General features: G+C 49.5%; 1 protein-coding gene across 4 annotated transcripts; it reads right to left on the reverse strand.

The window, feature by feature from the left end:
* Window positions 1-3025: 3025 nt before the first annotated feature.
* Window positions 3026-169901, reverse strand: LOC140411520 (S-adenosylmethionine decarboxylase proenzyme-like). Of its 4 annotated transcripts, none has more exons than XM_072500610.1 (9): window positions 169644-169901; window positions 166454-166540; window positions 134462-134588; window positions 134045-134147; window positions 133923-133965; window positions 89139-89283; window positions 59011-59103; window positions 40641-40796; window positions 3026-6461 (listed from the first exon to the last, which is right to left on the reverse strand). In XM_072500610.1, exons 1-9 carry the CDS (start codon window positions 169748-169750, stop codon window positions 6291-6293), a joined length of 1032 nt encoding a protein of 343 aa, XP_072356711.1. In that variant the 5' UTR covers window positions 169751-169901; the 3' UTR covers window positions 3026-6290. The 4 variants fall into 4 exon arrangements, 3 of the variants coding, with proteins under 3 accessions (XP_072356711.1, XP_072356716.1, XP_072356726.1); XR_011940853.1 differs by having other exon boundaries at window positions 6318-6461; window positions 40641-40828; XM_072500615.1 differs by lacking the exon at window positions 40641-40796.
* Window positions 169902-288358: the final 118457 nt, after the last annotated feature.

The raw sequence follows: 288358 nt of genomic DNA on the forward strand, positions 1-288358 counted from the left end.
ATGTGGCGCATCACTCGCTGCAGAAGGGGGTCGGCCACAGTCTCTCGGCGGATACGGGCCAGGCTGGAGTCGTCAGCCGGCAGATTTTCCGATGTGAAAGCCACCTGTGCCTCGACCCGACATACGAACCCCTCCGCATCTGGCGGTGTGCTCACTGCTCTCGATAGGGCATCCGCCACGATGAGGTCCTTCCCTGGAGTGTAGACCAGTTGGAAGTCGTACCTCCTGAGTTTAAGTAGGATGTGCTGGAGGCGAGGGGTCAACGTGTTCAGGTCCTTGTTTATTATGCTGACCAGGGGGCGGTGGTCAGTTTCGACAGTGAACCGTGGAAGACCATATACATAGTCATGGAACTTGTCTAAACCGGTTAGCAAGCCCAGGCACTCTTTTTCGATCTGCGCGTAGCGCTGCTCTGTGGGGGTCATGGCCCGTGATGCATAGGCAACTGGGGCTCATGATGCCGTGTCATCCCGCTGCAGGAGCACTGCTCCAATGCCGGATTGGCTGGCATCAGTTGAGATTTTGGTGGCACGAGATGTGTCAAAAAACGCCAACACCGGTGCAGTGGTGAGTTTGCGTTTGAGCTCCTCCCATTCCAGCTGGTGTGTGTGTTGCCACTGGAACTCTGTGGATTTTCTGACGAGGTGGCGCGGAGCCGTCGGGTGGGAGGCAAGGTTGGGAATGAACTTCCCCAGGAAGTTGACCATGCCAAGGAAGCGTAGGACAGCTTTCTTGTCGGCCGGCTGCGGCATGGCTGTGATGGCGCTCACCTTGTCTGCATCCGGACGGACCCCTGACCGGGAGATATGGTCCCCCAGGAACTTCAACTCAGTCTGGCCAAAGGAGCACTTGGCTCGGTTGAGGCGCAATCCGTTTTCCCGTATGCGGGCAAAAACGCGTTGGAGACGATATATGTGCTCCTGCGGTGTGGTGGACCAGATGATGACATCGTCCACATATACGCGCACCCCTTCGATGCCTTCCATCATCTGCTCCATGATTCTATGGAAGACCTCGGATGCCGAGATGATGCCAAATGGCATCCGGTTGTAGCAGAACCTGCCGAAAGGGGTGTTGAAGGTGCATAGCTTTCGGCTGGACGGGTCCAGTTGGATCTGCCAAAACCCCTTAGAAGCATCCAGATTCGTGAATATCTTCGCTGAGCCATTTCACTGGTGATCTCCTCCCGTTTGGGTATGGGATAATGTTCCCTCATAATATTATTATTGAGGTCTTTGGGGTCAATACAGATACGGAGCTCGCCGGAGGGCTTCTTGACACACACCATAGAGCTGACCCATGGCGTGGGCTCCGTGACCCTGGATAGGACCCCTTGGTCCTGGAGATCCTGCAGCTGCTGCTTGAGGCGGTCTTTAAGTGGTGCAGGAACGCTGCGAGGTGCGTGAACGACCGGGATGGCGTCCGGTTTGAGGCCAATTCAGTAGGTGTATGGCAGTGTTCCATGCCCTCGAATGCCTCCTGGTTGTGGGCGAGGAGCAATTGGAGCTGTGCGTTGAACTCTGCATCCGGGAAGTCAGACGTGCCATCTGGAGAGAGAGAGTGGACTCATTGCACGAGGTGGAGAGCCTTGCATGCCTGTGTCCCCAGCAGGGAGTCCTTCGATGAGCCGACTATCTCGAACGAGAGTGTGGCCGTGTGTGTGTTGTGTGTCACCTGGAGCTGGCAGGATCCCATGGCCGGGATAACGTTCCCGTTGTAGCCGACCATCTTGCACCGGAATGGCCGGATTGGTGGTCTGACCTTCATGGCGTAGAAGGCTGACCAAGCTATGGGGTTGACGGAGGCGCCAGTGTCCAGGCAGAAAGTGATCGGCGATCGGTTGACCGTCAGGGTGGCACACCATTCATCGCCCGGATTGATGGTGTTGACCCGGTTCCCATCAATGACCGCAACCCGGAAGGTGTCTTGGTCATCTGTGTCGTCGGTTTGGATGTCATGATGTGGAGGCTGAATGGTCCGCACGTTCCTGCGAGGTCGTCGGAGATGTGGAAGATCAACAGGTTGAGCCGCTCGACAGTTGGAGCGTAGTGGCCCATCTTGCCACAGCGTAGGCATTGTTGGGTTTTTGCAGGACATTGCCCTTTTAAGTGTGCAGCTCCACAGTTGCCGCACGTCGTGACGTCATGGCGTTCGTTACGCCACTGCGCATGTGCAGTTTAGACTTGCGTCGGGCACGCCTGCGCAGCACGTCCCTGTGTTGCCGTGGGTTTTGGCACGCACAAACACGGGAGGCCTTGAAAAGCGCCAAAACGGCTGCCCGCGTCCCGGTCGCGGGCCGGAGAAAATTGATTGCCTGGACGCGTTCGGTGTCGTGGGTGGCCTGGCTTGCCGATTTGGTCGCGTGGGACCCCCTCCGTGCCGATTCAGTCGCCTGAAATTGGGCATAGCGGCTAGTCGCATTCTCATGCAGGACACAGGCTTCAACTGCAGATGCTAAGGTCAGGCCTTTAATTTTTAGAAGCTGCAGGCATAGGCTGCCCGAGGCAACCCCAAAAACGATCTGGTCCCGGATCATGGACTCTGAGGTGGTGTCATAACCGCAGGACTGCGCAAGTATGCGGAGGTTCGTCAGGAAGGACTGAAAGAGCTCATCCTTACCTTGCAGGCGCTGCTGAAAGACATACCTCTCAAAGCTCGCGTTGACCTCAACGTTGACGTGCTTGTCGAGTTTGAGGAGGACCGTGTCATACTTAGCTTTGTTCTCGCCTTCCGCGAACACCAAGGAGTGGTATACACGGATGGCGTGCTGACCTGCGGTAGTGAGGAGCATGGCAATCTTCGTGTCATCCGAGGCGCCCTGTTTTTCATTGGCCTGCATGAAGAGTTCGAAGCGCTGCTTGAAGAGCGTCCAATTTGTGCCCAGGTTCCCAGCGACTTGCAGCGGCTGCGGTTTGTTGAGGGTATCCATGGCTCAGGATGGCAGATTTGCTGGTAGGTATCAATTCACTCCTGGTACCATGAAGTGTTGGGTGCTCTGAGGTACAGACGAACCAACACGGTTGCGATTGGTACAACGCTGTTTTATTCCATTCAACTATTTATACATCAGACTTGGTATTCAGCACGTTGTGACTGTGTGAGTGTCTTGCTTTGAGGTCCTGGCCCTGTGCCGTCTCCAGATGGACTGACTCAGGAAGTGTCGTGTTTCTTGTTTTATACTGTGTCTGCTCTTGTCTGTGATTGGCTGTCGTATTATGTGTGCTAATTGGTCCATTGCTCTATCTATCATTATGTATGTGTTATGATGTATGTTTGAATATCATGACACCAATTAAGCATAATTTATTAGGGGATGGGTATGAAAGTAACAGGTGATGGATCTGCAGGCCCTATTGATCTATCTCAAGAAGCCCAACCAACTTCATTGTTTTGGTTTGTTGCATTTGAATTTTTGGGGCATGGAAGTTTTGAACAGGGCAGTTCCCCATGTTGTTGCTTCATTAGTGGAATAAATCCTAAATCAGAACCAAAAAGGTCTATTGTTACTGATAGTTTTTGATGTGTGCAGATTAAAGGGATAATTGAAATTAACTTTAAATTTGTGCAGTTACCTTCTATAATTCACATCTCAGCAGCCCATGATGAAAAGGTTTGGGAACTCTTGAAACAGAAAAATAAATTGAATGCATGGCGTGTTAAAATGTAATTTCATCCACGCTCATCACATTTTGAATTTCAGAATTAAGTCTTCTTGACCTGAATGTTTCAGATCATCTGGAGAGTCGGCAGGGAGTTCATCCCAGCCCAGGACCATGCCATTTCAGGTTCAAATGAGTGTTGATTGGCAGCAGGTGGGACTTCCACCTGCCCTTAGAAGGAAGTCCTGGCTTGCAGAGCTGTCCACCAATTTCCACCTATCCTGGCACAGCGCTGCAGTGGCCAAAAGAGACATTGCAGTTCCATGCCTGGGTTGAACTGCAGGGAGCTAGTGTGAGATACGTGGCAGGGATCCTGCGGAGAGGAGCTGTGGGGGATTGCCTCGGGGGGGGGGGGGGGGGTGATGAGTGGGTAATCAGGGGAATAAGCCAGGATGACAAGGAATGTTGGATGTCCAGAGGAGCCTGGTGCCTGGCCCATGAAGGGAGGGCACCCCCAGCAAGAAGGGAGCTTCCAACGGAGGTGTCTGTCCTCCCTCCCATCTTCCTGCCTGAGATCGAGGCCAGTGATTCTTTTCTAATTCCGACTTTCAGCTATCTGGTACCCACCAGCTTGAAAATTGAGGCTGGTTGGGAAAAGGCCCTTAAGCTGCCATTAAATGGGGTAAGGGTATGCTTCCTGTCTAAGGTCCTATCTGCCCCACCATAAAATCGCACCTTGGTCAGGGTAGGCAGGATCCCAGAGGGAATCCCTTCCATGCAATTTCACATTCTCCCCCCCACCTCCATGCCTTAAAACCTGCAGAGGGCAAGCATAAAATTCAAGCCTTGGATCAGATATATCATGGATTGGATGCAGTGCAACCACCTAATCCCTGCCACATACTTTCTTGATAATAGTATCTAAACCTAACCTGAGATGAAAAGAGTATTCTCCATTCAACTTAAGTGACTTTTCTCTTTTCAATAACTGCTTTGAGGGAATTATTGCAAATCATTTCAGATGGATTGAATGTAAGGGCCATTTAGTTATGTCGTCTTCTGCCCACGGGAACTACATATAGCCCAAGTGCCTTTCATTAAAACCTAGGTGTCCAAGAAGGAGAGTTTCATACCATCTGTTTTGGCTAGATTCAAACCCATATCCCAGATGTGACGAGCAGCGTTTAATCCAAAGTGTCACTCAGCTTCCTGGGCAAAGTACAGTATTTAGGAAATTGTATATAATTACGAGATACAAATTTTAGCAAATTAGCGTTTCTGTTAGTCCACTTTCAAATTTAGTTTTCTTTTAAATGTGCAAAATTAAATCTTTCTAATTTAGTATTTAGAATAACTACAATTTACATTTATGTAGCACGTTTAACATAATAAAATGTCCCAAGGCACTTGATCGGAACATTATCAAACAAAGTTTGACACAGCCACGTAAGCAGATATTAGAACAGGTGGACAAAAGCTTGGTCAAAGTGTTCGGTTGTAAGGAATGTCTTAAAGGAGGAAAGAGAGTTTGATTAGTTTACGGAGGGAATTCCAGAGCTTAGAGCCCAGGCAGTTGAAAGCACCTCTGCCAATGTTCGAGCAAATAGGTTATTTCTACAATTTATGTTTTTGCTGTTAACTGATATTTTCCCAAATATTAACACTTTGAGTACCTCACTGTTCTACAGACAGACCTGTATGAAGGGTGTAGGCGCAGATATTATCTAAATATCAATTAATCATTTGATGAGACACCTATTCATTAATAAGCATGTACATCTGATCAAATGAAATAAGTAACAAGAGGGGGAAATGTATTTGACTTGAAAAATGTCAAAGATTTCAATATGTTAGAAGGCAAAGTTATTTTTAACTATCGGTCAGTGTTATTGTCTCTTACTTCAAAGAGTTATGAAAGATCAGACTATTTTGGGGGATGATTATCTCTAAGCAAATCACAAAAAAATTCAGCATCATATTTCTAGACTGTGCTGTGAGAAGACACTGCCTGTTATCCCTTCCATGTACAGAGTTCCAGGCTGCTGTTGGATATATGTATAATACAAACATCTGGATTCATATTTTTTGAATACCTGGCAGAGTATTGTGTTGGTGATCAGGCTGTTGAAAGTGACTTCATATTAAAATGGGTTAATATTCCCCAATAAAATCATTGGTTCAGACGATTAGTATCATTTCAAATTGCATAAAATGATGGTTACATTTTTAGAAAATCAGTTCAAGATTATCAAGGATGCTTGAATATTGAGGTACCAAGGTCTATTATACTGTACAGTATCTATTCATGATTACATGTACTAATCAACGCTTTTAAAGTAATCTGAAATCCCGTAGCAAAATAGTTTTTTCCCTCTCTGCATGTCATAAATGAGGTAGAGGAAATGAATTCCAGATTTGTCTTTTATACAGCAGTTTGTTAAGTTAAGAGTTAGGAGAGGTTTAACTGATTTTTTTTGCATAAACCTACCACTTAAAATGCATCAATGGAAATGATGCACACCAATGCAGAGCATATTTAACAAAGATGTTATCTCAACAATATTGCACGAAATAACTGTATTCAAAGCTTGGCTGACATGGCACAAATTGGACTACACTTCTCTGCCTATTTTAACTATGACATGCAAGCTGTTACAATAGATTAACGTAATTGATGCAGTAATTCATGTTTCATGCTTCGTTCTGTACAGCTGGGATGTTTTCTTCTCTGCTGTGAAGATAATGCTTGACATAACTAGCAAATACAAAGCTGTAGTTGTTGAATTGAGCATACTGCAAATCTTTGCGCTTGAATCCATCCACGGCTGGAGGTGCCGAACAGGAGATGTGACATTTCGAACTCTGCAGGGAATCACCAGAATTAATTGCAATGTCTGGACTTAGCAGTACGGCTGTGCTATACATTTACAAGTGCATTATTTTCTATTCGTCGTATAATGCTGATTAAATCGAGAGATCTAATGCTCAGGAATATAATATTCTTTTTCCACCTAATAATGTGGCAGCATCCATCAATCTCAGTCAAGGGTTCTCTATTCATCTTGTTGCACCAGCAGCAACCCCAAAGTCGTCAACAACACTTTTTCTCTCATGATGTTTTTTACAGACTGTATTTTTCTGGCTGACATAGTTAACATTACACAGGAAGACATTATTTTCTCAATAAAGTGAGCAATGACAGAGTACCTGGGAAAATAATTGCATTCTGTTGTGTTGGGCGCATTGGATCCGTGGAACACATACTGGTCACCAACACTTGAAATAGTGCAACACTATTTTATTGAGTCATTAACAGGTTAACATACTCTCACTGTGGGTCAACACGATACTAGCTTTAACTAAAGACCTTTGCCTTGTCCTAACCAGTCGATGCACTCAGCACATGGTGAATGTCTGTGCTACAGGCTGTGAGCTCTGTCCTACTAGGAAGCTGCAGCTCGAATGAGCAGGAACTCTGATGCCCCCTGTCTTTATAGTGCATGTGCTCTAACTGGTGATTGGCTGCGGTGTTGTGTGTATTAATTGGTCCCACTGTGTGTCCATCAGTGTGTATGTCTGCACCATGATATACTGGTGTATATTATGACATCCCCCCTTTTATAAAAGAACGTACATGTGTGACAATAAATAGTGTATGGTGAGAATGTCCCTAACTACGTGTGTGCGAAAGACATATTTACAGGACTATGTACATGAGAACTAAGCTATTTACATGGGAAGGTGCCTGGTGCAGAAAAACAGTATGCAACAAGAATAACGAGATGAACACTATATACAAACCATGTAAACGATCAAACGGAAGAACAGAACAATTCAGAAAGTCTATAAGTCCACAAAGTTCACAAATTAAGTCTCTGAGGTGGGCGACAAATTCTGGTTGACCACCTCAAGGGTGGGTCGGGAGCCGTCGGCTGAGGAGCGGGCTGGACTGCGTCAGAGTGAGGAGGACGCAGAGTGACAGGGATCTCTGCATAGTCCATGGCAGGGTCAGCAGGAGGGCAAGGCGACAGTGGAGGATCACGTAGCGAGCGTGGAACGAGACAAAGGGCGCGTCGATTGCGGCGCAGAATGGAGCCATCCGGTAGATGAACCAGGAACGAGTGGGGGGCCACCTGCCGAAGAACAACAGCGGTTGCAGACCAGCCACCATCCGGAAGATGGATGCGGACGATGTCATCTGGAGCCAGAGCAGGGAGATCAGCTGCACGGGAGTCATGAGCCGCCTTGTGCTGTGCACGAGACAGCTGCATCCGTCGAAGGACCGGAACGTGGTCGAGGTCTGGGACATGAATGGACGGCACCGTCGTCCTCAGGGTATGACCCATGAGCAATTGGGCTGTCGACAGGCTAGTGGACAGTGGGGCGGAGCGATAGGCCAGCAAGGTGAGGTAGAAATCGGACCCAGCATCGGCAGCCTTGCAGAGGAACCGTTTGACTATATGGACTCCCTTCTCCGCTTTGCCATTGGATTCGCGGTACAGGGGACTGGATGTCACATGTGCAAAATTGTATCCCCTGGCAAAGTTGGACCATTCCTGGCTTGCGAAGCAGGGGCCATTGTCCGACATAACCGTGTGTGGGATGCCATGTTGAGCAAAGGTGTCCTTACAGGCATGGATGACTGCAGACGATGTGATATCGTGCAACCTTATCACCTCTGGGTAATTTGAAAAGTAGTCCACGATCAGGACATAGTCGCTAGCCAGCGCGTGGAACAGGTCGATGCCCACCTTGGTCCAAGGTGACGTGACCAACTCATGGGGCTGCAGGGTCTCACGTGGTTGGGCCGGCTGGAAGCGCTGACAAGTGGGGCAGTTGAGCACTGTGTTCGCTATGTCTTCATTAATGCCGGGCCAGTACACTGCCTCTCGGGCCCGTCGGTGGCACTTTTCCACGTCAAGATGGCCCTCGTGTAGCTGTTCCAGGACGAGCTGGTGCTTGCTATGCGGGATGACAATGCGGTCCAGTTTCAGAAGAACCCCGTCTACTACCGCCAGATCATCTCTGACATTATAGAACTGAGGGCATTGGCCCTTGAGCCACCCGTCTGTTAGGTGGTGCATGACATGCTGTAGAAAAGGGTCAGCCGCCATCTCACGGCGAATTTGGATGAGGCGTTCATCCGTGGCAGGTAGATTGGAGGCCACGAAGGCCACATGGGCGTCAACCTGGCAGACGAATCCCGCTGGGTCACGTGGAGTGTTGACTACCCTGGAGAGAGCGTCAGCAATGATGACATTGCCTGGGGTGTTTACCAGCTGGAAGTCATATCGCCGGTGCTTGAGAAGAATACGCTGGAGGCGAGGCGTCATGTCGTTCATGTCTTTCTGTATTATATTGACCAGTGGGCGATGGTCGGTCTCGACGGTGAATTGAGGAAGTCCGTACACATAATCGTGAAACTTAACCACACCGGTCAGAAGGCCCAGGCACTCCTTTTCTATCTGCACATAGCACGCTCTGTGGGGGTCATGGCACGTGACGCATATGCAACGGGGGCCCATGATGAGGCCTCATCGCGTTGCAGGAGCACTGCCCCAATGCCGGATTGACTGGCATCGGTCGAAATCTTGGTCTCTTTTGCTGGATCAAAGAAAGCAAAGACCGGGGTCATGGTGAGTTTGGTTTTGAGTTCTCTCCATTCGCGCTCGTGGGCAGGGAGCCATTGAAAGTCTGTCATCTTCCTGACCTGGTTCCTGAGAGCCGTGATATGAGAGGCGAGGTTAGGGATGAACTTCCCTAAAAAGTTGACCATGCACAGAAATCGGAGGACCGCCTTCTTGTCCTCTGGCGTTTTCATGGCTGTGATAGCCACCTTGTCCGCATCCGGCCGCACACCCAACTGGGAGATGTGGTCCCCGAGGAACTTGAGTTCCGTCTGACCAAAAGAGCATTTGGCCCTGTTGAGGCGGAGGCCCTGCTCACGTATACGTTTGAATACGCGCTGGAGGCGACTGAAATGCTCCTGCAATGGACCAAATGATTATGTCATCGACATAGACGCAAACACCTTCAATGCCTTCCATCATTTGTTCCATATTCCTATGGAACACTTCTGAAGCAGATATGATCCCAAACGGCATTCCTGTTGTAACAATATCTGCCAAAGTGGGTATTGAATGTACAGTTTCCTGCTGGATTTGTCGAGCTGGATTTGCCAGAATCCTTTTGAGGCGTCGAGTTTGGTGAAGAGCTTGGCGCGAGCCATCTCACATGTGAGCTCTTTGCGCTTGGGAATTGGATAATGTTCCCTCATGATATTGCGATTTAGATCCTTGGGATCGATGCAAATTCTCAATTCGCCGGAAGGCTTTATTACACACACCATGGAACTGACTCAGTCGGTTGGTTCCGTGACTCTGGAAATCACTCCTTGGTCCTGGAGGTCCTGCAGCTGCTGCTTGAGGCGGTCCTTGAGGGCTGCTGGGACCCTGCGAGGTGCGTGCACCACAGGCGTGGCATTCTGTTTCAATAAGATCTTGTAGGTGTATGGGAGCATGCCCATGCCTTCGAAGACGTCGTGGTACTGGTTGATGATGGCGTCGAGTTGCGCCCTGAAGTCGGTGTCCTGAAAGGCAGACATGTCATCAGGAGAGAGAGAGTGAACTCTCTGAACTAGGTTCAACAGCTTGCATTCCTGCGCGCCAAGCAGGGAGGCTTTCGAGGAGCCCACGATTTCAAAGGGAAGGATGGATTTGCGTGACCTGTGCGTCACTTCAAGTTGGCATGAGCCGCTGGCATCAATGGCATTGCCATTGTAATCCAATAGCTGGCAGGCTGATGGAAGGATGGCTGGTTTGACACAAAGGTGTTGGAAGTCAGACCGCGCAATGAGATTGGCGGAGGCACCAGTGTCCAGGCGGAATCGTATTTGGGACCGGTTGACCGTCAGGGTGGCACACCACTCATCGTCTGGATCGATGCTGTATACCGACAGCGGCTGGTGTCTTTGCTTCGGGAACACCCTGTTTTTTGTCACGATACCGACTCGAAAAGGCGCCTTTGGGCCCTCGGTGTCACTGCTGTGTGGGAGGTCCGTATCGGACTCGGTGACCGTGGGTTGAATTGCCCGGACATTCCTGCGAGGATGGCTGAAGCGATATGAATTGGCAGGCTGAGCTGCTCGGCATAAAGCAGCATAGTGGCCAAGTCTTCCACATCGTAGGCATTGTCGAGATTTTGGGGGGCATTGCCATTTTAAATGGGTGGAGCCACAGTTGCCGCACGTTGTAGCGTCAGCACGTTCGCTGCACCACCGCGCATGCACGGTGTGGTCGTGCGTGGTGCGCGCCTGCGCATTATGTTCTTCGACATCGCCGTCCCCTCGTTTGGTGCGCACAAGCGCAGGAGTCCGCGAAAAGCGCGCGAAATGGCCGCCCTCATCCAGGCGGAGGCCCTGGAGTTGCTCAATTGCTTGGACCCGTTCCGCATCATGGGGACCTTGCCGCGCTGTTTCAGCTGCTTGGATGTGGGAATACCGACTTGTGGCGTTTTCGTGTAGGACACAGGTCTCAATGGCGGTCGCTAGGGTGAGCTGCTTTACTTTGAGGAGCTGTTGTCGTAGGGGGTCCGACTGAACACCAAAAATGATCTGGTTGCGTATCATGGAGTCAGAGGTGGGCCCGTAGCTGCAAGACTGTGCAAGGATGCGGAGGTGAGTGAGAAAGGATTGGAAAGGTTCATCCTTACCCTGCAAACGCTGTTGGAACACATAGCGCTCGAAACTTTCATTCACCTCTAAGCTGCAGTGAGTGTCAAACTTGAGGAGGACCGTCTTGAACTTTGTTTTATCTTCATCATCCCCAAAGGTGAGAGAATTGAAAATGTGGATGGCATGGTCCCCGGCCGTGGCTAGGAAGAGAGCAACCTTCCTGGTATCCGAGGCGTCCTCCCTGTCTGTGACCTCAAGGAAGAGCTGGAAGCGCTGTTTGAATATCTTCCAGTTGGCCCCTAGGTTGCCGACGATGGGGAGCGGCAGCGGCGGCGGGCAGATGTTGTCCATGTTGCAGGATGACGGAATGCTGGCGGAAGGCAGATCACTTGCAGGTAGGTCTAAGAAGTGCTAATGTCCCTCAACTCCTGGTATCATGTTGTGTTGGGCGTTCTGGATCCGTGGAACACATACAGGTCACCAACACTTGAAATAGTGCAACACTATTTTATTGAGTCATTAACAGTTTAACATACTCTTACTGTGGGTTAACACGATACTAGCTTTAACTAAAGACCTTTGCCTTGTCCTAACCAATCGATGCACTCAGCACATGGTGAATGTCTGTGCTGCAGGCTGTGAGCTCTGTCCTACTAGGAAGCTGCAACTCTGATGCCCCCTGTCTTTATAGTGCGTGTGCTCTTACTGGTGATTGGCTGCGGTGTTGTGTGTGTTGATTGGTCCCACTGTGTGTCCATCAGTGTGTGTGTCTGCACCATGATATACTGGTGTATATTATGACACATTCAATGACATATATGTGGTTTGCTAATCAGAACTAAGCTGCCACAGAGTTTGAAAGTCATTGCAAATCCACTGGATTGTTTTCTCAGCAAATGTTGCTTTCATTTCCACAAGTTCAAAAAATTGCACTGGAAGCTGACTCCGCCCACACCCTCTTGATGAATGAGTCATTATTAGGTGTTTCCATTAATTATGCTCATTTGCAGATAATCAGTGGGTGCTTAGAGAGAAAGGGCACTAAAAGATGTGCTTTCAAAGCTTTTATTTAAAAAAATATATATTTTTATTCTCCTTTTTCACATTTTCTCCCAAATTTATATCCACCAACAATAAACAATAATCAGTAACAAATATGTCAATCCCCATGTCAATAACAATGATCCCATCCTCCCACCAAACCCCAAACATTAGCCCGCCTGTTCACACAAACAAATGACAAAAAGGAATTAGGGATCACCCATAGTTGCGATTAACACACACAGCCCCCAACCCTCCCACCCACACGCCCCAACTATTGTTTGATGTTATCCAGTTCTTGAAAGTGCATAATGAATAATGCCCATGAATTGAAGAAACCCTCCATCCTTCCCGTCAGTTCTAACTTAACCTTCTCAAGAGTCAAAAATTCCAACAGGACCCCCGCCACACCAGGGCACAGGGTGGAGAGGTTGCTCTCCATCCTATCAGGATCCGCCTTCGGGCGATCAACGAGGCAAAGGCTACAACCTCTGCCTTTGCATCCGTTTCCAACACTGGCTGGTCCGACACCCTGAATATGACCTCCCGGGGGCCCGGGTCCAGTTTCACGTGCATCACTTTAGAAATTACCCTAAAAACCTCCTTCCAGTATTCCTCTAGCTTTGGACAGGACCAAAACATATGAACGTGATTAGCGCCCCCCCACCCCGCCCCCCTCCCCGCAACATTCACACACATCTTCTACTCCTTCAAAGAATCGGCTCATCCTCGCCCTCGTGAGGTGGTGCTCTGTATACCACCTTCAACTGTATCAGCCCCAACCTCGCACATGAGGTGGAGGCATTCACTCTCCGGAGCACCTCACACCAGAACCCCTCCTCCATATCCTCTCCCAACTCTTCCTCCCACTTTGCTTCGATCCCTTCCAGTGGTGCCTTCTCCTCTTCCAAAATAACTCCATAAACCGCTGACACTACCCACTTCTCCAGTCTCCCTGTCATCAGCACCTCCTCCAGTAATGTGGAGGCTGGCTCCACTGGGAAGCTCTGGGAATCTCCTTTCTGGCAAAATCGCGAACCTCCGTGTATCTAAACATTTCCCCCTGCTCCAGCCGATACTTCGCTTCCATCTCCTTCAATCATGCAAACCGCCCCTAAGAAACAAATCTTTTAGTGTCTTAATCCCCTTCTCCTCCCATTTCTGAAAATTTCCATCCCACCTCCCTGGCTCAAATCTGTGGTTCTCCCAATCGGCATTTCCCTTGACCCTGCCCCCAACCCGAAGTGTTGGTTAAACTGCCTCCAAATTCTCAATGAAGCTATTATTACCGGACTCCCTGAGTATTTCCCCGGGGCTATCGGGAGTGGCGCTGTTGCTAGTGCTTTCAATCCCGACCCCCTGCACAAACTCTCCTCCATTCTGACTCATTGGGAATCAATCCCTCTGACCCAGCTCCGCACATTCTCCACATTCGCCACCCAGTAATAGTACATCAGGTTCGGGAGACCCAAACCCCCTGCCTGCCTTCCCCTCTGTAGCAGCACCTTTCTAACACTGGCCACCTTCCCTCCCCATATGAATGAGGTAATCCTTCCCTCAATCTCTCTGAAAAAAGCCTTTGCCAGGAAAATCGGCAGGCATTGAAAAATAAACAGAAATCGCGGCAACATGTTCATTTTAACCGCCTGTACCCGACCTGCCAGTGACAGAGGGAGACCATCCCACCTTGCCAGATCAGCTTTCACTCTCCCCACCAAACTAGAGATGTTGTACCTGCGGAGCCCCCCCCCCCTCCACTCCCGGGCAACCCGCACCCCCAGGTACCTAAAGTGAGTCCCTGCCCTACGGAATGGCAGCCCCCCCACCCCTGCCCCCACCCCCGGCCGAGACACCACAAAATACTCACTCTTGTCCAGATTTAGTTTGTACCCCGAGAAAGACCCAAACACTCTAAGCAGCTCCAATATTCCCCCTATTGACACACTCGATTCCGACACATATAGCAACAAATCATCGGCATATAAGGACACCCTATGCTCTATCCCACCCCCGCACTATTCCTTTCCATACCCCCGAACTTCTTAATGGAATGGCCAATGGCTCAATCGCGAGTGCAAACAGCAGGCGGGACATAGGACATCCCTGCCTAGTCCCACGGTGGAGAAAAAAGTATCCTGAGCTGATGTTGTTTGTGCGGACACTCACCCTCGGCTCCTTATATAGCAGCTTTACCCAGTTCACAAATCTTGGTCCTATCCCAAACCGCTCCAGAACTGCCATCAAGTACCCCCATTCTACCCGGTCAAACACCTTCTCAGCGTCTGATGCCACAACCACCTCTCTTTCCTTCCCCTCTGCCGGTGCCATAACGACGTTCAATACCTTTCTAACATTTGGAAAGAGCTGCCTCCCTCTCACGAACCCCGTCTGATCTTCACCTATCACCTTCGGGAGGCACTCCTCCAGTCTACCCGCCAGTACCTTCGCCAATACTTTTGCTTCCACACTCAGAAGTGATATGGGCCTATACGACCCACACTCCGTCAGATCCTTATCTTTTTTTAGCAACAGGAAAATCAATGCTGATGTGTTGGGTGCTCTGCTACACAGACAAACCAACACGGTTGCGAATGGTACAACTCAGTTTTATTACTAACATATATTTACAGTGGTAAATTGGTTACTGAGGTTCGATCATAACCCTTGAATCTGTGGACCTATTCCTAACACTATCCTGGAGTGGCATTCAGCACATGGTGGATGTCTGAGTGGCTTGCTGTGAGCTCTGTGCCCTGAGCTGTCTCCTGCTGGAATGCTTGGGAAGTGTTGTGTTCCCTGTTTTATAGTGTGTATGCTCTTGTCTGTGATTGGCTGCGGTGTTGTGTGTGTATTGATTGGTCCGTTGATCTGTCCATCAGTATATATGTATGCTTGCACCATGATGTTTACCTGAATATCATGACAGATGCCTGCCCCAAAGTTTGTGGCAACACCCCCTCCCTATCGCCTCTTCAAACATCCCCACCATCAGGGGTGCCAGCTTATCCTTGAATTTTTTATAATATTCCACCGGAAACCCATCCGGCCCTGCCACCTTCCCCGACTGCATCCTCCCAATCGCATCCTTTATCTCCTACTCCACTATCGCTCCTTCTAATGTAGCCCTGTCCCCCTCCCCTATCCTCGGGTACTCCAACCCATCTAGAAATTCCTGCATCTCACGGTCTCCCCCAGGTGGCTCTGACGTGTACAACTTCTCATAAAATTCCTCAAAAACCTTGTTAATCAGCTCCGGAGCCACCACCAACTTCCCTGCCGTATCCCTCACCTGAACAATTTCCCTTACCGCTGCCTCCCTCCGGAGCTGACCTGCTAACATACTGCCTTATCTCCATGTTCGCAAACTGCACCCCTTGCTCGTCTCAGTTGGCGCACCGCCTTCCTGGTAGATAGTCGGTCGAAGCTCGCCTGTAGATCCTTCCTCTCTTCCAGCTTCGCTGGGTCCCCATCTTCTGCATAACTCCTATCTACCTCCAACATCTCATCTATTACCCTCTGCCGCTCCAACCTCTCCTCTTTGTCCACCCTGGCCTTAAACAAAATCACCTCACCCCTCACCACCGCCTTTTGAGCCTCCCAAACAACTGCCTTCGACACCTCAACCGTACAGTTGAAACCTACATATTCCTCAATTACCTTTTCAATTTTGTCACAGAACCCTTGGTCCCCCAAAAGTCTCACATCTAATTTCCACCCCAGCCTCTGCGCTACCCCCTTCTCCAGTACCATATCTATCCAATGCAGAGCATGATCTGACACTGCAATTGCCGAGTATTCCGACCCCTTAACCCCAGCCAGCAAGGCCTTCCCCACCACGAAAAAGTTGATCCGCGAGTATCCTTATGGACTGCTGAGAAAAACGAGTACTCCCGTTCCCTCGGGTGCAGAAACCTCCAAGGGTCCACCCCTCCCATTTCCACCATTAGCCCAGCCAACGCCTTCGCCCCCCCTGATGGGACCAGCGAGCGTGTTGTGACCTGCCCAACCTTGGCTCCTGCATCAAATTCCAGCCCCCCCCCCCCGCCCCCGCCACTATCAGTTCGTGTGTGTCCAAGTCGGGGCCCAAAAAGACCCCAAACACCTTTTTTGCGAATCCCACATTGTCCCAATTGGGACCGTATACACTTAACAGCGCCACTAACCTCCCCTCCAGCCCCCCTGTCACAATCACATATCTACCCCACTGATCTGCCACCACCTTCTCCATCTGGAAGCATACTCTTTTGCTGACCATTACCGCTACCCCACGAGCCCTTCCGTCAAATCCAGAGTGAAACACCTGACTAAACCAGCCCTTTTTAAGTCTCACCTGGTCCTTCACCCTCAAGTGAGTCTCCTGCAGCATTGCTACATCGGCTTTCAAACTTTAAAGATGCGCAAGCACCCTTGACCTCTTGACCGGACCTCCTAACCCCCTCACGTTCCACGTGACTATCCTAACTGGGGGTCTCTCACCCCCCCACCCCCCCCCCCCCACCCTTCTTATCCACCATCATCATACCACCGGATCCTGCTCCATAAGCCTGATCCGCCCCTATCCATTATTAACAGCGAACCCCTTCCCCCCTCTCCGAAAACCCCCCTACATTTCCTCTCGAAAAAACACCTCCCAGCTTCAATCCCTTCCATCGCCCCCCCCCCCCCCCCTCCCCCCCCTCACTCTCCTTGTAGGCCCATCAAAACCTGCTAACCAGGCTCCAATGTCCACAGCCCTCCTCTCACCTCACCTCCGTTCACTCGCCGACTTTAGTTAGCTAGTGCGGGTGGCTCCCCCCGCCAAGGTATACCGTCCCCTCCCACCCAGCCCCAGAGAAAGAAAAAACAAAAACAACAATCCAACCCATACAATTCACTAAAATAAGATATAACCGTCGCAACACAGAATGCCAATCAACCCAACCAATAACTTGAACTCTGTAACCATGTGAAGAGAAGTAAATTACAATACACGTCAGTAAAAAAGAAAGTTATAGCATTTATACATTTTCCAGCTCCCCAAACACAGTCCACAGTCTCTCTTCCAGCTCCGCTCCTCACATCTGCCCCAAGCCTTCTGCCCTCACGAACGCCTCAGCCGCCTCTGCTGTCTCGAAATAAAAGTCTTTGGCATCATACGTCACCCTCAGCTTCGCCGGGAAACCATACCAAATCGCACCCCCTTTTTGTACAGTGCCGCCTTCACTCGCCCGAACACCACTCGTCTTTTTGCCAACTCCACCGTCAAGTCCTGGTAGATCTGAATTCCAGCACCATCCCATTGCACCTCACGCTTCTGCTTCGCCCAGCTTAACACCTTCTCCTTCATGCAGTACTTATGGAAGCAGATAATTACTGCTCTTGGCGGCTTATTCACTTTGGGCTTCGGCCTTAATGACCGATGAGCTTGGTCCAGCTCATACCCGGAGGGGTTCTCACCCTCCCCCATCAACTCTGCCAACTTCTTAGCGAAGTACTCTGTTGGCCTTGGGCCCTCTGTCCCTTCGGGCAAGCCCACAATTCTCAGATTGTGCCGCCTCGAGCAGTTCTCCAAGTCCTCGAGCTTTGCTCAGAGTCCTCTGTTGACCTCCACCACTCTGCGCAGCTCATCCCCCATCGAGGTGAACTGGTCTCTGTGCTGCGACACGGCCTCCTCCACTTCTTTCATCTTCTCGCCCTGCTCTCTCACCTCGGCCGATGACTTTGCCACAGCTACCCTCACCGGGGCGATTGCCTCCTCCACCAATGACTTCAGTGCGACCGCCATCTCCTTCCTCAAAGCCTCTGTGTGCCTCGCAAACTGCTTTTCCAGCTCCACCGCCATCACCTCGGTCATCTTCTCCACCGTAAATAGTGCGGCCCCACCATGCGGTCCGGCATCCGCTATCTTGTCAGCACTTTTGCTGGTCCTCACATTCAACGGCGAGGCCGCGTTTCCTCCCTTCCTCAACGCTGCTTTTCGCATCCTTTAACGACTTATTATTTTTCCTTTTTTTTTCACCCTTCTTTCCTTCTTCAATCTCTTTTTGTTTATTATGGAAAAACAAAAAATTCTTCCTTAAGAAAAAAAAACTTTCACCAAGTTTTTTAAAAACTTCTTTCTCCTCTTTTTTGTATTCCTCCAGAATTCCCCTGGGACCGGACTTCATTCTTCTTACAACATTCTAGGCGGGAGCCACCCGATGTGGGACATCTCACCTGCATCATGTTCTGGCTTCGGGCCTGTCGTCTCAACCTCCGTTTGGCTCCGCCCCCGCTGCTCTGACCTCCGCGCGCGCTGGGCCCGACGCCTCAGCACCAGCCGCCCGACACCCGTGCGGGGTTCCTCACCGGTTTTCAAACCGGCCCTGCTTGATGCCCAGGACGGCCCCAAAGGCTGACAATAATCGGGGGCGGCGGGGAGGGAAGCATCGGGGAAACCCCCGAAAGCGCTGCAAATAGTGGCCACCAGCGGGAGCTCCACTCGATGCGGCCGACCCGCTCGCAAACGCCACCGGAAGTCCGCTTTCAATGCTTTTAAATCTGATTTTTGTTTTATTTTACCAATAAACTGCTGCACCCCAATATAACTGGAAAATAGTTTTAAGTTTTAAAATTTGAATCTTAGTAATTAAAACCTGGTTACTCAGAGGTGTTCAATTAATTAAAGTGTAAGGAGGTGGTGGCGTAGTGGTATTGTTGCTGGACTAGGAATCCAATGACCCATGAATGCTCTGGGGACCCAGGCTCGAATCCCACCACAGAAAGCCTGGAAGTCAAAGTCTGATGATGACCATGAAATGACCGTTGTTTTTAAAACTGTTGCTTCACAGCGCCAGGGTCCCAGGTTCGATTCCCGGCTTGGGTCACTGTCGGTGTTGACTCTGCATGCTCTCCCCATGTCTGCGTGGGTTTCTTCCGGATGCTCCGGTTCCCTCCCACAAGTCCCGAAAGACGTGCTTGTTAGGTGAATTGGACATTCTGAATTCTCCCTCAGTTTACCCGAACAGGTGGGGATGTAGTGACTAGGGGCCTTTCACAGTGACTTCATTGCAGTGTTAATGTAAGCCTACTTGGGACAATAAAGATTATTATATTATTATAATGTTCTTTAGCGAAGAGAACCTGCCATCCTTAGCTGGTCTGGCCTATATATGACAAAGCAATGTGGTTGACCTTTAACTGCCCTCTGAAATGACCGTTTAAGGGCAAGAAATAACAAAAATCAGGAATTAAAACGCTTACTATTTAATCTTCATCAAGTTGTTAATCTTCAAAAATGACTTTTTTAAAGCCAGTCTTATTTATTTAAAAAAAATACAGTTTAATATGCTGCCTGATGTGCTGGTTCATGGTAGATTTTGCATTTGATGATAAGCAAATTAATTTAAGTGGATGCTTGGAGGAAACAGTTTCAAAATGGGTGTAGTTTGTGTCAGGATCAGCTATTGCCCCCAAAGGGGAATTTACCCAGAATATTGAAATTCTAACCTTTTGAAGACTCAGTGGAGACGAGGTCTGCATTCATTTAATAAACTGAATTCAATGAATCTTCAGAGTCTGTCCCTGTTTCTCACAAGAGAAAATCGATTGGTGCTGACTCAAGGATCATTTTTCACAAGCCATGAGTGGACCAGTTTATGTTTCATATACTCCCAAGAAAACTTTAAACTTAAATAAAGTGCAGCTTTATCCATTTTTAAGGACGAACTTTATAAAGGAAATTAAGATTATTCTTGCAGTTATTTTGAAGAAAGATGTTAATGTTTTGAATAATATAAATGTTTTTATTGTTCAATAGAGTGAAGACAGGTGAATTTCATTAACAATTACTCTGGATTTCTTTTGAAATTGGGTAGTTGTTTCTGTTAGCAGGTATACACGGCAAAGCTCTGAATGTGAGGGGAATGAATTACTATCTGACCAACTCTTTCACTCTTTCTTTTACATTCAGGTTAATTTCACCTCAGGCTATACTCCTCACCCCGCTTTAGTCCAGTCACTCAACCATTTTTAACATTACTTGCTGATTGTCAGAAATGTTTCTGTTGAGGAGCCTCTCAGATCAGTGCATGAAAAATGACATCACCAGTTGTACAGACAGGCTAACTGCTCAGCCTATCAGAGACCAGAACAGATGGCATTGTGCCCATTTTGCATCAATATTTATATTTGCGGGGACGGCATGGTGGCACAGTGGTTAGCACTGCTGACTCAAGGCGTCGAAGTCCCAGGTTCGATCCCGGCCCTGGATCATTGTCCGTGTGGAGTTTGTACATTCTCCCCGTGTCTGCGTGTGTTTCACCCCCACAACCCAAAGATGTGCAAGTTAGGTGGATTGGCCACGCTAAATTGCCCCTTAATTGGAAAAAAATAATTGGGTACTCTAAATTTATTTTTTAATAAATCTATATTTGCTGCTGCCCCCAGATATAAAAATGTTCTCCTTGACAATGGGCATGTGCGTATTAGTCCCATAAATAGCAGCCCGGTACACAATAAATCCACCCAAGCTCATGGGACAACCTATTCATTCTGCATTCCACTGGCACAGCTTTGGTTTCTGGAGAGGGTTTCATGTAGCAGCGAATACTCCCAATTCCAAACTTATAGCTTCAAAAAATACTCTGTCTTGCTGCTCTATGTCATCACACACTTAACGCTGTTAACGCTGTAAATGTAGGTAGGAAAAGTGCAACAATGTACAAACTGTGGGCTGTGTTTTCTTCATTGTTTCTTATTGGTGTGCATTGGAAATGGTGCTTGGACACTATAGATCACAAGTCACCCTCCCAGGATCGAACACCAGATATGAAATGCCTGAAACTATTTTGTTAGATGGACTTCAGAATCTCTCAACAGCAGCTTTATTGACTGATGTTGAAATTAGAGCTGCACTATACAATAAAGAGGACAGGAGAGAGCAGTCAAATAAACTAATTAAGCCTCCAGCAGCCAAACACTAAAGAAGTATGTTACAGCCTTTTGGATTAACCAGCACCTCCAACCACAGGCCACCCTTTTGACCATAATAATAAGTCATTTTGTTGCCATTCATGATCACCTTTCAAAAGTCCAACTGAGTCCAGGAAATGAAGATGTAGAAACTGTAATAGCATAAGCTCGTGCACTCTGGCAGCTGGTTAAAATAAACAACACTGAGCTCTATCGCAGACCATCCCTATTAGACTTCGCAGTTTAAAATGGATCACAAAGTTTTGCTCAGTTTTACCTGTTCAACTCAGCCATGTCAGCGTCATAATGCATGAATGAACAAAACTAACTACACTGTTTCAGAGGCTCAGAAATGTGCAATTAAGTCAGCTCTCATAGCTCCTAAAATATATTTGGATAACAGAGCTAATTAATTTTTAAACAACATAAATAAGATTATATATAGATTCTGCTGCATGGGGTTTGTAACATGCAAATAAAATTACTCTTAATGATAAATACAGGAGCTATAAAATCACCAATATTTTATTCCCTCAGTATTTCACTGTTTGGAAACAATCACCCATTCAAAAGACACTAAGCAAAAGGTAACTATTCTGTAATGTCATGAAGTAATGGAGTCAATCTCAAAGTTAAGAGAATCCTTGGAAAATGTAATAAATGTAACGAGACAGGAAGAAACAAGAATAAAGAAAATGTACAGCCCAGTAAGCTCACTCTGTCTTTACAGTTCTATCCAGGACCTAGATACATTTTTTTTCGGGGAATGAAGATTGAATAAACAGATTAAATAAACATTCCAATTTACATGAGGGTAATTCAAGCTATCTGTTCTCATATGTGACAATCACTAATGATGAGTTCAAGGGAGTTGTTGCAGTCATCCATGGCAAGGCTGCATTGAGTTTGACAGCGAGGGAGGTGAAGTTCTCTGTAGCTCTGTACTATTTCCTGATGCCCTCACATCTGCTCAGTTTGAATATTTGCAACTTGCAAATAGCCTATTCAACCTATTTGAAAGTTGATTCAACTGCATTGTTCAAATTCAGATATCAAATAAATCTTCGATTTAAAGAATTGCAAATCGTACCAGGCAATCAAAATATTTGGCAGAAGATAGTTCCCAGAATCATACAAGATAACTGATTACATTTTTGGATTTACAGTTGCTTGCATTGGTATTATTAAACATCATTTTCAAATGGGTTTAAAATAGTGACAATTACAAAATTGTGCTGTACCGAGTCCATATCTTATGCGCTAATGTAAATTTTACTTTTTGTTGAATCAATGGTGAAGGGAGTTTGGACAAAAAGGCAACGCTGTCAATTAAATTAGAGAGAAATCTGATTTTTGCCTATGGTGGGATTGCTTTAATGTTGCAGCTGATTTTCTATTGAAACCAAAGTCAAGCTTTTCATAAAGATAAGGAAGAACCGTCGAACAATCTTGATGTTGTAAATGTCCTCCACCTCTCCAACTTTGTGCTTACAGTTTCTATATTGAGTCTCATTTATATGCAATTTGCCACAGGCAAAAGCATTGCCATATGTTACAGGAAAACATTGCTTCACTGTAAGCTGCGTATTGACTCACATGCAGCAGATTTTAAATACCACGTCACAAATATACTATGTTAACTTAAAACCAAATTGATCAGCCCGCTTTAGGTAGCAAGAGGTTAGCAAAATAAATGTCACTTAATGCTTTTGTGTGCTTGGAAAGACTGCATTTGAAGTTAATGATTTTTGAAAGAAGAGGGACCTCCTGGTGAGATTGTGTTAATTGTAGATGAACCTCTTCCTACTTAAATGTGTTGTTTATTTGACTTGTTTTTATCTGCGAATAATGTTTATTGGCCGATTATACGATGTAAACAAACCTCCTTTTTTTTAAACTAATTTGTTTACTTTTCTGTGTTGTAACCCTATTATAATTTTAGTTTAAAATGTTGTTGTATTCTGGACTTCCGGTGGCGGCGATGAGGGAGTGAGCCGCACATTCGGTGGCTCTCACTCCGGCCGGATTTGTGGACCTGGTTTCCCGACTTTTTGGAACTTTTGTGCCCTAGAAAAGACGGCCACAAAGTTGCTGATCTAAACGTGCGAAGCTCCATGGAAACAAAGAAGAGCAGAAAGCAGTGAAAGCAGGAAAAGAAAGGGCAGAGACAAAGTGGTGTGGGAGCTGACCCGCAATCAAAGATGGCTGACGTACGGACCGCAGACCAGGCGATCCAAGCAGTGCTGGACAATATGCTGCAGCTCATAAAAGGAAGTTTTGAAGCAATGAAGCCAGATAACTTAGAACCGCTCCAGAAAGCGGTGGAGCAAGTGAACCAAAGACTAGAGGCCCAGGACAAAAAGGTCAAGGAGCTGGAGCGGTGGAGGAACAGGTGGCCACACAAACAACCGCAGCAATAGAAATAGATGGGTTAAAGGAGCGACAGAGAAGGCTGCTTGACAGACTCGAAGACCTGGAAAACAGAGCCTGTAGACAAAATCTGAGAGTTGTTGGCCTCCCAGAGGGGGCCGAAGGAGCGGACGCCACAATGTTTGTGGCTGACCTGTTGCAGCAGCTGATGGGGGCTAATTCCTTCCCACGACCGCTGGAGCTGGATGGGGCACACAGAGTGCAGGTGAGGCAGCCGTGACCGGGGGGGTCTCCCCCCCCCCCTTACCAGTGGTGGTCAGGTTCCACAGGTTCACGGATAAGGAGTGTGTCCTTCAGTGGGCAAAGAGCACAAGGAGCTGTACATGGAACAACAATGTCCTGCGCATCTACCAGGACCTGAGTCAAGAGGTGGCCAGGCGACGAGCAGCCTTTAAACGAATTAAGGAGATTTTGTTCAAAAAGCACGTGAAGTTCGGTCTGCTCTTCCGGCGCATCTTTGGGTCACGCACCAGAGCCAGCATTACTACTTTGTGGACCCCGATGAGGCGATGGAGTTCGCAAAGGATCAGGGACTGGTGCCGAACTGAGGACCCACGGACTCAAGCCAGAGTCTGAGTATTATTGTTTACGTGACATCTATTTTTCTTGGACTGACTTTCTATTTTATGTTGCTTCACAGGTACTTTGTACTTTTTTCGCTGCGTTTGGTTACAATGGGTGAGGGGGGGACGGATGCCCCCTCCCTCTTCTTTTTTCGGTTTGCTTTTTCTTTGTGTTCTTTCTTTTTGGAGCTTCCATCATAACAGAAGTTTGGCCGGGAAGCAATGGGGGTTAAAGTTATTTGATGCAGGGGGGTTACACGGGTACTGTGTTGCTGTGTTTTTCTTTTATTAATGCGCAGAAAGGGGCGATTGGTATCACTCAGCGGTGTACACAACTGGAATAGCATTACAGCTGGAGCGGTCTTGGTTGTTTGTTTGATTGCCCTTTTTTGTTTGATCTTCCTAATCTCAGAGGGACTGCTCGAGCAGGATAGACCCGGGGAATTGTTGTGGATGGGTGGGGGGATGAGTTCGGGGGAACAATGGGAGCGAGACAAGTGGGCGGCTAGTAGACGGACTGAGGGCCCCGATTAGAGAGCTAAGGAAGTACTGGGGGGCTTGAAGGCCATGCAGTCGGGTAAATCCCCGGGGCCGGATGGATACCCAGTGGAGTTCTACAAAAAGTTCTCGGAGATAGTGGGGCCGGTGCTGACTAGGGTATTTAACGAGGCGAGGGACAGAGGGATTCTACCCCCGACGATGTCACAGGCTACCATTTCGCTGATATTAAAATGGGATAAAGACCCGGAAGCGTGTGGGTCATACAGACCAATCTCCCTGATCAATGTCGACGCCAAGCTCCTGGCTAAGGTCTTGGTGCTTAGAATTGAGGACTGTGTCCCGGAGGTGATCGGGGAAGACCAAACAGGGTTTGTTAAAGGCAGACAGCTGGTAGCCAACTTAAGAAACTACTCAACGTGATCATGATGCCCCTGGAGGGCAGAGAGGTAGAGGCAGTGGTGGCAATGGATGCCGAGAAGGCCTTTGACCGGGTGGAGTGGGACTATTTGTGGGAGGTACTCGGACGGTTCGGGTTCGGAGAGGGCTTTGTCGACTGGGTCAGACTATTGTACCAGGCCCCAAAAGCTAGCGTAAGGACGAATAGGACAACAGCGGACTATTTTAGACTACACCGGGTGACCAGACAGGGATGTCCACTCTCCCCGTTGCTGTTCGCACTGGCTGTAGAACCTCTGGCGATTGCCCCGAGAGCTGCGAGGGGGTGGAAGGGAATGATTAGGGGAGGGGTGGAACACAGGGTCTCACTTTACGCGGACGACCTGCTCCTGTACGTATCGGACCCACTGGCCGGGATGGACAGTATACTGGGAATATTGAGAGAATTTGGCCAGTTCTCAGGATACAAACTGAACATGACTAAGAGTGAGATGTTTGTAGTGCAGGCGAGGGGCCAGGAGAATAGGTTGAAGGGGCTGCCATTTAGGATGGTTGGAGAAAGTTTCCGATACTTGGGGATACAGGTGGCGCGAGACTGGGGCAGGCTGCACAAGCTAAATTTGACTAGAGTGGTGGAACAAATGAAGAGCGAGTTTAGGAGATGGGATGCACTCCCACTATCACTTGCAGGGAGAGTGCAGATGGTAAAGATGACAATTCTCCCATGATTCCTGTTTATTTTTCAGTGCCTCCCGATTTTCATCCCGTGGTCCTTCTTCAAAAGGGTCAACAAGATAATTATGGGCTTTGTCTGGGCGGGGAAGTCCCCGCGGGTGAAGAAAGCGATGTTTGAGATGAACCGTAGCGAGGGTGGGCTGGCGCTGCCGAACCTTAGCAACTACTACTGGGCGGCCAACATAGTCATGCTAAGGAGTTGGATGGTGGGTACGGGGTATATTTGGGGGCGAGTGGAGGTGGCTTCGTGCAGGGACACAGTTTGGCAGCCCTGGTCACGGCTTCCCTACCGCTCCCGCCGGCCAGGTACTCCACCAGCTCGGTAGCGGTGGCAGCCCTGTGGATCTGGGGCCAGTGGAGGAAACATGTAGGGGAGGTGGGAGCATCGGTCTGGTCTCCATTATGCGACAACCACCGATTCGCCCCCGGAAGGATGGACGGTGGATTCCGAGCATGGCGGCAGGCAGGGGTGGGGAGGATGGGCGATATGTTCCTGGGGGGGAGCTTCGCAAGCATGAGGGCCTTGGAGGAGAAATTCGGACTAGTAAGGGGGAATGACTTTAGGTACTTGCAAGTGCATGACTTCATGCGCAGACAGGTCCCATCCTTCCCACGTCTCCCACCAAATGGGATCCAGGATAGAGTAGTTTCCAGGGGAGAGGTAGGACAGGAGAAAGTCTCGGATATTTCCCAAGAACTCAAGAAAGGGGAGGAGTCCCAGACAGAGGAACTGAAGCTCAAGTGGGAGGAAGAACTAGGCGAGGAGATGGAGGACGGGGTATGGGCGGAAGCCCTGAGTAGGGTAAATTCAACTGCAACATGTGCTAGGCTCAGCCTGATTCAGTTCAAGGTCGTCCACCGGGCCCACATGACGGTGGCCAGGATGAGCAAATTTTTGGGGGTGGAAGACAAGTGTTCTAGATGCACGGGGGGATCAGCGAATCACGTCCACATGTTTTGGGCATGTCCAAAACTTAGGAGATACTGGGAGGGATTTGCGGACTTCATGTCCCAGGTACTGAAAACTAGGGTGGTGATGAGTCCAGTAGTGGCTATTTTTGGGGTCTCGGAAGACCCGGGGGTCCAGGAGGAGAGCGAGGCCGACGTCTTGGCCTTTTCTTCCCTGGTAGCCCGCCGACGCATACTGCTGGCTTGGAGGGACTCAAAGCCCCCGAAGACCGAAGTATGGCTCTCGGACATGCCGAGCTTTCTTGGTCTGGAAAAAATTAAGTTCGCCTTCAGAGGATCTTTATTAGGTGAGGACCAAAGGTGGAAACCATTCATCGACTTCTTCGCGGGGAATTAAATGTCAGCGGGGGGGGGAGGGGTGGGGGGTAGATTAGAGTAGAATAGGGGGGATAAATAGGCGGGTACTGTTTATGAGAGAGGATTGGTTATTTGCACTATGTTTTTGTTGATATTTGCACATTACTGTACACTGTAACTGTTTACAATGCCAAAAATACCTCAATAAAATTGTTTATTAAAAAAAAAAATGTTGTTGTATTCTACACTGAAACCACGGGCGCAATTTAACCACTGCATTGTGCCTGGTGCGGATCTGGGCGCACCGGTTAAATGGTGGGAAAGGCCAAAATCAAGATTCGTGCCGGGTGTAATTCAGTTTGCCATCTAAGGTCCATTCCTGATGGCAAGTTCAGGATCTCACCCAAATAAGGCGAGCATATCATTAAACCCAATTTGCAATAATTTCACTATCATTAGCGAGATTGACGTCAAATGCAATAGCTTCCAGGGAATTAACCGGCTCCCCAACAAGATATCATGTGGGTGTCGTTTAGTACTCCTTTTTTAAAATGTGAAGCTGGCGCAATGGCTACTGAAGGGAACTGAGGAGGTGAGTAACCATTGCCATTTTCTGGCATGCAGCTCAAGGGCACTGGAGCTGCTGCACTAGTGCTCGGGAGGAGGGAGGAGGGTTTGGTTGGGGGCTGAAGCGTTCCGGGTCGAGGGTCACCCCTCGTCCTGGGAGGGGGAGTGAGGAGTTTTTCATCTGTGAGGCCTTCAAGCAAATTTTAAATATTGTGGATACCCATTACAGAGGCAACTACAGCTGCTGCCTGACACCTCCAGGACGGTACTCTTGGTTATCTGCTAAAGGTCACTTTTATTGCCTTTGGCTGTGAGCAGCCTCTAGCTTCACAGCTGAAGGCTATTGCTAATAAGGAATTGGCCTTGTTAGTTGTGAGAGCACTTCACAGCTGCAGGTTGTGTTTGCTGCTGCTGCCTGTGGCTGCAAATGCCTGGAGGCTGCTGTTGCTGATTCCTTCTTTTTCTGTAGCCGGAAAGAAGGACAATTTTTTCTAAGGTATCTGGACCTGGGACACCGGTCTCCGGGGGAGGTATGAGCTCAGAAGGCAAACAGGTTTGAAGTAAGAAGATGCAGCCCCCTGCAAATCGGAGAATCACTCTGGATTTTCTCCAGGTAAGTCCAGAGTGATGCGTGCGCGTTTTTTCGTGGGCGTGGGGACATAGCCTCATTATTGGAGAATCCCACCCCATATGTTTTTTTTTCTTGAAGATGAGCTGATATAGCTTTGTATTGGCACCAATATGGAACGGTGACATTAACAAAGATTTGAAAATCAACCCCCTAACATTCCAAATGATATGTGAAAATCTTTGTTAATGTGACCATTTTTGCCAATAAAATATTCTCATGTGGATTCTTGTGGGTACACGTGCCACATCTCAGATGATGATTATTATTGCATCGCATTTCAATCAAAGGTTGAAGCCTGAACAGTTTGCCGGAACTCCAGAAGTGTCAGCACCATTGAGGCAGCAGCCAACAATCAAACACTCGAGCTGGGCTTCAGCATTGGGGATATTCTCGCGTCCACAGGGGGTGTGGATCAGGGGAGGGTACCTGAGGGTGGTCTCCCTAATGTCCCCGGCAGGGGACAGTGGCCGGGGATGAGTGTGCAGAGTGAGGTTTTCCAGCTAGCTGGGGGGATGGCACTCTGAGAGAAGGCGGGACACGTAAAGGTGGGGGAAGACTTGGGGATTTGAGGGTACCAGAGTGGAAGCCCTAACTAATTTTCGGTCTCCCTCCCTCTCTCTCTCTCCAATCCCTCACAGAGACCAAAATGGATTGTGGTGTTGGTCCCACAGCGGCTGCCCTTGCGGTGCTGGTGGCAGCCCAGGCAGCTGGACGGCAGAGAAGGCAGCAGTGTAGACGCTGGCTGGAGGCGATACCCCATATGCAGGGGGCAGTTGCACACCCCAAAGACCCAGCTGCCCAGAGGGGGACGCCGCCGACTGCCCAAGGTGTACAGGTGTCGCTGGTCTTTTGAGGAGATGACGGCCACAGGGGTCTCCGTCTCAACAAAGAGACATTTGGACACCTGAGCCACGTCCGCGCGGTCCTAGCACCCCATGGAGGAGGAGGGCACCCGCTCCCGGTGGCCATGAAGGTGACTGCAGCTCTGAACCTGCCACCGGTTCATTCCAGGTTCATACCAAGATGCCCGGGCAACAAGATTTTCCACCATCACCGGAATGCCCAGGTCCAGTGGGTAATTGATTGCACACATGTTGCCTTGCACGCTAGACTACCCAGTCCCACCCTGCCAGAGAGTCTGTGTACCATTATCCAGGGCAATGGGCTTGTGTCGGCACTGTCAGTGGGTCAACATAAAAGGCAGGAGAGTGATCACTCACTGTGAGGTTAGCTCTGATGCTCCTCAGTTTATACTTCTGCCTTCCTGCTGGCAGCGTGCTCACACCGATCATCTGAATGGGGTCAGCATTGAGTTCATTTGGTCTTGGACCACTGTGCCTGGGGGGAGGTGGAGGGGCAGGACTTGGGGGCAGCAGTGGAGAATAGGGGGTAGGGGCTGCAGGCAGATCAGCTGTGAAGATTAACATGACAGAGGCTTCACATGTATCAGGTGTGACATGTTTTAACTGTGAACATATGACATTTCTATTGCCCCTAGCAACAGATAGTGACCCCCCTCCCAACCCTCGGTGCCCAAAACGTGATCTTCAATCTTGGTCGTCCGTGGTCTACTGCTACGTCTAGGTGTGTCATCACGATGCACATCAGAGATGGAGGCGGCCTGCTGCCTTCTGTGCCCTATGGTCTTTGATGCCCATGGCGGACGTCCTTTGGAGGCCCTGGATATGGAGGGCACCACCACTCAAAACGCTGACCTCGTACCAGGCTTTCCACTGCGGTCGTCTCCCTAGCAGTGTTGGCCTTGGTGCCACGCTGTGTCGGCATCATCTTCTGCCCCTGTAGCCTTTGGGACTCCTCCACTCAGCTATGCACCCGCTGGAATGTCGCTGACATCCTCTCCTGAATCTCACGGCCATGTCCTAGCATCTGTATCAGCTGTGGGAGAACCTTGTCCAGAGGCTCAGCATCTTTTTAAAAATAAATTTAGAGTACCCAATTCATTTTTTCCAATTAAGGGGCAATTTAGCGTGTTCAATCCACCTAACCTATACATCTTTGGGTTGTGGGGGCGAAACCCACGCAAACACGGGGAGAATGTGCGAACTCCACATGGACAGTGACCCAGAGCCGGGATCGAACCTGGGACCTCGGCGCCGTGAGGCAGCATGCTCGAGGCTCAGCATCTTAACGGGATTCCTGAGATTCAGCAGACATTCCAACTCATTGGATGTTCCTGATCCACCTGATGTGCAGCAGCAACTGTGTGGTTAACACCAGATTGTGCCCTAGAAGCCTGTCCACTGATGTTTCCGTGCTGGTGGATGGTAGGGATGATAGCTGCCTCGATGGTGGTCTCCTTGGAGCTCTCCGAAGTGTTCTCTTGGGTGGCAAGGAAAGTGGGACGACTCCGGATGGTCCTAGATGGAGATCCTGCTTACAATGGACATGTGGTCAGTGAGAGGGAAGGATCATTTTGTTGGACATGAACAATTCACTTGAGACAGGTCATCTGGGTGAAGGGGCAGTGGATCCTCACCTCTGCAGCACAGGCCAACCTCGCTGTCAGTGACTGCTCTCTCCTTGGTCAAGCCCGCGATTTCCAGGGCCCAACCCTCAAAGAGGGTGAGGACTCAGATCTTTCGTACTCTGCCCCCATCTTGACCCTTTCCCGCTTATTATGAGCTATCTTCTGCAGGGACAAAGAGAGGGCTTTGTGAGCCACACGCTTGTTGGATTGGGGGTCTATAGCAGGTGGCATGTGTGGGTAATAGCAGGTGGCATGTGTGGGTACCACAAATGAACATGAAGAGATGCGTGCCAGGGGGTGCTGAGGAACAAGCATGAAGATTGGGGAGAGTGTGAGGTGTCAGCCAGTGATTTGTGGAATGTGGGTGGGGTTGGGAATTTGAGGGGTAGCAGGCAGAACTGACGGCAGGAGAGAGAGGTGGTAACTTACCCTTGCAGCTCGGTGGAGGTTGGCCTTCCTCCGATATTGGACTGCAGTACTCCTTGACCTGATGCTCGCACTGACAGCCGCTGCCACTGCATCCCAGGCGGAATTACTGACCCTGCTGCTGGCTCACCAACCCTGTCGGGGGAACAGGGTGTCCCATCTCTCATCCATGTCATTGAGAAACTAGCTAGGTCGGCACCCCCAAAGCGAGGTGCAGGTCTGCATAGTGCCATGCTTGTGTTTTGACAGGGAATGAGTGGTGAGGAAGAGTTTAAAAGCAGCTCCTCCTTGTTAGCGGCGAGACACTGAAGCACGAGCGCAGCGAGACAGCCAGCGAGACAGCCAGCAATGGCGAGGGAGCTCCTGAGGACTCATTTCCAGCACTAAATGCCTTGAAACACGGGCTGCGATCTCATCACAGCAGCTGTCGAGAAACACCCTGACAATCACACCCAAAATGACACTTAGAAAAGCTGTCCCACACCCCCTTTTGGCCTGTCCGGGACCCCCACCCTGCACCCTCCAACATTCCAGAGATCACCCATGCCTGCTCTCCAAAACACCTTCCATACTCTCCCTCATCCCTCCTCTCATGAGCATTACTCCCCTGAGGCCTGGGCCTTTAGTGCAACCCTGGCAATGGAACCCTGTCAGTGCTCCTGCCAGCCTGGCAGTGCCACCCTGGCACCGTGGCAATGCCAGGCTGGTAGTGCCAATGTGCCAGCCAGGCAGTGCCTGGGTGCTGGGGAGGGGGTGCAGGGTACTATCCTGCCCTGTCCCTGACCATCCAGGGGCCTCCAATGTCTCGGAAACCCCCATGTGCTGTTCCGCCTGATCTTCGTTAATGTGGACCATTACTAATCGTTGCTCATGGGGCATCTCGCTGGTGAGCCCATTAGATCCCAGGAGGCCATTAGATTGGTGGCCATCTCATTAATGAGATGCCGATTGATCTTAATTGGTGATTATTGTTTACTCGCCGAGGCGAGTTCCGGAATCCGCCAATGGGAACGAGCAAGTTTGGTCACAAACCGCTTGGCGCCTGGTGAGGTTCCGGATTTAGGAGCTCCCGCAACAGAACTGGCTTGTACGGATCCTCACTAGGCATGACGAGGCAGTTAAATTGCGGCCTAAACTGTCGTTAGATAGTGATGGCGAACTTGCCGGCGGAGCCAGTGAGAAACTACCAGCAAAACCCAACACAAATTACACTTAGAAACTTTTCCCTGAAATCATGCCCTCAGTAATTCTTTGGGCCTTGGGGAGTTAATTCCCAGCCTTGCCCACACTTAGAAATGTTTTCATCAGTGGGGAGCTGAACTCGCTGGTGAGACTGGCTCCTCAGAGATCCAGGTGCCATTTTGAAAGGGTGCCCTGATCTCTAAGTAAACTTGAGGATCCACCCACAAACCCCCACCTCCTGCAGACTTGGGCATTGACCATGAGTGGGGATTTGCCCCCAAAGTGAACACACCCTGCTGAGTTGCTGAGGGCCTGTCCCCTTTTGAGATCCCCCACCCACTCTTTCAGGCCCCTCCCCTTCGCGCCGCCAACCTTTATGAAGCCCCTTCAGACCCCCCCCTTAATGGGTATTGCCCCCCTCAGGCCCTGACCCATGTCATTGCTAACCTGGCACATTGTCACTGCCAGCCTGCCACCTGGGCAGTGGTCCTGGCAGCTGGACAGTGGCCCTGGTACCCTGGCAATGTCAGGTTAGCACTGTCAATGTGCCAGGGGGAGTGCCAGGGAATTACCCTGCCCTGTCGCTGACTATCTGGGGGGCTCTAATAGCCTCCAAGACCCCCGGCGAGGCCATAAAACCTGCTCTCCACTTGTGGAGGCCAGTGCTAATCAACGCCCAATTGAGGCCTCGCCAGTGCAACCTGTGGCTCCCGGGCGCTGGACGAATGCGGCCTCCAATGGGTTGCAAATGACTCATTTAAATAAAATTACCTGGATCATGGCCAGCCAGGGCATGATCCAGATCGGGTCGGGAACGGCAGGTCGGTTTTGCGTCTGCGCGAAGCCTGATTTGGGCCTACCCTGCGATGCTCCCACTGCACCAAGATCGGCACCGGGCGTAATGCAGTGGGAAAAAGTACCCCCTAATGTGTTCTTTAAACAGTCATTGGTGTAAATATCTGGTTATACCTAGTTGGCGAACAATCCCACAGAGATGACATCAACTATGGCCTTAAAGGGTCAGGCACAGTAAACTCACAACTTCAGTCCAGCCATTTCATTAAGCATCCACCAGTCTTTAAATAAAACAAAAGTACTGTTGTGTATCATGTTGATCATATTTTAAAGTGGAAAATTTACCTTGCACTTTAAATTAATTCGATCAAATGTCATTTATAAAATAACGTGACAATTGTCATGTGAGGATACCTTTAAGACATGGATGTTTAAGCAATGTACCTTTAAGAAAACAGTGATGTCAGCGAGTGGGTGGGGCTCAGCTCAGGTCAGCCATTTTGCAGCTTGATTTTGCAGTTGGGTTTTGCAGTTAATTTAAAAAGAGTGCCTGGCTGGTTTTGCTGAGAGCAGTTTAAAAGTAGAAAGCCAGTTTGAGACAGCAGGTTGTGTGTGTCTGTGTGTTTCCAGAGAGTTTGCAGGAAGAAAGCAAGGTGCTGGAGCTGAAGTCACCCAAGCTAATATATCTCTGCCATTCTACAGAAAATATATATATCCTTTTACCTGATGTGATACTGTTTAAAGGGGTTAAGTCTCTTGGAAGCACGGTAGCACAAGTGATTAGCACTGTGGCTTCACAGCGCCAGGGTCCCAGGTTCAATTCCCCGCTGGGTCACTGTCTGTGCGGAGTTTGCACGTTCTCCCCGTGTCCGCGTGGGTTTCCTCCGGGTGCTCCGGTTTCCTCCCACAGTCCAAAGACGTGCAGGTTAGGTGGATTGGCCATGCTAAATTACCCGTAGTGTCCATAAGGGTTGGGAGGGGTTATTGGGTTGCGGGGATAAGGTGGAAGTGAGGGATTAATGTGGGTCGGTGCAGACTCGATGGGCCGAATGGCCTCCTTCTGCACTGTATGTTCTATGTTCTATGTTCTATAAGTCTGAAGGAACATTTTAAGGAGTTATTTACTGTTGCAATATTTTCTGAGTTATCTTTGAAGTAAGGGGTGTTAAGAGATCCAATGTTTATTTAAGATGTTAAGTCAAGTTCATGGAATAAACAGTGTTTTGTGTTTAAAAATCCACGTGTCCATAATTGTAATTCCACACCTAGGGAAAAAGCCATGTGCAAGGAAAAGCAACAAATACATTAAAGGGAGAGATTGGTTGAACTCCATGATACATTTTGCGGTTCTGAAAACGCCTCACCCATAACAATTGGGGGCTCGAGGGGGATAAAAGTCTCTCTATTGGATTGGCTTTTGTGACCTGAAAGACAGTGAAGGATTGTTGCTTTTCCGGTGTGGTATTTTAGTTTAAGTGGGGAGAGTGTTGTGAACAATGGCTCTTTCAGAGGCTCAGATGTTTTTGGGGGTGGAGAATGTTACACATAGTACCTTAAGGACAGAAACGAAACGCAGACTGTTAGATTTGGCAAGAACATTGCAGTTAACATTACCTGACAAAATGCGAAAAGATGAGGTAATTATGGCGGTGGTTAAGCATTTAAAGTTGCCTGAGATAGAGTTTGACTCATTGGAAATGACAAAAATGCAGTTTCAAATTAAACAAATGGAACATGAGAAAGAATTAAAGCGGCTGGCATACGAGAGTGAGAGAGAGGAAAGAGAAGAGAGGTAAAGGAAAGAGAAAGAGAGAAAGAGGAAAAAGAAAAGGAGAGAGAAGAAAGAACAAAAAGAAAAAGAAAGGGAGATACAGATCAGGGAAAAAGATAAAGAGAGGGAGTTTGAACTTCAGAAAATGGCCATGAAACATGGCAATCAGTTAAAATTGGCAGACGTAAAGAGAAAGGTACAGTTGGATGATAGTGATGAGGATAGTGAGAAAGAGCGTCATAGTCGAAGGCTTGGTGGGAATCTATTTAAATATGTCCAAGCATTGCCAAGGTTTGACGAGAAGGAAGTGGAAGCCTTTTTCATTTCATTTGAGACGGTAGCTAAACAAATGAAATGGCCACAGGACATGTGGGTGTTACTGATTCAAACAAAGCTGGTAGGTAGAGCTAGTGAAGTGTTTGCATCACTACCGGAGGAGGTATCTGGAACTTTTGAGGGGGTGAAGAAATCCATCTTAGGTGCATATGAGCTAGTGCCTGAAGCTTACAGACAAAGGTTTAGAAATTTAAGGAAAGAATTTGGTCAAACATACATGGAGTTTGAAAGGCTCAAACAGAATAATTTTGATAGGTGGATAAGGGCTTTGAAAATAGACCAAACGTATGAAGCTCTCAGAGAAATTATACTTTTGGAGGAGTTTAAAAATTCAATTCCTGATGTAGTGAGAACTTATGTGGAAGAGCAGAGGGTTAAAACTGTGAGATTAGCAGCGGAAATGGCAGATGATTATGAATTAGTACATAAATCAAAGATTGGTTTCCGACATCAGTTTCAGCCGTTGAGGGATAGAAACTGGGGACATGAGAAATACTCAAGTGGTAAAAGTAAAAGTGATCTGATGGGAGACAATAAAGAGAGTGTACCTCAGATTAAAAAAGAAATCCAGGAGGGTGGAAAAGAAATGAAAAGTTTCAAATGTTTTCACTGTAATAAACTAGGCCATGTAAAGTCACAGTGTTGGTGGTTGAAGAAAAGCACTGGGAAGGCTGAGGTGGTAAAACAGGATAAGACAGTGGGGTTTCTTAGAGTGGTAAAGGAAGACCCAAGGGAAGCGAAGGAGGTGCAAATGATTGTACAGCCTGTTCAAGAAGTAATTGTTAAGAAGGTGCCAGATGTCTTCAAAGAATTTACTTGTGTGGGTAAAGTTTACTCATGTGTATCAAGAGGAGCAGGTAAAGAAGTCACAATTTTAAGAGATACAGGGGCTAGTCAATCTTTAATGATAAGAGATGAGGAATTATGTAGTTTGGGAAGAATGTTGCCAGAAAAGGTGGTGGTATGTGGAATTCAGGATGAGAGGAGTAGCGTTCCATTATATAAGGTAAGGTTGGAAAGTCCTGAGAAGAGTGGTGAAGTGGTAGTAGGAGTAATAGATAAACTATCTTGTCCAGAAATACAGTTTATCTTGGGTAATGATTTGGCTGGATCGCAGGTGGGAGTGATGCCTACTGTGGTTGATAAGCCAGTGGAAAATCAGACAACTGAAGTGTTGAAGGACGAATATCTTGGGATTTTTCCGGATTGTGTAGTAACAAGGTCGCAAAGTCACAGGTTAAGACAAGAGGAGAAATCAAAGAGTGAAGATGAAGTTGAAGTGCAATTATCAGAAACGATTTTTGATCAGATGGTTGAAAAAGAACAAGAACAGGTGGAAGATGAGGTGGATATTTTTAGTTCAGGAAAATTGGCTGAGTTACAACAGAAAGATGTAGAAATAAAATGGATATATCAGAAAGCATATACGGAAGAGGAATTTGAGAGTATACCAGAGTGTTATTACCGTAAAAATGATGTCTTGATGAGAAAATGGAGACTTGTACATATGCAGGCGGATGAAAAGTGGACAGAAGTTCATCAAGTAGTATTGCTGGTAGGGTATAGAAAGGAGGTGTTGCGAGTTGCACAAGAGGTACCATTGGGAGGTCATTTGGGAATAAGGAAAACTCAAGCTAAAATCCAGAAACATTTTTATTGGCTTGGACTGCATAAAGATGTAGTTAAATTTTGTCAATCATGTCACACATGTCAAGTGATAGGGAAACCTCAAGCAGTGATAAAACCAGTGCCCTTAATCCCCATTCCAGCATTTGAGGAACCTTTTACAAGGGTTTTGATAGATTGTGTCGGACCGCTTCCTAAAACAAAAAGTGGGAATCAATGTCTTTTGACTGTAATGGATGTGTCTACTACGTTTCCAGAGGCCATCTATGATAATTCCAGTACGCAATATTACAGCTAAAAGGATTGTGGAGGAGTTACTTAAATTCTTTACTAGATATGGACTACCCACAGAAATTCAATCGGACAAGGAACAAATTTTACTTCAAAGTTATTCAAAGAAGTTATGGATAGCTTAGGAATTAAACAATTTAAATTAACTGCGTACCATCCAGAATCGCAGGGAGTGTTAGAAATGTGGCATCAGACATTAAAGACAATGTTGAGGGCGTATTGTCAAGATTATCCAGAGGATTGGGATAACGGAATCCCATTCGTATTGTCTGCAATTAGGGATGCACCTAATGAGTCGACCAAATTTAGTCCTTTTGAACTAATTTTTGGTCATGAAGTAAGAGGACCACTTAAATTGATTGAGGAAAAATTGGTGGGTGAGAAATCGGAAATTACACTATTGGATTACGTGTCAAATTTTAGGGAACGATTAAATAGAGCAGGTGAATTGGCTGGACAACATTTGAAAGAGGCACAAAATGTGATGAAATGGGTAGTGGACAAGAAACCCAAAGTTCGTAGTTTTGCCAGTGGGGATAAAGTTTTCGTGTTGTTACCAGTGGTAGGGGAGCCTTTAAAAGCTAGGTTTTGTGGACTGTATCAGATTGAAAGGAAATTAAGTGAGGTGAATTATGTGGTAAAAACACCAGATAGAAGGGAGACTCACCGAGTGTGTCATGTGAATATGCTTAAAAGGTACTTTGAAAGGGAAGGAGAGAAAAAGGAGGTATTAATGATTCTAACTCAAAGTGACGAACCAAATCCAGATGACTGTGAATTTGACATACCTCAAATTAAATTGGAAAATGAGGATGTTCTTAAAAATTGGGATGAATTGTTGAGTTACCTTCCAGAGGAAAAACGAACTGACCTGAAAGTTATTGATATCACATGAGCAAGTTTGTAGAGATAAATTGGGAAGTACTAAAATGGCTATACCTGATGTAGATGTGGGAAATGCTGTTCCTATCAAACAACATCCACATAGACTTAATCCTTTAAAATTGGCACAGGTTAAAGAAAGATTGAGAGTATGCTGAAGAATGGCATAATTGAAGTGGGTTGCAGCCAATGGAGCTCACCCATAGTGATGGTACCTAAACCAGATGGTACCCAATGGTTGTGTGTGGACTATCGAAAGGTGAATGCAGTCACAAGAACGGACTCTTATCCTATTCCATGTTTGAGGGATTGCATTGAGAAATTGGGACAATCTGCTTTTATTTTCAACTTCCAGACATGGAAAGAACATTTAAAGCATCGTATGGAGTTCTTCGTTCGACTTCAGGAGGCAGGTTTGGTGATAAACCTAGCCAAAAGTGAATTTGGAGAAGCCCGAATCACTTTCCTTGACGAGTTTCCGATACCCTCAAGACGAAGGGAAATAATGCGATTTCTTAACCTGAATGAATTTGATCGAACCTTTGTGCAAAAGCTTTGGGGCGTGATTACTCCACTGATGGACTTGCTAAAGAAACCTAAAAAATTTCAATGGACAGCGGACTTTCAACAGGTATTTGACTGCCTGAAAGCTGTGATCACCAATGTTCCTGTATTGGAGAATTGCAAGGGACTCTGTGGTCAGATTGAACTAAATTATCTGATTCTGAAGAGAAATGCCGAGGAGTAGAGGATTGGATGGATCGTGCAGAGACTTTGTTCAAAGAGACTGTCAATCGAGAAGGATTTTGGTTGGAGGAAGAAGAACAAAGAAAAATGGACTATATTATTATACCTGTTTGCGTGTGTTTTTTTTTTTGTGAAACGTAAAAGTATTTTTACTGTGTGCATTTCTTAGTGGATGGTGCAAAAGTGAAAAATGAAACCATCTTGAAGTTCATGGTTTATTTTTTTTTCTAGGGGGAAGGTGTCATGTGAGGGTACCATTAAGACATGGATGTTTAAGCAATGTACCTTTAAGAAAATAGCGATGTCAGAGAGTGGGCGGGGCTCAGCTCAGGTCAGCCATTTTGCAGTTTGATTTTGCAGTTGGGTTTTGCAATTAGTTTAAAAAGAGTGCCTGGCTGGTTTTGCTGAGAGCAGCTAAAAAGTGCCTGGCTGATTTTGCTGAGAGCAGTTTAAAAGTAAAAAGTAGTTTGAGACAGCAGGTTGTGTGTGTCTGTGTGTTTCCAGAGAGTTTGCAGGAAGAAAGAAAGGTGCTGGAGCTGAAGTCACCCAAGCTAATATATCTCTGCCGTTCTACAGAAAATATATATATCCTTTAACCTGATGTGATACTGTTTAAAGGTGGTTAAGTCTCCGGACATTTGAAGGAACATTTTAAGGAGTTATTTACTGTTGCAATATTTTCTGAGTTATCTTTGAAGTAAGGGGTGTTAAGAGATCCAATGTTTATTTAAGATGTTAAGTTGAGTTCATGGAATAAACAGTGTTTAGTGTTTAAAAACCCACGTGTCCATAATTGTAATTCCACACCTAGGGAAAAAGCTGTGTGCTAGGTAAAGTATCAAATACATTAAAGGGAGAGGTTGGTTGAACTCCATGATACATTTTGGGGTTCTGAAAACGCCTCCCCCATAACACAATTGAACAACTTTGATAAAGTATCAAAGAAAATTGGTCTTCTGCTGACTTTGATCACCTGACCCCTCTTTAATGGGAAATGGTAGAGACTTACAAGCAGCTGACTTTCTGGTGTATTAAAGCTCATTCTTTCTTCATTGGAAGTGTGCAGTGGGTAAGCACTAAAATTAGTTTCTAATTATCTGCAGAACCTTTTATTATCGGGAAAGTGGAGCTAAATAATTTCACCTCCAGTTACATATGGCCCAGGTTAAATAGAGTTCATCAATGGACAACCTTCTTACTGTGGACCATTCACATCGACCACGAAATTGCTACCAAGGTGAAAATACTCTCATCAATAGTGTGCAATAATATATTATAAAATGGCACCTTTCTATCTGTGCAATGCAATGGGACATATGCTGATCATCTGCTATAAATTCTAACAGGACAAGCCAATCACATTGTACATTCAATCCCATTTACCCACATTTGCAGTTAGAGAAACACTTGATAAATAGTATTCATGTTCCTCCCAATAATATATATTTTTTAAAATTTCCAATTAAGGGGCAATTTAGCGTGGTTAGTCCCCCTACCCTGCAGACATGGGGAGAATGTGCAAACTCCACACGGACAATGACCCGGGTCCAGGATCGAACTCGGGTTGTCGGTGCCATCAGACAGCAGTGCTAACCACTGCGCCACGATGCTGCCCTTCCTAGAGATAACATTGAGTTGTTCAACATATAACCTCATGCAGACATGAACTACTCACACCAGTAATCTAGATCCACAAAAGTGAATTTGTGCAGTATTCCAAATCTACCTAACAAAACAAACAAAAATTTGCTGGTGGTAACTCACCTGATTAGCAAACAGAGTTGTAACAAACGTTCTTGGTTTGAAGATATCCACTACCTTCTTAATCAGTTTGGTGTAGGAATTCAAGGCTAGATTAGTTTCGAAGCTTACATAGGAAAAGTCAGGTTCTGGAGTGATGTGAATTGTCCAATATGTTCCCTATTGTTATGAAGAGACAAAGAAAGAGGTAGCTGTGGAAAAACAGTGTAATAAAATGTATGCATTAATTAACAGGCCATAGAAACAGCAGCCCATTCAGGGGAAAAAAGCAAAAACACAATGCAAGCACAGATTTTACAATGATTGTGGGCATGATTTTGATGTGTTATATATGTTGGATTAACACGGACTGAAACTCGATGCAGTATCACTTGAAAACAGGCTTCCAACGCTGTAGATGGTTCAACACTGCTTCATTGAACTTGCCGAGTAATGTACACAGTTCACTGTGGGTTGACATTCTATTAATCTAAGGTTGCTAACCTTGGTCTGGCTTGCCCAGACTTGCTCTGTGCCATGTGTAGTAGGTGCTGACTGTACATTGCACCCTGACTGTTGCTGCAGCTATCACCAGTACGAAGAGGCCGAGCCTTCCTGCCTCGTGTGTTTTATACTGGTAATGTACCCTGCAGTGTCCTGCCTGGTGATTGGTTGATCTGTATTCTGTGTGGTGATTGGTTCTTGTGTGTGTCCATCACTGCCTGTCTGTATCTCATTATGAACATGAGTCATATTATGACAGATGTAACAGAGTGTTTTCCAGCGCTTGCAGTGCCAAAAATGATCTCGCTATTAAACAGGACTCTGTTCTTCTTTTGGGCCTTGGTGAAGAAGGCCCCTCCAAGGCCACACTTACCTTCATTTCCTGCACTGAGGAACTGGGATCTTCTGGGAGACTACCCCAAGTGCCGTTCCGCCTGCTCCACATTTGTGGAGACCAGTGCTAGACGGCGCCCGGCCAGGGTCTATGAGGCGTGGGGATACGATCCCAGGCGCTGGGTAGATTCACATGGACAAAGTCAAGTGAGGCTAACTACTCACTTGAATATGCAAATCTGGGTCCCACCCATTGTGGGCAGGATCCAGATCACGATGCCTGGCGAGATCCCTTTAGATCTCGCAAGGTGTAGCGAGCTGGGTAACTTTCGCAAGAGGCCTCTCGTGAAATTTCCTGGCCGCATCGCGAGTTGGACACGGCACAGCCGTTTGATCACGCCCTGCATCTCCATCACTTGGAAGAGTTTGATCTTTGCAGAGCAAAGCTTCCATATTTTAAACAAAAGCTTTGTTGCAGAAATTGTGGAAGATACATATTTCTTATGCTGTCTTCAGTATTCTAAACTGTTTGCTGAATATTTATAGATATTCCTTTTGTTTAAATGTATTTTATTCCAAACGTATATAAAATGTTACAACATGTAAACAACTTGGGAAACACACTTCCCAACACACAACTACAGAGTTTGTACAAATTTACTCCCTTTTTTGGTCCCCCCTCACCCACCCCCCCGGCGATGAATAACTCCTCAAACACAGTCACAAATATTCCCCAACTTGCCTCGAAACACTCCGTTGAACCCCTTCATTTGCATTTGATCTTTTCCAGCTGAAGAAAGTCATATAGGTCCCCCAGTCAGGCCTCTACCCCCGGTGGTGTTGCTGACAGCCACTCCAATAAGATTCGTCGCCGGGCAATCAGAGAGGCGAATGCCACAACATTGGCCTTCCTCATATCCATCAGCTCCGGATTCTCCGAAATCGCAAATATCGCCACCAAAGAAACCTCCTCCCCCACTATCCTTGCTCGGGCCGTGAACACTCCCACCCAGAGTTTCGCCAACTTTTCGTAGCCCCAGAACATATGCACGTGATTCGCCGGTCCCTGCCCACACTTCTCACACTCGTCTGCCACCCACTGGAAGAACCCACTCATTCCTGCCCGAGTCATGTGTATCCTGTGTACGACCGTGAACTGTATCAGGCTCATCCTTGATCACGAGGAGGTCGCATTTACCCTTTGTTGCGCTTCACTCCACACTCCCCAGTTTATCTCCCCTCCTAGCTCCCCTTCCCACTTCTCCTTAATCTTCACCACCCGCTCACTTCCCTGTTCTCTCAGCATCAATATATGTCTCACATCCTGCCCTACCCTTCTACATCCGGAAGCAACAGTTGCTCCAGCAGGGTGTACCTCGGCAACCTGGGGTACTCCTTCCAAATCTTCCGCGCGAAGTCCCTTACCTGCAGGTACCTAAACCCACACCCTCTCGGGAGCGCTACCCTCTCCTTCAATTCATCTATACTGGCAAACCCTTCTTCCAGATACAAATCCCTCACCTTAACCAGCCCCACTTTTCTCCACTTCCTATATATGCCATCAATTCCCCCCCACCCCCCAAACCCGGCTCAAAACTGTGGTTTTCACACAAAAGTGTTAACACTAACATCCCCTATATCCTAAAGTGCCTCCTCAGCTCTTTCCAGATCTTCACCGTGGACTGCACCACAGGGCTCTCCGAGTATCTGCTTGGTGCCATTGACAACACTGCCGTCACCATGGCCCTTAAGCTGGACCCCTTACAGGATTCCTTCTCCATCCCAACCCATTCTACCCCCTCTTCATCCCACCATTGCCTCACCTTCTCCATGTTCGCCGCCCAATAATAATGTAGCAGGTTTGGCAACACCAATCCTCCGTGCTGCTTCTGTAACAGGGTCCTCTTAACCCTTGGTACCTTCCCTGCCCATACAAAGTCCAAAATAATTGTGTCCAGTTTTCGAAAGAAGGCCTTCGGTATGAAGATCGGGAGTGTCTGGAATATCAACAGGAACCTTGGCAGAATGTTCATCTTCACACTTGGACCCTCCCTGCCAAGGTCAAGTGCAGTTTATCCCACCTCTTCAGATCCTCCCTATGTTGCTAACTTTTGGTTGGTTCTTAATTTGGCTCCATTTAATCACGTTTGCTCAAGAGTCGCCAGGTATCTTTCGACACTGCCACAAGGTTCAGAACCGAATACTGATCAATGACTCGATACACCAGTTAGTAAGTTCAAAAGAAATGCTCATTTATTTACACACAGTCAAATCTACACATGCATAAACTACAAACTAAACTACCACTATTACTAAGGCCTATACTTAGCTTCGGGCGCCCACTCAGTCAAAGGAACAATGGCCGTTGCCCGGTTCTGCGGCTGCTGGGTTGAGTTGTTTACAGGGTAGCAACTAGGAGCGTCTATCTCGTAGCGTGCGTTGACTTGGAACTTACTTGGTCTGCTGTAGCTGCTAGGCAGGTCTCTCTCTTCTCTGAGAGCCAAAGCCAACGGAGAAAGATTCTCCCTTGGGTGATACCTCTTATACTGCAAAGGGCTTCGCGCTCTTTTGGGCGGGCCTTGAACTTGGCCTCAACTAATTGGGTCTTTCCCAATCATCGGTATCGATTTTCCTCCAATAGAGGGATGGTTCCCTGATCGCTGGGTGTGTCCTGGTGACTGTCAGTCTGCTTTGTCTTAGCTAATTCTGGCGCCGGGGAGTCTGTCCTAGCATTGTGTATCTAAATGTTTCCCTTTTGTCCCTGGAGATCGCTCATTAGTATGTAAATCGTTTGGCAGTTTCTGTCCTGTCTGAGCGTTTAAGGTTCTAATCAACAGACAGAGCTTGCACCTGCTTGTTTCTTAGCATTGTCCAATTTTCCCTGCATTCTTTGCGGGTGTCCATTTTGTAATCGGGACGGGGCCATCCCAGATGGCTACACCTAGCCTCCACTAGTTTTGTTAAATTCCATTTGTGAGCATCACCCATTCCCTCGCTACCTGAATTCCCAGGTATCTAAACTTGCCTCTAGCCACCTTAAATGACATTCCCCCCCTAAGCTGGCTCGCTGACCCCACTCATTCACTGGGAATACTTTGCTTTTCCCTACATTTAACTTGTATCGCAAGAACGCCCCAAACTTTCCCAACAGGCCCATGATCCTCTCCATGCTATCCAGCAGGACTGAAACACACAATATAGGTCATCAGCATAGAGCGACACCAATGCTCCCTTCATCCCCTCATAATCCCTCGCCACTCTGCCGACCCCCGAAGAGCCATTACCAGAGGTCTATAGCCTGCGCAAACAGCAGCGGCAACAATGGACACCCCTGCCTTGTTCCCCTGTGTAGTTCAAAGTTCCGTGGACCCATGTCATTGGTCCGCACACTCGCCCTCGGTGCCACATATAACAGGCGCACCCATGCCACAAACTTTGGCCCAAACCCAAACCTTCCCAGGACCTCAAACAGGTACCGCCACTCCACCCCGTCAAATGCCTTCTCCGCATCCATGGACACCATGGTAACTGAGATCTCGGCGGGGTTATGATCACATTTAACAGCCTCCTTAGATTGCTAGAAAGCTGCCTGCCCTTTACAAAGCCTTTTTGGTCCTCCGCAACCACCCCCGGAACACAACCTTTCCCCCACCAACTTAGCCAGCACTTTCACATCTGTATTTAACAATGAATCGGCCTAAATGACCCACATTCCAACGGGTCCTTCCTCTTTTTTGGTATTACTGTGATCGTTGGTTGTGTCAGCGGGATTCTCCGCAATCGGCGCGATGGCCCGACGCCGACATCGAAAACGGCGCGAACCACTCCGGCGTCGAGCCGACCAGAAGTAGTGGAATTCTCTGCACTTCCAGGGGCTAGGTGGACGGTGGAGAGGTTGGCGCCATGCCAGCCGGCGCCGAATGGACTGCGCAAGTCCGCGCATGAGCCAAAGGGCCGGCGTGATCCCGCACATGCGCGGAACCGCCAGTGTATTCTGGCGCATGTGCAGGGGGGTGTCTTCTCTGCGTTGGCAATGGCGGTGCCCTACAGGGGCCGGCGCAGAAGAAAGGAGTGCCCCCTCGGCACAGGCCCGCCCGCAGATCGGTGGGCCCCGATCGTGAGCCAGGCCACCATGGGGGTCGCCCCTGGGTTCGGATCCCTCCCGCGTGCCCCCAAGGCCCACCCCAGCCGACTTACCTGCCAGGTCCTGCCGTGTGGGACCATGTCTAATCCACGCTGGCGGGACTGGCCAGAAACCGACGGTCAGGGAATTGCCGGGGGGGGGGCTGCTGCCAACGGCCCCCGACCGGCGTGGCACGAACCCCGTGAACCCCGCCCTTGCCCGAAAACCGCCGCCGGAGAATACGGCAGCCGGCGGCGGGGCGGGATTTGCGCCGCCCCCCCCGGGGATTCTCCAATCCGGTGGGGCACGGAGAATCCTGGCCATTGTCTCCGGCAGCTCCTCCTTCTCCAACACCTTATTAAACGCCCCCAAGAGATGTGGTATCAGGTTCATCACAAACTCCTTATAAAATTCTGTTAGTTAGCCAGCGGGCCACAGAGCCTTCCCCGACTTCATACCCCTTAAACTAATATCTCCCTCAGCCCCAGGGGCTCCTCTAGCGCCTGCCCCTGCTCTTCCTCTAACTATGGAAACTCCAGTTGATCTAAGAACCTTCCCATGTCCTCCTCGGGTCTGCCCTGTACAGCTCCTTATAATAATCTTGAAGCGCCTTGTTTATCTTCCCCGGCTCCGACACCACACCCCCTGCCCCAGTCCACATCTTCGATATTTCCTTGGACGCAGCTCGCCTCTGTAGCTGATGCGCTAACATTCGACTTGCCTTCAACCCGTATTCGTACTGCACCCCTCTTGCCCTACACAGCTGCCCTACTGCTCTTCCCATTGTCAGCCTATCAAATTGCTCCTGGAATTTTTTCCTCCTCACCAATCACTCCGTGGTGGACACCCCCGAGTACTCCATATCTACCTCCACTATCTTGTTCATGAGCAGTTCATATTGCTCCCTCCTTTCCCTATCCATATGTGCTTTGAACGAGATAATCTCCCTTCGGATCACCGCTTTTAGCGCATCCCAAAAAGTTGCCACCATACCTCCCTGTTTTGGTTCAATTCTACATAATCTTTAATCACAGCCCACACTTTGTCACAAAACCCTCTATCTGCCAACAACCCTGAATCGAGCCTCCACCCCGGCCTCTGCTCCCATCCCGATCTAAGCCGAATCTCCATCCAATGGGGCATAGGGTCCAAGATTACTATCCCCGTGTACTCTGTCCCCTCCACTCCGACCAAAATCTCCCAGCTCAACACAAAAAGTCAATTCTGGACTACACCCTGTACACATGTGAGAAAAAGGAATACTCCCTTCCCCCTGGGTTCTTGAAGCGCCAGGGGTCCACCATACCCATCTTCTCCATAAACCCACCCAGCTCCTTTGCCATTCGTATTTGCCCATTGACCTGGGGCTCGACCGATCTACCCTCGGCTCTAGGACTCAATTAAAATCTCCTCCCATAATCAACTGGCATGGCCAAGTCCAGGATCGCTGCCAGCAACCCCCTCATAAAACTTACATCGTCCCTATTCGGTGCATACACATTCACCAATACCACCGGCGTCCCCTCCAGTACCCCACTTACCATCACATATCTCCCACCCAGGTCCCTCACTTTCTTCGCGCTCACAAACCCCGTTTTCTTACTCATCAAAATTGCCACCCCCCGCGACTTTGAATCAAACCCCAAGTGGAAAAGCTGCCCGCCCCACCCTTTCCTTAGCCTAACCTGGTCCTTCATGCGGAGGTGTGCCTCCTGCAGAAAGACCACCTCTACTTTTAAACTCCTGAGGTGCGCAAAGACCCGAGATCTTTTCACCGGTCCATTGAGCCCTCGCATGTTCCACTATCAGCCTTACCGGGGGATTACACCACCATTCCCCTTTACCGTCCGCCATCCTCCCCTTTCGGCTCTACCCCCGTTAATTTCACCCTGTAGCTGGCCCATCCAAGATGGCCCCTTTCTCCACCCTTGACCAAGTTTCTTCTCCAACCTCGCCTCAATGCATTACCCTCCCTTACCCCACCCACCCTCACCCTCACTCGCTTCCCCGTCTCCTCCCCCCCCCCACGGCCACCTCAGTCAGCCTTCTCCTCCACCTCACTTCCGTTCACCAGCATCACCTGCCAGCGTGGCAACTCCTGCCCAAAGGCTCCTCCTACTGATGCCCCACCCCTCCCCCTTACCCCTCTGTTCTGTGAAGAAGGTTCCCCGCTGAACCTCCCCCTCCCCCACCCAAACAAAGACTCATCTCGAACCACAGGTCACGTTCCCCAAGAATAAACAAAAAGAAAAAACATAGTCCCAGGCAGCAGGAGGAGAATGGGGACAGCCGCCCCCTTACAGACTTTTCACCCCTGCTATCCTTTGTCAACCCAATAATAGAAAGAAGAAGAAAAAAGGAAAGGAAAAGAGGAAAAGAACACCCCCCACCCCCCGTTCTCCAACCCCACTACTCTACCCGTATTCCCAATTATTTCAAAGTGCCAACACCTCAGTCTCCCAGATTTGTTCAGTTCAGTTCTCCCCAGTTGATGTTCTTTGATAAAGTCATTGGCCCTTTCTGGGTTCTCAAAGTAGTATTCCCAGCCTTCATACATCACCTAAAGCTTCGCCGGGTAGAGCACCCCAAACCTGATCTGCCGCCGATATAACATCGCCATGGCGCTAATGAATGCCGCACGCCATTTTGCCAGCTCAGCTCCAATGTCCTGATATGTTTGAACCTTGTTCCCCTCCCATTAGCTGTTGCACTTCTCCCTGGCCCACTGCAGAATCTTTTCCTTCTCCACAAACTTGTGGAGTCTCACGATTACTGCCAGTGGCGGCTCCCCCGCTCTAGGCTTCTGCCTGAGAGACCTATGCGCTCTGTCTACCTCAGAGGCCTTGTCCAGCATCCTCTCCGCCACCAGCCTCACCAGCATCCTCAAAACATATCTCGTGGCACTCGCACCTTCCACTCACTTCAGGCAGGCCCACTAACCGCAGATTCTGCCTTCTTTTTTAATTTTTGTTTTATAAATTTAGTGTACCCAATTCATTTTTTCCAATTGAAGGGCAATTTAGCATGGCCAATCCACCTACCCTGCACATCTTTGGGTTGTGGGGGCAAAACCCACGCAAACACGGGAAGAATGTGCAAACTCCACACGGACAGTGACCCAGAGCCGAGATCGAACCTGGGACCTCGGTGCCATGAGGCAGCAGTGCTAACCACTGCACCACCATGCTGCCCATGCCTTCTTGATCTATTATCTGCTCCTCTACCTTTGCTCTCAACGTCTTGCAAAGAGCTCCCAAGAGCTGCCTTGCGGGCGACCACTCACACCATGGCCGCCACCGGAAGTCCATTGATAGATATTCCGAGCAGAAATTCCAGAAATTCCTATTCGCAAGGCTTCTTTAACATAAACCATCTGAACTGTAAGAAAGGATTTAGTTCAAATTTATGTGCACCATGTTTTATTTACTGACTGTGCCTATCCCGGTTAAGCAATGCCCCCCTCACTCCACCTCATAAGGATAAGGCAGCCCCGGGCTCGATCTTTGGCATGAACATTGGCACTGCCAGGGTTTCCCGGAGGCGTGGGTGGCTTCAATGGGAAATCCCATTGACAAATGGTGGGAGTAGAGAATCCTGTCTGTTGCCAGCGAATGGCAAGCTGCCGAGAAACAAGGGGATGGAGGATTGGAGAACCACCCCCCCCCCTCAATTTTAAAATTCTCAGCTATGTTTTCAAATCCCTCCATGGTTTCACCACTCCCTATCTCTGTAACCTCCTGCAGCCACACAACACTCCAAGATTTCTGTGCTCATCCAATTCTGTCTCTTGAGCATCCCTTAATTTAATCGCTTCCTCATTGGCGATTGTGCCTCCAGCTGCCTGGGTCCTGAGCTCTGGAATGCCCTCCAAAAACCTCCCCAGCTCTCTCCTTAAAACCTACCTCTGTGAAAATTTGCTCATACGCTCTTGTCAAGTGCTTTGGGGCATTTTCTTACATCACAGGTGCTATACAAATGCAATTTGTTCGTATTATTGGTTGACAGCCTGACTTGACAGGGGTAGAGATTGTGATGATGTAGACATTTCTATTGTGACAAAAAAATCTCTGTTTTACAAGTATAATACTTCCCAATCTTATGGAAAAATAACAAGTATGTACATCTGTTAGAAAGTGCAACTCAATGATATACTATACTGTATAAATCCAATATTGTCAGATGAAATATCCTAAAGCATTTCATGGACAGCAATTGTTTAGAAGTTCATTAACTGTAGTTCTATAGGTAAACACTATTTTGCATAGAATAACTTATAGCGCGGAATTAGTGTAATAAAACATCCCAATAAATGTCACAGGAGCATTATCAAATGAAAATGACACCAGAGCATATCAGGAGATATAAGGAAGATGACCAAAAGCTTGATCAAAGAGGCAGTTTTACGGAATGTGTTGAAGGAGTAAAGCAAAGCAGAGAGGGGAGAGGTTTAGGGAAGGAATTCTGGAGCTTAGGGCCCAAGCAGCCACCAATGATGGAGCGATTAAAATCAGGAATGCTCAAGACTCACAGTAAGTTTCCGCAAACAGCAATGAAATGAATCACCAATTAATCCAATTTTGATGGTATTGTTTGACGGAGAAATGCATGGAAGGGAGATGGTGGTATGATGGCAATGTCACTGGAGAAGTAATCCATGGTCATAAAAGCACATTACTGCGGATGCTGGAATCTGAAACAAAAACAGAGAATACTGGACAATCTCAGCAGGTCTGACAGCAGATTTATATTGTAGTCGATGTTGGGGGGGGGGGGGGGGGGGGGGGGGGGGGGTGACATGGGTAGGGGGCCAGCAATAGGTGGAGATTAACAAAGCTGTCGTGGACAGAAAGATAAAAGGAATGGAAATTGGGGTAATTAACCTTACAACACCAGGTTAAAGTCCAACAGGTTTGTTTCAAATCACTAGCTTTCAGAGCACTGCTCCTTCCTCAGGTGAAGGAGCCTGAGGAAGGAGCAGTGCTCCAAAAGCTAGTGATTTAAAACAAACCCGTTGGACTTTAACCTGGTGTTGTAAGACTTCGTACTGTGCTCACCCCAGTCCAACGCCGGCATCTCCACATCATGGGGTAATTAAGGCTGAGAAGGGTGCTGCTAGTGGCACATAAAGAGATTAGAATGTGTGAATAGCAGAACAACGGTGAGCGGTGTGTTAAAGGGCAACTAGGAACAGAAGGTCCAACAGGGATGGAGGGAAAGGTGACAACGGTGAGGGAAAAACAGATCAATGGAAGAAATAAAAATGAATTGATAGAAATAAAAATGGTGTGAAGGTGGGGGAGAGAATTCACAGTCTGAAGTTGCTGAACTCAACGTTATGTCCAGAAGGCTGTAACGTGCCTAGTCGGAAGATGAGGTGCTGTTCGTCCAGTTTATGCTGGGCTTGACTGGAACATTGCAGCAGGCCAAGGATGGAAATGTGGGCGTGAGAACAGGACGGTGAGTTGAAATGGGAAGTGACAGGAAGGCCTGGGTCCTGATTGTCGATGGACTGAAGGTGTTCTGTAAAGCGATCACCCAGTCTGCGTTTAGTCTCTCCTAATATGGCACGGTAGCACAGTGGTTAGCACTGTTGCTTCACAGCGCCAGGGTCCCAGGTTCGATTCCCGGCTTGGGTCACTGTGCGGAGTCTTCACGTTCTCCTCGTGTCTGCGTGAGCTTCCTCTACAAGGACTGTGTGGTGGTCACTCCTACCGATACTGTCATGGACAGATACATTTGCAGGCAGGTTGATGAGAATGACGGAAAGTAGGTTTTCCCCTTTTGTTGGTTCCTCACTACCGGCTGCAGACCCAATCTAGCAGCTATGTTCTTTACGACCCACCAGCTCGGTCTATGGTGGTACAACCGAGCCACTCTTGGTGATGGACCCCCACCCAGAGGGCCCTTGCCACCCTCAGTGCATCATCCAATAGGTGTTAGACATGAGGGAGCATTGATTCTGTTGTAAATCAACATTACAAAAAGACAGATTTCCAGCTGATTATTAGATTGCTGTTTGTGGGAGCTTGTTCTGTACAAATTGTCTGCTGAATTTATTGCATAATAACAATGGCAATACTTCAAAAAATTGGCTGTAAAATACTTTGGGATGTTTTTCGGTCTTGAAAGGCACTATATAAATGAAAGTCTTTCTTTTTCATTCTTCCAAGTGAAAATTTGGATACTTAAGAAAAAAATGTGTAATAAGTAGAAGGAGAAGTTTTTAAGTTTTAGTTTATTTTTATTTTGCCGCATTCCAACATATATGCAGAGTGTAAGATCTGCTGGAGAGAAAGTAAATGCTTGGTCCTTTAAGAGCTCTCGGTAGAGACCATGGGCAGGATTCTCCGGTCACCAATGCCAAAATCACGTTCGGCAATCGACCGGAGGATCCCCATTCACAACCAAATCGGGGTCGGCTCCACTTTTGCGATGCTCTGCCCCGTCCAAAGCACGGTGCGCGCAGTACCGATGGCCTCAGGACACTGCCTGAGTCCCGCCCCCCGATGCTTCACTCCCAACCAGCCGAGTTCCCGATGGCGTGGGTCTCTCATGGTCTCACCTGTTGGGAACTCGGCCTGGCGGCGGCGGACTCAGTCCAGCGCCGCCAGTCGGGGGAGGGCCGATCCGCGGGGAGGGGGGACTTTGGCAGGGGCTGGTGGCACTGTTGGGGGTTAGTCCGGGGCGTGCTAAAGGGGGGGGCACTATTTCACAGGCCGAGTCCGTGAGCGGCCGGCGCCATGCAGGCCGCCGCCGTGCTCATGCGGGCCATGGTTCCAGCAATTCTCTGGGCCATATCAGCAGCTAGAGCCGGGTGTGCTACGCTGCCGGCGTGCTAGACCCCAGCTACACGGAGGATCGGTAGCTGTTTTGCGCTGAATGTTCGGGCGTAAAACACCACCATTCCCATGCCGCCGTGAGGACATAGTGTAGCCATCTGAGATGGCCACCTGCAGAGGACCATGGGAATTATGGCCAACCCAGGACTCAGACAGATACAGAGCTTCTGTGTATTTGCAACCCAGATAGCTGAACCTGATCGAAACCCCCGCTCGTTTGCATTCTAATGGTTTCCCCAGAACAATAGGACTGCACTCAAGAAACCGATACAGCCACGGACTGATCGGCGCCACTCCCTTTACTCAGAGAGCCCAACTTCCAAGATCAATGACCGCTAAGGACCCGCCCAGCCACCAAGGCACTTGCCCCTTTGTTGGCCGAAATCGAAGGCAGTGATCGAAGCCCTGTTGAACTATTGGGTCCAAGATTAAGGACTGCCCCAAAGAGCGCGAAACTCAGAAGGATAAAAGGGGACACAGCCATGTGTTCAGTCTCTTTTGGACCCGGCCAGTGCCAGCCTCCTTTGAATCCGGCCTGTGCCAGCCCAACTGCAGAATACCGACCAGACAGCCAAGTTCAAGACCAATGATCGCTACCTGATGGATGAGCCCAGCAGAGACAGAGCCACTTCTTCAAACCAGCCACGTGATCAAGATAAAGGCCTTATCCACTTGCAAAGTGCTGGTAGCCTGAAGTTAAGTATAGGTTATTGTAGTTGATAGGTGTAGTTTAACTTGTAGTGTATTGTGCTTGCATGTTGAAGTGTGCAAATAAACCATCTTTGAATTTGAACTGACTAACTGGTTGGGTGGTCATTTGACCGATATACGGGAAAGCCTTGTGGTTCAGTAAGAGAAATAGAAACACCCACAGTATTGGCGACGCTGTTGGGACAGAACATCATTTCATAAAAAGAGCCTCAGTGGCATATTGGCGACTTTAAAGAGCAACACTATTATAGTATTCCATTACATTGGCAACAATAGCCTCAAAATCGGAGAATCCAACCCTGTATACTCATTCCTTACTGAAACTCGAGGTCACTGTTCACATCTCATTCTCTTCCACTATTTAAGCCTATTTTACATGACAGGATTCACAACAACATTGGAATAAACACGGCAGCAAGCCTGCAGTATTTCATTGCTCAGTAAAAATGTGGACTATTTTGGAGCTATTTCTCTGTCGTTTATTGCACCTTCTGCTGTCAAGCTCTGCAAAACATTCCTAACAACCAATATGCAGGCAGTGTGCCTCTGGTGTCTCCTTCGAGCTCTGTATTTCATGGTCGGTTAGATTTAGCAAGGATTTTTTTTGGATGAGACAAAGAAGAGCAAGCCCCACACGCTAGCTATAACTGGCTCAAAATAATTAACTTAATAATTACAAAATAATGGACTTAAGACAAAAACTCACAAAAAAAATCAGAAAGCTTCCACTTCTTCCTCAACACGTTTACACAGGTCAATAACAAGCCCTCTCATTGTGATAGAGCCAAGGCTGGTTGCTGACACAGGATTTATCACATCTCTTAAATGGACCCTGATTGAGGAACCACAATCCCAAACTGGCATTCTAGATCATGGCATGAGGGAGAGCTAGACAAAATGAAGACAAGTCCCCTTACGACCATACAAAATAGCAAACAGGGGAAAGAGCAGCTGCTGGATCCACCTGTCCCATTTGTAGTTGTACTGTCTGATTCTGTGACCATTAGCCAATGCACCCCCTTCCCCCCACCCCCCCCCCCCCCACCCCCAACCCCCACTCACTCACCTACCGACCCTTGCAGAGAACCTCCTGGGAAAATGAAAATAACAGACAATAACCCATGCCAATTTGGGAGCAAAATCTGGAAAATTCTTCGTAACTAGCCGAAGAAACAACATTAACCCTGATTAATTGAACAGAGTAACAACCTCTTGTATAAAGTGATTTCTGCCCCAGACCGGGACAGCTCAAGTTCCCTCTTGAAGGTGGACAACAAATCAGAATTCACTGCACGAACAGGCAGCCTGTTCTGCTTATTCTCTGACAAAAGAAAATCCTCAAATATTCAACTTAGTTCTTCCCTGACATAACTTGTAAATATAATCCCCGTTTCTCCCTAAGTGAATCTGTTCCAATTGAAATAATTGAGCCAGGTAAATATGGGGCAGAATTTTCAAATCAATTCTCGGTCCTGATCCTACGATTGAACTCCAATGCTCTCTCAGTGCCATTTTAAAATATAAATGGGTTGATTGGGCAAGAGGCAAACTCAGCACCCAATTAATTAGAGGCACCAAGCACCTCCATGAAGCAAGAGTTGTCAGCCTTGCACCAGTGGCAAAGGCAAGCAGCGGCCATGTTGGGGACTTTCACTGTCTTGTCATGGAGCCAGGGCAGCTCATGAAAAGACCAGTAAAGTGATCACAGATGCCAAGTTTAAGGATAGTGCTTGATTTAGTACTGACTGACCCCCTCAAATTTCATAAAATAACACAGATGGAAAGAAAATTCCTTTTGCTCATCGAAGACTCTGACAGCTGTGTACTAACATGTACCAAACTGTTCACCCTCGTCCAGTAAAAGGATTGAAAATTCCAATTTGTTCTGGGTATGTCCTGCAACAAGATCTTAAAGGATTTGTTAAATGGCAGCAAACAAATTTCCTGCTCCTGCACCCTGATAATTGTAAACTGTCCTGAAGGTGATGGAATCCAGTGCTGCCCTCCAGGAACATGGAACTCTACACCTGACCAAGGCCTTTGACACAGTCAGCCATGAAGGCCTTTGGAAGATAATAGAGAAATTTGGCTGCCCTGAGAAACTCATCACAGTGGTTCACATTTCTATGACAGCATGCTTGCAGGTGTCCTGGATGATGTTGAGTCTTTTGACACATTCCCACTAATGGAGTTAAGCAGGGCTCCATGCCGGCGCCAACCCTCTTCATGGTTTTCTCAGCCATAGTCTCCGCTGTTTTCTATGATGCCGATCTTGATATTGAAAGCAGATAACACATTGACAGGAAGCTTCTCAATCTGAGATGACTCCAGGCAAAGAGCAAGGTTCCCAGAGACACTCTGTTTGCCAATAAGTGTGCACAAGCTGCCGGTTGAGAACAATGTTTCATGGACTTGTTCTCCAACATGAAGAAAACGAAATACTGTGTCAGCGTGGTCCTGGAAAGCCCTATCTCAAACCCAATGTTTCAGTCCATGACCAGAGCCTGTCATGAACGGATAGGTTCAATTACCTTGGCAGCTCAATCTATTAATTGTCGGGATTGTTCGCCTTTGTCTGCTGTTGAGTAAAGAGACAAGAACTCTGCTCCTTTTCCTGAATATCTTTGCGACTTGGCCAACGTTGCCTATCTCATACACTGCAGGAAAGGATGTCCCGAAGCGGGGTACATTGGCGAGACCATGCAGACGCTGTGACAACGGATGAATGAACATCGCGCGACAATCGCCAGGCAGGAATGTTCCCTTCCAGTTGGGAACACTTCAGCAGTCAAGGGCATTCAGCCTCTGATCTTCAAGTAAGCATTCTCCAAGACTGCCTTCAGGATACACGACAACGCAGAATCACTGAGCAGAAACTGAAAGACAAGTTCCGCACACGAGTACAGCCTCAACCGGGACCTTGGATTCATGTCGCATTACATTCACCCTCCACCATCTGGCCTGGGCTTGCAAAATCCTACCAACTGGCCTAGCTTGAGACAATTCACACCTCTTTAACCTGGGGTTATCCTTTTTTCCAGTTGCTCCATCTGGACCTGTAAAGACTTAATTACCTGCAAAGACTCGCATTCAAAGTATCGTCTTGCATCTTTGACTTTGTCTGTATATATGTTTCTGGAACCCACCTCTTCATTCACCTGAGGAAGGAGCTGTGCTCCGAAAGCTAGTGATTCAAAACAAACCTGTTGGACTTTAACTTGGTGTTGTAAGACTTCTTACTGTGCTCACCCCAGTCCAACGCCGGCATCTCCACATCATGAAGATCTATAGGGCAATGATCATCCCCGCTCTGTTCTGAGTTTACAGCACTTGGATTGTGTATCAGTGTTTTGCCAAGAAGCTCAAACACATTCATCTGAACTGCCTTCGGATACGAATAAAGATCAGGTGGCAGTAGAAAATGCCAGAGACTGAGGTGCTCACCCAAGTTGGCATTGCCAAGCAGCCATGCCATATTGTGACAGTCACAACTGAGTTGGGCTGCTCATGTAGCCAGAATTCCTGACCCTTGCTGACTAAAGTGAATCTTTTATGAAGAGCTTGACTGCCCCTTTCAAAACCACTTCATTTACCTTGCAGTTGGGCCTCCAGCAATGCACTGTATGAGACTGGCTGCTGTCCCCATTAATGGTGCTCCTATGACAGGGGATGTGCCAGCCATTTGATTAGAAACAGCATTTTGTTTTAGATGGAGATGGAAGTCTCGTCCTGAGCCAATGAACAGGCTTATAGCTAGGAACTGTGGTCGCGGGTTACCCATCTTTGAGGAGGAGGGTTCACCCACGACTTTTCAGCCTGGGGCTGGGGTTACAATCTCATACACTTCCAGGCACAAACAGGAATGCAAATGCAATAAAATAAAATCACTTAAATTTTTTTCACAACAAACAAATTAAAGATTGGGACAGACATGTGAAGAAGGTAGAAGCTCAAATAATTTTGAAAATACATTCTCAAACAACTATTAAAACAAAATAGTTTTACAAAACCTATTAATGAATACCAGGTTATTCTTCAGGCTGAGTTCCATTATTCATTGAAATTTATTAATCACATAACTGTTAACATAGAAACATAGAAAACAGGAGCAGGAGGAGGCCATTCGGCCCTTCGAGCTTCCTCCACCATTCATTATGATCATGGCTGATCATCCAACTCAGTAATCTGTTCCTGCCTTCCACCCATATCCTTTGATCCTCTTCGTCCCAAGTGCTTCTTGAAAACATTTTTGGCCTTTACTACTTTCTATGGTAATGTGTTCCCAACAGGCTCACCACTCTCGGGATGAAGAAATTTCTCCTTATCTCTGTCCTAAATGATATACCCAGTATCTCAGACTGTAACCCCTGGTTCTGGACACACCCTCCATCGGGAACATCCTTCCTGCATCTACCCTGTCAAGTCCTGTTAGAATGTTACAGGTTTCTAAGAATGAAATGAAATGAAATGAAAATCGCTTATTATCACAAGTAGGCTTCAATGAAGTTACTGTGAAAAGCCCCAAATCGCCACATTCCGGCGCCTGTTCCCCCTCATACTTCTAAACTGCAGCAAATATAGGGGCTGGTTTAGCACAGTGGGCTAAATAGCTGGCTTTTAAAGCAGACCAAGGTAGGCCAGCAGCGCGGGTTCAATTCCCGTACCAGCCTCCCCAAACAGCGCCGGAATGTGGCGGGCAGGGGCTTTTCACAGTAACTTCATTTGAAGCCTACTTGTGACAATAAGTGATTTTCATTTTCATTTCATTTCATATAATCCAGTTATATCTGAATGAAGATGCAGGGTGCGATTATCTGGGTTCCTCGTGGCGTGTTTCACGGCTGTGGGAGGTGGTCCTACATTGGCTGGCGACAGGATCTTCTGATCCCGCTGTTGTCAATGGGATCTACCCCAAGACGCCGGGAATCCCGGTGCAGGTGTGTGCAGTTGGCTGGACTGGAAGATCCTGCCAACATGAAGAACCAGACGATCACGGCCTACGGTAATGTTTTATGAGGTGGCAAGCGATGGTGTAGGAGCAGGAAAGCCGATATTCCTGCTGATGTTCTCAGTGGTTGCAGTTTTGGCGCAAACGTGTGTAATTTAGAAGGAGGAACACAGGGAGAGAGACTGCAACTTCATGATTTCAGCTCTAATCTGCACATGCCCAGCATGCTGACGTTAGTTTCAGAGCAGTAATGATGGCACACACTGCCGTTCACCATCAAAATCTCCCACAAATCCAAGTCACGTTTTAATGCAAATTTAAACAAAAATCAAACTACTTTTTAAGACACTGCCGGATTACGCTGGATTATGATGTGCAGATGTGTTTGTGAAGACAGATAGAGGAGATAAAATACTTTTGGGGTGATTTGTGCCAAAGATGTTGACTGGTCCAAAGCAGAAAACTCTACCCCACAACATCACCCTCCACTGCATTCCTACTTTCATTAAAACAGAAAAAAGGGTCCAAAATCTTTTTATTTATTCTCCATCTGCAATGATACTATCTGTTGGTATGAGCTTCCAATTGCTTGTCACAAAGATAACGGGCAGGATTTCCCGGTCCGCTAGCCACGATTTCCGGTGCAGCGCGCCCCCGGCGGCAGTGGGATTCTCCATTCAAAAATAGGTTTCCCATTGTGGCCACCCCAGGCTGTCGGGAAACCCGTGGGTGTGGGAGCGCTACTGGCGGAGCGGAGGATCCCATCGACGGAGAATCCCGCTGCTTGTGTCATTTAATAGAACTACTAACCAGACTTTTTTTTTTCTCAGTTCTATTTACACACTAAGATGTATTTAACAGGCTGCCGACCTCAGATTGTTTTCATAACCTGTGCGCTAAAATATTTGTTTTTTAGTTCTGTCATTGAATACTTACATCTGCTTTCAGTCCGTTCATCGAGTAGCCACAGGGATTGAACATTGTGGCATCTATAACCGAGCCCGGTATCAGGTCACGTATCCCACTCATCTGAAAAGCAGATTATTTCAGGCAAGCGTAAGGAACATTAAACTCCAGTAATGTGTTCAAAATCATTCATATTCAGCCTTTGTTAAATGTTCCTTTAAGACCGAAATGCTGAACATTCTCAAAATGCTTAAAGACCCAAACAGCAAATCAGCAGAATGGTTTCAGGTTTTAATTTGTTCCATATCTGCTTTCAATTCTATAAAATAAGCTAGAGTTCATCCAATTTGAAGCATGAAATTGATCACTAAGAAAGTGCACATTTTTCTGAGTGTGCTGTGCTTAAATGCTATATAATTATACCCTTAAATTCCATTTTATGGTATTTCTCTTACAACTGTATTCTCCAAAAAAGACAGAGTAATTATTTTACAATGTTCCATTGTCTTGGATTCCCTGCACCATAAGTACAGAGAGTTCTATTCTGCCCGTTGGCAAGAATTGTTGAGTTTTCAGCAAGTCAAGGGAGATGAATAGTCCATCTTAATTCAATACTTGCTGAGCTTGACAATGGAGCCAGTATCATTGTTCACCAAGTGTTAGAACACTGTTTTCTTTGCTGTCAGGAGAATTATAATTTTATTTGGGTCCCAGTACCACTGTTGGGACCAATTGTCAACAATAGACAAATTGTCAATCTTCTATATTGAAAGAATAATGAAGATAAAATCCTTTATCTTTGAATTTTGGCTTTCTATGAAGTAACAGCTGCTGTTTTCTACACATCTGTCTGAGGCAGAAGGTGCAAGGGACAGGTAAGTGAGAAAGTAGTGATTTTTCACTGTTTCTGCCTGGACTGCTCTTTGGCTTCGAGGCAGGGGTGACTGATGGGGGTGGTCTCTGATATGGGTGGGGTCTCTGATGGGGGCTGCTGGGGGGGCTGTCTGATGGAGGCCTCTGATGGGGGGGGGGGTCTGATGGGGGTCTCTGATGATGATCTCTGGTGAGGGGATTCTGTTGGGGGGGGGCAGGCAGAATTTGGATTGTGAGGGGTCCTCCGATAGACTTTGGGAGCTCCTACGGTTAAATACTTATCCCTTTGGCGGAGAGGGCCAGAGCCCCATGGAGGTGTGAAGAATCCGGTGTCCAGCCCGTTAATAACAAGTTGTGGAATGTGAACCTCAATGCCACCGCCAGCGGAGGCCCAGATCATTGGTGCTGATTCCGTTTCTTTGCCAAACGTGAGATTCTCCGCCACATTTGGAACTTCACACCAGGCAGTCGGTGGCAAAGAATCCCAGCAAGTACGTTTCTTGAAACAGAAATTAAAATAATATACAAAAGCCCAGGTTTAACATGAGGAACCCTAAATATGACTGGAATAACAAATTATCTCTGGGGAATGCAAATTTCTGTATAAAAATTCCAAAATTTGATATATGCCACAAAAAATTCCGTTAACATTTTTTTTCATGTAACTTGCTGACAAAAATACTATCAGATTTTCATCATCAACAGTATTTTGATTTTGCCATATTAATTTCATATGTTCCATTTGTATACACATTTTTGAGTGAATGACTACATACATTTTCTGCTTGGTCACAACTCTCTCTCAGACCATTGTATCACATTTTTGATGAGCGATAAAGAAACACAGCACAACCACAATCTGTAATTATTCACACTTGGAAGAATCTACCAACAAGTACAGAATTTTTCCAATCATTTCCCCTCAATATTCTCTTAACCCAAGCTTCATGATACCATGCAGTGCAAATGCTAGTGAGCCTTACTCTGTCTTTAGTAACCACACTCATCCCCACTACAAATTTGTTTTACCAGCCACCTGCCAACATGTTTCTCTGCTGTCCAGTCATCAAGCAACCTCTCATTCTCAAGTTTTCACCTTCCAGTCCATCAGGCTAATGCCTCAGACACCATCCCTGATATATTGTACAGTGTTCTCCCTCCCTGTCCTCAATCAGACTGCCTCCTATTTTTATTCTCTTTGGTAATCCCATCAAACACGCTGGCTCTTGCAGAATCTGAGGAAGAAAGATCATACATGGCCAGTTTCCACATTTAGAATCCTAGGTTGGTTACAGCACAGAAGGTGCCATTCAGCCCATCCGGTCTGTGCCGACTCTCTGCAAAAGCAACTCACCTTGTCACGCTCTCCTCCCTTTTCCTTGTAGCCTGTGCAATTTTTCTCTTGAGATAATTATCCAATTCTCCTTTGAATGCATCAATTAAATCTGCTTCCACCACACTCTCAGGCAACGCATTCCGGATCCTAACCACCCACTGTATAAAAAGATTTTTCCACATGTCTTTACTGTTTCTTTTGCCAATTACCATAAATCAGTGACCTCTGGTTCTTGATCCTTCTGCCTGTCAGAACAATTTCTCCTACTCTGCCCAGTCCCCTCATAACTTTAAGCAGCTCTATAAAATCTTCTCTTAATCTTCCTTTCTCCAAGAAGTTCCTCACACTTCCTGGTTTCCTGACCATGGGTTTCATATTTTGGTTGTGTGGTCTATCTTACCTTGAGTAACTGTGGTCTGACTCCAAATTGCTTTATTTACATTATGTACACTATATACATAATGAGTTTCAAGGTAGATGTATCTCCGTTGAGTAGAGACTATTCCATTTGCCTTACATAGTCGCTGGCACATGACTACTGAAGTGATATACATCACTCATTATCGTAACTGCTCTATTCATCCATTACACTATACCACCCCTCATAAAACTAACTTCTTTAATAATGATGGTAAACTATTTCTTAGACTGTTTATATTGAATTTGCGCGACCACCTTTTATCCCCAAAGTCCATAGGCACTGATCTTGTGGCTGTGACCAATGAGTAGTCTTGAATTAGGTCATTGGATGATATTCTCTTTGGTGTCAATGAAATCAGGGATTTTGTCTGAAAGTGCCTGATGGTGTTTGGACAAGAAACATGGATGCTTCGTTCTTTGAAGAACAATACCTTCAGATTTAGATCCAGATCTTCTGGCCTGGTGTTAAGAGGGCTAGAGTCTTGATTATGTCTGGAGTTATACCAGTCCTACTGCTTCTCGATCTCCATGTTCCTCACCCTTTTGTGCTCAGCTACCCTACCATTGGGTTTCAGGTTCTGTGGCATCAGAGGGTCTTGTCTCTTCGGCTGTTGGCCCAAGGGCAGCTCTGCTGGTGTAAGCCATCAGTTAAAGGTCAAATAAAAACAGAAAAATTATGGAAAAACTCAGAAGGCCTGGCAGCATCTGTGGCGAGAGAAATAGATTTAATGTTCCAAGTCTGTTTGACTCTTCTTCAGAGCTTACATTTTAGTTAAATGTATAGCTCTGTGGTGTAGCAGGGCTGAATTCCAGTCAGAATTCTTGATGGCTTTTATGGCTCTTTCAGTCTTTCCATTGGCCTGTGGGTGGAAACGAGAGCTGGTTACGTGGGTAATGCCACAGTCAGCTGTGAATTGTTTGACGTTTTCATTGACAAATTGTGGCCAGTTATCTGCGAGAATCTGGTCTGGAAGCTCTTATGTGCAGAATATGTTCTGTAATGCTTGGATCATTATCTCCGTCATTGTACTGTGGAGTCTGGAAGCTTCTTACTTCCTGGGTAAAGATCAATAGTAATGAGGAATGCTGTTTCTCGAAAGTTGAAGAGATTGAGTCCTAGTTTCTGTCAAAGTCTAACTGGGAAGTATAAAGGGTAGTAGAGGCTCTGTAGGTGGCTGGAGAAGACAAAATCTTGGATAGCCTGTGAAATGTCCAGTCACTACACAGATTGCTGTGCTCATACTCTCACTTTGCTAGCCCCAGATGGCAACCGTGGAGTCTACGGGGAATCTCTTCCCTTATCATCTTGGGAATGACCAGACAATGGTTGAAGACCAGATCATCATGGGCTATTGTTTTTTTTTAAAATATATATTTTATTCAAGATTTTTTGGCCAAATATAACAGTACATAGTTTTTCTTTTAAACAACAATAAAGCAATATAAATAACAGTGGCCAGTTTTAAACAAGTAAATAAATAATATATAAACAGAAACAAAAACAAAACTAAATGGCAACTGCCTTGTCAAAAATAGTTACTCTCCAAAGATACAATCCAACAGTCCAATATACATTACCTATAACAAATGTCTATACATATACAATGACATCCCTAAGAGCCTGCCCGGATCCTCCCCCCCCTCCCCCCCGCCCCCCCTCCCCCCTGGGTTGCTGCTGTTGTCTTTCTTTCTTTTCATTCCCTCTATCATTCTAGAACATAGAACATAGAACGATACAGCGCAGTACAGGCCCTTCGGCCCACGATGTTGCACCGAAACAAAAGCCATCTAACCTACACTATGCCATTATCATCCATATGTTTATCCAATAAACTTTTAAATGCCCTCAATGTTGGCGAGTTCACTACTGTAGCAGGTAGGGCATTCCACGGCCTCACTACTCTTTGCGTAAAGAACCTACCTCTGACCTCTGTCCTATATCTATTACCCCTCAGTTTAAAGTTATGTCCCCTCGTGCCAGCCATATCCAGCCGCGGGAGAAGACCTTCTGTGAGGTAGTTGACGAACGGTTGCCACCGCCTGGTGAACCCTTGAGCCGAACCCCTTAATACGAACTTGATCCGTTCTAACTTCATAAACCCTGCCATGTCGTTTATCCAGGTCTCCACGCCCGGGGGTTCCTTCCACATAAGCAATATCCTGCGCCGGGCTACTAGGGACGCAAAGGCCAAAACATCAGTCTCTCTCGCCTCCTGCACTCCCGGCTCTTCTGCAACCCCGAATATAGCCAACCCCCAGCTTGGCTCGACCCGGACCCCCACCACCTTCGAAAGCACCTTCGCCACCCCCACCCAGAACCCCTGTAATGCCGGACATGACCAGAACATGTGGGTGTGATTCGCTGGGCTTCTCGAGCATCTCCCACACCTATCCTCTACCCCGAAAAATTTACTGAGCCGTGCTCCAGTCATATGCGCCCTGTGTAGAACCTTGAATTGTATCAGGTTTAGCCTGGCACACGAGGACGACGAGTTTACCCTACGTAGGGCATCAGCCCACAGCCCCTCCTCAATCTCCTCCCCCAGCTCTTCTTCCCATTTCCCTTTCAGCTCATCTACCATGATCTCCCCCTCGTCCCTCATTTCCCTGTATATGTCCGACACCCTACCATCCCCCACCCATGTCTCTGAGATCACTCTATCCTGCACCTCCTGCGTCGGGAGCTGCGGGAATTCCCTCACCTGTTGCCTCGCAAAAGCCCTCAGTTGCATATACCGAAATGCATTCCCTTGGGGCAACCCATATTTTTCCGTCAGCGCTCCCAGACTCGCAAGCGTCCCATCTACAAACAGATCTCTCAATTGTACTACCCCAGCTCTTTGCCATGCTCCAAATCCCCCATCCATTCTCCCCGGAACAAACCTATGGTTATTTCTTATCGGGGACCGCACCGAGGCTCCCGTCCTTCCCCCATGCCGTCTCCACTGCCCCCAAACGTTTAATGTTGCCACCACCACCGGGCTTGTAGTGTATTTCTTTGGTGAGAACAGCAACGGTGCCGTCACCATTGCTTGTAAGCTGGTCCCCTTGCAGGACGCCCTCTCCAATCTCTTCCACGCCGCTCCCTCCCCTTCTCCCATCCACTTACACACCATTGAAATATTGGCGGCCCAGTAATAATCATTTAGGCTCGGTAGTGCCAACCCCCCCCCCTGTCCCTACTACGCTGCAAGAATCCCCGCCTCACTCTCGGGATCTTCCCGGCCCACTCAAAACTCATAATGCTTTTCTCAATTCTCTTAAAAAAAGCCTTCGTGACCATCACCGGGAGGCACTGAAACACAAAGAGGAATCTCGGGAGAACCACCATTTTAACCGCCTGCACCCTACCCGCCAGTGACAGGGACACCATGTCCCATCTCTTGAAGTCCTCCTCCATTTGTTCCACCAATCGTGTTAAATTAAGCCGGTGCAAGGTTCCCCAATTCTTGGCGATCTGAATCCCCAAGTATCGGAAGTCTCATGTTACCTTCCTCAGCGGTAAATCCTCTATTTCCCTGCTCTGCTCCCCCGGATGCACCACAAACAACTCACTTTTCCCCATGTTCAATTTATACCCCGAAAAATCCCCAAACTCCCCAAGTATCCGCATTATCTCTGGCATCCCCTCCACCGGGTCCGCCACATACAACAACAAATCATCCGCATACAGAGATACCCGGTGTTCTTCTCCTCCCCTAAACACTCCCCTCCACTTCCTGGAACCCCTCAGTGCCATGGCCAGGGGCTCAATCGCCAGTGCAAACAATAACGGAGACAGGGGACATCCCTGCCTCGTCCCTCTGTAAAGCCGGAAATAATCAGACCCCCGTCCATTCGTAACCACACTCGCCATCGGTGCCCTATATAGCAGCTGTACCCATCCGATATATCCATCTCCGAAGCCAAATCTCCTCAGCACCTCCCACAGATAATTCCACTCCACTCTATCAAATGCTTTCTCGGCATCCATCGCCACCACTATCTCCGCTTCCCCCTCTGGCGGGGGCATCATCATTACCCCTAGCAACCTCCGTATGTTCGTGTTCAGCTGTCTCCCCTTCACAAACCCAGTCTGGTCCTCATGTACCACCCCCGGGACACAGTCCTCTATCCTCGTCGCCATTACCTTGGCCAGAATCTTAGCATCCACATTTAAAAGAGAAATGGGCCTATAGGACCCGCATTGCAGCGGGTCTTTTTCCTTCTTTAGGAAGAGCGATATCTTTGCCTCTGACATAGTCGGGGGCAACTGCCCCCTTTCCCTAGCCTCATTAAAGGTTCTCGTCAGAAGCGGGGCCAGCAAGTCCATATACTTCCTATAAAATTCCACCGGGAATCCGTCTGGTCCCGGGGCCTTCCCCGCCTGCATGCTCCCAATCCCTTTCACTACCTCCTCCATCTCAATCTGTGCTCCCAGTCCCGCCCTCTCCTGCTTCTCCACCTTAGGGAATTCCAGCTGATCCAGAAAGCACATCATTCTCTCCTTCCCTTCCGGGGGCTGAGCTTTATATAATCTTTCGTAGAATACCTTGAACACCCCATTCACTCTCTCCGCTCCCCGCTCCATCTCTCCCTCCTCGTCTCTTACCCCCCCTATCTCCCTCGCTGCTCCCCTCTTCCTCAGTGGTGGGCCAGCAACCGGCTCGCCTTCTCCCCATATTCATACTGTACACCTTGTGCCTTCCTCCATTGTGCCTCTGCATTACCTGTAGTCAACAAGTCAAATTCTACATGTAGCCTTTGCCTTTCCCTGTACAGTGCCTCCTCCGGTGCCTCCGCATATTGTCTGTTCTCCCTCAAAAGTTCTTTCAGCAACCGCTCCCTTTCCCTACCCTCCTGCTTTCCTTTATGTGCCCTAATAGATATCAGCTCCCGTCTAACCACTGCCTTCAACGCCGCCCAGACCACTCCCACCTGAACCTCCCCATTGTCATTAAGCTCCAAGTACCTTTCAATACACCCCCTCACCCTTAAACATACCCCCTCATCTGCCAATAGTCCCAGGTCCATTCTCCAGGGCAGGTGCTGTTCTTTTTCCTCCCCTATCTCCAGGTCGACCCAATGTGGAGCGTGGTCCGAGATAGCTATAGCCGTGTACTCCGTCCCTGTCACCTTCGGGATCAGCGCCCTTCCCAATACAAAAAAGTCTATCCGTGAATATACTTTATGGACATAGGAGAAAAATGAGAACTCCTTACTCCTAGGCCTGCTAAATCTCCAGGGGTCTACTCCTCCCATCTGCTCCATGAAGTCCTTGAGCACCCTGGCCGCTGCCGGCCTCCTCCCGGTCCTGGACCTCAATCCAAAGAACCGTATTGAAATCTCCCCCCATTACCAACTTTCCTGCCTCTAGGTCCGGGATATGTCCCAACATTCGCCTCATAAAATTGGCATCATCCCAGTTCGGGGCATATACGTTCACTAGAACCACCGCCTCCCCTTGCAATCTGCCACTCACCATCACGTATCTACCCCCGCTATCCGCCACTATGGTCTTTGCCTCAAACAGTACCCGTTTCCCCACTAATATAGCCACCCCCCTGTTCTTTGCGTCTAACCCCGAATGAAACACCGGCCCCACCCATCCTTTACGGAGTCTGACCTGGTCTATCAGTTTCAAATGCGTCTCCTGCAACAGAACCACATCTGCCTTTAATTTCTTTAGGTGTGCGAGTACCCGTGCCCTTTTAATCGGCCCGTTCAGCCCTCTCACGTTCCACGTGATCAGCCGGGTCGGGGGGCTCTTTACCCCCTCCCTTGTCGACTAGCCATCCCCTTTTTTAATCCAGCTCCTCACCCGGTTCCCACGTAGCCGTATCTCCCCCCGACGGAGCCCTCCCGCCTCGACCACCCCACCCCGTACCAGCTCCCCCTTCTCCCCAGCAGCAGCAACCCAGTTAATCCCTCCCCTCCTCCCCCCCCCCCCCCGCTAGATCCTCTTCTAGCGTAATTGCACCCCCCATGTTGCTCCCAGAAGTCAGCAAACTCTGGCTGACCTCGGCTTCCCCCCGTGACCTCGGCCCCCACTGTGCGAGGCCCCCTCCTTCCTGCTTCCCTGTTCCCGCCATGATTACCATAGCGCGGGAACAAAGCCCGCGTTTCCCACTTGGCCCCACCCCTAATGGCCGGCGCCCACAATTCCTCATCCTTCCCCCCCCCTACCTCACGACATCGGGAAGAGAGAAAAGTTACAGGGTCGCAAGATTAACAACTTGAGAGATCACCCCTTCCCCCTTTTCCCCCCCCTTCATCCCACGTAATCACACCACCACTTTGACCCAAACGTTCTTTTTGTGGCCCGCCTATTCCAGCTGCTCCTCCACAATAAATGTCCACGCCTCTTCTGCCGTCTCAAAGTAGTGGTGCTTCCCTTGGTGTGTGACCCACAGTCTTGCCGGTTGCAGCATTCCAAATTTGACCTTCCTTTTGTGAAGCACCGCCTTGGCCCGATTGAAACTCGCCCTCCTTCTCGCCACCTCCGCACTCCAATCTTGATATACACGGATCACCGCGTTCTCCCACCTACTGTTCCGAGTTTTCTTCGCCCATCTGAGGACCATCTCTCTGTCATTATATCGGAGAAATCTCACCACTGTGGCTCGAGGTATTTCTCCAGCCCTCGGTCTTCGCATCATAACTCGATAAGCTCCCTCCACCTCCAATGGGCCCGTTGGGGTCTCCGATCCCATTAACGAGTGAAGCATCGTGCTCACATATGCCCCGACCTCCGCCCCCTCCGCACCTTCGGGAAGACCAAGAATCCTTAAATTCTTCCTCCTCGCATTATTCTCCAACACCTCCAGCCTTTCCACACACCTTTTGTGTTGTGCCTCGTGCATCTCTGTCTTCACCACCAGGCCCTGTATTTCGTCTTCATTATCAGCGGCCTTTGCCTTCACGACCCGAAGCTCCTGCTCCTGGGTCTTTTGTTCCTCCTTTAGCCCTTCAATCGCCTGTAATATTGGGGCCAGCAGCTCCTTCTTCATCTCCTTTTTAAGTTCTTCTACACAGCGCCGCAGGAACCTTTGTTGGTCAGGGCCCCATACTAGACGGCCACCTTCCGACGCCATCTTGCTTTGTGCTTGCTTTCCTTGCCACTGCTCTAGAGGATCCTCCACAATCCGGCCACTTTCCTCTCCTTTTTCCATCTGTGTCCAGGGGGAATTCCCTTCTGGTTTACCGCACAGTGTTTTTAGCCGTTAAAATTGCCGTTGGGGCTCCTATTAAGAGCCCAAAAGTCCGTTCCACCGGGAGCTACCGAAAGGTGCGACTTAGCTGGTCATCGCCGCACCCGGAAGTCCCATCATGGGCTATTGTTAAATGCCTGTTTTGTTCATGATATTTGCATAGGAGCTGGTCAGTGGGATTGTATTTGGACCAACCTTCGAAATTCTCAGAATTAGGCATACTTCACGTCCTCCTTTTATGCTTTTCCGACCTCTTGAAGATTTCAGACAGAGACTGGCAAGGAATTAATTATGTTGAACAGGTTTGTTTCGATGTCACTAGCTTTCGGAGCGCTGCTCCTTCCTCAGGTGAATGAAGAGGTCTGTTCCAGAAACACATATATAGACAAATTCAAAGATGCCAAACAATGCTAGCAATGCGAGCATTAGCAGGTGATTAAATCTTTACAGATCCAGAGATGGGGTAACCCCAGGTTAAAGAGGTGTGAATTGTCTCAAGCCAGGATAGTTGGTAGGATTTCGCAGGCCAGATGGTGGGGGATGAATGTAATGTGACATGAATCCCAGGTCCCGGTTCATCATGGCTACCATCGACACATCGAAACAAACCTGTTGGACTTTAACCTGGTGTTGTAAGACTTCGTACTGTGCTCACCCCAGTCCAACGCCGGCATCTCCACATCATTAATAATGTTGGATAAGAATTCTTCCACCTTGAAAACAAATATGAAGTCTTGGGTCATTGTTTAATCCAGTGTAGATCAGGATAGAGCATCGGCCATGATCTGTGACTTTCTTGGCGCATACAAAGTATCCCATGTACTGCCAACACGTCAACCAAAGTCTGAGCCTTTGAATATGTAGGGTCATTTTGACCATCTCAGTTGAATTCAAGAGGGCGATAAATGGTTTATGTTTGGTCTCAACTTGGAAAGGCGAACCCAGCAAGTAGTCAGAGTATCTCTCTACTTCCCATGCCACTGCCAATGGTTGCATAGCATTGTTCCATTTTTGTCAAAACCCTGGAGGCAAATATACAAACTTTCTGCTGCCATTCTTCTGGACTATAATTGCATTGGAGGCGGAAAAACAAAGATTCACTAAATTAGTCCCTGGAATGATCGGCTGAGTAAATTGGATCTATGTTCTCTGGAGTTTAGAAGAATGCAAAGTGATCTCAATTAAACCTACAAGGTCCTGAGGATATTTGATAGGATGGATGCTGAGAGATTGTTTCCCGCTGGTTGAGGAATCTAAAACACATGGGGCACAGTCACAGGATAAGGGGTCGATCATTTAGAACTGAGATGAGAAATGTCTTTATCCAGAGGGTTCTGAATCTTTTGGAATTCTCTACCCCAGAGGATTATGGATGCTCCACCATTGAATACATCTGAGGCTGTGATAGACAGATGCTGTCTCTCAGGGAATTAAGGGATGTAGGGATTGGGAGAGTGTGGAGATGAGGCCCAAAATCAATCATGATCGCATTGCATATGGCGCAGGCTCGATGGGCCACATGTTAGCTGACTACAAACTGAATAATGAATTTAATTCAGTTTTCAATTGAAGGAGTTGAAAGGGTGGCAGTGGTATTGTCACTGGACTAGTAATCCAGAGTCCCAGGGCAAGACCATGGCAGATGGTAAAATTTTAATTCACTAAAAATCTGGAATTAAAAGTAACCCATCTAATGCCAATTAGAGAAACAAATCTGCTGCCTGTTATAACTCGTACAGGTCTTATGGGTAGGGAGGATTAACTACCCCGTGGAGCTTGCAGAATATGAGCCCATCTGATGAGGGGGAGGGGCAGCCTTAACAATACTTGGCTTTGCATAAAAAGAATCGGCCAGTAAGGCCCTGAAGCTGTAGAAATTGTAATTGTAAAATAAAGCAAGTTTTGTTTCGATCTACTCGGTATGAACGCTTTGTTACCCTTAGAAAACTGTCCTTATCTGGTCTGGCCTATAAGTGACTCCAGCAATGCGGTTGACTGTCAAATGCCCTCCTAAATAGTGGGCAGTTGGGGATTGGCCTTAAATGCTGGCACAGCCAGTGGGGCTCACGTCCCTTAAAATTAATTAAAAAATATATAATTCAGAAAATAAAACCAGCTGATAGAAACAAATAAATTTAGATATTGCCCCAATGTACCAATGTTTACAATTTGAAGACACATTCCTGTTTTAAAAGATTTATGTATCCTGTTAATATGGGAGATAAATTGTGCAAATTCCCATGGCTGCTTCAGCTAATTAAAATTCTTTTGTAAATTAACCTGACGACTGTTTTTATTTCCTTAGCCAAGAACTGATAATAAAACAATTCAGGACTTCTATTTTGGGCAAGTTATGTTTTCTCAAAGTTTTTATGACTGATCTGTACAGACAATGCTCTTAAAACTGTACTTACTCCTCTCTCCAACTTCCAAGGTGACAAAAATTGCTGACTGAATATTAATATTTGAAACTAAAATATTTAACCCGGCCATGTGTTCCAGAAAGGCATTGGCTGAGGCACTGAGTGGAATCTATTAATGTATGTGACTGTCATATTAATTTGTCAACTTGTAATTATTCTTCAGGAATTCATCATAAAACAGCTAATGTGACATGCCAGCCCCAGAATGTCCCACCCAAGTGTTGTTATGTCTTCCAGCAGCACAAGCCTCTGAGATCTCTGCACTCCTACAACTCTGACCTCTTGACCGTTCTTGACTTCAATCATTGAAGGGAGGCAGTGGCATAGTGGTATTGTTGCTGGACTAGTAAGCAGAGACACAAGGTGCACTGGGGACCTTGGTGGAATTTAAACTCAATAAAACAAAAAATCTGGAATGACGATGACCATGAATGGATTGTCAGAAAAACCCAACTGGTTCATTACCCTCAATTCAGGAAGCCTTACCTGGTCTGGCCTACAAGTGACTCTAGACCCACATAAATGTGGTTGACTCTTAAATGCCTTCTGCAATTGCCTATCTACGCAGTTGTATTCAATCGCTACAAAGAAAACACAAAGGAATGAAACCTGATGGACCATTGGCATTGATACTTGAAATGGTAACAGTAGACCCAGCCCTGTTGACCCTGCAAAGTCCTCCTTGCTCACATCTGGGGGCTTGTGCCAAAATTGGGAAAGCTGCTTCATAGATTAGCCAAGCAACAGCCTGTGGTAACCATATCTCTCAGATAATGTCCCGGATTCCACCATCCTGACCCACCGGCAGGACAGACCCAGCAGAGGTCGCAGCACAGTGGTATACATTCAGAAGGCAGTTGCCCTGGGAGTCTGCAACATTTTCTCTGGACCTGAGAAACATGGGAAAGGAAACGTGTTGCTGATTATGATGTACCATCTCCCCCAATCAGCTGATGAATCAGTACTCCTCCATGTTGAACACTACTAAGATGGGAAAGGCTCAGAATGTATTCTGGGTGGGGGAATTTCAATGTGGCTCGGTACAGACCACAAACCAAGAAGGCAGCTCATTACCACTTTCTGCAGGGCAACAAGGAATGGGCAATAAATGTTGGCCTAGCCATTGCTATAGATGCCTACATCCCATAAATGACTAAAAGAAAAACCATTGACGGTCATGCTTTCAGTTGCCTTAGCCCTGAACTCTGGAATTCCATCCCTAAATTTCTCCTGTCTCTCTCTACCTCTTTCCTCCTTAAAACCTATGACATTGGCCAAGCCTTTGGTCACCTGTCCTAATATTCTTTAAAAAAAATTTTTTTAGAGTATCTAATTCTTTTTTCAAATTAAGGGGCAATTTAATGTAGCCAATTCACCTACACTACACACCTTTTTGAGTTGTGGGGGTGAGGCCTACGCAGACATGCAGTGAATATGCAAACTCCACACAGACAGTGACTCAGGCTGGGATCGAACCCGAATCCTCGGCGCCTTGAGGCAGCCGTGCTAGCCATTGTGCCACCGTGCCGCCTGCACCTGTCTTTATATATCCTAAGATGGTTTGCTGACATATTTTGTTTGATAATGTTCCTGGTTCGGGATTTTTTTTATGTGAAAGGCTCTATATAAATACAAGTTGTTGCTACGGACTTGTTCCCAACCATATCCCCAAGGAGAGTACCAGTGAGTCAAACTCCTATTCCAACCCTCATCCAGTAGCTGTGCCAATCCCAGAGTTCCCTCCCGCACAATATAGTTCTTCACCCTCACTCTTGTACTGTCCAACTTAAACACATCCATTCCAGTTAATAGAATCATCGAACCCCTACAGCGTGGAAGGAGGTCATTCAGCCCATCAAGTCTGCACTGACGCTCTGAAAGAGCACTCCTACCAAGCCCACTTCCCTGCCCTATACCAATAACCCCTTAATCTAACCCACACATCGTTGGGCACTAAGGGGCAATTTAACATGGCCAATCCATTTTACCTGCAAATATTTGTATTGTGGGAGGAAACCGGAGTGCCCGGAGGAAACCCATGCAGACACGGAGAGAACATGCAAGCTCCACACAGTCACCCAAGGCCGGAATTGAATACAGGCAGCGCGAACCTCTGTTCCACCATGCTGCCCAAACCTCAGGACCATCCCCTGATACTGCTAAACGCGCCCTAACCACACACACCTACATCCAAACAGGTGCATTCTGCACATCACATTGCTGTGCATTCCCACTTTTAAACGGTATCATTAAATATATGGGTAAAGAAATATATATAGCTAGAATTCTACTGATGTAACACAGGCAGACATTCCCAGCTGCCTACTGTAATAATTTGTCATACAATCAGCATAAAGTTTGTTTGATTCTGGAGTTGGAATGAACGTAGCAGCGAAAGGAGCAGATCTTTGCTGAGTGTAAGCCTGGCTGCTTTCGCAACTAGTTTTAGACCATATGAGTACAGAGGTAGGGCATTCGGCACGTTGAATCTGCTCCTCCATTCGACGAGATCATGACTGATCTGATACGATAATCCACAACTCCACTTTCCCGCCTTATCCCCATAACCCTTCATTCCCTCACTGATTTCTCAGCCTTGAACATATTTAGTCACCCAGTTTTAAAACTTCCTTGCTGTTAGAGGCATTAGATAGAAAGTCATCACTTTAAAACACACTTCTGATTAAAACTGGTGGGGAATAACCTGCACTTGAAAGGAAGATATCCCATACACCAAGTCAGAATTACTTTCATTTTGATTGTATTGTACAGATCCATTGGCTTGAGATGTAAATGAATAAATAAAATTAAAGCAATCTAGCTGATAGTTGGAATTTAGAATTCTGTCATCTAATTTTGGCCATTAGCAATATCATTTCCTAGTTCATCATTTTACAAACTGGCATCGTCATTTAACACACGATAATGTGCATTGCTGACCTCTATTTCATTAATGGAATCAATGATGGATACTTAATATGCATTTATAATATTTTCATTGTATTTCTTTCAGCTTGAAGGAAAACAATGCGCTGACATTTCAGCATAGAGAGAACTAATGGTCTAAAAATAATAAGCTGATATTTTCAACAGTTGCTCAACATACAAATATTTTTTTGTCATAATATTTATATAACATACATTATTGTGCATTAGAGGCTGGCTTTAATTATACCCTTTCATCACATATGGCCAATTCTGAATTGAGCCCAAGTGCTTGAAATTGAAATTTTCTGACATAAGGCTAAAGTTATTTTGTATTTCAATCTCCCCCCCCCCCCCCCCCCCCCGCCACCCCGCAACAAGAATAGTTATTTTGTAATCTCTCAGCTGTCTGCTGTCCCCATGACAGTATTTCTGATCTATAAGGTAGGAAGATAACCTGCTTTCACCCTATGTTGGTGCTGCTGTGCAACCTATGACAAAGTATGATACTTTTCAATATTTTCCCAATATCTCTGTGGTATATTGTGATAGGGATTTATGTGTATGAGTGTGAATTACTTAATTAAACTGAAGTCAGTAGACTGCAGAGTTCAGAACATCAAAAGGGGGGTAGGTGTAAGGCAAAGAGTTTCAAGTGGAGCAGAACTAAGATGGAGTACCAGTGCTCAGTGTGAATGGAAATTTACATTAGGAAGATAAGGAAAGTGACTTGAAGTTAATTACTGTATTTCAAAAGGAACATATATAACTGTAAATGATGGAACAGTTGTAAGTTTACTTTTACCTAAAAAGTAGTGGTCATAACATAACATAACATAACAACTCTGGCCCAAGAGTTAAAATTCTTAATTGGGGCAAGGCCAATTTTGATGGTATCAGACAGGAACTTGCAGAGGTAGATTGGGGGAGACTGTTGGCAGGCAAAGGGACGGCTGGTAAATGGGAGGCTTTTAAAAATGTGTTAACCAGGGTTCAGGGTAAGCACATTCCCTTTAGAGTGAAGGGCAAGGCTGGTAGAAGTAGGGAACCCTGGATGACTCGAGATATTGAGACTCTGATCAAAAAGAAGAAGGAGGCATATGACGTACATAAGCAACTGGGATCAAGTGGATCCCTTGAAGAGTAGAGAGATTGTCGAAATAGAGTTAATAGGGAAATCAGGAGGGCAAAAAGGGGACACGAAATTGCTTTGGCAAATAATGCAAGGGAGAATCCAAAGAGATTCTACAGATACATAAAGGGGAAAAGAGTAACCAGGGACAGAGTAGGGCCTCTTAAGGATCAACAAGGACATCTATGTGCAGAGCCACAAGAGTTGGGTGAGATCCTGAATGAATATTTCTCATCGGTATTCACAGTGGAGAAAGGCATGGATGTTAGGAAACTAAGGGAAATAAATAGTGATGTCTTGAGAAGTGTGCATATTACAGAGGAGGAGGTGCTGGAAGTCTTAAAGCGCATCAAGGTAGATAAATCCCCGGGACCTGATGAAATGTATCCCAGGATGTTGTGGGAGGCTAAGGAGGAAACTGCGGGTCCCCTAACAGAGATATTTGAATCATCGGCAGCCACAGGTGAGGTGCCTGAAGATTGGAGAGTGGCGAATGTTGTGCCCTTGTTTAAGAAGGGCAGCAGGGAAAAGCCTGGGAACTACAGACCGGTGAGCCTAACGTCTGTAGTAGGTAAGTTGCTAGAAGGTATTCTGAGAGACAGGATCTACAAGCATTTAGAGAGGCAAGGACTGATTCGGGGCAGTCAGCATGGCTTTGTGCGTGGAAAATCATGTCTCACAAATTTGATTGAGTTTTTTGAGGGGGTGACCAAGAAGGTAGATGAGGGCAGTGCAGTAGACGTTGTCTACATGGACTTTAGCAAAGCCTTTGACAAGGTACCGCATGGTAGGTTGTTGCAGAAGGTTAAAGCTCACGGGATCCAGGGTGAGGTTGCCAATTGGATTCAAAATTGGCTGGACGACAGAAGGCAGAGAGGGTGGTTGTAGAGGGTTGTTTTTCAAACTGGAGGCCTGTGACCAGTGGTGTGCCTCAGGGATCGGTGCTGGGTCCACTGTTATTTGTGATTTATATTAATGATTTGGATGAGAATTTAGGAGGCATGGTTAGTAAGTTTGCAGATGGCACCAAGATTGGTGGCACAGTGGATAGTGAAGAAGGTTATCTAGGATTGCAACGGGATCTTGATCAATTAGGTCAGTGGGCCGACGAATGGCAGATGGAGTTTAATTTAGATAAATGTGAGGTGATGCATTTTGGCAGATCGAATCAGGCCAGGACCTACTCAGTTAATGGTATGGCGTTGGGGAGAGTTATAGAACAAAGAGATCTAGGAGTACAGGTTCATAGCTCCTTGAAGGTGGAGTCGCAGGTGGACAGGGTGGTGAAGAAGGCATTCGGCATGCTTGGTTTCATTGGTCAGAACATTGAATACAGGAGTTGGGACGTCTTGTTGAAGTTGTACAAGACATTGGTACGGCCACACTTGGAATACTGTGTGCAGTTCTGGTCACCCTATTATAGAAAGGATATTATTAAACTAGAAAGAGGGCAGAAAAGATTTACTAGGATGTTGCCGGGACTTGATGGTTTGAGTTATAAGGAGAGGCTGGATAGACTGGGACTTTTTTCCCTGGAGCGTAGGAGGCTTAGGGGTGATCTTATAGAGGTCTATAAAATAATGAGGGGCATAGATAAGGTAGATAGTCAACATCTTTTCCCAAAGGTAGGGGAGTCTAAAACTAGAGGGCATAGGTTTAAGGTGAGAGGGGAGAGATTCAGAAGGGCCCAGAGGGGCAATTTCTTCACTCAGAGGGTAGTGAGTGTCTGGAATGGGCTGCCAGAGGTAGTAGTAGAGGCGGGTACAATTGTGTCTTTTAAAAAACATTGAGATAGTTGCATGGGTAAGATGGGTATAGAGGGTTATGGGCCAAGTGCGGGCAACTGGGACTAGCTTAATGGTAAAAACTGGGCGGCATGGACTGGTTGGGCCGAAGGGCCTGTTTCCATGCTGTAAACTTCTATGATTCTATGATTCTATGAAAGACCTGTAAATTCTGAGGAAGGGAACTTCCAATTGAATGCAGAACAATGAGGTTAAAGATGAAATAGAAAAAACATATTAAAAGAGACATTGAAGACTGTAGGAGGGTCTGGTTATGAGGTCCTGAAGCAATGTGAGCCAGAAACAGACCTGTGGAAAAGCAATTGCCAAATCTTCAGAGAAATGTGTTTGTGTCTACAAGGTTTTAATCCATGTTTTGGCTCTCAGTACCAGATGAGAGAGAGAGAGAAAAGCTTGTGTAAGATTTCCTATACAGCAGCAACAAATTTGTGGCAATATTACTGAATTCTTATAGATTGAAATCTATGAAGGATATTTCCTAAAATGGATGCCTAGCTCTAAGTTCATTAAGCGGAAATGTTTTGGAAAATGTTTGTAGATTTGCTGTTAACTGTGTAAATGTAATCTTGTGTCCGGAAATTTATTTATTTTTATAAATAAATGTTTAAATTTAGGGCGTGATTCACGCCGGGTGAATCGCGGGAGTGGCTAAAATTGAGATTCGTGCCAGGTAAACCATTTTACCATTCACCCGGCCCCCTCCTGATGGCGAGTTCTGGATCTTGCCCAATATTGGTGAGAAGGTCATTAATCCTAATTTGCATTCAATTCAATCTCATCAGCAGAATTGAAGTTGAATGCAGCAGTCTCCCGGGGATCAACCAACCCCCCAGCAAGGAGTCACGCGGGTGGCATGTAGTACTCCTTTATAAATACAGGAAGCTGACACAATGGCTCCCAAGCGGAAGGAGTTGAGTAGCCCTATCATTTACTAGCGTGCTTTGGCAGGGTGGAGAACCAAAAGGAGTATTAGTAATGATCAGAAAACCAGGTATAAAGGAATGATTCAGAAATTGACTTTCTTTGAATTAAATTGGACAATGAGCAAGTGCTTAAGGATCTAAATGTAATACTGAGTTACCTTCCAGACAAGTATCTAAGTGATTTGAAAGGGTGATTGCAGTCACACAAAGCTATTTACAGTAATAAGCTGGGAAAAACTAATTTGGCTATACATGATATAGATGTGGGGGATTTTGTTCCAATAAGGCAACATCCTTATAGATTGAATCCAGTAAAATTAGCACAAGTGCAAAAATAAATTGAGTTCATACTTCACAATAACACCATAGAGTCAAGTTGCAGCAACTGGAGTTCACCTGCTGTGATGGTATGGAAACCAAATGGATCACAAAGACTGTGATCGAAAACTGAATATAGTGACAAAAGCAGATTCCTATCCGATTCCATGTTTGGAAAAGTGCATTGAGAAAGAGGGACAATCAAAGTTTAATACAAACATTGACTTGCTGAGAGAGATATCAGCTTTTTTAATGACTGATGGGCTTTATCAGTTCAAGATTTTGTCGTTGGTATGAAGAATGCACTAGCAACATTTCAAAGACTGACAAAGTTATCACAGAACTGAGTAATTGTATTATATATTATTGACGACCAGGTGATTTTCAATCAAATGTAGGAGGAGCATTTACAACAACTGAAAGAACGATTCGATTGACTGCAAGCACACCCCGTAGATTAAGTACCTTAAATTTGGTCAGTGGTCAGAGACAGCAGGGTGTGACTGCGAGTGAGGCAGGTAGAGGGATCCTGAATTCAAGAATGGAGGAGCCTCAGCTATTGACCTTGTCCAACAGGTAAGAGGTACTTGCTCCCTGCGTGGATGAGGAAAAGGGCTATGGGGAGGATGAGCTAACCGACCACTGCACTGTGGTACAGGAGGCCATTCAAGCGGGGGAGCAAAAAGACAAGTGGTAGTTGTAGGGGATTCTGGAATTAGGGGGATAGATAGCATCCTTTGTAAGCAGGATCGAGTGTCCCGCATGGTATGTTGCCTGTCCGATGCCAGGGTGAGGGGCATCTCTGACCGGCTTGAAAGGACATTGGAGTGGGAGGGGAGGATCCCATTGTTGTGGTCCACGTTGGGAAAAACAACATAGATAAGACTAGGAAAGAGGACCGATTCAGGAATTATCAGGTACTAGGAACTAAATTTAAAAACAGGTCCTCAAGGGTCATAATCCCTGGATTACTACCCGAGCCATAGGGATGAGAAAATTAGGGAAGTAAATACGTGGCTAAAGGAGTAGTGCGGGAAGGAGGGGTTTCATTTCATGGGGCATTGACATCAGTATTGGAACAGGAGGGATCTATACTGTTGGGACGGTCTTCACCTGAACCAATCTGGGACCAGTGTTCCAGTGGAAAGAATAAATAGGGTGGTCTTAAGGATTTTAAACTAGCACGTGGGATGGGGAAAGGAAGGGTAAAACTACGGGTAGTAAAATGGTTAATGGGAAGCAAGGCAGCAGGTTAGCATGTGGGAAGGTGGGTTCAAATACATGGAAAGTTATGAAAAGAGATAAAGGGAAGCACGGTAGCATAGTGGTTAGCATAATTGCTTCACAGCTCCAGGGTCCCAGGTTCGATTCCTGGCTTGGGTCACTGTCTGTGCGGAGTCTGCACATCCTCCCCGTGTCTGCGTGGGTTTCCTCCGGGTGCTCCGGTTTCCTCCCACAGTCCAAAGATGTGCAGGTTAGGCGGATTGGCCGTGTTAAATCGCCCTTAGTGTCCAAAATTGCCCTTAGTGTTGGGTGAGGTTACTGGGTTATGGGGATAGGGTGGAGGTGTGGGTTTGGGTAGGTGCTCTTTCCAAGAGACGGTGTCGACTCGATGGGCCGAATGGCCTCCTTCTGCACTGTAAATTCTATGATTCTATGATTCTAACTCAGGAGATGTTATTAATGGAGGTGTTAGGATTCAAAAAGAAGGTATAAAAACTAGCGTAAAGGAACTTTATCTGAATGCTCGTAGCATTTGTAACAAGATGAATGAGTTGACGGCACAAATCATCACAAATGAGTTTGATTCAGTGGCCTTTACATAGACATGGTTGCAGGATGGTCATGACCGGGAGTTAAATATCCAGGGATACCAGACTATTCGGAAGGACAGACAGGAGGGTATGGGAGGTGGTGTAGCTCTGATATTTAAGGATGACATTAGGGCGGTAGTGAGAGATGATATAGGTCCTATGCAGAAAAAGGTTGAATCCATTTGGGTGGAAATTAGAAATAGTAAGGAGAAAAGGTCACTGGCACTGGAGGGTGGGCAGAGGAGATTCATTAGGATGATTCCGGAGTTGAGAGGATTAGTTTATGAGGAGAGACTAAGTAGACTGGGACTATGCTCATTGGAATTTAAAAAAATGAGGGGTGGATCTCATAGAAACATATAAAATTATGAAGGGAATAGATAGGATAGAAGCAGGGAAGTTGTTTCTTCTGGTGGGTGAAACTAGAACTAGGGGGCATAGCCTCAAAATAAGGAGGAGCCCAGTGAAGCAGTTGTGGCTACCTCGTTAAATGGTTTTAAGACAAAGGTAGATAGATTTTTGAACAATAAAGGAATAAAAGGTTATGGTGAGCAGGCGGATAAGTGGTGCTGAGTCCACAAAAAGATCAGCCATGATTTTACTGAATGGTGGAGCAGGCACAAGTGGCCAGACGCCCTACTCCTGGTCCTAGTTCTTGTGTTCTAAGAAGCTAATTTGGAGGTAAATTTGGCTAAGAGTGAATTTTCAAAAGAATAAGTTAAATATATAGGCCATACCATTGGACATGGTCAGGTGGCCCATGAGACATAAAAGTAAAAGTCATTGCAAAATTCCCAGTACTTACAACAAAACAGGACGTTTGGGCATAAGTGGGTTTTATTGTAAATTTGTACCAGAGTTTAGATGTATGTTTGTTCCATTGACTGAATTAGGGATTCCGTGGAGAGTAGCTCACTTCCTGAATCCCGAAAGCCTGTCCAAAATCTACAAGTCAGGAGTGTAATGGAATACTCTCCCCTTGCTTGGAAGAGCGCAGCTACAACACTCAAGAAGCTCAACACCATGCAGGATAAAGCAGCCCGATTCATTGGCTACAAACAAAGAACAAAGAAATGTACAGCACAGGAACAGGCCCTTCGGCCCTCCAAGCCCGTGCCGACCATACTGCCCGACTAAACTACAATCTTCTACACTTCCTGGGTCCGTATCCTTCTATTCCCATCCTATTCATATATTTGTCAAGATGCCCCTTAAATGTCCCTATCGTCCCTGCCTCCACTACCTCCTCCGGTAGTGAGTTCCAGGCACCCACTACCCTCTGCGTAAAAAACTTGCCTCGTACATCTACTCTAAACTTTGCCCCTCTCACCTTAAACCTATGCCCCCTAGTAATTGACCCCTCTACCCTGGGGAAAAGCCTCTGACTATCCACTCTGTCTATGCCCCTCATAATTTTGTATACCTCTATCAGGTCGCCCCTCAACCTCCTTCGTTCCAGTGAGAACAAACCGAGTTTATTCAATCGCTCCTCATAGCTTATGCCCTCCATACCAGGCAACATTCTGGTAAATCTCTTCTGCACCCTCTCTAAAGCCTCCACATCCTTCTGGTAGTGTGGCGACCAGAATTGAACACTATACTCCAAGTGTGGCCTAACTAAGGTTCTATACAGCTGCAACATGACTTGCCAATTCTTATACTCAATGCCCCGGCCAATGAAGGCAAGCATGCCGTATGCCTTCTTGACTACCTTCTCCACCTGTGTAGCCCCTTTCAGTGATCTGTGGACCTGTACTCCTAGATCTCTTTGACTTTCAATACTCTTGAGGGTTCTACCATTCACTGTATATTCCCTACCTGCATTAGCCCTTCCAAAATGCATTACCTCACATTTGTCCAGGTTAAACTCCATCTGCCATCTCTCCGCCCAAGTCTCCAGACAATCTAAATCCTGCTGTATCCTCAGACAGTCCTCATCGCTATCCGCAATTCCACCAACCTTTGTGTCGTCTGCAAACTTACTAATCAGACCAGTTACATTTTCCTCCAAATCATTTATATATACTACAAAGAGCAAAGGTCCCAGCACTGATCCCTGTGGAACACCACTGGTCACAGCCCTCCAATTAGAAAAGCATCCCTCCATTGCTACCCTCTGCCTTCTATGGCCTAGCCAGTTCTGTATCCACCTTGCCAGTTCACCCCTGATCCCGTGTGACTTCACCTTTTCATACCTATCCATAAACATAGAACATAGAACATTACAGCGCAGTACAGGCCCTTTGGCCCTTGATGTTGCGCAGACCTGTGAAACCACTCTAAAGCCCATCTACATTATTCCCTTATCGTCCATATGTCTATCCAATGACCATTTGAATGCCCTTAGTGTTGGTGAGTCCACTACTATTGCAAGCAGGGCATTCCACGCCCTTACTACTCTCTGAGTAAAGAACCTACCTCTGACATCTGTCTTATATCTATCTCCCCTCAATTTAAAACTATGTCCCCTCGTGCTAGACATCACCATCCGAGGAAGAAGGCTCTCACTGTCCACCCTATCCAATCCTCTGATCATCTTGTATGCCTCAATTAAGTCACCTCTTAATCTTCTTCTCTCTAACGAAAACAGCCTCAAGTCCCTCAGCCTTTCCTCATAACATCTTCCCTCCATACCAGGCAACATTCTGGTAAATCGCCTCTGCACCCTTTCCAATGCTTCCACATCCTTCCTATAATGCGGCGACCAGAATTGCACGCAATACTCCAATGCGGCCGCACCAGAGTTTTGTACAGCTGCAACATGACCTCATGGCTCCGAAACTCAATCCCTCTACCAATAAAAGCAAACACACCGTATGCCTTCTTAACAACCCTCTCAACCTGGGTGGCAACTTTCAGCGATCTATGTACATGGACACCGAGATCTCTCTGCTCATCCACACTGCCAAAAATCTTACCATTAGCCCAGTACTCACCCATCCTTCTACACCCTCCTCCAGGTCATTTATAAAAATGACAAACAGCAGTGGCCCCAAAACAGATCCTTGTGGTACACCACTAGTAACTGGACTCCAGTCTGAACATTTCCCATCAACCACCACCCTTTGTCTTCTTCCAGCTAGCCAATTTCGGATCCAAACTGCTAAATCACCCTGAATCCCATGCCTCCGTATTTTCTGCAGTACCCTTCACAAAACTGTGTTGATTATCTCTAATCAAATTATTCCTTTCCAGATGATTATACACCCTATCTCTTACAAACCTTTCCAAGATTTTGCCCACAACAGAAGTAAGGCTCGCTGGTCTATAGTTACCCGGGTTGTCTCTACTCCCCTTCTTGAACAAGGGGACAACATTTGCTATCCTCCAGTCTTCTGGCACTATTCTTATAGACAAAGATGACTTAAATATCAAAGCCAAAGGCTCAACAATCTCCTCCCTAGCTTCCCAGAGAATCCTAGGATAAATCCCATCCGGCCCAGGGGACTTATCTATTTTCACACTTTCCAGAATTGCTAACACCGCCTCCTTATGAACCTCAAGCCCTTCTAGTCTCGTAGTCTGAATCTCAGTAGTCTCCTCCACAACATTGTCTTTTTCCTGTGTGAATACTGATGAAAAATATTCATTTAGCACCTCTCCTATCTCCTCGGACTCCACGCACAACTTCCCACTACTGTCCTTGACTGACCCTCCGTTTACCCTAGTCATTCTTTTATTCCTGACATAGCGAGAGAAAGCTTTAGGGTTATCCTTGATCCTACCTGCCAAAGACTTCTCATGTCCCCTCCTGGCTCTTCTTAGCTCTCTCTTTAGGTCCTTCCTTGCTAACTTGTAACTCTCGAGCACCCTAACTGAAACTTCATGTCTCATCTTTACATAAGCCTCCTTCTTCCTCTTGACAAGTGTTTCGACTGCTTTAGTAAACCACGGTTCCCTTGCTCGACCACTTCCTCCCTCCCTGACAGGTACATACTTATCAAGGACACGCATAGCTGTTCCTTGAACAAGCTCCACATTTCCATTGTGCCCATCCCCTGCGGTTTTCCTCTCCATCCGATGCATCCTAAGTCTTGCCTCATTGCATCATAATTGCCTTTCCCCCAGATATAACTCTTGCCCTGCGGTATATACTTATCCCTTTCCATCACTAACGTAATCGAATTGTGGTCACTATCACCAAAGTGCTCACCTACCTCCAAATCTAACACCTGTCCTGGTTCATTACCCAATACCAAATCCAATATGTCCTCGCCTCTCGTTGGCCTATCTACATACTGTGTCAGGAAACCCTCCTGCACACATTGGACAAAAACGGACCCATCTAAAGTACTCAAACTATAGCGTTTCCAGTCAGTATTTGGAAAGTTAAAGTCCCCCATTACAACTACCCTGTTGCTTTCGCTCCTATCCAGAATCAACTTTGCAATCCTTTCCTCTACATCTCTGGAACTTTTCAGAGGCCTATAGAAAACCTCTAACAGGGTGACCTCTCCTTTCCTGTTTCTAACCTCAGCCCATACTACCACAGTAGATGAGTCCTCATCAAACGTCCTTTCTGCCACCGTAATTCTGTCCTTGACTAACAATGCCACCCCTCCCCCTCTTTTACCACCTTCCCTCAGCTTACTGAAATATCTAAACCCCGGCACCTGCAACAATCATTCCTGTCCCTGCTCTATCCATGTCTCCGAAATAGCCACAACATTGAAGTCCCAGGTACCAACCCATGCCGCAAGTTCACCCACCTTATTCCGGATGCTCCTGGCATTGAAGAAAACACACTTTAAACCACCTTCCTGCCTGCCGGTACACTCCTGCAACTTTGAAACCTTACTCATGACCTCACTACTCTCAACCTCCTGTATACTGGAACTACAATTCAGGTCCCCAAGCCCCTGCTGAACTAGTTTAAACCCTCCCAAAAAGCATTAGCAAATTTCCCCCCCAGGATATTGGTACCCCTCTGGTCCAGGTGTAGACGATCCCGTTTGTAGAGGTCCCACCGACCCCAGAATGAGCCCCAATTATCCAGAAATCTGAAACCCTCCCTCCTGCACCATCCCTGTAGCCACGTGTTCAACTCCTCTCTCTCCCTATTCCTCGTCTCGCTAGCACGTGGCACGGGTAACAACCCAGAGATAATAACTCTGTATGTCCTAGATCTAAGCTTCCACCCTAGCTCCCTGAGTTCCTGCCTTACATCCCTATCCCTTTTCCTACCTATGTCATTGGTACCTATGTGGACCACGACTTGAGGCTGCTCTCCCTCCCCTTAAGGATCCCGAAAACACAATCCGAGACATCACGCACCCTGGCACCTGGGAAGCAACACACAAACTATGGAGTCTCCAATGACTAATGCTCTACTTCCCTCCCCCATTCCCTTCTGAGCAACAGGGACCAGAGACCTGTACCCCATGACTTACCCCTGGTAAGTCGTCCCCCTAACAGTATTCAAAGCGGTATACTTGTTACTAAGGGGAACAACCACAGGGGATCCCTGTACTGGCTGCTTCCTCACAGCCCATCTCACCGTCACCCATCTATCTTGATTCTTCGGAGTAACTACATCCCTGAAGCTTCTATCTAAGACCACCTCTGCCTCCTGAATGATCCGAAGTTCATACAGCTCCAGCTCCAGTTCCCTAATGCGGTTTCTGAGGATCTGGAGATGGGTGCACTTCCCACAGATGAAATCAGCAGGGACACTGACGGCGTCCCTCACCTCAAACATTCTGCAGGAGGAACATTGCACTACCTTCCCTGCCATCCCCTCTAGATAAAAAAAGAAAAAGAAAGAAAGAGCTTACCTGTTATTCACTCCCCTTCTCAGCAAGCACTCACTCAGCAACCTCTGTACCCCGCACGATAACACCTGGGGGAAAATAAAAGAAAAAACTACTTACCAGTCACCAGCCACTCCCTTACCTGCAGGCTGTGATGTCACGGTTCAACTTCTTTCTACTTCTACCTGCCTCGAGCCTTCCTCTTGATCTTTACATCGGTTATTTTTTTTTGGTTTAGGAGGGGGTAGGGAGGGAAACACTGAAGAAGTGTTTCGGGTTTAAGTGTCACTTGACAACAGCTCCTCCACAAACCACCTTCAAGTTAGGGTGACCACAACGGATGTATGCAAATTTCCCCTGCAACAGCCAATCAGCAGCTCCGCTCTACTGCCCTCTGCCCTCCACCACCAACACAGTAGCAGCCGTCTACACGATGTACTTCAGGAACTCACCAAGGCTCCTTGGCAGCACCTTCCAAAATCCACGATTACCACCATCTAGAAGGACAAAGGCAGCAGATATATGGGAACACCACCACCTGATTGTTCCTCTCCAAGCCATTCACTATCCTGATGGTGAAATATATTGCCATTTCTTCACTGTTGGCAGGTCAAAATCCTGGAACTCCCTCCCTAACAGCACTGTGGATGTGCCTACACCACTTGGACTGAAACGGTTCAAGAAGGCAGCTCACCGCCGTCTCAAAGGCAAATAAGGATGGTCAACAGGGGCTGGCCACATCCCATGAATGAAGGGAAAAAAAAACTTTATATCTTTCCCTTACTGTGGAGATGTATTTCTCCTCCACTTTTTCTATTCCACCAATGGTCCAGGTCACAAGCATTGCTCAACACATGAAGGAACATGGAAGCCAAGTTGCTCATGAAAGCCTGCATTTTCACAAAGCCGGAAGGGATCCATGCCTTAACCAAAATGGCGCTGGAGCCTGAATTCTGCCATTGAAACTGGCAACCCATTTTTGCCATTGAAATGGGAGCAAAATGTTTTTTCATGCATTCACATTTAGAAGTGCAACTAGCTTCAAATAGAAGCAATTTTAATCATCCCGGTTTTTGAAACACAATTCGTGGGCATTGGACATTTGAGGAAAAAGTCTAAACCTGTGGGAATTATTTACAGAGGTTAGGTGGACACAAATGTGCATTCAAATTGATTAAAGTCTGTGGAACTGCCAATGTGTCAAGTCATTTAAATCTCAGGCAGCACAGTGGTGCAGTGGGTTAGCATTGCGGCCTCACGGCACCGAGGTCCCATGTTCGACCCCGGCTCTGGGTCACTGGCCGTGTGGAGTTTGTACATTCTCCCCATGTTTGCGTGGATTTCGCCCCCACAGCCCAAAAATGTGCAAGCTAGGTGGATTGGCCACGCTAAATTGTCCCTTAATTGGGAAAAAAAAAGAATTGGGCACTCTAAATTTACTAAAAGAAAGTCATTTAAATCTCTTACTGTTCAGATTTTGAAAATAAATTCCAGCCTGTTGAAAAGAAATCAGTGCTTGCAATTTCAATCGCTATTTGTTAACATAAACAGGGGTGCTATAATTACAGTATTATTTCTGCTTGACTGTTTCCGTAACCTATTCTGATCACAGTGGGGTGCCTGTAAGGTCATAATTTTATTGATAGTTCCAAGTTGTCATCAGGCGATTAGCTTCTTTCGCGTGGGGCTAAGAATACAAATGCTTTATAAGGGATTAAATACTTGAGGGAAATATTTTTTTTATAGGGGATTAATACTTGAAGGAGAGTTTTGTTTCTATAATGGATTAAGTATTTGAAGGGTATGCTTGTTTTTTTATGGGATTAAACACTTGAAGAAAATGTTTATTTTTATACTGGATTGAGTACTTGAAGGGATTTCAATTCATTAAATGGGTTTTTATCAATGAGGGTTCTTGTTTTTAATGTAGTGATACTTAGAACTTTATTTATCTGAACTCATATGGCTCCTGAGATCTGCCCACAGTGGATATTGAATCAATTGCCATTGAATGTGTAAAGGCGAAGTGTGCGAGGCATGGGCTGGCAGTAAATTGACATATAAACTATAAATGGCCATGGAGAGTGGATTCAGGGGCATAGATTAGCATGGAGTGGATGAGGAGTAATGGGGAGTGTGTAAAGGGAAATATATTTGCATGAAGGATGTGAGGAGCCAAGGCAAGTGGGGCATTGAGTGGCGTGAGTTGGCATAGATGTGCATGGAAAGTGTGTGTGGGTGATGTGGAAGAGGGGTGAGGACTAGGGGGCTGTTGATTTTGTTTTATTACAATTGGGATGAAGTTCTGAAGCGCCGAGACCAGCCTGTCAGACAGCTTACCTTGGCACCCAGTGGTTGCCTGCACAGAGTTTCTGGGGGTGCAAGCCAAACCTCAGTTAGCAATTGGTCCTGATTGGTTACTTAAGTAGTTCAATTAGTTAAGTAGTTCAATTAGGCAATATAACATGGCATTGAAAAAGACATTGAACCTTCCTGCTAACACCACCCCCAACACTTTTCTGGCCCTCCCACCTCCCAACCTTTCACCAAGGGGCTAGGAAAATTTATTCCATTTACTTTGTTTCTCTCTCCAGATAATCTGCCAGACCGGCCAAGTATTCCCATCATTTTCATCTTCATTGTACAACCTTTGGGCTAAATTCCCTGGAATTTAGAAGTTTGAGAGATGACTTAATCAAAGTTTTAAAGATCTTCAGGGAAACAGGGGGTATAGGATTGGGGCAGACTCTAACATTTTAAGCAAGACCTTGCAGGCGTGAAGTTAGGAAACACCTCCACATGGCAAGAACAGTAGTCGGAACTCTCTTATGCAAATGGTAATTGATGCTAGATCAGTGATAACATTTAATTCTGAGATTGATAGAATTTGGTCTCAATGGGTGTGGACCAAAGGCAGGTATTTGGAGGTAGGTTAAAGATCAATCATCATCTCATTGAATAGAAGAATAGGTTTGAGGGTCTAAGTGGCCTTCTCCTGTTCCTATATTCCGAATGGTGTGAAACATTCAGAAGAATGTATCTGAGGTGGTTAAAAATAAACTTTTCATTCAGTTTTAAAATTTCTGTAGGACTTTTGAGGATAAGTAATTACAGAGGTTTTTCAACTGTTCTCAAGATCACAAATTAAACACTTCTTATTAGCAACAACATTCTATGTTAGATGTAGTCTTATGAAGCTTCAGGTTCTTCAACAAATATATTTCCTTGTGCATCTTAGAGAATGGGTACCTGAGTGACATCATCGGCAATAACACCATCTTTCAGGAAGAATTGCTTCATTACTTCAGCGTCTAGTTGTCTCATCAAAATTTCCAGAGTTTGATCAGGCTGGAGGATCCCACAACCTTCATTGATATCCAGTGTGTAGAGGTACCTGACAGATCAGTGAACACAATACATTGAGATGGTGTAATTCAGTGCTCCGAGTGTATTGCTGGCAGTTTCATGTTTTGAAAATTGCTATTCACTTCTATAAATCTGTACTTGCAAAATTTTTCTGGGGATAGTATTCCATGCCTCTGATTATTGAACGTTTAAGACCTACTCCAGGATTTAAGCACTTATTCTAAGCTCGTACTTTCATGCAGCACAAAGAGAATGTTGCATTGTCACATTCCGGTGTGGGAATTGAACCTGCGTTGCTGGCCTTGTTCTGCATTATATCTTCGATGGGGTGGAAACCAACCTGCCACTGACCTCTTACCTGCCCAATCTCACGATAGGCAACTTGTGCCTCAGCTGTGCCCCCGGGTCCTAGTCTCCCCTGCTAATGGAAACAACTTCCCTACATCCACCCTATCTAAGCCATTCATTAACTTGTAAGTTTCTATTAGATCTCCCCTCAACCTCCTAAACTCCAATGAATATAATCCCAGGATCCTCAAACGTTCATCGTATGTTAGGCCTACCATTCCTGGGATCATCCGTGTGAATCTCCGCTGGACCCGCTCCAGTGCCAGTATGTCCTTCCTGAGGTGAGGGGCCCAAAATTGCTCACAGTATTCTAAATGGGGCCTAACTAATGCTTTGTAAAGCTTCAGAAGTACATCCCTGCTTTTATATTCCAAGCCTCTTGAGATGAATGACAACATTGCATTTGCTTTCTTAATTACGGACTCAACCTGCAAGTTTACCTTTAGAGAATCCTGGACTAGGACTCCCAAGTCCCTTTGCACTTCAGCATTATGAATTTTGTCACCGTTTAGAAAATAGTCCATGCCTCTATTCTTTTTTCCAAAGTGCAAGACCTCGCACTTGCCCACGTTGAATTTCATCAGCCATTTCTTGGACCACTCTCCCAAACTGTCTAAATCTTTCTGCAGCCTCCCCACCTCCTCCATACTACCTGCCCCTCCACCTATCGTTGTATCATCGGCAAACTTAGCCAGAATGCCCCCAGTCCCGTCATCTAGATCGTTAATATATAAAGAGAACAGCTGTGGCCCCAACACTGAACCCTGCGGGACACCACTCGTCACCGGTTGCCATTCCGATAAAGAACCTTTTATCCCAACTCTCTGCCTTCTGCCTGACAGCCAATCGTCAATCCATGTTAATACCTTGCCTCGAATACCATGGGCCCTTATTTTACTCAGCAGTCTCCCTTGAGGCACCTTATCAAAGGCCTTTTGGAAGTCAAGATAGATAACATCCTTTGGCTCTCCTTGGTCTAACCTATTTGTTATCTCTTCAAAGAACTCTAACAGGTTTGTCAGGCACGACCTCCCCTTACTAAATCCATGCTGACTTGTCCTAATCTGACCCTGCACTTCCAAGAATTTAGAAATCTCATCCTTAACAATGGATTCTAGAATCTTGCCAACAACCGAGGTTAGGCTAATTGGCCTACAATTTTCCATCTTTTTCCTTGTTTCCTTCTTGAACAGGGGGGTTACAACAGCAATTTTCCAATCCGCTGGGACTTTCCCTGACTCCAGTGACTTTTGAAAGATCATAACTAACGCCTCCACTATTTCTTCAGCTATCTCTTTTAGAAGTCTAGGATGTAGCACATCTGGGCCCGGAGATTTATCAATTTTTAGACCTCTTAGTTTCTCTAGCACTTTCTCCTTTGTGATGGCTACCATATTCAACTCTGCCCCCTGACTCTCCGGAATTGTTGGGATATTACTCATGTCTTCTACTGTGAAGACTGACGCAAAGTACTTATTCAGTTCCTCAGCTATTTCCTTGTCTCCCAACACAAAATTACCAGCGTCATTTTGGAGCGGCCCAATGTCAACTTTTGCCTCCCGTTTGTTTTTAATGTATTTAAAGAAACTTTTACTATCATTCCTAATGTTACTGGCTAGCCTACCTTCAAATTTGATCCTCTCGTTCCTTATTTCTCTCTTTGTTATCCTCTGTTTGATTTTGTAGTCTTCCCAATCTTCTGACTTCCCACTACTCTTTGCCACATTATAGGCTTTCTCTTTTGCTTCGATGCATTCCCTAACTTCCTTTGTCAGCCATGGCTGCCTAATCCCCCCTCTGATAACCTTTCTTTTCTTTGGGATGAACCTCTCTCTGTACTGTGTCCTCAATTACTCCCAGAAACTCCTGCCATTGCTGTTCTACTGTCTTTCCCACTAGGCTCTGCTCCCAGTCGATTTTTGTCAGTTCCTCCCTCATGCACCTGTAGTTACCTTTATTTAACTGTAACACCTTTACATCTGATTCTACTTTCTTTCTTTCAAATTGGAGATTGAATTCGACCATATTATGATCACTGCCTCCTAAGTGCTCCCTTACTTTAAGATCTTTAATCAAGTCTGGCTCATTACATAACACTAAGTCCAGAATGGCCTGTTCCCTCGTGGGTCCATCACAAGCTGTTCCAAAAAGCCCTCCTGTAAACATTCAATGAATTCCCTTTCCTTGGGTCCACTGGCAGTATTATTTACCCAGTCCACCTGCATATTGAAGTCACCCATGATCACTGTGACCTTGCCTTTCTGACATGCACTTTCTATTTTGTGGTGCATTTTGTGCCCCCAGTCCTGACCACTGTTAGGAGGCCTGTACATAACTCCCATTATGGTTCTTTTGCCTTTGTGGTTCCTCAACTCTACCCACACAGACTCCACATCATCTGACCCTATGTCGTTTAGTGCTATTGATTTAACTTCATTCCTAATTAACAAGGCAACCCCGCCCCCTCTGCCCACCTCTCTGTCTTTTCGATAGGTTGTGAATCCCTGGATGTTTAAATGCCAGTCCTGAACCCCCTGCAACCATGTCTCTGTGATGCCTACCACATCATACCTGGCAGTCACAATCTGGGCCACAAGCTCATCTACCTTGTTCCGTACACTGCGCGCATTTAAATATAGCACCTTTAATTCTCTATTGACCGTCCCTTTTTGTTTTCTTAGTGTGGTGGACCTTGGTTTACTGAGCCTTTCCAGACACTGTGTCATATTTTGTGGGATGGGGACAATCGTAACCACTCTTGAGTTTTGTCTGTTCGTGTTTTTTTGTATTCCTAAGCAGCTACGCTCCCCGCTGATTACTTCAACTCTTGGTTCCCTGACTTTCCCTTCCCCCCCAATCTTTAGTTTAAAGTCATAGATTATCATAGAATTTACAGTGCAGAAGGAGGCCATTCGGCCCATCGAGTCTGCACCGGCTCTTGGAAAGAGCACCCTACCCAAGGTCCACACCTCCACCCTATCCCCATAACCCAATAACCCCACCCTACACTAAGGGCAATTTTGGACACTATGGGCAATTTAGCATGGCCAATCCACCTAACCCGCACATCTTTGGACTGTGGGAGGAAACCGGAGCACCCGGAGGAAACCCATGCACACACGGGGAGGATGTGCAGACTCCGCACAGACAGTGACCCAAGCCGGAATCGAATCCTGGGACCCTGGAGCTGTGAAGCATTTGTGCTATCCACAATGCTACCGTGCTGCCCCTATACCGTTATATGACACAGTGTATGGAAAGTCCTATTGACCACCCTATTTACTCTTTTCGCCAGAACACTGGTCCCAGCTCGGTTCAGGTGGAGACCATCCCAACGGTATAGGTCCCCCCTGTCCCAAAACTGATGCCAGTGTCCCATGAAAAGGAACCCCTCATTCCCACACCACTCTTTCAGCCACGTGTTAACTTCCCTTATTCTTGCCTCCCTATGCCAATTTGCACGTGGCTCGGGCAGTAATCCGGAGGTTATGACCCTTGAGGACCTGTTTTTTAATTTGAATCCTAGCTCTTTATAATCTCTAAACAGGTCCTCTTTCCTAGACTTGCCTATGTTGTTGGTACCGACATGGACCACAACAACTGGATCCTCCCCCTCCCTCTCCAGTATCCTTTCAAGCCGGTCAGAGATGTCCCGCACCCTAGCACCGGGCAGGCAACATACCATGCGGGACTCTTTATCCTGCTCACAAAGGATACTATCTATCCCCCTGATAATAGAATCCCCTACAACTACAACTTGCCTATTTACTCCCTCTCCTTGAATGGCCTGCTAAACCATGGTGCCTTGGTCAGCTGACTCATCCTTCCTGCAACCCTGTTCGCCATCCACACAGGGAGCAAGTGCCTCATACCTGTTGGACAGAGTCAAGGGCTGAGGCTCCTGAGTTCCTGACTGCTGGTTACCTTTACCTGCCTGACTAGCTCAAATTCCATCTACAACTTTTTCCTACTCGCCAGCAATTCTGGCGTAGGGGCAAACGAATACAGGTTTTCCACTTCATGGATGGAATCCACCAGCCTCTGCCACTCCACCCTTCCAATCCTTTCCTTATGTGACTTGTAGGAAACAATCTCTCCCCTAATGACCACCTTAAAGGTCTTCCACAACACAGGTGACATAAACTCACTCTTGTTAAATGTAATGTACTTCCCAATGGTGGAGGATATGCACTCGCAACATCCTCTGTCTGTCAACAACACTGTGTGCAATTTCCACAGCGGGCATTGAAAGGGATCTGGCTCTAAAACCAAATCCACAAAATGTGGGGCATGATCTGAGATAACAATTGTCGCGTCCCCGCACTCTTCACCCCAGGAAAGAGAGACTTACCCACCACAAAAAAGTCAATCCAAGAATAAACCTGATGGACATGGGTAAAAAGAAAATCCTTGTCACTTGGATACAAAAACCATCACCGATCTGCAGCACCGCCCCCCCCCCCCCCCCCCCCCCACCCCACTCCCTGCATCTGTTCCACAAAAGCCAGTAATGCCATTGCCACCCATGATGGAATGAGAGACTTAAGTCTCAATCAGTCCAACTGAGAGTCTAAAACACAATTTAAGTCTTTAAGTCCCCCCACCCCCCCCGGCCAATGTTAGCCGATACGAATCCAAGTCAGGAATAGAATCCAGTAGCTTGTTAATACATGCCATATCATCCCAATTTGGAGCATACACGTTAACTGGGACCATCGAGGAACCTGCCAAAAACATGTCACCCGTTTGGATCTGCCAGTGTCTTAGTAGCTGAAAATTAAACCCTTTTATGAATCAATACTGCATCCCTACAACCGAAACACAAATGGAATGCCTATCCCAGCCATCCCTTCCGTAATCTTGTCTGGTGCCTGACTCGCAAATGGGTCTCCTACACAAACATCACATAAGCTTTCAAACTTTTTCGATGAGCAAATATTCTTGACCTTTTTACTGGGCTGTTCAACCCCCTTAGTGACCAGCTAAAATGGGGGCCACCTCTAAAACCAAAGTCAGCCATTTCCACCGAGAGAGGTAATCCAGCAATTACTTAAAGAGCACAGGCTTCGGGCCCACTCAAGATGCCCAGCTAGCCCCTCCTCATGACAAAACAAGGAACAAGCTGTAGCCACCATCAGAATACTATCCCAACCCCCCCACCACCCTCCTCCTACCTTACCGCCTCCCAACAATACCACACCCAAGTAAACAATCAATCCACCAAAAGGTGAGTACAAACCCCTCTCCCCTGCCCCAACTACCTCAAACTAATCAAAAACCATCAGCTTACATCTAAAACTACACTAAAATAATGAGCTACAGTTACCCCCAGCACTCCGCTCCCGTTAATTGACCCTCCAGCCAGCAGGGCAGCCCCTGCACAGAGTAAAGACAAATAAATAGCCATACCAACCCCCCGCCCACATCCAACATTAATAATCAAAGGAACAACACCCATTCCACAAAAGAACAAGAAAACCCAACAAATCCCCATAACCACAAATCCCCCAAATTACAAAGACTCATGAAGAGTACAGTTAACTCACCCCAGCCCATGCTTTCTGACAAAAGCATCTGCCTCTTGAGGCACATCGAAATAATAGTCCTTCCAATCATAAGTTACTCGGAAATATACAGGGCATACCATCCCAAATTGAACTTTGCTCTTACATAACGCGGCCTTGGCCTTGTTAAACACCACATAACGCGGCCTTTTAGCCCGTTCCGCACCCACATCTTGATAGAGCCTGATAGCATGGCCCTCCCATTCTTAATCCCAATGATCATCCGCCCACCTCAGAACTCGTTCCTTTGCCTGAAAGCTGTGGTACCTGACGATGATTGTCTGTGGTGGTTTGCCAGAACAGGGCGTATGTCTAAGTGATCAGTGGGCTCGATCCAGCTGGGAGGGGGCATCAAGCTCTGCTCCCCAACCATTTTCCCAAATGTCCTCAATATATAGTCCATTAGAGTTTGGCCTTCCATTCCCTCTGGCAATCGAACGATTCTAAGGTTGTCTCCTGAAGCGATTCTCCAGAGCATCCACCTTGGCCCTTGGTGCTTTATTATCACCGGCCAGCTGTGCCTTCTCAGCTTCCAAGGAGAGAATCTGATCGTTCTGCCTCGAAACAGATGCTTCCATACCCTGTAATGCCATGCCATGCGCCTTTGCCTTCTGATCAATCTTCGCCAACGTCGACTGAATGGGAGCCAGGGCCTCTTCTACTGACTTGTGAATGTCCTCAGAGACAGCCCACCGCTGTTTCTGAGATTCCATGGCCAAAACACCTGTAAGCATTTTGGCCATCAATGGTGGCCAGAGACGTGATAGCGGCCTCCGCCATTTTCTCAGCAGATGAGCTCCGAGAAGCCTCTGAGTCTGTCGACGATTCTTTATTTGACCTGGACCTTTTGGGCATTTCTCTTGTGTTGGAAGCTTACCCCATCAACTTAGCAAAGTTTCAACCACAATGTCCCTCCCAAAAACTAGGCAAAAGGGCTAAAAATAAAGTACCTAGTGGGAGCCGCCTCATGTGCGACTACTCCCTACATGCTGCCACCGGAAGTGAGCATGCCAGTTCTCATCAATTGTTATACAAACCCATCTGGTTGATGAATCTCCTTTTAGGGCAGGAAATCTGTCATCTTTACCTGGTCTGGCCTACATGCAACAGTGTAGTTAACTCTGAAATGGACAATTAGTGATGGGTAACAAATGCTGGCCTTGCCAAAGACACTGTCATCCCATGAAAGAATACATTTTTATGGGGTGACATCGAGCATTGGGTAAAAATATCAAATCATTGTAACAGTGTTTCAAGGTATCATCAATATAATAAATAAAATAGGGCAGCACGGTGGTGCAGTGGTAGCACTGCAGTCTCACGGTGCTGAGGTCCCAGGTTCGATCTCGGCTCTGGGTCACTGTCCGTGTGGAGTTTGCACATTCTCCCCGTGTTTGCGTGGGTTTCGCCCCCACAACACAAAGATGTGCAGGATAGGTGGCCTGAAAACGCTAAATTACCCCTTCATTGAAAAAATGAATTGGGTACTCTAAAATTAAAAAAAAATATATATATATATATAATAAATAAAAAAAACAATTAAAATATCATGCTTAATAAAGAACAGAAAAGAACAAATGATTAAACAATCAAATTGTAATATTACAGTGCACAGGAAACATTTGATACTCCATGATTCACACAGATTAGGGAAAGCCTCAGATGTATTAGCTGATATCATGTGCACACACTTCAAGATTATCCAGGCATGGACAATGTTGCAGAAGGGAGACTGGGCAGCCAGAGTAATCTGCACCCCATTTCAACATGGGCTCCACCCGTCATGAACACATAAATTAGTTAATGGAATAAAAGTTCCATTCATTGGTCCTTGTCATTTGATTCGGTGTCAGAAATTGCTCGTTTGAAGTTCATAGTTGTACAAAGTTAGACTACATTGAGATTTCATTGAGGTTTCATTGTGGTTATGTGCTAAAACTGGTCGACCCGTAGGGGAGTGGGAGTGAGTGCTCCGTTGGGAGGGTGTGGGAAGACTGAGGCGTGTGGGGTCACATCTAGTCAATTGCATATTCTCTTTTTGGAATATGTTAATGTTCACTCTATTTTGTTGTGTTAGGATTATTACTATTTATTATGAAAAACTTTGCAAAACATTAATTAAAAAAAATATTTTTTAAAAAACTATAGTGTAAGTGGTCTCAACTGTCCTAACATGCTGCTTCATTGTACTTCTGTGTGGTAATATCTTTAAAACACATCTGTTTCCCCCCACACCCCGCAAAGAAACTTGCAGATAAAAACGGGTCTATCTGCAGATTCTTTGTTTCTTGTGAATTTTGAAGGATATTTAAACTAAAGAAGATGCCTCCTGAGAATTTCTAGTTAAAACAATATTCTGTTGGCAAGAGGAGAGACAATTGCAACTTGTTATCAACCACTGTACAGGAACTCAGGCCTTTACCTAATTTCCAGGAAATGTTTCAGCTGCAGGTGGAGGCCTGTTGAGAACTCTGGTGAACATTGTGAGAAAATCACCATTTCTCCATTTCTTGTACCCGAGTATCAGTCTAATTCAATGAATTATGCAACTTTGAATCTGATTTCAGAATAATCTTTTTAGTTTCAGGTTGTCACTTATTCAAATAGCTGTGGATGTGCTATCCCAGTCCCTGTAAGCTATTTACGGCATTTGCAATTATTGTTAAATCTTTGGCTTTACAAACTCCAGTTTGACAAATTGAATAGGTGCAGATTTAAACCTGCAAATGGACATTGTTCAATTTCTGAAATTGCAACTTAGCTGGGAATTGAGGAAATGGTGCAAGCGAACTGAAGGCCAAATCAGAACTCCATTTAGCAGAAAGCATCATAGTTAGCCTGAAATTGATTGTCCACAAAAGTTAAACATGGAACAGCTGTCATTGTGCAGAGTGGAAGTTGTTCAGTTCAACCTCTGGTCTCGGCCAAGTTAGTTGATCTCAGGCTGGATGACAATTGAGCTCAGCACCCTGGTCTAAACGGGAATGGAGATGGTGGAGGGAAATAGTTGTTATTTGCCAACATAATAATGACAATTCTATTCCAAAAATGAATTGGATGAAGTAGTCCAAGATGTTGAAATGTAATAAGATATAATGAAGGTGAAATTGAAATTTGAATGTCCAAAACCCTTTACAACCAATTAATATCTTTCAAGTGTAGTCACCGCTGTATTGCGGGAAATATGGTTGCCAATTTGTAAACAAGCTCCCACAAACATCAATGGAATAAAAATCACCAAAGTGGGACTTGAACCAACAACCTTCTGATTCAGAGGCAAGGGTGCAATTCATTGAGCCTCGGCTGACATCCAACAGTCAAATGCCCAAACAGGACGCAATGCCTAAATTCATGCCCTTCTCAAGGGCATTTAGGGATTGCAACAAATTATGGCATTGACAACGATGCCCACATCCCATCAAAGGATAAAAATAATAGTTGGATGGCTGGTGATATTCTATGAAACGCATCAGAATTTTACTCAATACTTTTGGGAGAATGCTGAAGATAGAACAATTTCTCCAAATAGCATTCCAAATTGTGGAGCAATCATGATGCTGTAACGATGGGCATAAGGTGAGAAATAGAGATCAGGGCCGGGATTCTCCCCTACGCGGCGGGGCGTGGGGTCCCGGCGGGATGGAGTGGCGGGAACCAGTCCGCCGTCGGGCCGCCCCAAAGGTGCGGATTTCTCCGCACCTTTAAGGGCCAAGCCCTCACCTTGACGGGCTAGGCCCGCACCGGAGTGGTTGGCGCACCGCTGGCCGGCGGGAAAGGCCTTTGGCGCCACGCCAGCCGGGGACGAAAGGACTTGCCAGCCGATGGACGCCTGCGCATGCGCGGGAGCGTCAGCAGATGCTGATGTCATCCCCGCGCATGCGCGAGGGGGGGTGTCTCTTACGCGTCGCCCATGGTGAAGGCTGTGGCCGAGGCGAAGGGAAAAGAGTGCCTCCACGGCACAAGCCCGCCTGCGGATCGGTGGGCCCCGATCGCGGGCCAGGCCACCGTGGGGCACCCCACGGGGCCAGATCGCCCCGCGACCCCCCCGGAGCCCGCCCGCCCTGCCTCGTCCCGCCGGTAAGAGAGGTGGTTTGATTCTCGCTGGCGAGACAAGTATTCCAGCAGCGGGACTTTGGCCCATCGTGGGCCGGAGAATCGCCATGGGGGGGGGGGTGGGGGGGGGGGGTGGGTGCGTGCGATTCTCCGACCCAGCAGGGGGTCGGAATATCCCGCCCCAGTTTCCAGGTGCCCACGGGGAAAAGAATCACTTATTGTGATTTTCATGTGGAGGCCCATTATTTGACATGAAGGCTGGGTGCGGGATTCTCCGATTTGAGGCAGAGTGTACGCGCCGGCACGAAACGGCCGCGGGCACGATCGATTCAGGCCCCGACAAGGGGCAGCAGCAGGGTCGCGAGAAACGCGGTGGGCATGGCACCAGAGCAGCAGCGTCATCGCGCGACGCCACGCCGTGTCATTTAAAGTGCCGATCCACGCACAGGACCTGAATGATCGAGATGGCTGAGCCCCGCCGTGCCGCTCCCAGGGTCCGGGACAGTGATCTCGAGACGCTGCTGGACACTGTAGAAGAGCGCAGGGCCATCTTGTGCCCAACTCGTGGGCACCGGCAACCATCCAGCACTGTGAAGCGTGGCTGGCGTGAGGTGGGCACCGCGGTTAGCGCTGTGGGGCACATCCCCCGCTCTGGAGACCAGTGCCGAAAGAAGCTCCATGACCTCACGAGAGCTGCCAGGGTAAGTACCTCGAGGGTTTCCCTGGGCCACACCCCACCCCTCCCTACCTCCCCCAACCACATCTCGCAGGACCCCCCCCCTCCCCCCTGCCTACGCAGGAGGGGGGGGTTGGGGACACCACATTGTACCCCACCCACATGGGCAACACACCCATCTTGAGAGCTGCCATGACGTGGTGCCCAGTGTCCCCCACCCAATCATAATGTTGCCAACATCTGCGCGTCTTGATGCTGACCGCCTAACTCTGATGCTACCCGCCCCCCCCCCCCCCCCCCCCCCAAACCCCCCGCAGGAAAAGACTGCTCACAACCAACGTGAGCATACAAGAACTGGAGGGGGATCACCTGTGCTGCACCCCTTCACCGTCCATGAGTAGAGGTCTCTGGACCTCGCTGGGGGAGCGCCACCCGGGAGGTAGCGCCATGCCAGATCGGAGGCGCAGGACCAAGTGAGACTCCCCTGCCTGTCTACACTCCCTCAGCCCCTCACCTCCCCGCCCCCTCACACTGCAACCCCATACCACTGCCCCCAAGCCCCCACTTTCAACCCACCCCGTGGCACATACCCCTCCACCCCTAACCCCCCTTGGCACTCCACCCCCTCACAATGCCCCCAAGCCCCCCCCTTTGAACCCACCCCCTCAAACTGCCCCCTCCACCCCCTCACACCCGACTCCGCGTGTCAAACGATACATGCCTCATTGTCTTCCCCAGGGTCATGAGCCGATCATCCAGGGACGTCTCAGACAAGCCCCCGCCATCCAGCTGCAAGCTCATCCGACCCCACGGACGCACGGCAGAGGGGGGAAGGAAGACGGACAGGAGGGCACTGGAGGGTGACGCACAGAGGATGGACAGACATGACACGGATGGCCGTGAGTCGGGACGAGGAGAGGGCTGCGAGCCAGGACAGTGACAAGGATGTTGCCTGGAATGGAGAGTAGGTCTTACGAGGAAAGGTTGAGGGTGCTAGGCCTTTTCTCATTAGAACGGAGAAGGGTGAGGGGCGACTTGATAGAGGTTTATAAGATGATCAGGGGAATAGATAGAGTAGACAGTCAGAGACTTTTTCCCCAGGTGGAACACACCATTACAAGGGGACATAAATTTAAGGTGAAAGGTGGAAGATATAGGAGGGATATCAGAGGTAGGTTCTTTACCCAGAGAGTAGTGGGGGCATGGAATGCACTGCCTGTGGAAGTAGTTGAGTCGGAAACGGCTGCAAAGAGACATAGATAGGATGCAGAGCTGGGCTGAGAAGTGGCAGATGGAGTTTAACCCTGAAAAGTGTGAGGTTGTCCATTTTGGAAGGACAAATATGAATGCGGAATACAGGGTTAACGGTAGAGTTCTTGGCATTGTGGAGGAGCAGAGAGACCTTGGGGTCTATGTTCATACATCTTTGAAAGTTGCCACTCAAGTGGATAGAGCTGTGAAGAAGGCCTATGGTGTGCTCGCGTTCATTAACAGAGGGATTGGATTTAAGAGCCGTGAGGTGATGATGCAGCTGTACAAAACTTTGGTAAGGCCACATTTGGAGTACTGTGTACAGTTCTGGTCGCCTCATTTTAGGAAGGATGTGGAAGCTCTGGAAAAGGTGCAAAGAAGATTTACCAGGATGTTGCCTGGAATGGAGAGTAGGTCTTACGAGGAAAGGTTGAGGGTGCTAGGCCTTTTCTCATTAGAGCGGAGAAGGATGAGGGGCGACTTGATAGAGGTTTATAAGATGATCAGGGGAATAGATAGAGTAGACAGTCAGAGACTTTTTCCCCGGTTGGAACAAACCATTACAAGGGGACATAAATTTAAGGTGAAAGGTGGAAGATATAGGAGGGATATTAGAGGTAGGTTCTTTACCCAGAGAGTAGTGGGGGCATGGAATGCACTGCCTGTGGAAGTAGTTGAGTCGGAAACATTAGGGACCTTCAAGCAGCTATTGGATAGGTACATGGATTACGGTTAAATGATATAAGTGTAGATTTATTTGTTCTCAAGGGCAGCACGGTAGCATTGTGGATAGCACAATTGCTTCACAGCTCCAGGGTCCCAGGTTCGATTCCGGCTTGGGTCACTGACTGTGCGGAGTCTGCACGTCCTCCCCGTGTCTGCGTGGGTTTCCTCCGGGTGCTCCGGTTTCCTCCCACAATCCAAAGATGTGCAGGTTAGGTGAATTGGCCAATGATAAATTGCCCTTAATGTCCAAATTGCCCTTGGTGTTGGGTGAAGGTGTTGAGTTTGGGTAGGGTGCTCTTTCCAAGAGCCGGTGCAGACTCAAAGGGCCGAATGGCCTCCTTCTGCACTGTAAATTCAATGATAATCTATGATTAATCTAGGACAAAGGTTCGGCACAACATCGTGGGCCGAAGGGCCTGTTCTGTGCTGTATTTTCTATGTTCTATGTTCTATGTTCTAGGACGGGGACTCTGGACTGTGACGCACGAAGAACGGCCAGACAGTCGACGGACACACCGGACACGTGACCTAACGTGGGCCGTGGACTAGTTGCATCGGTCCAAGGATCGACACAGGAGACCCCAGACCTGGGGTCAGATGAGGACCTCGGGTTTGCGGCACTGCTGTCACCCACACCCTCCACCATTGCAGATAAACTCACCTCGGTTGGGCACATTAGTGATGAGGCTTCGGGGCCATTGACCGTGCGCACCACACAGCCGAACCGGTACAGCAGGTGGAGGTAGGAGCAACCGTGGGACTGGACGGTCGGAGGGCAGGCCAGGCCCAGCACCCAGCTGCCGCCCAGACAGTTCCCGGGTTCCTGGAATTATTAGACCCACCCACAGACCCGATGCATTTGGAAACCCAGAGAGTGGACAACGGGATGACGGCCGCATTCCAGCATCTGCAGACGCAGTTGGAGGAGTCCATCCACGTCCTGCTGAACCGTCTGGGGAAACACCAAGACGTAGTGGTAGGGCCCGTAAGGCCAAGAAGTTAGACACGTAGTAAGTTGGCACGGTTGCAGGTCACAGCTTAGTTGTAGGGGCTAGGGCACGTGTAAGTGAATGTCACGATTAAAGTCACTGTTACACCAAACCTAGATGCCTCTGTGCTATGTCCGAGTGCCTGAGGGGTCGTGAGGGGGACGGAGTGATGCTGGGGGTCGATGTTCTGTACAACGGTGAGGCCGGGTGTGTGTTTCTCTCCCCCCACCCCCCGCAACACCCCGTCGCCCTCAGCACACCAACGCCAGCTGCCCCACATGGCCATGTGGTGCGTTGTCCGTGACACATACAGGGACCACCCAGGTGGAGGGTATAGCTATGGCCATGAGTCCGACATTGTCTAGCGATCCGGAGCTCACAGCTCATCGCAGAGCGGGTTGTCATCATTCAACATGGCACTGATCACACCCGCTGACACAAGCAACTGTGTTAAAACATTCACAATGTGCTGCAGGTGTAAGGTGCTGTGAAAGTGGTGGTGTGGGCGGTAGGGTTGTGCGATGGTGCGGGAAGTGGGGGGTGCTGGGTGGTGCCATAACCTGCCCCCAGGTCGTGTCTGTCCTCCTCCTCCTACTCATGTGCAGAGGCGTCGCCCTCATCGGGCTCCACCTGTGCATCCTCCTCCAGGACCTCGCCCCTCTATTGGGCAATGTTGTGCAAGACGCAGCAGACCACAACTATGCGCCCGACCCTGTCGGGGTGGTACTGCAGGGCCCCTCCAGAGCGGCCCAGGCACCGGAACCTCATCTTCAGGAGGCCAAAGCACCTTTCCACAACACCCCTGGTCGCTGTATGGGTCTCATTATAGCGGCTCTCCGCGTCGGTCTGTGGCCTCCGGATAGGCGTCATCAGCCACGACCGCAACGGGTAACCCCTGTCGCCCAGCAACCAGCCCCTCAGCCGGGGGGGGGGGTTGTCCCTCGAAAATAGCGGGGATGAACGAATGAACCAGTATGAAAGCATCATGCACGCTGCCAGGGTACTGGGCGCATTATCTTCATGCAATGGTCGCAGACCACCTGAATGTTCATCAAGTAGTTGCCCTTCCTGTTCAGGAAAACGTCCCTGTTATCCGAGGATGGACGCATGCCAACGTGCATCCCATCAATCACCCTCTGGGCCATCGGCATCCCGGCCACGGAGGTGAATCGGCGATGGCATACAGGGCATCGGTGACGGCCCGGATGCACTGGTGCACCGATGCCTGCGAGATTCCAGAGAGGTCCCTACTCGGCGCCTGGAAGGACCCCGTGGCGAAGAAATTGAGGGCAACCGTGACCTTGATGGTCAACGGGATAGCATGTCCTCCGCCCGTTCCACGTGGTGCCAGGTGCACCATGAGGTGGCATATATGTGCCACGGTCTCGTGACTCAATCGGAGTCTCCTCCTGGATGCTGTATCCGGAAGCTCCTGGAATGACATGCGGTCCCGGTACATTTGAGGCCGCATGGGACGCCACCTGCTCTTGCTCCTCCCCCTGCACCCCATCAGGATCCGAATCATCGTCCTCCGCATGCCCGACGATGTGATGGTCACTGTCACCCTCCGCCTCCTCATGCACCTGTCGGGCGGGAAGGCCTGCAGCATTAGTGGCTGGCACGGGGCCCTCTGCAGCCAGTCCCTCTGCTGCAGCCACCGCTCCAGCAGCTGCTCTGAGCCGCCTGCGTTGGCGCCGCCGAATGGCTACCTGCAGGGCAGCGGCTCCCACCACGGCAGCAAACATAGCTGGCTGGTGGGCAAACATGACGAACTACACAAAGGGGGGGGTGGGTTTGGAAGGAGAGACAACAACATGTTTAACGATGGCGCTTTGACACCTCGACAGCCAGGGCCCATGGGACACATGGGTGCCCCGGCTGCCTTGTACCGCTGCAGACACACATGCAACCTTCGCCCTGCCCACAGTATCTGGCCGTCCGTCCTCATAGCGGCGCCACTGGCCTCAGCCCATCACCATGACCTGCACTTGGAAGCATGTCTTCGCCACCGTCCTGCCATGCAGGCCGGCTGGCATGTCGTTCCCGCAGGTAACCATGCCCGCCCACCCCAACCCACCACCCCCACAGCATAGCAGCATCATTTCCCCCACCCCCTCCTCATTCCTCCACCCCCTCCTCCTTTCCCCACCCCCTCCTCATTCCTCCACCCCTCCTCCTTTCCCCACCCCCTCCTCATTCCTCCACCCCCTCCTCCTTTCCCCACTCCTTCCTCCATCCCCTCCTCCATTCCCCACCCTCTCCTCCTTTCCCCACTCCTTTCCCCACCCCCTCCTCCTTTCCCCAACCCCTCCTCATTCCTCCATGCCGTCGGGACTCTGGTCCATCCGGGCCGCTGATTAGCGGGGGTCCCGGAGAATCGCCGTACGTAGTACCTCGGGCGATTCTCCGGCAGGCGCGGCCCCGACCTCGATGACGCCGTTCTCTCCGGTTGAGAGAATGGCGGAACGGCGTCGGACCGGCGCCGTGGGAAAAAATGGTGCGAACGGCAATTCTCCCAGCCGGCGCAGCATGGGTGAATCCTGCCCAGGATCTCTGTCCAATTAAGGACAGCAAGTGGGCTCTCGAAGCTCAAGGGTCAATCAGAGGCCTTCAAGTTTGAAAGAAGCAGCAGGTAGCGATGGAAGGTGAGTAAGAGAGAGGGTGTTTCAAGATGAGGGCCCCCACGCCTGATGCTGCGAGATTCTTTCCGGGCATCTAAACTATCTGCTAACACTTACAAGAACCTGGGCACCAACGGAAAATGTCCCATTGACGTCTTTTAATTGGCCTCAAGTGGCTCTTAATGAGCCGAACTGGTGACCTGCCTCATATGGGCAAGTAGCCCAGGTGCCCCCGCACCCCCATTCCACCTCTGTAAAAATGGCATGGGGTGGGATGGAGCTGAGGCACCAGCATGCCAGACAGTGGGGCTAACTTTAACTCTGACCAACCTCCAATCCCATATCCCGTGGAGGATGAAAATGCAGTCGGAACTCTCTGCTTCACATCCTGCTAAGTTGATTCTTATTACCCTGGAACTTTTCTATTCCTGTATCATCAAAGACAGATCTTTGATATGACTATCTGAGATGTTATTCAATCCAATTGTTACTTAATAGTATGTGACAACTGCCAACAGCTACAGATGTTCCCAAATGTCTGTCTATCTACTCTACCCCATTCATTATGCAGATTTTTCCACAGGTAGGACTGAAGTTCATGACAGCACAGATTCAATTCTGTACATCTTTTGAGCAGGTTACAGGTTACATAAAACTATTTATAATTAGTCTGATCTTACAATCAATGAATGCTGTCAGGGATACAATATTCTGTGCTGTTCATTCAGATATATTAATGTGGTGTTCCATAATCACTAACTCTAAAATCTTTACAAAGGTATTTATTAATGGTCTGCAAGCTGAACTTGATTCTATTTGAGCTGGAACTAATTAACACATTTCATTAAACTGGACTGCATCTGAATTAGCTGTACTTGTTTGATGGATGATTCCACACAAAACCCATTTCAGCAAATAATTTATGCAGCTATGTGAAGCAATCAATAATATCAGAGGTGTTTGCGAAGCAGTCTGAGTTGCCTGAATGCAGACTACCACCTGGAAAGTAGTTTCTAAAGTTTGCTGTGGCCCTGCCGGAACCTCGGCCATGGCTACTATTACTGAAGCAAATTACATGAGGTAAAAAAAAACATACATGCCCCACAGCTGAAAGTGCTGGGAACATTCCAGAATTTGACTCACTCTGCCACTGTAACTTTGGCCAAAATACCCACTAATGCCCATAAACAGGGATTCCATTAAACTGAGGGTGGCAGAGCCAGAGGATGACCCAGGAAATTTCAGCAATAGGTCTCGGAGTGATAATACTTACAGCACGATTTACAAACCATCAACAAAACCCGAGCTTGAAATGTGAGTAAAGTTGCTGGCTCTGTCTGCCATTTTTAATTTGTTGTCTCATAAAAGAGTTGTCTCGTTTCTACTTTCCCACAGCCGATTTGCAATATTTATTTAATTGCTCAGTTATTTATTTATTTACTCAGGTATTCTTCACATCTTTAACGCCAGCCTTCCTCCTTTTTCCTGTGTAATGGCCCTTCCTGTTAATTCCCTTATTTCCCATTTCTTTCACTTTGACATTGTCATTTTTGATCTACGGATGTTTAAAGGACATATACCTTTAAGTCGAGCACAGGAAGTGAGGAATTCAAAAGTTGCAAAATAGTACACTATGCTATGAAGATTTGGCCTCTGATCTGAAGCGCTCTCTGGCATCCGAGTATTTAGGAAGAACAAACAAAAAGCAAAAGGCGGTGGAGTGGCAATGCAATAGAGAGGAAGGATATTAGCTCTGACAATGTGGAATCTGTACGAGTAGAGCTGAGAAACATCAAGGGGCAAAAAACATTAATGGGCGTCATACATAGACCCCCAAACTGCAGTGGTGATGTTGGGGATACCATTAAGCAAGGAATTAGAGATGCACGCGATAAAGGAACATCTGTAATTATGGGTGATTTTAATCTGCATATTGATTGGGCAAATCAAATTAGCCCCAATGCCGTAGAGGAGGAATTCCTGGAGTGTATATGGGATGGTTTTCTGGCCCAATACATTGAGGAACCAACTAGACTGGGTATTGGGTAATGATAATGGAATCATTGGCAATCTAGTTTTGCAAGACCCCTTGGGAATGATTCACCATAATATGATAGAATTTTTCAGCAAGATGGAGAGTAAAGTAGTTGATTCTGAGACTAAGGGCCCTGAATGGTTATAAAGGAAGCTACGATGGTATGTGGCGCAAGCATAGATTAGGAAACGTTACTTAAAGGGAACACAGTGGATAGGCAATGGCAAATATTCAAGGAGAGCATGAGGGAACTGCAACAATTGTTTATTCCTGTTGGGTGCAAATGTAAAACAGTAAATGTGGCCAAACCATGGCTTACATGGAAAGTTTTAGAGATAGTATTCGATCCAGGGGAGAAGCATACAAATTGGCCAAGAAAAACAACAGGTCTGAGGATTGGGAGCAGTTTAGAATTCAGCTAGGAAGGACCAAAGGATTGATTAAGAATGGGAAAACAGTGTTCAATAGTAAGCTTGCGGAAACATAAAAACTGACCGTAAAAGTTTCTAAAGTACTTAAGCGAAAAAGATTGGTGAAGGCAAATGTAGGTCTTACAGTCAGAAAAAAGTGAATGTATAATTGGGGACAAAGAAATGGCTGAGCAACTAAACACATCTGTCTTCACAAATCAGGACATAAATAACACACCAAAGATTTTGGGGAACGCAGGGTTTAGTGAGAGGGAGGAACTGAAGGAGATCAATTAGTACAGAAATGATTTGGGGAAATTGATGGGATTGAAGGCTGATAAATCCCTAGGGTTTGATAATCTACATCCCAGAGTACTTAAGGAAGTGACTCTAGAAATAGAGGATGCATCATTGGTGGTCATCTTTCAGGATTCTATAAATTCTGGAACAGTTCCTGCAGATTGTAGGGTAGCTAATCTAACTCCACTATTTAAAAATGGAGATAGGGAGAAAACAGGGAATTATAGACCAGTAAGCCTGACGGCGGTAGTGGCAAAATTCTAGAATCCATTATCAAAGATTTTATAGCTAAGCACTTAGAAAACAGTGGCAGGATTGAACAGAGTCAGCATGGATTTATGAAGGGGAAATCATGCTTGACAAATCTACTGGAATTCTTTGAGGATGTAACTAGTAGAGTTGATGAAGGAGAGCCAGTGGATGTGATTTATTTGGACTTTCAGAAGGCTTTTGACAAAGTCCCAAATAAGAGATTAGTGTGTAAAACTAAAGCCCATGGGGTTAGGGGTAGTGTATTGATATGGATAGAAAACTGATTGGGAGACTGGAAACAAAGAGTAGGAATTAACAAGTCTTTTTCAAATTGGCAGGCAGTGACTAGTGGGGTACCACAGAGATCAGTGCTGGGACCCCAGTTTTCACAATATATATTAATGATATAGCTGAGGGAACAAAATGTAATATCACCAAAATTGCAGTTAACACCAAGTTGGGTGGCAGGGTGAGCTGTGAGGAGGATGTAGAGAGACTTCAGTTTGATTTGGACAAGTTGAGTGAGTGGGCAAATGAATGGCAGTTGAAGTATAATTTGGAGAAATGTGAGATTATCCACTTTGGTAGCAAAAACGAGAAGGCAGACTATTAACTGAATGACCAGAAATTAGGAGAGGGGAACGTGCAATGAGACCTGGGTGTCCTCGTACACCAGTCACTGAAGGTAAACATGCAGGTGCAGCAGGCGGTAAAGAAGGCAAATGGTATGTTGGCCTTCATAGCAAGAGGATTCGAGTACAGGAGCAGGGATGTCTTGCTGCAATTTTATAACGGGCCTCGGTGAGGCCCCACCTGGAACATTGCGTGAAGTTTTGGTCAGCTTATCTGAGGATGGATGTTCTTGGTCTAGAGGGAGTGCACTGGTGATTACCACACTGATTCCTGGCTTGGCGGGACCGATGTATGAGGAGAGGCTGAATTGGTAAGGATTGTATTCGCTGGAGTTTAGACGAACGAGGGGGGGAATGTCATAGAAACCTGTAAAATTCTAACAGGACTCGAGAGGGTAGATGCAGGAAGTAGTCACACAGGAAAAAGACAATGTTGTCGAGGAGAATACTGAGATTCAGGCTACTAGACTAGAAGGGCTTGAGGTTCATAAGGAGGAGGTGTTAGCAATTCTGGAAAGTGTGAAAATAGATAAGTCCCCTGGGCCAATAGGATTTATCCTAGGATTCTCTGGGAAGCTAGGGAGGAGATTGCTGAGCCTTTGGCTTTGATCTTTAAGTCATCTTTGTCTACAGGAATAGTGCCAGAAGACTGGAGGATAGCAAATGTTGTCCCCTTGTTCAAGAAGGGGAGTAGAGACAACCCCGGTAACTATAGACCAGTGAGCCTTACTTCTGTTGTGGGCAAAATCTTGGAAATGTTTATGAGAGATTGGATGTATAATCATCTGGAAAGGAATAATTTGATTAGAGATAATCAACACAGTTTTGTGAAGGGTACTGCAGAAAATACGGAGGCATGGGATTCAGGGTGATTTAGCAGTTTGGATTCGAAATTGGCTAGCTGGAAGAAGACAAAGGGTGGTGGTTGATGGGAAATGTTCAGATTGGAGTCCAGTTACTAGTGGTGTACCACAAGGATCTGTTTTGGGACCACTGCTGTTTGTCATTTTTATAAATGACCTGGAGGAGAGCATAGAAGGATGGGTGAGTAAATTTGCAGATGATACTAAAGTCAGTGGAGTTGTGGACAGTGCAGAAGGATGTTACAAGTTACAGAGGGACATAGATAAGCTGCAGTGCTGGGCTGAGAGGTGGCAAATGGAGTTTAATGTAAAAAAGTGTGAGGTGATTCATTTTGGAAGGAATAACAGGAAGACAGAGTACTGGGCTAATGGTAAGATTCTTGGCAGTATGGATGAGCAGAGAGATCTCGGTGTCCATGTACATAGATCCCTGAAAGTTGCCACCCAGGCTGAGAGGGTTGTTAAGAAGGTGTACGGTGTGTTAGCTTTTATTGGTAGAGGGATTGAATTTCGGAGCCATGTGGTCATTTTGCAGCTGTATAAAACTCTGGTGCGGCCGCATTTGGAGTATTGCGTGCAATTCTGGTCGCCGCATTATAGGAAGGATGTGGCAGCATTGGAAATGGTGCAGAGGAGATTTACCAGAATATTGCCTGGTATGGAGGGAAGATCTTATGAGGAAAGGCTGAGGGACTTGAGGCTGTTTTCATTAGAGAGAAGAAGGTTAAGAGGTGACTTAATTGAGGCATACAAGATGATCAGAGGATTGGATAGGGTGGACAGCCTTCTTCCTCGGATAGTGATGTCTAGCACGAGGGGACATAGCTTTAAATTGAGGGGAGATAGATAGAAGACAGATGTCAGAGGTAGGTTCTTTACTCAGAGAGTAGTAAGGGCGTGGAATGCCCTGCCTGCAACAGTAGTGGACTCGCCAACACTAAGGGCATTCAAATGGTCATTGGACAGACATATGGACGATAAGGGAATAGTGTAGATGGGCTTTAGAATGGTTTCACAGGTCGGCGCAACATCGAGGGCCGAAGGGTCTGTACTGCGCTGTAATGATCTATGTTCTATGTTCTATGTATGTTCCTGATTCTGGGTGTGTGCAGAAACAGGGATCAGTCTGAGGATATGGGTTAGACCATTTAGGACAGAGATAAGGAGAAATGTCTTGATCCAGGGAGCGATCGGCCTGTGGAATTTGTTACCTCTGGAAGTAGTTGAGGCCAAAACATTGCATGTTTTCAAGAAGCAGTTAGATAGTAGTGCACTTAGGGCAAAGGGGATCAAAAGATATGGGGGGAAAGCAGGATTAGGCTACTGAGTTGGATGATCAGCCATGATCATAATGAATGGCGGAGCAGGCTTGAAGGGCTGAATGGCCTCCATCTGCTCCTATTTTTTATGTTTCCAAGAGCGATTTGAGGGATTTGGTTCAATTGGCTCACCGGTGGCCAAAGACCCTGGGCTGGGTTCTCCGCCTGCCGCCCCACATTTCTATTTCACCCCGCCGGCAGGATACTCCGTTACGCCGGCTGCTCAACGGGGTTTCCCATTGTGGGGCAGCCCCACGCTGTTGGGAAACCCCCGGGCTGCCGGCAAAATGGAGCATCCCGCCGGCGGAGAATCCAGACCTGTATTCTGCCCGGTGAGAGACCGTGATTGGGTCCTGCCAGGTTGGATTTTTTCAGGGGACCCAGGAAGCAAAAACAGTCCTGGATGCTGAGAGAAGAAGCTGTGAGTCGCTCTCTCACTCTCTCTCTCTCCAAAAAATGCTTCCTGCCTGCTGGTTTCTGAATGTGCTGGCAAATCTTAATTGAGATCTTGATGAATCCTCAGTGAAAACCACTAGAGAGTAAAAGCAAGAACATCCAACTGGAGGCCTGTACTGAAGAAACGTCTCACAGGACGACGGCCATCTGAAACAGAGACTTTTAAACTTCTTGCCTTTCGTACTATTGTTTATACACCCTTCTTTGCCTTTTGTGTTTGCCTGTCTTGTGTGTGTGTGTGGAAGGTGGGGAGAGTTAAAGAAGGGAAGTTAGGAATTAAATAATAGTTAACTGGCTGTATTTGCTGCCTAGTTAATTATAGTTATTGCTATTAACAAAAATTAATTGTGTTTAAATTTACAAACCTGGTGACTATAGTTATTGGCCAGCCAAAGACATTGGGTATTTTCTGATAATTAGTAGTTAATTTCAATTGTGTTGCGACCCAGGGTCAAGTGGGGTTGGAATTCTTTTTTCTAAATTTAGAGTACCCAATTATTTTTTTCCAATTAAGAGGCAATTTAGCGTGGCCAATCCACCTACCCAGCACATCTTTGGGTTGTAGGGGCGAAACCCACGCAAACACGGGGAGAATGTGCAAACTCCACGCGGACAGTGACCCAGAGCCGGGATCGAACCTGGGACCTCGGCGCCGTGAGGTGGGGCTATTTGAAGCTATCATTAACATAGAGCTATTATTAGAAACACAACCACCGCATTTCAGACAACACAGTATTTCTCAGAATATTTATTTCAATGCTTTAATGTATAAAATGTGGGAAATAATAAATAACTCTAACTTTGGTGGTTCTTTGTCACTGCCTGGCCTTGCAGTTATGATTACATTTTCTGTATCAATCTGACGTTGTCAAATTCAGCTCGCTGTATTAAAGTTCGAAATGAGCAAAGTAAAAATGAGAAAACTAATTCAGGGAATCTATACTACAAATGCGGGAACTACATCCACTTGAAGCATACATTGGAAATTTGAGAAAACTGTGCCCACAATTTTCCAACCTTCATTTCACATTAGCAACATTCGTAATTCCCAGCTACCTTGGCTCAATCCCACAGACCGGACAGAAATAGGGCAAAACAAAAATAAGAATGCTGACCATACATTGCATAAAATAACAACTACCAAAGAGTGAAAGGCTGTAATCCATCCTGGAGACTGATGATGTTAGAGCTTTGCCATATGGATTAGGGCATGATTGGAATTCTATACTGACATGGAGCTTTATGTCTCATGGCCAGACATTTGTTACGCTATATTTATCCACTAAATGCATATCATTCACAGCACAAAGTCTATTTGTGTGTGATAGGTCTGTGGTCCAGGGATCAGTGGTTTAATCAGTTAAATACATTCTGCCACTCTATCATGCAACTTTTAAAACAGGCATTGAATCAAATAACCTGGATGAAGTAGAGATGGCTTGTAATTGGTTAGAGGATTGACTCCAAACCACCTGGAGTATAGTATCATAAAGACATACAGCACAGAAGCAAGTATTCAGACCATCATGTTCTCAGTGGCCAGCAAGTCGCCATCCAGCTTAATTCCACCTTCCAGCTCTTGGTCCATCGTCTTGTAGTTTGCAGCACTTCAAGTGCGTATCTATACTATACTTCCTACCTGTCATAATATCCACTCATGTATATAATGAGATGCAGACAGGCAGTGATTGACACACAGGATGACCAGTGAGCACACAGCACAGTGCAGCCAATCACCAGACAGGACACTACCACTATAAAGCCAGAGGGCACTAGGTTTCCCACTCTCTCAGGACCCAGCCACTGAGACAATCAGAGTCCACGAGCTAGCAAGTGCAAACACCATGCAGTAGCTAGTAAGTCTGGTCAGGCTACGAAAAGGACTCCAGTCAGTTCAGTATAATGTCGACCCACAGCTGAATATGTATATCAGTTCTATCATTGAATAAAACAGTGTTGGATCTTCTCCAGTGTTAGACGTCTGTTTCTAGCTTCCCTGCATCGAGTGCAGTCCACATCGAACCAACCTGCCTAACACATCACTACCCTTTTAGGTAGTGAGTTCCAGTTCCCCACTATCCTCTGGGTGAAAACCATTCCTTTGAATACCCTCTGAACCTCCTATCTCTTACCCTAAGCCTCTGGTTGTGGACCCCTCAACAAAGGGGAATACGGTATACCTATCCATGCAGGGGCTTATAGGCTCCAGCAACTACACTCTTTAGAACTGCAAGAAAATTGTGTATTTTATCATGTTTAGATTGTGTGATTTGTTTCTGAATGTCAAGTGGCGGGAGTTTCTGAAAAATCATGAAATGTTGTGACATCAATGAGGAAAATATAAATTAATTTTTTTTGCAGAGTCAGATTGAAAGTAGAAAAAGCCGACTGAGCCAGAAAATGGTTCTCTCATCCTTTCTCAAAGTGATTACTCTAGCTGGTGTATAATCTCCATGTCAGGATCACATAGGTACCCATCATTCTTCATGTAGACTTTTCAAATGTGCAACAAAATAGCTTCATCCAACATTTACAAGAGCGTGATCTAGCAATGATCGCGAAATAGGAATCCAGAATGATGACAGTGGCTGATTTTTATCCCCACTCTCTTGCCCAGCTGGGTAGAGGCGACACTCACTTCCTGACGTGAGGTGCAGATCCAGGTACTTTTGAAAAGATTTTAGGGTCATTGCCTCCACCACCAACTCAGGTAGCGAATTCCAGACTCCCACTACCCTCTGCATAGCAAAGTTCTTCCTCATGTCCCCTTTACACCTTTTGCCACTTATCTTGAATCTATGTCCCTGGTTCTAGAATTCACTGCCAAGGGAAACAATTCTATCCTGTCCACTTGATATTTTATCCTCAGAATTTTGTGTTTCTTAATTAAGTCACCCCTCATGGTCCATTGAAAATAACCCCAACCTATCTAATCTCTCCTCAGGGCTACACTTTTCTAGCCCTGGCAACATTCTTGTAAACCTCCTCTGCAATCTCTTCAGAGCAATAACGTCCTTCCTGTAATGTGGTGACCAGAACTGCCCACAATATTCCAGTTGTGGCCTCACCAATGTTTTATACAATTTTAACATTATATCCTTACTTTTATATTCTATACCTCTGCCAATGAAGGAGAGCATTCCATATGCCTTCTTTACAATCTTGTCTATTTTAACTGCTGCTTTTAGGGACCTGTGTACTTGTACACCAAGATCTCTCACTTCATCTACCCTCCTAATACATTCCCATTTATTGTGTACTGCCTATAACTGTTTGGCCTCCCTAAATGAATGACCTCACACTTCTCTGAGTTAATATCCATCTGCCACTTTACCGTCCATTCCACCAACACATCTATATCATTTTGGAGTTCATAGCTATTCTCTACACTATCCACTACTCAGCCAACCTTTGTGTCGTCTGCAAATTTCCTCATATTCAAGTCCAAATCATTAATATATAACACAAGCAGTAAGGGGCCCAACACCGAGCCCTGTGGAACACCACTTGAAATAACCTTCCATTTGCAAGGGCAGCCATCGACCATTACCCTTTGTTTCCTGTTACTAAGCCAACTTTTTATCCAGTTTGCCATATTGCCCTATATCCCATGGCTTTCATCACATTTTTGACAAATCTGCCATGTGGGACTTTGTCAATTGCCATGCTAAAATCCACGTACACCAGATCCACTGAACTACCTTCATCAACCTTTCTTGTCATTTCCTCAAAGAATTCAATCAAATTTGTGAGTCAAGATCTTCCTTTAATGATTCCATGCTGACTAGCCCTGAATAGTCCATGCCTTTCTATGTGACAGTTAATCCTATCTCGCAAGATTGATCCTACTAATTTGCCCACCACCAATGTGAGGCAAACTGGCCTATAATTGTTTGGCATTTCCTTCAATCCCTTTTTAAACAATGGAACTATGTTTGCATTTCTCCAGTACCTTCCCTGTATCTAGTAAGGATTGGAAATTTATCCTCAGAGCATCTGCTATTTTCTCCCTGACCACCTTCAGTAGTCTCATAAGGAATCTATCTGGCCCTGGCGACTTATCAACTTTCAAGAATTCCAACCCTTCGAGTATTTTCTCTCTCTTCATAATTATCCCATCCAATATCTCACAGTGTTTCTCCCTGACGAATTTATCTGCATCATTCCTTCCCTTCGTAAACATGGAGACAAAATATTCATTTAAAACCTTTCCCAAGGCCTCTGCATCCACACACACGTTCCCTTTTTAATCTCTCATAGGCCCCACTTTTTCCTTTACTAATCTTTTATCATTAATAGATTGGTAAAACATCTTTGGGTCTTCTTTAACTTTGCTTGCTAATTTTTATTCATGCCCTCTCTTTGGTTTCCTTTTTTGTTTCATCCCTGTAATTTCTATACTCGCCGAGGATATCTGCAATGCTTGTTCTTTGTGCCTTGCGTACTTTTTCTGTTTGATCTTCCCCTGTACATGTTGCTACAGTTCTCTTTGCCGAAAATGTCTGCGTCCAGCAATTCCTCTAGTAGTGACTGTCGTGGCAGTCGTGATATGTCCTTGTCTCTTTTTGTAGGAGGTTTTGAGCTGCAGGTACCTGAATTCATTGCCACTGTTGGAATATTTCCCTCAGTTCATCCAGTGTTGTTACCCATCGTCTGTGTACAGATCCCTATCAGCGTCCCATCCCCCGTCCCCCCCTGTCCTGCTTTCACAGTAACTTCATTGTAGTGCTAATGTAAGCCTACTTGTGACAACAAAGATTATTGTTATTATTATTACCTTTTGAAGGTAAGGTACCTTTTGAAGGTACCTTTTGAACGTCTGCAAGCACAGGTGAAAACCTGTGGATGTTGCAGATGGGGGCTTTGTCGGACATTTCGGTTAGGCCGAAATGTTGTCGCAGTTGGTTCCACGACTGGAGTGCCGCCACCATGACTGGGCTGGTTGAGTACTTCTTGGGTGGGGATGGAAGTGCCGACATGGGTAGGGCCCAGAGGGAGGTCCCCTTGCAGGAATCCTTCTCTGTGCGCACCCACTCGGCTTCCAGCTCCTTTATCCACCCCTTTATGCTTTCTGCTATCGGTGCCCAGTGGTAATACTGCAGGTTTGGGAGGGCTAGTCCCTCCTGGATTTCGTTCTCTGTAGAACTTTCTTTGGCATTCTTGCATTCTTCCTCCCCCCCCACCACACGAACACCACAATTAGTTTGTACAGTGAGTTGAAAAAGGCCTTGGGGATATAGATCGGGATGGATCTAAGTAAGAAGGGTTACCTGGGCAGCACGTTCATTTTGATCGTCTGCACTCTCCCCACCAAGGAGAGTGGGAGTGTGTTCCATCTCTGCAGGTCCTTTTTTACTTCCTCTGTCAGACTGGCCAGATTCCACTTGTGGACCCCCGTCCAGTCATGGGCAATTTGAATCCCCAGGTAATGGAATTTTTGCCGTGCCTGTTTAAACGATAGTCCCACCAGCGCTGCCCCTCCCCCTTGCGGGTTCACCGGGAAGATTTTGCTTTTGCCCATGTTGAGTTTGTAGCCCGAGTAGGCTCAAAACTCTTTCAAGAGTGCAATAATTCCTTCCATGCTGCTTTGTGAGTCCAAGATGTAGAGGAGCAGGTCATCCGCATAGAGCTCTCTGTCTCGTCTTCGGATCCTGTTCCATTTCTTTGCTGTTCTGAACGCATTCACTAATGGCTCTATTGCTAAGGCGAAGAACAGCGGGGAGAACGGGCACCCTGCCTTGTACCTCAGTGCAGCTGGAAGTACTTAGAGCTGGTAATGTTTGTCCGTACGCTCGCCATGGGGGCGTTATACAGGAGTTTCACCCAGGCGGTGAATCCTGTTCCGAGCCCGAACTGCTCCAGTACCTCTACGAGGTACTTCCACTCTACTCTGTCGAAGGCCTTTTCTGCGTCCAGGGATATGATCACCTCAGGTGTTCTCTCCACGGATGTGGTCATTAGGGGCAGCACGGTAGCCTTGTGGATAGCACAATTGCTTCACAGCTCCAGGGTCCCAGGTTCGATTCCAGCTTGGGTAACTGTCTGTGCGGAGTCTGCACATCCTCCCCGTGTGTGCGTGGGTTTCCTCCGGGTGCTCCGGTTTCCTCCCACAGTCCAAAGATGTGCAGGTTAGGTGGATTGGCCATGATAAATTGCCGTTAGTATCCAAAATTGCCCTTAGTGTTGGGTGGGGTTACTGGGTTATGGGGATAGGGTGGCGGTGTTGACCTTGGGTAGGGTGCTCTTTCCAAGAGCCGGTGCAGACTCGATGGGCCGAATGGCCTCCTTCTGCACTGTAAATTCTATGATTCTATGATTATCACATTCAGCAGGTGCCTGATGTTCGATGTCAGCTGTCAAGGGCCGTTTGGTCCTCGATGACCACCTCTGAAACGCAGTCCTCCTGCCTTTTGGCTAGGATCTGGGCCAATATTTTTGCGTCCACGTTTAATAGCGAGGTGGGTCTGTTGGATCCGCATTCTGTTGGGTCTTTTTTAGGTATTAGCGAAATTGAGGCTTGTGCCAGCGTTGGTCCAGTGTGCCCCTCGCCAGCGAGTCTGTGAACATCTCCCGCAGGTGCAGGGCCAGTGCTATCCTGATTGTTTTGTAAAAGTCCGCTGGGAAACGGGCTGGTCCCAGCACCTTCCCCGCCTGCATGGAGCTAATGCTGTCTATGACCTCTCCCAGTTCTAGTGGTGCTTCCAGTCCCAGTTTCCTATCGTCCCCAGAACTGGCATGTCCAGTCCATCAAGGAACTGCTTCATTCCCAAGTCCCCTGCTGGGGGCTCCGAAGTGTACAGCCCCTAGTGGAAGGCCTCGAAGGCTACGTTGACCTTTTCTGGGTCCATTTCAGGTGTACCTCGGCCATCCCTTATTTGTGCGATCTCTCTTGTGGCTGCCTGCTTTCTCAGCTGGTGTGGTCTGTCTTTTTTAGGTATTAGCGAAATTGAGGCTTGTGCCAGCGTGGGTGGCAGTGTGCATCCCGCCAGCCAGTCTGTGAATATCTCCTGCTTTCTCAGCTGGTGTGCCAACAGGGGGCTGGCCTTGTCACCGTGCTCATATAGGGTCCACCTTAACTGGTGGGGTTGGCGCATCGCTCTCCTCGTGGAGATCAGGTCAAAATCCTGTAGCATTTTCCTCTCCGCCAGGAGCTCTACAATCGGGGCCTTAGAGTATAGCTGGTCCACAACCAGTATGGGGTCAACCAGCTGTTGCCTAGCTGCCCTCTCCTCCCTGTCTCTTCATGCTTTAAAAGCAATAATTTCTCCCCTGATCAGCCTTTAGCGCCTCCCAGTATGTGGAGGGTGAGATCCCCCCATTCTGGTTGTTATTTATGTATTCGTCTGTGGCCTGTATATTTTCTCGCTGAAGGCCTTATTGGCTAGTAAGGCCATGTCCAACCTCCATGTGGGGTGTTGGGCACTGCCTGTCTCCAACCTCACATCCATGTAATGTGAAGTGTGTTCAGAGATTACAATTGCGGAGTCTTCCACCCTAACCATCCCTGGAAGCACCGATTTCCCCACTACAAAGAAGTCGCTCCTTGAGTATACATTGTGCACTGGGGAGAAGAAGGAGAACTCCTTCTCCCCTGGGTGGGTGAATCGCCATGGGTCCATCGCCCCCATCTGCTCCATAAAAAGGCCAAGTTCCTTTGCCATGCTAGAGGTCCTTTCCCTTTTGAGGTTTGACCAATCTGTCCATGGGTCCTGTACGCATGTCCCCCTCCCATGATCAGTCGGTGCGTATCTATGTCAGGGATTTCTGCCATGGTCTTCTTTATAAACTCCGTGTAGTCCCAGTTGGGAGCTTATGTGTTATTGAGGACTACCGGTGCCCCGTCTAGGGCACCACTGACCATGACGTACTGTCCCCCTGGGTCCGTAACCGTCCTTGTCACCGTGAACATCATCTTCTTATTAATTAGAATAGTTACCCCCCTGGCCCTCATCCCGTAGTAGGAATGGAAGGTCAGTCGGTCCTTCTCCCTCAGGTGCGTCTCTTGGAGGAAGGCTATGTCGGCTTTCATATTCCTCAAGTGGGTGAAGACCCTGGATCATTTTACTGGGCAATTAAGTCCGCTGACATTCCAGTTGACTATCCTAGTGGGGGTTTTTGTCCCCCGCTCCAGTTCGATTAACCATATTCGCTTGGTGGATGTGCCCCTGCGCTCTGGGGTTTCTCTTTGTTAGAGGGCCATCCAAAATGGCCACAGTCACTGTTCTCACCATGTGGTCGGGCCCCTGCACTCTGGATTTCCCTTTGTCCAGGGGGCATCCAACATTGCCTGCCAACTGTGCGTCCGCCACATGGTTTTGCCCCTGCACTCCCGGGTCTCCTTGTGCCCAGGGATCATTCTCGGTGTTGCTTACAGTGGCAATTTGTTCTAAGCCACCAGCTATGGCCTGCTGGAGCCAGTCTCCTTGTGCCCCCTGTCCCATCCCCCCCTCCCGTAGCCTGCTCCCACTATCGCCTGCTTCTCTCCCCACTTACCCCCCTGTCCCCATTATTTTACCCCCCCCCCACCTGCCAGGTGCTGTCCCCATTGCTGGCCTCCATCTTTTGCATGGGTCCCGGCACTAGCTATCCTGCTAGTGTGGTGGCTCCCCTCCCAGGAGTTACTGTCTTTCCTTTCCTCGCCCGCTCTCTGAAATTCTTCCCGCTCTATCCACTGTCTTACCCTGTACTTGTCTGGATGCCACTCATCCTTTCCTCTTTTGCTACCCTCGTTTTTCAGAACGAGGCCACTTTCTCCCGCGTAAAGCGGCCTCTTTAGTGGTGGTGTTTTTAAAAAAATGTATTTTATTACAAACATGTATCAAAACAGGTTACAGCAAATAAACACCCCTGGAAGCATACATCCCAACAATCAACTATACAGTCTGTACAGATCTTTCCCCTTTTTCACCCTCCCCCACCCCTCCCCCCTCCCCCCCCCTCCCCCCCTCCCCTCACCCCCCTGCGACGAACAACTCCTCAAACACAGCCTCAAACATCCTCCACCTTTTCTCAAACCCCCTCTGCTGAGCCCCTTAACTCATACTTTATCTACTCTAACTGCAGGAAGCCGTACCGGTCACCCAACCAAGCCACTACCCCGGTGGCGATGCCGACCGCCACACCAGCAAAATTCGCCGCCGTGCAATCAGAGAGGTGAAGGCCACGGCATTGGGCTTCCTCCTCTCCATGAGCTCCGGCCTCTCTGAAACCCCAAATATCACTCTTGTTGGTGGTTTGATGTTGGTTGTACAGGTTGTAGGGGGCGGGGGAGAGGTTATTTTCTTCTCCCCCACGCCCCCAAGTTAGCCCATTGCAGCATTACAGTTTCTTTCCGTGGGCTCCGCATCGTTTCCCCTGTTGCCGTTTTTCCAGCCTGCACTCTGCGATGAACTTATCCGCCTCCGCAGGGACTGTAAAGAAGTGTGCCTTGCCCTGATATGTGACCCAGAGCTTGGCTGGGTACAACATATCAAATCGTGCTCGGCTCTTGTAGAGCCCGACCGTTGCCTTGTTGAATTCGGCCCAGTGCTTGGCCAGGTGTGCCCCAATGTCCTGGTATATCCGGACCTTATGTCCTTCCCAGTGCAGTTCTTGGTCTGTCTGGCCCAGCGCAGGATTCTCTCCCAGTCTTGGTACCGGTGCAATTTCGCTATAATTGACCTTGGCTGGTCCCTAGCTTTGGGCTTTGGGCGGAGCGACCGGTGTGCCCTGTCTACTTCTTGTGGGTTGGGGAAGGTCTCCCTTCCCACCAGGTTGCCCGGCATTTGGGCCGCATCGTCTGTGGGGTCCCTACCTTCGATCCCCTCCGGCAGGCCCACAATTCGTAACTTTTGCCGTCTCGACTGGTTATCTTGGTCCTCGACCTTTCCTTTTAGGCTGTCCTGTGTCGTAACCAGCCTCGCCACCTCATTTTCTAGGGCGACAGTCCGTTGGTCCGTTGCAGCCCTTTCCAGGTCTGTGATCGTCACCTCCTGGGCCTCCAATCTCTTTTCGGCTTTGTCCAGGGCGAGCTGCATGTGTGCCAGAACTTTGGCTACTGCGCCCTTCACTGCTGCCTGAATGTCCAACTGTGTCTCGTCTCTGTGCTCCCTCAGCGCTCTTGAAAGGAACGGCACCCATCCACCCCCAGTGAGGGAGGGCTTCATGCGCACGCGGCTGGTCGGGCCCTCTTGCTCCGGCGAAGTTCGGGTTTCGCAGCTTCCTGCATGGGTCGGCTCATCCGTTTGTTGCTGCTCCAGGCTCTTTCCACTCCTGGTTTCTGTTCGGCTCCTGGACTGGCTTTTGCCAGGCATTTTTTTCTTTTTTCTTTTTCCCCCCTGTTCTGCTAAGGTCAGGGGGATGAATTGTTGAATTTTTAGGCGTTTTTCCAGTGAAAAGTGGCTATTTTGCAGGTTTGCGGGAGGAGAGCCACCTGATGTGCGACTGCTCAGCACATCCCCGTCACCGGAAGTCCGCATGTCAGGATTTAACATCAATTGGCACACCTGTTGCACAGAGGCTGCATGGACCTTGCAAACCTCCAGTTCTCTGGTCATGACGTTCAAGGCACCATGCTTACACTCAGGATAAAAGTACGAGGACAGGGTATCCAGAGTTATTGTCCAGGCCACCGGAGGACAACTAACACACAGCTGACTGATGGACCTCGGACTTGGTATTTCCGACCCCAACAAAGACCCTCATTGTGAATCTGCATTTACACCTGAGGGGAAAGCTCAGCATCTGTTATCCTGCAGGATGATATTATCCTGCATGGGATGGCCTTGGTTTGTGATGTGCAGACTGAGGGTAAGTCAAAGGCTGGAGAATGCATAATTGTCTTATTGCTGGAGGGAGAGGCTTCAATGAGAACTACCATTGATAACTCAATTGTATCTATTCACAGAAACAAGGAGAAGTGCAGGTAACACTGCCTTGTTCACAGCTTTGATTAGACTGAAGAGAAGGGGCCATCGCCGATTGGTACAGCTCAAGGAAGACCGTTACGTTGAAGTCAAAAGCCACGGGACCCCAGGAAGAAATAGGTGGTAAAGAGGAGGGACCAAATCCACAAAGATGTTTAGCATGACAAGGGGTCTAGGTTTGAGGTGGGGAATATAGTAGCAGATTCGGGGGGTGGGGGGAAGGTTCATGATGGTGGTGGGAAATTGGAGATGATGCCAATGGTCGTGGTGAATGGTGAATTTGTATGCCCCAAATTGGATGATGTTGAGTTCATGAGGCGGATGTTGGGGACGATTCCGGACCTGGGCCAGCATCGATCGATTATGGGGGTGGGAGGGGGATTTTAATATGGTTATCGAGCCGAGATTGGACCGGTGTAGTCCGCAGTTGGAGAGGGTGTTGGCGGTGGCAAAGGAGGTGAAGGGGTTTACAGAGCACATGTGGGGGTGGCCCTGTGGAGGTTTATAACCGAGGGCGACGGTATTGACGTACTTCTCCCATGTACACATGGTGTACTCACAGACAGATTACTTTGTGATGGATAAGACTGTGCTGGCAGGGGTGGTTGGCGCTCGGAGTGTTCGGCGATCATGGTTTCGGACCATGCGGCACATTGGGTGGACTTGCAAGTGGACTGGGGGGGGGGCAGCGCCCACAGTGGAGGTTAGATGTGGGGTTGTTAGTGGATGAGGTGGTGTGTGAGCAGATGAGGGCTGCCATTCGGGGGTCGGGGGTATGTTGAGCTGAATGATACGGGTGAGATTTCAGCTGCCAGCCTATGGGAGGCGCTTAAGGCAGTGTTGATACAGGCACATAGGGACAGGACAGAGCAGGCAGAGATGGCTAGGCTGGTGGATGAGAACCTGCAGGTTGATAGGAGGTATTCAGAGGCCCTGGAGGCTGGCTATTGAAAGAGCGGCAGAAACTCCAGATGGAGTTTGGGCTGGTGTCTATGGGTAAGGCAGTTATGGAAGGCCAGGGGAACAGTCTATGAGTATGGGGAGAAGGCGAGTAGGATGCTGGCTCATCAACTGAGGAAGCAGAAGGTGGTGAGGGACATCATGGGCGTCATTCTCTGACCCCCCGCCGGGTCGGAGAATGGCCGTTGGCCGCCGTGAATCCCGCCCCCACCCCCGCCGAAGTCTCCGGTACCGGAGATTGGGCGGGGGCGGGAATCGGGCCGCGCCGGTTGGCGGGACCCCCCGCTCAATTCTCCGGCCCGGATGGGCCGAAGACCCGCCCAGAAATTGCCTGTCCCGCCGGCGTAAATAAAAGCTGGTATTTACCGGCGGGACCAGGCGACGTGGGCGGGCTCCGGGGTCCTGGGGGGGGCGCGGGGCGATCTGACCCCTGGGGGTGCCCCCAAGGTGGCCTGGCCCGCGATCGGGGCCCACCGATCCGCGGGCGGGCCTGTGCCGTGGGGGCACTCTTTCCCTTCCGCCTCCGCCACGGCCTCCACCATGGCAGAGGCGGAAGAGACTCTCCCCACTGCGCATGCGCGGGAAACTGTCGGCGGCCGCTGACGCTCCCGCGCATGCGCCACATTTCCGCGCCAGCTGGCGGGGCACCAAACGCCATTTCCGCCAGCTGGCGGGGCAACAAATGCCATTTCCGACAGCTGGCGGGGCGGAAATCCCTCCGGCGCCGGCCTAGCCCCTTAATGTTGGGGCTCGGCCCCCAAAGATGCGGAGCATTCCGCACCTTTGGGCTGGCGCGATGCCCGTCTGATTGGCGCCGTTTTTGGCGCCAGTCGGCGGACATCGCGCCGTTGGGGGAGAAGTTCACCCCAGAAAGGTGAATGATGAGAGGGGAAGAGTGGTCTTCGACCCGGTGGTGTGAATGGGGTTTTCATGGATATTTATAAGAGGTTATATGAATCGGAGCCCCCTGCCGGGATGGGAGTGAATGAGGTGCTTTCTGGACGGATTGGAGTTCCCCAAGGTGGAGGAGGGCCTGGTAGAGGTGTTGGGAAAACCCATTGGGCTGGTGGAGGTGATGGAGGGTATGGGAGCAATACAAGCAGGGAATGCCCTGGGCCCAGATGGCTTCCCGGTAGAATTTTATAAAATGTTTTTGGGAGATCTGGAGTGCCTGCTGGTAAGGACATTTAATGCGGCGAGGGAGAAGGGGGAGCTGCCCCCCACATTATCGCAGGCCTCAAAATCTTTAATTTTGAACAGGATCTCGCAATATGCTGACGATCTGTTGCTTTACATATCAGACCATTGGAAGGTTCTCTGGATATAAGTTAAACATGGGGAAGAGTGAGGGCTTTCCAATCTAGGTAAGGGGGCAGGAGTGGAGGTTGGGCGAGCTGCCCTGTAAAGTGGTACAGGTGAGTTTCAGGTATCTGGTGGTGCGGGGGTGGGAGCAAATACACAAATTGAATTTTGCCAGGTTGGTGGAGCAAATGAAGGGGGATTTTAAGAGGTGGGATGTGCTCCCGTTGCCATTGGCAGGGTAGGTGCAGTCCGTGAAGAATACGGTAGTCCCGAGGTTTTTATTCGTGTTTCAGAACTTTCTGATTTTTGTTCCAAAGGCCTTTTTTAGGAGGATTAATGCTTTGATTTTGAGATTTGTACGGGTGGGTAAGGCTCCACGGGTGAAGGAGATGCTGTTGGAAAGGGGACGTGGGGGGGGAGGGGGTCTGCTGGCCTTGCCAAATTTGATGAACTACTACTGGACAGCACACACAGTCATGGTCAGGAGGTGGGTAGTGGGAGAGTGGGAGAGGGGTCGGTGTGGGAGTGGATGGAGGCAGCCTCCTGTAAGGGCACTAGCTTAAGGGCACTGTTGACGGCGTCTCTGCCGTCCTCGTCGGCCAGGTACTCCACAAGCCCGGTGCTGGTGGCGGCTCTGAGGGTGAGGGGGCAGTGTTGGCAGCACCTGAGGCTGTTGGGTGCCTCCGTTTGGGCACCGATTTGCAGGAATCACAGGCTTGCTCCAGGAGGGCTGGACGCGGGGTTCCTGGGGTTGTGGTGGGCGGGGATTGAGTGATTTGGAAACCTGTTCGTGGGGGCAGCTTTTCAAGCTTAGGAGGGTTGGTCGAGGAGTATGAGCTGCCCAGCGGGAATGGGTTCCAGTACTTACAGGTTTGGGATCATATGAGGAAGCAGGTGCCGTCCTTTCCCGACCTGCCGCCCCTGGGGTTGAAGGAAAAGGTGGTGTCGAAAACAGGGGTTGGCAATGGTAGGGTTTTGGAGATCTACAAGGAGTTAATGGACTGGGAGGGCACCCTGATAGGAGAGGTTAAGAGGAAGTAGGAGGAAGAGCTGGGGAGGGAGATGGAGGGAGGTATGGGAGGAGGCTTTGAGGAGGGTGAATGCATACTCATTCACCCTAATTAAATTATCAAATTTAAGGTACTCACATGACGGTAGTCAGAATGAGCAGGGTTTTAAGGAGGTGGAGGATAGGTGTGGGTGGTGCGAGGGGGGGGGATCTGTGAACCATGTCCACATGTTCTGGGACTGGGCCCTTCCGAAACTGGAGGGATTCTGGCGGGGTTTCGCTGACGTGATGTCTGAGGTGCTGTATCCATCTAAGATGGCCACCTGCAAAGGACCATGGGAATTATGGTCAACCCAGGACTCTGACAGATACAGAGCCTATGTGTATCTAAAACATAGGTAACCAGACCTGATCGAAACCCCCCGCTCGTTTACATTTTAATGGCCCATTTTCCCAGGACAATAGAACTCCAATGAAGCAGCCGGTAGCCACAGACTGATCGGCGCCACTCCCTTGCCCAGAAAGCCCAACTGCCAAGGTCAATGACCGCTAAGGACCCGCCCAGCTACGACAGCACCCGCCCCTTTATTGGCCGAAATCGAAGAGAGTGATCAGAGCCCTGTCGAACTATTGGGTCCAAGTTTAAGGACCACCCCAAAGAGCACAAAATCCCAGAGGGATGAAAGAGAGTGCAGCCATGTGTTCTGTCTCTCTCTTGGATCTGGCCTGTGCCACCCAATTGCAGCAGGAACAGCCAGTTAAGTTCAAGACCAACAATCGCTACCTGACGGATGAGCCCAGCAGAAACAGAACCACTTTCTTCGAAACAGCCAAGTGAAATCCAGATAAAGGCCTTTATCCATTTGCACAGTGCCGGTCGCCCTGAAGTTAAGTATAGGTTATTGTAGCTGATAGGTGTAGTTTAACTCGTAGTAGATATTGTGTTTGGATGTTGAGATATGGAACATAGAACATAGAACATTACAGCGCAGTACAGGCCCTTCAGCCCTCGATGTTGCGCCGACCTGTGAAACCACTCTAAAGCCCATCTACACTATTCCCTTATCGTCCATATGTCTATCCAATGACCATTTGAATGCCCTTAGCGTTGGCGGGTCCACTACTGTTGCAGGCAGGGCATTCCACGCCCTTACTACTCTCTGAGTAAAGAACCTACCTCTGACATCTGTCCTATATCTATCTCCCCTCAATTTAAAGCTATGTCCCCTCGTGCTAGACATCACCATCCGAGGAAAAAGGCTCACACTGTCCACCCTATCCAATCCTCTGATCATCTTGTATGCCTCAATTAATTCACCTCTTAACCTTCTTCTCTCTAATGAAAACAGCCTCAAGTCCCTCAGCCTTTCCTCATAAGATTATCCCTCCATACCAGGCAACATTCTGGTAAATCTCCTCTGTTCCCTTTCCAATGCTTCCACATCCTTCCTATAATGCGGCGACCAGAATTGCACGCAATACTCCAAATGTGGCCCCACCAGAGTGTTGTACAGCTGCAACATGACCTCATGGCTCCGAAACTCAATCCCTCTACCAATAAAAGCAAACACACCGTACGCCTTCTTAACAACTCTCTCAACCTGGGTGGCAACTTTCAGGGATCTATGTACATGGACACCGAGATCTCTCTGCTCATCCACACTGCCAAGAATCTTACCATTAACCCAGTACTCAGTCTTCCTGTTATTCCATCCAAATTGAATCACCTCACACTTTTCTCCATTAAACTCCATTTGCCACCTTTCAGCCCAGCGCTGCAGCTTATCTATGTCCCTCTGTGACTTGTAACATCCTTCCGCACTGTCCACAACTCCACCGACTTTAGTGTCATCTGCAAATGTACTCACCCATCCTTCTACGCCCTCCTCCAGGTCATTTATAAAAATGACAAACAGCAGTGGCCCCAAAACAGATCCTTGTGGTACACCACGAGTAACTGGACTCCAGTCTGAACATTTCCCATCAACCACCACCCTTTGTCTTCTTCCAGCTAGCCAATTTCTGATCCAAACTGCTAAATCACCCTGAATCCCATGCCTCCGTATTTTCTGCAGTAGCCTACCGTGGGGAACCTTATCAAACGCTTTACTGAAATCCATATACACCACATCAACTGCTTTACCCCCATCCACCTGTTTGGTCACCTTCCCAAAAAACTCAATAAGATTTGTGAGGCAAGACCTACCCTTCACAAAACCTTGTTGACTATCTCTAATCAAATTATTCCTTTCCAGATGATTATACATCCTATCTCTTATAATCCTTTCCAAGATTTTGCCCACAACAGAAGTAAGGCTCACTGGTCTATAGTTACCGGGGTTGTCTCTACTCCCCTTCTTGAACAAGGGGACAACATTTGCTATCCTCCAGTCTTCTGGAGCTATTCCTGTAGACAAAGATGACTTAAAGATCAAAGCCAAAGGCTCAGCAATCTCCTCCCTAGCTTCCCAGAGAATTCTAGGATAAATCCCATCCGGCCCAATGGACTTATCTATTTTCACACTTTCCAGAATTGCTAACACCTCCTCCTTATGAACCTCAAGCCCGTCTAGTCTAGTAGCCTGAATCTCAGTATTCTCCTCGACAACATTGTCTTTTTCCTGTGTGAATACTGACGAAAAATATTCATTTAGCACCTTTCCTATCTCCTCGGACTCCAAGCACAACTTCCCACTACTGTCCTTGACTGGCCCTAATCTTACTCTAGTCATTCGTTTATTCCTGACATATCTACAGAAAGCTTTAGGGGTCTCCCACGGTGGCATTGTGGATAGCACAATTGCTTCACAGCTCCAGGGTCCTAGGTTCGATTCCAGCTTGGGTCACTGTTTGTGCGGAGTCTGCACATCTTCCCCGTGTGTGCGTGGGTTTCCTCCGGGTGCTCCGGTTTCCTCCCACAGTCCAAAGATGTGCAGGTTAGGTGGATTGGCCATGATAAATTGCCCTTAGTGTCCAAAATTGCCCTTAGTGTTGGGTGGGGTTACTGGGTTATGGGGATAGGTTGGCGGTGTTGACCTTGGTTAGGGTGCTCTTTCCAAGAACTAGTGCAGACTTGATGGGCCGAATGGCCTCCTTCTGCATTGTAAACATTCTATGATATTCTAATTCTACCTGCCAAAGACATCTCATGTCCCCTCCTGGCTCTTCTTAGCTCTCTCTTTAGGTCCTTCCTTGCTAACTTGTAACTCTCGAGTGCCCTAACTGAACCTTCATGTCTCATCTTTACATAAGCCTCCTTCTTCCTCTTGACAAGTGTTTCTTGTGTATGTAAATAAATCATCTCTTGAACTAACTAACTGGTTGTGTGGTCATTTGGTTGATATAAGGGAAAGGCTTGTGGTTCACCGAGATAAGGGTGAAGGTTGTCCCGAGACCAGAAGTGGCAATTTTCAGGGTGTCGGATGAAAGGGAGTCCAGGAGGTGAGAGAGTCCGATGTTTTGGCCTTTGCTTCCCTGGTAGCCCGGAGACAGATCTTGCTGGAATGGAGGCCATTGGGGTCGCTGAAACCAAGGGCGTGGGTGAACGGTCTCGCGGGATTCAATGTGGAAGACATTCCTGTGATGGCATCATAGCTACAAGATTCCAGGAGGAAGAAGGTGAAGACAATTTGGTATGAACTAAGTTTTCTTCAACCTTCGATGCCGGGGAGACAATTAGACTTCGTAATCATCAGCATTTGACTAAAGGTCTTCAATCTGAAAATAATAACAGAGGAAGCATAAGTCATCTAATGATGGAGTCCTCTTTGGAAGGCACAGTAGCCTAGGGAGCAGTGACCGCTGTGGAATGAGATCAGCACTCCATTAGAGTGCAGTCTACGCATAGTCCAACCATGATGTGAAAGATCAGTTGCCATGGCAGCCTTCCAGAAGCTGAAACACTAGTGGACACACCAATGTACTCATACCAGTGTGACAGCAGCTTTGCAAGGTGACCCAAAGAGGAAAAATACTCATCAATGGTTAGCACTTGACCATCGGAAGACAGAGCTACATTTAGACAGCACCATCTCTCCAAACACAATCCCTCCATCATGATTAATACAGAGGTCGCACTTTGAAACTGAGCCCAAGATGCCATTGGACATCAGGGCGCAGTGATCTGTCACATGACAGCAAGGACGCAAAGCTGTGAGTTATGTTTGCATCAAACTCACAGAGAGTGGTTCAGCAGGACCATCATTAGATTTTTGTCAATCTCTCATTAACATCGGTTATCAGAAGCTGCCACATTTACATCCTGCATTGTCTTGGCATCTGGTAGAGACGTGGCCCAGTTAGTTTTCACACAGCAGTCGATGATAATTTAGGCCCTTCGTAGACACTGATGGGTACTCAGAGGGTCTGCCGAAGCATCGCTTTCATCCCATTATATTCTCGACATTGTCCATCTCCAAAAGGCCAATCCTTTCTTTGAACCTTTTGCAGTCATGTAATGAAATCTCATATCGATTGGTGTTCAATTACCCCACAGAGTGATTCTGTAAATCAACGCTAGCCAGCTATTCATGAGCAAAGCACATGTAAGTAGGCAGCTTCATGAGGATGAGCACACAACCCAGGCATCACACAGTCATTCCCCTCCAATAGATGTTTCAAATGTCACCAAGTGGAACCAACATCTACCGTTCAGTATTGAGCATGAGGAGAATGGGAACTAATAAAGGAATAACATTCAGCCTTAAACATGGAGGCAAAATAACACTGCAGGTAGGCATGGAAGGCTATGGTGCTGAACTATGAACAATACTTTTACCGAAACCTCACAGTCATGAAATAAAGGCCATTGCAAAGTGCACTTGGGTGAAAACACTCCAAGGTTGGTCACAATAAATACTTATAACATCAACAAAGAGCAGACTTCAGTGCGACAGCATCAGGATGATCACTAACCTTGATGAACAATTCTCATGAGGTCACATTATGTCTGTTTGAAATTGAAGGTTTAAATGTGTATTGTCCAGCCGTTGTTTTCACAATGTGCCTTTGTTCATGTCACTGATGTGGAACAAAAGTGATTCATTGACTGAGACTTAATGGAACTGAGGGACAAGATGGGAGATAATTGATGAGGTGGGAGGGGGCGAATTTGGTACCCTTGAGTGAACATTGGACATTGCATCACATCCACGAGCCATTCAATACCTGAGACTTGGAGAGGAATAAAAGTGGAATATATTTACAAAAGTGAAAGGTATGTGCGGTGATCGAACACCTGTACCAGCATTATGCATTCACAACTTTTAAATTTTCCTTACGCTATTGCTTTGCCCAGGTGTAGCCCTGACATAGCAGCAGAGGTGGAGGAAGCCTGCTGACTGCTATGCCCTAGTTGTTGTCTGAGATAACTTTGGTGAGCATCCTTTGGAGACTTGAGGCCTGATGGGACTCAGCCTGCTCAGGGTCTCCTGCTCTGGGCAGATGAACCCTCCTTGGTGTGACCTGCTGGGTCTGATGGTGTCACAGGCAGAGGGGATTTGGAGTGGCAGGACACCCTATGTGGATGCCACCGGGGTATCTGGCTGGTGTTCCTCTTCCCTTTGTGTGCCCAAGGGCCCCTCACTGACTCCTTAAGGAGAAGAGACACCTGGAGGGATGTCAAGGGGTGGGCCCCCTTCTTGCCTAGCCACTGCTGGAACGCCATTGCGAGAGTGATGGAGCGCGGGTCCGAGTGTAAATCAAATAGGAACTATGCGTTCTGCTGGTCTTGGATCTCCCAGGCAGCCACCACCTTTCCCATGGAGACTTCGACCAACTCGCATGCCGGAGCCACAACATCAGACAGAATGTGGATGGACTCCTCCATCCTTAATTGCGGCCTGTTGACAGCCTCTGACAACCCTACATGATGCTCCCCTGCCTGTCTCTTTATCACCAGTTTGTGATCCTGAGCCTAATCTAGAACTAGGACCCACTGAGGTGTGTGCATTTGTGCAGGTGGGAGGATGTAGGTGAACTCAGTGATGGGTCTCCATCAGATGGATGTTCATCATAGAAATCATAGAATCCTTCGGCCCATCTAGTCTGCACCAACCCTCCGAAAGAAAACTCCACCCGTAACACACCTTGATCTCATTTTTGGACACCAAGGGACAATTTATCATGGCCAATTCACCTAACCTGCACATCTTTGGACTGTGGGAGGAAACTGGAGCACTCGGAGGAAACCCATGCAGACACGGGGAGAACGTGCAAACTCCACACAGACAGTCACCCAAGGTCGGAATTGAACCTGGGTCCCAGGCACTGTGAGGCAACAGTGCTAACCACTGCGCCACCATGTCACACCACCATCATCTGAGATGCTCTGGAGGTTGGGCTGAGGTTCTTGCTGGAACTCTTCCTCCCCCATTTCTTGCTAGTGGTTGGAATAGAAATTAGTGATTGACTTAGTCAGGCTCCTACATTATAGATCACTCACAGCCATTTTCCACATGTGGCTGATATATACTGGGTGAACACTCACTGGCCTGGTGGGCTGATCGCTCCTTCCACACAGGAATGATCTCTGTCTTCACCAGCCAGCTCAGCAGCCTGCTCTTCAGGAGATTGAGTGTCCTCAGCTCTGATCTGCTCCCTCCAGAGTTGTCCCTCCCCCTCACACTGATAATGGGCGAGTTTGTCCTGCATAAAGACAGATGGATTGACTGGGAGTACAGTGGATGAAAGAGCATTTCAGAAGTATAGATGCCTGCTCAGTGTGCTGATCCCACCCTCGGAAGGGATGAAGATGTTGTTTGTGCAGGACCATACATGAGATGGGGATCTGAAAGTGCCTGGCAGGAATTCAGTGCTGATATCCAATCTGTTGGTGGTGTGAGACATCCCTGTGTACTCTAACCCTTGGACCGGCGAATGCCCTGTGCGTTTAGAGTGAGGAAAAGGTACAATTACCCCTGGCAGAGAGCATTCAGATCATTCGTGAATGCACTGCAGAGGGGACTTTACTTTGGTGGCCAGAGATGCTGACCTACCTGATGACCCCATCCCAGGCCAACGTGGTCAGGTGGGTGACCGACCTGCTACCATCCTTTGGAAAGAGGGCCATCCACCTTTTCTGGACCACTTGGAGGAGGATTCCCAGAGAGACCTTACTGAACCATGAAGCGGGGCGTTTGGATCGTTTCGGTACCATGGAGTACCTGAACGGCACAACTCACCGGACATGTGGTGACTGAATATTTGTCTGGATGCCATTTAAATAAGGTGCCAAGGCTTTCAATCTCATGAGCTAACAGCAGGGCAGACGAATCCCTGCCCAGCCCACCACAAAATGTATTGGGTTCCGCGCTGATGCATAATTAATGAGCTGAAAACGGAAGATCTGGCCTGAAAATCCATCCAGTTGCAATCACAATGACGTTTCCATCTGTCACCCCGCTAAATCTCCAGAACGGAAAACTCGGCCCCATATTATTGATTTTCATCATATTCCCTCATCCAAAATCATCTTGGATCTCAGCTACCTCCAGCTCAAACAGCAGGCAGGCTAATTGCTCCCAGATCTATGCCAATCTTCTCTGTAAATACTGTGTCCGAGTTATCAAGAGAACAGCCTAGAATATCTTCAAGAAACCACTTGGTCTCCACATGACTTTTCCACAATGGCACTTTGCAATTAGGAACTCATCTGGATAAATGGAATTGCCACCCTCAATGTTCATTCCAAGTCAATAGAAACATTTGTTATTTTGCTGACTTAAACCTCTGGTTCTCCCACCATAAAGGGATTTTCGTCAAAGATTGTTAGTTGCTAAACATTTAAGTTTGTTTGGTACTGATTTTGGTTGGAAAAAGATTTCAATTTAGCAATACCAAATAAATGCATTTCTCCTAAATACTAACCACACTAACTAATATAATCAGGTGTTTCAGGCTGCTATAAGTTCAGTGTTTGTTATATTCTAATAGGTGCTCACAGTTTTAAATGATTTTATCTAGACACTCGACAAAACGATGTTCTCAGTGAAACCTACCAGCAGTCTGAATGAATGCGTCCCATGCAGTAGGCCACACCATCTGGAATAGGAGCAGAATATAACTAAGGATTTCAATCAGTTTTAAAATAGAGCAGCAAAATAAAACATTTTCAACTTACTTGGAAACAATTTGTCTAAGAACTCTACTTCTTCCTCAAAACTCCTGTGAGGGTAATCTTGACTTGTTGGTTTTATAAAGTTTTTGCGGGAGTAAAAAATATCCTGGAATGAATAAGGTGCAAACATGAAGTATTTCTGTTGTGTACTGCTTGAGAGTTGTTTTTCTTCTTCTCTCTAATTGTCTAATCTTTTCACTGTCATTATATTCTCATTTACACTGTTTTGCCATTTCTCACTTCATGCTTTCCTGTGTTCACGAAAGATTGGCGGAGCTTGTTGAATAGTCAAAGCAGACTGAATAATAATCCAGCCTCCTATCACTAGAGTTGCACAATAATTGTCCCTTTCTTTTTACACTGTGTCCTTCCTTGGTGTGGCGAGGAAAACAAACTGAAATATCCCTGGTTATGCCTTACCTCAATGATGTCGAAACCACAGTATTTCTGCGCCAGTTCCAATAGGGGTCCCATTGCCTGTAGTAAGAGGGTGGTACCACACGTCTTCAAAATGTACCGTCGCTTCGATACGAACATACTGCTCTCACTGTCAAGAAACCAGGTGGAATTAGAACAACTTTATTTTACACAGCAATAACTTCACTTTATTTGGTGCCTTTGACATAATGAAATGTTCCAAAGTGCTTCATAAGAATGTCATGAAGCACGTAAGACAATAATACGTGCAGGTGGCCAAAAGCTCAGTCAAAGAGGTAGAATGCCTGTCCCGCCGGCGTAGATTAAACCACCTACCTTACCGGTGGGAGAAGGCGGCGCGGGCAGGCTCTGGGGTCCTGGGGGGGGGGGGGCGCGGGGCGATCTGGCCCTGGGGGGTGTCCCCACGGTGGCCTGGCCCGCGATCGGGGCCCACCGATCCGCGGGCGGGCCTGTGCCGTGGGGGCACTCTTTTCCTTCCGCCTTCGCCACAGTCTCCACCATGGAGGAGGCGGAAGAGACTCCCTCCACAGCGCATGCGCAGGGATGCCGTGAGCAGCCGCTAATGCTCCCGCGCATGCGCCGCCCGGAGATGTCATTTCCGCGCCAGCTGGCGGGGCACCAAAGGCCTTTTCCGCCAGCTGGCGGGGCGGAAATTAGTCCGGTGCGGGCCTAGCCCCTTAAGGTTGGGGCTCGGCACCCCAAGATGCGGAGGATTCCGCACCTTTGGGGCGGCGCGATGCCCGACTGATTTGCGCCGTTTTGGGCACCGGTCGGCGGACATCGCGCCAATACCGGAGAATTTCGCCCCAGGTTCCTTTCGTCCGGATAATTTTTTCTGGTGCTGGGCTGTGGGGAGATGATTGGGAGTGACCCTGTAATTATTTTCCTGGCACACTACCCTCCTTTCCGGCAAGGATGTGTCAGCTTCCAGTCGGGGTCTCTTCAGAACGACAGGTGAAGAGATTACAATCTCACCATTTGGGAAATTGCAAACATAGCCAGTGTCCCACCATATTTATTTCCATGTGTTCGTATTCAAATGTGCTTTGCTGTTATTAACACTTCCAGTAATTACTGAGATTCTTATTTTTGATGGAAATTGGCCAATCAACACGGACTGACTAATCGGAAAAGGATTAAATACTTTGGAAATATGCAGTGGGATAACAATGTATAACTGCCTAACATTTCAACCTAAAATTCCTCTCTGCACCCTTAAACAACAGAAAGAAAAGGGGCAGGATTCTCTGGTCACCGCTTTTGCGATGCTCTGCCCCTTCAAAAGCGGCATACTCGAGGAGTACACCACACGCCATCGGAACGGCCTCAGGACTTCACCTGAGGCCCTCTCCCGATGTTCTGCCCCCGATGGGCCGAGTTCCCGACGGCGTGGATCGCTCATGGTCTTTTTTTCGTCCAGCGCACCAGTCGGGGGGGGGGTCGTTCCACGGGCCTTGGCGGGGCTGGGGCCACTGGTGGGGTGTGGTCTGGGGTGGTGAGGCTGGCTACAGTGGGACATTATTTGGCTGGCTGGGTCTGCGCCCGGCCGGCGCAATGTTGCATGGCACGGCCGCCACAGCCGGAACATGGGAGCCAGGAGCTTGACCGGAGCGACTGCAAGTCCCCCAATGGTCCCAGAATCAGTGCAGCTATTGCGTCGTTTTTCTTTTTTTAAATAAATTTAGAGTACCCAATTCATTTGTTCCAACCAAGGGGCAATTTAGCATGGCTAATCCACCTACCCTGCACATCTTTGGGTTCTGGGGGTGAAACCTAAGCAAACACGGGGAGAATGTGCAAACTCCACACGGACAGTGACCCAGAGCCGGGATCTCACCTGGGACCTCGCCACCGTGCTACACTTGCGCCATTTTTTCTGGCGCAAAACACCACTGTCCCCACGCCAATGTCAGCACTTAATGTGCAAACTGGAGAATCCAGCCCAAGAGCTTTAGACAAATGGGCCATTTCTCCACATTGTTCCTGTGCCTTGTTTTCTCTCCGTTAAACTTGCAGTCATCCTTCCAGTTACTGGAAAAGTTCCCTTCATGGGGAATTCACCTTGTTAGATCCAGCACTGGTCAGCAACAACCCTGCTTTTGCATCCTGCTGCAGCAGATGGCCTTGTGATTTTGTACACACAGCTTGGGGTCTGTCTATGATTAAAAATATAAAATTAACATGCCAAGTGTGAAGTTGTTTTCTGCCTTGGACAGTTGCCCATTAGAGAGTTAAGTTGAGTTGGTCAAAATGCAATGCAATTTTCCAAGGTTATATTTCAATCTATTTTTAATAAAGACTGCAGTTAATGACTGTGCCAACTACCGCAACAAATCTGCTATCCCCGTTTTGATTGTAGTCAAACTGAAACTTATTGGAACTTTTCATATTAATGCTGAAAACCAGGCAGAATCACAGTGTAACGTAAAGTAGGATAATTCTATTTTTCAGAACATACAGCTTTATAGGTGTGCTAAAGAGAAATTGTGCCGTGAATTTTCTGTGTTAGATTTTTAAGTTAATGAGAATAAAAAGCTCGAGTTCCTCAATGATATGTATTCAAATGTCACGGACTGCTAATTTTTCTCTTGGAATGATTTTATCTTCTTCACTCCTTCCCCTTTTGTGGTTTCTTGCACACCATTACCTTGTCCAAGGCCAGCCAGTTGCTCCACTCTCTATCGCAGCCACTAGACACAGAGGTCCCTGTGGTTTGGGGTAAATCACCTTCTTGTTTTAATTTCCTTTCTGTAGGGAATCAGCTGGTGCCTGCCGGCATCCGCGTGGACTGCACAACGGAGATCAAGAGCTCACTGTGTGGGCACATGAGGGTGTGAATCTGTACCCCACTGCTCCTCTGGCACAGCAGAATATCATGGCATTGCCTGTGATTCCTGATATTTTTTGATGGCAGCTGTATCAAAAGTAGACAGCAGTTGATTTAAACCAAGATGTGAATTAACCTTTGAGAAAGGAAAGACAATTGCAGAGAGGGAGGACTGCTTACAGAAGGAAATGTTGAAGAAACTTAAGACTGGTGAATTAATCAGTAATTTCTGTAAAGACATTAATTAATGTGATCAAATTGTGATGCATGGTTTTATAATATAGAAGAGCACAATCCAAGGCCAAAGAATAATTTCATTCAGTCTGACACGTCATTCATTGCCTTTATTAAAAAATATCCTTTCATTGTATTTTACTCTTTGTTTCACTTTAATAAACATGGTCGGTTTGCATGCATACATGTATACATCTATTTAAATATATAATACATGCATATAAACATGGACAGTTCACGTGTATATATGTTACTGAAACACTATGTACAAAGAGCTTCAGTTACAGATTTACTCAACTACCTCATTCCCTACCCTCTGTTTGCTGGTTCTTACATATTTTTATTCAAAGCAGAAAGGACATAATTAAATATTTTTCTCAAGTTGCCAACTCATTGATTTTGGGCCATTGCGAATGTTTTCTGCATTCAGGTGTGTGGTCCTTGATATATTATTTCTATTATTATTATCAGCTATCCCTCGCTAGTGAGCATGGTTGCCATCCATGAGTCTGAAGATGGCTGATGTGGCCAAATTGTGATCTGCAGACTTTATAGCATGTAGAGCATTTGTCGTCATGTGGGACGTCTGGTTAAGTATTATCAGTTCGGGCCATGGTGTATTCTTTTCACCACTTACACTTTTCCTCTTAATTTTGTCGTCATTGAGCATCAAAATTCTGGGATCCTTCCCATAGACTCGACCACTGTCTGGTTCGGTCCAAGGTGATGGTTTCCCAGGAGTTGGTGTCAATATTGCATTTCTTCATCCATGAAGTGCTTAATCTGCGCCTGTCCTGACTGAGCGGGGAGAAGACCACCTGCTTTGGAAGCACTTCCACACATATAATAAATGCAATGCTAATTGTTTACTATTGTTCCCTAGGTCCTCTAGCAGCACCTTTGAATTTTAATTTGTAGTTATATGTTACCATGATCTTGACTTTTGTATTCTGCCCTAGAATTTTCAGGGTCTTACAGATTACAGAATTCTCAATTGAGAAATATTTGCATTGATGTAAAAGTATAACTCTATTGATTAGTCCAGATCTGATCACAGAATGCAGCCTCCCGTACCAGCCTCCCCGAACAGGCGCCGGAATGTGGCGACTAGGGGCTTTTCACAGTAACTTCAGTTGAAGCCTACTTGTGACAATAAGCGATTTTCATTTCATTTTCATTTTCAGTGGTGTGAAATCTAATCCAAAGACTGTCCTACATCATTGGGCTTGACAACACATGAAATATATCTTTAGTGCAGAGAGAGGCTGGATTTTAAAGAAGTACTTGAGTGTTCAGCAGTTGTCTGGGATAATTTATTGAATTAATTAGGGTTTGTTTTTAACGTTTTGAGCAAATTAACTCTCTCACTTGTGAGCCCAAAACATTAAAAATGTATTGGATAGGAGTAGAGCTCTGTGTCAGGCCAGCAGGTCATTATAACTACAGTATAAACATGTGGGATGGAATTGCCTGGCTCTGAGATGGTTGGCATGGAGACAGCGTGGAGGTGGGGGTGGAGGTTGGTCACTGGAAAAATAGTCGGCAGCTATGTCAAACTTTCATGTTGAAGTGTATTGATCTGAAACGTTAACTCTTTCTCGCTCCACAGATGCTGCCAGACCTGTTGAATATTTCCTGCATTTTCTGTTTTAATTAAATTCTCATTGTTCAGAGTTTGACCCTCAGTTAAAATTTAATGGAAACTAGAATTTATGAAAAGTGTATGAACCACCTTATTTTTTATCTTATTAGTGAGAGTAAAATATTTACCCACACTTTGGAAACAAAGCACAAGGAAAATTCATTCAGATTCCAGGCTTACATTTCCATCGTAGGACTTCCAGGTTATTTAAGTAGTCAAGTTGAATTCCCTAAAAGTGCTCAGTAAACCTCTTTTTGTTGGTGTATGATTCAACTTGACGACTTAAATGACTTGGAAGTCCTACGATGCAATGAGTCAGATTTCAAGTCCCACCCCATGACCTGATGGCTAAGGAAGGTGCGTTCATAACATAGAGACATTGAAAATAGGAGCAAGAGGAGGTCATTGGACCATTCGAGCCTGCTGCGCCATTCATTATGATCATGGCTGATCATCCAACTCAATAGCTTAATCCCGCTTTCCCCCCATATCTGTTGATCCCCTGTGTCCTAAGTACTATATCTAACTGCTTCTTGAAAACATACAATGCTTTGGTCTCAACTACTTCATGTGATAACAAATTCTACAGGCCAACCTCTCTCTGGGTGAAGACATTTCTCCTCATCTCTGTCCTAAATGGTCTATCCCGTATCCTCAGACTGTGACCCTTGGCCTGGACACACCCTCCATCGGGAACGTCCTGTCCAGTCCTATTAGAATTTTATATGTTTCTATGAGATTCCCCCCTCGTTATTCCAAACTCCAGCGAATACAATCCTGGTAGCACAGTGGTTAGCACTGTTGCTTCATAGTGCCTGGGTCCCAGGTTCGATTCCGGGCTTTGGTCACTGTCTGTGCAGAGTCTGCACATTATTCCCATGTCTGTATTCTCCCCGAGCGCTCCGGTTTCCTCCCACAAGTCCAGGAAGATGTGCTGTTAGGTAATTTGGATGTTTAGAATTCTCCCTCTGTTTACCTAAACAGGCACCGGAGTGTGGCGACTAGGGGATTTTCACAGTAACTTCATTGCAGTGTTTATGTAAGCCTACGTGTGACAAATATAAAGATTATTATTATTATAATCGATTCACTCTCTCCTCGTATGTCAGTCATGCCATCCCAGGAATCAGTGTGGTAAACATTTGCTGCACTCCCTCTAGAGCATGAACATCCTTCCTCAGATAAGGAGACCAAAACCGCACCCAATATTCCATGAGTGGGCTCACCAAGGCCTGTACAATTGCAGAAAGACATCCCTGTTCCTCTACTCGAATCCTCTCGCTATGAAGGCCAACATACCACATGCCTTTTTTACCGCCTACTGAACCTGCATGCTTACCTTCAGTGACTGATGTATGAGGAGACCCAGGTCTCATTGTACATTCCCCTCTCCTAATTTATGGTCATTCAGATAATAGTCTACCTTCTCGTTTTTGCTACCAAAGTGGATAACCTTGCATTTCTCCAAATTATACTGCATCGGCCATTCATTTGCCCACTCACTCAACTTTTGTCAAAATTACACTGAAGGATCTCTGCTTCCTCCTCACAGCTCACCCTCCTATTTAACTTGGTGTCATCTACAAATTTGATGATATTACATTTTGTTCCCGTATCTAAATCATTAATATATATTGTGAGTAGCTGGGCCCTAGCACCGATCCCCGCGGTACCCCACTAGTCACTGTCTGCCAATTTGAAAAAGACCCGTTAATCCCTACTCTTCGTCTGCCAACCAGTTTTCTATCCATCTTGATACACTACCCCTAATCCCAGGCGCATTAATTTTACACATTAACCTCTCATGTGGGACTTTGTCAAAAGCCTTCTGACAGTCCAAATAAATCACATCCACTGGCTCTCCTTCGTCAACTCTACTAGTTACATCCTCAAAGAATTCCAGTTGATTTGTCAAGCATGATTTTCCCTTCATAAATCCATGCTGACTCTGTCCGATCCTGCCACTATTTTCTAAGTGCTCTGCTATAAAACCTTTGATAATGGATTCTAGAATTTTCCCCACTACCACCGTTAGACTGACTGGTCTACAATTCCCTGTTTTCTCTCTACCTCGCTTTTTAAATAGTGGTGTTACATTAGCCACCCTCCAATCTGCAGGAACTGTTCCAGAGTCTATATAATCCTGGAAGATGACCACCAATGCATTCACTATTTCTCGATCACTTCTTTAAGTACTCTGGGATGTAGATTATCAGCCCTGAGGATTTATCAGCCTTCTTTACCATAGATTACCCCAACACCATCTCTCTACTCATATTGATCTCCTTCAGTTCTTCCCTCTCACTAAATCCTGCATTCCCCAACATTTCTGGTATCTGATTTGTGTCCTCATTAATGAAGACAGAACCAAAGTATGTGTTTAGTTACTCAGCCATTTCTTTGTCCCGTATTATACATTCCCCTGTTTCTGACTGTAAGGGGCGCGGTCAACAGTTTTAGTTCCAAACCACAAATCCTTCCAAATCATGCCAAAAGGAGAGATTCCTGGTCATCTACATGATGGAAGTAACATTGGAGCCTCTACCACCACTATCCATAGCTCCAGACTACAACATGCAGGTAAAACATGCAGGTTGCCACAGCAACTCAGACTCCCTGATTGAACCGTAACCCACCAGGGTCAGGAAGAAAAATCCTGGGCCCTGGTGCTTCTCCTGTTTCCAGACTCCTTAGTCCCCATCACCCCTCCACCTTTAATCTCCCCTTCAATCGTGCATGATATTTTTTCCCCTTTCAAGATTCACCTATTACTTCACCAAACAATCACAGAAATGTCCTAGCAAAATGATAATGCCCATTGTTGACACCTATTTATATTGTCCGATATATATGCAGCATGTGGTTGTTAATATTAAAAGCGACAATGATATAATGCAGTGTTAGTTTGTGTTCAACCTATAGGTGAATACAAGCCAAAGAGTACAAGTTTTACTTTAACAACATTGTGCAATATTGTTAATTTGACAGCGAAATATCCCATTAGTTATTTACTATGCAGATGATAACATTGATTTTGATGACTGCCTCAGCCCTCATTAACATGTTCTGCACATTGCACCATATGGGTAGGGTCACGGTAAATTCATATTTGGGGGAAAGATGCAATAATTGCAACTCAGATAGACTGTACAAAATCTTTTCCATTCCGTAGAAGAAGTAAGACTTTCTCCTGTCTGCTGCATATTATTTAATATATTTATTTCACACAAGGTGTATAATTGGATTCTATTTAAACAGTAATCTCACAGGGTAGAAAGATCGAATGACTAAGGTGCAACAAACTGGAATGATTGAACAACATAAAAAATGGGAGCAGGAGGAGGCCATTTGGCACTTCGAGCCTGCTCCTGTACTTGAATCCTCTCGCTATGAAGGCCAACATACCATTTGCCTTCTTTACCAGCTGCTGCACTTGCATGCTTACCTATAGTGCCAGATGTACAAGGACACCCAGCTCTTGTTGCTCATTTCCTTCTCAGTTTTATGGTCATTCACTGCCTTCCTGTTTTTGCTACTAAATAGATAAATAGAAAATCTCACATTTATAGGTCTTCGTTGTCAGTGAGAAGCATGGGAGTCCTTAGGTGTCGCTGTGCAGCACAGCTTTTAAGAGGCCAGAGGGCAAGACTGAATTATGCACAAATGTATCTGTGATTTCTTGATGAGCAAGTCTGAAGACTCTGCTAATTGCTACTTCTCACTACAATATATTTTCAATATATACTATGCAATACAACTTTATCACAATATTTCAACACCTAAACAATACTCAGAAAAGCACCAAGATAGTGTGGGATAATTGTCAGGAAGCAAAGGTAGTTTTCAGTGCTCTATGTTTGTTATGTTGGATTTGGAAATAAGGTATAAATTTAAATGAGTTTACTTTAGTGTTTCTGTGTAAGAGAGTGTAAAACTCTTAGTTAGATTCATGTTAACAATGGTTTAAGGAGAAACATGCATGGGAGCTTTTGATTTCGCTTCACACTGTGCTTCCATTGTGCTGAGAGAGTTTATGATGTATAAAGTGACCAAGAGTATGGAGAAATAATGAGCTGTTGCTTAGCAACCAGGGACACCTTTAGCATAAGAAGGCTTTTTAACTTTTAGTTTGGCTGAACTCATAGCAGAAGGAACTTATAATTGAGAGAGGGAACAGCTCTCAAGCCCTGCTGGAAGAAAATAAATACAATGGAGTAATGGGCAAATAATCAAGTCCCAGAGAAACTAAAGGACAGTTAGTTCTAGAAACTAGAGGCGGAAGAGACGTTTTCAAGACGATTGAAGTAAAAAAAGGAAAATAGGAACTGGAATTTGAGCAGTTTACTGTTCGCTGAAGTTAAAGGCAGACCTGGAGAGGGCAGATTCGATGAAATTGGCTAGAGCAAAGCCAGACATCTGAAGCAATCATAAGCTTGTTGTGTTTATTCCAGTCTTTGGAGCATTACTATTCAGTTGGGAACTGAGTACCTGAGAGATTATGTGAAAAAAAAAATATTTATGGCTATTTAAGACAAAGGAATACTGAAAGGAGTTGAAAATCCTGGAGGTGGATCCTTGCTGAAAACAGCTGAGGGAAAGAATTGATGAAGATAGCTATAATCTTCAAAATGATAAAGCTGGATTGGTGGAGTGGGAAATAAAGCGGCAGATGGAATTTAACACAGAGAAGTGTGAGGTCATGCATTTAGAGAGGTAAAACAGTTTTAGGGGGTACACATGAATGGGAATATGCTAAGAGGGGTAGATCTTGGTATACAGGTACACAGGTCCCTAATGGCAGCAATTCAAGACAAGATTGTTAAAAAAGCATATGGAATGCTCGCCTTCATTGGCAGAGGTATAGAATATAAAAGTAAGGATATAATGTTAGAATTGCATAAAACACTGGTGAGACCACAACTGGAATATTGTGTGCAGTTCTGGTTGCCACATTACAGGAAGGATGTTATTGCTCCAGAGAGACTGCAGAGGAGGTTTACAAGAATGTTGCCAGGGCTAGAAAAGTGTGGCTGTGAGGAGAGATTGGATTGGTTGGGGTTATTTTCCTTGGACCAAAGAAGACTGATGGGTGACGGGTGACTTAATTGAGGTGTACAGAATTATGAGAGGAAGAGATAGGGTGGACAGGATAAAACTGTTTCCTCTGGTGGAGAATTCTAGAACCAAGGACATGGATTCAAGATAAGTGGCAGAAAGTGTGAAGGGGTCATGAGGAAAAACCTTTTTTTATGCAGAAGTAGTGGGAGTCTGGAATTCGCTGCCCAAGTTGGTGGTGGAGGCAGAGACCCTAAACTGTTTTTAAAAAAGTACCTGGATCTGCACCTTAAGTGCTCTAAGCTACAGGGTGCAGTAGGTGGGATTAGAAAGGTCACCTAGGTGTCCTTAGGCTGGCATGGACAAGATGGGCCAAATGGCCTCCTTCTGTGCTGTAACATTTCTATCATTTTATGATTGCATATTAAAGCATGTCTTTTGAAAGGGGAGTTTGGAAACCCTGTTGTGACAATTATCTGGGGGAATTTGAAGAGAAATCCACAGAACCTTGATTGGATGACATCCACCACTGAGTTTCAGAGTGAAGTGTAGTCAGACTACAGTTAGCCTGTTGGGTTACAAGAACTGTGATTACTAAGAACATTATAATATAAGATATATTTTGTAACCTGTGTTATCCCTAAATTCTGTGCACATATATGAAGATAAGTGAGAGTGATGGAATACTGTACTATAGTCAATCTTTTCATGTTTAATAAACATTTCTTGTTGTTAAAAGCTAATTGGCAAATCTGTGACTCTTTTCCTCCACATTTTTGAAATGTGGCAATGGAGGAATTGCTGATTCTCTAAGGATAATTAATCACAGGGCAATCAACTGATGTTAGGAAGATGCTTCCAAAAACTGATGTCTACAAAGAAATCACTAAATTTACAAAGAAAATTCAACTCTGTAGCTAATGCAACCTTACCATTCTGAGTTATTTTGTGCCAACCCACACTCTACCATAAATGGCATCTGCCCCTTTTACACTAATGAGACTATCTCCAGAATTTGTCAATCAGACACCGACCAGCAGCTTAGGGAAAACGTAGGTTGAATTTGTTGTTCTGGTGCAAAGATTCAGTACAGGCTTAACTCAAGAACTAGGTTGTTTCCCTTTCCCCCAGAAGCTGCCTTACAAGTTGTGTTGTACACTTTGAATTTACAGCCTATCTGAGGTGAACCTATTTCAACAGAAATTTGAAAAACGGACTTCCGGTGGCGGCGATGAGCGAGTAGGTCGCACATTTGGTGGCTCCCACTTCGGTCGGACTTTTGGACCTTTTCCCCTGACTTTCTTGTGCTTTTGAGCGCGGAACTGGAAAGCAATAGCACTCAGGCACAGGACCCATACAGAATTGTATGGACCTAAGAAGCAGGAGGGACCATAAACAGCAGAAGAAGTGGTCGAGTAAGGGCACAGTGGAGACTGTGAGAGAGACCAGCATGGCTGGTGTTCAGAGCAAGGTGCCGACAGCCCAGCCCACAATGCAGCAGCTGCTGCAGACTATACAGGATGGCTTTTTGGCTCTGAAGCGTGACAACTTGGAGCCGTTACAGAAGTCGATTGACCGGATGGGAAAAAGGTAGGATGATCAGGCTGAGAAGCACCAGCAGTTGGAGAAGTTGGAGGAGCAAGCTGACTTTCAAACGGTGGCGGATGTGGAGATTCGGAGGCTGAGGGACCAGCAAAAAGTGCTTCTGGAAAGGCTGGAGGACCTGGACAACAGATTTTGCTGGCAGAATGTGAGAATCGTGGGCCTCCCGGAGGGGGCAGAGGGGCTAGACGCTGCTGCATATGTGGCGGGTGTGTTCTAGAAGTTGCTGGGGAATGAGGTGTTCCCGCACCCGCTGGTGGTGGACAGGGCACACAGAAAGCAAGTGAGGCAACCGCGACAAGGGGGTCCCCCACGAGCGATGGTGGTACGCTTTCACAGGTACCTGGACAAGGAATGGTTGCTGCAATGGGCAAAGAGCACACAAAGCTGTATTTGGGACAATACCACCCTCCGTGTGTACCAGGATTTGAGCGCTGAGGTGGCCAGGTTGAGGGGAGGCTACAGGCAGGTGAAGGAGATACTGTATAAAAACAAGGTGAAATTCGGGCTGCTTTTTCCGGCACGACTGTGGGTCACGTATAAGGGCAAGGGCTGGCCCTGAGCTGAGGACGTTTGGACTCATGTTAGAGCTTTTAATTATATGTGGTGTCGCTCCCGTTTTGAAAAGTGCTGCATGTTTGGGTCAGTTTTTGTTGTTTCTTTTTTCGACCTTATTGGGGGGTTGAAGGGTCGGAGGGATGTATCTTCTTTTTTTTGGTGTGCTTTTTGCGTGGTTTACCTGAATGTTTCCTGTTTGGGCTCTTTGATTAGTTGGAGTTTGGCTGGGGGGACATTAATAAAGAAAACAGTTAAAAGGGTTGGTTTAAAATGGATACTTCCATTTTAAGGGGCTGGTTTAGCTCACTGGGCTAAATCGCTGGCTTTTAAGGCAGGCCAGCAGCACGGTTCAATTCCCGTACCAGCCTCCCCAAACAGGCGCCGGAATGTGGCGACTAGGGACTTTTCACAGTAACTTCATTGAAGCCTACTCGTGACAATAAGTGATTTTCATTTCATTTCAGGGGAACTTTGTGCAATTTTTTCCTGTGTCTGTATGGGAAGGACTGAAGAGGGCCTGTTATTTCTTATCTCTTTTTTTTTCTTGTTTAACTTGAATGGTGCTATTGTGGGGGTTGTTTATGAGTGTTTGCTTAGGTAGGGCTGATCTGGGGAAGTGGTCTGGAGGGGTCGGGGGAGGGGTGACTGGGAACAATGGGTGGGAGACGTGATGGTGCCGAGGCTGGGAGCCAAAGGCTAGCTGAGTGCAGCTAGTCAACAGGAGCCGAGGTGGGGGGTGTCCATATAGTTAGATTAGAGCAGGGGTTAGGTGATAGGATGGTGTTGCTAGGGGGGGAGGAGGGGGAGTTGTTCGGCTGACGGGGATGGAAACTGCGCATGGTAACAGTGAGGCGGTCATGGGTGGAGCCGGTCAGGAGGCAGGCCAGATGAAGCGCGACACATGGCTGGGGGGATGACCAAGGAAAAGGATGGCTGATCGGCAAAAGGGGGGGGGGCGAAGTGCCCCCCAACCAGGCTGATCACCTGGAATGTTAGAGGGGTAAACGGGCCAGTGAAGAGGGCGCGTGTGTTTGCGCATCTGCGGGTTCTGAAGGCGGACGTAGTCTTGCTGCAGGAGACGCACCTGAAAGTGGCAGACTAGGTTAGGTTAAGGAAGGGCTGAGTCAGTCAGGTCTTTCATTCGGGGCTTGATTCTAAGACGAGGGGGTTGCGATCCTGATTAATAAAAGGGTACAATTTGAGGCGGAGGGCACAGTCGTGGATGGCGGTGGCAGGTTCGTTATGGTGAGGGGTAAGCTCGAAGGGGTGAGAGTAGTCCTGGTCAGTGTGTATGTCCCTAATTGGGACGATGTGGGTTTTATTAGGAGGATGCTGGGGAAGATCCCGACTTGGACTCGCGTAAGTTGATCATGGGCGGGGACTTTAATACGGTCCTGGACCCGAGCCTGGACCGGTCATGCTCAAGAACGGGCAGGTTGCCAGCGATGGCAAAGGAACTGAGAGGGTTCATGGAGCAAATGGGGGGAGCAGATCCGTGGGGATTTAGCCAGCTGACAGCGAGGGAGTTCTCGTACTACTCCCACCTACACAAGGTGTACTCCCGAATTGACTACTTTGTTGTGAGTAAGGGCCTGCTGGCCGGAATGGTGGGGGCAGAATATTCGGCAATTGCCATATCGGACCATGCTCCGCACTGGGCAGACCTGCAGTTTTGTAAGGACAGCTTTCAGCGCCCACCATGGAGACTGGAAGTTGGATTACTCGCGGACGAGGCGGTGTGTGAGAGTCTGAGGAAATGCATGCAGAATTACCTGCAGGTGAACGATACTGGAGACGTCTCGGCAGCGGTGCTCTGGGGGGAGCTGATTTCAATCCGGGCGTACAGGGACAGGACAGATAGGGCAGAAACAGACCGACTGGTTAAGGAAATCCTATGGACGGACAGGAGTTATGCGGAATCCCCGAGGCCAGAGTTACTCAGGAAACGACAGAGGCTGCAGACCAAATTTGGGGTGCTGACTACAAGCAAGGTTGTAGAGCAGCTTAGTAAGGTAAAAGGCGCGATTTATGAGCATGGGGAGAAGGCCAGTAGAATGCTTGCGCAGCAACTAAGGAAGAGGGAAGCGGCTAGGGAAATAGGGAGGGTCGTGGATGGGGAAGGCAATCTAGTGGGTGATCCAGCAGGGCTGAACAAGGTCTTTAGGGACTTTTATAGGAAGCTGTACACTTCGGAACCACCCGGGGGACCGGGGAGATGAGGCGATTCCTGGACGGACTGACCTTCCCAAGAGTGGGGAGGGGATTGGTGGATGGACTGGGGGCCCTGGTCAGGATCGAAGAGGTATTGGGGGGCCTGAAGGTCATGCAGTCGGGTTAAGCCCCGGGGCCAGACGGGTACCCTGTGGAGTTTCACAAAATATTTGCCGGGGTAGTGGGGCCGGTGCTGGTCAGGGTCTTTAACGAGGCAAGAGACAGATGGAGTTTACCCCCGACGATGTCGGCAGGCCACCATCTCGCTCATTCTGAAACGGGATAAGGACCCGGACGCCTGTGGGTCATACAGGCCGATCTCTTTGATCAACGGAGACGGCAAGTTACTGGCCAAGATTTTGGCGACCGGAATTGAGGACTGTGTACCGGATGTAATTGTGGAGGACCAAACCGGGTTTGTAAAGGGGCCAACATAAGAAGGCTGCTGAACGTGATCATGATGCCCCTGGAGAGTAGGGAGGTACAGATAGTGGCAGCCATGTGTAGCCACCTGGGTTGGCCAACACCCAATGTAAAATAGAGAACAGCAAAGGCTGCAGGGAAATTCAGCCAACACAGGCAGAAACCAGCAGGTGCAAGTTTACTGTGTATTAAACTCTGCAAAAGCCCAGACAGCATCGATACAATCAGCCACCTGCATAATAATGTAGCAACCATACTGATGAGCGATTCCCGGGAACAATCGCAACATTTGGGACAAACAAAGCTAAGCCAGACTCCCCGGCGCCAGCAGGAGCCAACACAAAAGAGGTTAACGGACACCTCAAGACCGCCCATCGATCAGGGAACCGCTCCAGTATTGGAGAAATCGAACCAAGCGATTGGAACAAAGTCCAATCACCTGGAACCAGGTACAGTGTCCGCCCCGAAAGGCGGGAAGCCCCTGGGGACTATAAAGTTAAGCCCCCAATTTCAAATCGTTCTTCTTGACAGGGTCACTCAGCAACGCAAACCAACCCTTGAGAGTGAACTGTCCAAGCTGCCGCATCACTGAAGTAAGTCTCAAGTCGACGCTCGCTACGAGGTAGGCGCTCCTAGCTACCAGTCCATACCGGCTTTGAATCCCACAGTTTCAGAATCCGAACGAAAGGCCATTTGTTCCCCTGACCTGGTGGGCCAGTCCGAAGCTAAGTACAGGCCTGTTAGTTGTAGAAGTAGCTTAGAAGTAGAATTTATGCATGAGTAGCGATTTACTGTGTATAATAAATGTGCTTTGATTTGAATCTTACTAACTGGTGTGTTGAGTTATTGATCATTACTTGAACTTGAACCTCGTGGCGGTATCATAAAGATACCTGGCGACTCGAGAGCAAAGGTTATAAAACAGAGCCAATTGAACCAACTAAACGTTAGCAACATATTACTGGCGACATTCTGACAGGACCCGAACTAGAAGTGGCTTAACCACTCCGGGAGAACCCAAAAATTTGAATTGGTGATCCAATTGGGAACAGAAAACCACAAGTGTTCAAGCAGTTCTGATCAATCCTCATAATTCAGAAGTGCATTAAATGCATGCGTAACTAACAGGGCTATGAGGTAAACTGATAGATATTTTTTGTTCCACCAAAACTGTCGGGAGATTGTATTTCGGAAATTAGTGAACGCTGTACCCGTATTTACAGCACCGCCTTAGTCCCCCTGTTCCAAATTTAAAAGAAACACTCAGATAAGAAAGATGGCAATGCAGGCAATGCAGCGCCTCATGAACCCAGAGGAATTTGTGGTCGCAGCGACCAGCAGCAGTAGAGTAGGACAATGTTCCGTATGGGAAGAAGAAATCAGGAAGTACCTCAAAAGGAAAGGATGGCCCCTTTGGAGCGAATTCTGTAGCAATGAGGAAACAGGTCCCGGGAGTATAGGACATACTTGGTGGGAGAACCTGAGCGAGATTCACAAGAAGAGCTTAGGGAAAGCTCGCAAGTCGATGGCAATCATGTCCTGCTTGGCACAATTGCGAGGCACAGAGGAGGTCGTTAGGATGCTCCGGAAAGAGATAGAAGGCATACATTGAATGTGTAAGGTCGATGTAAATGAGGTAGAAAGAGAGAACTTAGAGTTAAGGAGGAAGTTGGCAGTAAAAGACGGAGAGGTGGATGATGCCAAGTGGGCACACCAGTCTTGTATGGCGTATTTAAGCAGCTTCCAGTCCCAGTATGAAAAGGCCTATCAGGACACGCAACGTGCAGTCCTGGTACGAGAAGAAACCGAGACGCAGGTAGAAGCATTGCAGAGGCAGTGTAGTGACCTGAAGGCAGCGTTAAGAGAACTCCATGCTGCCACCACAGAGCAAAGACAAAGCTCATTAGACCACGCAAAGTGCCGGAAGCAGATTGCAGAGCTGTAATCGCTGCTTTCAGTCCAAAAAGGATTCCAGGAAACCTTCGGAGCAAAATTAGATGAGGAAGACGGCCCTGATTGGGAAGAGTTGAATGAGACAGCGCAGAGATATGTTCAGGGAACATGTGAGCAGGGAAAGCCCCAGAAGAGGAAAGCGCCCCAACCCCCCACAGAGCATATAGTTCAGGCTCCAACGAACCCTGTAACCACCCACCGCAGAGCCACATCGGACGATACGGAATTTCTGTACACCACCCCTGAACAGTGACCCAATTACGGGACGCGTGCGAGAAAATCACACCATTCCTCACCACCTCAGACCCCCACCACTTCGTTGCCAGAGTAAAGCAGCAGGCGACCATGTACGGCCTGGATGAGCGAGAGCATGTAAAGCTCACAGTTTTGAGTTTAGACCCTTCGGTCGTAGCAGCCCTTCCCGACCCACAGAATGTAGGAGGAGGCACCCTTGCAGAAATGCATACCGCGGTCCTAGACGTGATCGGGTATGACCGGGGTGACCCCATAGATGGCCTCAATAAATGCAGGCAAAAGAAAACCGAGCACCCCACAGCGTTTGCTGGATGCCTGTGGATCCATTTTGCAGCAGTTTTTGGAGACCTAGACCGCGCCCATTTGTCCCCAGACAACATGGCCAAATGGACTCGCACCCTTATCTCCCATGCCACAGAAACAGGACAAGAAGCTTGCGCGAATTATGATCCCTCAGAGGGGGCTCATAATGAGAAATGGGTCGTAAAAAGATTGTCCTGCACCTGGGAGCAGTCTGTACAAAACAAACCCGCAGTTAAAAATCCCGAAGAAAAGCAGGCAGAAGCAGACATACAAGCAGTTAAAACACACCAAAACCCCACATGGGTAAATGAAGGAAAGAACAGCCCCCCACAAAAGTCACAGGAATGTTACAACTGTGGACAGTTGGGACACTTTGCAAGGGAATGCAATGCCCCACGAAAGCCACAGAGAGCCCAGCAGACGGGCACTCTAAGTAAGAATAAGACAGAGCCCATACATAATGTGAGCACCCGTTCAGATCAGACGGACCTGAACGGAATGGACTGACGGTGTACGGGCTCCCCCAGTTGGGTCTGCGACACCCTTTGGGATAGGTCCGGACGACCGGTAGTTGCAGCGAAGATACGGGGACAGCCCATCGAGTTTCTCTGGGACACAGGAGGGTCCCGTACCACAATAAATTCCTCCACCATGTTCCAAAAGGACACGTGGCCCACTACAACCACTATCACCCTCCGCGGCTTTGCAGGCCACTCACAGCATGGACACATCACAGCCCCAGTACCCATTCAAATCGGCACCATCACCACCAAGCACCCTGTAGTTTTAGTTGACCTGCCCCACACAGCCGAACACATTCTGGGAATATACTTTATGAACTCCCACCACCTTTCATTTGATCCAGTCAACCAGTGTGTCTGGAAGATGGCAAAATCTGCAAGAGCCCCCGCAACGCTCACAATAAGTGAATACGGCAACAAAATTAGCGTAGTAGGCGAATTTTGGTTTAACCCGATGACATTTAGCACGGACAAGCAGGTTAGGGCAGTTTTACAAAGGAACAGGACAGCATTCGCGACCCACAAGCACGACTATGGCCGGATGACTGGTTCACTACAAATCACAGGACCTGACCCGAGACCCCAAAAACAGTATGGATTTCCCCAAGAGGCAGAGGGAGAAATCGCAAAAGTAATCGAAAGCTTATTAGAGCAGGGCGTACTCAGATCAGTAGCCTCCACTAATAATGCCCCGATTTGGCCAATGAGAAAGCCCGATGGATCATGGCGACTGACCATTGATTACCGGGAACTCAACAAAACCACCCCCGCAGCGGCCCCCACAGGAGCAACAAGTCCCGAGACCATGCTCAAGCAGGGACTCAATTCCCGAACTTTACGGTTTTGGACGTCAGTAATGGATTCTGGTCCATTCCATTGGCAAAGGCGTGCCAGTACAAATATGCCTTCACCTTTAAAAATCAACAGTGCACGTGGACATGCCTTCCACAAGGATTCCACAACTCCCCCTCCATTTTCCACCGACAGCTGGCAAATGGTTTAGCCAAATTTTCTCGCCTCGAATGTCTGGTCCAGAAGAGCACATCGAGCTTCTGTCCGAACTCCTGGAACTCTTACATTCAATTTGTTGTAAAGTTAACCCCAAAAAGGCCCAGATTTTGGAAGACAAGGTGATATATTTGGGTACAATTATCACACATGGTAAATTCGAGATCGAGCACAAAAGGATTGACTCGATTACTAAATTGCCCCTTCCCCAGAACGTTTCAGCCCTCCGGTCGTTTTTAGGACTGGTTGGTTACTGCCGAAACCACATTGACGGTTTCGCCAGCAAGGCAGCACCCCTCTCAGACCTCCTAAAGAAAGGAGCCCCCTGGGAATGGCTTCCGCAGCATACGGATGCTGTGGACTCGTTGAAACAAGCACTCATAGCGCCCCCCCGCACTACAAGTTCCAGACCCGCTTTCACCCTATGCGATAGAGGTAGCAACCACAGACCGCACCCTTTCGGCCGTGCTCCTTCAGGAACGGCACGAACAGTTAAGGCCCGTAGCTTATGCCTCCAGAGTTTTAGATGCTGTGGAGCAGGGATTTTCAGCCTGTGAAAGGCACCTGCTCGCAGTATTCTGGGCAGTGCAGTATTTTTCGTACATTACCGGACTAAACCCCATCACAACTCTCACGGAACACACCCCCACCCAACTTTTACTTGACGGACGACTCAAGGACGGTACAGTCAGTCAGATTAGAGCAGCTAGATGGACCCTTCTTTTGCAGGGACGGGACATCACCGTTAAAAGGACAAAGACCCACACCTTTTTAGCCGACAACCTACAGTACCCCGGAACCCCCCATGAATGTGAAATTATCTCTCCACACCACAACACAGGCCCCTTTATTGCTAAAATACCCCCCAGAAAGATAGGTAGTTCAACCCTGAGCCCCAAGCACACAGACACGTGCGAACCCATAAAGATATATATGGGTAGATCTTCCACAATATTAGAAGGGAAGCGCATAACAGGATGCGGTATTTACGTCGAGGATGCGCAGGGTCGCGCCCTAGAAAAAATAGCAATAAAACTTCCAGGACACTTAGGCGCGCAGGCGGCAGAACTTGTGGCCATTGCATACATAGTGGAACACCCAGATTCCTTCCCCAGCCCAGCAGACATATACTTGGACAGCCTCTATGTCTGCAACAGCCTTATGGAATTCCCACCCCTGTGGAAAGCAAGAGGATTTGTTTCCGCAGAGGGAAAACCCCTCCCTTCAGCCCTATTGCTCCGTCACATCTTAGAGAGAGCACAGAACAGGACTTTTGGGATAGTCAAAGTTCGTAGTCACCATCGTTCCTCCCCCCCCTGGAAATGTAAAGGCCGAGGCACTGGCTAAAGCAGGTTCCAAGCATGGATATTTTTGGACCCCCCCCCCCCGAAAGCGCACCAATGAATGCAGTTCAGGTCTCGCAGACTAATATCGAGGATTTAGTGCAGGCCCAGAAGCAGGACAACAATCTCAGGGAGATTTTGAAAGGAAACTATTCAGCACCCTACGAGAGGTTTAAAAATGCTCTGACCACACATGACGGTGTGGTGTTAAAGAACACCCTTTATGTGGTTCCTGAACAGGACAGGAATCAACTGATTTGTTTATTCCATGACGGTCATGGACATCAGGGAATCGATCCCACTACAGCCCACCTCAGGCAGCTCTGCTGGTGGCTGAGTTTAAAGGATGATGTAAATCACTACATTGAGAATTGTCTTATCTGTGCCCAGAACAACCCGGACAGATACGCCAAAAAGGCCCAGCTCAGTCACACCCGACCCGTTATTGGCCCCTGGACTAACCTCCAGATTGATTATATAGGACCATTGCCCCCTTGCAGGAATGGTTATAAATATGTACTCGTGGTGATAGACACGTTTACAAAATGGGTGGAAGCATTCCCATCCAGAACAAACACGGCAAAGACCTCAGCCAAGATCCTCACTCACCACATCTTTATGAGATGGGGACTCCCCCGCAGCATTGAATCCGACCAAGGTTCCCATTTTACGGGACGTGTCATGAAGAACGTCCTCACGATATTTGGCATTACCCAAAAATTCCACATTGCATACCACCCCCAGTCGAGTGGTATCGTGGAGCGCATGAATCGGACCCTAAAATCAACCCTCAGAAAAATGGTCCAGCAAAACAACACCACTTGGGACTCAGTCCTCCTTTTTGCGCTGGTGTTTTTGCGAAACACAGTTTCCACATACACAGGTTACACCCCACACACCCTCATAACCGGACGCCCCATGAAAGGCACAGAATTTTTATGGATTAGATTTGACCAGCCCCGAAGTGACGGCCCTCATACACGAGAAGGCAGTCAAACAGCTAATGGAGAATGTTAAAACGGCTCAGCTAGCAGCCGCAGTGAAATTGGGCACAAGAAAGAAACAGAGCAAGGCCTGTTTCGAGAAGACAGTGCATGCGACTGAGTTCAGTGTAGGACAGCAAGTCATGCTCTCCGTATACAACCCCAGCACATTCCTGTCACCAAAGTACTCGGGTCCGTACTCCATTGCGGACAAAGTAAGCCCTTCCATCTACAAGATAAAGTACCCCAATGGAAAGACTGCGTGGTTCCATATCAACCAGATGAAGGCATATGGAACACAGTCTAACCACGCACACCACGTCATGCTCGACGCAGCAGACCACACCCCGCCCACAGCCAACGTAACCCTACCCTCCCCCAACACGTCCAGCCCAGCCACGGACTCAACCTCGACTCCACCCCCGAAATATACACTCCGCCCCGGAACGCCCACAGACAGCAGTAGCAGCGACAGCGACTGTGACTCGGACAATAGCCACAGCACACCTCCCTACTATCCCCATGCAACAAGACCCACACCCAGCGAATCTGACCACGATTCGAGTGATCCCTTCACGATCACTTTCCCAAACAAACCTCACCACCGACCGACAATGACGACCCCGGTTCCGTCCCCACAGAACTAGACACCACCTTTTGGCACAGAGATAATTCGTACAGACTTGGCCGGAACGACGAGAGCGATCCAAAATCACACCTTGCAGCCCTATCAGCCCTGATACACTCGAGAGTTTGGCATCCGGGAGAAGATGACGACTTGGAGTCTGACTCCCAAAACGAGAACCCCTTTGCGACCCTGTTCGCAACCGATAACTGAGGTGTCCAGATGATGTTTTCATAGGAACCGCTTGGGAGAAACGGTGTCCTTTCTGATGGAACCTGCAGCATGTTTTATGTTGTTTGTAGTGTTTTGTTAAATGTTGTATGTCAGACCGGAAATTTTTTTTCCACGGCCCCACGACACCACCCTTCTGACGCCCACTGGCAGTCAGAGAAACTAGTTTGGCCAGACGCTAGTTCAGCAGAACTAGTTTGTCCGCAGAGACTTGTTAATGTCCCAGACATCAGTTCAGAGGAACTCGTCTGTCGACGGAAACACAGACCCCCGTTCGTAACTGCTCTTCTGGTTCGAGGAAGGAACCAATACGGCAACCCCCCACGATGACTACATTTCTTGCCTGTTCTTGTCGGTTGCTCAGGCAGTGGAGAAACGGCATTGTGACCCGCCGTGCCTGAGAACCCCCCTCTGGTCAGCTACGCTCAGGTAGGGCACACACGGCATTGGTCGCCGTCCTAACTGGGGACTCCATCCAAATCTTACCCGTCGCGGCCCATACGCACCTCATTTCGGAAAGTTTGGTTCAAAAAGTTTTCTTTTGTTTTCAGGTGACCTTTAGGTTGCCAACCTTATGCTATTTACATCCTCAAACATTTGGATGGTAAATCGCACAGCCTGCGAGACGGCTTGCACTGGTTCATCATTTGTAAGTGTATCTTGTCCTGAAATTCGGTTTTTGAAAATAAAATGAGGGAGTCACACATAGTGACCAATTATAAAGGGAGTAATTGGCACTAAAGGACAGACAGGCTATCGTACGAGATATTAAACCAAGATAGTAACAGACGCTATGCTTGAACACACAGAACTCCAGAAGTTCCAGGAGAAGAGAAGAGAAAAGAAAGAGAGAAGAACCATGAGGATATCCTCCGCATTGCTCATAACCCTAATGGACATTTGGTTGCGCGCGAACGCGAACCCCCTGACCTCAACTCCCCCAGCCATTAATGAATCACTTACCCACAGTACCCAGAGCCCAGTCACAAGCGACACCACACCATCTTGGTGTGACAGGTTTATAACTTGGTACTCCCTGAACTACGTAATAGAATCCCTATTGGTATTGGCGATACTCTGCAGCATCGTGCAGACTATTCGTCTGAGAAAATGGAGAAGGAGAGCCTACCACGCTCGCGCCCCGGTATATAGGATCAGATCCCCTATTTTCGGATACGACCAGACCCCCGACCCCCGCGGTCTATAATAAAGAGCATTCGTTTGCGATTGTTTGTAAATAAAGAAATATTCATGAGCAATTGTACAATCCTGCGCTTGACTGCCAAGCCAGAAAATGTGTATAAAACATGCCATGATTTTGTTTGTATGATTTAGGAAGTTAGTGTGATGAAATGTTTGAGTGAGTGTAGTATATTAAGGATAGTTAGAGGTTCCCATTTTTTTTTTTGTAATGCATGTCCCTGTTTGACATAGCGCCCCTCAGAATTGTCAGTTAAATGTTTTTTGCATAGTTATGGTCAGTGTAGAGGCCATAGAAGAGTGCTCGCCAGGTCAGGGAATGAAAACCAACACAGTTATGTGATCCTTCACGCTTCGCGTTAGGATCACAAGGAGGACATGTAGCCACCTGGGTTGGCCAACTCCCGATGTAAAATGGAGAACAGCAAAGGCTGCAGGGAAATTCAGCCAACACAGGCAGAAACCAGCAGGTGCAAGTTTACTGTGTATTAAACTCTGCAAAAGCCCAGACAGCATCGATACAAGCAGCCATCTGCATAATAATGTAGCAGCCATCTACATACTGATGAGCGATTCTCGGGAACAATCGCAACATTTGGGACAAACAAAGCTAAGCCAGACTCCCCGGCGCCAGCAGGAGCCAACACAAAAGAGGTTAACAGACACCTCAAGACCGCCCATCGATCAGGGAACCGCTCCAGTATTGGAGAAATCGAACCAAGCGATTGGAACAAAGTCCAATCACCTGGAACCAGGTACAGGGTCCGCCCCGAAAGGCGGGAAGCCCCTAGGGACTATAAAGTTAAGCCCCCAAGTTCAAATCGTTCTTCTTGACAGGGTCACTCAGCAACGCGAACCAACCCTTGAGAGTGAACTGTCCAAGCTGCCGCATCACTGAAGTAAGTCTCAAGTCGACGCTCGTTATGAGATAGGCGCTCCTAGCTACCAGTCAATACCGGCTTTGAATCCCGCAGTTTCAGAATCCGAACAAAAGGCCATTTGTTCCCCTGACCTGGTGGGCCAGTCCGAAGCTAGGTATAGGCCTGTTAGTTGTAGAAGTAGCTTAGAAGTAGAATTTATGCACGAGTAGCGATTTACTGTGTATAATAAATGTGCTTTGATTTGAATCTTACTAACTGGTGTGTTGAGTTATTGATCATTACTTGAACTTGAACCTCGTGGCGGTATCATAAAGATACCTGGCGACTCGAGAGCAAAGGTTATAAAGCAGAGCCAATTGAACCAATCAAAAGTTAGCAACACATCGATGCTGAAAAGGCTTTTGACCGGGTCGAGTGGGATTATCTGTGGGAGGTACTAGGATGGTTCGGTTTCAGGGCGGAGTTCATCGACTGGGTTAGGCTATTGTATCAGGCCCCGGAGGCGAGTGTAAGGATGCACAGGACGATATCGGACTACTTTAGACTGCACCGTAGGACAAGACAGGGCTGCCCTCTCTCCCCACTGCTGTTTGCGCTGGCCATAGAGCTTCTGGCAATTGCACTGAGAGCTTCTAGGGGCTGGAAAGGGCTGGTCCGGGGGGGGGGGGGGGGGGGGGAGTGGAACATAGAGTCTCGTTATATACAGATGATCTGCTGTTATACGTATCGGACCCAATGGTGGGGATGGTCGGCAACCCTGAGGGAATTTGACCGGTTCTCCGGATACAAACTGAACATGGCTAAGAGCGAGTTGTTTGTAATTCAGGCGAGGGGGCAGGAGAGTAGGCTGAAGGATTTGCCGTTCTGGCTAGTGGGGGAGAGTTTCCGATATTTGGGGATTCAGGTGGCACGGGACTGGGGCAGGTTGCATAAGCTCAACCTGTCCCGACTGGTGGAACGAGTGAGGGAGGAGGTCCGGAGGTGGGATGCGCTCCCGCTGTCATTGGCGGGGAGGGTGCAGACTGTTAAGATGACGATTCTCCCCTGGTTCTTGTTTGTTTTTCAATGTCTCCCCATCTTTATCCCGCGGTCCTTCTTTAAGAGGCTGAATAAAATTATTCTGGGATTTGTATGGGCAGTGAAGTCCCCGCGGGTGAAGAGGGTGATGCTTCAAAGGAGCAGAGAAGGGGGGCTGGCGTTGCTGAATGTCAGCAACTATTACTGGGCGGCCAACATAGCGATGATAAGGAAATGGATGGTGGGTGCGGGGTCGGTTTGGGAGCGGATGGAGGCTGCTTTGTGCAGGGGCACTAGCTTAGCAGCCCTGGTCACGGCGCCTCTGCCGCTTTCGCCGGCATGGTACTCCACCAGCCCGATAGTGGTGGCGGCTCTTCGGATCTGGGGCCAGTGGAGGAGGCATGTAGGGGAGGTAAGAGGACCGGTGTGGACCCCAATCTGCGGCAACCACCGATTTTCCCCGGGAAACATGGACGGGGGGTATCGACTGTGGAGGAGGGTGGGGATTGTGAGGATGGGGGATCTGTTCCTGGAAGGGAGCTTTCCGAGCATGAGGGCGCTGGAGGAGAAGTTTGGGCTGGCGAGAGGGAACGACTTTAGATACTTACAGGTGCGGGATTTTGTACGCAGACTGGTGCCGTCCTTCCCACATCTCCCGCCGAAGGGGAGGCAGGACAGGGTAGTTTCTAGGAGAGAGGTGGGAGAGGGTAGAGTTTCAGACGTCTACAAGGAACTAATGGGAGCTGAGGATACGCAGACCGAGGACCTGAAGCTTAAGTGGGAGGAGGAGCTCGGGGGGAGATGGAGGACGGTATCTGGGCGGAAGCCCTGAGCAGAGTAAACACGACCGCAACATGCGCCAGGCTCAGCCTGATCCAGTTTACCGGGCCCACATGACGGTGGCCCGGATGAGAAAATTCCTCGGGCTGGAGGACAAGTGTGCTAGATGCGCCGGAGGGCCGGCTAACCATGTACACATGTTCTGGTCATGCCCTAAACTCAGGGGGTATTGGCAGGGATTCGCAGATGTCATGTCCCCGGTATTGAAAACTGGGGTGGTAAGGAGTCCTGAGGTGGCAATCTTTGGGGTTTCGGAGGACCCGGGAATCCAGGAAGAGAGGGAGGCCAATGTTCTGGCCTTTGCTTGCTTCCCTGGTAGCCCGGCGACGAATACTGTTAGCATGGAGGGCCTCAAAGCCCCCGAGGGCTGAGGTATGGCTATCGGACATGGCGAGCTTTCTTGGCCTAGAGAGAGTCAAGTTCGCCTTGAGAGGTTCGCTACTAGGGTTCGCCCGAAGGTGACAGCCATTCATTGACTTCTTCGCAGAGGAGTAAGCGTCAGCAGGGGGGGCGGCTAGGGTAGTGTAGAGTGTAGTCGGGGATATTGAGGCAGGTCCGTGCGCGAACAGAGCCGTGGTTTGCACTATGTTTAATTTGTGTCTTGACTTCTTTTTTGTACTGAACAATGTCACTTTTTCTATATGCCTAAAATACCTCAATAAAATTGTTTGTTAAAAAAAAAAAATTTGAAAAACGCTTCTTTAATAAGCATTATCTTTCTTTAAGCATTCTCCTATTGGCTTATAGGGATTAATTCCTAGACTTTGCAAGATTGATAAAATGGATGATAGTGAGACAACACCCTGAATTTTTATTATCACTCCCAGTTTTCTGTTTCTTACATTTATTTTGATGTGACCGAAGATTCTCGAACCTCTGGTACATCAACTCAGGATGTGTTCAGAATTATGCCTATCCATATTAGAGCATAGTAAAAACCTGGTTTAAATGCAAAATAACATTTTGGGAAGAGTATAGTGAACCTTAAAAGTGATCCCTCCTAATCCCCATCGTCACACCCTCCACCAGCCTCTCACCTCCCTCACCCCCACCAAATCCCACCCCCTCACCCTTCCATCAAACCCTACATGCCCAGACACCTCACAATACCCCACCATCCCAACCCCCTCTCTACCCCACCATTTCCTCGCCCCCCCCCCCTCCCTCCTCCCCCATCTCCCATCCTCTCACACCAAATTTTCAAACCCCCAGATTCTGCCTCCCCACCACACCCTCAGCCCTCCGGTACTTCCTCACCCCGTGCCCTCATCCCCCACATCCTCACTCCCTCACCCCCAACCAACCCCATCCCCACCATCTGACGCACTCATCTCCCTCTCAATCACCAATACCCAGTTGGCTTTGGAATGATTACAGAGTTTTCATTCATCATTTTTCAGGCAGATTTTTAACCAAGAACATTCTGCCCGTCAGCTGTGAATCGAACCTGCTTCCAATCATCGTGCAGCTTTGCGGTTATCTGCCGGGCTTTTTTTTAAAAATCGTAACCATGATGTTGCCGAAAGGTCGGAAGCAACAGCACAGCAATTCAATGAAACTGGCCTGACAGACTGGCTTTACAAAAACTGGAATTCACAGGCTGGCGGTTCAGAATTTTTTGAAAGTCGGTCTTTCAGGCCTGCGTTTCTGGCTGCACAGTCTGGATGACAAGAAACTCAGTTTAAAACACTGAGCCCCCAAACTCCCTCGCCTCCAGGCCTCAATATGTGGCACCATCTACACCCCCCTCTCCAGGGCCCTGCTAAACTGCAGACACTTACTGAGGATATGATTGTCCTGGCTTGCAGGGCATTCCACAGATTCCCACATGCTGCAGTCACGGCACACCACCCGCCCTGTCTTTTCTGTCCAACCTTATTTGTTTATTTAGTCAATTCGTTAATCATTCACACAGCTGAAGTAATAGAAAGGTGCATTCTTCACCTTGGAACCAAAGGAAGAAAACTCACCAACTACTGGAGACTGAAAAAAAAGTAGAAATAGGAACACCTCTTTCCCCCTCTGCACCAAATTCTAACTATACTCTACGTCTCAGTCTCTTCTCCATGCGTTGTCATGCTCCTTTATTCAACATTGAGCAGTGATAGCTAAAGGAGAGGAAAAGCATTTAGGAAACACATTCAGAACTTTTATAAATGATGTGGAATGCAGAATATTCCCCAAGGTTTCTAAGCTGATGGATAACACCAAATTAATGCTAATCAGTTTGATGCCCCAAAGGGATTTGGATGGGAATAAGGTAATGAACAGAGAAGTGGCAAATGGAGTGTGACACAGATAATTATACAGTACTGGAGTTAGGTAGAAAAAGTGAGAATATGGATTACATGCTAAGTGGCAAAGCATTTTAGGTAACAGCAGCAAAGAGCTCTGATAGGAATGATACCTGTGTATTTGATGTTGATTGATGAAGAAAGCAAATTAATTGCTTGAATGTGAAAGTTAAAGATTTTGACTCAGCATGATGCACTCTCGCCTCTGAGTCAGAAGGCTGTGGGTTCAACCTTGCTCCAAGACCTGAGTACAAAAATCGAAACATCTCAGTGCAGTACTGAGAGAGTGCTACAATGTCAGAGGTGCCCATTTTTGACTGCGAGATTATACCAAGTTCCTATCTGCCCTCTCAGGGGATCCCATGACACCAATTCACAGAAGAGCAGGGGCGTTATCCACAAACGCTCGGGCCGATTTGTATCCCTCAATCAACATAATTAAAACAGATTATGAGATCAATGTCACATTGCTGTTTGTGAGAGTTTCATATGTGCAGACCTAGCTGCTACATTACAAACACAAACAGTGATTACCATCAAACAGAATGCATTGGCTCTAAAGCACATTGGGATGTCCTGAGGCGGCGAAGATGCACTAGAAATGTAAATCTTTATAAGTTTTAGACTTTTTGAAATGCACCCTCCATTCCTTTCTTCATTCTGCATTTCGGTCAGAGATTTCCATTCCCTCTGTTTGATGATAACTCAGTGTTAAACAGCTAACTTTGAATCTTTAGCTTTATTTAGTAAGAATTCGATTGGCTCAAGTCCTATGTGGTTCTCTAATTTCATTTGCATTTCAAACCATGGCTTCTGGAAAAATAGCTGTACAGTGTAACTAGCTATATTTTTACTTATTCATTTATTTTAACAGCGTGTGATAAAATCCTTGTCAGTGATTTTGACGGAGGAAAAAAATAACAAAAATGATTTTCTATCAATTTTGTGCAGCAGAATATTTTGCCTATTTCTGTTCCTTCTACCCCTTGGAAAAACTCATCTGCCTGTAGATCTGAGTGCCTTTCTGAGCAATTAGCTTAAGTTATCTAAAAGGTCAGTGCTAAAAACATACAATCTACCATTCAAACTTCAATGACTTTGCAATAATCTTTTCCCAGTGTTTGGAGCTAACTTTCCACTGCATATGATTGTAATTTCAATGAATGTTTCATGCATAGACATCACATCACGGTCTAATTACTGCAACTATGTTTATTGAGTTGAAGAAAATGTTTGCTTCAAATGTATTAAGCCCACATATTGCAAAAAAAACTAATTAGTATCCGTACTCCCTCCAGGTACACTGGAACTGAAGCACAAGATGCACCATTAAATCCATCTTTTCCTCACTTACCTAATTCATTTTAATTGTTAATTAAGTGATCTCCCATGGCATTACTCACAGACAGTCTGGGGTCTGAAATGTAACGGTGATGATTAGTGTGAACCCCTTCTAACTTGGGCGTGGGTGCACAGTGGGAAGGGAGTGGGGGTGGGGCAGGGAGGTGATGAGTAAAGCTCTGTGGAAGAGAGGAGCTAGGAGTACAGCATTGTGAAGTGAGGTGGAGGAGAGGGGAGAATGGGCAATAGATTGTTAAAATTAAGATCACCAGACCTTTACATTGTTGTTCGATATTGCCATTCTGTGATTAAATGAGATGGCAGCTGCTCTGAGAGAAATGATTTTCCTGGGGCTGAATTCTATTTGGAAAGCTATGTGTGGGGGATTTCTTTTGGAATGTGTCTTTAAAGCACGGAATTTTTACAAAGTATACATAGTATTGTTAGAACCGCAATTTTCTATTTGTTTTCCCTGCTGTACCTGTGGAACACTATATTAGACTGAGGAGAAAGAGGTGGCATTTATTAAAACAATTCTGGGCATGGTCACCTATTAGAGTGATAGCCAAATTGACACTGGTGCAATCTAGGAATCTGTACTGGGTTGTGCGTTTTAATTTAGGGAAAGCATAAATATACAATGCAACCTGGAGAATTAAGCAGAAATCAAGCCTTATGTTACAAAGAGATATGGAGGGAAATCTTTGCAGAAATACTTTTGACATAGAGTGGCTGTTGTGTGAATATGCTAATTTCTTATTTTGAGTGCCAATTTTTGTCATTCAGCTAAATCAGGAAACAAGATAGCACCCAGTTTGAAAACAAAATCAAGTGATGTGATTAGTTTATTATACAGTAGTAACAGTGACCACAATAAATCTTTAGAACAGATTGAAGGCTCGAGATTAAACTGATTGATTTTGACTGGTATCCCTTTTCTGGACTGGTAGCTTTCTTGGTCTGCATTTCAATGAATCCCATGGCTAAGATGCGCAGAAAGACTCAGCTGATTAAGTTTACTTTAGCGGGAGAAAAAACTGAGAGGAAATATGATAGAAAAAAGAAATAATTGCATTTATATGGCACCTTTCTTGATCACCAAATCTCACAAGTGCTTTATAGCCAATGAAGTATTTTTGAAGTGTAGTCACTGTTGTATTGTAGGAAATGCAGCAGGAAATTTGTGCACAGCAGGCTCCCACAAACAAGCAATGTGACAATGGCCAAATAATCTGTTTACTGGGATGTTGATTAAGAGATAAACATTGGCCAGGGCACTGTAGATAACGCCCTTGTTCTTCGAAATAGTGCCATTCACATTCAACCAAGACAGTAGATAAGGCCTCATCTAAATGACATTGACTCAAACAGTGCAACACTCTCTCAGTGCTGCACTGGATTGTCACTCCAGATTTTTGCTCTCAAGTCCCACAATCTTAGGTGACATTGCAATCAACTGAGACACAGCTGAAATAACAAGAGGGGAAAATTAGCACAATGCTAGAGAGTACAAGTACAACATTCCCAAGCCTTAAGCAAGGATAAGCCCTTTTTCTTTCCATGAAATTGTGAGAATGTGAATGCTATTAGACAGGATTGATTTGGCATAAATGTTTGCTTTCAAAAGAGAGCTTGTTGAGATATCTACAGCAGTAGAGCAAACTTAGATCTAAAATTCCCTGATATCTTTTCAGAGAGGCAGGAGATGGAAATTAGCTTTCCTAAAGCAGGGAATCCATAAGAAATAATCATACATAGCCTCTGCATATTGTGCCAGTTTGGTTTTTATTATGTCCCCAATTTACTACATGGTTATTTGAGTCAATCTGAAGAACATTTGTCTTGTTTTGGAGGTTATAAACATTTAATATGTCACCCTATAAATGTGTTATGCACAATCACAATATATTTAATTCATTAGATATGTAAACTAAATGCAGATTGAGTTCCTATTTTTACACATTTGCAAATGCAACCTACATTTCTAAAACAAATAATGATTTAAGTTTTCTGGTTATAAATGGTTTAAATGTGCTTTTCCTGTAAGAGAATAGCCTTGGGTACACAAACAATGCCTGAACCTAATGCAACATCCGACATTCCTCTTATGAAACTTACAATCTTTTACCATTAATCACTCAGTTCTCCTCAAAACAGGAAGTTACAATGGTCTCTGGAGGCCAGGCCTAAGGCCAAGCAATTCAGTTGATTGCACAAACCCGTTATATCTATAATTTTGACTACCATTGAAAATCATTCTGACTTTTTATCTTCCCGTAATAATTTAATAGAGCAAGTAACTTTCAAAACTGCCCCACATTACCAAATATTTGGAGCCTGCATATGAAGGCTTTTAAAATGTTTGGCCTTGAATAAGATGCATTCATTATAGTGCCCATATAACAAGTTATTAAATGAAAATAACTTTGTCAAAATTAAAATATATATCCCACAATTTTTAAAAATGCTAAAGTAGTCTTTTCTTATTCACAAAGGAGATTGTAAAAGAAGACACAGCTAGTTTTTTTTAAAATCACACAGAAAGAATGTGTCAAACAGTGAATTTAAGGGTCCTGAAAACAGTTCAACAATCAATATGTGTATTATGTCCCACAGTTGTCACTTACCTGAGCACATAAGCATCTTGCCAGTCTGTTCTTGTCACACTGACAATCAAACAATGCACATTTTTCAGCAGCTTGTTCCATTCAAATCTATTTCATACAAAAGATGGTTGCAGTTACTGACAAAAAGCTTTAGCATCATTTTCATTGTGACTACCTGTCCAGTCGCAGTAACTGTTTTTAAAGGACAGGGAAAATGTACTGCGACATGAACATTGTCAAACTCTGTACTGTAGCAGTGTGTTGTTACAAGTGTAATGTATAATCTGCAACAATGACATGTGAAAATTTGGTGGATCAAAAATAAAATGTGACAGTAGAGATAATTACGATTTATCGTCCATTCCAATGTTATCTATTGCCATCAATTTACATCAGCTTTCGCCTGAATATTAATGAGAGTAAACATGTTATGTAATCTGCTTAGCAACACTGACCAAGTTATATTGAATGTGCTGACATCAAATGACATATAACATTATCAAGCAGCAATGATGAATGATAAATATTCCCATTTCCCCAAATATTTGAGGCTGTAGGGTCCCTCAGGCGAAGGTCTGAATTTGCAGGAAATCAAAAGTGCGGGGGCTTGCGGGAAACAAGGGGCAGGGGGGGGGGGGGGGCGGTAAAGTTGGACCAACATCTATGGATGGTATAGGTTGCAGGGATAGCCTTGAAGCACTTCTGACTAACACTGGTACACGTGGCCCATGTGAATGGTCTGTTGTCAAGGCAACAGTGGGTTACTAGGGCGAACGTTTCTTAAAACAGCAAATACAAATAATCAAAATAGGAAGGCAGATTTTTAAAGATGGATTCCAAATACAACAAAATTATCATCTACCAACTTTCCCAGTGCGTTTAAGAATTTGTGGTTAATTAAAAGGTAGGTATTAGATATGTGATTTACAGCATATTCTACTCTCACATTGTACCCAAGGTTTTTCATTCTGCCCTCTCCTCATTGCCTCTCCTGGACATCCTTCCAGTGGCTATTCTTCAACTGCAAACTCACCAAATGAGCATTGGCATATTTTAAACTAGGGATGAGAGAAAAGGCATCACGAGCAAGTCTCTTTCTGTTCTTATCCAATATCTACACGCTCGCTGTGTAGATCAGGAATGGAAACTTTGATAAATGTTACCATCTTCCTAATTGGGTATCAATGAGACCATGCACTGCCTAATGTGGAGACTTTTTTTTAAACAAAGGGTGTTCAAAAGAAGAATCTTAATACAAAATATTTGATTTTGAAAAAAATGCATCTTTTCATAATACCGTATACTCAATAATCACTGTGATCTGTATAGTTGTGAAACTTCAACATTATTTTTGTTAATTCGTTGAAAACAAAACATACTGATCAGTTTCTGGAACAAGTGGGCAGTTGCTGACGGTTTAATGTTTGACATGCTTTCCCAGAATAGCTCTATCAGCTTGGGGTGATAGCCGATACTGCAGAGTCAGACACCAGCTGAATGTCACAACCACAATCTTACCTCTGAAATATCTGAGGCCGGACTAACGATTTCTGTAATGATCACTGGGAGAATGCACTTTGTTCTTAATTATGACCGTGCTCAGTGATCTTGTTTCAAATACACTGATAGGAAATGGTCGACTAACAATGTGTGTTGTATTTTTAATGAGTTTGCTAAGGGACTGGATATTAATATTAATAGTCAATGTGCTTGTAACAAGAGAGCCTTCTTATACTGATGTTTCAGACTCCCTGACATTGCCCTTAATACCCTTAACAATGCTACCCTGATTTTCGTTTGCTGTGGGCCAAGATGTCATCACACCAAATAATCTGTTTTTATTAAATTTAGATATAGATTTGATTAAATAGTTAGTCCTACTTTCACACCACTTAAACCTTCTATTGCACTTAACAATGTGTTCAAACCATTGATGTGCAGAAGCTGACACGTTGGTTACATTTCAAATTTTTTTAAACTAAATCAGCAATTACATTTTCCTTCAGCTTCCCTAAAAATATATAGCACCAATCAAATGTATTCATATGCATCCATATAAGCACACTGCTGTCTCCGGCAGACAGGGTTGTTGTACAATAATCCATCCATTCCCCATCCATTGACTGGGCCAGAATTGAAAGTTTCAGTAGTTGAAACTGTGCAGAGGGCTGTGCAGTTATTTGAAGACAAAGATAAACACGTGAATGCCAGCCCAGGCAGTCTGAAGAATAAGAGGGTTTCCTGAAAGTGACATTTTAAACAATGTTGCTGAAGGTGATGAACTGCTTGGGACAAAAATCTGAAGAAACCAGCCTGTGGGTCTGGTACAGCCCGGGCGGGACAGGTCAGGACAATCAGTAAAAAATGTTCCTGTGTCAGAAAAGAGGTCTCGAAATGACCAGAAACAGATTTTTGTCCTGATGGGGGTTGGGCACTGATAATAATTCAATTCCAGTCCCGGCTGAGGTTATTCATGAAGGCCCTGCCTTCATTTCTTTCCCCTCGCCTGAGGTGTGTTGATCCTCAGGTTAAACCACCACCAGTCAACTCTCCCTCTCAAAGGGGAAAGCAGCCTATGGTCATCTGGGACTATGGTGACTTTACCTTTATTAATGATAATAAATGATAAACAAGAAAACAAAGTTTCGATATCAGCCACATTTGTAAGTCTGTTGGTTTTGCAATGCCTCTTTGCCCTAGCATCCACCCCATTTTTCAATTATTTTTATAAATGTTGATTTTGAGAACAGGGTGAGTGTCATTCACACTCTTTTAAAGTAGGAATGATGTGAGCCACAGCTCCGTGGGTCTGAGTTTAAAGCTTTGTCTGAAACTGTACAAATGCCTGATGCCAATTAGCAGGAATTCAAGTGGACAGTTTATTGTGGTTTGGTTTGCTTCAATGCTAAAATTGTGCTGCTTGCTAAAGGATAGTTTATTTGTAGGCGACCATTGGATCCATTAATCTGCAGGTCTAAACCATCATTTCGATCTGATTTAACCTGCTCCTCCTCCCCTCGCTCTCTCCCTCCCCACTAGTCTGACGTACAGCGACAAGCAGGCACGATGGTGAACCAAGTTCCTTTTTCTAATATTTCAAAGCGACTGTGCTTTGCATTTCATCCAGACGCTTGTGAGTGCATTTATATATAAATAGAAATTCCCAAATGGGTTCCTGCTGCCCTCTCCGCCGCTGCTTCACTACTTGTACCTGGGGATGTTGCGGAGATCTCCCGATCCTTTACGTTCATCCTTCCGAGAAAACCACACCTCAAGCAGCTTTTCGGTGCCTTCAAAGAAATGAGCACTGCTTTCCATGGCGAATTGAATTTCTTCTTTCAGGTGAATTGCTCGATTTGTGTGTGTGTGTGTTTATGTTGTTCCTCATGTAAACGGTGCGAGGATCGGCTAGCTGATGTCTCCTGCCATCTGTGAGTTCGGCAGCAGTTAGGTGTCAGGGTGATCTTTAGCCGTGTTTATTTAAACTGGATGTTGGGCATGTCTTTGAAATGTATCCTGGGAGTTGTAGTCCACCATCCTTTTCCATGGAGTTGTCAAACTCTGTAACTTGCGTTTGGCCCTAACGAGGGCGATGGCTACGCCGGGTAATGGGCCTGACTGTCCTTTTTTGTATGTTTACCCAAGAATCACTTAAAGTTTTTTTAAAAAAGTGACATCTTTTCTCTGCCTCACTGCTCTGCACCTTCAGTCACCAGGATGTTTGACATGAACATCACCCTGTTGTAACAGTCTCCAACCCAGTACTGAAATATCCCCCATGGTTTGTTCCTCTGATATACAGATTGTAAACTTTCCCCCTGTGAGGGCACTCTGCGCTGAGCAAAGTCCAGAGGCGAGGTCTCAGTAACCTATTGATCCAGGTAGAAACACACCATTCACGGAGATATTATGACAAAGTTGGAAGTGTCTCGGGTGGGTTTACTGACGAGTCAGTGTGGCTGGTCAGTTAGCAATGACCTGAAATATCACAACAGTATCAGGGCAGATTATTTGGCACTGAAACCCGTCCGCAACTTTCATCCCAAAGAAACCCTTATCACGTTGCCCACACTAAAGGGGAAATAGTCCTGTGAAGGGTTTTGACACACGTTTGCGAGTTAAAGGGGCTATGTATGCACAGGTTGTTGTTGTAAACAACCTACAAAACTGGGTATTAGCCCTTGCTAGGGAATTTCTCACAAGGGGCATGGAGCACCGCACAATTCACCAGAATATGTACAAGTGCATTGTCTTTATTTTCCTGACCACGGTATGGTACACTCATAAAGAAAGGCAAAATACTGTGGATGCAGGAAATGGCACATCATACTGACTAAACACGAACTGCACCAGTTTGAGCTGCAGAGTAAGCAAGCAACTTCTTTCATCGCTGCACTTCATTCAACGAAGACAGTCATCCCTAGATAAGTGACATATGTTTGCCTTAACTGAACTTTAGTAATGATGTTTGGCAGTGTTGTCTCAACAGTAAGTCTCCTCTAAACAAGAGGAATACATTTAGCCTGGTGATGTTTGTTTTTGTTCTTTAAACTTTTCCTTCACCTTGGAGAATGGTGGGTTATATTGCAAGGGCACAAAGGCTGATTAACAATCCAACACACTTAACATTCCTTCCTTGGCTCTCATCAAGTCCTGGAGTGGAACTTGAAACCAGAACCTTTTTGATCAGAGGCAAGTGTGCTACCAATTGAACCACAAGCCTTTTCAACAACATGGTGACAGGACTCACACAGAACAGCTTACAACTTGAGGTCAGTTTGATTTTCTGGATAGCACGGCCTGCATTTTCATCCTCAAGGTGGGAATTGCAAGTTAGCCTGTTTCTGTCTCCTACAAGTGTCTGCCCACAGTAGTCTCAGGATGGGATGGCAGGAACGGTCTGGAATCCGGGCTTCTACCTCCCAAGACTCCACTTTGTTCACGGGGACATCATCCCAGTTCTGTAAATATGTGTAGACATCCTAGCCCTCACCCTATCATAGAGGGATTTTGACACATTAAAATATTGATCCCAATATGAAGGAATACAGAAAAGCACTTTATCCACTGGATAAAGTACTTCAATGCACCTGAAACCTTCACACTGCTCGTTAGTTCAAAGACCACCTACCTTTTCTAAACAAAGCCCACTATTAATCACTAAATTCAAAACATATGTAGCTTATTATACAGCATTCCATTATGGCATGTGAAGTTATCAAAACCTTTTGAATTTACCTGTCAAAAGGTTTCCGACTTCCGGTGGCGGCCACGTAGTGGGTGGTCACATATTTTGTGGCTCCTGCTCGAGGTGGAACTGTTTGGTCCATTTCACCTGATATTGGTGGGGGGGGGGGGGGGGGGGGGGAGGGGGTTAGATGGTGCAAACTGCATGGACACTGAGAGATAGAAATTCTCCTCTGGTAGGGCCTGTTTATGGCTGATCAAATGAGGAGTGCAACAATCAAGGGGCAGCAGTCTGGCCAGGAAGGCTTTCGAAGTGCGACAGAGGGAAAGATGATGGAGAGCTCTGGAGTGTCAATGTCTGCCCAGTGGCCTCCTGATCAATTGGTGGAGTTTCTGAATGCCAAATTCCAACAGCAGAGGCAAGGGGCCTTGGAGGATGAGGCTAAGGCAGTGGAGCCAATCACGGCAGCTATTGAGAGTAAAGGTTATAGGCGCAGAATTCGATATTCCAAAAGATAGAGGAGTCGGTGATGGATCATGAGGACTGGTTGGCCTTGTTGGAGGCAGAGATTGTGCTCCTGGCAGAGGGCCAGAAGTGGCTGAGGGAGTAGGTGGAGAACTTGGAGAATCACTCCAGGAGGCAGAATCTCTGGATTGTAGGACTGCCTGAAGGGATTGAGGGAATGCAGGCCACAAGGTGTCTGGTGAATATGTTTGAGAAGTTGATGGGAGTGGGGCTTTTGACCAACCTCCCGAGGTGGATCAAGCGCACAGGGCATTGTGGAGGAGGCCGAAGGCGGGGAGAAGCCAAGGGCAATAGTGGTGTGGTTGCATCTTTTCCTGGACAAAGAGAAGATTCCGCGGTGGGTGAAGGAGAGAGAGTGTAGCTGGGAAGGAACTGTGGTGCACATCTACCAGTATTTGGGTGTGGAGTTAGCCAAGCGGCGAGCTGGATTCAATAGGATCAAAGCGGCCCTCTACAAGAAAGGAGTGAAGTTCGGGGTATTATATCCTGCTCCTTTCTTGGGGAAATGGGGGTGAGGGATGGTCGGGGTGAAGTGGGGATAGGCGATTGCCTCAAGCAGGGACCACCATGTGAGCAGGTAGGCTAGTTAACAGGATTGAAGTGGGGGCCAATCAATGGAGAGAATTGGGGAGGGGGGTGAGCGTGTGGGATGAGTGAGTTGCTTTATTTTTCTTTGTTTATGAGGGTTTAGGGGAGATGGTGACATAGTTGGTGTGGCGCAGTTGGTTAGGGGGTGACGATGGCAGACATTTTGGGGAGGCCAAAAGGTGTGGACATGGAGGATCTGGTTAAAGAGGAGCTATGGCTGATCGGGGTAGGGTGGGGATGGGGGGGGGGGGGGGGGTGGCGGTTGGGGTGGGGGTGGGGGGTGGCCTGACTCGATTGATTACGTGGAACGTTCGGGGTTAAATGGACCGATTAAGAGGTTGCAAATTTTTGCACCTCTAAGGACTTTGAAGGTGGACGTGGTGTTTCTTCAGAAGATGCATTTGAAGTGAGAGACCAGGCGAAGTTGAGGAACAGCCGGGTGGGGCAGGTATTTCATTCGGGGTTGGATACAAAGACGAGAGGGATGGTTGTGTTGGTCAATAGTGGGGAGTACAGTGACAGACCCTGGGGATAAATTTGTGATGGTGAGTGGGAGGTTGGAGTAGTGTTGGTGAATGTACATGCCCCAAATTGGGATGATGTGGAGATTTTGAGGCGGGTTTGTCAAAGATCCCGGATCTGGACATGCACTGGCTGATTATGGGGGCGACGGATTTTAATCTGGTGCTGGACCCTAGGTTGGACCAGTTGTGACCCAGGTTCCTGAAGGTGTCGGTCTTGGCAAAGGAGCTGTCGAGGTTTATGGAATGCATGGAGAGGGTGGACCCATGACGGTTTGAGAAGCCGAAGGCAATGGAATTTCCGCACTTCTCGCATGTCCACCGGGTGTGCTCATGGATCGATTTCTTTGTCCTGGATGAGGAGCTGTTGGTGGGGTGGTTAGATTGGAGTATTTGGTGATCATGGTATCTGACCACGTGCCGCATTGGGTTGAATTGTGGGTGGCAAAGGGGAGTCCCCAATACCCGCAGTGGAGGTTAGATGTGGGACTGTTGGCAGATAAGGAGGTTTGCAAAAAGATAGGGGTGGATATCCAGAACTATTTGGAGCAGAATAGGATGGGTGAGGTTTTCTCCTCCACATTGTGGGAGGTGCTGAAGGCGAAGGTAAGGGGGTAGTTTATCTCAATCCGGGTGCACAAGGAGAGGGTGGAGCAGGCTGAGAGGTTGAGGTTGGTGGAGGCCATTCTGAGGGTTGACCAGAGGTACTCAGCAGTGCCTGAGGAGGCCCTGTTAAAGGAGAGTCAGGAGCTCCATTTTGGAGGTTGGACTTGTGTCCACGGGAAAGGAGGTGGGGCAACTGTGCAGGTCCAGGGGGGCAGTATATGAATATGGGGCGAAAGCCAGCAGGATGCTTGCGCATCAGTTGAGGAGACAGGCGGCGGTGAGGGAAATTGAGAGGATGACAAATGACAGGGGGTACGGTGGTAACAGAGCCAGAGGAGGTGAAGGGGGTATTTGAAGCTTTTTAACCAAAAATAGTATAGCTCGAAGCCTCCGGTGGGGGGGGGGGGGGGGGGGGGGGGGTGAGGGCATGAAGCGGTTTTTGGATGGGATGGAGTTCCCAAGGGTGGTGGAGGCGAAGGTGCAGGGACTGGGGACTCCAATCGGGATGTGGGAGGTAATGGATTGCGTGGGGTTGATGCAGACGGGGAAGGCCCCGGGTCTGGATGGGTTCCCAGCTGAGTTCTGTAAGAAGTTTGGGTTGGAACTGGGGCCTCTGTTGGTCGAGATGTATAACACGTCAGTGGAGAGTGAGACTCTCCTCCACAATGCCTCAAGCCTCGATATTGCTCATTTTAAAGAAAAACAAGGACCTGGAGCAGTGTGGGTTGTACCACCCAAGTTCACTGTTTAATGTGGATGCAAAGCTGTTGGTGAAGGTACTGGTGACTGGTGGATTGATGATTATGTGCCGGGGGTAATAGGTGAGGACTAGACTGGATTTGTTAAGGGGTGGCAGGTGTCACTGAATGTCCAGAGGCTGCTGAATGTAATTATGATCTCTTCAGAGGACCGAGAAGTGGCACAAAAGAATGAGGTATTCATTCATTTCAACCACTTACTTGGTTGGAGAAAAAGGGCTAATGGAAAATTGTTAATGTTTTGGATTATTCCCTGGAGTGAAGATAATTTATGGGGGGTAGTTTTTATACTTAGCTAGGCAGTGGGATAATCATAGAATTTACAGTGCAGAAGGAGGCCAATCAGCCCATCAGGTCTACACCAGCCCTTGGAAAGAGCACTCTACTTAAACCCTCCACCCTATTCCCTTAACCCAGTAACCCCACCCAACCATTTTGGACACTAAGGGCAATTTATCATAGTCAATCCACCTAACCTGCACATCTTTGGACTGTGGGAGGAAACCAGAGCACCCGGAGGAAACCCACGCAGACACGGGGAGAACATGCAGATTCCGCACAGACAGTGACCCAAGCCGGAATCGAATCTGGGACCCTGGAGCTGTGAAGCGACTGTGCTAACCACTGTGCTGCCCATGATATAGATATAGATTATGTAAATAATGGGAGGGGCCAGGTCTGTCTGTAGTTTTGCAGTCTGTTATAAGATTTTAAGTTAAACAGCAGTTTTGCCAAATGCCGTTGGATTTAAGTCTGACAAGATAGAAGTGTATTGGATCTGCTCTTGAAAGGGTCTCTCTCTAAAAGTATCTGCACAGATAAGCAAGTAACCTGTTTTGTTAACTTTATTTATATGTGGCATTTGAATTCTATTGGGTTGTTTAATTGCAATTAGTAGCAGGTGTAGATAGTAAGTTCAAAGTTTTCCTTTTATTTAAGAACTGTTTAGCTGATAATTGTAAAGCTCTTTCTTAATGTCAAGTTATGTGTTTAAATTAAAGGTTGTTTTAATATAAAAGATACCAATTGGTCAGAGTCGTCACTCCTGGGGTGAAGTCTCCTTTCCTCACAGTTTCACAAATGTAAAAATTGTTTTGTGTTCTCGTCAGTATTGTAACAAAAGTTGGAGTCTGGTCCGGTATCCTAACAACATCTCAGCACAAGTTTCCGAATTTAAGGAAACAACCGGGACAGACTTACGTTGAATTTCAAAGGGTTAAGCAGAACAATTTAAGTAGGTGGGTGTAAGTATTGGGAGTTGAAACTCCACATGAGGTTCTGAGAGAAATCATTCTCTTGAATGAAATTAAGAATTCACCACCTTCTGTGATAAGAATTGGTAAATGAGTTGATGGCGCAAATCATCGTGAATGACTATGATTTAGTGGCCATTACTGAAACATAGTTAAAGGATGGTCACGACTGGGAGTTAAATATCTGAGGGTATCAAACTATTCGGAAGGACAGAGTGGATGGTAAGGGAGGTGGTGTAGCTCTGTTATTTAAGGATGACATCCGGGCAACAGTAAAGGATGACATCGGTGCTATGGAGGATAAGGTTGAATCCATTTGGGTGGAAATCAGGAATAGTAAGGCAAAAAAGTCACTGATAGGAGTAGTCTATAGGCCACCAAATAGTAACATTATGGTGGGGCAGGCAATAAACAAAGAAATAACTGATGCATGTAGAAATAGTACAGCAGTTATCATGGGGGATTTTAATCTACATGTCAATTGGTTTAACCAGGTCGGTCAAGGCAACCTTGAGGAGGAGTTTATAGAGTGTATCCGCGATAGTTTCCTAGAACAGTATGTAATGGAACCTACGAGGGAACAAGCGGTCCTAGATCTGGTCCTGTGTAATGAGACAGGATTGATTCAGGATCTCAAAGTTAGGGATCCTCTCGGAAGGAGCAATCACAATATGGTGGAATTTAAAATACAGATGGAGGGTGAGAAGGTAAAATCAAGCACTAGTGTTTTGTGCTTAAACAAAAGAGATTACAATGGGATGAGAGAAGAACTAGCTAAGGTAGACTGGGAGCAAAGACTTTATGGTGAAACAGTTGAGGAACAGTAGAGAACCTTCCAAGTGATTTTTCACAGTGCTCAGCAAAGGTTTATACCAACAAAAAGGAAGGACGGTAAAAAGAGGGAAAACCGACCGTGGATATCTAAGGAAATAAGGGAGAGTATCAAATTGAAGGAAAAAACATACAAAGTAGCAAAGATCAGTGGGAGACTAGAGGACTGGGAAATCTTTAGGGGGCAACAGAAAGCTACTAAAAAAGCTATAAAGAAGAGTAAGATAGATTATGAGAGTAAACTTGCTCAGAATATAAAAACAGATAGTAAAAGTTTCTATAAATATATAAAACAAAAAAGAATGGCTAAGGTAAATATTGGTCCTTTAGAGGATGAGAAGGGAGATTTAATAATGGGAGATGAGGAAATGGCTGAGGAACTGAACAGGTTTTTTGGCTCGGTCTTCACAGTGGAAGACACAAATAACATGCCAGTGACTGATGGAAATGAGGCTATGACAGGTGAGGACCTTGAGAGGATTGTTATCAACAAGGAGGTAGTGATGGGCAAGCTAATGGGGCTAAAGGTAGACAAGTCTCCTGGACCTGATGGAATGCATCCCAGAGTGCTAAAAGAGATGGCTAGGGAAATTGCAAATGCACTCGTGATAATTTATCAAAATTCACTAGACTCTGGGGTGGTCCCGGCGGATTGGAAATTAGCAAACGTGACACCACTGTTTAAATAATGAGGTAGGCAGAAAGCGGGTAATTATAGGCCAGTGAGCTTAACTTCGGTAGGAGGGAAGATGCTGGAATCTATCATCAAGGAAGAAATAGCAAGGCATCTGGATGGAAATTGTCCCATTGGGCAGACGCAGCATGGGTTCATAAAGGGCAGGTCATGCCTAACTAATTTAGTGGAATTGTTTGAGGACATTAACAGTGCGGTAGATAACGGGGAGCCAATGGATGTGGTATATCTGGATTTCCAGAAAGCCTTTGACAAGGTGCCACACAAAAGGTAGCTGCATAAGATAAAGATGCATGGCATTAAGGGAAAAGTAGTAGCATGGATAGAGGATTGGTTAATTAATAGAAAGCAAAGAGTGGGGATTAATGGGTGTTTCTCTGGTTGGCAATCAGTAGCTAGTGGTGTCCCTCAGGGATCAGTGTTGGGCCCACAACTGTTCACAATTTACATAGATGATTTGGAGTTGGGGACCAAGGGCAATGTGTCCAAGTTTGCAGACGACACTAAGATAAGTGGTAAAGCAAAAAGTGCAGAGGATACTGGAAGTCTGCAGAGGGATTTGGATAGGCTAAGTGAATGGGCTAGGGTCTGGCAGATGGAATACAATGTTGACAAATGTGAGGTTATCCATTTTGGTAGGAATAACAGCAAAAGGGATTATTATTTAAATGATAAAATATTAAAACATGCTGCTGTGCAGAGAGACCTGGGTGTGCTAGTGCATGAGTCGCAAAAAGTTGGTTTACAAGTGCAACAGGTGATTAAGAAGGCAAATGGAATTTTGTCCTTCATTGCTAGAGGGATGGAGTTCAAGACTAGGGAGGTTATGCTGCAATTGTATAAGGTGTTAGTGAGGCCACACCTGGAGTATTGTGTTCAGTTTTGGTCTCCTTACTTGAGAAAGGATGTACTGGCACTGGAGGGTGTGCAGAGGAGATTCACTAGGTTAATCCCAGAGCTGAAGGGGTTGGATTACGAGGAGATGTTGAGTAGACTGGGACTGTACTCGTTGGAATTTAGAAGGATGAGGGGGGGATCTTATAGAAACATATAAGATTATGAAGGGAATAGATAGGATAGATGCGGGCAGGTTGTTTCCACTGGCGGGTGAAAGCAGAACTAGGCGGCATAGCCTCAAAATAAATGGGAAGTAGATTTAGGACTGAGTTTCGGAGGAACTTCTTCATCCAAAGGGTTCTGAATCTATGGAATTCCTTGCCCAGTGAAGCAGTAGAGGCTCCTTCATTAAATGTTTTTAAGATAAAGATAGATAGTTTTTTGAAGAATAAAGGGATTAAGGGTTATGGTGTTCGGGCCGGAAAGTGGAGCTGAGTCCACAAAAGATCAGCCATGATCTCATTGAATGGTGGAGCAGGCTTGAGGGGCCAGATGGCCTACTCCTGCTCCTAGTTCTTAGGTTAAAGTCCAAAGGTTATGACGGCTAGACAAGCAGCAATAATGGCTGATGGTTATGAACCTTAAATTTATACCTTTGTTCTGGCAACCCCATAATTTTGAAAAGGACAGGAAGTGGGAGACTGAAAGGAAGGCATAATTTCAGGGATCATTTTTGGTTTTGGCATCAAGCAACTAAAGTTGACCGCCTATCACCCACAAACTCAGGGAGCTATGGAGAGATGTCATCAGACTCTCAAAATCATGATCGGGGCCTATTTCAATGAATATCCAAGAGTTTGGGTCAAGAATTGGATTTTTTATTATTTGCCACCAGGGCTTCTCCAAATTAATCTTTAGCCCATTTGAATTGGTCAATGAATTGGCCATTTGAATTGACTAATTTGGTAGAATTTTTTGAGGACGTTACCAATGCAGTAAATAACGGGGAGCCAATGGATGTGGTATATCTGGATTTCCAGAAAGCTTTTGACAAGGTGCCACACAAAAGGTTGCTGCATAAACTAAAGATGCATGGCATTGAGGGTAAAGTGGTAGCATGGGTAGAGGATTGGTTAACTAACAGAAAGCAGAGAGTGGGGATAAATGGGTGTTTCTCTGGTTGGCAACCTGTAACTAGTGGGGTCCCTCAAGGATCAGTGTTGGGCCGCAGTTGTTCACAATTTACATAGACGATTTGGAGTTGGAGACCAAGTGCAATGTATCAAAGTTTGCAGACGACACTAAGATGAGTGGTAAAGCAAAAAGTGCAGAGGATACCGGAAGTCTGCAGAAGGATTTGGATAGGTTAGGTGAATGGGCTCGGGTCTGGCAGATGGAATTCAATGTTGCCAAGTGTGAGGCTATCCATTTTGGGAGGAATAACAGCAGAATGGATTATTATTTAAACGGTAAGATGTTAAAACATGCTGCTGTGCAGAGGGACCTGGGTGTGCTGGTGCACGAGTCGCAAAAACTTGGTGTGCAGGTGCAACAGGTGATTAAGAAGGCTAATCGAGTTTTGTCTTTCATTTCTAGAGGGATGGAGTTCAAGACTAGTGAGGTTATGCTGCAATTGTATAGGGTGTTGGTGAGGCCGCATCTGGAGTATTGTGTTTAGTTTTGGTCTCCTTACCTGAGAAAGGACATATTGGCACTGGAGGGAGTGCAGAGGAGATTCACTAGGTTGATCCCAGAGTTGAGGGGATTAGATTATGACGAGAGGTTGAGTAGACTGGGACTGTACTCATTGGAGTTTAGAAGGATGCGGGGGGATCTTATTGAGACATATAAAATTATGAAGGGAATAGATAGGATAGATGCGGGCAGGTTGTTTCCACTGGTCGGGGAAAGCAGAACTAGGGGGCATAGCCTCAAAATAAGGGGAGGTAGATTTAGGACGGAGTGTAGGAGGAACTTCTTCACCCAAAGGGTCGTGAATCTCTGGAATTCCTTGCCCAGTGAAGCAGTTGAGGCTCCTTCTTTAAGCGTTTTTAAGAAAAAGATAGATGCCTTTCTAAAGAATAAAGGGATTCGGGGATATGGTGTACGGGCCGGAGAGTGGAGCTGAGTCCACAAAGATCAGCCATGATCTCATTAAATGGCGGAGCAGGCTCGAGGGGCCAGATGGCCTACTCCTGCTCCTAGTTCTTATGTAATGACCATGAAGAAAGGGGTCTATTAACATTGATGAAAGAGAAGTTTCTAAAGCAAAAGAGGTGAATCCTCAATGTTAGATTATGTGTCCATGTTTCTGGAAAGATTCACAGGAACTTCTCAGGTATCCCAAGGGCATTGAAAAGTTTCGGGGAAAGAATGAAAATGTGGGCAGACAAACATGCCAGGTTGAGAACATTCCAAACTGATATTGTTGCCTTTGCAGGGTGAACATCTGAAAGTGAAATTCAATGGCAGTTAGGGGGTTACCTAATAGATACTCCAAACCATAGGAAGAAGGATTGATTATGGCACTTAAATATATTGAAGAACTATCATTGTCGGGAAAAAGATAGGAAGGAACTATTATGTCAGGTTGTAGAAGCAGTGGAAGAGGACAGAGTGAGGTACGGGAAGAGGTCGACAGTTCACAGAGCATCCCTGCTGTTGTACGACTAGCAATTACAGTAATACTAGAACAGTTAGATACAAAGTTTGCATACTTAGAAGAGCAACAAAAAGATCTCGTAAGGATACTCCAAAAACATAAGAAGGTTTGTAGAGACACACGGGTACACTATGCTAACTGATCATACTATAGACGTAGGTGACACCAGCCCGATAAAACAGCATCCATATCGACTGAACCCACAGAAACTATCTCAGATAGAAGCTGAAATCCAATACATGTTGGAGAATCATTTAGTAGAGCCCAGTAAGAGTAGCTGGAGTTTGCCGGTCGTGTTAGTACCTGAGCTGGGTGGAATAACCCGGTTCTGTATAGACTACCAGAAAATCAATGCCATCACCAAAACGGATTTGTATCAAGTTCCCGGGTTGGATGACTGTATCGATAGGTTAGGCAGTGCCTCATGCCTTTCGAAAATCAATTTGTTGAAGGGGTATTTGCAGCTTTCTTTAGCGCTCAGGGCTAAAGAGATATCCGCCTTTGTGACTCCAAGGGGATTGTATCAGTGTAAAGTGATGCCATTCGGATTTCAAAACCCATCAGCTACATTTCAATAACTCATACATCAAGAAGTGGTGAGGGTGCCTAACTGCATGATCTATTTGGACGGCATGGTAGTTCACAGTGAAACATGGAAGGAGCATATAGGACAATTGTAGGAGTTATTTAAACAACTGCAAATTTAGTTATCAATTTGGCCGAAAGAAAATTTGCAAAAGCAAAATTTACCTACCTAGGGCACGTTGTGGAACAAGGGCGAGTGGTACCCAGAACATCCAAGGAAATAGCATTACTAGATTTCCCTGTACCCAAAACAAAACAGGAGATTATGAGGCTCCTTGGCATATGCGGGTTCTATAGAAAATTTTGCACCTAACTTTAGTACTATAGCGGTACCTTTGCCTTATGTTTTGCAGAAACAAGTAAAAATGGTACAGTCTGCAGAATGCCAAATAACTTTTGAGAAATTGAGGGCCATATTGGTAAGCCAATCAGTGTTGGCCGCCTATGACTTTTCCAAACCCAATTAAATGGCCATGGGATAGAGGCGAACGGAACGGCTGCAGCAAAGACACTCCCGCACAGCCACAAAATCACGGCTTTTTTGGGGGGGTTTCCCAGGGAACTTAAAAAAAATAAAATTCTTTAGGTCCCGCGAACTGGGCCCTGCCCAGGTGCCAAAACTCCGATCCACGGAACTGGAGAGGGAGAGAAAAAAAAGGAGAGACTGGTCCCGGTGAGCTGCACGTGGAGGAGGAGTGGGGATCGCTCAGAAACGGCCGGAAAGTCGGAGCACGGAGAGGATCACAAGAACAAAATAAGAATTGTTAAATTCAGCCTTCTTTGTTCCTCACCTGCAAATTTTTTTTAAAAAGAAAAACTTTTTTAAAGGGAAAAAAAACTTTTAAAAAATCAATCCCTTGTTATAAAAAAAATCTTTTTAAAAGGAGAAAAAAAAAAACTTTTTCTTTGGGGGGAACAAAAAATAATAAGTTTTTTTTGCACCAAAACCCAGGAAAAAAAGAGAAAGGCACAGACAGAAATATGCCTCCAAATAATAAATTGGGGGGACAGCGAGATGTAAGAAGGAACAGCAGCGAAGCGAAGGTGAAGGAAAAAAGCAGGAGCTGCGGCAGCGCAGACGACCCCACGGGGCGAGGCGGAGGTTCAGGCGAATCAGGAAGCGGAAAAGCTGGCGAGCCGAGCAGCGGAGCAGGAACAGGACACGGCGACCATCCCCCCCGCCCCCTGCACGGGGGGAGGAATGGAGAAGCGTGCTGAAAACAGAAATAAACACCATAAAGGAGGAGATAAAAACGGAGATAAATGCCATGAGGGAGGCACTCAGGACGGAGCTCCACACAATGATGAAGGAGATGCTGGCGGAGACAACAGTAAAAATGCAGCGAACCATCAACGGCCTGGAAAGGAAGGTGGAGGTGCAGGAGAAAACTATTCAGGAGTTGGAGAGGGCCGCCTCGGACCAGAGCGACAGGATGGTAACTCGGGAAACCGAGGTGAAAAGGCTGGTAATGACACAGGGAAGCCTAAGAGGGAAAGTGGAGGACCAGGAAAATAGGTCCAGGCGGTAGAATGTTAAAATAGTGGGTCTGCCAGAGGGGATGGAGGGCAGTGACCCGACAGGCTACGTCACCCAAATGCTGGGCAAGCTAGTGGGAAGGGAGAGGTTTCCAAACCCCCCAGAAATCGACAGTGTGCACAGGTCGCTCCGACCCAGGCCCAAAGCCGGGGAGCAGCCCAGAGAGATTATCATGAAGCTGCACAGGTTCCAAGACAGGAAGAAAATCCTAAAGTGGGCCCGGCAGATGAAAGCGAGCACGTGGGAAGGGAAGACCATAAGGGTGTACCAGGACATTGGGCAGACCTGGCCAAAAGAAGGGCTGAATGCAACAGGGCCAAATCAGCATTCTACAAAAGTAATGTCAAATTTGGGATGTTATTCCCGGTCAAACTCTGGGTAACATTTGAGGGGAAGGAGCTGTTTTTTAACATCCCAGCGGAGGAGTTCGTTAGAGCGAACAAACTGGGGGAGGGACAGCCACAACGGCCATCATGAAAGCGACGGGGATGGAAAAGAAAGGAATAATCGGAACAAAGAGCAGCGGGCAGACCGCAAACAGAGACAATACGATCACGGACTGTACACACGTGTTTGGTGCACTGTGCGGGACTGTGCTGACTCGTTCCCGGGCTCGTTCCACCTCTCAATGCAATGGGGGGATGGGGGGGAGCGAAGCAAGGTGAATGAGGGTGAAAAAGGCGGACAGGAGGGCGAGACAAGGGCTAGCAAAAGGAAGGTAAAACAGGACCAGAGCAGGGCAAGTGCTGGGAGAGGGGCCACCGTGCTAGCGAGGAGGACCAACACGGGAGGGCAGGAAGAAAGGAGGGCTGCGGCGCGCTTCTCAGGGGAGAGGGAGCGCCTGGCACATAGAGAAAGGGGGGGGGCAGGGCAGAAGGGGGGGAAGAACACGGGGGGGGGGGAACAGAGGAACAGGGACTAAGGGGGGGGGAGAGGAGTTGGGGGGAGAGCGCAGAACAAAAGAGAAGCAAAGGGAAGGGTGAGGTAGATAAGCAGCACGAACACAGGCCTCGGCGGGCATGGGGCAGGGCGAGGAACCAAGATGGTGCCACAAACAGCCTCTCGGGAGGGCTTCAGGACGAAGGGAGACCCTGGAGTGCAGGGGCGCAGCCACGTGGCGTACACACAGCTGGCGGCCATGGTGGGTGCCCCCTGGACAAAAGGAAATCCCGGAGCCCTGGGGCCCGACCTCATGGTGAGAGCGGTGACCGCGGCCATTTTGTACGGCCCCCTAACGAAGGGAAACCCCGGAGGGCAGGGGCGCATCCACCAGGTAAGTATGGGTGACCCCACAGGACCGGGAGGTCAAAAACCCCCCACCAGGGTTGTTACCTGGAACGTAAGGGGACTCAACGGCCCGGTCAAAAGATCCAGAGTCTTCACCCACCTAAGAAGCCTAAAAGCAGACATAATCTACCTACAAGAGATGCACCTGAGGGAGAAGGACCGACTGCTGATAAGAAAGGGCTGGGTGGGACAAACATACCACTCATGCTATGGGACGAGGGCTAGGGGAGTAGCAATATTAATTAGTAAGAGGACGAGGTTTACGGAAACCAAGACAGTTACGGACCCAGGGGGACGGTACGTCATGATCAGCGGTGTCCTGGAAGGGGCACCGGTCATACTGGTAAATGTGTACACTCCCAACTGGGATGACACAGAATTCATAAAGAAGACCATGGCAGAGCAGGGAAACCCCAGAGCAGGGAAAAAGACTGGCATGGCTAGAGAACTAGGCGCATTCATGGAGCAGATGGGGGCGGTGGACCCATGGAGGTTCCTGCACCCGGGAGAGAAGGAATTTTCATACTTCTCACAAGTACACAGGGGACCTTCTACGAACACGGAGACAAGGCTGGCCGCCTATTGGCTCACCAGCTGAGAAAGCAGGCAGCCACAAGGGAAATAGCGCAGGTAAAGGATAGCAGAGGCAGACTGGTAACAGAACCAAAGGAGGACAATCGGGCATTTGAGACCTTCTACCGGGGACTGTACACCTCCGAGCCCCCCAACGGGGACGTGGGGATGAAACAGTTCCTAGACGGACTGGAACTACCAGTTATGGGGGAAGACAGACGGGCGGAGCTGGAAGCACCAATAGACCTGGGAGAAATCATGGAGAGCATCAGCTCCATGCAGGCGGGGAAGGAACCGGGACCCGATGGGTTCCCGGCGGACTTCTACAAAAAATTTGCACCGGTCCTGGCCCCACACCTAAGGGACATGTTCGCGGACTCACTGGCAAGGGGCACCCTGCCCCCAACGCTAACGCAGGCTACAATTTCACTGATACCCAAAAAAGATAAAGACCTGACGGAATGCAGATCATACAGACCCATTTCACTGCTGAACGTGGATGTGAAAATACTCGCAAAGGTCCTGGCCAAAAGGCTGGAGGGCTTTGTACCAGAGGTGGTCGCAGAGGTCCAAACCGGCTTTGTCAAGGATAGGCAGCTCACAGCGAACATCAGGCGGCTGCTGAACGTAATAGTGACCCCCTCTGGGGAGAGAACACCAGAGGTGATCGTCTCCCTGGACGCAGAAAAGGCCTTCGACAGAGTCGAATGGAAATACCTCCTCGAGGTACTGGAACGGTTTGGGCTAGGAGCGGGATTCACCGCCTGGGTGAGTCTCCTGTACAACGCTCCCAAAGCGAGCGTCCGAACTAACACCACCAGCTCTAAATACTTCCAGCTGCAGAGGGGAACAAGACAGGGCTGCCCCCTGTCCCCACTCTTGTTCGCGCTAGCCATCGAACCCCTGGCGATAGTCCTGTGGGACGCAAAACGCTGGAAGGGAAACCGGAGAGGAGACGGAGAGCACAGAGTCTCACTCTATGCAGATGACCTGCTCCTCTATGGCTCGAAGCCACAGGAGGGACTGAAGGCAATTCTGCAAATGCTGAAAGAGTTTGGAACATTCTCGGGCTACAAGTTTAATCTGGGCAAAAGTGAGGCAATCCCAGTGAACCCAAATGGGGGAGGGAGAGAGCTGGAGGGGCTCCCGTTCAAAACAGCCCAGAACAGATTCCGCTACCTGGGGATCCAGATAGCCAGAGACTGGACACAGATCCACAAGTGGAACCTGACCAGCCTGGTGGAGGAAGTAAGAAGAGACCTTCAAAGGTGGGGCTCACTCCCACTCTCCCTGGCGGGGAGAGTGCAGACGATCAAGATGAACGTACTGCCAAGGTTCCTCTTCCTGTTTAGATCCATTCCGGTCTTCATCCCCAAGGCCTTTTTCCAAAACATAGACAGTCTAATCAAGGCTGTCTATTGGCTCACCAGCTGAGAAAGCAGGCAGCCACAAGGGAAATAGAGCAGGTAAAGGATAGCAGAGGCAGACTGGTAACAGAACCAAAGGAGGACAATCGGGCATTTGAGACCTTCTACCGGGGACTGTACACCTCCGAGCCCCCCAACGGGGACGTGGGGATGAAACAGTTCCTAGACGGACTGGAACTACCAGTTATGGGGGAAGACAGACGGGCGGAGCTGGAAGCACCAATAGACCTGGGAGAAATCATGGAGAGCATCAGCTCCATGTGTGTGTGTGTGTGGGGGGGGGGGGGGGGGGGGGGGGTAAGAACCCGAGAATCCCAAAACAGACACTGCAAAGAAGGAAAATCAAAGGGGGCTAGGCTTTACCAAACCTACAATACAACCACTGGGCAGCAACGGCAGAAAGAGTGAGGGGATGGGTACAAGAACCCGACACAGATTGGGTACAAATGGAGGAGGCATCCTGTAAAGGAACGACCCTCCGGGCCCTGGCCACAGCAGCACTCCCATCCCCCTCAACAAGATACACAACAAGCCCAGTGGTAGTGGCCACGCTGAGAACATGGACCCAGCTCAGACAACATTTCAGGATAACTAAAATGTCCCCCATGGCCTCCATCTGCGGCAATCACAGATTCCCCCCCCCCCCCCCCCCCCCCCAGCCATGCTAGATACCACCTTCAAAAGGTGGAGGTGGGACGAGGGCACATTGACGGTTGGGGACTTCTATGTAGGGCACAGACTGGCGACACTAGACGAACTGACGAGGAAGTGGAGGCTAGCAAAAGGACAGGAAATGAGATACCTCCAAATAAAACACTTCCTCCGCAAAGAGACAGTAGGGTACCCCGGGGCCCCAGAAACCACACTACTAGTGGACCTGATAGGCACAAGCAACGGGAAGGGGGGCTTTGTGGGAAAATATACGGACAGCTACTGGACAGAGCCCGGACTCCACTGGACGAGATCAGACAAAAATGGGAGGACGAACTGGGGACAGAGGTAGGATGGGGACTCTGGAGCGAAGCACTGAGCAGGGTGAGCTCCACCTCCTCCTGCGCAAGGCTAAGCCTAATGCAGCTCAAAGTGGTGCACAGAGCGCACCTGACCAGAACCCGAATGAGCAGGTTCTTCCCGGAGGTGGAGGACAAATGTGAGCTGTGCCAGAGGCGTCCGGCCAACCACACCCACATGTTTTGGGCTTGCCCCAAGCTTGCTGGGTTCTGGACAACCTTCTCCGAGGCAATGTCCAAGGTTGTGGGGGTGAGGGTGAAGCCATGTCCGATTGTGGCAATCTTCGGGGTATCGGAGCAGCCAGAGCTACACATGGGGAAGGGGGCCAACACCCTTGCTTTCGCTTCCCTAATCACACACCGGAGAATCCTGCTCGGCTGGCGATCGGCGGCACCGCCCACAGCTGCAGACTGGCTCGCTGACCTCTCGGAATTTCTCCACCTGGAGAAGATTCAGTACGCCATCCGAGGGTCAGAGGAAGGCTTCCTGGATACTTGGGGGACAGTTTGTCGGTCTGTTCCAAAACCTGCTCGAGGCCAACAATGAGGAGTAACTTAATAAGATTTAAAAAAAAAACACCAAGATAAATGAGGTACCAAAAGACTGTGCCGCAACCCCGGCGGGGGGGGGGGGGGGGGGGGGGGGACTGCCAGTGATCTGGGGGAGCGGGCAGTGTAACAACAGGATGATGAGTCAGGAACAGAATGCCGGTGGGATACTTTTCAAAGAAACTATGTCTGTGCCAAAAGAAGTACTCCACAATTAAGAAGGAAGTCTTATTATTGCTATTAGCCCTTCTGCATTTTGAAGTTTATGTCCGCCATGATAATAAACAGAGCCAAGTCGAAGTTGACTTGAATCCTCTTACGGTTGTGTAAAAATTTAAAACTCGGAACGCAAGATTATTCCATTGGAGTTTATTGTTGCAACCATTCAATGTAAAAATTGTGCATATACCTGGAAAGGTCAATATTATTAAGGATGCATTGTCATGAGTTTATATGTTGATAAGTGGCAGATGTAAGTATTGGGGGAACTTATGTCGTTGGAATGGAAGGATGAGTGGATGTGTGTATTGTGATTTGTATCACATACTTTGTGACGAAATGTCCTTTCAGTGACATTTCATCCCTCTAAGGGGGTGGTATGTAAGAGCCTTCCTGTTTATTTCCTTTATTCCCATTTTCATTTTTGTCATTTTATTATTTTGGTCCATAGAGCCATAATTGGAATGTGCCTTGAAGCAGAAGACTCAAAGTTGAAGCAAAGTTGCTAGTCAGGACACTATGGGGTGGGATTCTCTGTCGGCCGATGACAGAATTCGGAAACACGATTAGGCGGAGAATCGCGCGTCAGCTGAAAATCAAGGCGAGCATCGGGCGCCCGACGGAACGTCATGCCCCAGTGCCTCGATAGTGGCGTGAATGCATTTTATGCTGCACGTACAGTAAACGCCGTTGGCATATCATTAACGGACATGTTCCGGTATTCTGCAAGACACCCGCAGTGCTCCTCCTCTGTCAGGAGGAATTACCCATGGCGAGGTCCACTTGTGCTTTTAAAAACAGGGAAACAGGCGATGTGGCTGCTGAGGGAGGGAGTGGAGGCGGGACATGTTCTCAGGGATGCGACTATGGGCTGCCAGTCCTGCCTCTGGCATGGGTGGTGGTGGGGGGGGGGGGGGGGGGGGGGGCATGTGCCAGGACACAGGGGGAGTAGCGGGGGGGGGCGACCGGGGATGGGCCGTTGTATCCGGACGAGCACCGGACCAGGGGTGCCAGGCACAGACCGTCTATGCCGCGGCCACAGTGTAGCTACCTTCCTGCGCACCCCACTGACGACCCATCGTGGCCCGTGGTTGTGTCGAGCGACACTGGCCGTATGGATGCAGGGAGACTGAATGGCATATCTGCCGGATCATGGTGCACCTGGGACCACGTGGATATGGAGGAGATCACCCTGATCGTTTTTGTCATGGGGTCCTTCCAGGTGCCGGGTGGGGACCTGTCTGGGATCTCCCAGATTTTGGTTTACAGGTGCATTCGTGCCATCACGGAGGCTCTATATGCCTGCTCGGCACAATATATCAGCTTCAATGTGGATTGAGCCCAGCAGAATGCCCGGGCAGCAGGATTCGCAACCATCGCCGGGGTGCCCCAAGTTCAGCGGGTGATCGACGGTTGCGTGTCCCCCTATGAGCACCGGCACATGAGGAGATGATCTTCACAAACTGAAAGGGGTTCCACTCCATGAACGTGCAGCTGGTGCGTGACAACGAGATGCACATCATGTACATCTGCGCTTGATACCTAGGTAGCGTGCATGACGTCTTCGTCGTGGCAAACTTGACGGTTCCTGACACCTTCGCGGTGCACTCCTGGGTGATGGGTAACATGAGGTTATCCGCTGTGGTCATGGGCGATAACGCTTATCCAGAGGCCATAGAACGATGCGGAAATCCGCTACAATAGCATCCATGCTGCAACCGGGAGCATGATAGAGTGGTGCATCGGTGTCCTGAATGTACACCTCAGGTGCTCGAACCGCTCTGGAGGGGCCCTCCATTATAGCACCAGGAACGTCTCCCACATCGTGGTGGCCGGCTGCATCCTCCACAACATTGCACAGCAGAGAGGTGACAAGCTGGAGGAGGGGAATGAACACCAAACCAGGGGTGGCGTGGTCCGGTCCCTGTGCCCCATGGCCGTGAGCAGTGAGACGCTGGTCCAGACGTGGGCAGGCCTCCAGTACTGTCAGCGCCAGGTGCACCGGAGCACCCGGAGCTTGCTCCGGCCTCACCCCTATCCCAGGGAGTAGCCCGGGGGTCGGGGGGGGGGGGATTTGGATTTTGTTTATTGTCACGTGTACCGAGTTACAGTTAAAAGTATTTTTCTGCGAGCAGCTCTAACAGATCATTAAGTACATGAAAATAAAAGGAGATAAAAGAAAATACACAATAGGGCAACACAAGGTACACAATGTAACTACATAAACACCGGCATCAGGTGAAGCATACAGGGGTGTAGTGTTAATGAGGTCAGTCCATAAGAGGGTCGTTTTGGAATCTGGTAACAGTGGGGAAGAAGCTGTTTTTGAGTCTGTTCGTGCGTGTTCTCAGACTTTTGTATCTCCTGCCCGATGGAAGAAGTTGGAAGAGAGAGTAAGCCAGGTGGGAGGGGTCTTTGATTATGCTGCCCGTTTTTGATCGGGTACCCCCCCACTCGCTCTGCAGCCTGCGCAGCCTTCACAACCCTCTGACAGAGCACTGGCACAGGTTGAAACATTTGTGAACAGGGGCGGGATTCTCCGATATCGGCGCGAGTCTCACGTCTCCGCATCTTGAGGGGCCGAGCCCTCACCTTGAGGGGCTAGGCCCGCGCCGGACTGATTTCCGCCCCGCCAGCTGGTGCGGAAATGACTTTCCCAGGCGGCGCATGTGCGGGAGCGTCAGCAGCCGCTCACGGCATCCCCGCGCATGCGCAGTGGAGGGGGTCTCTTCCACTTCCGCCATAGTGACTGGGCCAAGTTCTGGAGTGCCGCTTCAATGTCCAGGTACCGAGTACATAACTGCCTGTGACAGGGAAGTACTGTGGCTGTGCCTCAGATACCACCCGCACAGAGTGCGGTGTTGGCCTGAGAAGCACGTATGGTTGATACCACCTCCTGCCCCTGAAGGCAGTTGGAGTCCTCCACCTGCATGTGCAGGTGCTGGATGTTTGCTGATAACCCCTCATGTGGTCCTTGGCTCTGTGTCTGCATCTACAGCATCGATTAGACCTCCCTTCCCAAGCCCAAGTCTGCACATAAGCTAGTCCCTGGAGTTGGGCCGCCCTCTGAGCATCCTCCCCTTCAGGTGTTCCTACCTTCACCTGTCGTACCTCTGCATGTGTGCAGTGTGCAGCAGATAGTGCCGCAGGAACCTCTTCATTAAATGCTCAATCGTGGTGAGCTTGTTGGAAACAGCTGTGACGGAAAGTCAGTATCATCCTCGGACTGGTGCTCCGGGGTGTCACGGGCTGGGTGCTGCCTTATTGCTCAACGTGTCTTAGTGTTGTGGCTGGGGGCAGGAAACACCAGAAGGCACGGCCTCATCACCAGGTAATCCTGCAGGACAAAAGGCATGATGCATGGTTGGATCGTGGGTTGGGGTGTTCATGTGGGGAAGTTGGCGTGGTGTAGAGGTTGCGGGGTGTTGGGGTGGTGTAGGGGAGGTGGGGTCGTGTTGGGGTGGTGGGGTGGTGTGGGGCTGTGGGGTGCTGTGGTTGGGGTGATGTGAGGGTGCTGGGATTGGGGCGTGTGGGGGTGGTGGGGTGGTGTGGGCGTGGTGTGGGGGTTGGAGTTGTTCCACGCATGCCACAGGGACACTGCAACTCAATGGGGGTTCACTTTCTTCCCCAATGCTGACCTCCGCCTCTCTGATTTCCCCAGGCCCACCAACCAGGTACAGTGCCCATTACTCCACGACAGTGAGGGGCCGCAGGTCCAGTGGGCCCCACCCTGACCTCCACCCTGCTGGTGGGTGGGGATGGAAAATGCACAGTGGCAGACAGTCAAATGCGGGCAGCACAGGTAGTGGGATGCTGGTGGCCTTTGTGAACAGGGCACTCGGCAATGGAGGGCAGCATGGGTGCTGGCATGTGGTGCAGGGTAGGTGCGAGCAGACTGCCAACACGTGTTGTTCGGTCGCCCTCCAGGTGTGGGTGGAGGGCAGGGGCTGGTGCCAGAGGCATAGTGCTGGTTACTCACCCTGGCTGCCCTGAGGAGGTCGTGCTGGCCAGCTGATCCTTACATTGGGGCCCGTGGCACACATGTCCTCTGCCACCTGCGCCCAGGCCCAGTTTATGGCAGTTGATGGCAGCCTTCTTCCCACCTCAGGGTAAAGGGTGCCCCGGCACATCCTTTGCTGTGAACTTGAAATGATGCTGCATCTGCAGAGAAAGTAGTCAACCTTGCCAAGGAAACGTATCTCAGACATAGAAGAATGAAGTATCAAATCAAAAGGTGGGATTCACCTGTGTGGGGACCAAGTCCCCACGCCGGTGGGAAAATCGGCGCGAGCCTCTCCGGCGTCAACAGCCCCCGAAAGTGCGGAATTCTCCGCACTTCCATGGGCTAGGTGGACGCCGGAGGGGTTGGCGCCGCGCTGCCAGCTCCGAAGGGACTGCGCGAGTTAGCGCATGCGCCGAAGGGCCGGCGTGATCTCGCACATGTGCAGAACCGCCGGCAAGGTTCCGTGCATGCGCAGACCAACTGGCATATTCTGGCGCGTGCGCAGGGGGTTGTCTTCTCTGCGCCGGCCATGGCGGAGCCCTACAGGGGCCGGCGCAGAAGGAAGGAGTGCCCCCACGGCACAGGGCCGCCAGCAGATCGGTGGGCCCCGATCGTGGGCCAGGCCACCGTGGGAGCCCCCCCAGGGTCGGATTCCCCCGCGCACCCCGAGGACCACACCAGCCGACTTACCTGCCAGGTCCCGCCGTGTGGGACCATGTCTAATCCACACTGGCAGGACTGGCCAGAAACAGACGGCTGCTCGGCCGATCGGGGCTCGGAGAATTGCTGGGGGGGGGGCGCTGTCAACGGCCCTGGACGGCGTGGCATGATCCCTGCCCCCGCCCGAAAACCGGCGCCGGAGAATACGGCAGCCGGCGGCGGGGTGGGATTTGCGCCCCCCCCCCGGGCTTCTCCGACCCGGTGGGGGGTCGGAGAATCCCGCCTCGGAAGTCATGCCAGTGCAAAGTTCTTTATCGTTTTATTTTATTCATATTTTCTGTTCAATAGTCGGTTACATTTTCTGACCATTTAATTATAATACTGTACAGAATAAAAGGTTACTTGTGTTAAAGTTACAAACCTGGGGCGTCATTCTCCGACCCCCCGCTGGGTCGGAGAATGGCTGTTGGCCGCCGTGAATCCCGCCCCCGCCCCCGCCGAAGTCTCCGAAGGGAGAAAAGTCGGCGGGGCGTTAATGGCGCCGCTGCCGCGGAGAATGTCACGGGTCTGCGCAAGGCAGCCGATTTTCAGCCTGCCGATATTCTCCCTCCCGGATGGGCCGAAGTCCCGTCGACGTGATGACCGTTCACGTCGACGTGAATCAAACCTCCTTTTCATCGGCGTGACCCGGTGCTCCAGGCTCACGCCGACCAGCGAGGAGGTGAGTGACGGCCTGGGTGGTTGGCTCTGGGCAGGAAATGGCGTGGCCGCAGACTGATTGCGTGAGGAGAGGTGTGTCTCGGCTTGTGTGTGTGTGTGTGTGCGGCGGGGGGGGGGGGGGTGGTGGTTAGAGTAGGCTGGGCTCCGGGGGAGTGCCGGGAGGGGGTCCGTGCCGGGGTGGAGGTTGGGGGTTGGGGGGGGTCCGTGCTGGGGTGGAGGTTGGGGAGGGGGTCCGTGCCGGGGTGGAGGTTGGGGGTTGGGGGGGGTCCGTGCTGGGGTGGAGGTTGGGGAAGGGGTCCGTGCCGAGGAGGGTGATGGGAGGGCAAATGAGTTGGTCCACCTGGCCAGGTGCCAGCCTCCAACAGTTGGACCCATGCGGTCCATGCCACCTGGCTGGGGGGAGGAGGGGATATGGGCAATGATGACATGTCGTCGTTCCCCTCCCCCCCACCAGGCCGTCATGTTTTCAGATCATCCAGCGATGTTGGCCGCCGTGGTGGCAGCCGCTCATGTCTATGTTGCCCTGGATGAGGAGGAGGAGGAGGAGGAGGAGCGTGCCAGAGAGGCGGCGCAGGCTGCCGCAGAGGGGCAGGCGGCAGCCGCCCAGGCTGGAGGGACACCTGACCGACAGGACGAGGAGGGGGAGGAGGACGTCGCGGCCCCACGGCAACGGAGGCACCCGAGGGCGCCCCGTGTGTACCGGCCCCGGCAGTCATACCAGGACCTCATGGACCGGGAATGCAGGAGGAGACTCCGGATGAGCCGGGAAACCGTGGCACACATCTGCCACCTGCTGGCACACCTGTCACCGCATGGCACTGGCGGGGGACACACTCACCCCGTGTCCGTCAAGGTTACGGTGGCCCTGAACTTTTATGCAACGGGGTCATTCCAGGCACCGAGTGGGGACCTGTCCGGCATTTCGCAGACATCGGTGCACCGGTGCATCCGGGCAGTGACAGATGCCCTTTATGCCATGGCGCACCGCTACATCCGCTTCCCCGTGGACCGGGCCAGCCAAGATGCCCGGGCCGTGGGCTTCTCTGCCGTGGCCGGGTTCCCCATGGTCCAGGGCGCGATCGATGGGATGCACGTCGCCGTGCGGCCACCTGCAGATAACAGGGCCGTGTTCACTAATAGGAAGGGGACCTATTCGATGAACGTACAGGTGGTCTGCGACCACCGCATGATGATCCTGCACGTCTGCGCCCGTCACCCAGGCAGTGTACACGACTCATTCGTGTTGTCGCGGTCATCCATCCCCGGCATGTACGAGGGACGCCATCCCCGGCTGAGGGGCTGGTTGCTGGGCGACAGGGGCTACCCATTGCGATCGTGGCTGATGACGCCTATACGGAGGCCACGCAATGAGGCGGAGAACCGCTACAATGATGCCCATGTAGCGACAAGGGGAGTGATCGAGAGGTGCTTTGGCGTGCTGAAGATGCGTTTCAGGTGCCTGGACCTCTCTGGGGGCGCCCTCCAGTATCGGTCAGATAGGGTCGGCCGCATCATTGTGGTGTGCTGCGTCCTGCACAACATAGCCCAGCAGAGGGGCGATGTGCCGCAGGCAGAGGAGGGCGGAGTGGAGGAGCAGCAGGAAGAGGCACAGTCCTCCCCAGATGAGGGGGATGGGGGCAATGGTCAGGGCAGACGGGGTAGACACAGGCGGGTGGCTGTCCACCGTTACCGGCTGGCCCAGCGGGCACGGGACAGACTGATAGCCGCCCGCTTCACTGACTAGATGGGCGTGGGAATCGGGTAGTATGGCCACAGACCGCACACCATGGCAACAGCCGACCACGCACACCCCCCACCCATCCACCCACCCAGCACCCTCAACCCCCTCCCCAACCCCACCCACCCCACCCACATGCACACCACCCCCCCCCCCCCCCCATTGCCGATCCACCGGCGGCACAACGGGCCGGGCTCACACAGTTGCGGGTGGACGCGTGTCTATCGCAGGCCATGGAGAATGATGACAACCCGCCCTGCGATGAGCTCCTGGCTCTACATCGTTGGACTATGTCTGACCCATGGCCACAGTACCACCATCCACCCGGACCATCCCTGCATGCGGCTGTGACACTGCAGCGCACGGTCCTGTCCTCTGCCCGGGGTGATGTTGATGGCGGCCCAGGGGGAAGGGGGCAGACTCACCTGGGGCTGAGGTAAGACCACCCCTCACACACACACTTGCGCTCAATGTACATGACACGCCCGCACACTTTGGACAGAGCACAAAGGCAGCTTCGGTAGGTGTAACATTGACTTTAATAACCAAAGGAGTTCATGCACGTGCCCTAGCCCCTAAAACTCATCTGTGCCCTGCACCCGTGCCAACTTACTCAGTGTCTAATTGTTTGGCCTTACGGGCCCTTTGACTACGTCTACGTGGTTCCCCAGACGGTACAGCAGAACTGGAGGTGGACTCCTGTGATTCCTGCCCTCTGACACTGGATCCCTTTGGCGGCCGTTTCCTGGGGCGTCCTGGCCTAGATGGGCCAGGCTGCGGCCCGGGCGACTGGGATGGCGAGCTGCCAGCCTGTCCTGCCCGTTGCCCACCCGATGCACCTGGGACAGAAGGGGGGGAGTCTGAGGTGTACAGGGACCTCCCCTACAGAGGGAGCCGGGACGGACCACACCACCTCCTCCTCCCTCGGGGTGCCCGATGGCCCCCAGGCCTCTACATGGGTGGGGGATGCGAACGGACTGGCCATCCGACGCCCCCCCGACATCTGGCGCTGCCAGTCCTGGAGGCCCGTGCTGGTATCGACAGGGGTCTGCAGGTTTGCAGCCATGTAGCCCAGGGTGTTGGCCAACCTTGTCTGTGACAGTGCGACGCCGGCTCGCACATGGCCACTGGCGCCGATGCCCTCAGCGATGGCCTGCTGAGACTGGGCCATGGCCTGCAGAGACTGGGCCATGGCCTGCTGAGACTGGGCCATGGCCTGCAGAGACTGGGCTATGGCGTTGAGCGCCTCTGCCATCTGGCGCTGGCACTGGCTCATGGCCTCCTGTGAGAGGGCAGCCATTTCCTGGGCCACAGACGCCGCCTGCACGGAAGGCCCCAGGCCTCGCAAACCGTTCCCCATGTCTGACACCGTCGCAACCATTGCCTCCACCGCGGACGCCACCCGTGCGGTGTCAGCCTGGGTGGCTCGCATGACCGGGACCACTCCCAGCTCCTGGTCGCGGGTGGACTCCTCCACCTGCGACCGCAGCCGCCGCAAGCCGCCCGTCACCCTCTTCGCTCGTCTCCGTGTCGGTGGTTGCATCGGATCTATGTGTGGGTGTGGTAACTGCAGGAACCCGGGATCCATCTGGGCGGCAGATGTTCGCTTGGCCTGGGCTGCCCTTCGACCGCCCGGTCCCTCTGCTGCTCCTACCTCCACCTGCTGTACCGGGACGGCTGTGTTGTGCGCACCAGTGAGTGTACCAGACGCCTCATCACTCAAGTGCCCAACCGTGGTGAGTGTTTCTGCGATGGTGGAGGGTGTTGGTGACAGCAGTGGCGTTGTGTCGTGCTCTTCGTCCCACTCTGACTCCATGGCACTTTGGGGTGGGGGTTCGTCTCCACCCATCCACTCTGAGTCACTGTCCGGTATTTCGTCTTCCCGGGTAGGGGTGTCCTGGGTAGTGCTGTCCCGGGTAGGGGTGTCCTGGGTAGTGCTGTCCCGGGTAGGGGTGTCCTGGGTAGTGATGTCCTGGGTAGTGGTGTCCTGGGTAGTGGTGTCCTGGGTAGTGGTGTCCTGGCTCGGATGTGACGGGGGCCTGTGGCTGCCCCCCTCATCGCTGGGTGGTCGCTCCCGCACGTGACGGGGGTGTCGTCTCCCTGTTGCTCCAGGTCTCTCCGTCTCCCGTGGTGTGCGAGGGGCATCCTGCGGGCGTTGCATGCTGGAGGGTCCGGGTCTCTCCGTCTCCCGTGGTCTCCGAGGGGCATCCTGTGGGCGTCGCATTCTGGAGGGTGCGGGTCTCTCCGTCTCCTGTGGTCTCCGAGGGGCATCCTGCGGGCGGTGTGCTTCTGCGGGGATGGGTGCCTGGACGTTTGGTCCTGCGATACACAATGAAGCATGCATGGTTAGACATCAGGCAGTGATCAGGTGATACGGGGGAGGGGGATATAGGGGAGGGGGGATATGGGGACGGGCTGTCGGTGGCTCACTTGCTGGTGGGCCCCCGACCTCTGCATCAGCAACCTCCCGGTCCTCAGGTCCGCCAGCCAGTTCCAGGGCCCTTTCCTCGTGTACGGTCAGTGGCCTCTCATCAGCGGGCCCTCCTCCAGTCCTCACATGCTCCCTATTGTTTTGTGCGCGCTTCTCCTGTGGGGGGGGGGGGGTGGTGGCAGGGGTAAAAGGCAACAGTGTTAGGCAGGTATATGAATGCACGCCATCGGTTGCGCGTGCATTGCAGAGGTTAAGGTTAGGGCTGGATTCACTTGGGGATATGGGGGATATGGGGGATATGGGGGAGGGGGGATATGGGGGAGGGGGGATATGGGGGATATGGGGGAGGGGGATATGGGGGAGCGGGGTATGGGGGAGGGGGATATGGGGAGGGGGGATATGGGGGATATGGGGGAGGGGGGATATGGGGAGGGGGGATATGGGGGAGGGGGGATATGGGGGATATGGGGGAGGGGGATATGGGGGATATGGGGGAGGGGGGATATGGGGGAGGGGGGATATGGGGGATATGGGGGAGGGGGGATATGGGGGAGGGGGATATGGGGGAGGGGGGATATGGGGAGGGGGGATGGGGGAGGGGGGATATGGAGGAGGGGGGATATGGGGGAGGGGGGATATGGGGAGGGGGGATATGGGGGATATGGGGGAGCGGGGATATGGGGGATATGGGGGAGGGGGATATGGGGGAGGGGGGGATTTGGGGGAGGGGGGATATGGGGGAGGGGGGGTATGGGGGAGGGGGGATATGGGGGAGGGGGGGATATGGGGGATATGAGGGAGGGGGGATATTGGGGAGACTCACCCTGCCTGCTCTGACGAGGTCGTTCACCTTCTTGTGGCACTGGGTGCCTGTCCGTGGTGTCAGGGCCACAGCGGTGACGGCCTCTGCCACTTCCCTCCACAGACGCCGGCTGTGGCGTGGGGCAACTCTGCGGCCGTGCCCGGGATACAGGGCGTCCCTCCTCTGCTCCACCGCGTCCAGGAGCGCCTCCACATCGCGTGACTCGAACCTCGGGGCTGAGCGACGGCCAGCCATCCAGTCGGGTGTTGCGGTCGGGTGTTCCGGTCGGGTGGGGGGGAGCTGCGCGGCCTTATGAGCCGTCACGCCGTGCAGCGCGTATGACGCTGCACGGCGTAAACCACTGCGCAAGCGCGGATCCCGTTATGTCGCTGCTAGCCCATTTCGGGCCGGAGACTATCGTCCCATTTTTATGACGTGACGCAAGTGGAATTTGCGCCGTTTTATGCGCCGATCGGCGGACTTTCCGCCGATAACGGAGAATTTCGCGCCTGGTGACTGCTGTTTATTGGGATCAACCAAGGACCTCGGGTGTTTTAAATAAAATCTAACTTCGCCTTTGTTGCGACTCCGGGTCAAATGGGGCTGGAACTGACTGCACACTATTCAAAATGCATTCCACCTACATTTTTACACAGCTCATCCCTGTATTTCAATTATTTATTCCAACATCTTTCATGACATTATTCTTGGTTCAGGTCTTGAAGTGGGCTATGTATATGACAGGGCCAAGTGTGATGGAGGTGAAGATTTTTAACAAGCTTAAAAGTGTACACATTGAAGAGTGTCATATTGCTTTCTGAATTCTACTAACTGCAGCGGATGGTCGGGACTGTAACTTATGGCTAATTTATTTTGTATCCCTTGCCCATTCCGATGATTGGGTCTGACGCTCCCTTCTCCCATTACATTGGAACATCCTCCATCAATCCTGCAACACAAAATATAGTCCTACGGATAATAGGCACGACAGACTGAAAGACGTGATTAAATAAATAGATGAATTCTGAAATTAATTTGAAAACATAAAATTTACAAGCAAGTGTTATCTCCAGCCGTGATGCCAGGGGCAAGTGTGAGAATGGATGTTATTTTAAAAAGTATTTTGGGGGAATGTTGTGCTCTCCTGTAAAGAAAGCTGAATGCCTCTGTGTGTAAATCATATTATTCAGCTGGGGAAATGATAATGGAGGCCATTTGACAAGAAGAGTTGAGGGATGAGATGAGTGAAGGTGCTAAATGCACATTTGTAATGAACTAAAGGTCGAGTGGTTTTACAAGTAAGTAAGTAAGCGTTAGAAATTTGCATTAAGAGATAGAGAGGGACCCAGTTTTTTTCAGCTGTTGATTTTCAAAGGGGTAAAAGGCTTTTGCTGCTTGCAAAGGCTTCATAAGTAAACAAGGGAAGGTTATTACATTTTATTTTATCCCAAAAGTGGAGAACAATAGGAAAAGTTTGAAGGATTTTTATATCTTTTAAAAGTTGATTCCCAAGAAGTCCTGAGAACAATAGAATCAAAGATGAAAGGGAAAAAAGGAGCTGCAAGGGGATGTGTTGAGCTGATTTGTTGTTGGATGTGTGAGGAAGACTTTCTGGAACCCGGCCATTGCGGCTGGCATGGGTGGGTGCAGCCATGTGGGTCTGGGTGGGGGTGGAACCGTCCCCCTGGGGGGGGGGGGGGGAATAGGTCACATGTGTGTGGGGGGTAGGGGGTCTGGCTGCCCTGAGGAGGTCGCGCAGCTTCTTTCTGCACTGGTCAGCTGGCCGGGCCGACGGCGCTGACGGCGCGACCACCTCCGCCCACGCACGGTGAACAATGCCGCCTGCTGTCCTGCAGCCTAGCCCGGGGTACAATACCAGCCTCCTCTCCTCCGCGGCGTCCAGGAGGATCTCTAGCTCCCCGCCCCTAAATCGATGCTCTGCTCTGCGTGCCGCCACCTTGCCTGCGATGGCTGTGTGTGGGGGGAGAATTTTTAACTCGAGCCGCGGCGTCACGTCAATGATGGAACCGGTGAATCGGCGGCCGGTCCGTCACGCATTGCACGATGCGCCCGTGCTAGCCCCTTGTGGCTCGTTGAATGGCTCCACCAGGGGACCCGATGATGCCAGTCGTGGAGTTTCACGACGGTGTCAACACCGAGCCCCGTTTTGGGAGAATCCAGCCCCTGGGCGCAATTCTCCGGAAGGTTTTCTGAGTGTAATGAGCGGGAATTGCCGCGAGCGTCCTGGCGCTCGGCCCAGCGAGGCTGGCAATAAAATTCAACATAATTGGTCCACTTAACAAGCCCTCACAAGCTTCTTGTCGCAAATTAAGGAGGTGATTCACCGGCACATCACTCACCAGCCCCCCGCTAACAAGGACGAGCAGCACTTGCTCAGCCAACCCCAGCCAGCTCACAACAATGGCGCCAAGGAGACCAGCCCCAGGATTCAGGGATGCTGACCTGGGGAAGCTGCTAGACGCAATGGAGGCCAGGAGGGATGCCCTATTCCCCCGAGGGTCCCGGGAGGTCAGCCTCATGGCAGCCAGTGCTGCCCAGGATGAGGTGGCGGCAGCTGTCAGCTAAGGGAGCGTGGTCAGGACGAAAAATGTCAACGATCTACAGCGGGCAGCATGAGTGAGCAGACACCAACGACCCCCTCCAAGGAAGCATTCACCCCCTAACTCCCCATGCGACCCCCAAATCTTCCTCCAACCCCCTCCCCCTTCAACTCCCCCAACTCGCCTTTCACACCCCCTGCCACACCACTATGAACCACGCATGTGGCTAACGTTGCCCTCTCTGTGTCTCCTCAGGAAAAGCTCTCCCATAATCTTCGGCAGAGGGCCCAGACTGGCGGAGCGGTGCCATGCTTAAGAATTCTCACCTCCTTCGAGGAGCATTCCCAGGAGGTGACTGGGGCAGCTAAGGACAGATTGGCCACTCACGCGGAGGCTGGTGGACGCCGCAGAGGCGAGGAACCACTGGACTCCACCCAGAGGACCTGTCAAAAGTGAGTTCTTATTACCTTACTGACTGACCCATTCTTCCCATTGACCACGGGCAGGATTCTCCGACACCCCGCCGGGTCGGAGAATCACCGGGGGCTGGCGTGAATCCCGCCCCCACCGGTTGCCGAATTCTCCGGCACCGGATATTCGGAGTGGGCGGGAATCGCGCCGCGCTGGTTGGCGGGCCCCCCCCCCTCCCGCCGATTCTCCGGCCCACGATGGGCCGAAGTCCCGCTGCTGTTAACCCACGCCAGTTGGCGGGCCCCCCCCGGTGGCCTGGCCCGCGATCGGGGCCCACCGATCCTGTGCCGTGGGGGCACTCTTTTCCTTCCGCCTTCGCTTTGGTCTCCACCATGGCGGAGGCAGAAGAGACCCCTCCACTGTGCATGCGCGGGGATGCCATGAGCGGCCGCTGACCCTCCCGCGCATGTGCCGCCCGGCAAAGTCAGTTTCGCGCCAGCTGGCGGGGCACCAAAGGCCTTTCTCGCCAGGTGGCGGGGCGGAAATCAGTCCGGCGCGGGTCTAGCCCCTCAAGGTGAGGGCTCGGCCGCTCAAGATGCGGAGACTTCCGCACCTTTGGGGCGGCACGATGCCGGACTGATTCGCGCCGTTTTTGGCGCCGGTCGGCGGACATCGCACCGATATGGGAGAATCCCGCCCCACATGTCCATTTCTTCAGTATAATTATATATCAACATATATATTAATTCATATTTTTAGTTTATGATATACATTTGGTCAACATTGGTGTTTTAGTTTAGAGAGCAGTATGATATTACACAAATAAGGTCAGATTTCAGTTGTTGGGAAGTATTGACTGACCATATCAAAGTTGGTTTCACCATTAATTTTGTTTTATTTATGGGTATTTATTGTAGCTTATTTAATATCTCTGTGTATATTGAATTATAGCTTTTCATGCACATGAAACCCTACATAATTCTGCAATGGTCTTATGCATGAAGTGAATTGACTTCCTTTTTTTGCTCACATATTTTCCAAATGCTTGTGTCTCATGTGTAGCCGTGCCTGTGGGAATGTATTTGGCCTGCAGGGGCACCAAGCATTATCAGCTTTTGCCATATATGCTCAAATATAGTTCAAGCATTAATTGATGCACTCTACCTTTTAGCTAACAAGAACCTGAAACAATCTATGAGGTAGCTCGTTGTGGTTTCCAAAGTGCAAATTGAATGTTCCACATGCGGACAACACTTCTCACAGCAGGCTGAGATAGGCGAGTGGGCGAGCAAAATTTTGAGAGAGAGGAATGGGATAGTGTTTATTTGAGAGAGGGGGAAGCAGGCAATGAGGAACCAGAGGAATCGTGAGGAATCTGCAGCTTTGGAAGAGGTCAGAATAGATAGAGGTTTGGCAGTGGGCCAGTAGTAGGCAAGTGAAGTGAATTACAATCATGCATGAGATGACATTCCTGCTGTCAAGCCTGAAACATTAAGCTGAATGTCTAGTTTTACACTGGAGTATATATACTATCTTTCCAGGCTACTAAAATTCTTCTACCAGGATGGTCACACAATGGTTAGCACAGTTGCTTCACAGCTCCAGGGTCCCAGATTCGATTCCTGATTTGGGTCACTGTCTGTTCGGAGTCTGCACGTTCTCCCCGTTCTTGCGTGGATTTCCTCCGGGTGCTCTGGTTTCCTCCCACAGTCCAAAGATGTGCAGGTTAGGTGGATTGGCAATGCTAAATTGCCCTTAATGTCCAAAAAAGGTTAGGTGGGATTATGGGGATAGGATGGAGGCTTAAGTGGGGTGCTCTTTCCAAGGGCGGGTGCAGACCCGATGGGTCGAATGGCCTCCTTCTGCACTGTAAAATTCTATGATTCTATGATAACATTATAACACAGGCCACACACAAATACTATTGTATTAAATGTCTCTTTGGCCCTCTCAAAAATATGAGTACATTTTCTTTCAAGTGCTCCATTTATCATGTTGCGCTGCTGGTACAGACCAACAAGCTCTTCAGATGTTCTTTCAGCTGAGTGGAGTTTTATACTTATCCAGCAATGTTTCGGTTCAGAGGGTCATCAAGAAACACATAATGAGGTTTAAATAAGCTTTAATTTAACTGTAATTATTCTTCGGCAACCTTACTGTGACAATGAATTTATACTTGCTAGAGAACATGATTTGAAGCATTATTTAATTTCCACACATCCTGTTGAGTTAGTTAAAATGATGAGAATTGGCAGTAAAACATTTTAAGAAAAAAGAAAAAATAAATTACTGCAGATACAGGATTCTGAAACAAAAACAGAAAATACTGGACAATCTCAGCATCTGTGGCGAGAGAAGGGAGCTAATGTTTTGAGTCTGGGTGACTCTTTGTCAAAGCTCTTTGTCAAGCATTTTTAAGAAGCTGATTACTGTCAGAAGGTGTTCTTAGTAAATATTTTAATTTTTTAATTTTAATTTTTTATAAATTTAGAGTACCCAATTATTTTTCCCAATTAAGGGGCAATTTAGTGTGGCCAATCCGCCTATCCTGCACATCTTTGGGTTGTGGGGGTGAAACCCACGCAGACACGGGGAGAATGTGCAAACTCCACACGGACAGTGACCCAGGGCAGGGATTCAAACTCAGGTCCTCAAGCGCCGTAGGCAGCAATGCTAACCACTGTGCCACCGTGCTGCCTGTTCTTAGTAAATATAACACTGCATGATCTGTCATAGGCTACTGGAGATTTAGGGATTTTAAAAAAAGGTCATGCAACAATCTGCATGTAGCAAATGTCTCCGTTAAACACAATCTGAAATAATGTTTTCAATTTGAGCACCAGAAAGGTTATATTTGCTTTGAAGGGACTACAAGTGCAGATTCACCAGAATGATCTAGGGTTCAATGGGCTAAAGTATGAGGACAGACTGCATTAATACGGCTACTATCCCCATAAATTTAGCAGGTTGAGGGCTGAAATAACCGAAAGAATGGAAGGGTTCAATACGGTAGATACAGATTTCCTCCCATTGGAGAACCCAGAACAAGAGGGCACAATCTGAAAATTGGAGTAAGGACATTCAGGAGTGAATTCAGAGAGTCTGTTTTCACACAAAGTGGAAATGTGGAACTCTCTCCCCCACAAGGCTGTGGTTGCAGTTAATGGAAATTGGTAAGACTGAGACTGACAGATATGTATTATGTTAGACTATAAAAAGGTATGGATCAATGCCGAGGAGATGGAGTTGAGGTAAAAATCACTAAAGAATAGTGGGACAGACTATAGGTGCAGAATGGCCTTATTCTTGCTCCAATGTTCAAATTGATGTGTGAATGAATGGGAGGGAGGCAAAAAGTAGGAAACTACAGGCCAGTTAGCTTAACACCTGTCATCGGGAAAATATTAGGATCTATTATTAATGATGTTGTAGAAAAATCCAAGGTAATCAGGCAATTTTGTGATAAAGAAATCATGTTTAACGAGTCATAGAATCCCTAGAGTGCAGAAGGAGACCATTCTGCCCATTAAGCCTGCACCGACCTGTTGCTCTCTTTCAGTGGCTATAAATATGGTGGTTAATAAGGTCGCCTTTCTTAATCTTAATTATGAATATGCTTTCAGAGTCGCCAGGTATCTCTTGATACCGCCACAAGGTTCAACCGAATACCGATCAAAGAGCCAATACACCAGTTAGTTAGTCCAAAGTCAATGGTACTTTATTTACACACAGTATGATTTACTCATGCACAATAACACTACAGGCTAAACTATGTCTATCACTGTGGTAATACCAGGTATTGCGGTACCTGAGAGGTGGATGACCATTGACTAGACCCAGGAGTCTACCATTGGCCGATGTACATAGCTCCGCCCTGAGAGGCGGAGTATAAGAACCAATGCCATCCCAGCAGCCTTCACTTTCTGTATCGAAGCTGCTGGGGAACAGTTCTAGCAGATTAAAGCCTATTAGTTATGACTCGCCTTGTCTCAAGAGTAATTGATTGCGCATCAATCACTAACCCCTATACTTAACTTTGGGTGCCCAATTAGGTCAGAGGAACAATGGCCGTTGTTCAGATCTGAGGCTGTTGGGTCCGAAGAGGTAGCAGGAGTACAGCTAAGGTTGTCCCTCTGGTAGCGAGCGTTGAACTTGAACTTACTTGCTTCTGGTGGTGCAGGTGGAAGGGTCTCTCCAGTTGAGAGCCGAATCCAAGAGAGGGAACACATGGCGAGGGTTCCTTCTTATACTTGGGGGGCTTTGCGCGCTTTTAGGCGTGCTTTAAACTTGGTACCAATTAATTGGGCAGCTTCACCGCCATCGATCTGAGCCAATAAAGGGGCGGGTGCCTTGATGGCTGGGCGTGTCTTGAGTGGCCATTGGCCTTGCTTTGTTTGTATCTTCTTGCTGAGCTAGTGGAGCCGGAATGTCTGGGACGGTATCGGCTACCTGAGCACTCGTCTTTTGTTTACCAGAGATGGACCATCAATGTGCAAATCGCCCAAGAGTTTTGGTCCTGTCTGCAGTCTGTCTTCTAAATACACATTCAGGCTCTGTGCCTGCTTGTTACTTTGCATTGTCCATTTTCCCTGTATGCTCTGCGAGTGTCCATTTTATATGCTGAAAGTGGCCATCCCAGATGGCTACAGACCCTACCTAGGCCCACTCCCTGCCCTATCCCTGTAACCCCACCTAACTGTTGGACACTAAGAGCAATTTAGCATGGCCAATGCACCTAACCTGCACATCTTTGGTGCGTGGGAGGAAACTGGAGCAAATGGGAGAAAGCCAACGCAGACACAGGGAGAATGTGTAACTCCACACAAACAGTCACCCAAGGCTGGAATTGAACCTGGGTCCTTGGCGCTGTGAGGCAGCAGTGCTAACCACTGTGCCACTGTGCTGCCCCAATGTATTGGAATTCTTTAAAAAATTCACATGTGCTGCGGTTAAGGGGAACTGGTGGCTGTTTTGGTCTTAGATTTCCAGAGGGCATTTGATAAGGTCCCTCATCAAAAGTTATTGCAGAAAATTGAAGCTTATGGTGTAGGGATAAATTTGTTGACATGGAGAGAAAATTGTCTTGCTAACATGAAGCAGAGAGTTGGCATAAATGGATCTTTATCTGGTTGGCAGGATGCAATGAGTGGTGTGCCACAGGAATCAGTGCTGGGCCTCAAATTTTACAATTTATATAAATGACTAGGATGAAAGGACTGAAGATAAGGAGCGGGATTCTCTGTCCCACCAGCCCCGTTTTCCGGCGCGGCGTGTCCCCACTGGCAGCGGGATTCTCTGTTCCCACAGCCAGCCAATGGGATTTTCCACCGACGGAGACTCCCGCAGAAGGTTTCTAAATTTGCTGACGAGACAAAGATAGATTGGAATGTCGTTGTGATGAAGACGTCTCGAGGTTACAAAGAACATAGATAGGTGAAAAGTGTATGCAAATGGAGTACAATGTGGGCAAATGTGAAATTATCCATTTTGGCAAGACTGATAAAAAGGAAGCACATTATCTAAATGGTGAGAGATTGCAGAACTCTGAAATTCAAAGGGATGTAGGTGAATCACACAAGGCTAGTATACAGGAACAACAAGTAATTAGAAAAGCTCATATAATGTTATTTTTTTATGCTTCAGTTGTCCAGGGCACTGTTGAGATCACTTCTGCAGTACTGTATACAGTATTGGCCTCCAAATTTAAGGAAGGATGTAAATGCATTAGAAACAGGTCAGAGATGTTTTTCTAGACTAATACCTGGAATGAGCAGGTTGTCTTATGAAGAAAGGTTAAACAGGCACGGCTTGTATCTGTCAGAGTTTAGAAGGGTAAGAGGTGACTTGATTGAAACCTTCAAGATCCTGAGGGATATTCACAGGACATTTCCTCTTGTGGGAGAATCTATAACTAAGGGCCACTGCTTAAAAATAAGTGGAGTGGGATTCTCCATTGGCTGACTCTGAAATCCTGAAACACAATTGGGCGGAGAATCAGTTCCAATGCTAAATTCGCATTGGGCGTCAATTTGATGCCAAATCGCTATTTCATAGAATTTACAGTGTAGAAGGAGGCTATTCGGCCCATCGAGTCTGCACCGGCTCTTGGAAAGAGCACCCTATCCAAGGTCAACACCTCCACCCTATCCCCATAACCCAGTAACCCCACCCAACGCTAAGGACAATTTTTGGACACTAAGGGCAATTTATCATGGCCAATTCACCTAACCTGCACATCTTTGGACTGTGGGAGGAAACCGGAGCACCCGGAGGAAACCCACGCACACACGGGGAGGATGTGCAGACTCCGCATAGACAGTGACCCAAGCCGGAATCGAACCTGGGACCCTGGAGCTGTGAAGCAATTGTGCTACCCACAATGCTACCGTGCTGTCCGTTAACCCTGACAGCGGTGTCAATGGGGTGCGGAAAGCATGTGCAGTAAACACCATTTGTGTGTCATTAGAGGCCCAACCTGGGGTTCCCTGGGGCCTCCGCGATTCTCCGCCTCCGATGGGCCAAGTTCCCGATGCTGCAGCTCACTTGTGCTTTTAAAAATCGTGAAACCAGTGTCTTGGCTGATGAGAGAGATAGCGAGGAGGTTGGACATGGAGAGTAGCAACTGGGTGCTGCCGGGCCTGACACTGGCCAGGGCTGGCTGGCATGGGGGGCACCGCCCACGGTAGCCCCTATCGGGTGGGGGCCGTGAAGCGTACCGCTGAAAAGGCCAGCGCTAGCCGATGGTACACCTGACAGCAGCGATGGGCACCAGGGCCAGAGGCACCCAGGGTGTTGGGCACGGATGTGGCCAGGAGTGTGGGAATGGGAGGGGGCATGCGCAGACGGAGCCCACAGTGCCAACGGGGGCACCATGTAGCCCATTGGACTTGGTTGGGCATAGGGGTATGCACCATGCTAACATGTCAGCCTTTCACCCCCTGCAGACAATGGATATTAGAATTCAACCAGCAATGACAGCCTTCCTGCTGTTCGCTGCAGCCCTGGAACATGCCCTATGGCTGTATGAGCTGTCTGAGCTGCTCAAAGCTGCAGCAGCGGAGTGTGTGGCAGTAGAGTGTGCAGCAGTGCAGCATGACCCAGAAGAACAGGAGGCAGCTGCCCAGGCTGAGGAGGAGAAGGTGCCAAGGAGCCGCCACATCAGGCCTTGTGTGTACCGGCACATGTGTGGGCAGCATGATCGCACAGTAGTTAGCACTGTTGTTTCACAGCACCAGGGACCTGAGATCAATTCCTGGCTTGGGTCACTGTCTGTGCGGAGTCTGCACGTTCTCCCTGTGCCTGCGTGGGTTTCCTCCACGTGCAACGGTTTCCTCCTACAGGTCCCGAAAGATGTGCATATTAGGAGAATGGGACATTCTGAATTCTCCCTCTGTGTACCCGAACAGGCGCCGGAATGTGGCGACGAGAGGCTTTTCATAATAACTTCATTGCAGTGTTAATGTAAGCAAACTTGTGACACTAATAAAGATTATTCTTCACTCAAAGGATGGTAGAGGTTTGGAACTCTCTCCCACAAACAGCAGTTGAAGCTGGATCAGTTGTTAATTTTAATTCTGAGATAGATAGATTATTGTTAAGCAAAGATATTAAGGGATATGGACGTGGAGTTGGGCCACAGATCAACCATGATCTCATTAAACGGCGGGACAGACTCAAGGGGTTGAATGGCCTACTCCTGTTCCTATGTTCCTAATTACACATTTTTTAAGTGCAGTCATGATTTGTTTGTAAATTGACACATCAACTAACCTGCACATGTCACAATCTCAAAACAGAGAAATGACCCATGCATCTATCTTCTTGATTGAAAGATGAATATTGGCCAAGAGACTGAACTCTCTGGTCTTCAATAAATTATCATGTGTTCTGTTATGAGAGAACAGGCAGTTAAATTATTCATCTAAAAGCAGCAGTGGCTGAATCAGGGGTTCACCGTCTCAGAATAAGGAGTTGACCATTTAAAAGTGATATGAGGACATTTTTGAACAACAGAGCTGCTCTTACACTTAACTGTTTGGTGGAATGGATGCACACTGGTCATTCACTGCTGGTGACACCTAACCCAGAATGCTGCGATTAAAGGCTAGGCATCTCGGGAAGTCAAGACCCTCCCTGAAATGAGTTTGGACAATCTGAATGCAGCTTCCCATAAAACAACAAAACTGTGGTATTAGGCAGTAACTGGCAATCTCACTAAAAAAAGCCACATTTTGCTTGGAAAATGGTGCAGTAGAGAGTGTTCTTCTGAGGTACATTGTTACTGCAGTATAGAGGGAGCTCTAAGCTTTATAGGATGGATGCTGGGTGGATGTTTCCCCGGGCATGGAAATCTAAAGCAAGGCGCTCACACTCTCAGAATAATGGGGCGACCATTTAGAACTGAAATGAGAGAAATGTCTTCACTTAGAAATTGTGGATCTTTACCCCTGACAACTGTGGATATTCAGACATTGAACCTATTCAAGACCGTACATTTTTGGATATGAAAGGAATCAAGGGATATGAGGATGGAGTAGGAAGGTGGAGTGGGGGTAGGAGGTCAGCCATGATTTTATTGAGCGGCAGAGGAGGCTCGAAGGGCTGAATGGCTCCTGCTCCTATTACTTACGTTTTCTTTTGTATCTGGCAGTGCTTTGCCTGGCCTGAGAAAGCTTAATGCTGAGACTTTGTGCCTGCAAATGAGAATCTGATTGGTGGGTGAGGTATAAAACTTGTGCGTACATATGAGTGTTACATCATCCCAGTATTTTATTTCTTCTTCATGTTGCTGGCTTCGTTACAGGCTAACTATGCAATTGTGCAGTTTAAATCATTTTAAAGACTGGGGAATGATTGGTTTTTTAAAAAAGGTTTTTGTAAAGGTTTATTTTTAAGGGACCATTGTTACAGAAGCTCAGAATTTGTTCATTGTTCTTTGGATGTGGGCCTAGTTGCCCTTGGGAAGGTGACCATTCTTTTTTATTACAAATTTAGAGTGCCCAATATTTTTGTAGCAATTAAGGGGCAATTTAGCGTGGCCAATCCACCTAACTTGCACATTTTCGGGTTGTGGGGGTGAAACCCACACAGACACGGGGAGAATGTGCAAACTCCACACGGACAGTGACCCAGGGCTGGGATTTGAACCCGGGTCCTCAGCACCGTAATACCAGTGCCAACCACTGTGCCACATGCCGCCCCAGAGGTGGCCATTCTTGAACCACTGCTGTCTCTTTGGTTAAAGTATTCCCACAGTACTGCTTGATTTCAGAGCAGTTTGTGATCTGGAGGTGCATCTTTAAATTCCCGACAGCCCAGACCCATCCCTCAAGATTAATAGTGGCAAAATGTAAGACTCTTTGTTTCTGAAAGTAAACTTGTTGAAGATTATGTCCAATATGGTGTTGATTTTGGCTCTTAATTCTTTCAAAAATACTCCACCGTAGCAAAACAAGCTGTCAGGAACAGTGACAATAATGCCACAATGATCACCTTAGTGCAAGGTATAGGCCATCAAGAAACAAATGCTGTTTTGCGGCCACCTCGTTTTATTTCTCCAGTCACTGGTAATTCAGGCCGGTGAGTTCAAAGGGAATCATACCCAATTGCGAGGGCCACAGCGACAGGTTCCCAGGCCAGACCACGTTACCGCGAAATAACGTTTTGTAGCACCTAGTTCCGATTTGTGTCATAATTTGTTCAAATAGTCCAGGTCTCTCAGTTCCGAATCCAACAAATAAACACTGTGCTATTGTACCCCTATGCGTAAGGTTCTCTCAGTGTAAGAATTTTTTTTCACTGCTTCAGTGTTTGAGAGCCAAGAATAGCCTCACTACTTTTCATTACTGCTGTAGCAGAATTCGGTGCAGCACTTTCCCTGAGCTATGGTTTTCGCGTATCCTTCCCCATTTTCTTATCCTCACCTCCAACAGAATCAATGGGAAATTTGTTCAGAGATTCAAGTTGCTAACTTCAGGGTTAAGCCAAATGCACTTGCATGATCACATCTTATACTTCAATAAATGACTAAACATACTTCCAGATATAACCATGCAACATTGACCAGGAAAATGATCAATTTAACTAATTAAGAATAATGTCCAGGCTCTAGTCCAATATTTGCACAGAAGTTCAATTATGGCACTGGTTGCAGTGCTCAGTCTAGAAGGGAACACCAACCATAAGTGATTTTCCCAGAACTGCATTTCAAAGCACACATAACTTTGAAATTATTATCAGGTTGTATGCCATTAACCCACATACTGTATAGACTCCCACACAAAATAACAAGCGTTCCCTTGGCAACCGCACTACCATAAATGAATGTGCTAAATACCCATGCTAACCAATTAAAGTTCACTCTGCGGCTACTGCCATATGAAACCTGCCTTGTGACATCCACAACATTGCTGTATGGATAGGGAAACTCTATTCTGTGGAAAATGCTACCATTTTGTGGCTAGGATTAAAAAGACAAACAATACAATGAGGCTGGCTGTTAGGCTGTGATTTTACGATGGTTCAGTAGGATAATTATGTGCTGTTGCAAGGAGGATCTGTATTTCCTCTCTCTCTCTCTTGGGAAAAAAAACCTTACGGCAATCGAAGCAAATAGCTCAGCGTGAAGCAGATGTGGAGGAGATAGCTTGAACAATGTAAACAATGTTTAGAAATACAACTGAAAGGAGCTCAAACCTGAGAAGTCGAGGTTTCAAAACCCCTCGTTTGCATTGTGCTCGGAGGAAAACAACAGAAATGTACATTTGCATTTCGGAAAAATGTGGAAGGGGTTGTTCCATTTCTTAAGGAATGTGAAATCTGTTGCAATGAGAAAATGCTTTTCGCATTCAGTGTCGTGTATTCAACAGAAAAAAGATGGATGAAAAAAGTCTACTTGTTTTCTCTTCGATCTATGACACGGTTCAGAAATTGTGGGTATGAGCATCTTTTGGACAGAATTTAAGTGTGAATTCCAAATAACGATGCAAGAGATTTGCCAAGAGTGATGATTTAGCTGTTCGAAAATGCATCAATACCTGTAGGGCAGTAGGCATAGGTCACCAGTAGATGAATAAAGGACTGTCTGATGATCATGGGGTGAATTCCATTAAAGAAGCTCACGTGATATCAATGCAGGCACACAGATTGTCAGTGGGAAGCAGCACTCTCCAGCTGAGAACCTAGAAACAATCCACTCCAATTCAAAATCCAACATCATTAAAAAATTAGCTGAAATGGCAGTAAAATGCTGCAACTGTAGGATAGATAGGAATGAAGTTCACGACATATAAAATGCATGAGCTTGGGAATTAATCTGAACGCCCCCCCCACCCCCCGCAAATATTCAGAAAGACAAGTGAAAATAAAATTGAAAGTGAGCTTTTTATAGGTACTCTGATCTGTCAGAGCTCCAATTGGTTTATGGTTTGTGGAAAATGGAGACAAATACATGTAGTAAAGTTTGAAATGAGCATTGATGCTGAGACAATCGTGATTCACAAATTTAAATTCAGAAGACTATACTTGCCACAAAGAAATAAATAAACAGCAGACTTTGATCAAAGAAAAGAAAAGGTAAGAGGTATGTTACGATGCAAATGTCAAGACAATTCTGCCACTTGTAAACCTCAGTGAAGCAAACTATTTCAAGATAAGAGCTAGGAAGAGTATTAAAGTAAAATGATTCAGTAATCGTTTGTGCATTGAGAGGCTTGACAGGAGCACAAAGAAACGTTACCCAAATAAATAAAGAGACCCATAATTGTGAAGTAAAAAGAGAAAATGCTTGTGTCTGAGGAGAGAGAAATAGAGTTAACGGGCATGATTTAACAGATACGTTTCTAAGTGTGGTAGCGAGCCGGAACAGCCACGAGATTCCCGACGCTTGACCCTGCAAGGTCGTCACCAGTATCAAACGCTAATTGGTCCACTTAACGAGGCTCCAAGGGCTTCACATCATAAATTATACTCCCGCCAGCTGATTTGCCAGGATCACGCCCGCCAGCTACCCGCTAACAAGGGGGAGCTGTATTTAAATCGATCCCACAGAGCAAACCCCCCACAGCACACTATAGCTTGTGAAATGCCACACAAGTCCCCGCTCGAGCTCTGGAATGATACTGAGGTTGTTCAGGGCTTGGCAGCCACCAGGAATGGGTATCCTCTTTCTCCACGTTGTGCCAAGTCCGCAAGGGCATGGCAGAGGTACCGCACTGCCCCTTGTTGAGGGGGAGCCTCCTGCGGCACAAACAGTCCGTCATCTGTACGAGGACCAGCCACACCTGTACACCTTGGGTCCTCAGGGTGTGGGGCAGGGCTCTGAACATGGGCCACTGCCTCAAACCTCTGTTGACGCTGCTGCCTCTGCCTTCTCCAGCATCTGGCCTACCAGCAACACCGCAAGGGCAAATTCCGCGGGGCCCAAGATCTGTACGGAATTGCAGAGGGTGAGAGACTGACAATCAGCAGTGTCTTCCACCCCACTCCCAATCCCCCATGGCTCCCCCCTCCCATCCCACATCCCCTGCCATCCCTCAGGGTGCCATCCAACACACCCTGCCCACTCACCCTCGCTCTCAGCGGGGCCCCTGGTCACTGGACCCCAGACCGTGTACCCCAGACACCCGCTCATAATGTTATCTGGACCGGGTGCTGGTCTCGTCCCCGGTGACCACACCCACCCTCTGGTCCAGAAATGTCCCAGCCCCTGGGTATTTGGATGTTGGCTGCTGCATCCATGGTGTTGCTTCCTGCAGTGTTCAGGCACAGTGTCACGGTCTCATTGGGATGCTAGGCAATAACTCAGCGCCCACATGACGACTTGCTGGGGAGGCGGTTAGATAATATAAGGCATTTGCTAGGAGGCCGTTCCTGTTAATGACATGGAGATTGGCTTTAATTGATTATTGGTTTTTTACCACGCCACGGCGGAATTCGGTTCTCGCCAATGGCGACAGGCCGGTTAGATGGCAAAACGATCAGCGCCTGGCATGTTTCCTGATTTTGGCCTCTCCTGCGATCAAATGGTCCCATCGACCTCTAGCTCAAGGGCGACATAGCCGTTAAATCACGCCCAACATTTCAGATGTATATCCTTTTACCAGGGTTCAGTTAAAAGCTCATTGGCTTGAAATGTTAACTCTGTTTCTCTCGCCACAGATGCTGATTGACTTGCTGAGCGTCTTCAGCAAATGCTCTTATTTCAGATTTTACTTGGGACTCTGGTAATAGTATTTGGAAGCCAAAGGTTTCAATAATATGTTTTTGGTAAAGATAGAAATTGATTAAAAAATCACTTGAATTAATCCTTGGAAGATCAGTAGTCAACATTGGTTCACAAATAAGGATAACATTATTGCAATTCTAGCTGGACAGACTACAGTTAATGTACCATCTGTGGAAAGTTATGTATTTTTTTAGTACATCTTTTTGGGCATAACAGAATGATACCTCATGATATTATAGTTCAATTTTAGGTTACATTCTGGATGGACCTTTCTATAGAGTCCCCATACCTTTGCATGGTTCCATTAATATAATTGATATAACTTATATTAAAGCCAAAGATTTTATTCCAGTGTTTGATCCTAACTGATAAGGTCCCACATAAGAGGTTAATGTGCAAAATTAAAACACATGGAATTGGGGGTAATATATTGGCATGGATTGAGAAATGGTTAACAGACAGGAAACAGAGATTGGGAATAAATGTACCATTTTCGAAGTGGCAGGCAGTGACTGGTTGGGTCCTGTATGGGTCAGTGCTTAGACCCTGCCAGGCAGTGGCGTAGTGGTATTGTCACTGGACTAATAATCCAGAGATCCAGGGTAATTTTCTGGGGGCACAGGTTCAAATCCCACCTTGGCAGATTTTGAATTGAATAGAAATCCAGAATTAATTATTTCGTCAGAACTGCTCAGGGGTCCCACACGCTTGAAGCATTGTCCCTCCAGACCTGCTGAATGTTTCTGGCATTTTCTGATTTAGTTTCCCCTCCTAAATTGTGTTTGCCTGCTTGATCCAACTGATAAAGATTTGTCCCATGGTTTTCTGTGCATTCTCACCAAGTCTTCATTGTATTAATTGTGCCTTGGTAACTTCTGTTCAATGTATGGTCTGACCAGTCTGACATCCTCTAGCTGAACTTTGCTGATTACACTGTAGAGTCTAATGTTCTATTTGTGTTATATTTCTTTGTTGCCGCAAAGGGTAACGGTATGGAGGTGCCCACACTGTAGAGGTATGGGGAGAGTGTGGGAGTATGGCGTGGAGACAGGGGATTTTGAATGACGGAGCAGGCTCAAAGAGCTGAATGGCCTACTCCTGCTCCTATCTGGGCAGCACGGTAGCATAGTGCTTAGCACAATTGCTTCACAACTCCAGGGTGCCAGGTTCGATTCCTGGCTTGGGTCACTGTCTGTGCGGAGTCTGCACATTCTCCCCGTGTTTGCGTGGGTTTCCTCGGGGAGCTCCGGTTTCCTCCCACAATCCAAAAATGTGCAGGTTAGGTGGATTAGTCATGATAAATTGCCCTTAGTATCCAAATTTGCCCTGAATGTTGGGTGGGGTTACTGGGTAATGGGGACAGGGTGGAGGGGTGCTCTTTCAAAAGAGCCAGTGCAGACTCGATGGGCCGAATGGCCTCCTTCTGCACTGTAAATTCTATCTTCTATGTTTCTCGGAGTTACCAAGAACATCATGGATTTGATATTTTGGTATTTTATATGATTGGTGTATTAGTTGAAATGATTTTGCTTCTTCTGAATACCCCAAATATTGTTTAATTTTTTCTAAGTCCAGGTGATCCATGGCATCCAGACAGTGTTGCCACTGAGATGTTAAGAGCTGGATTAGTAGCGAGGCAGAATGAAATAGAAAATCCTCACAAAGAAAATGTTGAGCAATTTCTGGTGTGGTTACCATTAATCAATGACATGTTTCTTCATGATCATAGACACACATATGTTTTGTTTTTCTTTAATTAATTTATGGGATGTGAGCGTCGGTGGTTAGGCCAACATTTATTGCCCATCCCTAGTAGCCCTTCAGAAGGTGGTGGTGAGTTGCCTTCTTGAATTTCAGTAGTCCCTGAGGTGTAAGTACACCCACTGTGCTGCAATCACACCCAAGATTAGGAAACCTACAGTAATAACAGAATGTGTGGTTCTTTCTGACTCAACACCTGTTTTCTTTTGATCCCTCACACCTTCGCTGAGGTGCCTTCGAATGTTTCCTGTGTTTTAACTACTTCATTACTGCAAGTTGTTGTTCTTGCTGAAGGTATGTCCACTATAGTGATATAACGTCTAAGCAAAGCATTAGCAACTGGAGAAATTATTTGGAATTTGCCAACTAAAGTCAATATTAACCATGACAGCAAAAGGGGTGACATTTCGAGCAAGTAACCCATGCAATTTCAGGGTGTCCTGAGCTAGACCATATCCCTGTTTGGATCCAGACACCAAAAGAGTGATAATAGAACTTCTTGATCATTTATCCTGTCTTATATTACTTTTATTCTTTCTTGGGATGTGGGTGTCACTGGCTAGACCAACATTTTTGCCCATTCCTAATTGCCCTTGAAAAGGGGATGGTGAGCTGCCTTCTTGGACCGCTGCAGTCCATGTGGTGTGGGTACACCCCACAGTGCTATTGGGGAGGGAGTTCCAGGATTTTTACCTGCTGACGGTGAAGGAACAATGATATATTTTCAAGTCGGGATGATACATGGCTTGGAGGGGATCTGGAAGGTGGTGATGCTCCCAAGTATCCGCTGTTCTTGTCCTTGTCGGTGGTAGAGGATCTAGGTTTAGAAGGTCCTGTCGAAGATGTGATGGTGAGTTGCTGCAGTGCATCTTGTAGATGGTGCACATGGCTGTTACTGTGTTTGCTGGAGGACAGGTTGGATAAAGTGGTGGATGAGGTGCCAGTTAAGCAGTTTGCTTTGGGCTGGATGGTTTTGAGCTTCTTGGGTCTTGATGGAGCTGAACTTATTTGTGCTTTATGGATCATGGACAGACTTTGGGGAGTTAGTAGGTGAGTTACTCATTAAATAAATTCACAGCTTCTGATGTGCTCTTGTAGCCATAGTATTTATATGGCTAGTCCAGCTCAGTTTCTGGCCAATGGCAACCCCCAGGATGTTTATAGCGGAAAATTCAGTGATGGTAATGTCATTGAATATCAAGCGATGATGGTTAGATTCTCACTTTTTGGAGATGGTCATTGCCAGCCACTTATGTGGCGTGAATGTTACATGTCACTTATCAGCCCAAGCCTGGATATTGTCCAAGTCTTGCTGCATTTGCACGTGGGCTGCTTCATTAGCTGAGGCCTCGTGAAAGGTGCTGAATGTTGTGCAATCATCAGTGAACAGCCCCACATCTGACTTTATGATGGAACAAAGGTCATTGGTGAAGCAGCTGAAGATGGTTGGGCCTAGGGCACTATCCTGAGAAACTCCTGAAGTGATGTCATGGGACTGAGATGACTGACCTCCAGTCATCTTCCTTTGTGCCAGGTATGACTCCAACCAGCGGAGAATTTCCTTTACACAACTATACACTGTCATATTCTAGGCTCTGCCGAAACCTACGGTTACCACTAAGATAAGTGGTAAAGCAAAAAGTGCAGAGGATACTGGAAGTCTGCAGAGGGATTTGGATAGGCTAAGTGAATGGGCTAGGGTCTGGCAGATGGAATACAATGTTGACAAATGTGAGATTATCCATTTTGGTAGGAACAGCAGCAAAAGGGATTATTATTTAATTGATAAAATATTAAAACATGCTGCTGTGCAGAGAGACCTGGGTGTGCTAGTGCATGAGTCGCAAAAAGTTGGTTTACAAGTGCAACAGGTGATTAAGAAGGCAAATGGAATTTTGTCCTTCATTGCTAGAGGGGTGGAGTTTAAGACTAGGGAGGTTCTGCTGCAATTGTATAAGGTGTTAGTGAGGCCACACCTGGAATACTGTGTTCAGTTTTGGTCTCCTTACTTGAGAAAGGACGTACTGGCACTGGAGGGTGTGCAGAGGAGATTCACTAGGTTAATACCAGAGCTGAAGGGGTTGGATTACAAGGAGAGGTTGAGTAGACTGGGACTGTACTCATTGGAATTTAGAAGGATGAGGGGGGATCTTATAGAAACATATAAGATTATGAAGGGAATAGATAGGATAGATGCGGGCAGGTTGCTTCCACTGGCGGGTGAAAGCAGAACTAGAGGGCATAGCCTCAAAATAAGCGGAAGTAGATTTAGGACTGAGTTTAGGAGGAACTTCTTCACCCAAAGGGTTGTGAATCTATGGAATTCCTTGCCCAGTGAAGCAGTAGAGGCTCCTTGATTAAATGTTTTTGAGATAAAGATAGATAGTTTTTTGAAGAATAAAGGGATTAAGGGTTATGGTGTTCGGGCCGGAAAGTGGAGCTGAGTCCACAAAAGATCAGCCATGATCTCACTGAATGGTGGAGCAGGCTCGAGGGGCCAGATGGCCTACTCCTGCTCCTAGTTCTTATGTTCTTATGTTCTTATGGTCTTCCCAGAAGCTCTAAGCGGGCGGAGCTTCCTCAGACTTCCGGTATAAAACTGGCCGACTCAGAACCGGCCAGCACTCACTAGGTTGGGTAGCACTTGCTGGAACTCTGCTGTACTACGAAATAAACCTCCTGTGCAACCTTGCAACTCGGTGTGGACCCTTTCCTTTGTGACCGACATAATTCTGGCAACGAGGAGAACTACATGTCCACTGTCAACACTGAGGCCTTTCTACTCAGCCATCTCCTGGAATTCCAGTTGCAGGTCAGGACCCACGGTCCCTTGTGATGCCTCTGTTTGGCTGCTTGGACGCATTTGATACTGGAATCGAAGGATGGGTCCCCTATGCAGAGTGCATGCCCTACTATTTTCGTGCCAATAATATTACGGAAGACGAACAGCAGACAGTGATCTTGCTGATGACGTGTGAGGCTCACACATTGGATTGGATTTGTTTATTGTCATGTGTACCGAGGTACAGTGAACGTATTGTTCTGCATACAGTTCAGACAGATCATTCCGTACATGAAAAGAAAATACATAGGGCAAACATAAAATACACAATAGACACAGGCATCGGGTGAAGCATACAGGAGTGTAGTACTACTCAGTAGAGAACATGTGTGAAGAGATCAGATTAGTCCATAAGAGTGTCATTTAGGAGTCTGGTAATGGTGGGGAAGAAGCTGTTTTTGAATCTGTTAGTGTTAGACATATCGGGTTATCGACGATCTGATATATCCATTGGCGCCAGACACCCACACTTTCAACCAGCTCATGGAACTCGTCGGGCAACATTTTAGTCCGCCTTCCTCCTTGATCATCCAGCGAGAGCTGTGGATCTTCACGGAGCAACCCCCACCATCAACCCAGTCAGGCAGACAACGGGGCCCCAGCTAGCGGTCATCGAACTGGCCTCCGCAGCCTAAACCTTTTACTGGATTGACCAAAAGCAATGTGCCTCCATGTGCAACATGCGGCTGCCGGAGTCGGGGTGGCTACAGACAGCGTGGGCCCTCATGGCTCCGACGCTCTGGTTGAGAGTGGCACAACCCAGGGGCAGGGCTTATCATTTAGACGCTCCTAATGAAGAGGAAGCGGAGATGCAGCTCCATTGCCAAGCAGCACTCCACGTAGCCCTCATCAACATCCCGCTGCAGGTAAATGGGGGCACTGGCTGCGCATGGAACTGGTCACTGGGGAGGCAGTGTTGATAGTGGACCAAAGTACGTTCAACCATTTTCACCGGGGTGTTCGGACACTGACTTTGGCGGCAACCGTGGCCCATCGGGCTACATATTTGGGGGAGCAATTGCAAATCCTGGGGACAGTGCAGGTCCCTGTTGTTTATGATCACCAATTGGTCCAACTGCCCCTGATTATAGTTCGAGGAGATGGCCCCAGCCACCTGGGCTGCAATTGGCTACGACACCTCCGCTTGGAATGGCACTGCATCCTAAAGGTAGATCCCGGGAGACTGGGCGAGGGACTACATAAGTCCTCCAAAGTTTTTCAGCCTGGTCTTGGGATGATTCAAAGCGCATGGCCAAAGTCCAAGTCGACCGGAGACTCAACCATTGTTTTTGGGTGCAGTCCGTACCCTATGCTTTGGTGGATAAGGTGAATGTTAAGCTCAACCGCCTGGACATTATTCGGCTTGTGCGTTTTTCCGATTGGGAGGCACTGGTGGTCCCGGTTCTAAAACCGGGGAGGACAGTACGATTCTGCGACGACTATAAGATAATGGTTAATACCGCCTTGAGGTTGGACTGATACCCCATGCCCCGCATCGAGAATCTCTATGCCAAGCTTGCTGGCGGATGCACGTTCACCAAGCTCGATATGAGCAATGCTGATCTGCAGATGGCGCTAGATCAGCCCTTGTGGAAATACGTAGCCATCAATATGCAGCAAAGGATTTATGAATAGATCCAGTTGCCTTTTGGGGTTTCGTCAGCTTGTGCAATATATCAACACTTAATGGGGAGTGTTTTTCGGGGTTTACCACGGGTCACAGTATACTTTGATGATGTCCTGGCCACGGATGCGACAGAACTGGAGCATTTGCGGAATCTAGAGGCAGTGCTCCAATGCATTTTAGAATTTGGCATCCGCCTGCAACAGGCAAAATGTGTATTTCACGTCAAGGAGGTTGTCTATTTAGGCTAGCTTGTGGACCGTGCCAGGTTGCACCTGATGGAAGACCTGGGGCGGGATTCTTTGATAATAGGGCTAAGTGTTGACGCCGTCGTAAATACCGGAGCGTTTTACGACTGCGTCAACGGGCCCCATAGCGCACCGATTCTGCGGCCCACAAGGGGTGGGGAAGGGGGGGTGGGGGTGGGGGGGGGGAGGGCAGCCATACCCAGTTTTCAGTATCTCTATTCTAATACATTTGTTTACTACTTGTTTATGTATATGCAGGTGAAGTTACTTGATGTAAATGTAATTTATGAAAAAATAAATATATTTTATTTTATGATAAAGGGCCTTTAACCTCATGGTCAAATACTAATATTATATTTGCTGAGCAAAGAATTGAAAGTGTATCAAGAGTTTTATTTTTCTGATGTTTAAAGTTCTACATAATAAAGATAAAACTTAAGTAATGGTGCTACTTCATGTTTTTTTAAGTATTTCTATATAAATAAAATTGATACATGGAATCAACAATTCTTGAAGCATTTGTTGGTCTTAATATACTACACACACTGTAGACACACTACAAGCTGCCAGAATGATAAGAGTACTTATTAAGGAGATTTCCAAACCTCTTGATTGACAAAATTTGTGAATGGGTTAATAAAATCACTGACAGCAGTGAATATTTGCTTCAGCACAGTACCTTGTTCTACTGTGCATGCACACTGTAGACCCTTAGATCTGCTTGGAATCTGTGTTAAAGTCATGCTTAAGATACTGTGGAGAAAACCATACATATGACAGCTGGTTTAATAGTTGCTGCACGTGCTGTTTGGCTTGTAGTTCAGACAGTTGTTACTTTGCGATAGTTACCAACTTTTTTTAAGCGAGGGTGGCTTTTTCAGAGTACTGGGTAGAAGAAGTGGAATTAATTGTTCGATCTTCATTTCCAACTACTTTAAAAAAGATTCTGGTGCTTTGGTCCAGTTGTGAAATGGTTCTTGGTCTTTGGGTGCTCTCTCACAAACAGACATATTCTCCAGCTGATGCTGGGAAGATGGCCGCCCGCCGTGCTTTCTCCCCCGCCCCCCGACCCTGGAGGGCCTCCCCCCCCTTCCCCCCCCCCCCGCCCCCCCTGGCAAACGGTCCATGCTCATTTCGCCAGCCCGAGGTCCCCCCACGCCAACCCCTACCTCCTCCGGCCGCATAGTCAGCCAGCACGACTGGCTGACGATTGTTCATACCACATTAGTACCACGTCCTCGATAAGTATGCACCTGTCAGGCAGGGAGGAAGTGGTTGAGCGAGGGAACCGTGGTTTACTAAAGTAGTTGAATCACTTGTCAAGAGGAAGAAGGAGGCTTATGTAAAGATGAGACGTGAAGGTTCAGTTAGGGCGCTTGAGGGTTACAAGTTAGCCAGGAAGGACCTAAAGAGAGAGCTAAGAAGAGCCAGGAGAGGATCAAGGAAAACCCTAACGCTTTCTGTAGATATGTCAGGAATAAATGAATGACTAGGGTAAGAGTAGGGCCAGTCAAGGACAGTAGTGTGAAGTTGTGCGTGGAGTCCGAGGAGATAGCAGAGGCGCTAAATGAATATTTTTTGTCAGTATTCATACAGGAAAAAGACAATGTTGTCGAGGAGAATACTGAGATTCAGGCTACTAGACTAGACGGGATTGAGGTTCATAAGGAGGAGGTGTTAGCAATTCTGGAAAGTGTAAAAATAGAGTCCCCTGGTCTGGATGGGATTTATCCTAGGATTCTCTGGGAAGCTAGGGAGGAGATTACAGAGCCTTTGGCTTTGATCTTTATGTCGTCATTGTCTACAGGAATAGTGCCAGAAGACTGAAGGATAGCAAATGTTGTCCCCTTGTTCAAGAAGGGGAGTAGAGATAACCCCGGTGACCATAGACCAGTGAGCCTTACTTCTGTTGTGGGCAAAATCTTGGAAAGGATGAAAGAGATAGGATTTATAATCATCTGGAAAGGAATAATTTGATTAGGGATAGTCAACACGGTTTTGTGAAGGGTAGGTCGTGCCTCACAAATCTTATTGAGTTCTTTGAGAAGGTGACCAAACAGGTGGACGAGAGTAGGGCAGTTGATGTGGTGTATATGGATTTCAGTAAAGCGTTTGATAAGGTTCCCCGCGGTAGGCTATTGCAGAAAATAGGGAGGCATGGGATTGAGGGTGATTTAGCGGTTTGAATCAGAAATTGGCTAGCTGTAAGAAGACAGAGGGTGGTGGTTGATGGGAAATGTTCAGCCTGGAGTTCAATTACTAGTGGTGTACCACAAGGGTCTGTTTTGGGGCCACTGCTGTTTGTCATTTTTATAAATGACCTGGAGGAGGGTGTAGAAGGATGGGTGAGTAAATTTGCGGATGACACTAAAGTCGGTGGAGTTGTGGACAGTGCGGAAGGATGTTCAGGTTACAGAGGGACATCGATAAGCTGCAGAGCTGGGCTAAGAGGTGGCAAATGGAGTTTAATGCAGAAAAGTGTGAGGTGATTCATTTTGGAAGGAGTAACAGGAATACAAAGTACTGGGCTAATGGTAAGATTCTTGGTAGTGTGGATGAGCAGAGAGATCTCGGTGTCCATGTACATAGCGGGCCGGATCTCGAATAACAATGAGTCCGAATACAGGAGGAAGATAGAGAACCTAGTGGAGTGGTGTAGCGACAACAATCTCTCCCTCAATGCCAGCAAAACTAAAGAGCTGGTAATTGACTTCAGGAAGCAAAGTACTGTACACACCCCTGTCAGCATCAACGGGGCCGAGGTGGAGATGGTTAGCAGTTTCAAATTCCTAGGGGTGCACATCTCCAAAAATCTGTCCTGGTCCACCCATGTCGACGCTACCACCAAGAAAGCACAACAGCGCCTATACTTCCTCAGGAAAATAAGGAAATTCGGCATGTCCACATTGACTCTTACCAACTTTTACAGATGCACCATAGAAAGCATCCTATCAGGCTGCATCACAGCCTGGTATGGCAACTGCTCGGCCCAGGACCGCAAGAAACTTCAGAGAGTCGTGAACATCGCCCAGTCCATCACACAAACCTGCCTCCCATCCATTGACTCCATCTACACCTCCCGCTGCCTGGGGTAAGCGGGCAGTATAATCAAAGATCCCTCCCACCCGGCTTACTCACTCTTCCAACTTCTTCCATCGGGCAGGAGATACAGAAGTCTGAGAACACGCACGAACAGACTCAAAAACAGCTTCTTCCCCACTGTCACCAGACTCCTAAATGACCCTCTTATGGACTGATTTCATTAACACTACACGCTGTATGCTTCATCCGATGCCAGTACTTATGTAGTTACATTGTATACCTTGTGTTGCCCTATTATGTATTTTCTTTTATTCCCTTTTCTTCTCATGTACTTAATGATCTGTTGAGCTGCTCGCAGAAAAATACTTTTCACTGTACCTCGGTACAAGTGACAATAAACAAATCCAATCCAATCCAATCCCTGAACGTTGCGAGCCAGGGTGATAGGGTTGTTAAGAAGGTGTACGGTGTGTTAGCTTTGATTGGTAGAAGGATTGAGTTTCGGAGCCATGAGGTCATGTTGCAGCTGTACTATGGTGCAGCCGCATTTGGAGTATTGCGTGCAGTTCTGGTGGCCGCATTATCGGAAGGATGTGGAAGCATTGGAAAGGGTGCAGAGGAGATTTACCAGGATGTTGCCTGGTATGGAGGGAACATCTTATGTGGAAAGGCTGAGGGACTTGAGGCTATTTTCGTTAGAGAGAAGAAGGTTAAGAGGTTAATAGAGGCATACCGATGATCAGAGGATTAGATAGGGTGGACAGTGAGAGCCTTTTTCTTCGGATGGTGATGGCTAGCATGAGGGGACATAGCTTTAAATTGAGGGGAGATAGATATAGGACAGATGTCAGAGGCAGGTTCTTTACTCAGAGAGTAGTAAGGGCGTGGAATGCCCTGCCTGCAATGGTAGTGGACTCGCCAACATTAAGGGCATTTAATGGTCATTGGATAAACATATGGACGATAATGGAATAGTGTAGATTGGCTTTAGATTGGTTTCACAGGTCGGCGCAACATCGAGGGACGAAGGGCCTTTACTGCGTTGGAATGTTCAATGTTCACGCCGGTGTGACCATCTGGGGCGCAGTATCGTTGGGGGCCCGGAGAATCGCTCGTCAGGCCACCTCTCGCGATTCTCCGGGCCATGTGGCGCCCGCCGCGATCGCGCGGTTTTCGGGGGGTTCAGAAGTTCGCGAACCGGTGTCAGAACGTCGGGCGAAATTCTCCGTTATCGGCGGAAACTCCGCCGATCGGCGCAAAAAACGGCGCAAATCCCACTTGCGTCACTTCATAAAAATGGGCCGATAGTCTGCGGCCCGAAATGGGCTAGCAGCGACGTAACGGGATCCGCGCTTGCGCAGTGGTTCACGCCGTGCAGCGTCATACGCGCTGCACGGCGTGACGGCTCATAAGGCCGCGCAGCTCCCCCCCAACCGACCGGAACACCCGACCGCAACACCCGACTTGATGGCTGGCCGTCGCTCAGCCCCGAGGTTCGAGTCACGCGATGTGGAGGCGCTCCTGGATGCGGTGGAGCAGAGGAGGGACGCCCTGTATCCCGGGCACGGCCGCAGAGTTGCCCCACGCCACAGCCGGCGTCTGTGGAGGGAGGTGGCAGAGGCCGTCACCGCTGTGGCCTTAACACCACGGACAGGCACCCAGTGCCACAAGAAGGTGAACGACCTCGTCAGAGCAGGCAGGGTGAGCGTCCCCCATATCCCCCATATCCCCTCTCCCCCAAATCCCCCCCTCCCCCATATCCCCCCCTCCCCCATATCCCCCCCTCCCCCATATCCCCCATATCCCCCATATCCCCCCTCCCCCATATCCCCCCTCCCCCATATCCCCCCTCCCCCATATCCCCCATATCCCCCCTCCCCCATATCCCCCCCTCATATCCCCCATATCCCCCCTCCCCCATATCCCCCATATTCCCCCCTCCCCCATATCCCCCCTCCCCCATATCCCCCATATCCCCCCTCCCCATATCCCCCCTCCCCATATCCCCCATATCCCCCCTCCCCCATATCCCCCATATTCCCCCCTCCCCCATATCCCCCCTCCCCCATATCCCCCATATCCCCCCTCCCCCATATTCCCCCCTCCCCATATCCCCCATATCCCCCCTCCCCCATATCCCCCATATTCCCCCTCTCCCATATCCCCCCTCCCCCATATCCCCCATATTCCCCCCTCCCCCATATTCCCCATATCCCCCCCTCCCCCATATCCCCCCTCCCACATATCCCCCCTCCCCCATATCCCCCATATCCCCCCTCCCCCATATCCCCCCTCCACCATATCCCCCATATTCCCCCCTCCCCCATATCCCCCATATCCCCCCTCCCCCATATCCCCCATATCCCCCCTCCCCCATATCCCCCCTCCCCCATATCCCCAAGTGAATCCAGCCCTAACCTTAACCTCTGCAATGCACGCGCAACCGATGGTGTGCATTCATATACCTGCCTAACACTGTTGCCTTTTACCCCTGCCACCACCCCCCCCCCCAGGAGAAGCGCGCACACAACAATAGGGAGCATGTGAGGACTGGAGGAGGGCCCGCTGATGAGAGGCCACTGACCGTACACGAGGAAAGGGCCCTGGAACTGGCTGGCGGACCTGAGGACCGGGAGGTTGCTGATGCAGAGGTCGGGGCCCCACGAGCAAGTGAGCCACCAACAGCCCGTCCCCATATCCCCCCTCCCCTATATCCCCCTCTCCCGTATCACCTGATCACTGCCTGATGTCTAACCATGCATGCTTCATTGTGTATCGCAGGACCAAACATCCAGGCACCCATCCCCGCAGATGCAGACCGCCCGCAGGATGCCCCTCGGAGACCACGGGAGACGGAGAGACCCGCACCCTCCAGCATGCGACGCCCGCAGGATGCCCCTCGGAGACCACGGGAGACGGAGAGACCCGCACCCTCCAGCATGCGACGCCCGCAGGATGCCCCTCGGAGACCACGGGAGACGGAGAGACCCGAACCCTCCAGCATGCGACGCCCGCAGGATGCCCCTCGGAGACCACGGGAGACGGAGAGACCCGAACCCTCCAGCATGCGACGCCCGCAGGATGCCCCTCGGAGACCACGGGAGACGGAGAGACCCGAACCCTCCAGCATGCGACGCCCGCAGGATGCCCCTCGGAGACCACGGGAGACGGAGAGACCCGAACCCTCCAGCATGCGACGCCCGCAGGATGCCCCTCGGAGACCACGGGAGACAGAGAGACCTGGAGCAACAGGGAGACGACACCCCCGTCACGTGCGGGAGCGACCACCCAGCGATGAGGGGGGCAGCCACAGGCCCCCGTCACATCCGAGCCAGGACACCACTACCCAGGACACCACTATCCAGGACACCCCTACCCGGGACACCACTACCCAGGACACCCCTACCCGGGACACCACTACCCGGGACAGCACTACCCGGGACAGCACTACCCGGGACAGCACTACCCGGGACAGCACTACCCAGGACACCCCTACCCGGGAAGACGAAATACCGGACAGTGACTCAGAGTGGATGGGTGGAGACGAACCCCCACCCCAAAGTGCCATGGACTCAGAGTGGGACGAAGAGCACGACACAACGCCACTGCTGTCACCAACACCCTCCACCATCGCAGAAACACTCACCACGGTTGGGCACTTTAGTGATGAGGCGTCTGGTACACTCACTGGTGCGCACAACACAGCCGTCCCGGTACAGCAGGTGGAGGTAGGAGCAGCAGAGGGACCGGGCGGTCGGAGGGCAGCCCAGGCCAAGCGAACATCTGCCGCCCAGATGGATCCCGGGTTCCTGCAGTTACCACACCCACACTTAGATCCGATGCAACCACCGACACGGAGACGAGCGAATAGGGTGACGGGTGGCTTGCGGCGGCTGCGGTCGCAGGTGGAGGAGTCCACCCGCGTCCAGGAGCTGGGAGTGGTCCCGGTCATGCGTGCCACCCAGGCTGACACCGCACGGGTGGCGTCCGCGGTGGAGGCAATGGGTGCGACGGTGTCAGACATGGGGAACGGTTTGCGAGGCCTGGGGCCTTCCGTGCAGGCGGCGTCTGTGGCCCAGGAAATGGCTGCCCTCTCACAGGAGGCCATGAGCCAGTGCCAGCGCCAGATGGCAGAGGCGCTCAACGCCATAGCCCAGTCTCAGCAGGCCATGGCTCAGTCTCAGCAGGCCATAGCCCAGTCTCTGCAGGCCATGGCCCAGTCTCTGCAGGCCATGGCCCAGTCTCAGCAGGCCATCGCTGAGGGCATCGGCGCCAGTGGCCATGTGCGAGCTGGCGTCGCACTGTCGCAGACAGGGTTCGACAACCCCCTGGGCTCCATGGCTGCAAACCTGCAGACCCCTGTCGATACCAGCACGGGCCTCCAGGACTGGCAGCGCCAGATGTCGGGGGCGCGTCGGATGGCCAGTCCGTTCGCATCCCCCACCCATGTAGAGGCCTGGGGGCCATCGGGCACCCCGAGGGAGGAGGAGGTGGTGTGGTCCGTCCCGGCTCCCTCTGTAGGGGAGGTCCCGGTACACCGCGACACCTCGGACTCCCCCCCTTCCGTCCCAGGTGCATCGGGTGGGCAACGGGCAGGACAGGCTGGCAGCTCACCATCCCAGTCGCCCGGGCCGCAGCCTGGCCCATCTAGGCCAGGACGCCCCAGGAAACGGCCGCCAAAGGGATCCAGTGTCAGAGGGCAGGAATCACAGGAGTTCACCTCCAGTTCTGCTGTACCGTCTGGGGAACCACGTAGACGTAGTCAAAGGGCCCGTAAGGCCAAACAATTAGACACTGAGTAAGTTGGCACGGGTGCACGGCACAGATGAGTTTTAGGCGCTAGGGCACGTGCATGAATTCCTTTGGTTATTAAAGTCAATGTTACACCTACCGAAGCTGCCTTTGTGCTCTGTCCAAAGTGTGCGGGGGTGTCATGTACGTTGAGCGCAAGTGTGTGTGTGAGGGGTGGTCTTACCTCAGCCCCAGGTGAGTCTGCCCCCTTCCCCCTGGGCCGCCATCAACATCCCCCGGGCAGAGGACGTGACCGTGCGCTGCAGTGTCACAGCCGCATGCAGGGATGGTCCGGGTGGATGGTGGTACTGTGGCCATGGGTCAGACATAGTCCAACGATGTAGAGCCAGGAGCTCATCGGAGGCGGGTTGTCATCATTCTCCATGGCCTGCGATAGACACGCGTCCACCCGCAACTGGGTGAGCCCGGCCCGTTGTGCCGCCGGTGGATCGGCAATTGGGAGTGGGGGGGTGGTGTGCATGCGGGTGGGGTGTGTGGGGTTGGGGAGGGGGGTGAGGGTGCTGGGTGGGTGGATGGGTGGGGGGTGTGGGTGGTCGGCTGTTGTCATGGTGTGCGGTCTGTGGCCATACTACCCGATTCCCACGCCCATCTAGTCAGTGAAGCGGGCGTCTATCAGTCTGTCCCGTGCCCGCTGGGCCAGCCGGTAACGGTGGACAGCCACCCGTCTGTGTCTACCCCGTCTGCCCTGACCATTGCCCCCATCCCCCTCATCTGGGGAGGACTGGGCCTCTTCCTGCTGCTCCTCCACTCTGCCCTCCTCTGCCTGCGGCACATCGCCCCTCTGCTGGGCTATGTTGTGCAGGACGCAGCACACCACAATGATGCGGCCGACCCTATCTGACCGATACTGGAGGGCGCCCCCAGAGAGGTCCAGGCACCTGAAACGCATCTTCAGCACGCCAAAGCACCTCTCGATCACTCCCCTTGTCGCTACATGGGCATCATTGTAGCGGTTCTCCGCCTCATTGCGTGGCCTCCGTATAGGCGTCATCAGCCACGATCGCAATGGGTAGCCCCTGTCGCCCAGCAACCAGCCCCTCAGCCGGGGATGGCGTCCCTCGTACATGCCGGGGATGGATGACCGCGACAACACGAATGAGTCGTGTACACTGCCTGGGTGACGGGCGCAGACGTGCAGGATCATCATGCGGTGGTCGCAGACCACCTGTACGTTCATCGAATAGGTCCCCTTCCTATTAGTGAACACGGCCCTGTTATCTGCAGGTGGCCGCACGTCGACGTGCATCCCATCGATCGCGCCCTGGACCATGGGGAACCCGGCAATGGCAGAGAAGCCCACGGCCCGGGCATCTTGGCTGGCCCGGTCCACGGGGAAGCGGATGTAGCGGTGCGCCATGGCATAAAGGGCATCTGTCACTGCCCGGATGCACCGATGCACCGATGTCTGCGATATGCCGGACAGGTCCCCACTCGGTGCCTGGAATGACCCCGTTGCATAAAAGTTCAGGGCCACCGTAACCTTGACGGACACGGGGAGAGGGTGTCCCCCGCCAGTGCCACGCGGTGACAGGTGTGCCAGCAGGTGGCAGATGTGTGCCATGGTTTCCCGGCTCATCCGGAGTCTCCTCCTGCATTCCCGGTCCGTGAGGTCCTGGTATGACTGCCGGGGCCGGTACACACGGGGCGCCCTCGGGTGCCTCCGTTGCCGTGGGGCCGCGACGTCCTCCTCCCCCTCCTCGTCCTGTCGGTCAGGTGTCCCTCCAGCCTGGGCGGCTGCCGCCTGCCCCTCTGCGGCAGCCTGCGCCGCCTCTCTGGCACGCTCCTCCTCCTCCTCCTCATCCAGGGCAACATAGACATGAGCGGCTGCCACCACGGCGGCCAACATCGCTGGATGATCTGAAAACATGACGACCTGGTGGGGGGGAGGGGAACGACGACATGTCATCATTGCCCATATCCCCTCCTCCCCCCAGCCAGGTGGCATGGACCGCATGGGTCCAACTGTTGGAGGCTGGCACCTGGCCAGGTGGACCAACTCATTTGCCCTCCCATCACCCACCCCGGCACGGACCCCCCCCCCCCCAACCTCCACCCTGGCACGGACCCCCTCCCCAACCCCCAACCTCCACCCCAGCACGGACCCCCCCCCAACCTCCACCCCGGCACGGACCCCCTCCCCAACCCCCAACCTCTACCCCGGCACGGACCCCCTCCCCAACCCCCAACCTCCACCCCAGCACGGACCCCCCCCCCAACCTCCACCCCGGCACGGACCCCCTCCCCAACCCCCAACCTCCACCCCGGCACGGACCCCCTCCCCAACCCCCAACCTCCACCCCAGCACGGACCCCCCCCCAACCTCCACCCCGGCACGGACCCCCTCCCCAACCTCCACCCCGGCACGGACCCCCTCCCCAACCCCCAACCTCCACCCCAGCACGGACCCCCCCCAACCTCCACCCCGGCACGGACCCCCTCCCCAACCTCCACCCCGGCACGGACCCCCTCCCCAACCTCCACCCCGGCACGGACCCCCTCCCCAACCCCCAACCTCCACCCCGGCACGGACCCCCTCCCCAACCTCCACCCCGGCACGGACCCCCTCCCCAACCCCCAACCTCCACCCCAGCACGGACCCCCCCCCAACCTCCACCCCGGCACGGACCCCCTCCCCAACCCCCAACCTCCACCCCGGCACGGACCCCCTCCCCAACCCCCAACCTCCACCCCAGCACGGACCCCCCCCCCAACCTCCACCCCGGCACGGACCCCCTCCCCAACCTCCACCCCGGCACGGACCCCCTCCCCAACCCCCAACCTCCACCCCAGCACGGACCCCCCCCAACCTCCACCCCGGCACGGACCCCCTCCCCAACCTCCACCCCGGCACGGACCCCCTCCCCAACCTCCACCCCGGCACGGACCCCCTCCCCAACCCCCAACCTCCACCCCAGCACGGACTCCCCCCCCAACCTCCACCCCGGCACGGACCCCCTCCACAACCCCCAACCTCCACCCCGGCACGGACCCCCTCCCAGCACTCCCCCGGAGCCCAGCCTACTCTAACCACCCCCCCCCCCCCCCCCCGCCGCACACACACACAAGCCGAGACACACCTCTCCTCGGGCAATCAGTCTGCGGCCACGCCATTTCCTGCCCAGAGCCAACCCCCCAGGCCGTCACTCACCTCCTCGCTGGTCGGCGTGAGCCTGGAGCACCGGGTCACGCCGATGAAAAGGAGGTTTGATTCACGTCGACGTGAACGGTCATCACGTCGACGGGACTTCGGCCCATCCGGAAGGGAGAATATCGGCAGGCCGAAAATCGGCTGCCTTGCGCAGACCCGTGACATTCTCCGCGGCAGCGGCGCCATTAACGCCCCGCCGACTTTTCTCCCTTCGGAGACTTCGGCGGGGGCGGGATTCACGGCGGCCAACGGCCATTCTCCGACCCGGCGGGGGGTCGGAGAATGACGCCCGTCGTCGAGGGCCGTTCCTGCGTAAACGCCTATTCAGGCTCGGAGAATCCCGCCCCAGGTGTGCGCCATGCAGTTGGCCCCCGCACCAATGGACACAATGAGCTCCGCTCGTTTCTAGGCTTGGTGAATTACTACGGCAAGTCGTTCCAAACCTGGGCGTGGGACTGGTCCCTCTCCATCTCCTTTTGAAGAAACACCAGGACTGGCTCTGGGGTATGACGCAGGAGGCAGATTTTCATCATATCAAATGGCAGCTATCCTCATCAGGCGTCTTGAACCACAATGACCCGGGTAAACCGCTGTGACACAGCACCTTACGGGACAAGGGCCATCCTGGACCATTGGATGCCGGACGGTAACAAACAGCCGATCGCTTTTGCATGCCAGGTGCTGACTGCCGCCGAGCGCATGCACGTACAGATTGAGAAGGACAGTTTGGCGATGAACTTCGGTGTAAAAAATTCCACCAATACTTCCATGATCACCGCTCTATTTGTGCTATGGATCACAAACCCCTCCTGGATCTCTTTCGAGAAGATAAAGTGCTGCTCGCTGGTTATGAGCATTCTTCAGGGCAGACGCCGTGTCTCAATGCACATGCCGATGCGCTGAGCCTGCCAATTGCAGCCTCATCTCCCCCTATGGTGGACGAGATAGTGGCCATGTTGAATTTTATGGAGTTCCTGCTGGTTACCGCACTTCGTATCCACAAATGGACCCAGACGGATCCCATCCTTGCCTGGGTGCAACACTTCGTCCACATACGTGGTCAGCATCGACAGTTGCCCGGGTTCTGAAACCAGACAGGACTATGGGTTTTTCTTCAGGGATGTCCGAGCTTAGTATAGAAGACGGCGTACTACTGTGGAGCACCTGGGTTGTGATCCCGGCTAAGGGCCAGGTACTTGTGCTATGAGACTTGCACAACGGGCACCCAGGGGTGACCAAAATGAAGATGCTGGCACGGAGCTATGTATGGTGGCCTGGACTCGATGCCGACATCGAGAAGTCAGTGCAGCAATACCTCTCTGCCAGGAACACAAGTTGCTCTCCGCCGCTGCACCGCTCCATCCTTGGGAGTGACCGGGCTCCATGTTTCTACTGTTAGTGAACGCCCATTCCAAATGGTTAGAGATCCATCGGATGACAAATATAACCTCTGATGCAATGGTGGAGAAAATGTGTCTCTCTTTCTCCATGCATGGCATCCCTGATGCCCTCATAACGGACAATGGGTTGTGCTTTACAAGTGCGGATATTTCGGCATTTCTTAAGACCAATGGCACCCGGCATGTAAGGACGGCCCCCTATCATCTGGCATCCAATGTGTTGGCCGCGAGGGCCACTCAAAGCTTCAAGCAAGACCTCCACAAGCCGATGACAGACTCATTAGACACGCCCTTGGCCAGACCTTTGTTTACGTATTGGACCACTCCACATACCCTAACAGGGGTGGCTCTGGCAGAGCTGTTCATAGGATGGCGACTCCGCTCTCGCTTGGGGTTATCGGGCGAAAATTGCTGTGCCCAGGTTCAGCAGGCGTTCGGCCTTACTCTGCATTGTCCGCCCCGTCGTTTTGCGCCAGGGGACAAGCGGCTGAATTCTCCGCCGTCGGGATGCTCCATTTTGCCGGCAGCCTGGGGGTTTCCCAATGGCATGGGGCTGCCCCACAATTGAAAACCCAATTGCCCAGCCGGCGAAACGGAGAATCCCGTAAGTGTGTTGAACCAGAAATCTGGTGCAGCGGGGCGGAGAAACCTGCCCAAGTACTTATTTGGAAATTTCACCCTCTGTGCCTGTTGGCTCTCCGGGACTATACTTCGGCAGACTGGTCTGGTGGCCCATCGGGTTCAGTTTGGAAACCAGCAGTTAGGGCAGCATTTGGATCACCTACGTGCATGCAGGTCACCATAATGTCCCCAACCAGTTGCGCGTCCCGTCCCGAAGGATCTGGGACTGAGTCCAACAGGCTTGTAGGACAAAAACAAATTACTGCAGATGCTGGCATCTGAAATTGATTCGGGAGGGAGTTCCAGGATTCTTATCTCGTGACAGTGAAGGAACGGCAATATATTTCCAAGTCGGGGTGGTGAGTGACTTGGAGGGGAGCTTGCAGGTGATGGTGCTCCCATGTGTCTGCCACCCTTGTCAGTCCAGATGAAAGTGGTCGTGGGTTTGGAAGGTGCTGCCTAAAGAACGTTGGGGAGTTCCGGCAGTGCAGCTTGTCAATGGTACACACTGTTGCTACTGTGCATTAGTAATGGAGGGAGGGAATGTTTAAGTTGAGTGTTGTTGGAGCTGCACTCATCCAGGCAAGTGGAGAATATTCCATCACACTCCTGATTTGTGCCATTTGGATGGTGGACAGGTTTTGGGGAGTCAAGAGTGAGTTATTCACCACAGGATTCCTGCAGCAGGATTCTCCCTTCTGGGGACTAAGTCCCCACGACGGCGGGAGAACCGGCGGCAACCACTCCGGCATCAACAGCCCCCGAAAGTGTCCGCGCTTCCGGGGTTTAGGTGGACTGCGGAGGGGTTGGTGCCGCTCCAGACGGCGCCGAAGGGACTGCGCGAGTTCGCGCATGCACCAAGGGGCCGGCATGATCTCGTGCATGCGTGGAACCACCGCCGTGTTTTGCCGCATGCGCGGGGGTTCTCTCCACCACGCCGGCCATGGCCGAGCCCTACAGGGGCCGACGCGGAAGGAAGGAGTGCCCCCATAGCACAGGCCCACCTGCAGATAGGTGGGCCCCGATCGCAGGCCAGGCCACCGTTGGGGCCCCCCCAGGGTCGGATCACCCCGCGCCCCCCCCCTCGAGGACCGCCCCAGCCGACTTACCTGCCAGATCCCTTCGTGTGGGACCATGCGTAATCCACGCCGGCGGGACTGGCCAAAATCGGAACACCGGAGAATTGCTGTGGGGGGAGCGGCTGCCAACAGCCCCCGACCAGCACGGCGTCAACCCTGCCCGAAAAATGGCGCCAGAGAATACGGCAGCCGGCGGCGGGGCGGGATTCGCGCCACCCCCCCCGGGGATTCTCCGACCCGGCGGGGGGTTGGAGAATCCCGCCCCTGGTTTCCGACCTGCTCTTGTAGCCACAGTATTTATGTGGCTGGTCCAATTCAGTCTCTGGTCAATGGTAACCTCCAGGATGTCAATAGCGGGGGATTCAGTGATGGTAATGTCATTGTCAAGGGTCGATGGTTTGATTCTCTTACAGGAGATGGTCACTGCCTGCCACTTTTGGCACAGTTGTCACTTGTCATTTGTCAGCCGAAGCCTGAATATTGTCCAGGTCTTGCTGCATTTGTACATGGACTGCTTCATTATCCGAGGAGTTGTGAATGGTGCTAAACATTGTGCAGTCATCAGGAAAAGTCCCCACCACTGACCTTATGATGGAGGGAAGGTCATTGATGAAGCAGCTGAAGATGGTTGGGCCCAGGAGAGCCTGAGAAATGTGACCCTGAGAATGAGGTGTGTGTCATCAGTATCCATCTGAAAATTAACACTGAGCTTTCAGATCATGGGCGAAATTCTCCGGGAACGGCGCGATGTCCGCCGACTGGCGCCCATAACGGCGCCAATCAGACGGGCATCGCGCCGCCCCAAAGGTGCGGAATGCTCCGCATCTTTGGGGGCCAAGCCCCAACATTGAGGGGCTAGGCCAACGCCGGAGGAATTTCCGCCCCGCCAGCTGGCGGAAACGGCCTTTGGTGCCCCGCCAGCTGGCGCGGAAATGACATCTCCGGGCGGCGCATGCGCGGGAGCGTCAGCGGCCGCTGACAGTTTCCCACGCATGCGCAGTGGAGGGAGTCTCTTCCGCCTCCGCCATGGTGGAGACCGTGGCGGAGGCAGAAGGGAAAGAGTGCCCCCACGGGACAGGCCCGCCCGCGGATCGGTGGGCTCCGATCGCGTGCCAGGCCACCGTGGGGGCACCCCCCGGGGCCAGATCGCCCCACGCCCCCCCCCCCCCCAGGACCCCGGAGCCCGCCCACGCTGCCTTGTCCCGCCGTTCTAAAGGTGGTTTAATCCACGCCGGAGGGACAGGCAATTTATTGGCGGGACTTCGGCATCCGACCATCCGGGCCGGAGAATCGAGCGGGGGGGCCCGCCAACCGACGCGGCCCAATTCCCGCCCCCGCCGAATATCCGGTACCGGCGACTTCGGCAACCGGCAGGGGCGGGATTCATGGCAGCCCCCGGCGATTCTCCAACCCGGCGGGGGGTCGGAGAATGACGCCCCATGTCGTCAAGAGGCAATATATAGATGAGAAAAAGATTCTTGCAGAGGAGGAGATGCCAATGCAGGGCCAACTCTAGCTACATTGGATCAGCAAAGATAGAGCACGGTGAGTGAAGTTTCTCTCAGATGGATGACATTGGAGAGGGTTTGGAGGAGATTGGTGTGGTAAACAATTTCACAGTCACGTAGGATACCACTTGATAAGTCCATTTTGGTACTGAGGCAGGGGTATGAACCTAAATGGAAGCATTCAAACCTGAAGTTCTTGGAAAAAAAAAGATGGATTTGGGAGGCCAAAAACATTCAAATACTCAAGAGAAAAGGGAGGTTGAAACATACAAATAAGGCCGGAATCTTCCTCCACTGCCAGTGACGGAGTTTGTGGCAGCTGGGAGCGGAGAATGCGACAGCAGGGGGAAAAGAATGACTTCCAAATGGCAGAAATGAAGACAGGAACATTTGGTCCTGGCTTTCATGGTGGAATAATGGTGGATCCTGACTGTTATGATGAGATAATGGTGGACTCTGACTGTTATTTTTATTTTTTAAATATATTTTATTCAAATTTTTTTGGCCAAACAAAACAATACAAAGGTTTTCCTTTTTACAACAGTAAAACAGTATAAATAACAGTGGCCGTTTTTAACAAGTAAATAATATATAAACTAAATGGCAACTGCCCTATCAAAAATAATAACTCTCCAAAATAAAATCAAACAATCCAATCCAATATACATAGCCTAATACAAATATTTATACAAAAACACCCCTGAGGACCCGCCTGGGCCCTCCCCCCCCCCCCCCCCGTCCCCCCTCCTCCCTGGGTTGCTGCTGTTACCTTCCCATTTCCTTTATCGTTCTGCGAGGTAGTCAATGAACGGTTGCCACCGCCTGGTGAACCCTTGAGCCGAACCCCTTAGTGCAAACTTTATCCGTTCTAGTTTTATAAAACCTGCCATGTCATTTATCCAGGTCTCCACGCCCAGGGGTTTGGCTTCCTTCCACATAAGCAATATCCTTCGCCGGGCTTCTAGGGACGCAAAGGCCAAGACATCAGCCTCTTTCGCCTCCTGCACTCCCGGCTCTTCTGCAACCCGAATATAGCCAACCCCCAGCTTGGCTCGACCCGGACCCCCACCACCTTCGAAAGCACCTTTGCCACCCCCACCCAGAACCCCTGTAGTGCCGGACATGACCAGAACATGTGGGTGTGATTCGCTGGGCTTCTCAAGCATCTCCCACACCTATCCTCTACCCCGAAAAATTTACTGAGCCGTGCTCCAGTCATATGCGCCCTGTGTAAAACCTTGAATTGTATCAGGCTTAGCCTGGCGCACGAGGACGACGAGTTTACCCTACGTAGGGCATCAGCCCGCAGCCCCTCCTCGATCTCTTCCCCCAGCTCTTCTTCCCATTTCCCCTTCAGCTCATCCACCATGATCTCCCCCTCGTCCCTCATTTCCCTATATATATCCGACACCCTACCATCCCCCACCCATGTCCCCGAGATCACTCTATCCTGCACCTCCTGCGTCGGGAGCTGCGGGAATTCCCTCACCTGTTGCCTCGCGAAAGCCCTCATTTGCATGTACTGAAATGCATTCCCTTGGGGCAACCCATATTTTTCCGTCAGCGCTCCCAGACTCGCAAACGTCCCGTCTACGAACAGATCTCTCAGTTGCACAACCCCAGCTCTTTGCCATGCTCCAAATCCCCCATCCATTCTCCCCGGGACAAACCTATGGTTATTTCTTATCGGGGACCGCACCGAGGCTCCCGTCCTTCCCCCATGTCGTCTCCACTGCCCCCAAATTTTTAGTGTTGCCACCGCCACTGGACTTGTGGTGTATTTCTTCGGGGAGAACGGCAACGGCGCCGTCACCATTGCTTGTAGGCTGGTTCCCTTGCAGGACGCCATCTCCAATCTCTTCCACGCCGCTCCCTCCCCTTCTCCCAACCACTTACACACCATTGAGATATTGGCGGCCCAGTAGTATTCACTTAGGCTCGGTAGTGCCAGCCCCCCCCTATCCCTGCTACACTGCAAGAACCCCCTCCTCACTCTCGGGGTCTTCCCGGCCCACACAAAACTCATGACACTTTTCTCAATTCTCTTGAAAAAAGCCTTCGTGACCATCACCGGAAGGCACTGAAACACAAAGAGGAATCTCGGGAGGACTACCATTTTAACCGCCTGCACCCTACCCACCAGTGACAGGGGCACCATGTCCCATCTCTTAAAATCCTCCTCCATCTGTTCCACCAATCTTGTTAGATTAAGCCGGTGTAAGGTTCCCCAACTCCTAGCTATCTGAATCCCTAAGTACCGGAAATCTCTTGTCACCTTCCTCAGCGGTAAGTCATCTATTCCCCTGCTCTGCTCCCCCGGATGCACCACAAACAGCTCACTCTTACCCATATTCAATTTGTACCCCGAAAATTCCCCAAACTCCCTGAGTGTCTGCATTATCTCAGGCATCCCCTCCACTGGGTCCGCAACATACAGCAATAAATCATCTGCATACAAGGATACCCAGTGTTCTTCTCCTCCCCTGAGCACTCCCCTCCACTTCCTGGAGCCCCTCAGTGCTATGGCCAGGGGCTCAATCACCAATGCAAACAGTAACGGAGACAGGGGACACCCCTGCCTCGTCCCTCTATGAAGACGAAAGTAATCAGACCTCTGTCTGTTCGTGACCACGCTCGCCACCGGGGCCCTATACAGCAGCTGTACCCATCCGATATACCCTTCTCCAAAACCAAATCTCCTCAGCACCTCCCACAGATAATCCCACTCCACTCTGTCGAATGCTTTCTCGGCGTCCATCGCCACCACTATCTCCGCCTCCCCCCTCTGGTGGGGGCATCATCATTACCTCTAGCAACCTCCGTATGTTCGTGTTCAGCTGTCTCCCATTAACGAACCCAGTTTGATCCTCGTGGACCACCCTGGGGACACAGTCCTCTATCCTCATCGCCATCACCTTGGTCAAGAGCTTAGCATCTACATTTAAAAGAGAAATGGGCCTGTAGGACCCACACTGCAGTGGGTCTTTTTCCTTCTTCAAAAGGAGCAATATCGTTGCCTCCGACATAGTCGGGGGCAGCTGCCCCCTTTCCCTAGCCTCATTAAAGGTTCTCGTCAGAAGCGGGGCCAGTAAGTCCATATACTTCCTATAAAATTCCACCGGGAAACCGTCCGGTCCCAGGGCCTTCCCCGCCTGCATGCTCCCAATCCCTTTTACCACCTCCTCCATCTCAATCTGTGCTCCCAGTCCCACCCTCTCCTGCTCCTCCACCTTAGGAAATTCCAGCTGATCCAAGAAACACATCATTCCCTCCTTCCCTTCCGGGGGCTGAGCCTTATATAACCTCTCATAAAATGCCTTGAACACCCCGTTCACTCTCTCCGCTCCCCGTTCCATCTCTCCCTCCTCATCTCTCACCCCACCTATCTCCCTCGCTGCTCCCCTCTTCCTCAATTGGTGGGCCAGTAGCCGACTCGCCTTCTCTCCATACTCATACTGTACACCCTGTGTCCTCCTCCACTGTGCCTCCGCCTTACCCGTGGTCAGCAGGTCAAACTCCACATGTAGCCTTTGTCTTTCCCTGTACAGTCCCTCCTCCGGTGCCTCCGCCTATTGCCTGTCCACCCTCAAAAGTTCTTTCAGCAATCGCTCACTTTCTTTACCCTCTTGTTTCCCTTTATGTGCCCTTATGGATATCAGTTCCCCTCTAACCACTGCCTTCAAGCCTCCCAGACCACTCCCACCTGAACCTCTCCATTGTCATTAAGCTCCAAGTACCTTTCGATGCACCCCCTCACTCTTAAACATACCCCCTCAACCGCCAATAAGCCCATATCCATTCTCCAGAGTGGGTGCTGTTCTTTTTCCTCTCCTACCTCCAGGTCTACCCAATGTGGAGCGTGGTCCGAAATAGCTATGGCCGTATATTCCGTCCCTGTCACCTTCGGAATCAGTGCCCTTCCCAAGACAAAAAAGTCTATCCGTGAATATACTTTGTGGACATGGGAGAAAAATGAGAACTCCTTACTCCTAGACCTACTAAATCTCAAGGGGTCTACCCCTCCCATCTGCTCCATGAAGTCCTTGAGCACCCTGGCCGCTGCCGGCCTCCTCCCGGTCCTGGACCTCGATCGGTCCAGCCCTGGATCAAGCACCGTATTGAAATCTCCCCCCATTACCAACTTTCCCGCCTCCAGGTCCGGGATACATCCCAACATACGCCTCATCCCAGTTCGGGGCATATACGTTCACCAGAACCACCGCCTCCCCTTGCAATCTGCCACTCACCATCACATATCTACCCCCACTATCCGCCACTATGGTCTTTGCCTCAAACAGTACCCGTTTCCCCACCAAGATAGCCACCCCCCTGTTCTTCGCATCCAAACCCGAATGAAACACCTGCCCCACCCATCCTTTACGTAGTCTGACCTGGTCTATCAGTTTCAGACGGGTCTCCTGCAACATAACCACATCTGCCTTTAATTTCTTTAGGTGTGCGAGTACCCGTGCCCTTTTAATCGGCCCGTTCAGCCCTCTCACGTTCCACGTGATCAGCCGGGTTGGGGGGCTCTTTACCCCCCCCCCCTTGTCGACTAGCCATCCCCTTTTTTAACCCAGCTCCTCACCCGGTTCCCACGTACCCGTGTATCCCCCCGACGGCGCCCTCCCGCCTCGACCACCCAATCCCATAACAGCTCCCCCTTCTCCTTAGCAGCAGCAACACAGTTAACCCCCCCTCCCCCCTCCGCTAGATCCCTTCCTAGCATATTTGCACCCCCCATGTTGCTCCCAGAAGTCAGCGAAGTCTGGCTGACCTCGGCTTCCCCCCTTGTCCTCGGCCCCCACTGTGCGAGGCCCCCTCCTTCCTGCGTCCCTGTTCCCGCCATAATTACCATAGCGCGGGAACAAAGCCCGCGTTTCCCACTCGGCCCCGCCCCTAATGACCGGCGCCCACAGTTCCTCATACTCCCCCCCCCCCCCATCATGGGGAAGAGAGAAAAGTTACAGGACCACAAGATTAACAAACTGAAAAATCATCCCCCCCCTTTTTTCCTCGCCCCACATAATCACCCCACCACTTTGTCCCAGAAGGTCTTTCTCTCGCCAGACTATTCCAGCTTCTCGTCCACAATGAATGTCCACGCCTCTTCTGCCGTCCCAAAGTAGTGGTGCTTCCCTTGGTGTGTGACCCACAATCTCGCCGGTTGTAACATTCCAAACTGGATCTTTTTGTGAAGCACCGCCTTAGCCCGATTAAAACTTGCCCTCCTTCTCGCCACCTCCGCACTCCAATCCTGGTATACGCGGATCACCGCGTGCTCCGAGTTTTCTTCGCCCATCTTAGGACCATCTCTCTGTCATTGTAGTGGTGAAACCTCACCACTATGGCTCGAGGTATTTCTCCAGCCTTTGGTCTTCGCGCCAGAACTCAATAAGCTCCCTCCACCTCCAAAGGGCCCGTTGGGGCCTCCGATCCCATTAGCAAGTGAAGCATCGTGCTCACATATGTTCCGACGTCCGCCCCTTCTACGCCTTCGGGAAGACCCAGAACCCTTAAATTCTTTCTCCTCGAATTATTCTCCAGTACTTCCAGCCTTTCCACACACCTTTTGTGCTGCGCCTCGTGCGTCTCTGTCTTCACCACCAGGCTCTGTATTTCATCTTTGTTTTCAGCAGCCTTTGCCTTCACGACCCGAAGCTCCTGCTCTTGAGTCTTCTGCTCCTCCTTTAGCCCTTCAATCGCCTGTAATATCGGGGCCAACAACTCCTTCTTCAATTCTTTTTCAGCTCTTCCACACAGCGCCGCAGGAACTCTTGTTGGTCTGGGCCCCATAACAAACGGCCACCTTCCGACGCCATCTTGCTTTGAGCTTGCCTTCCTTGCCGCTGCTCCAGAGGATCCTCCGCAATCCGGCTGCTATCCTCTCCTTTATCCATGCGTGTCCGGGGGGATTCCCTTCTAGTTTACCGCACAGTGTATTTGGCCGTTTAAATTGCCGTTGGGGCTTCTATTAAGAGCCCAAAAGTCCGTTCCACCGGGAGCTGCCGAAACGTGCGACTTAGCTGGTCATCGCCGCACCCGGAAGTCCACTCTGACTGTTATATAGAACATAGAACATAGAACAGAGAACAGTACAGCACAGGACAGGCCCTTTGGCCCTCAATGTTGTGCCGAGCTTTGTCCGAAACCAAGATCAAGCTATCCCCCTCCCTGCCATTCTGGTGTGCTCCATGTGCCTATCCAATAACCGCTTGAAAGTTCCTAAAGTGTCCGACTCCACTATCACAGCAAGCAGTCCATTTCACACGTTAACCACTCTCTGAGTAAAGAACCTACCTCGGACATCCCTCCTATATCTCCCACCCCAAACCTTATAGTTATGCCCCCTTGTAACAGCTACATCCACCCGAGGAAATAGTCTCTATTATTGTGGCATAATGGTGGATACTGACTGTTATGGTGGGATAATGGTGAATCCTGACAGTTGTGGGCCAATGATGGATCCTGACTGTTATTGTGGGATAATGGTAGATCCTGACTGTTATTGTGGAATAATGGTGGATCCTGACTGTTATTGTGGAATAATGGTGGATCCTGACTGTTATAGAACATAGAACATAGAAAATACAGCACAGAACAGGCCCTTCGGCCCACGATGTTGTGCCGAACCTTTGTCCTAGATTAATCATAGATTATCATTGAATTTACAGTGCAGAAGGAGGCCATTCGGCCCAGCGGGTCTGCACCGGCTCTTGGAAAGAGCACCCTACCCAAACTCAACACCTCCACCCAACACCAAGGGCAATTTTGGACACTAAGGCAATTTATCATGGCCAATCCACCTAACCTGCACATCTTTGGGCTGTGGGAGGAAACCGGAGCACCCGGAGGAAACCCACGCAGACACGGGGAGGACGTGCAGACTCCGCACAGACAGTGACCCAAGCCGGAATTGAACCTGGGACCCTGGAGCTGTGAAGCAATTGTGCTATCCACAATGCTACCGTGCTGCCCTTAAGAACAAATAAATCTACACTATATCATTTTACCGTAAATGATGGGATAATGGCGGATCCTGACTGTTATGATGGGATAATGGTGGATCCTGACTGTTACGGTGGGATAATGGTGGATTCTGACTGTTATTGTGGAATAATGGTGGATCCTGACTGTTATGGTGGGATAATGGTGGATCCTGACTGTTATAATGGGATAATGGTGGATCCTGACTGTTACGGTGGGTTAATGGTGGATTCTGACTGTTATTGTGGAATAATGGTGGATCCTGACTGTTACTGTGGAATAATGGTGGATTCTGACTGTTATTGTGGGATAATGGTGGATCCTGACTGTTATGGTGGGATAATGGTGGATTTTGACCCGTTATGGTGGGATGATGGTGGATGCTGCCTTTCATGGCAGGATAATGATGGATTACCATTCCCGCAGAAGATCATTGGGAAATGATTAATGTTATTTAAGTGTGCAACAGGCAGGAATGTCCCCCTTCCTTCCTGCAGCATGTCCTTTGCCACATCATGAGGAATTCATGCTGGTCTAATTCACGACCTTACTAACGGGGTGTCCACATGGCGAGGGATCACTTACCTGATAAATCACTGCCTGGAGTACAGTAGGACCACATGACCTCAGGTATGGGAGTGTCAAGGAAATGTTTAGGGTAGGGAGGGAGCCAGAAAACCTGATGGGGGGAACCAGGACACCTTGGGAGGTATGGGAATATTCAGAGGGAGGAACCCAGCAGAGGGAGAACCCTGAGAATCTATCCTGACAAAGCAAAGGTCTCTCTGTAGGGTCCAAAGGCCTGTGGAGGGAACTGGCATATATGAGTGGGAGGCTACTCGCACATGACTTGCATGAGCCTTGGCTAAGAGCAGTGCCTCCATGTGCAGGAATGAGTCAGGAGGACATAGACCCTGCCTGACACCCCTCCCTCGGAAAGGAGTCCAGTGTTCACAAGCAACAGCAGGAAAAACCCTGGAGACCCACATAAAGTGCAATGATACATACATTACAAATGTTGAATAGCTATATACAATGACTGATGCCCTGTTGTCTTTGATGGTTTTGGTGGTCGTCCCCTGCAGGACTGAGCCTGGAAAGTCTAGTCTTCTTTGGGTCTTCTGTGAGCAGCAGTATCATCCTCAGTGGTCTCGGAGGCTGGAGATGGTGGGATCACAGACAGAGAGGGTTCAGAACATATGGAGGTGATTGGAGAGTCCTGGGTGGAATCTCCAGGTGAGTCCACATGATGCTCCTCATAACTTTGGGTACGCAAAAGCCCCTCCCTCACTGCTTGAGGAGACAGAGCACCTGGAGGGGTTGAGGTCTCACTCTCACATAGCCACTGCAAAAGCTCACCCATGGCTACAGTGATGAAGCACAGGTCTGTGCACATCTCGGGCCGAAACAGGTCGTTCTGCTGGACCAGGCACTCCATAGCATCCACCATCCTCCCAGTGGAGACTTCAATGCACTTACATGTCAGAGCCACTACTTCAGAGCGGACGCAGATGGACTCCTCCACTGATGCACAATCAATAACCTCAGAAACGGGATTAGAGACAATTGAAGGTTTTAATACGCTAGATGTTTCCCCCAACAGCGCAGGTACAGAAGAAAGCTGCTGGGGCAGCACGGGCTCTTATACCCCGCCTTGCAAGGCGGAGCTAACATGCAAGCTTATCCAATGCGAACAAGTACATTCTCCACCAATGGTATTCCGGCATTACTAGGTACCGCAATCCTCCCAACACAGACTACCACATTCACCCCCTGTTAAAAAAGAGTCCGGCATGTGTGGTGGCTTCGCATTACAACGTGGTAGAAGTTATAGTTATGGAGGTACCGTACAGCGTTTTGCCTCATTACAACTTTTAACTATTTATAGTAATGTACATTTCAAAAGAAAGCAATTAGTCGATCGGGGGCCCTGGTCGTCCTCTGCTATCGTCGTAGCTTTGGTGGTGATGTCGGTGGAGGTTCGGGCGTCTGTGACTCCGGGAGCATGGTTTTGGCTTCTGCGGCGGCTTCATCCCCCCTAGACGAGGACGGTGGAAGAACTGATCCACCTGGGAAGGGGGTGGCTGTGGGGTGCGCCGGTGGGAGGGAGGGTGGGGCTGGTGGCAGGGATGTGTGTGGGGATCCAGCGGGCATCAGGTCCTGGAGGGAGACCGTATCCTGTCGGCCGTCAGGGTACGCCACGTAGGTGTACTGAGGGTTAGCGTATAGGAGATGGACCCTCTCGATCAATGGGTCCGATTTGTGTGCCCGCACGTGTTTTCGGAACAGGACGGGCCCGGGCGCTGCCAGCCAGGTCGGGAGCGAGGTAAGACAAGGAGACGTTCGTGAGGTGTTTGGTTGGTCGTGGTACACAGCAGTGACCGGATGGAGTGGAGGGCATCCGGGAGAACTTCCTGCCAGCGGGAGACTGGGAGATTTCTGGACCGCAGGGCCAGTAGGACGGTCTTCCAGACCGCTCCATTCTCCCTGTCTACCTGTCTGTTTCCCCGGGGGTTGTAACTGGTCATCCTGCTCGAGGCAATGCTCTTGCTGAGCAGGAATTGACGCAGTTTGTCGCTCATAAAGGAGGACCCCCTATCACTATGTATGTAAGCGGGGAACCCGAACAGCGTAAAGATACCATGGAGGGCTTTTATGATGGTGGTTGCGGTCATGTCGTGGCAGGGGATGGCAAAAGGGAACCGGGAGTATTCGACAATCACGTTCAGGAAGTACGTGTTGCGGTCGTTGGAGGGGAGGGGGCCTTTGAAATCCATACTGAGGCATTGAAAGGGGCAGGAAGCCTTTATCAGGTGCACTTTCTCTGGCCTGTAGAAGTGCGACTTGCACTCCGCGCAGATTTGGCAATTCCTGGTGGCTGTCCTGACCTCCTCGATGGAGTAGGGCAGGTTGCGGGGCTTGATGAAGTGGAAAACTCGAGTGACCCCCGGGTGGCAGAGGTCCTCGTGGAGGGCTCGAAGGCAGTCCACTTGAATGTTGGCACATGTGACGTGGGATATGGCGTCAGGAGGCTCGTTTAGCTTCCCGGGACAATACAAGATCTCATAGTTGTAGGTGGAGAGTTCGATCCTCCACCGTAAGATCTTGTCGTTTTTATCTTGCTCCGCTGTGCGTTATGGAACATGAAAGCAACCGACCGTTGGTCAGTGAGGAGAGTGAATCTCCTGCCGACCAGGTATGCCTCCAATGTCGCACAGCTTCTACTATGGCCTGGGCCTCCTTTTCGACTGAGGAATGGCGGATTTCGGAGGCGTGGAGGGTGCGTGAGAAGAAGGCCACGGGACTGCCCACTTGGTTGAGGGTGGCCGCCAGAGCTACGTCGGACGCGTCGCTCTTGACCTGGGAGGGGAGGGACTCGTCGATGGCATGCATCGTGGCCTTTGCAATGTCTGCTTTGATGCGGCTGAAGACCTGGCGGGCCTCTATCGACAGGGGAAAAACTGTGGATTGGATCATGGACGGACCTTGTCCGCATAGTTGGGGACCCACTGGGCATAGTAAGAAAACAAACCTAGGCAGCGCTTCAGGGCCTTGGAGCAGTGCCGGAGGGGGAACTCCATAAGGGAGCGCATGTGTTCAGGATCGGGGCCTATCACTCCATTACGCACTACGTAGCCGAGGATGGCTAGGCGATCGGTGCTAATCACTCATTTATCCTTGTTATTTGTTAGGTTAAGGATTTTTGCGGTTCGGAGGAATTTCCGGAGGTCGGTGTCGTGGTCCTGCTGGTCGTGGCCGCAGATGGTGACATTATCGAGGTACGGGAATGTGGCCCGTAAACTGTACTGGTCAACCATTCGGTCCATCTCGCGCTGGAAGACCGAGACCCCGTTAGTGACACCGAAGGGGACTCTTAAGAAGTGGTAGAGCCGCCCATCTGCTTCGAAGGCAGTGTATTTGCAGTCACTAGTGCGGATGGGGAGCTGGTGGTAGGCGGACTTAAGATCCACCGTGGAGAAGACCTTGTAATGCGCGGTCCTGTTGACCAGATTGGATATGCGGGGGGGAGGGTACGCGTCGAGCTGTGTAAACCTGTTGATGGTCTGACTGTAGTCGATGACCATCCTATGCTTCTCCCTGGTCTTTACCACCACTACTTGAGCTCTCCAGGGGCTGTTGCTAGCTACAATGATACCTTCCTTCAGTAACCGTTGGACCTCTGACCTAATAAAGATCCGGTCCTGGGCACTGTACCGTCTGCTCCTGGTGGCGACGGGTTTGCAATCCAGGGTGAGGTTCGCAAACAGGGAGGGCGGAGCGACCTTGAGGCTACAGATAGTGAGGGGGGTTATAGGGCTGCTGAATTTGAATGTTAAGCTTTGGAGGTGGGGAAGGACGTCGAGTCGGTAGTTTTTGAACTCCCTTCCTTGGACTGTGAGGTTAGCTATACAAAACACCTTGATCTCTACTGAGTGAGATCCAGAGGCCAGGGAGATTTTTTGATTAACGGGGTGGATGGGGAGAGAACAGAGCCTTACCGTGTCGCGGTGTATGAAGCACTCCGTGCTCCCAGAGTCGATTAGGCAGGACGTTTCATGCCCGTTGATAAGCACCGTCGTCGTAGCAGTCAATAGTGATCGGGGCCGAGACTGGTCCAGGGTCACCGAGGCTACTCGTGGCAGCAGTTGAATGTTCTCTTCGGGCGGTGTGTGGTCAGCCGAGCTGGGGTCCTGGGAGTCCATCGAAGATAGCGGTGCCCATTGGTCGCATATGGCTGGGGGTGCACAAAATGACGGTGCCCATCCATCGCACGTGGTGTCTGCGGGACAAGATGGCGGCGTCCGGAGGCCGCATGTGGCCCTGGAGGAGGAAGATGGCGGCGCCCTCTGGCTGCACGGGGACCGTGGAGAGGATTGTGGTGGGGGTCCACACTCGCCAACGGAGACCGCAGCGACCGCCCAGGCCTGGCATACCACCACGAAGTGGCCCTTTTTACCGCATCCCTTGCAGGTGGATGTGCGGGCCGGACAGCGCTGCCGGGGGTGCTTGGCCTGCCCGCAAAAATAGCAGCGGGGCCCCACGGGGTTGCCAGGCCGTCTTGCAGCACAAGCTTGTGGGGGGATGGGAGATGTCTCAGGGTCGGCCGCGGGGAGGTTCCACGCTGCCCAGGGGGCTGCCGCGCGGTCGGGGACGTAAGCGCGGGCGTTTCGGCAGGCCACATCCAGGGAGCCGGCAAGGGCCCATGCCTCCTTGAGGCATCAGCTGTCTTTCTCCAGCAATCGCTGGCGGATTTGGGAGGACAGCATACCTGCAACGAAAGCGTCCCGGATCAAAAGTTCTGTGTGGTCGCTCGCCGAAACTTGCGGGCAGCTGCAGTTTCTCCCCACCACCAGGAGCGCATGGTAGAATTCTTCCAGCAATTCCCCAGGGATTTGTCGCCTCGTCGCTAGCAGATGTCGGGTGTAGACCTGGTTTACCGGGCGAATATAATGTCCTTTCAGCAGCTCCATTGCTGCATCGGCGCGTCCTCAATGAGGGTGTAAATTTCTGGGCTCACCCTCGAGTGCAGGACTTGCAGTTTCTGTTCTCCCGTGGGTGTGTTTTCGGCCGTTCCGAGATATCCGTTAAAACACGCCAGCCAGTGCTTGAAGGTTGCCGCTGAGTTTGCCGCGTGGGGGCTGGGTTGCAGACACTCCGGCTTGATTCGGAGCTCCATCCTTTTAAATCTAGAGTATTAAATTGATGCACAATCAATAACCTCAGAAACGAAATTGGAGACAATTGAAGTCTGTAATACGCTAGATATTTCCCCCAGCAGCACAGGTACAGAAGAAAGCTGCTGGGGCAGCACGGGCTCTTATACCCCACCTTGCAAGGCGGAGCTAACATGCAAGCTTATCCAATGGGAACAAGTACATTCTCCACCAATGGTATTCTGGCATTACTAGGTACCATAATCCTCCTAACACATACTACCACTTCCACCTTGCGTACTATTCTGTTGAGGGCCTCTAATGCCTCTGCTTGATGTTCCCTGCATCTCGATGATACTCAGGCATCTTCTCCATGACTGCTTCCAGAGGCTCATCATCTGACTCAGACTTAGCAAGGGCATCATCTCCAGCAGTCGTCAGAGTGCGGGCCCCTTGGCTGTCACTGCCTCTCCCTGCTGTGGAAACATGTCCGGGAGTGGGTTACCAGAGTGTGAGTCTGAGCCTAAACCAGATCTGTGAGCCAACATGGTGTGTGTCTCTGGGCTGGTCAAGGGTGAAGGTGAATGCTGTGACCACCAACAGGTGAGAAGTTGTCCTCGTCCTCTGCTGGTGTCTCCTGCGGGGTGGGGCGAAGTTCAGGTGCAGGGCCTGGCCTCGCCTTCTTCCTGCTGGCACCTGGGATGGTAAGAGGGGGGAATTTGTGACTGCCTAGGCTGCCTCCTGCATTACACAGAGTCTCACCCTCAGGTTTCAATTGGCAAAGATTGAACATGCTTCCTCGCTGGATACTGGGGCAAGGCTGACCTTGCCCTCAGCACACGCCCAGTTATGGTCCTCTCTTGTCAGCTCGGCACCCTGCTGCTCAAATTGTGTTAGGGACTGGATGTTGAGCATGTCTCCTTCTGTCTTCCCCCTCTCTTGCCTGTTGTTTATGGCCTTCTCCTGCATTAAGATAGGTAGATGGATTGTAAGCAATCCTGATGCAGGAGTAGGTGTCATGTTGCTAGTTCTGTGGCTGATATGTGACACTGTGACTCCCCAATGCCTGTCACCATGACAATGTACATGTGAGGAGTTTGAGGGAATACTGTCCACTTGCCTGGACTCCAGCACCATCAACATTGAGTGCTACGTGGAAGATGCACTGCTGCTCGTCCCCAACTCTACTTCAGCAGCCCCCTCCAGACCGTGAGCTCAAGCAGCGAGAAGGACAAGAGCAGCAGAGGCATGCAATCAGTAGCACCTGCAAGTTACCCTCCATCACAACCACCCCACCCCATGGCTAGTACTTAAACTAACTTTTTTATTCCTGACTTTTTTTAATTAACAAGATTTATATTTCCCAGATGCCTTGGTGGGATTGGAACTCCAGTCTCCAGGTTATTAGTCTGGGCCTCTAGATTATTAGCCCCATGGTACTGTATCTTTACGGAGGTTGTTATTACTCCCAGCTGCGGGAATGGAAATATACCAGCTGCTGAAACTAATCTGTAGTCTCCTTCCAAAGGAGCACAGCATTATCTGCGACTGTGAATGTGACAACAACACATTTCTAGCCATTTGGATGTTCCCAAACAGCCGCTGGTGACGTTATTCATATCACTCATTAAGCATTACGCAGATGACAGTTAATAGTTGAACAGACATTTGGCTTTGAAATGTCCTATATTTGTTGGTTGGATTGGTCGTAGGGAGCATTTCATTACTATCCACATGTTTCTTCATTGCAAATAAAAAACTCACGATTCATACAGGAGACAGATTAATTCACAATGTAATTTCTCCCTGGCCTATGAAGACATTTTATCATTGTTATACTTTCAGATGCAGGTAGTCGGCAATCCAGTCATTTGCAATTCAAACAGGAAGTGTGATTTGCGATGGTGGAGTGGCAGGAAAGGAATACATAATTGTTAGAGGTAGGTGAGGTTTTCTTCTGCATAAATGGTCTCATTCATCAAACTCACATCGTGCAACTCTGGAAGATGAAGCGGGGAGTCATGCTTCCAACATTTTCTTATTATTTCTGCGTGGATTCTCCCTGCATTGACTGTTGTTAAGCTGATTAAAACATTGCTGAAATCCATTTATGGGATGATCAAAGTGAAATTCACCAACTGAACCATCTCTGTTCAAACTGCATGAACCTCCTCCTTCTGGCTACCTTTGTCTACCAAAGAACTGTTCTTGCCATTATCTCTGCAAACATGACCTCCACCACAGCTTCAGAAAATCTTGGGACTTGGCATTGACCTTGGCAATCCTTTGACATTTCTCATTCAGTCATTGGGAATCGTGAAGTTGAATTTCATCTCCGTCTGCTCCTGGTCTTTTACCCTGACACTAATTCCTTCACACCAGGTGGGTGAGAATCAGTTAGGAGCAGATTCCTGCTCTAAACCTCTCCTAACTACTGAATGACAACCCCCCCCCCCCCCCCTGCCACCGTCTCACCATCCCCCACAATTAAAATGCCGTTATTTGCCAGCAGGATATTTTGGGTGGGTTTAATAAAAATGCTGAGAAAAATCCTGAATTTCTAAGGTCAAAGTGAGAAGAATCTTTTAAAATATAAGGGGCTGGATTCTCCGTTCTGGAGCGGGATTCTCCGACCCCCCCCCCCCCCCCCCCCCCCCCCCCGCTGGGTTGGAGAATCGCGGGGGGCGGCGTGAATCCTGCCCCCGCTGGCCGCCAAATTCTCCGGCACCGAAAATTTGGCGGGGGCGGGAATCGCGTCGCGCCGGTCGGCGGGCCCCCCCCCGGCGATTCTCCAGCCCGCGATGGCCCAAAGTCCCATTGTTGTCATGCCAGTCCCGCCGGCGTGAATCAAAGCACCTACTTTACCGGCGGGACTGGCGGCGCAGGCGGGCTCTGGGGTCCTGGGCGGGCGCGGGGCGATCTGGCCCCGGAGGGTGCCCCCACGGTGGCCTGGCCCGCGATCGGGGCCCACTGATCCGCGGGCGGGCCTGTGCCGTGGGGGTACTCTTTTCCTTCCGCCTCGGCCATAGCCTCCGCGGAAGTGACCCCCCCATGCATGCGCGGGGATGACATCAGCAGCCGCTGATGCTCCCGCGCATGCGCGGCCTTCCGCCAGCCAGCGAAGTCCCTTCGGCCCTGGCTGGCGTGGCACCAAAGGCCTTTCCCGCCGGCCGGCGGTGCGCCAATGACTCCGGCGTGGGTCTAGCCCCTCAAGATGAGGGCTTGGCCCCTAAAGGTGCGGATGCTCCGCACCTTTGGGGCGGCCCGACGCCGGAGTGGTTCGCGCCACTCCATCCCGCCGGGACCCCCCGCCCCGCCGGGTAGGCAGGATCCCGGCCCTGGAGACTAAGTCCCCGTGTCGGGGTAATTCTCTGTTCCGGAGGGGGCTTGCAACCAAGCAGTGTAGAGCACCTGGCTCTACTTGCCGATACGGCCTGGAGAATTGCCGGGTCCATGGCCGCACATGCGCATGGCGGCGGCCTGCCGGGGCCACGCTGGGCTTCATGGTCGATGCCCCTCACGGTCCACAAAATAGTCCCCCGCTTCGGCCGGCTGACACGCTCTGGACCGCCCCACCACTGTACACCCAGCCCTGAAAATGCGCCCCCCCCCCATGAATCGACCCTCCCCCAACTTGGCGGCACTGGACTGAGACCGCAGCCGCCACGCCAAGTTCCAACGAGTGAGACCGCACGGGTCCCACACCGTCGGGAACTCAGCCAGTCGGGGGCGGAGCATCGCGGGGCGGGCCTCTGGCAATGGCCTGGGGCCGTGGATACGTGGCGCGGCGTACTCCTAGAGTATGCCACTTTGGAGGGAACGGAGCATCGCGGAAGCGGCGCTGCCCCCGATTCTGTCGGGAATTTACATTCTCCTGCCCATCGCCGAACACGATTCTGGCATCAGCGACCAGAGAATCCAGCCCAAGGATTTCATTCATTGTACCTGAATGAAGAGTATTGCCCCTTTAAGAATGATATTAACATTCGCACAAGGCACTAGTACCTTCATACTGCACCCAGCAGGATCCTCGATATTATTTCTTTGAATGCCTTGTTATTGCTGCTGTTGTAGAAGATGCATCATGGCTTCTACAGTACAGTAATGGTGCTGGAAGAGAAATAGCAGAGCTAAAATTCTCTAAGTACCCTGTGAGAACTCCAAACCATTTTTCATCCCTTCTTTCAAACAAGGCTCCCTATAAAATCTTAACTGTTTGAAATACTCTCTTTAGATGTTTAAAAATAAAATGAGTCTCCAAATTATCTAGCAACATGGATGTCCTGTGAGAAAGTATGTAAATCGATGAAGCCTAACTGGATTTTATTGCTGATGACTGTTACTGCAGTGTGATCATCAACAGAGTGATCATCTGTATCCCCCCAGGGGACACTGCTGTCATCCATTTCAGTCACATGATCCAGACCACATTCTCAAACATTTAGTTTACATATGGCTGTGCTATTCATTTTTGGACATCTTGTATAATTTGTGCATTTTTCAAAAGCATGAGTTGCTATAGATCTGAGGAGAATACCACTGTCTTTTTTCCCTCCCACACAAATCATTTTGAGAAATATAAATTATGATATGTGGGAAATGTCCAGTGGATTCCCCCCCCCCGTGTCATCAGTGCAAGTGCTCTGGTATTGGAGGGTTAATATTTGCATGACAGTGTATTCCTGATCAGTTGTGAATACCAGACTCCTTAGCAAATGTTAACAACCATTCCCTCTTCAAAGTTTAAAAAAAGGTGTCGTTAGCAGTGAAGGTGCCAATGGCTTATGTAGGACTGTATTCCAGTGAAATGGGTTCATTAAATTCTCTAGTGGATTTGAACTAGACATTTCTGTCCAACTGCTGTCAAAATAATGCACATCATCCACACCAAGACACAAGAAAAAAGACAAGTTGCTATTCTCATGTCTCACAGAGAAGCAATTGTGGACAGCTTTATAAAGAATGCTGATGCAAAAAATGCAAACTAAAAGCATAAATAAAATGGACCATCTAGCCACCTGCCTGCTTATCTATTTTTATAATCTTTTATTTAGCCATTCACAGCAGAGAGACAGCTATCCTTTCCAGGTTCCGATTGCTTGTCAGAACTGCAGTGAATTGACTGGGATGCTTTGATTTTCACTTACACACTTTGAAATGTCTCCATGGCCTCAATGGCCCTTCCTTCTACTAGAGCACCATGACCCCTAAACACCCTCTAACTCTTTGGGTCCTTTCAATTAGATTGTCATTTTACTCAAAGGCATCCGTTCGAGATCAAACCATGTGCAAGATTTGGGACTTTCTATTCAAAAGAACTGCATTTGCTGTGGAAGCCATTTGAAAATGAGTGTGTTAGCACATGTCAGTTATATATTGCTAATATGATAGCATGGTCACACATATTTATGACAACAGACCTGAAAGTATAATTGGGTCAAAGGAATTTAATTTAAGATTTTTAAAAATTATAAACGAGGATATTTTCACTAACCTGTGGAAAATCAAAAGAAATGGAACAGAAATGCGATTGAAAAATAGTTTGAGTTTTTCAGAGTATAAAATTCAATAAAACAGCAGAGAAAGGTTTTTGTTTAATCTGTAATTGATGCGGAGTGACGGCAACAGCGTGGATTCAATTCCCTTACATGCTGAGCTTATTCATGAAGGCCCCGCTTTCTCAACCCTGCCCCTCGCCTGATGAGTGGTGACCCTCAGGTTAAATCACCACCAGTTTTAGTTCTCTCTCTCAAATAGGGGAGATTAGCCTATGGTCCTCTGGCACTTTGGCAACTTTCACTTTTCACTTTCAATGAGCTGGATTCCTCATTCTTGAGACTAATTGCTCCCGCTGAGGCAGAATTGCTCTTGGTCTCCGCTGGCTCTAGGAGCGATGCCCAGGGGTGATTCCCTCTCTACTTCCATGCAAATGTATGCATGGAGGGGAGTTTTGTGAGGGCCACGAAGAATCCAACACGAGTTTTAAGGATACAAAGTAATAACATTTATTTACAATAACATATATATATAACAGCAGCAGCAACCTCCCTTGCTGCGCACTCCTTCCTGCTGGTTCCTAAACTGGCCAGCTTTATTTATACTAGGAGTTTACTAATGGTTTCTCCGCCCCCCTCATTGGGGAAGCTCATACTCCCACAGGATTGTGGGATTGCCATTAGTCCCCAGCCAATGGTAAATAGGCAGGTTATAACATCCCTCCCCCCCAAAGTCCAAGGAATCCACCGAAGGCCCTGTCGAAGGAGGGCGCCGGACTCGTTTTGCCGCAGGCCGGACACCATTTGCACGCGGCGCTGGATCAGGCGGCGTGTAACGAGACAGAGACCGGCGCTTCCGTGATGAACGGCGCAATGGTTGGACATCCACGTCCCGTGGACCCGAGGATTCCCCCTCTGATGCATCCCGTGTCTCCATCTCGGAGTCAGAGTCTGCTGCTTCCGTCATGTCAGCGTCTCTATCTCCATTCGGTTCTGTAACGACCTGCGCAGGCTTCGAGTGAGGCACCAGTGGATGATTGTGAAGACTACCTTCCCTTGTCTCTGGTCTCTGCGGCTGTAGTAATGAGCTCCGGCGGCGGGGAATCTTTTGAGGGGATAGTCTTCTGGACCGAACGTGGTCTACATGTTTGCGCTGGAGATGACCCTGGGCTTGCACCTGGTAAGATATAGGGCCCGTTTGGCGAAAGATTACACCAGGAACCCATTGGGCACCACCAGCAAAATTCCGAACGAACACTGGGTCACCGGGCGCAAACTGCCGAATCGGCCGATGCCGAGAAAATCCCTGTCCCTGCCGTTCTTGTGTGCGGCGTACTTTTGCGCCAATGTCCGGGAAAACCATACTAAGGCGGGTGCGAAGTCTCCGGCCCATTAGTAGTTCTGCGGGAGCTACCCCAGTCACCGCATGGGGGGTGGTCCTATACGTAAACAAAAAGCGAGCCAGTCTCGTGTCCATTGATCCGGAAGACTGCTTCTTAAGGCCTCTTTTGAATGTCTGCACTGCACGCTCTGCCAACCCATTTGAAGCTGGGTGGTAAGGGGCAGTGCGGATATGGCGTATGCTGTTCATCTTCGTGAACCTCGCAAACTCCTCACTCGTGAATGGAGTGCCGTTATCCGTGACCAGCACCTCGGGGCGGCCATGCGTACTAAACGACAAACGCATCTTTTCAATTGTTGCGCAGGACGTTGTCCCCTGCATCTTATGCACCTCTAGCCATTTAGACTGGGCGTCAATTAATAGAAGGAACATGGATCCTTGAAAAGGGCCTGCGAAATCTGCATGCAAGTGTGCCCAAGGCCGCCCTGGCCATTCCCAGTGATGTAGGGGCGCGGTCGGCGGAAGCTTCTGATGCTCCTGGCAAATGGAGCAGTTTTGGGCCACCTTCTCAATGTCGGTGTCGAGGCCTGGCCACCAGACATAACTCCGGGCCAACATTTTCATTTTGGTCACACCTGGATGCCCATTGTGCAAGTCTGTTAGTATCAGCTCCTGGCCTTTTTCCGGGACAATCACACGCATCCCCCACAAGAAGATGCCGTCTTCCACGCTGAATTCTGACAGCTTGGAGGAAAATGCCTGCAACTCGCCTGGGAGCTGTCTATGCTGCCCACCATACAGGACTATGTGCCGAACCTTTGACAGGACTGGCTCCGTCTGGGTCCACTCACGGATCTGTGATGCTGTGACAGGCAAGGTGTCCATAAAATGTAGGGTTGCCACCACCTCACCGGTGGTGGTGGTCGACATGGGGCCGGTCGATAAAGGCAATCGGCTCAGTGCGTCGGCATTTGCTGTCTGCGTACCTGGTTTGTGCTCCAGAGAATACTCGTATGCAGCAAGCAACAAAGCCCAGCGCTGGATCCGTGCGGAAGGAATGGGCGGTATTGGCTTATCCTCTCTGAAAAGTCCCAGCAGAGGCTTATGATCAGTCACGATAGTGAAATGGCGGCCATACACGTACTGGTGGAAGCGCTTCACCGCAAAGACCACTGCCAGGCCCTCCTTCTCGATCTGCGCGTACTTTTTCTACGCTGCAGTCAATGTGCGGGATGCCAAAGCTATCGGTCGCTCGGCCCCGTTCTCCATCTTGTGGGACAGGACGGCCCCAATACCATACGGGGATGCATCACATGTGACGAGCAAAGGCTTTCCAGGATCATAGTGGGTTAGTAACCCAGATGACGACAATTGTTGCTTTACCCGCAGGAAAGCGATTTCTTGCGGGTTACCCCAAACCCAGGTGTGATTTTTCTTTCGCAGAAGGTGCAAAGGGGCCAGCGTAGTTGCCAGATTGGGGAGGAACTTCCCGTAATAGTTTACGAGACCGAGAAAAGAACGAAGATGCGAAGTGTCAGTTGGGGTGTGGGCCTGTTGAATTGCACGCACCTTCTCTGCGACGGGGTGCAAACCTTCGGGGTCCACCCGATAACCTAGGTAGACTACTTCCTTTGCCTGAAATATGCACTTTGTGCGACGTAAACGGATTCCAGCCTCCGAAAGGCATCTAAGGACAGCCTCCAGATTTTCCAAATGTTCCTGCTCCGACGTCCCTGTAATCAAAATGTCATCTAAGTAGGCAGCAACACGTGGTAAACCTCTCAAAATGCCCTCCATAACACGTTGAAAAATTGCGCAGGCAGAGGATATTCCAAAGGGCAACCGTGTATATTCATACAGGCCTCGGTGTGTATTAATCGTTACATATGGTCGGGAGGCAGGGTCCAGCTCCAACTGCAGGTAGGCGTGACTCATATCTAATTTTGTGAACGAGAGTCCACCTGCAAGCTTCGCGTAGAGATCCTCTATGCGAGGCATTGGATATCAGTCGAGTCAGGAAGCCGTATTCACTGTAAGTTTATAGTCGCCACACAAGCGAACTGTGGCATCTGGCTTCACTACAGGTACAATTGGTGCTGCCCAGTCAGCAAAACAGACGGGCCTGATAATACCCAAACTCTCCAAACGAGTGAGCTCCCCTTCTACCTTCTTGAGCAAGGCGTAAGGCACCGGGCACGCCCGGAAATAGCGCGGCGTGGCTCCTGGTTCGACTTGGATACGGGCTACGGCCCCTTTTATTTTCCCCAAACCAGGCTGGAATACATCTGGGTATCGTCCTAGCACCTCAGTCAACCCTTCAGAAACTGTTTGGAGGATGTGCTGCCATTGCAACCGCAAATGGCGCAACCAGTCCCGACCCAACAGGCTGGGCCCATGGCCGCGCACCACGATAAGTGGGAAACGCCCCTCCTGGCGTCCATAAACAACAGGGGTCATTGTAGTTCCTGCAATGTCCAGTGGTTCCCCCGTGTAGGTGGCCAACCTGGCCTGTGAGTCGGTTAATGTAAGGGTCTGTATACCCTGCTTGATGCGGTCGAATGTCCTCTGGGCGATCACAGAGACCGCTGCGCCAGTGTCCAACTCCATCTCAAGCGGGTGGCCATTGACCCGTACTGTCACCTTAATGGGGGCCACACGGGGAGCTGCCACACAATGCAACTGCAGGCAGTCGTCCTCCGTCTCCACATCCTCAGGAGTAGTCGCCGCAGGTTCATCCACATGGAAGGTACAGCCCCTGGGCTGGTCCCAGTTACAGCCCCTGGGCTGGTCCCAGTTTCGGTCGGAACGACGGCGCCTCTGGTGCCCCCAGGACCGCCGTCCGCAACGGGGTCGGCACGTACAAGTCTGACACGGAAATGGCTCCTCATCCATTGGTTCTGGAGAAGGCTCCCTTTGGGGAGGAATGTCCGACGGCCACTGGCGACTGTCCGGACGTTGCCTCGTCCAAGGTACCGCAGGAGTGCGGGGGGACGTTTTCGGACGGAAGGGGTTGCGCCCCAAGGCATGCACTTCCATTCCCTGTAGCTCCTGCACTCCTCGTTCTGCGCTCTCTCGGGACAATACAATTTGAATGGCCTGTTGAAAAGTCAATGTTGGCTCAGCTAACAACTTTCTCTGGGTGGCCGCATTGTTTTTTAAAAAAATATATATTTTATTCAAGATTTTTTGGCCAAACATAACAGTACATAGTTTTTCTTTTAAACAACAATAAAGCAATATAAATAACAGTGGCCAGTTTTAAACAAGTAAATATATAATATATAAACAGAAACAAAAACAAAAACAAAACTAAATGGCAACTGCCTTGTCAAAAATAGTTACTCTCCAAAGATACAATCCAACAGTCCAATATACATTACCTATAACAAATGTCTATACATATACAATGACATCCCTAAGAGCCCGCCCAGATCCTCCCCCCCCCCTCTCTCCCCCCCCTCTCTCCCCCCCCCCCTCCCCCCTGGGTTGCTGCTGTTGTCTTTCTTTCTTTTCATTCCCTCTATCGTTCTGTGAGGTAGTTGACGAACGGCTGCCACCGCCTGGTGAACCCTTGAGCCGAACCCCTTAAGACGAACTTGATCCGTTCTAACATTATAAACCCTGCCATGTCGTTTATCCAGGTCTCCACATAAGCAATGTCCTGCGCCGGGCTACTAGGGACGCAAGGCCAAAACATCAGCCTCTCTCGCCTCCTGCACTCCCGGCTCTTCTGCAACCCCGAATATAGCCAACCCCCAGCTTGGCTCGACCCGGACCCCCACCACCTTCGAAAGCACCTTCGCCACCCCCACCCAGAACCCCTGTAATGCCGGACATGACCAGAACATGTGGGTGTGATTCGCTGGGCTTCTCAAGCATCTCCCACACCTATCCTCTACCCCGAAAAATTTACTGAGCCGTGCTCCAGTCATATGCGCCCTGTGTAGAACCTTGAATTGTATCAGGCTTAGCCTGGCACACGAGGACGACGAGTTTACCCTACGTAGGGCATCAGCCCACAGCCCCTCCTCAATCTCCTCCCCCAGCTCTTCTTCCCATTTCCCTTTCAGCTCATCTACCATGATCTCCCCCTCGTCCCTCATTTCCCTGTATATATCCGGCACCCTACCATCCCCCACCCATGTCTCTGAGATCACTCTATCCTGCACCTCCTGCGTCGGGAGCTGCGGGAATTCCCTCACCTGTTGCCTCGCAAAAGCCCTCAGTTGCATATACCAAAATGCATTCCCTTGGGGCAACCCATATTTTTCCGTCAGCGCTCCCAGACTCGCAAACGTCCCATCTACGAACAGATCTCTCAATTGTACTACCCCAGCTCTTTGCCATGCTCCAAATCCCCCATCCGTTCTCCCCGGGACAAACCTATGGTTATTTCTTATCGGGGACCGCACCGAGGCTCCCGTCCTTCCCCCATGCCATCTCCACTGCCCCCAAATTTTTAATGTTGCCACCACCACCGGGCTTGTAGTGTATTTCTTCGGTGAGAACGGCAACGGTGCCGTCACCATTGCTTGTAAGCTGGTCCCCTTGCAGGACGCCCTCTCCAATCTCTTCCACGCCGCTCCCTCCCCTTCTCCCATCCACTTACACACTATTGAAATATTGGCGGCCCAGTAATAATCATTTAGGCTCGGTAGTGCCAACCCCCCCCCATCCCTACTATGCTGCAAGAACCCCCTCCTCACTCTCGGGGTCTTCCCGGCCCACACAAAACTCATAATGCTTTTCTCAATTCTCTTAAAAAAAGCCTTTGTGACCATCACCGGGAGGCACTGAAACACAAAGAGGAATCTCGGGAGAACCACCATTTTAACCGCCTGCACCCTACCCGCCAGTGATAGGGACACCATGTCCCATCTCTTGAAGTCGTCCTCCATCTGTTCCACCAATCGTGTTAAATTAAGCCAGTGCAAGGTTCCCCAATTCTTGGCTATCTGAATCCCCAAGTATCGGAAGTCTCTTGTTACCTTCCTCAGCGGTAAATCCTCTATTTCCCTGCTCTGCTCCCCCGGATGCATCACAAACAACTCACTTTTCCCCATGTTCAATTTATACCCCGAAAAATCCTCAAACTCCCCAAGTATCCACATTATCTCTGGCATCCCCTCCACCGGGTCCGCCACATACAACAACAAATCATCCGCATACAGAGATACCCGGTGTTCTTCTCCTCCCCTAAACACTCCCCTCCACTTCCTGGAACCCCTCAGTGCCATGGCCAGGGGCTCAATCGCCAGTGCAAACAATAACGGAGACAGGGGACATCCCTGCCTCGTCCCTCTGTAAAGCCGGAAATAATCAGACCCCCGTCCATTCGTAACCACACTCGCCATCAGTGCCCTATACAGCAGCTGTACCCATCCGATATATCCATCTCCGAAGCCAAATTTCCTCAGCACCTCCCACAGATAATCCCACTCCACTCTATCAAATGCTTTCTCGGCATCCATCGCCACCACTATCTCCGCTTCCCCCTCTGGCGGGGGCATCATCATTACCCCTAGCAACCTCCGTATGTTCGTGTTCAGCTGTCTCCCCTTCACAAACCCAGTTTGGTCCTCATGAACCACCCCCAGGACATAGTCCTCTATCCTCGTCGCCATTACCTTGGCCAGAATCTTAGCATCCACATTTAAAAGAGAAATGGGCCTATAGGACCCGCATTGCAGCGGGTCTTTTTCCTTCTTTAGGAGGAGCGATATCTTTGCCTCTGACATAGTCGGGGGCAACTGCCCCCTTTCCCTAGCCTCCTTAAAGGTCTCGTCAGAAGCGGGGCCAGCAAGTCCATATACTTCCGATAAAATTCCACCGGGAATCCGTCTGGTCCCGGGGCCTTCCCCGCCTGCATGCTCCCAATCCCTTTCACTACCTCCTCCATCTCAATCTGTGCTCACAGTCCCGCCCTCTCCTGCTCCTCCACCTTAGGGAATTCCAGCTGATCCAGAAAGCACATCATTCTCTCCTTCCCTTCCGGGGGCTGAGCTTTATATAATCTTTCGTAGAATACCTTGAACACCCCATTCACTCTCTCCGCTCCCCGCTCCATCTCTCCCTCCTCGTCTCTCACCCCCCCATCTCCCTCGCTGCTCCCCTCTTCCTCAGTTGGTGGGCCAGCAACTGGCTCGCCTTCTCCCCATATTCATACTGTACACCTTGTGCCTTCCTCCATTGTGCCTCTGCATTACCCGTAGTCAACAAGTCAAATTCTACATGTAGCCTTTGCCTTTCCCTGTACAGTCCCTCCTCCGGTGCCTCCGCATATTGTCTGTCCACCCTCAAAAGTTCTTTCAGCAACCGCTCCCTTTCCCTACCTTCCTGCTTTCCTTTATGTGCCCTAATAGATATCAGCTCCCCTCTAACCACTGCCTTCAACGCCTCCCAGACCACTCCCACCTGAACCTCCCCATTGTCATTAAGCTCCAAGTACCTTTCAATACACCCCCTCACCCTTAAACATACCCCTCATCTGCCAATAGTCCCATGTCCATTCTCCAGGGCGGGTGCTGTTCTTTTTCCTCCCCTATCTCCAGGTCCACCCAATGTGGAGCGTGATCCGAGATAGCTATAGCCGTGTACTCCGTCCCTGTCACCTTCGGGATCAGCGCCCTTCCCAAAACAAAAAAGTCTACCTGTGAATATACTTTATGGACATAGGAGAAAAACGAGAACTCCTTACTCCTAGGCCTGCTAAATCTCCAGGGGTCTACTCCTCCCATCTGCTCCATAAAGTCCTTTAGCACCCTAGCTGCAGCCGGCCTCCTCCCGGTCCTGGACCTCGATCTGTCCAGCCCTGGGTCCAGCACCGTATTAAAGTCTCCCCCCATTACCAACTTTCCCGCCTCTAGGTCCGGGATACGTCCCAACATTCGCCTCATAAAATTGGCATCATCCCAGTTCGGGGCATATACGTTCACTAGAACCACCGCCTCCCCTTGCAATCTGCCACTCACCATCACGTATCTACCCCCGCTATCCGCCACTATGGTCTTTGCCTCAAACAGTACCCGTTTCCCCACTAATATAGCCACCCCCCTGTTCTTTGCGTCTAACTCCGAATGAAACACCTGCCCCACCCATCCTTTGCGTAGTCTGACCTGGTCTATCAGTTTCAAATGCGTCTCCTGCAACAGAACCACATCTGCCTTTAATTTCTTTAGGTGTGCGAGTACCCGTGCCCTTTTAATCGGCCCGTTCAGCCCTCTCACGTTCCACGTGATCAGCCGGGTTGGGGGCTCTTTACCCCGCCCCTTGTCGACTAGCCATCCCCTTTTTTAATCCAGGTCCTCATCCGGTTCCCACGGAGCCGTATCTCCCCCCGACGGCGCCCGCTCGCCTCGACCACCCCACCCCGTACCAGCTCCCCCTTCTCCCCAGCAGCAGCAACCCAGTTAATCCCCCCCCCCCCGCTAGATCCTCTTCTAGCGTAATCGCACCCCCCATGTTGCTCCCAGAAGTCAGCAAACTCTGGCTGACCTTGGCTCCCCCCGTGACCTCGGCCCCCACTGTGCGAGGCCCCCTCCTCCCTGCTTCCCTGTTCCCGCCATGATTACCATAACGCGGGAACAAAGCCCGCGTTTCCCACTTGGCCCCACCCCTAATGGCCGGCGCCCACAATTCCTCATCCTTCCCCCCCCTCCCCCACGACATGGGGAAGAGAGAAAAGTTACAGGGTCGCAAGATTAACAACTTGAGAGATCATCCCTTCCCCCTTTTTCCCCCCCTTCACCCCACGTAATCACACCACCACTTTGTCCCAAACGTTCTTTTTGTGGCCCGCCTATTCCAGCTGCTCCTCCACAATAAATGTCCACGCCTCTTCTGCCATCTCAAAGTAGTGGTGCTTCCCTTGGTGTGTGACCCACAGTCTTGCCGGTTGCAGCATTCCAAATTTGACCTTCCTTTTGTGAAGCACCGCCTTGGCCCGATTGAAACTCGCCCTCCTTCTCGCCACCTCCGCACTCCAATCTTGATATACGCGGATCACCGCGTTCTCCCACCTACTGTTCCGAGTTTTCTTCGCCCATCTGAGGACCATCTCTCTGTCATTATATCGGAGAAATCTCACCACTATGGCTCGAGGTATTTCTCCAGCCCTCGGTCTTTGCGTCATAACTCGATAAGCTCCCTCCACCTCCAACGGGCCCGTCGGGGCCTCCGATCCCATTAACGAGTGAGGCATCGTGCTCACATATGCCCCGACCTCCGCCCCCTCCGCACCTTCGGGAAGACCAAGAATCCTTAAATTCTTCCTCCTCGCATTATTCTCCAACACCTCCAGCCTTTCCACACACCTTTTGTGTTGTGCCTCGTGCATCTCTGTCTTCACCATCAGGCCCTGTATTTAGTCTTCATTATCAGCGGCCTTTGCCTTCACGACCCGAAGCTCCTGCTCCTGGGTCTTTTGTTCCTCCTTTAGCCCTTCAATCGCCTGTAATATTGGGGCCAGCAGCTCCTTCTTCATCTCATTTTTAAGTTCTTCCACACAGCGCCGCAGGAACTCTTGTTGGTCAGGGCCCCATACTAGACGGCCACCTTCTGACGCCATCTTGCTTTGTGTTTGCTTTCCTTGCCGCTGCTCTAGAGGATCCTCCGCAATCCGGCCACTTTCCTCTCCTTTTTCCATCTGTGTCCAGGGGGAATTCCCTTCTAGTTTACCGCACAGTGTTTTTAGCCGTTAAAATTGCCGTTGGGGCTCCTATTAAGAGCCCAAAAGTCCGTTCCACCAGGAGCTGCCGAAACGTGCGACTTAGCTGGTCATCGCCGCACCCGGAAGTCGGGGTGGCCGCATTGTTAATACCGCAAACCAAACGGTCGCGTAACTTTTCTGACAAGGTCTCACCATAGTCACACTACTCCGCAATCCTGCGTAGCCTGGATAGAAAATCGGCAAGGGATTCTCCAGGGGTCCTCTCAACGGTATTAAACCAGTAACGCTGGACGATCGTGGACGGGGTTGGGTTAAAATGTTGCCCCACTATATTCACAAGTTCATCAAACGTTTTGGTGTCCGGCGCAGCTGGGTACGTAAGGCTCCTAATCATCCCAAACATATGCGGGCCGCAGGCGGTGAGCAATATGACCACCTGGCGCTTGTTTTCGGTGATATTGTTTGCCCGGAAATAGTAACGCACCCGTTGTGTGTACTGGTTCCAGCTTTCCAGCGCAGCATCAAAAACATCCAAACGTCCGTACAGAGGCATGGTATAATAGAAAACAACTTCCAACCTGTATCCAACAAAAATCCAGGGAGGTGGCTTCAGCAGTGTAGACAGCTATTCACTTTAACCTTCGGCGCCAGTTTTGTGAGGGCCACGAAGAATCCAGCACGAGTTTTAAGGATACAAAGTAATAACATTTATTTACAATAACATATATATATATAACAGCAGCAGCAACTTCCCTTGCTGCACACTCCTTCCTGCTGGTTCCTAAGCTGGCCAGCTTTATTTATACTAGGAGTTTACTAATGGTTTCTCCGCTCCCCTCATTGGGGAAGCTCACACTCCCACAGGATTGTGGGATTGTCATTAGTCCCCAGCCAATGGTAAGTAGGCAGGTTATAACAGGAAGCTTGCAAGATTCTGTCAGAATTCTGGTCGGGCTACCATTTTAGCAGGCAGCCTGATACTGAGGTCTGGTGGTTGGGCTCCCTACCCTCCACAATGCAAATCCTGCCCCCCCCTGAAAAGTAAGGGCATCCTCCCCCCACTACCATGAGTCCCCCACAGCACATAAGCATGACGGTGACCCGACCCCCCCCTTACTAATCCCCCATCTGACGCCCCCTAGTCTCTCCATCAGATTACCCTCCTGCCACCTCATCAGATCTGCCCATTAGACCCCCAAGACAGACCACCAGCAGAACCGCCCATCAGACCACTAGCAGAGATGCTACCATTAGAGACCCCCATAAGAATCCCCATCAGACTCCCCACCAGAGACCCCTCATCAGAGACCCCCATAAGACTCCCTCATCAGAAACCCCCATCAGACTTCCCATCAGAGACCACTGCCTGAACCCTAAAGAGGCAGCTCAGAGAGTAGGTTGCAAAATCACTGCATTTTCACTTACCCTTTCCTAACATCTGCTGCCTCAGACAGTAGTGTTTAAAGCAGCAACTGTTACAAGTGTCAAGGGGTTTTGAAAGCCCAGTACCCTTCAAAGGGCTTGAAATCCCTTGACGGCCTTTGAAATGCAGATCTACTATTAAATTTCACACAGCAATACATTGCATTAGCCAGTGACTGACTATTGTATTACTCCAGAGACAGCTGTTTTGTGGATTATTTATTTATTGATCTTTGTGTTTTGAGTTCCTCTTTTTCACAGCAGGAAGCACATATCTGTCTTTGATATGGTGAAGGTCTGTCAATCATAGCAAGATTGTTCATAAATGTTGTGGTTAGAATCAAAGTAGGCTAAGAGAGATGCATTCAAGCGTGAAGGGAATGATCAATAAACTTGATCCCTTTTTTAGCCCAACGCTCGATTCTCCGCCAGATCGGGAACCCTGCTACTGGCAGCAGGTGGCGGAGAATCCACCCCAATATCTGCAATGCTAGGAGGTAAGTAAATGACCAGAAACCTTAGAAGGTTAAAACTAAGAACCAACATTGTAATAGTGGATAAGTGCTTAACCAAAACAAAGACCCCCAAAAGATTATAATGCTGCAACTCTATAAATCTAATTGACAAATTTGCACATCTTCATTTCTTTCAGGTGAACAATGCTGAACTTGGTGATCCAATGCAGAGAGACTGGTGACGGAGAGCTATGATGATAATGCTGGCATTAGGCAATCAGGAACTGTAATCGTCCTTAAATCAGACTAATTGGAGTAACATCAGTTGTGAAATGAACAAGTTCAGAGATCAAGCCTGAAATCTTCCTGATCTGATATGACACTGAGTTATATGAAATGGCACCAAGCTCTAGTTTTCCTAATTTTGACTGGGAATTAGAAACCCAGGAAATGGAGCAGTCAATAACTGCCTGTTTTGTATTCTGTGCTCCTCTAGCCATCTTGCCTCTGCCCTCTGAAGTTTCATTCATCAACATGCCAGCCACCTCTTGCCCTGCCTTGAAATACCTTCCTAAGACCCTCACATTTTTCTCTCCTGACACTGGCACAAATACAGTAAAGAGATTAGCCCGATTATTCCACTCCATCCTGCGGGAATGATTGGTGGACAGGGAAACTTAATTTAACAGGAATCCAACAATCCTGGTTTCCTGATGGTGGGATGAACTTTTGCAATGAGGTTCTTGGGATCTCAAAGGCGGGCCAAGCTTCCCAAAGAACCATGTCGGGAGCCCTTTTGCATTCACCAGCATGTCATGCAAACTCCTTGATAGGCCAATTTGCCTGAATTAAGTGCCGCCCTCAGATTAAGTTCTCCACCAGTGAGAAATTAGTTCACATTTCCGACTGTATAAGCAGCGTGCACCTAGCGAGGGTGACGTCTTCCAGGACTTTGAAGTGAGTAGCCTCTGCTTTGGTCTTCTTAGAGAGCGCTCAGAAATGTCAGCCTCCAGCCTTTCAGCCAATGTACACCAAGGAGCCGGTAACCAGGTGAAACTCCTCTGTAAGTTTATTCTGACTGTATATAGTAAAGGCAATTGTGTTGAAGCACCTCAAGTGTTCAACATGACCCATGCAGATCATTTGAACAGCATCGTACTCTCTGTATCAAAAATATTGGAATGTTTGTAATATCTTCATTACTGAATTGAAGCACCTCAGAGCACATCTTGACCTTTGGAGAAAATGTGAATGTCACTGCACTTTCCTGGTTATGACAATTTGAAATGTTTTGCAATATTTCTTTCAGATATTTTATGAACAAAGTCTATTTTTCAAAAAAAATGTACAACAGGCTGGTCACTGGAGGTAGGCTAAGTGGCAGAAGGGTAGAGTAAATGCTGGAGAGGGGAGGAACATGAATGGGGTCAGGGGAGGATAGTGCAGAGGCTGGCATAGAAGGGAGAACCAGCGGTGGGAGGTTATCTTGGGAAGGAAGCCAGACTGGGGCTTGTTCAGGAGGGTAGGCATTTCAAATATGCCGTATTCCCATTGTAGGGTTGTGGATGGCCTCTCAGGGCAATGGACATTGTAGAGAGATGTGTCTAAAGTACATAAGTGCTTGAATTTGTTCCTATGGGTTTGAAGAAGGGTACTGGGACCCAGAGGATACGCTCACAGTCAGGGGAGAGAGTTGGATCAGGTAGGGTGGAAATGCTAGTGACACGGCCAGGGTAGTGGATGGTCTCATGGTGTTGGGGTGGCGCGGGGGGTGAGGATTGGCGGAGAGGGGTTCGTGGAAATTCAGGGTACAGCTGGCATTGAAAATGTGAGTTATCAGGGTCAGGAAGAGCATATGAAGAGATCAGGTAGGGGAGCAGGAATGATGGCCAAAATAATAATTAGGGCAAGCATAACTGGAGAGTTTGAAGGGCTACAGGAGAGAGATGAATGACAATGTTGCGATTATGCAGGATGATGGGGAGACTTGGTGGGTAAGACGGTGAGGCAAGACGTTGCTTGACGCACTGGCAAACCTGGCATGCACCATGCTGAAGGTTTCAAGCATTCGAAATGGGAGAGATTCTCATAACAGGTAGGAAGAGTTAATGCCTCATTTATTGAAGCCCAGTGAAATGGCACATTATTATTCGTCCACTTCATGAAAAACTAGGCTCAGCCGATCTTCTGCTCTCGGCACTCCAAAGCCCTAATAAACTGCAATTGCTCCTTGATAAATGCATCTCCTGCTCGTGAGAACCTATCACATTCCTGAGCTGCCATTCACTCTTTGCAGATTGGCTGCTGTTGTCAGCGGCTGGGATGAAGGGAGGGAAGTGGATGCCTCCAAGGGGCATAAGTACACAAACCACTGACCCAAAACCTCCAGCCTCCTGGAAAAAATGGGGGGTGGATTCTTTGCCGCCCGCTGCTGGTAGCGGGGTTCCCGATGAGGCGGAGAAATGACACACTGGCAAACACAGTAGCACAAGTTGATAGCACTGTGTCTTCACAGCGCCTGGGTCCCAGGTTGGATTCCCCGCTGGGTCACTGTCTGTGCGGAGTCTGCACATCCTTCCCGTGTCTGTGTGGGTTTCCTCCGGGTGCCCCGGTTTCCTCCCACAGTCCAAAGATGTGCAGGTTAGGTGGATTGGCCATGATAAATTGCCCTTAGTGAACAAAAAGGTTAGGAGGGGTTATTGGATTACGTGGATAGGGTGGAAGTGAGGGTTTAAGTGGGTCGGTGCAGACTCGATGGACCGAATGGCCTCATTCTGCACTGTATGTTCTATGTTCTATGACACTGGGCTGATGCTCCAGTCCCCCTGATGTGGGATCTTTGATAAGGGAATCTCTGTTGGGGGTCTGATGGAGGAGGATCCTTCACCAGGGGGGGCCTCACAGACAGCCAGGATATCGATTGGGGGCCACCGATCCGCGGGCACACACGGTCCCGAGGGGGGGGTGGGCCTATCTTTTTGGTGCCGGTCTGTGGTGTGGGTCCTCCATGTCGTGTGGGGCGGCCGACGCAGGCCGTCGCCATACGCATGCGCGGACCCCCGACCGGAAGTCCAGAGTGATTCTCCTACCTGAAGGGGTCTAGCAGGGCACCGGAGTACTCCACGCAGCTCTGGCTGTCGATAGAGGGCCCTGCTCTTCAGCTAGGAGAATCACCCTGGGCTTTCTTCAGGAGTGGGGACATAACCCCATTATTGGAGAATCCCGCCCCTTAACTCCCGATCTGCCTGGACTGTATTGTTATGGGCCAGGGTTTAGAGAACCCCAAAGTGTATCATGGAGTTCATCTGACCCACAACTTTTAATAGATTGTGGTATGGGGAGCACACAGCCCACTCTACAGGTGTGGTACAGCAGAAATGGAAAAGTATTTTTTAAAGCAAAACAATGCTTATTCTATGAACTCAAGTTAACCTTTTTAAAACATACAGTGAACATCTTAGCAACCATTAATTCAAATACAACCCACAAAGAATACAACACTAAGTAATCCTTTAAGCTTTACTTTTAACATCCATAAGACTTAAAACACCTTTTACCAGAAGCACATTAGGTTTACATTCACTACTGAGAACATTTAGAATTCTGAATTCACCAAATGATCAAGAGATAGTCTTTTGATGGCAGAGAGATCAACAGTGCACCTGCTCTGTCTGGCTTCAACTCGAACACTGAAAACAAAACTAAAACACACCCTGCAGCAAACAGCCAAAAACGAAAGTAAAAAGCTGACAGACAGCCCAGCTCCACCCACTCTCTGACATCACTGCAGCAACAAACACCCATTTCTTAAAGGTACTCTCACTACAGATACTTATATACACACCCAGTTATAAACACCCATTTCTTAAAGGTACTCTCACATTACAGTATGCAGAACAATACTTTTCACTATACCTTGGTACACATGACAATACATCTAAATCTAACTCGAAAATCTTACTGCTACGTAGGAAATATTTTCAAAGGATCCCGTTAATGGCAATAGGGCTATTACATTTATTCACCATGTAAAGAACACATTTTACAAGAGGCATTTGCTCTCAGGCAGGGATGGGATTTGTTGGGTGTAACAGGCATGAGCTGTGCAGGGTTCTCAGAAATTACCATAAACACATTTCCAAAGGAGCCTGTTTAACAGGGCCTAGCCTTTTTGGACTGCAATCTGTGCATTCTGCAATGGACTAGAAACTGAGATGGCCTGGACTCTGCCCCAATTTGCAGCCCTCTCACTTATATTGTATTACATTCCATCCTGCTGAACTTACATTTTGGGCTACAAGTTTTTGTAAAGTCCAGATTTGACATTGTTGTGGCCAATACTGCCAGCACGTAATTAGTTGGCAATAATGAACGCAGGCACTTGAAAATATTTTTTCATTTCAATCGTTATTGATTTTTTCCAAAGGATTAGAATAGAAACTTTGTGACCATTATTCACTCCTCAGTTGTTATTCGTAATGAAAATGAAGAAATCTAGAGATTGGTGTCATTTCATATACCTCAGTACCACAGATCAGAAAGACCTCAGGCTTGATCCTTAATCTATACTGAATTTGGTAATTTCAGAACTGATGTTAGTCCAATTAGTCTGATTTAAGGAGGATTACAGTTCCTATTTGTCTAATGCCAGCATTATCATTATAGCTCTCAGTCACCAGTTTCTCTGTATTGGATCACATTGTTCAGTGGAATAGTTCACCTGAAAGAACTGAAGGTATGCAAATTTGGCAATTAGATTTACAGAGCTTCAGCATCTAATTTTTCGGGGGTCTAAATTTTGATTAAGAACCTACTTGTTGTTAAAATGTTAGTTCTTTGTTTTAACCTTCTATGGTTTCGGGTCATTTATTTATCTCCTGACATTGCAAATATTACAGACTAAAGAAAAACCTTTTTCTGCAGTTTTATTGAATTTTATACTCCAGAACTATTTTCCAATCGCAGTTCTGTTCCATTTCTTTGGATTTTCCACAGGTTAGTGAAAGTTTCTGCATCAATGATTTTTTAAAAAAGCAGATATTAAATTCCTTTGATCCAATTATGCTATCAGGTCTGTTGTCATAAATGTGCGTGACCATGCTATCATATCAGCAATATATCATTTCCATGCTGCACGAAGGCACAGTAGTTAGCACTGCTGCCTCACAGCGCCAGGGACCCGGTTCAATTCCGACCTTGGGTGATTGTATGGAGTTTGCACATTCTTCCTGTGTCTGCGTGGGTTTCCTCTGGGTGCTCCGGTTTCCTCCCACAGTCCAAACATGGTGGATTGGCCATGCTAAATTGCCACTAGGTGGGATTGTGGAGATAGGGGCCGGGATTCACACTTTTGGGGAGTAAGTCCCGACGCCTGCCGGAAAACGAGCGAGAATCACTCAGGACCTTTTCCTCGAATGTCCGGGGTTATTCTCCATTTTCCAGGGGGCTAGCAGAGCCCCGGCGTGCGTCCCGCAGCTCTGGCTGCCGGCAGGGCCCTGCTGTCCCGATCGCGCGGCCGCGCATGTGCACGGCGGCCGCAATCGGGTTCGCGCATGCGCGCGGCGGCTCACACGGCGCAGGCGCCGCCGACATGGGGGAGCCACACAGCGGGCCCGTGCGGAGTAAGGTAGGTCCCCCATTGATCGTGATGTCCCACCAATCGGTGGCACCCGATCGCGGGCCTGGCCACCGCTGAGGCCCCCTGTGGTGAACGTATTGCAGTAACCATTCATCATGTATATAACTGTATCACGCTGTTGCCCATGTGGGCTCCACCTATGGACCATTGTAAGGTATTACCTGTAATGTATCATGTTGGTGCCTTGTGGGCTCCACCCCTGGCTCCACCTCTTGAGGGGAGGTATAAAGAGCAGTAGCCCTGTAGGCGGCTCTCACTAGCAGACCAGTCGCAGGCAGGCACTATTCTAGTTGATTAAAGCCACAGTTTACTTCTACTCTTGATTTTGCGTGAATTGATGGTCGCATCAATTTAATCAACTACAACACCACCATGGAATTGGCCCTCAAACCTGACCGACTGGAACTCGACCCGCAGGCCGTGGAGGCCAAAGGGATTTTTTCGCACTGGCTCCGCTGTTTCAAGGCCTACCTCGCGCCTCCTCCTCGCCTTCCGACTCGGGTGAGCCATCGAATCTCTGTGCAACTCGTCGAAGCCTCCACTTACGCAGACGCCCTCGCGATGCTAGAGTGCCTCTCTGTAAGGCCCGTGATCGAGGTATACGTGTGGCATCACCTCACTATTCACCGCCAATGCCCCGGGGAATCGCTGGAAGAGTACCTACGCGACCTCAAAATCCTTGCGCGAAGTTGCAACTACCAGGCCGTTACAGCCATTCAAAAAATGGACTTTGCCGTCCGGGACACCTACGTGGCTGTGGTCAGGTCCAACTACGTGAGACAGCACCTACTCGAGAAAGGTTCCCTAGACCTGGAAGAGACGGTAAAGTTAGCCTCCTCTCTAGTAGTAGCGTTCCAAAGCCTCAACGCGTTCCCGTCTGATCACGTGACCTCCTCGTGGACCCCCGACCAAAGAGTACCCCAGGCCTGTGCTGCACGGCTCCCGCCCACCATGGGGAGCTACCCTGCTATTTCTGCGGCCGGCATCAGCTGCCCGACCCGGAGCGTGAACTGCAGCGACTGCGGAAGAAAAGGACATTTCGCTAAGGCCAGGTCCAAACCCTCAAAAGCACAGGGCCAACCCTCAGACTCACAGGACCGCAGATCCCGCAGTGTAGCAGCTTGCCTGCCGGCTCCACCCCCCGAATGCATCATCGGCCTCGTGTTGTCTGTGGGGACAACCATCTTCCAGCCCGCACAACGTGGGTGACTCACGGGGCCGCCATCTTGGCCATCCTCGCTCACGCGGCCCGCCACGTGCGACTCATGGGGGCCGCCATCTTGGACACCATCATCCCCACCGCCTGACATCTTGGCTGCCATCTGCAACGCCGCCGACATGTGCGACCGACGGGGGCTGCCCTCTTGGGACCGCCCCAGCACCTCCGACCATGCCGGCTACCCGCAACTCAGCGCGGTCACCCTTGACCAGTCGCGACCCAAACACCTCTGGAGCTCCATGATGACCGTCCGGGTAAATGGACACGAAACGCCCTGCCTGTTCGACTCCGAGAGCACGGAGTGCTTCATTCGCCCAGGCATGGTAAGACGCTGCTCGCTCCCAATCTTCCCGGCACATCAAACCATCTCCCTCGCTTCTGTGTCGCACTCGGTGCAGATCCGGGGGTGCACTACCGCAACCCTCGCAATACAGGGCGCCGAGTACGCCAATTTTAAGTTATATGTACTCCCCGACCTCTGTGCTCCTCTCTTGTTGGGGCGGGACTTCCAGTGTAACCTCAGGAGCCTAACTCTGAAGTTCGGCGGGCCCCTACCCCCACTCACCGTATGTAGCCTCGCGACCCTAAAAGTCGACCCTCCCCCGCTCTTTGCAAATCTCACCACCGACTGTAAACCAGTCGCCACCAGAAGCAGGAGGTACAGCATCCAGGACAGGACTTTTATCAGGTCTGAGGTCCAGCGACTCTTGCGGGAGGGAATCATTGAGGCCAGCAAAAGCCCCTGGAGAGCTCAGGTAGCGGTCGTCAGGACAGGGGAAAAGAACCGGATGGTTGTAGATTACTGCCAAACCATAAACCGGTACACGCACCTCGATGCGTCCCCCCTTCCCCAGATTGCAGACATGGTTAACCAGATCGCGCACTACCGCCTGTTCTCCACGGTGGATCTGAAGTCTGCGTACCACCAGCTCCCAATCCGCCCAGGGGACCGCCGCTACACGGCCTTTGAGGCAGACGGCCACCTCTTCCATTTCCTCCGGGTCCCCTTCGGCGTCACAAACGGGGTCTTCCAAAGAACGATGAACCGAATGGTGGACCAGTACGGGCTGCGGGCCACATTTCCGTACTTGGACAACGTCACCATCTGCGGCCATGATCAGCAGGACCACAAGGCCAACCTCCAGAGATTTCTCCAAACCACCCGAACCCTTAACCTCACTTACAACAAGGAGAACTGCGTTTTCCGCACAACCAGACTAGCCATCCTCGGCTACGTCGTGGAAAACGGAGTTCTAGGACCCAACCCTGACTGTATGCGCGCCCTCCTGCAACTTCCCCTTCCCCACTGCCCCAAGGCCCTGAAAAGGTGCCTTGGGTTCTTTTCCTATTACGACCAGTGGGTCCCCAACTAAGCGAACAAAGCCCGGCCATTAATCAAGGCCACCATCTTCCCACTGGCGGCTGATGCCCGCCAGGCCTTCAGCTGCATCAAAGCGGATATCGCCAAAGCCGCGATGCACGTGGTGGATGAGTCCGTCCCCTTCCAGGTGGAGAGTGACGCATCAGAGGTCGCCCTCGCCGCTACCCTCAATCAGGCAGGCAGGCCAGTAGCATTTTGTTCACGATCCCTCACCGCCTCCGAAATTCGACACTCCTCGGTCTAAAAAGAAGCCCAAGCCATCGTGGAAGGCATGCGGCACTGGAGGTACTACCTCGCTGGTAGGAGATTTACCCTCGTCACCGACCAACGTGGCCTTCATGTTCGATAATACGCAGCGGGGCAAGATCAAGAATGATAAGATCTTGAAGTGGAGGATCGAGCTCTCCACCTATAATTACGATATGGCATATCGTCCTGGGAAGCTCAACAAGCCCCCAGAAGCCCTGTCCCGCGGCACATGCGCCAGCATGGAAGCTGACCGACTACGGGCTATCCACGATGACCTCTGCCACCCGGGAGTCACCCGGCCTCTCCACTACATCAAGGCCCGCAACCTGCCCTACTCCACCGAGGAGGTCAGGACCATGACCAGGGACTGCCCAAACTGCGCGGAGTGCAAGCCACACTTCTATCAACCGGATAAGACTTGGTAAAGGCATCCTGGCCCTTTGAGCGCCTCAGTATCGATTTCAAAGGGCCCCTCCCCTCCACCAACCGCAACACATATTTCTTCAACATCATTGACGAGTTCTCCCGCTTCCCCTTTGCAATCCCTTGCCCCGACATGACCGCGGCCACCGTCATTAAAGCCCTACATAGTGTCTTCACCCTGTTTGGTTTCCCCACGTACGTTCACAGTGACTGGGGCTCATCGTTCATGAGCGCCGAACTGCGTCAGTACCTGCTCGGTAAGGGCATCGTCTTGAGCAGGACTACCAGTTATAACCCCCGGGGAAACGGGCAGGTGGAGGGGGAGAACGCGACGGTCTGGAAGACCGTCCTCCTGGCCCTACGGTCTAGGAATCTCCCAGTTTCCCACTGGCAGGAAGCCCTCCCCGATGCACTCCACTCTATTAGGTCCCTCCTTTGCACGGCCACAAACGAGACCCCTCATGACTGCCTGTTTGTTTCCCCCAGGAAATCCACCTCAGGGGCCTCGTTCCGTACTCTGAAGACACCGGGGTCCGTCCTGCTCCGTAAACACGTCAGGAGCCATAAGTCCGACCCCCTGGTCGAGAGGGTCCAGCTCCTACACACCAACCCCCCGTACGCTTACATGGAACACCCCGACGGCCGACAGGATACGGTTTCCCGCATGTTCCACTACCACGCCACCCCAACTTACCCCGCCCAACCTATGCTGACCAGCGCCCCCGCCCCTACACGGCACCCACACCCCCTCCCGCTCTTCATTCCCCCTTCACCGACCCACAGGAATGAAGCTCCAGAAGACACGCTCCCGGAGTCCACGTCTGTGCCCGCACCAGCGACTTCACTACCCAGGCCAGCACGGATGAGTTTGATACCCGGGCCTACTGCGATACCAGAGCTTCGGCGATCATAGCGCACGATCCGTGCGCTGGACAGGCTGAACTTATGATCCCTTCACCCCCGCCGGACTTCATTTTTTTAACAGGGGGTGAATGTGGTGAATGTATTGCAGTAACCATTCACCATGTATATAACTATATCATGCTGTTGCCCATGTGGGCTCCACCTATGGACCATTGTAAGGTATTACCTGCAATGTAGCATGTTGCCTTGTGGGCTCCGCCCCTGGCTCCACCCCTTGAGGGGAGGTATAAAGAGCAGTAGCCCTGTAGGCGGCTCTCACTAGCAGCCCAGTCACAGGCAGGCACTATTCTTGTTGATTAAAGCCACAGTTTACTTCTACTCTTGGTTTCGCGTGAATTGATGGTCGCATCATCCCCCCTGGAGTCAGATTCCCGCTGCCAGGACCACCACTGCGGCCGCGGGTCCCCGCTCTCGCTGGGTGGTACCAGATGTAAACCACATCGCCGGGAACTTTGCCGGTCGCCCGCGGAGAATCACCGCAGGGGCCTATTTCAGCGGTGCCGCGGCGACCGCTCGAGTGCGATTGCCGCCGATTCTCCGGTTGGCGGAGAGTCAGCGGCCCGTCGTCGGAGCAGCGTGGCTGGAATTTCCCGTGCCCCTGCCGATTCTCTGACTAGGCGCGGGCTCGGAGAATCCCAGCCAGGGTGACGGAGTGGGTCTGTGTAGGGTGCTCTTCCAGAGGGTCGATGCAGAGTCGATGGGCTGAATGGCCTCCTTTCGCACTGTCGGGAGTCTATGGTTCTATTCTATGATTCTATGTACTAACATTAATTTTCAAATGACTTCCACAGTAAGTACAGTTCTTTTGAACAAAAAGTTCAAAATTTTGCACACGGTTTGATCTGGAACAGGTGCCTTTGAGTAAGATGATAATCTAATTGAAAGGCCCAAATGTTTGGAAAGAGCACAGCTTTGCTATTGTATTTAATTACATTTTAAGCCCCTCAATTGAGTTACCACCCCATGATTCATTTAGAGCAACCCTTTATAGAGTTAAAGCTCCATTGGGCAGTCATTTGTCTCAAATGGTGTAGATATTTTAGGCTTCTATGTAATTTAATTTGCTCAGAAACCTCGATCAGGACAGAAATTAAAAGTTTGATATGGGAACATGTGTGTAAACAAGCACAGTAGCTGAATTGTGCCATCCAATGTTACAACATACCTTGGCAGGACCAAGCTGTTTGACATATCTGATGGTTTCAAGCACAGAGGGATTTATCATTTGTTTTTGGATATGGTGGATAGATAGGGAAATGCAGAATTATTTAGATATTTCAATTGAATTGGGTTTAACATCATGGGCGAAATTCTCCGTTATCGGCGGAAACTCCGCCGATCGGCGCAAAAAACGGCGCAAATCCCACTTGCGTCACGTCATAAAAATGGGCCGATAGTCTGCGGCCCGAAATGGGCTAGCAGCGACGTAACGGGATCCGCGCTTGCGCAGTGGTTCACGCCGTGCAGCGTCATACGCGCTGCACGGCGTGACGGCTCATAAGGCCGCGCAGCTCCCCCCCACCCGACCGGAACAGCCGACCGCAACACCCGACTTGATGGCTGGCCGTCGCTCAGCCCCGAGGTTCGAGTCACGCGATGTGGAGGCGCTCCTGGATGCGGTGGAGCAGAGGAGGGACGCCCTGTATCCCGGGCACGGCTGCAGAGTTGCCCCACGCCACAGCCGGCATCTGTGGAGGGAAGTGGCAGAGGCCGTCACCGCTGCGGCCCTGACACCACGGACAGGCACCCAGTGCCACAAGAAGGTGAACAACCTCGTCAGAGCAGGCAGGGTGAGCGTCCCCCATATCCCCCATATCCCCTCTCCCCCAAATCCCCCCCTCCCCCATATCCCCCCCTCCCCCATATCCCCCCTCCCCCATATCCCCCATATCCCCCATATCCCCCCTCCCCCATATCCCCCCTCCCCCATATCCCCCCTCCCCCATATCCCCCCTCCCCCATATCCCCCATATCCCCCCTCCCCCATATCCCCCCCTCCCCATATCCCCCATATCCCCCATATCCCCCCTCCCCCATATCCCCCATATTCCCCCCTCCCCCATATCCCCCCTCCCCCATATCCCCCATATCCCCCCTCCCCCATATCCCCCCTCCCCCATATCCCCCATATCCCCCATATCCCCCCTCCCCCATATCCCCCATATTCCCCCCATATCCCCATATCCCCCCTCCCCCATATCCCCCATATCCCCCCTCCCCCATATCCCCCATATCCCCAAGTGAATCCAGCCCTAACCTTAACCTCTGCAATGCACGCGCAACCGATGGCGTGCATTCATATACCTGCCTAACACTGTTGCCTTTTACCCCTGCCACCACCCCCCCCCCCCCCCCCCCCCAGGAGAAGCGCGCACACAACAATAGGGAGCATGTGAGGACTGGAGGAGGGCCCGCTGATGAGAGGCCACTGACCGTACACGAGGAAAGGGCCCTGGAACTGGCTGGCGGACCTGAGGACCGGGAGGTTGCTGATGCAGAGGTCGGGGCCCCACGAGCAAGTGAGCCACCAACAGCCCGTCCCCATATCCCCCCTCCCCTATATCCCCCTCTCCCGTATCACCTGATCACTGCCTGATGTCTAACCATGCATGCTTCATTGTGTATCGCAGGACCAAACGTCCAGGCACCCATCCCCGCAGATGCAGACCGCCCGCAGGATGCCCCTCGGAGACCACGGGAGACAGAGAGACCCGCACCGTCCAGCATGCGACGCCCGCAGGATGCCCCTCGGAGACCACGGGAGACGGAGAGACCCGCACCCTCCAGCATGCGACGCCCGCAGGATGCCTCTCGGAGACCACGGGAGACGGAGAGACCCGAACCCTCCAGCATGCGCCGCCCGCAGGATGCCCCTCGGAGACCACGGGAGACGGAGAGACCCGAACCCTCCAGCATGCGACGCCCGCAGGATGCCCCTCGGAGACCACGGGAGACGGAGAGACCCGAACCCTCCAGCATGCGACGCCCGCAGGATGCCCCTCGGAGACCACGGGAGACGGAGAGACCCGGACCCTCCAGCATGCGACGCCCGCAGGATGCCCCTCGGAGACCACGGGAGACGGAGAGACCTGGAGCAACAGGGAGACGACACCCCCGTCACGTGCGGGAGCGACCACCCAGCGATGAGGGGGGCAGCCACAGGCCCCCGTCACATCCGAGCCAGGACACCACTACCCAGGACACCACTATCCAGGACACCCCTACCCGGGACACCACTACCCAGGACACCCCTACCCGGGACAGCACTACCCGGGACAGCACTACCCGGGACAGCACTACCCGGGACAGCACTACCCAGGACACCCCTACCCGGGAAGACGAAATACCGGACAGTGACTCAGAGTGGATGGGTGGAGACGAACCCCCACCCCAAAGTGCCATGGACTCAGAGTGGGACGAAGAGCACGACACAACGCCACTGCTGTCACCAACACCCTCCACCATCGCAGAAACACTCACCACGGTTGGGCACTTTAGTGATGAGGCGTCTGGTACACTCACTGGTGCGCACAACACAGCCGTCCCGGTACAGCAGGTGGAGGTAGGAGCAGCAGAGGGACCGGGCGGTCGGAGGGAAGCCCAGGCCAAGCGAACATCTGCCGCCCAGATGGATCCCGGGTTCCTGCAGTTACCACACCCACACATAGATCCGATGCAACCACCGACACGGAGACGAGCGAATAGGGTGACGGGTGGCTTGCGGCGGCTGCGGTCGCAGGTGGAGGAGTCCACCCGCGTCCAGGAGCTGGGAGTGGTCCCGGTCATGCGTGCCACCCAGGCTGACACTGCACGGGTGGCGTCCGCGGTGGAGGCAATGGGTGCGACGGTGTCAGACATGGGGAACGGTTTGCGAGGCCTGGGGCCTTCCGTGCAGGCGGCGTCTGTGGCCCAGGAAATGGCTGCCCTCTCACAGGAGGCCATGAGCCAGTGCCAGCGCCAGATGGCAGAGGCGCTCAACGCCATAGCCCAGTCTCAGCACGCCATAGCCCAGTCTCAGCAGGCCATGGCCCAGTCTCAGCAGGCCATGGCCCAGTCTCAGCAGGCCATAGCCCAGTCTCTGCAGGCCATGGCCCAGTCTCTGCAGGCCATGGCCCAGTCTCAGCAGGCCATCGCTGAGGGCATCGGCGCCAGTGGCCATGTGCGAGCTGGCGTCGCACTGTCGCAGACAGGGTTCGACAACCCCCTGGGCTCCATGGCTGCAAACCTGCAGACCCCTGTCGATACCAGCACGGGCCTCCAGGACTGGCAGCGCCAGATGTCGGGGGCGCGTCGGATGGCCAGTCCGTTCGCATCCCCCACCCATGTAGAGGCCTGGGGGCCATCGGGCACCCCGAGGGAGGAGGAGGTGCTGTGGTCCGTCCCGGCTCCCTCTGTAGGGGAGGTCCCGGTACACCGCGACACCTCGGACTCCCCCCCTTCCGTCCCAGGTGCATCGGGTGGGCAACGGGCAGGACAGGCTGGCAGCTCGCCATCCCAGTCGCCCGGGCCGCAGCCTGGCCCATCTAGGCCAGGACGCCCCAGGAAACGGCCGCCAAAGGGATCCAGTGTCAGAGGGCAGGAATCACAGGAGTCCACCTCCAGTTCTGCTGTACCGTCTGGGGAACCACGTAGACGTAGTCAAAGGGCCCGTAAGGCCAAACAATTAGACACTGAGTAAGTTGGCACGGGTGCAGGGCACAGATGAGTTTTAGGCGCTAGGGCACGTGCATGAACTCCTTTGGTTATTAAAGTCAATGTTACACCTACCGAAGCTGCCTTTGTGCTCTGTCCAAAGTGTGCGGGGGTGTCATGTACGTTGAGCGCAAGTGTGTGTGTGAGGGGTGGTCTTACCTCAGCCCCAGGTGAGTCTGCCCCCTTCCCCCTGGGCCGCCATCAACATCCCCCGGGCAGAGGACGGGACCGTGCGCTGCAGTGTCACAGCCGCATGCAGGGATGGTCCGGGTGGATGGTGGTACTGTGGCCATGGGTCAGACATAGTCCAACGATGTAGAGCCAGGAGCTCATCGGAGGCGGGTTGTCATCATTCTCCATGGCCTGCGATAGACACGCGTCCACCCGCAACTGGGTGAGCCCGGCCCGTTGTGCCGCCGGTGGATCAGCAATTGGGAGTGGGGGGGTGGTGTGCATGCGGGTGGGGTGTGTGGGGTTGGGGAGGGGGGTGAGGGTGCTGGGTGGGTGGATGGGTGGGGGGGTGTGGGTGGTCGGCTGTTGTCATGGTGTGCGGTCTGTGGCCATACTACCCGATTCCCACGCCCATCTAGTCAGTGAAGCGGGCGTCTATCAGTCTGTCCCGTGCCCGCTGGGCCAGCCGGTAACGGTGGACAGCCACCCGTCTGTGTCTACCCCGTCTGCCCTGACCATTGCCCCCATCCCCCTCATCTGGGGAGGACTGGGCCTCTTCCTGCTGCTCCTCCACTCCGCCCTCCTCTGCCTGCGGCACATCGCCCCTCTGCTGGGCTATGTTGTGCAGGACGCAGCACACCACAATGATGCGGCCGACCCTATCTGACCGATACTGGAGGGCGCCCCCAGAGAGGTCCAGGCACCTGAAACGCATCTTCAGCACGCCAAAGCACCTCTCGATCACTCCCCTTGTCGCTACATGGGCATCATTGTAGCGGTTCTCCGCCTCATTGCGTGGCCTCCGTATAGGCGTCATCAGCCACGATCGCAATGGGTAGCCCCTGTCGCCCAGCAACCAGCCCCTCAGCCGGGGATGGCGTCCCTCGTACATGCCGGGGATGGATGACCGCGACAACACGAATGAGTCGTGTACACTGCCTGGGTGACGGGCGCAGACGTGCAGGATCATCATGCGGTGGTCGCAGACCACCTGTACGTTCATCGAATAGGTCCCCTTCCTATTAGTGAACACGGCCCTGTTATCTGCAGGTGGCCGCACGGCGACGTGCATCCCATCGATCGCGCCCTGGACCATGGGGAACCCGGCAATGGCAGAGAAGCCCACGGCCCGGGCATCTTGGCTGGCCCGGTCCACGGGGAAGCGGATGTAGCGGTGCGCCATGGCATAAAGGGCATCTGTCACTGCCCGGATGCACCGATGCACCGATGTCTGCGATATGCCGGACAGGTCCCCACTCGGTGCCTGGAATGACCCCGTTGCATAAAAGTTCAGGGCCACCGTAACCTTGACGGACACGGGGAGAGGGTGTCCCCCGCCAGTGCCACGCGGTGACAGGTGTGCCAGCAGGTGGCAGATGTGTGCCACGGTTTCCCGGCTCATCCGGAGTCTCCTCCTGCATTCCCGGTCCGTGAGGTCCTGGTATGACTACCGGGGCCGGTACACACGGGGCGCCCTCGGGTGCCTCCGTTGCCGTGGGGCCGCGACGTCCTCCTCCCCCTCCTCGTCCTGTCGGTCAGGTGTCCCTCCAGCCTGGGCGGCTGCCGCCTGCCCCTCTGCGGCAGCCTGCGCCGCCTCTCTGGCACGCTCCTCCTCCTCCTCCTCCTCCTCCTCATCCAGGGCAACATAGACATGAGCGGCTGCCACCACGGCGGCCAACATCGCTGGATGGTCTGAAAACATGACGGCCTGGTGGGGGGGAGGGGAACGACGACATGTCATCATTGCCCATATCCCCTCCTCCCCCCAGCCAGGTGGCATGGACCGCATAGGTCCAACTGTTGGAGGCTGGCACCTGGCCAGGTGGACCAACTCATTTGCCCTCCCATCACCCACCCCGGCACGGACCCCCCCCCCCAACCTCCACCCCGGCACGGACCCCCTCCCCAACACCCACCCCAGCACGGACCCCCCCCCCAACCTCCACCCCGGCACGGACCCCCTCCCCAACCTCCACCCCGGCACGGACCCCCTCCCCAACCTCCACCCCGGCACGGACCCCCTCCCCAACCCCCAACCTCCACCCCAGCACGGACCCCCCCAACCTCCACCCCGGCACGGACCCCCTCCCCAACCCCCAACCTCCACCCCAGCACGGACCCCCCCCAACCTCCACCCCGGCATGGACCCCCTCCCCAACCCCCAACCTCCACCCCAGCACGGACCCCCCCCCAACCTCCACCCCGGCAAGGACCCCCTCCCCAACCCCCAACCTCCACCCCAGCACGGACCCCCCCCCCAACCTCCACCCCGGCACGGACCCCCTCCCCAACCTCCACCCCGGCACGGACCCCCTCCCCAACCTCCACCCCGGCACGGACCCCATCCCCAACCCCCAACCTCCACCCCAGCACGGACCCCCCCCCAACCTCCACCCCGGCACGGACCCCCTCCCCAACCCCCAACCTCCACCCCAGCACGGACCCCCCCCCAACCTCCACCCCAGCACGGACCCCCCCCCCCAACCTCCACCCCGGCACGGACCCCCTCCCCAACCTCCACCCCGGCACGGACCCCCTCCCCAACCCCCAACCTCCACCCCAGCACGGACCCCCCCCCAACCTCCACCCGGCACGGACCCCCTCCCCAACCCCCAACCTCCACCCCAGCACGGACCCCCCCCCCAACCTCCACCCCGGCACGGACCCCCTCCCCAACCTCCACCCCGGCACGGACCCCCTCCCCAACCTCCACCCCGGCACGGACCCCCTCCCCAACCCCCAACCTCCACCTCAGCACGGACCCCCCCCCAACCTCCACCCCGGCACGGACCCCCTCCCCAACCCCCAACCTCCACCCCAGCACGGACCCCACCCCAACCTCCACCCCAGCACGGACCCCCCCCCCCCAACCTCCACCCCGGCACGGACCCCCTCCCCAACCTCCACCCCGGCACGGACCCCCTCCCCAACCCCCAACCTCCACCCCAGCACGGACCCCCCCCCAACCTCCACCCCGGCACGGACCCCCTCCCCAACCCCCAACCTCCACCCCAGCACGGACCCCCCCCCCCAACCTCCACCCCGGCACGGACCCCCTCCCCAACCTCCACCCCGGCACGGACCCCCTCCCCAACCTCCACCCTGGCACGGACCCCCTCCCCAACCCCCAACCTCCACCCCAGGACGGACCCCCCCCCAACCTCCACCCCGGCACGGACCCCCTCCCCAACCCCCAACCTCCACCCCAGCACGGACCCCCCCCAACCTCCACCCCGGCACGGACCCCCTCCCCAACCCCCAACCTCCACCCCAGCACGGATCCCCCCCCAACCTCCACCCCGGCACGGACCCCCTCCCCAACCTCCACCCCGGCACAGACCCCCTCCCCAACCTCCACCCCGGCACGGACCCCCTCCCCAACCTCCACCCCGGCACGGACCCCCTCCCCAACCTCCACCCCGGCACGGACCCCCTCCACAACCCCCAACCTCCACCCCGGCACGGACCCCCTCCCCAACCTCCACCCCGGCACGGACCCCCTCCCCAACCCCCAACCTCCACCCCAGCATGGACCCCCCCCCAACCTCCACCCCGGCACGGACCCCCTCCCCAACCCCCAACCTCCACCCCAGCACGGACCCCCCCCCAACCTCCACCCCGGCACGGACCCCCTCCCCAACCTCCACCCCGGCACGGACCCCCTCCCCAACCTCCACCCCGGCACGGACCCCCTCCCCAACCCCCAACCTCCACCCCAGCACGGACCCCCCCCCCCAACCTCCACCCCGGCACGGACCCCCTCCCCAACCCCCAACCTCCACCCCAGCACAGACCCCCCCCCAACCTCCACCCCGGCACGGACCCCCTCCCCAACCCCCAACCTCCACCCCAGCACGGACCCCCCCCCAACCTCCACCCCGGCACGGACCCCCTCCCCAACCTCCACCCCGGCACGGACCCCCTCCCCAACCTCCACCCCGGCACGGACCCCCTCCCCAACCTCCACCCCGGCACGGACCCCCTCCCCAACCTCCACCCCGGCACGGACCCCCTCCACAACCCCCAACCTCCACCCCGGCACGGACCCCCTCCCGGCACTCCCCCGGAGCCCAGCCTACTCTAACCACCCCCCCCCCCCCCCCCCCGCCGCACACACACACAAGCCGAGACACACCTCTCCTCAGGCAATCAGTCTGCGGCCACGCCATTTCCTGCCCAGAGCCAACCCCCCAGGCCGTCACTCACCTCCTCGCTGGTCGGCGTGAGCCTGGAGCACCGGGTCACGCCGATGAAAAGGAGGTTTGATTCACGTCGACGTGAACGGTCATCACGTCGATGGGACTTCGGCCCATCCGGAAGGGAGAATATCGGCAGGCCGAAAATCGGCTGCCTTGCGCAGACCCGTGACATTCTCCGCGGCAGCGGCGCCATTAACGCCCCGCCGACTTTTCTCCCTTCGGAGACTTCGGCGGGGGCGGGGGCGGGATTCACGGCGGCCAACGGCCATTCTCCGACCCGGCGGGGGGTCGGAGAATGACGCCCCATGTGTTGAATCTTTGGAAAGTGACAAGAAACCATTCATTAAATAAAGGGTTTTAGCATTTTAAAATCAAAATATACATTCACTTCCAGGGTTAATATGTTTGTAATTACCTAGTGCAACAGCACTTGTTTGGGGCTACTGATTAATCCATGAAGATTTGTGTATCGAATTCTTCTACTTCAGGTGCCATGGCTGGGATTCTCTGTCCCGCCCGTGGCCGGGATTTGCCCATCCTGCTGAACGTCACTGTTTCTCCACATTTTTAATTCCTGCCCATGACAGTTCCTGCCGTGAGCGGGACTGGAAAATCCCAACCCATGTTTTACAATGCCAGCGGTCATGGCTCTCCAGCGATCATGGCTCTCCAACAATCAAGGTCTTCGATTACAATTTGATGTTCTTCTCAAATCTTGCACTTGTTCTGATTTTTAAACTGTCAGTGTATTTCCTCCTTTGTCTCCCTCACTCTCTGCTGCCCTCAGTTTTCCCAGTCACTGCCAGATGTGCTACTTCCTCTCTCCATGAAGTAGATGCACAAAGAATTGTAGTTGTTTTTGGTGATCATCTGCAAAAAGTCTTCTTGTGTGTCTGCTTTTCTCAAAATTTCCTCATTATTTGTGTGGTGCTTTCCAAAAAATCCCCATCATGGGTGGAATTTGGCACTTTGTGTGCAGTATGATGGCTGGGGCGAGAAAACGGTTGTGTAGCTCTCCAGCTGCACAGCGAGTTTTCACTGCAGAATCTCAGGCATTCTGTGCACAGAAAATCTGAGGGCGTGATTTTTGCCATCACGCTGATGGGGCAGGAATTGATAGAGCTGGCAATTCCGGCTCCACAGAGATTGAGTGCTATTTTTATAGGGTGCACGATCGCCGATACAAACCAATACTGCTTCCCCCACCACAAGCGCTGGAGCAACCACTCCCACAAGCACCAGGGCATCTCTTCCACCCACACACACAAGCACCAGGGCAACCACCCCCCACACAAGAACCAGGGCAATGCCCCTCCCCCACACAAGAACCAGGGCAACCACCCACCCCCACACAAGCACTGGGACAACCACCCCTCCCTCCCCCACCCCCACCCCCCACAAAGCACTGGGGCAACCACCCCCATGCACACCCGGGCAACATCCCCTCCCCCACCCCAAACAAGTACCAGGGCAACCCCCATCACACGTAAGAGGATATCACTCCCAAATAGGCTCCCCAAAGGGCCTGCCTAGCATCGCCCCCTGTCTAGGAACCTTGTTACATCACCAGCGAGGGGTGTGAAAATTTGAGAACAGGATCTGGAGGAGGCCCAAGTAAATAAATGCCTCTCCAGCATATGAATGGCTAGCATTGGTTTATTTCCTAGGATTTAAGGCCCCGTAGGTGGAAACCTCACCCATCAAGAGTTGCCAGTCAATCAGAAAGCAGCAGCTTTTCAGTGTCGTCAGCACCCACAGGCACAGTGGCTGCTGCCAGTAATGCTGCAGGTCCTTCACCAGAGAACATCATGGGGTCCCTGGACTCAGGCAAGTGAAGGCAGGACGGGGATTGCAGCCAGGGGTTGTGGGAGAGGGGGAGGTACAAGCAGGTCAGAGGCAAGGCCAGGGGGCGGCTTTCAGTGGTCATTCCCCCTTCCCAATGTTTGATTTGGCACCCCCACCACAAGCCACCCACACACACAAGCAGGGTGCCTTTGAACGAGAGACCCCTCCCCACCCCTGAAGGCCACAGGCAAATCAGACAGATATTTGCATTTAATCCCTAAACTACCATAAAACCCTCATCAATTCAGGGATAATTGACATCAATTGGCTCATTAATGAGCCTAATTAACCTCCTGCCGCAAGCAGGGTGTCCCCCCTATCGATTCCTCCCTGTCTCCACCTAACCGGGGGAGGTTTCCTTGCCACCAGGAGTCTGACGTGTGGTTTCTCTCATGATTAAGTGTGTCTGGCCGAGTCTGCGCAGGGGTTCTACAGGCGGTGGCAACCGTTCCTAGACTATCTCGCGGAGCGTTAGAGGAAGGTCGGTCAGCAGCAGCAGCAACCTTGGGGGGGGGGGGGTCTGTCTGGGGGTATTTGAGCAAGAAAATACATGTACAAAGTTCTGTAACACATCGTTTTACCATGTTATGCCTTGCAATGTGCGTTTTCTTTCTATTTGTTACGAGGTGGAGGGTTTGTTTGTAAGGGTGAAAAGCTGTGTTAAAAATCTTAATAAATATATTTTTTTAAATTTTAAAAAAGTGTGTCTGGCCGATATATTTCCTGTCACAATGAGATGCAGGAAATTCAGTCTCACATCTCTGTTTCTTGTAATTTACCTTCCATTTTCTTGCTTATATTCCAAATTTAGCATCCATTTAGTAACGTCGACCAGTTATAAGATTTTAGTCATGTCATTCTACTTTCCATTGAGAA

Source organism: Scyliorhinus torazame, chromosome 1 (assembly GCF_047496885.1).
Source record: "Scyliorhinus torazame isolate Kashiwa2021f chromosome 1, sScyTor2.1, whole genome shotgun sequence".
Taxonomy (NCBI): domain Eukaryota; kingdom Metazoa; phylum Chordata; class Chondrichthyes; order Carcharhiniformes; family Scyliorhinidae; genus Scyliorhinus; species Scyliorhinus torazame.

Coding starts and splice junctions, on each gene's coding strand:
- LOC140411520 (XM_072500610.1), bottom strand. CDS start 169,750: ATGGAAAGCAGTGCTCATTTCTTTGAAGGCACCGAAAAGCTGCTTGAG. Junction 166,541..169,643: donor GATCTCCGCAACATCCCCAG/GTACAAGTAGTG, acceptor TGTATGAAATAG/ATTTGAATGGAACAAGCTGC. Junction 40,797..59,010: donor TGAACGGACTGAAAGCAGAT/GTAAGTATTCAA, acceptor TCATAACAATAG/GGAACATATTGGACAATTCA.